The sequence below is a fragment of the Pseudophryne corroboree genome, chromosome 9 (assembly GCF_028390025.1).
Source record: "Pseudophryne corroboree isolate aPseCor3 chromosome 9, aPseCor3.hap2, whole genome shotgun sequence".
NCBI classification, from domain to species: Eukaryota; Metazoa; Chordata; class Amphibia; order Anura; family Myobatrachidae; genus Pseudophryne; species Pseudophryne corroboree.
The window spans coordinates 46,497,853-46,786,210 of NC_086452.1; the positions used below are offsets into that span (position 1 = coordinate 46,497,853).

Consider the following 288,358-nt stretch of genomic DNA (forward strand, 5'->3'; position numbering starts at 1 on the left):
AAGTATTGAAGGGGGGGGATGTCACAATGCAAATCTGTTTGGGGTGCAGGGAGGGTTGCACAAAGCAACCATTGACCCATGAGCCCGCATGCACCCACGATAGATATGCCACTGACGATACTCGTTACTATCTCAGCCAAGCAGGAATTCATCCAAAAGAGGGCACAGGAGGACAGACTAGGCCACCACCAAAAACATTGGCCCAGCAATGTGGTGTTCCGCACCTGTTATAAACAATTTGCTCTCCAAGTTTCCAGTTAGTGTTGGGAGTCTCAGAAATTATCCTGGCGGTTTTAGTGTAGGTCAGGACTTAATTAACACTTGTCTTGTATGGTTGGAGTCGGACAGTGAGCTGCTGTGGGTCACACATCCTCTCATATATCTCTGCGTACCTCCACCCCAAGGATACTGTAGATGAGGAATTAAAACTGTTTTAGTAAAGATCTGGGATTTTTTTTTAAACAATGTCACCTGTTTTGTTTTTTTCCAAGCAAGATTATTTGGAGACATAACCCAATTAATGATACACGTAACATATTTCATTTAGTGTTTTTGAAAAGTTTTACCTAATTAACATAAAAAAAACTTCCAAGACATCTGAGCAAAGGCCCTGGGACCTTCTCCGCTTGTTCTCTTCAGAAAGTTTGATACATCTCCCTCTTTTATCACTAATACCGCTGATAGGAATAACTGGTGCATACTAAGTGGAGTAGTGCCCAGCCACTGTACTTCCTGATGAAGCCCCGCCAACCTCTTCTACAAATCCATGTCATCAGTGTATAAACTTTGTAAAACACGTGTTACTGTCATCATTATTTTATGCAGCAATGGGGTAGAACCTGCAAACGTCATTGTCTTGGAGCAAATAAAAGTAGCATTTTTATACTGTAAAGTTTGCTATCCCTCAAAATGTCTGTCTCATGCTAGAGACACCCCATGATGTCGGCATAGGTCGGCAGATAAAAATAATAGCAGTGGTTTACAATACATGTTTTTATTCCCTGGAGAAGATAAAATAATTGTTCGCATACAGTAAATGGTCTGATGCAGCCATCTAGTGTAGGCTATGCTGGACATGACAACAGTAAGGGATCCGGTCTCTAGGTCGACAATGTCTAGGTCGACCACTATTGGTCGACAGAAAGTAGGTTGACATGGTTTCTAGGCCGACAGGGACTCTAGGCCGACATGATCTAGGCCGACATGACAAAAGGTCTACATGGGTTTTTCACATTTTTTTAAATCTTTTTAACTTTTTCATACTTTATGATCCATGTGGACTACAATTGGGAACGGTAACCTGTGCCGAGCGCTGCGGTAGCAGATCAAGGCACCTTGTCTGAAGTATGGCGAGCCATGCGAAGGGACACGATGCACTAATTGGGGTTCCCCATCACTCTACAAAGAAAACTACACCAATTTTTTCCCCAAAACTCATGTCGACCTAGAACCCATGTCGACCTACCTACTGTCGACCAATAGTGGTCGACCTAGACACTGTTGACCTAAGTCTAGTCTATCTAACATACCACACCCCAACAGTAACCGTGCTGGTAAGACTTGTTGTTGGGGAACTTTGGAAATCACCAGAACAGGTGCGTAGATTGCAATAACAGACGTCTGAGTCTTTCTCAGAAATTGTGGTGCCCGGGACTGCCAGAGTAGGCAGGGCTCATCCCTCTCCTTCTGCTCCCCCTACAGCCGGAACAACTTACCGTTCTGGGTGCTGGTTGCCAGTCCCAGAACAAGGCCACAGGGCATCAGGTGGCACCCCAAAGCATGGCTTTGGCGTACCGGGACCACAGCAGCAGCAGCACAGGGAAGGAGTCTAAGGCAGGCAGCCATAGAGGAACAGGGCCAGCGATATTTCATATTTGGAGCTGGCCGTTGGTGCGGGTGCTCCTGATTGGCTGCCGATCTGCGACATCCAATTGGCCCGCGGCTGGCTCCACATTAAAAATGCCACTGGCACTGTTCCTCTGTGGCAGTCTGAGTTGTGCTCCAATCCACATGCTGTCATGAGGACCTTCTTGAGGTCTGGACCCGGCACTGGAGTCCCTGCAGTTCCCCCCTAATGGCGGCCCTGACTTCTTAAATGAGGTTGTTAATCATTCACTTATCATCCTGCTGGCAAATGTATACAATCTCTATTATTTACCTTATCATTTCAATAAAGACTTCTTTATGCCAACAAATACCCACAAGCAAAACAGGTATAACCTATATTCTGGTTTTCTTATTTCTATTTATTTTTCAACATTGTATCATAGTTATGAGAGTGCAGCTAAGAACCAATGAGAAGACTTGGTGTCTCATTCCTCAGTGAGGTCTCTGGCTTCTAGTGAACTGATTGGTTGAATTCTACTGTGAGCGGTGACATCATAAACTGTTTTACGGGGGGTTGTGAAATGGTACGGTGGTTGTAAGGGAGACCTTCATACTTAGGGCCCCATGGTTTCTTAATCTGGCTCTGAGTGACAGGTACACTTGGGTGCCACAAAAAAAGGTAAATATATAATTGCTACTGTATGAATCTGCTGTAAGTTTTGATGACACAATGTATTACTCAACATTTATTTCAATGATCATACAGTCATTTGTGCATGACATGACTTTTTGTATACATTGGTTGTGAATTGTTAGTGCAATTTCACTGAACACACTGGGAGGATTCCGACCTTTTATTTCAAAATAAAATATTTGTGTTTTATACATGGACTGCAAATACGAGAAAGGTACTGTACCAATAATGATCATTATACATGCATACTGCCCTGGAAGGGGCACCAATCACACTGATGAGCAATAATACAGGATTCAGTTACCAGATTTTGGGCCTTTTCCAATTTTTTTTTATATTTTTCAGCTATTTGTGATAATTCTGTATCCTTCTATTTCTTCATACAAATTAATATTACTCATAACTAGAGATGAGCGGCTTTGGTTTTACTCGGATTTACCCGAATCTCGTTATTGGCTCACGGACGTCACGTGTTTTGGTTAGCCAATAAGAAAAATCCAGAAAAAAAGAACTTCCGATAATTCTGGCGTCAAGAACCAAGTAAATCCAAACTCGCTCATCTCTACTCATAACGGGTAAGTTTAATGGGGGTAATTCCAAGTTGATTGCAGCAGGAATTCTGTTAGCAACTGGGCAAAACCATGGGGGTCATTCCGAGTTGTTCGCTCGTTATTTTTTTGTCGGAACGGAGCGAATAGTCGCTAATGCGCATGCGCAATGTCGGCAGTGCGACTGCGCCAAGTAAATTTGCTATGCAGTTAGGAATTTTACTCACGGCATTACGAGGTTTTTTCTTCGTTCTGGTGATCGTAATGTGATTGACAGGAAGTGGGTGTTTCTGGGCGGAAACTGGCCGTTTTATGGGTGTGTGTGAAAAAACGCTACCGTTTCTGGGAAAAACGCGGGAGTGGCTGGAGAAATGGAGGAGTGTCTGGGCGAACGCTGGGTGTGTTTGTGACGTCAAACCAGGAACGACAAGCACTGAACTGATCGCAGATGCCGAGTAAGTGTGGAGCTACTCAGAAACTGCTAAGAAGTGTCTATTCGCAATTCTGCTAATCTTTCGTTCGCAATTTTGATAAGCTAAGATTCACTCCCAGTAGGCGGCGGCTTAGCGTGTGCAAAGCTACTAAAAGCAGCTTGCGAGCGAACAACTCGGAATGACCACCCATGTGCACTGCAGGGGAGGCAGATATAACATGTGCAGAGTGAGTTAGATTTGGGTGGGGTGTGTTCAATCTGCAATCTAATTTGCAGTGTAAAAATAAAGCAGCCAGTATTTACCCTGCACAGAAATAAAATAACCCACCCAAATCTAACTCTCTCTGCAAATGTTATATCTGCCCCACCTGCAGTGCACATGGTTTTGCCCAACTGCTAAAAAATTTCCTGCTGCGATCAACTTGGAATTACCCCCAATATGTAGCTCAGCCTCTTCGAAAGCACTGACAGTACAGCACAGGGGTCTAATACCCAAATACTGTACTGCCGCCTCCTCTTCTTGTGCCCCAAAGTGGATTATCCTCCATGAAAACTTAGAATTTCAGTTCTGATGCTGCCTCGATAGATCACTGGACCCTGGCATTCATACTGATTTTGAATTAAGTCACCCTTATATAATAATTGCGTTGTTATTCATGATATGCAAACGGTTTAACCAAAGGGAATCAATACTGTTAATTAAAGTAATGATTTTGATGTTTTCTCCGTTCTGTGATCAAATTTTTTGAGATTTAAAAATTAAATACACAAAAATTATGTATAAAAATAATTATAGGATCTTATTCAGAGATGGACAAAGATCTCTGCATATGCAGCCAGATCTGCGTCCATCTCCTTACCTGCTGGGGGTCGCCCAGCGCAGGGCAAGGCTGCACAGCATGTGTGATTACATTGCGGGTGCATCGAATTAAGGTTGACCCCTGGCGTGCTGTCAGGCGGTCCGCCGCCATCAGAGCGGCTGTGGGTGACATCACGCAGCTGACAAGAAAACATTGCCGGCCCGCCCCTGTTCAAACCGCCCCTCCCCCCCCTCGCCGCCACAGTAATGCCAGCCGCTGTGAATCACACTGCAGCCACATCCTTCCTGGATGTGGCCACAATGTGTAAGAACACGCACTGCGGCCAGTGTGCATGCGCAGACCAGAGGTTAAAGTGAGCCGGAACGGGGGGCGGAACTGTGTCCCGTCAGTTCCATTTGGAGCCGGAACGCAGTTCCGCCTCCTCCGGCTCACCTAACAAAATCTCAGCAGGCGCCAGCTTCTTCCCCTCAGTGGCCGCTGGAGGCCGGAACTCACTCCTGAGCTCCGGCTCAGGCAGTGTGTGGCGCTATGGGAGAGACGTGTTGATGTCTCTCACATAGATCTGAGGAGCGGGCTGCCAGGCGGAGGGCAGCGGCCTGGAAGCAGGAGTGGTGCTGGTATGTATTGTGGGGTTGTTGTTTTTTTTTCCGTGTGTATGTGTGTAAGCGGCGCTACTAGGGGGCACATCTACTGGGGGAACATCTCATGGGGGCACAACTACTGGGGCATAACTTCTGACTGGGGGCATATCTACTGGGGGCATAACTACAGGGGCAATAACTACTAGGGGCAATAACTACTAGGGGCATATCTACTGGGGGCATAACTTCTGACTGGGGGCATAACTACTGACAAGGGGCATAACTACGGATCATTACTACTGGGGGCAACACTACATGGGGCATTACCACTGGGGGCATTACTACTGGGGGCACTACAAATGAGGGCACTGCATAGGGGGCACTTAATGAGGGGCATCACTCCTGGGGACATAAGGGGCACTACTACTGGGGGCATTGTATAAGGGGCACCAATACTATGGGCTCTACATAAGGGACACTACAGCTGTGGGCACTGCAGAAGGGGCACTACTACTGTGGGCTTTGTGTATAAGGGGCACTAATGTGTGTCATAACATGAATAAGGGACACTACTATGTGGTGTAATGTGAATAAGATTGTGCTACTGTGTGGCGTAATGTGAATTGGGGATACTATTGGGTGAGCACGCCCCTATCTTTGTGAGACCACGGCCCTTTATTAAATGGGCGTGTGTGTGTGGGGGGGGGGGATGAGTTCCACTATTCTCTAGGTCCACTTTAAACACTGGCGCAGACCACCCGAAAGCAGCCGCTGCGTACAGACACGTGGCTGCGTTTGGGTCTGAATGACCCCCAATGTTCATTATGCAAAATTAGCCACTTCCCTGCTTCCAAGTCAGTGCGATATCTTATATTGAAACAAAAAATTACTTAAATACTGGATCCTAATTCTCCTCAAGTCCCTACGTGTGTATCATATAATATATATGTCACTTGGGCTTCTACGTGGAGTTTCCGCTACTTTAACATATCAAAATTTAGTTAGAATCTATGTGATGCTTTTATTGTCTGTAGAGAACTGATCCCTAATTGGTCTTTCCATTTTTAAGATTAAAAAATTGGGACAGTCCTGTCATATGCGCCACATTTTGTTCTGTCTCGGCCTTTTTTTCCAATTGTTTCCCTCCGGGTGGATAATCCCAAAGGTTGGGACTGAGAAGGTGGAAATTCCGTTAAATAAACATTGACATTGGGGGTCATTCCGAGTTGTTCGCTCGCAAGCTGCTTTTAGCAGCTTTGCACACGCTAAGCCACCGCCTACTGGGAGTGAATCTTAGCTTATTAAAATTGCGAACGAAAGATTAGCAGAATTGCGAATAGACACTTCTTAGCAGTTTCTGAGTAGCTCCAGACTTACTCGGCATCTGCGATCAGTTCAGTGCTTGTCGTTCCTGGTTTGACGTCACAAACACACCCAGCGTTCGCCCAGACACTCCTCCGTTTCTCCAGCCACTCCCGCGTTTTTCCCAGAAACGGTAGCGTTTTTTCACACACTCCCATAAAACGGCCTGTTTCCGCCCAGAAACACCCACTTCCTGTCAATCACATTACGATCACCAGAACGAAGAAAAAACCTCGTAATGCCGTGAGTAAAATTCCTAACTGCATAGCAAATTTACTTGGCGCAGTCGCACTGCGGACATTGCGCATGCGCATTAGCGACTATTCGCTCCGTTGCGACAAAAAAATAACGAGCGAACAACTCGGAATGACCCCCATTATCAATAAACATCTCTGTCTCTTTTACGTGATGGCTTATGGGAAACTGCTCTTTCTCCTTATTTACATGACATTAACATAAGAGGGGCCTCTAAGTAGATTACACGGCTCTCGTTACTTGTCCCCCAAATCGTTTTACAGCGACATTGTTCACTTCCAGCGAATTGCTTTGCTAAATGTCTGCTCCTCTCCCCTTTGTCTTTGCTCTGAGATGGTTCCTATCAATCAAACGGAGATTACCTGCAATTTTTACTGACATCCACTGGCCATCAAATAGAATTATTGCTCAATTTGGGAGTACAGAGGGTAGACAGATGTAGGATGCCGCTGATCCTCTGCAGAGGACAAAATTCTGCAGGAATCATGTAAAACCACAAACTTTTTTTGGGATGCAATTAGGACAATCGAAGCATTTAAAACATATGTTGCTACAGATGGGCCAAAGGAATATGAACACTGCAGGCCCTTAGAATAGATCACACATCAATTAGAGCCCCACACACACCTAAAACACCTTTGTACACCCCACTGAATAGCATGTACACCAAGAAAGGCTATCAGACCCCCACTTTCCCTGCCGTCGCCACAGTCACTTACTGAATAAGAATTAAGTGGGTGTGATACAGGATTCTGGTGTTTGGGGTGCCGGCGGTCACACGACCGACACACGCATTCCGACAATTAGAATGCCAAAAGGGGATGGGGGAGGGGGTATTGCAGTAGCTGAGCCCCCCCCCCTGAGTCTTAGCCCTAGCCGCCACTCCCACTATCTTAGCCCTAGCCACCAACCCACTATCTAGCCGCCACCCCAGGCGGGTTGGGGTAAGGGACAGGGTAGGGGTAAAAATAGGATTTTGGTTACCTACCGGTAAATCTTTTTCTCGTAGTCCGTAGAGGATGCTGGGGTCCATATTAGTACCATGGGGTATAGATGGGTCCACCAGGAGCCATTGGCACTTTAAGAGTTTAATAGTGTGGGCTGGCTCCTCCCTCTATGCCCCTCCTACCAGACTCAGTTTAGAAAATGTGCCCGGAGGAGCCGGTCACAGCTAGGGGAACTCTACACAGTTCTCTTAGGAATAAAGTTTTTTTTCTTTCTTTTCAGAGTTTGTTGTTTTACAGGGAGGCTGCTGGTGACAGCTCCCTGCAGCGAGGGACTGATGGGGGGGAGCAGTGTCCACCCTGCGGGGTCTTGAGCCACTGCTCCCGCTGGACTGGATGTTAAGCTCCAGAGGGGTCTGATCGCGCCCCGCCGCAGGGGAATGCTCGCCCCCGGCAGCCGGCCACCACCCCCTCAGGGAGCTGAAGATGTGGCAAGTGAGTCACTGTCCCCCCTTGCAAGCGGGGGGACAGTGTGAAGAGGGCGGCTAGAGGGTAGGAGCGCGGTCTTAACCGCGCTCCTGAAAGGCTCAGCGGTACTGCGGTGCGGCGCTGGGAGGGGCGCCCTGGGATAGCTCCGGACCCTACACTGTCCACTACAAGCCTGTCGGGGTCTGCGGATCCAGGCCAGCACAACCAGTATAATCTTTCAGAGAGCGGGAACACAGCGCCATTGAGGGGGCGGAGCTTCTCCTCAGAGCGGACCCAGCAGCGTTCAGCACCATTTTTCCTGCCTGCACTCACTACCAAGTGGATCCAGGTCCCTCCAGAGCAATCTCTAGATATCTGTATGGTACCAAGGGGGTTGTAGAAGGGGGGAGGCTGTATACAGGCTGTGTCACCTATTAGGGGACACAGTCAGCGCTGGTTAGGGTCTCCCTATACTCTAATAGCGCTGTGTGGGGGTTGGCTCCAATCTCTGTGTCTCTCTGCCATTCTTGGGGGGGAAACTCTGTCGGCATAATACCCAGTGTGTTTGTGGTGTGTTTGGTGGGTGTGTGACAACATGTCTAGGGACACTGTTTCATATGCTGCAGAGGATTTGTCTTCCCAGGAAGACTCCATTCCATGTAATTAGGTTTGCACTGTTTTAGCACAGATCCCAGCTAGAGAGCTGGTTAGTCTCTCTGAGGGGGACTATTTCTCAGATTTCTGAAAGAGTCGCTAGGACTGAGCATGCCACTCAGCTCCTCCAGTCCTCTATGGTTGTATGGTCTGATACTGCCTCCTCGGGGTCCCCTGCGGTGCATTCTCACAAACGTGCACTTGCAATTATGCAGGATGACACGGACACCGACTGACGCTGCAGACGGTGACGGGGATGTGTTGAGGGGGACAGCATCACTTGCCAAGGGGGTGCAGTTGATGATTGAGGCTGTTAGGGATGTTTTACACATTTCGGACACAGCTCCGGAACAGGTAGAGGAGGCCTTCTTTACAGATAATAAGAAGCCCCCCCTCACCTTCCCGGCATCCAAAGAATGAAATGCTATCTTTGAAAAGGCATGGGAAACTCCGGGAAAGAAATTCCAGATTCCCAAGAGGGTATTGGTGGATTTTCCCTTCCCAGAGGATGATAGGAAGAGATGGGAGTCCCCGCCGATAATCGACGCCTCTGTCTCCAGGCTGTCTAAACAGGTGGTATTACCGGTCCCGGGGTCTACCGCGTTAAAGGACCCGGCAGATCGCAAGGTGGATGCTACGCTGAAATCCATTTACACGGCTTCAGGGGCCATATTGCGGCCTACTATAGCCTGTGCTTGGATTGCTAAAGCTATTGCCAGGTGGTCAATCACTCTACAGGAGGAATCGACTACGCTGGACAAAGGTGACGATATATTTTTACGCAATATTCAGGATTCTGCAGGGTTCCTGGTGGATTCCATGAAGGACCTGGGTTCCATGGCTGCGTTGATCTCCTCCATGTCTGTCTCGGCTCGCAGGGGTCTCTGGCTGCGCAACTGGTCTGCGGACGCGGAATCCAGGAAGTGTGTGGAGGGCCTACCATACAAAGGTCAGGCTCTCTTTGGGGAGGCGCTGGATGCGTGGATTGCCACGGCTACTGCGGGTAAGTCTCCTTTTCTCCCCTCAGCTGCACCGGCTACGAAGAAGCCTTTTTCATCTGCCACGTCACAGTCCTTTCGGCCCGCGAGGCCTAGAAAGAATAAGCCTTCGAACACCTTCTTCAGAGGTGGTCGTGCCAAAGGAAAGAAACCTGCTCCCGCAGGTTCCCAGACCCAGAAGCCCGCTTCTGATACCCCTAAGTCCTCCGCATGGTGGTGGACAGCCCGGCCTGGAGGAAGGGCAGGTGGGGGCAAGACTCCGGCAGTTCAGCCACGTCTGGGTGTCGTCGGGTCTGGACCCCTGGGTCCTGGATATAGTGTCCAGAGGGTACAGACTGGAGTTCCAAGATCCGCCGCCTCACCGTTTCTTCAAGTCAGGCTTGCCAGCCCTGATGGCAGACAGGACAATTCTTCTGGAGGCCATCAAGAAATTGGTGGTGTCAGAGGTCATTGTTCCGTTCCCACCTCAGCAGTGGAACAAGGGTTATTATTCGAACCTTTTTGTGATACCAAAACCGGATGGTTCGGTACGGCCCATTCTAAACTTAAAGTCGTTGAACCCTTATCTCAGGGAGTTCAAATTCAAGATGGAATCTCTGAGAGCTGTCATCTCAGGACTGACGGAGGGGGAGTTCCTGGTGTCTCTGGACATCAAGGATGCTTACCTGCACATTCCCATTTGGGCGCCGCATCAAGCATATCTCAGGTTTGCACTGATGGACGATCACTATCAGTTCCAGGAGCTGCCGTTTGGCCTCTCTAAAGCACCGAGGATCTTCACCAAGGTGATGGCGGAGATGATGGTTCTCCTCCGCAAACAGGGGATGAACATAATTCCATATCTGGACGATCTCCTGATCAAGGCGTCGTCCAGGGAGAGGTTGTTGCGGTCCATCGCACTCACGACACAGCTGCTCAGGAAGCACGGTTGGATCCTGAACCTTCCGAAGTCTCATCTGGAGCCAACAAGGCGGCTATCTTTCCTGGGAATGATCCTCGACACGGAAGTGCAGAGGGTATTTCTCCCGGTGGAGAAAGCGTTGGTGATTCAAACGATGGTCCGGGATGTCCTAAGGCCTACCCGGGTATCGGTTCATCAATGCATATGCCTTCTGGGGAAGATGGATGCCGCCTACGAGGCTCTGCAGTACGGCAGGTTTCATGCTCGACCTTTTCAGCTGGACCTCTTGGACCAGTGGTCAGGCTCTCACGTACACATGCACAAGAGGATACGCCTGTCTCCGAAAGCCAGGATTTCACTCCTCTGGTGGCTGCAACTTCCACACCTTCTGGAAGGGCGAAGGTTCGGAATTCAAGACTGGATCCTTTTAACCACAGATGCAAGTCTATGAGGTTGGGGAGCAGTCGCTCTGGGGGAAACCTTTCAGGGACGATGGTCGGATCAAGGGTCACTTCTCCCAATAAACATCCTGGAACTCAGGGCCGTGTACAACGCCCTTCTGCAAGCAGCACACCTTCTACAGCATCGGGCTGTTCAGGTGCAGTTGGACAATGTGACCACAGTGGCCTACATAAACCGACAAAGCGGAACGAAGAGCAGGGCTGCCATGGCAGAGGTGTCAAAAATACTCATCTGGGCAGAAAGACACGCGGTGGCGATGTCGGCAGTCTTCATTCTGGGCGTAGACAACTGGGAAGCAGACTTCCTCTGCAGACACGATCTCCATGCAGGGGAGTGGGGCCTCCATCCGGAGGTGTTCGAGGAGGTGACCGGTTGGTGGGGGGTTCCCCACATAGACATGATGGCCTCTCACCTCAACAAGAAGCTACGGAGGTACTGTTCCAGGTCAAGAGACCCACAGGCAGTGGCGATGGACGCACTGGTAACACCGTGGGTGTTCAAGTCAGTGTATGTGTTCCCTCCACTTCCTCTGATACCAAAGGTTCTTCAGCTCGTGAGAAGAACAAAGGGCCTGGCGATCCTCATTGCTCTGGACTGGCCGAGGAGGGCTTGGTAAGCGGATCTGCTGGATCTTCTGCTGGAAGATCCACGGCCTTTACCTCTTCGGGAGGATCTGCTTCTGCAGGGGCCGTTCGCTTATCAAGACTTACCGCGGCTACGTTTGACGGCATGGCGGTTGAACGCCAGATCTTAGCTCGGAAAGGTATCCCGAGTGAGGTCATTCCTACCCTGATACAGGCCCGGAAGGGGGTAACGTCTAAGCATTACCATCGCATTTGGAAGAGATATGTTTCTTGGTGTGAGGCCAAGAATTTTCCGGCGGTGGAGTTTCAACTTGGACATTTTCTCCTTTTCCTGCAAGCAGGGGTGGATATGGGACTGAGACTGGGCTCCATCAAGGTCCAGATCTCTGCGTTGTCCATCTTCTTCCAAAAACAATTGGCTGCTCTTCCTGAGGTTCAGACCTTTTTGAAAGGGGTTCTGCACATCCAACCTCCCTTTGTAACGCCTACGACTCCATGGGATCTTGATGTGGTGTTGCAGTTCCTGCAATCTGCTTGGTTTGAGCCTCTATATATATGCTATTTAATACTTGTTTTAACCTATTTTGCTGATTTATGCAGCGATGTTTTTTCTCATATGTCTAATTAATTTTTTCCTTATATTATTATAGTATTTTTTCGTCTGTAGAACATATTAAAAGTTAAGTTTTAATGCTTCATATACATTTCACGGTTTCATAACTTCATTTTTCATTTAATTTAAATAAAGTGTGCCCCAGAGAGACATATCAAACAGCCTTTCGTTTGCTTCTTTGCAAAACAATCCTTAATTGGTTTGAGCCTCTACAGGAGGCTGATCTCAAGTTTTTCACGTGGAAGGCGGTCAGCTTGTTGGCCTTGGCTTCTGCACGACGCGTGTCGGAATTGGGGGCTTTATCCTGTAAAAGTCCTTATCTCATCTTCCATGAAGATAGGGCGGAACTTAGGACTCGTCCACAGTTCCTACCTAAAGTTGTGTCCACACATCAACCAACCTATTGTGGTGCCATTGGCTGCTGACTCCTCAATTACTTCAAAGGCCTTGGATGTAGTGAGGACTTTGAAGATTTACGTGAAGAGGACGGCTCGTCATAGGAAAAGTGACTCTCTGTATGTCCTCTATGATCCAAAGAAAATTGGGTGTCCTGCTTCTAAGCAGTCGATTTCGCGCTGGATTAGGTTCACTATCCAGCATGCATATTCCACGGCAGGATTGCCGTGTCCGAAATCTGTAAAGGCCCACTCTACTCGTAAAGTGGGCTCTTCCTGGGCGGCTGCCCGGGGTGTCTAGGCGGTACAACTCTGCCGAGCAGCTACTTGGTCTGGGTCGAACACGTTTGCCAAGTTTTACAAGTTCGATACTTTGGCCTCTGATGACCTCAGGTTTGGTCAAGCAGTGTTGCAGGAGCCTCCGCGCTCTCCCTCCCGTACTGGTAGCTTTGTTACATCCCCATGGTACTAATATGGACCCCAGCATCCTCTAGGACGTAAGAGAAAATAGGATTTTGGTTACCTACCGGAAAATTCTTTTCTCGTAGTCCGTAGAGGATGCTGGGCACCCGCCCAGCGCTTCGTTTTGCTGCATTGGTTTTATGGTTCAGCGTTACCTGGTTCCTAGGTAAGTTCTGCGTTATTTACTATTTCAGCTGTAGCTGAGTTGTTCCGGCATGTTGGCCGGATTCTCATGTTTGTGTGAGCTGGTATGAATCTCGCCACTATCTGTGTAATTCCTTCTCTCGAAGTATGTCGTCTCCTCGGGCACAGTTTCTAGACTCAGTCTGGTAGGAGGGGCATAGAGGGAGGAGCCAGCCCACACTATTAAACTCTTAAAGTGCCAATGGCTCCTGGTGGACCCGTCTGTACCCCATGGTTCTAATATGGACCCCAGCATCCTCTACGGACTACGAGTAAAGGATTTACCGGTAGGTAACCAAAATCCTATTTTTACCGATACCCTGTCCCCTACCCTAACCCGCCTGGGGTGGCGGCAAGGGCTAAGATAGTGGGTTGGTGGCTAGGGCTAAGATAGTGGGCGTGGCGGCTAGGGCTAAGACTCAGGAAGGGGGGCTCAGCTACTGCAACACCCCATCCCCCCTTCTAGTGCCTAACACTACCCGCCCCAGGGTCCTAACTCTAACAGTGGACCCGATACTTACCTTCGGGATGTCAGCGTTCTGTGTTCCAGTGCTAACCGCATCCCGTATTAATGGTTCCTTGGGAATCAAAAAGAAGAAAATGAGAGCAAGGGCTGAGGAGTTGGGAACAGGACACAGCTGGGCGGGAGTGATTCAAGACAGGTGGGGGCCTGTGCGTAGTCTCTGCGCACCCTGCGCCAGCTTGTGAACTCTCGCTGGCGCATGTCCGGGGTAGACTATGGCACAATGAATGAGTCTGCATGTACAAATCTCCAGGAAAATGGCAGCTACAGCACCCTCACCCCCCTCAAAAACAACCAAAAAATAAGACAACACACCATACAGTAGGTCCCGGCCATACCATTTCCCAGCAGCGCCATCTTTCCAGTGACATATTCTGAAAGGCAGCAAATAGTGCCAGAGTGTTTGCTGCTCCTGTGTGAAGCCATCATTCCAAATATGTCACCAGAAAGATGGGGTCACTGGATGAGTATAGTGACAGGGTCGCCTCACGGGCACTCCATACAGTAGATGCACCACTGGCTAGTACTGAAAGTCTGAACCATCAAAGCCACGCGGCCACCAGTCCTCCTGTGCCCTTGTGGCTGGTCCCACTGTTTAAATTACTTTACACACAGCGGTTTTGATGAATAATTCGGCAGATTTGCCAGCTGTGAGGTAAAGGAGAAAGTGTAATGTCAGAGTTCCATACTAAAACAGCAGGTGGCATCATAGCATTAGAATTCCCTTTACAATAAGAACGGGATCCGGTCTGAAGATTGACAGTATCTAGGTCGACAATGTTTAGGTCGACCACTATAGGTCGACATGGATGGAAGGTTGACAGGGTTTCTAGGTCGACATGTGCTAGGTCGACAGGTCTAAAGGTCAACATGAGTTTTTCACATTTTTTTTATTTTTTTATTTTTTCATACTTAACGATCCACGTGGATTACGATTGGAACGGTAATCTGTGCCGAGCGAAGCGGTAGCGGAGCGAAGGCACCATGCCCGAAGCATGGCGAGCGAAGCGAGCCATGCGAGGGGACGCGGTGCACTAATTTGGGATCCCGGTCACTCTACGAAGAAAACGACACCAAAAAAAAACTGTCGACCTATAGTGGTCGACCTAAACATTGTCGACCTAGATACTGTCGATTTGATGAACCACACCCAATAAGAACGATACTTGCAGAATGGGTGCTTTCACTAACAATGCTTCATCTATACAACAACAACAACATGGGGAGATGTACTAAGCAGTGATAAAAGTGGAGAAGTGAGCCAGTGGAGAAGTTGCTCATGGTAACCAATCAGCTGCTCTGTATACTTTTATACTATGCAAATTATAAACGTTACGTCAATGCTGATTGGTTACCATGGGCTGTTACAGGCTGTGTTTGAACAATTACAGGAGCTGATTGGTTTGTACTTTATCTCTGTCCACTTTATCTCTCGCCAAGGTTTAGTACATAGGGGCAGATGTGTTAACCTGGAGAAGGCATAAGGAAGTGATAAACCGGTGATATGTGCAAGGTGATAAAGGCACCAGCCAATCAGCTTCAATATGTAGATTAACAGTTGGGAGCTGATTGGCTGGTGCCTTTATCACCTTGCACATATCACTGGTTTATCACTTCCTTATGCCTTCTCCAGGTTAATACATCTGCCCCAGTGATCCCTATATCTTTTTTCTTTTTTTGTGTACCGTCATGTCACTATTTATCTTACTGCTTTACTGCCCGTACTACTGTTACTCTATTCCTTCTCTATTAAATTTACTCCCTTTAATGTATTTATCCCCTTCCTCTTCTCTTATCTCTACTTTCTGTTGTCCTATCTTTCTTTCCTCCGTCAGATATGAACCTAGTGGGCCTGGTTCAGTCAGGAGGAAGCTCCTGTATAGTGGAAGGTGCAGGGTCTCCCGGCAGCACAGAGTAGGTATGTGAGGGTCCTGTCACGCACACAAGGTCATGCCACCGGCTGGATATTAGAACTCAGTAACAGGACACACGATGCAGCAAATGTTGATTGCAGTTAAGTGAAAAATTTACATTTGTTCCAAGTTAAAAAAAAAATCATGTGAACAATTCCATGGAACCAAACGAGATTCAAAACAAGATCTAGTTTTACTGAGCTCATCCCTGGGTAATCGCTGGGGTACTCACTTTCTATATATTTTACATTAATAATACCCCTTTCACACCTAAAAATGCAGGGTCTTACCCGGGAGTACGGTCCAGGGATCATGCACTGCAGGGACATTCCCGGGTAAGACCCCTTGACGCAGCAGGGGCGGCGCTAGAGATCACGTGATCTCCAAGCGCCTCCTGTACATAGAGAGTGAACGGGAGCCGGGGCGCATTGATCCGGCTCCCGTTCACACCGCACAGTGAGTCGGGCTGTTCCCGGGTTCAACCCTGGTCAAGAGCAGGGTTGAAATGCCGGGGCGTGGTTCCCGGGATTTTGTCCCGGGACCCTTTCACACCAGCGCTACACCTGGGTTGTTGCCGGGATCATCCCGGGAAAATAGGCTGGTGTGAAAGGGGTATAATTGTCCCTTGTGTCTACTTATATATGTAAACTATTATTTCCATAGAGACATATAGGATAGGAGGCGGTCTGAGACTCAGAGGAAGGTTCAGCTTATATCATACTTGCCTACCCTCCCGGAATGGCCGGGAGGCTCCCGAAAATCGGGTGACCCTCCCGGCCCCCCGGAAAGGTGGGCAAGCCTCCCGCTTTCCCCCTCGGCCGCCCGCAGCAGAGAACAAGCGGGCGGCTCGAGGGGGTCCGATGACGCGATTCGCGCTGAATCGTGTCATCGTAGCTCCGCCCCCCGCTATGCAGCGGCTCATTTCTCGGCACAGCACAGCGGGGGGCGGAGTCACGATGACGCGACCCTGATGTTACGCCCCCGGACCGCCCATCCTGCTGCTGGCCATGCCCCCGGACCGCCTATCCTGTGCCGGCCACGCCCCCCATACACCTACAACGCTGCCTCCTCCCGGAGGAGGAGGCAGCAAAGTAGGTAACTATGGCTTATATACCTCATTAAACGCTATATAATACAGTCTGGCCTGAGGCTGCAAAGCTTCTGATGATATTATATAAGTTGTCCAGCTGATAATACCCCAATACCCCTCACTCCGGATATTAAATAATGCAATGTACACTTTGCAATAAAGACCTAGGGTTCTATGTACTAAGCCGTGGACGGAAATAAAGTGCCAGCCAACCAGCTCCTATCTGTCATTTTTCAAACACAGCCGGTGACATGACAGTTGGAAGCTGATTGGCTGGTACTTTATCTCCGTCCACTTTATCTCTCCCCAATGCTTAGTACATAGGCCTCACTCGGCACTTTCCTGACCTAGAACATGAACCCCATGCGTTTCAGCCACGTGTGTCAGTATTTGGGTTCCATTGAAAGTATAGTTTGGGACGCGATTTCCACTTCATTTTCTTATTCTCATTCCACAAAATGAAATCTCATGGATAGACTTTCCCATAAAACAAAGTGCACTGAAACTCATACCTCCCAATGGTACCGATTTCAGTGGGACAGTCCCGCTTTTTGGACACTCTCCTACTGTCCCACCTGCGGGCCGCAGTGTCCCGTGGACCGGGGGTGCATGTGATCACCGCTGCTGTATGCATGGTATCTAAACAGTGCAGGGAAGAGAGACTTAGCATCTGCGGGGGGAAAGGGGGGTTCTGTGAGACCACGCCCTCTACTCCAGAGGCCATGCCCCTAATTATGGGCTCCAAGCATTGGGAGGTTTGGTACTATTGTATAGTGGATATGAGTGAGGAGGTTACTTCACACTATGATTCCAAACCAGAGTAGGTTTTATTGAATATAACTCTCTTCACGAGCCATTGTGCTGCAATGTAAACGTAGGTGCACTTTAACAAATCTAGTTGCTGCGAGTGATGAACCAATGACATTTACTGCATATATAAATTACTTCCAAGTGTTCTAGAACCCATTTTACTGTATAGAAAGTCTAAAAGAATGCTGTTACATTTTACAGCTTTATTTTGTCATTTAAAAGCTAAATCACCATTTGTTAGTTTAGGGGGCACTGCTTTAGCATCCCAGTCCCCACTTTGCCCCCCAAAAAAGGATCTTTGGGTGTTTTTCAGGATGCCTCGACAGGAGAGCCCCCCAAAAATAACAGGCCGAAGCACATAGAGAGGCATGGGCACCCTGACGTCAATATGTAGGTCAGCTGGAGGGTGCGTGACGGGGTGAGTCCATCTTGGGGCGGTGGCTGCGCCACCTTGGCAGGCCATACTTTCTACACTTCGAAGGAAGGAGACTTTATTGAATCCTTAATTTGATCTACGCTGGACAATTACTAAACCTCTGTCCCTGAGTTGAGTAATATTTGTTCTTCTCTAAATTTTAACATACTACAAACATAGGTGATAGGAACACAAAGTCTTCCCATCGCCTGTCAATAATTAACATTGTTGTCAAAGGTCAGTGTAGGGCCACACTAATAAGGAGCAGAAATGAAAATTTTAATAGTGTGGGTTGTGTGTCGGCAGAATGGTAGGGATTAATAAGCAAGCTGCGTACTTAGTCTCAGTACATATATTCAAGTCTTCCATTATAGCATCGGTCCTTGAATTGAATATCTGGTCTTTAGGTCGACACTCATTAGGTCGACATGGTCTATAGGTCAACATGGTCACTATGTCAACATGGACAAGGCCGACATAGAAAAGGTCGACATGAGCTTCTCACATTTTTCTTTTTCTTTTTTTAAACTTTTTCATACTTTACGATCCACGTGGACTGCGACTGGGAATAGTAACCTGTGCTGAGCGCAGCGGTAGCGGAGCGAGGCACCTTGCCTTCGCTCGCCATGCGAGGGGACACGGTGCAGTAATTGGGGTTCCCCGTCACTTTTACAAAGAAAACAACACCCAAAAATTTAAAAAAAACTCATGTTGTCCTTTTCCCCATGTCGATATAAGGACCATGTCGACCTATTTCAGGTGTCGACCTAGTCACTGTCGACCAATAGTGGTTGACCTAATGACTATCGACCTAGTTACTGTTGATCCAATGATCCACACCCCTTGAATAGTTATTCCTCAAAAAAAGATCTTTGCAATATCATATAAGAGCATAGTAACTACCACAAAGGGGCTCCCTCGCTCATGTTATAATCATATCTATCTATCTATCTAATATCTATCTATCTATCTATCTATCTATCTATCTATCTATCTATCTAATCAAATAAGGATACCTTACACTGTGAGATTTCATATCAGCAGATACAGCTTTCTATACCAAGCAGTGAATTTTATACCAGGTGAATGATAACAATGCACAGTTCGAGAGGCCCCCACTCTAGAATACTTTAAAAACAGACTCGGGACTCTCATGTTTACTGAAGCATTTCCTTAATATCCCTTTAGTTTCTCCATGCTCTCTGTATTATATGAAAAGCTTTTCTGTATTTCATTGTTTCTGTGCTGTATTAAGTACATTGAGTCCTATTAGAAAAATAGTGCTATATAAATATAATGTAATATATAAACATAAAAATATACATATAAAAGTAATGTAATCAGCCTACTGAGGTGTTAAAAAAACAATATGCTTGTCCGTCCGTCCGTCCGTCCGCCCGCCCGCACTATTATGAGGGTTCCCAATCTTTTTTCTGCTTGTTACCCATATTGTCGGAGAGTCAGTTCATGTGGTTCATTTTTGAATTCATGGTGTATTCAATTTTAAAACTTTGCTGCTGGCTACAGGTTAACCCTGTAAGTCTGGCACATCCCATAACGTATATAACAAATATAATACAGTTTGCTTTATAGGGTTAAATATATACTGTACTGTATTACTTTCTTCTTTTTGTATGTCATAGATCACATCATACATCAACTGGCAGGTGTTTAAAATAAATTAATAATTATTGTATTACAGTAGTTCAAAGGATGCAACAGTTCTACAGGAAAGGGTCAGAGGCGGCAGCTGTGCTTGGTACTTTGACCAATGTCTTATTGTATGGAATAATATTGTATGGAATAATAATGTTTATCCACTGCAGTACACTTTGAGACTCACCAGGGGGCGCACTTGCTTATTTAGACAACTTGGCCAGGTAACTTCATGTGGTCACTTTTATTTCATGTTTGAAACTATTACAAACCCGCACAGTCCCCTCAGAGAAAGCGCCTGGCACTGAGGAGAGGGTAACCGGGGATTATATCATGTTATTATACACCATCCTGCTGAATTTGGGCCTGTATTTCACCAGGTAAGTGCATACATTGACTATACATACTGTATATAGGATCTAGTGTTCATTTATTATAAGAAGGGTGAAATAATGAGAAGCGGATAATAACTTGGTACTTATTTTCCAGGTTCTCTATGAATTTCGGACTTGGGTTGTATAGATAACATAATGGTTCAGTTTTATCTTTAGTCTCTGTCAGTGTGAGAGGTTCTGTGAAATTTAGGAAAATAAATATTTTCTGCACATCCGTAGCGGTTGGTAAACTGATATTGACATTTTAATAACATGTATTTAAATAGCGGCAGCATATTCCATCCTGCTATTTTGGTACGCCTAGTAAAGGGGAACGCTGGCGGGAAGAGATTCTGGATGGTGTAAATATAAAAGCTTCAGCTTTTAGCTACTGTAAGAAATTGTATTCAGCAGAACCTCTGATAAAATGGACTTAAAAAATACAGTGCATCGCTTGGTTTCCTGGCATCCAAGGGGTTAATAAAACTGTAAGAACGCGGTGTGATTCACTCTTAGCCTACGCGCACTGGGGATAGTGTAATGTGCATTGTTTGTCATCTCTATTATACATTTTGTTTGTTTTTAAAAAAAATAACATTTATGTTATTTTTCTGCCTGTTATTATTTTTTTGGTATACTTTTTTGTGCTATTTTATGTTACATAATTTGTAACAAGTTGAACGTTGATATACTTCATAGATCGGCCCCCATAGACTCGAATAGTTTTTTAAAAACCAGGCAAAATCTGGAAGAAAAGACAGATGCGAGAAAACGGCCCATTTTATATTGTTTCCATTATCTGATAATATGTAACCTGTTTTCTTGATTATTTCTATTTATTTTTTTAATCAGAAAAGATGCAGAAAATAAGACTTTGTTGGCTTGTGTGAGATATTACTTGTACAGGTCTGAGCGTGTAACACAATCGTATATTTGTATTAAACGGAACACCAGAGATAAACTACTCTTGGCTGCCTGTTCTGCTATTGTAGTACTACATATCCCAGCCAGCCTAAGGCTGGTCCTGTTGTAAATCTACAGCTGGGTAAGGTTTTGTGTGACTCCTTCCCCTGTTATAATCTTCTTATATTTTAATTTATAAATAGTTACTTATCCCTCCCACTATACAATAGAATAATTATCCTGGCATTGCTACCCACTGTGCCTGTGTCAGTGGGTGGGACCTTTTGCTGTGCGTAGCTGCTAGGGCTATGTCTGGAAATGAAGAGCATTTTGACAACAGAGCCAGAGGGGCAGTTTAGCGCTTAGTAGAGGCTAGCCACGCCCCTATGGATAAGACCACACCCTCATCACAATGTGTGAGCACACCGCCAGTCCCCAATTATGGGTTTCAATTTGAGGTGAATCATGTGATAGATGGGAATATATCACAGGTTCTGAAACTCGGCCCTCAGGACCCCACACGGCTCATGTTTTACAGGTCAAGTGAAATAATTAGCTCCACCTGTGCATCTTTTAAATTGTGTCGGTAAGTAATGAACACACCTGTGCACCTGCTGGGTGACCTTGGAAATGTGAGCTATGTGGGGTCCTTAGGACCGAGTTTGAGAACCATTGGAATATATGCACAATGTCAGTGGTTCCCAAATGTGGTTCTCAAGGCCAGTGCCGTAACTAGGCATTTTAGCGCTGTGTGCAAGAAACGACAGTGGCGCCCCCCCATGTAAGACAGGGGCAGTGCGCGCCGTAGGCGCGCTAAAAATTTAGAGGGGCGTGGCTTCATGGGGAAGGGGCGTGGCCAAAAAATAATAGCAATTCATACTACGGTGCACAGTAGTCTACATTATTCAAATTACGCTGCACAGTAGCGCCACTACACCAGGTAGAGCCCCTTTTATACATTACAGCAGACAGCGTCCCCCTTTTGACACATTACAGCAGACAGTCCCCCTTTTTACACATTACAGCAGACAGCGTCCCCGTTTATACACATTACGGCAGACGGTGTCCCCCTTTATACACATTGCGGCAGCCAGGCCCCCTTTTTACACATTACGGGAGCCAGTCCCCCTTTTTACACATTGCGGCAGCCAGGCCCCCTTTTTACACATTACGGCAGACAGTCCCCCTTTTTACACATTGCGGCAGCCAGTCCCCCTTTTTACACATTGCAGCAGCCAGTCCCCCTTTTTACACATTGCGGCAGCCAGTCCCCCTTTTTACACAATGCGGCAGCCAGGACCCCTTTTTACACAATGCGGCAGCCAGGACCCCTTTTTACACATTATGGCAGACGGTGTCCCCCTAAAAGAGAGAGAGAGAGAGAGAGATACTTACCTGACAGGCTCCTCGTGCTGGCAGCTCCCTCGGTGCAGGCAGTGAGATGAGAAGGAAGAGGAGGGAGGGGGAGCAGGGAGCCGCAGCAGCGCTATTTGATTGGTAGTAAGCGCCGCTGCAGCATCCCCCTCTTCTTCTGTATTGGCTGCCTGGCGCTGCTGTGGATGCTGGGATGAAGGAACCGCATCCCAGCATCCATAGCAGCGCCGGGCAGCCAATACAGAAGGAGAGGGGGATGCTGCAGCGGCGCTTACTACCAATCAAATAGCACTGCTGCGGCTCCCTGCTCCCCCTCCCTCCTCCTCCTTCTCTCCGCTGCTCGGCGATTCTGTCTTCCCCTCCACAGCGCGGCGGCGGCGCACTCAGCAGAGGCGGCATGTAATGAGTCAATTTGACTCATTACATGCCGCTGGCCGTTGCGCCCTCAGGGCAACTGCGCTGTGTGCCAAGCCCTCTTGGCACACACGTAGTTACGGCCCTGCCCAAGGCACTCCAACAGTCCAGGTTTTAGTGCTATCCATGTTTGTGCACAGATGTTCGAATAAAACTGACAGAGGTTCTAATTAAGTCACCTGTGCCTAAGCATGGATATGTAAAACTTGGACTGTTGGGGTGCCTTGAGGACCAGGTTTGGGAACTATTGCACTATACAGTACTGTGAATTCTAAGGATATTCAAAGTCAGGGGTGTATCTTTCTATTGGCCAGGATGGCACTCGCCAGGGGCGCCAGCCAAGGAGGGGCACCGTCCAGAGGTGCCATCTGCGGGCAGTAGGTAGATTCACTTTTAGAGGCAGCAGCTATCCCCCTAACCCCGTGTAGTTCCTCACCAGCAGGGATGCCCAGTAATGATCACAGTATGCAGCAGCGGCTGCTGGGAGGTGTGGTTTATGTAGAGTTTCTTGTCTGTATTGTGGTGCGGTGCTGGACCCCGGCGCCAATTACAGTGGCTGCTGCGGCATTCTTTGATCATTAATGGGCATCCCTGCTGTTGAGGAACTACACGGGGTTGGGGGGATAGCTGTTGCCTCTAAATGTGAATCTACCTAAAAGTGCTGCCTTTAATAGTAAAATCAAAATGGGGCATATGTGTGTATGGCACTGTTGGGGCATACGTGTTTCTGGCACTGTGGGGGCATATGTGTATCTGGCACTGTGGGGGCATTTGAGTGTCCGGCACTGTGGGGGCGTACGAGTGTCTTGCACTGTAGGGGCATACGAGTGTCTGGCTCGGTGGGGGCATGTGTATCTGGCAATGTGGGGGCATATTTGTATCTGGCACTGTGGGGGTATATGTGTATTTGGCACTATACTCTGAGGCATTATGTGTATCTGGCACTGCACTACTGGGGTCATTATGTGTAACTGACACTACACTGGGGGACATTATGTGCATCTGACACTATACTGGGGACATTATGTGTAATGAGAACTACTGTGGGTATTGTGTGTAAGGCTGCTAATTGTGTGTGTGCGCATGTGTAGGGGGTGTGATTATATATTTATAGTTTGATATCATAATATAAAATTGTGAAGCCATGCCCACTTTCCCAGGAGCGTGCACGCCTTCTCATATATATACAGCATATATATATATATATATATATATGGGCACTACTGTGTGGCATAATGTGTATAAGGGGTACTACTGTGTAGCATAACGTGAATAATGTACATTACTGTGCTGTGTAATGTGAGTAAGGCACACTACTGTGGTGTAATTTGAATTGGGGTACTATTGAGTGGCCACGCCCCTTTTTTGGCACACGTGCCTACCCTATTACAAATATGGGGGGGGGGGGGGTTACCAGTCCTTTACTTTGCCAGGGGTGCTCGGACACCTAAATACACCCCTGTTCAAAGTCACTGGAGAGTTTGAGACAATATACTGTAAAGGTAAGTTACTGAAGGCCAAGCTAAAGGCGGCAGAACTTGAGGTCACTTATAACATCCATATAAATATACGGAGTGCATTATCCCGTGTACCACCACTATATGGTATGAGATCACTGGCAGCAAGTACATCAGATATCCCTGTGTATACAAATACAGTACTACAGTATTTACAGGCGCTATGTATTAAATTCACTGGTAATGATATTACTGTGTATATCACGCGATAATTAGAACTAGCAGTTTCCCTGATTTACTGTAATCCTGGGATTGGTTTGGTAATATATATATATATATAATGCATATATCATTTTATTCATCTCCTCACCCAGCGCCCGTGGGGTCTCAACCCTCTTGTGGTGCGGGCAGGCGGGGAATCGTTTCAGTACAGGGTTTTTATTAAACCGTTACTTATTGAATAATAGTAGTAGCCTATTAGATTTTTGGAGTAGTCCCCAGCACCCCCGGAAGAGTGGGCAGAATGGGGAGAACAGTAACAGGGATCCGATATCTGTGAGGATGGGGCGGGGCCTAGTGACGCGATTCTATGGTAATCGCGTCATTTAGGCCTAATGAGCGAACACTCAGGCCCCGCCCACATCACAGCCCACCTGACTGTCCGCCCCGGGCTTCTCCCGGAGAGGACAAGTTAAAAGTCGGTAAGTATGCATCGTAGCGCTCTTTCCACCTCTGTTCATGCGTCAACTGCAGTCCTTCAGCAATATATTGTACAGATTTTACCCTCATACCTGCTCTTGTTAACTGCTTCCTAACTGTCATTTTTGGAACACAGCCTGTAAGCTGACAGCTAGGAGCTGATTGGCTGGTACTTTGGGGGTCTATGTGCTATGGGCCAGATGTACTAAGCTTTGAAAAGTTATACAGTGGAGAGACATACAATACTAGCCAATCAGCTTCTAACTACCATGTTACAGCCTGTGTTTGTAAAATGACAGATATGAGCTGATTGGTTGGTACTTTATCTCTCTCCACTTTATCTCTCTCCAAGTTTTGATAAGTCATCCCCTTCTGTGAGATCCAATGTGCTCTCTGATGTCACTCTCAAGACGGCAGGCCTAGGTCACACATTTTGCACCCATAGATTATACTTACCTGTCCGCTGAGCTCCGCAGAAATTACTTTGAAAAGGCGACACAGTGAATGTGGCTGTGAGGGGGGGGGCATACAGAGATTGCAAAGAGCCCCCTCTCTAGAACCACCTCTGAGTACTAGGCTGCCCAGAGGGTGATTTTGTACAGATGTGTCCACATACTTTTACCCTCGGACGTTTGGTGCACCGTGAAAAATACGACTAAGCCGTGCCATGCTTCTTTTTACCTCAATAATTGCCTTAAGTTTTGCCTTTTTTGCACTGTGAATGCAATAAAAGCACAAAGGCCCCTGTACACCACCAGTGGATTTGCGTGCTATAACGGTGCAAAAAAGACTCTATTCTGAGACCAGAGGCCGTTATGACGGACCCGCACCGTGCATCCTGTCATGCATCATCATACGCATTTATTACACTGCCATGACTGCAAGAAAAGTGCAAATCCCAATCAGTCCCCTGTACAGTACAAGTCTGTGCTATAGAAGATCTGCAGTAAAAAGATATATGGTCGAGGTGCATTAAGTCGACAGGGTCAAAAGCTTGACAGTATCAACAGGTCGACATGGAAAAGGTAGAGAGTTTAAACGGCAGGCAGGTACAAACGGTCCACATAGAAATGGTTGACATAAAAATGGTTGACACAAGTTGGTTGTTTTTTTTTCGAGATGTCAATTTCTGTTACATCATATGTGACCACAATTATTGCAAATGTATACCCTTCAGGCTGACTTCGCTCTCCACGCTTCGCCAAAGTGCCTCACTCCGCTGCCACGGCGCCCGGCACAGGTTATTATTCCCAATTGTAGCCCATGTGGATGGTACGTCAAGCAACAGTTGAAAAAAAAAAAAATTGTGTCGACCATATGTGTTGATCATTGTCATGTTGACCTTTTGAACCTGTTGACGTGAAGCACTGTCTTCCTTTTACTGTACCTGTCAAGCTTTTTACCCTGTCGGCCTTTTGACCAGGTCAACCTAATGCATATCGACCGTATCATGAGGTTTCTAGTAGAACATTCCGGGGTGACATCTTGTAGGTAGAGTTGTGAAGCCGTCAGGTAACATTATTGAGGTACATTTCATACTTTGAGTCTCCATCTTTGTCCAGCTGCCAATCACAAGACAATGGGGCGAAGAGCAGATGGGTTAGATCGGTGCAGAGTACTCCGGAACCCATAGATTGTGTGATGTCCTCCTGGTCTGCCTGGAGTACGTGTGACCCGTGTCAGAAAAAGAGAGTAAGTACAGAACATGCACAAATACTGTACACTTTATTTCTATGTTATAGGGGAGAGTTATCACACCTTCTAGAGAGGATCGGGGGAGTTGTTGCCCACAGCAACCAATTCAATACTAGCTATCATTTCTCTAGTACATGTATAAAATGGTAGCTAAAATCTCATTGGTTGCCATATGCAATACCTTCACTGGTCCTCTTTAGAATGTTTGTTAAATTTGCCCCTACTGAGTGTTCTACACTAAGTTATTTCCATTATCAGTATGAGTGTGTTTACTGTAGGAGAAGAAGAAAGATGGAGCACTCAGCGAGGAAAGCAATAGCTATGGCACAGTGCCCAGGTCTTTGCTATCTCCTGTGCCAACGCCATCTTTCCAAAGGCGCTGCCATAAAGATGGTGCCCCTGGAAATAAGAATATGGGGCAGCTGCAGCACGGGCACAGTGGCGAATCTGTTCTTGGTGCAGGGTGTTACAGTTACCCCCATGACCCTTGGGCGCATGAGCACTGCACATGCTCAACCATCATAGCTAAACCCATCCTCACACATCATAGATAAGCCCATCCTCACCCATCATAGATAAGCCCATCCTCACCCATCATAGATAAGCCCATCCTCACCCATCATAGATAAGCCCATCCTCACCCATCATAGATAAGCCCATCCTCACCCATCATAGATAAGCCCATCCTCACCCATCATAGATAAGCCCATCCTCACCCATCATAGATAAGCCCATCCTCACCCATCATAGATAAGCCCATCCTTACCCATCATAGATAAGCCCATCCTCACCCATCATAGATAAGCCCATCCTCACCCATCATAGATAAGCCCATCCTCACCCATCATAGATAAGCCCATCCTCACCCATCATAGATAAGCCCATCCTCACCCATCATAGATAAGCCCATCCTCACCCATCATAGATAAGCCCATCCTTACCCATCATAGATAAGCCCATCCTCACCCATCATAGATAAGCCCATCCTCACCCATCATAGATAAGCCCATCCTCACCCATCATAGATAAGCCCATCCTTACCCATCATAGATAAGCCCATCCTCACCCATCATAGATAAGCCCATCCTCACCCATCATAGATAAGCCCATCCTCACCCATCATAGATAAGCCCATCCTCGCCCATTATAGATAAATCCATCATCACCCATTATAGATAAGCCCATCCTCACCCATTATAGATAAGCCCATCCTCACCCATCATAGATAAGCCCATCCTCACCCATTATAGATAAATCCATCATCACCCATTATAGATAAGCCCATCCTCACCCATTATAGATAAGCCCATCCTCACACATTATACATAAGCCCATCCTCACCCATCATAGATAAGATCATCCTCACCCATTATTGATAAGCCCATCCTTACCCATCATAGATAAGACCATCCTCACCCATTATAGATAAGCACATCCTCACCCATTATAGATAAGCCCATCCTCACACATTATACATAAGCCCATCCTCACCCATCATAGATAAGATCATCCTCACCCATTATTGATAAGCCCATCCTTACCCATCATAGATAAGACCATCCTCACCCATTATAGATAAGCACATCCTCACCCATCATAGATAATTCCATCCTCACCCATTATAGATAAGCCCATCCTTACCCATCATAGATAAGACCATCCTCACCCATTATAGATAAGCACATCCTCACCCATCATAGATAATTCCATCCTCACCCATTATAGATAATTCCATCCTCACCCATTAGAAAAATAAATGTGTGGACTTTCCGTTAAGCGTTACTGATCCACAGTTTTTTTCATTTTGCGCAGTTCAGATACAACCAAATAACACAAGTGCCCCAGTTCCGTGGTGAGCCCTGTTTTACGTTAGACAGACAGGAGGAGGCCTGCACCACCAGCAGTGTCTGCAGGAACATAAAGCATTGCGAAGGCTTCCAGTGCGTGGAATCTGGTAAGTGTGTGGAGAACCAGAATTCTAAGATGCGTCTGGAGAAGTCACTATGTAGACAGATTATATACATCACCATATTGAGCTTAGAACGTGGTCATATTGAACTGGTTGATATATATTCCAAACTACACTTACCTGCACATACATGCCAAGACTGTACAATAAGAACTGCAGTACACCCAGATAAGGCCAATAAGATAAATCTGGATAAAACCGAACTTGCGCTAGTTTTGGTAAAAAGAACCGAGTAAAACCAAACCCGCACATCTCTAATTAAAATATTACTAAAAGTTGTTAGTGGTATGAGATAATATGGTCAGTTCTGTGATACCCTGACATTTCTCCTCTGTGACCCCAAGGAAAGTGCATCATACGCCGGCTAATGTGTAACGGGGATGATGACTGCGGAGATTCATCGGATGAACAGAACTGTAAGACGGTCCGGAGCACATGCACGGATAAGATGGAGCAGTTTTGGGGGATTGAGAACCTTGCGGCCGGGTAGGTGTACATTCCCCCACTTGTGCACCACCCAAGTCTTCTCCCCTTTTTGTGTATGTAAACGCTCAGGCTCAGTGCGTAAGTAACAGGTATTCTGCCCTCCTGTGCTTGCTATCTGTATTTTGGGGGTCATTCCAAGTTGATCACTCGTTAGCTACTTTTAGCAGCCGTGCAAACGAATAGTCCCCGCCACAGGGGAGTGTATTTTTGCTTTGCAAGTGTGCGAACGCTTGTGCAGCTGAGTGGGATGACATTTTTTTTTTGCAGTTTCTGAGTAGCTCTGGACTTACTCAGCCCTTGCGATCACTTCAGTCTTTTTGGTCCTGGAATTGACGTCAGACACCCGCCCTGCAAATGCTTGAACACGCCTGCGTTTCTACAAACACTCCCTGAAATCGGTTAGTTGCCACCCACAAACGCCCTCTTCCTGTCAATCTCCTTGCTATCGGCTGTGCAAATGGATTCTTCGTTAAATCCATCACCCAGCAACGATCCCCTTTAACTCGTACGATGCGCCTGCACATTGCGGTGCATAAGCATGCGCAGTAGTAATCTGTTTGCAGCGCTGCGAAAAACGTCAGCGAGCGATTAACTCGGAATGTCCCCCATTGTCTGCCCATCACTGACCTGACCTACAGAAGTTGCCTCATACAGTGTGGAGTCAGTCGCTCCAAACATCCACTCCCGGTGCAATGGGTTCTGGGTGACTTGGCCACGCTGAGCGTCTTTTTCATTCAAAGGCGGAATTCAATTGTTTATCCGCCACTAGATGGCGCCCAAACAGAGCTATTCAATTGTAGCACCATTATATCTGCCGGCGTTTGCATTTTAGCTTGCACCCCTCAGGGGTGGTGAGCTGAAATGCGTGAAAAGTGACCCAGTTGGGCACCCAAATGGCATTTATTGTGATCGCGCCCAGCACTTTGGTTGGGTTTAGATTCTTTAGCCAGCTAAACCGGAACCCCCAACAATTGAATTGCGTCCCACAATTTCCCGTCACTTTAGACGGTAGATCGAGGGCGCAAAACAATTGAATACCACCCAAAATGTCTTATTCGCATTAATAAAGCAACTACAGTATGCCAGCTGTCTGTCCTATTCTATGATTTTTGGAGGACCTTTCCACACAGATACAACATTTTAACAATGCTACACACAGTGCCGTTTTTTGCGGCGGGCGAAGTCTACCGTCGCACGGACACCCACTGCGGCACTTTAGCTTGATCCTGAGGCTCCCCATCATTAGTATTCCACTCGGGGGTGGAATTTCGCGTAATTATGCCTTTACATTGTGATGTCACGATGCAAAGCATAATTTCGTGAAACTCTGCCCCCGAGCGGAGTATTAATAACGGGGAGGAGGGGGAGCACCAGGAGAAACTGGTGGGCGGGCGAGTGGAGGAGGGAGATTCGGGATGGTGGGCGCTGTACACACCCCTGACAACAAGCACTACACAGCCCTGACAACTAGCACTACACAGCGCTGGCAACCGGAATGGATCCCAGAGCATGAAACCCCTGGCAACCAGCATGGATCCCAAAGCATGAAACCCCTGGCAAGCAGCATGACACCCAGCGCATGAAACCCTTGGCAACGAGCAGGTAATTTAAAAGTAATTAGAAGCTTTACTGTAGGGCATAATGTATCAAGGGCATTGCGGTGTGTGGCATAATATGGTGCAGGGGGCATTACTGTGTGGGGCTTAACATGGAGGAATTTTATTTTTTTCCCTGTGGTGGCCATGATCTGTTGGTGCAGGGTCAAATACTGGGGCGTAAGGTAGTCTTTTCAGATGAGACCACGCCCATTTTAGCTAGCCACGCCCATTTTAGTGAGGCCACACACCCTGCGACTCGCACAAATTTGTGGTTTTTATATCTATGGGGGGTGCATTTTTTAATGTCAATGAGGGGGGGGGGGATTTTTAAATCTCGCACTGGGAGCCATATTGGCTAGAAACAGCCCTGTGTCTACACATATCCCTTACCATGAAGCGGGATCCGGTCTGTAGGTCGACAGTAACTAGGTCGACACTATCTAGGTCAACCACTATTGGTCGACAGTAACTATGTCAACAGGGTCTCTAGGTCGGCATGTTCAAGGTCGGCAGGTCAAAAGGTCGACATGCGTTTTTCACGATTTTTTTCATTTTTTTTAACTTTTTCATACTTAACGATCCACGTGGACTACAATTGGGAACGGTAACCTGTGCCGAGGGCAGCGGTAGCAGAGTGAGGCACCTTGCCCGAAGCATGCGAGCGAAGTGAGCCATGCGAGGGGACACGTTGTGCACTAATTGGGGTTTCCGGTCACTCTACGAAGAAAACAACACCAAAAAAACATAGAAAACCCATGTCGACCTTTTGACCTGTTGACCTAGACCATGTCGACGTAATAACTCTGTCGACTTAGACACCCTGTCGACCTAGTTACTGTCGACCAATAGTGGTCGACCTAGACCAGTGGTGGCTAACCTTGACACTCCAGCTGTTGTTGAACTACAAACCCCAGCAGGCCATGCATCAGTTTTTGCATGGGTGCGTTATCACCCTGCACTTATCACTGCTGTATCACTTCTTTATCCCTTCTCCAGGTTAATACATCTGCCCCAGTGTGTAAAAAATGACAGTTAGGAGCTGGTTGATTGGTGCTTTATCTCCGCCCACTTCAACTCTCCAAGGCTTAGTATATAGGGGGTCATTCCGAGTTGATCGCTAGCTGAAAATGTTTGCTGTGCAGCGATGATGCAAAAAAACAGCACTTCTGCGCATGCGTATGCAGCACCTTGTGCATGCGCGACGTACTTTCACAACGGCCGATGTAGTTTTACACAAGGTCTAGCGAAGCTTTTCAGTCGCACTGCTGGCCACAGAGTGTTTGACATGAAGTGGGCGTTTCTGGGTGTCAACTGACCGTTTTCAGGGAGTGATCGAAAAAACGCAGGCGTGCCTGGAAAAATGCAGACGTGGCTGGCCGAACGCAGGGCGTGTTCGTCACGTCAAAACAGGAACTGAACAGTCTGAAGTGATCGCAAGCGCTGAGTAGGTCTGGAGCTACTCTGAAACTACACAAAATTTTTCGGAGTCGCTCTGCGATCCTTTCGTTCGCACTTCTGCTAAGCTAAAATACACTCCCAGAGGGCGGCGGCTTAGCGTTTGCACGGCTGCTAAAAACAGCTAGCGAGCGATCAACTCGGAATGACCCCCATAGACCCCTAAATATTCTATGCCAGAGTTCTAGTGACTGCAACTTACTTGTCATTGCGTAACAGGGTCTATCTTGTTCTCACAATGCTAAGTGAACCCTGTGGCTTCCCTGTTCTAGGTCACTGTTGGCTGTAAGATTTGTTCCCATTTCTGGAACATAAATCATGTCTACGTGACGGCAATGCAGTTTAATGCACTCTTTCCAGACAGTCATTATAAGTGTATATTCTAGAATCACCATACACCATTTATTTACTTTGTAAAAACATTATTTCATGTTAAATAGAAGCAAACTATGAAATATTTGTACCTGTATCAGTATTACCAATTAAGGCTGGGTACAGAATATGCCTCCAGTGGTCGGTGTGTTCCCCACCCAGGCACTCAGCTGTAATATCAATCCCTGCAGCCAGTGCATGGCTTATCACCAGTTCACCTGTACGCATAGCCAGACATGCGGATATATCTGTGTACACCTGATATGTCATTCACAGGCATATCTGGTGTCCGGTATCCGGACTCCAGGTCGACAGCAAAAAGGTCGACACACATTAGGTCGCCGCCAATTGGTCGACACACCTTAGGTCGACATGGACAAAAGGTCGACAGGAACAAGGTCGACATGGAGAAAGGTCGACATGACTTTTTCATGATTTTTTTCTTTTTTTGGAACCTTTTCATACTTAACGATCCACGGGACTACGATTGGAACGGTAAAGTGTGCCGAGCGAAGCGGTAGCGGAGCGAAGGCACCATGCCCGAAGCATGGCGAGCGAAGCGAGCCATGCGAGGGGCCGCGGTGCACTAATTGGGGTTCCCGGTCACTCTACGAAGAAAACGACACAAAAACCCCCCATAAACTCATGTCGACCTTTTCCATGTCGACCTTGTTCATGTCGACCTTTTGTCCATGTCGACCTTTTGTCCATGTCGACCTAAGGTGTGTCGACCAATTGGCGTTGACCTAAGGTGTGTCGACCTTTTTGCTGTCGACCCTCAGTCCCAGACCCCTGGTGTCCACAGCTGCCGATGCACTACAGATATATAGCCTGTTCAGTGGGGTTCAGTATGATTTACCGACGGACACAATACCCACGGTCATAATCCCGACACAGATTGACCTACAGTCAAAATACAGACACGGTCAAAATACTGACATTCGTTAGGCCGACATGTTCAAAATGCCGACATAGTCAGAGTTCCGACATTCAAAATGCTGACATGTCAAAATACCGACATGAGTTTTCCTGGTTTTTTGTTTCAATGTCGGCATAAGTCGACATGGACACCGTCTAAGTGTACCGCGTCCCCTCACATGACTCGCTGTGCTCGCCATGCTTCGGGCACGGTGCCTCGATTATATTCCCCCTCCAGGTCCACTGGGATGGTAAAGTATGAACAAGTCTGTTTTGGGGCAAAAATTCCTTAAAAACGCATGTCATCATTTTTACTTGTCGACATTTTTAACATGTCGGTGTAATGAATGTCGGTATTTTGACTGTTGGTCAATGGCTGTCGGGATTACGACCATCGGTGTCCGTCGGTAAATCAACTGCTACCCGTTCAATGGAATGGGCAAAATATCTATTAGTGTGTACAGTAAATACAGTATTTGCATTCCTGGCAATATATATAATACGCATTTCTTATTTTCTTTTACGGAACAATTCACCAACTTTTTGGTTTCCCTCAGACTGAATTTATTTACAAATAACCGTGAAGGTATTGCACTGGACCACCGATACTACGCCGGCGGGTGCTCTCCAAATTACATTCTGGGGACGCGATTTAGAAAGCCGTATAATGTGGAAACTTACATTCCTGAGGTAAGTCAGCGTAAAGACACAGATCATATTGCAAAAGTTTTGTGCAGGTGTGGTAAAAATGCTGCAAAGTAAGAATGATTTTAAAAATAGAAGTGTTAATAATTTATTTTTATCAATTAACAAAATTCAAAGTGAATGAACAGATGAGAAATCTAAATCAAATCAATATTTGGTGTGACCACCCTTTGTCTTCAAAACAGCATCAGTTCTTCTAGGTACACTCGCACACAGTTTTTGAAGGAACTCGACAGGGAGGTTGTTCCAAACATCTTGGAGAACTAACAACATATCTTTTGTGGATGTAGGCTTTCTCAAATCCTTTTGTTTCATCATGTAATCCCAGACAGACTCTATGATGTTGAGATCAGGGCTCTGTGGGGCCCATTTCACCACTGCCAGGACACTTTGTTCTTCTTTACACTGAAGATAATGACATTGGCTGTATGTTTGGGGTTGTTGTCCTGTTGCAAAATAGATTTGGAACCAATCAGACGTCTCCCTGATGGTATTGCATGATGGATAAGTACCTGCCTGTATTTCCCAGGGGCCAATTTATGAAGAATGGGAATGTTTGGATTTGGAGTTCTTTAAAAAAGATTTCTTTAAAACTGACTCCCATTCTCTCATTCACCTAACATCGCTGCTCCATATGGTGCAAGATGCGTGACGCGACGTAGACATCTAATTTCATATTTTTGCACTTTGGCAGCCATATAGCACCACAGTGTCTTTTGCGTACCGCAACCGCTCACCAATAGACATGTAGTGTACTGGGGACTTTTCTCGAAAGTGTGGTAGTGTAAATTTTCACAATTCTGCGTGGCAGGATAGGTGGAGCAGCTCAATCACACCAGTCCCCCTTTTTTTTGCAGATTAGCATATTTTTCGCAATGCTAAAGCATGAAAATCCTCTAGTGATGTCCAGGACACATGAACCCGTTGCTTTTAACATATTAGCAATTCGAAAAGATGCAAATTGAGTAAAATATTGTGTGGAAAAGATACATGGTGCAGCAGCATGGGATCCGGTCTCAAGATCGACAGTGTCTAGGTCGACAATGTTTAGGTCGACCACTATAGGTCGACAGTCACTAGGTCGACATGGATGGAAGGTCGACAGGGTTTCTAGGTCGACATGTGCTAGGGTCGACAGGTCTAAAGGTCGACATGAGTTTTTCACATTTTTTTTTCTTTTTTTTGAATATTTTCATACTTAACGATCCACGTGGACTACGATTGGAACGGTAAAGTGTGCCGAGCGAAGCGGTAGCGGAGCGAAGGCACCATGCCCGAAGCATGGCGAGCGAAGCGAGCCATGCGAGGGGACGCGGTGCACTAATTTGGGATCCCGGTCACTCTACGAAGAAAACGACACCCCAAAAAATAATAATCCTCATGTCGACCTTTAGACCTGTCGACCTAGCACATGTCGACCTAGAAACCCTGTCGACCTTCCATCCATGTCGACCTAGTGACTGTCGACCTATAGTGGTCGACCTAAACATTGTCGACCTAGACACTGTCGATTTGATGAACCACACCCCAGCTGCATAGCTCTAATTTAAGGATGGGTGTATTATGTGGACAGCAAAATGCTGCTTTTTTTTTTTAATGCAATATTTTTATTGAAGAGATGTTGAATAAATGTAAATGTCGACAACAAATTTTCCGTAGTTTTACGAAAGTCAGCAAAATGCTGCTTTTAAAAAGAATGATAGTACTTTCCCCATGGAACAACATGGTTCAATTGATTCCAGCCACGGCAGTGTTCCTATATATATATATATATATATATATATATATATATTTAAAGTTTAGCTTACTTTCTCCAAAGAAAATAATGGTTCCATTGATTCAATGATAGTACTTTTTCCAAAGAAAATAATGGTTCCATTGATTCAATGATAGTACTTTCACCAAAGAAAAGAATGATTCCACTGAATTCATTGATAGTACTTTCCCTAAAGAAAAGAATGGTTCCACTGAATTCACTGATAGTACTTTCCCCAAAGAAAGTAATGGTTCCACTGACTTCAATCATGGAAAATCATGGTTCTTTTAACTTCAGTAATAGTACTTTTTCCAAAAATGAATATGTCAGCTTATTTCAATGCTAGTATAGTATTTTGCTTATATTAAGTACTTGGCTGAGTTGGTTTTAGTAATAGCAGATTCCCCATGGAACTCTGCACTGAGACAATACAGCATAATATTGGCGATCACCATTATTATCATCATCATCATCAACATCACCATCTAGGACTGTAGACATCTCAATTTTTATATTGTCAAGTTACTTTGTAACAGCAGCGACATCAATATATGATCTCATAATCCATTTTTATATTTTCTTCCATTTTTAGTCTAAAGGCGAATATGAGTTTAAACTGTCTGAGCATGAATCATATTCGGATTTTGAAAGAGATTTTCTTAGCGTACATGAAAAGCAAACCAGCTTCAGCCTCAACTTTAAAATACCGTCCGTTATTGAGATTGGATTCAGCTACAGTGATAAGAGCTTTAAAAAGTTTGTGGAAAGAACAAGGAGATTCTCACATACGGTAAGTACTCACGCAGGGGTGTCCTATGAGGGGAGGGGGCCGGTGACATCTCTATTGCGCATTCGCATATCTCAGGAAAAATGCCACTGACACCATTTACCTGGAGGGTTTTTGTGAGGCGACCACACAGGGTCAGAGGCGTAGCTAGGGTTTTTGGAGCCCAGGGCAAGATGTAAAATGGCGCCCCCCCCCCCCCAAAAAAAGAAGAAGCATGTGCGCGCGTCGGGAAAATGGGCGTGGCCACACACCAGAAGGGGTGTGGCCACGCTCCAGAAGGGGTGTGGCCACTGAAAATGGCCCACAGTGCCAGTTACATTGCCCAACAGTGCCAGTTACATTGCCCCACAGTGCCAGATACAATGCCCCACAGTGCCGGATACATGCCCCACAGTGCCAGTTACATTGCCCCACTGTGCCAGATACATGCCCCACAGTGCCAGTTACATTGCCCCACTGTGCCAGATACATGCCCCACAGTGCCAGTTACATTGCCCCACTGTGCCAGATACATGCCCCACAGTGCCAGTTACATTGCCCCACTGTGCCAGATACATTGCCCCACTGTGCCAGATACATGCCCCACAGTGCCAGTTACATTGCCCCACAGTGCCAGATACATTGCCCCACAGTGCCAGTTACATGCCCCACAGTGCCAGATACATGCCCCACAGTGCCAGATACATTGCCCCACAGTGCCAGATACATTGCCCCACAGTGCCAGTTACATGCCCCACAGTGCCAGATACATTGCCCCACAGTGCCAGATACATTGCCCCACAGTGCCAGTTACATTGCCCCACAGTGCCAGATACAATGCCCCACAGTGCCAGTTACATTGCCCCACAGTGCCAGATACATGCCCCACAGTGCCAGTTACATTGCCCCACAGTGCCAGATACATTGCCCCACAGTGCCAGTTACATGCCCCACAGTGCCAGATACATGCCCCACAGTGCCAGATACATGCCCCACAGTGCCAGTTACATGCCCCACAGTGCCAGTTACATTGCCCCACTGTGCCAGATACATGCCCCACAGTGCCAGTTACATTGCCCCACAGTGCCAGATACATGCCCCACAGTGCCAGATACATGCCCCACAGTGCCAGGCCCCACTCAGTGCCAGTTACATGCCCCATTTGGTGCCAGATACATGCCCCACTGTGCCCGTGCCCCCCCCCGTTCACTCACCGGCCGCTTATGTGAGGGGAGGAGAGCGCAGCGCAGCACCTCTCCTTCCCCTCACCGCTCCGTCCAGGTCTCCCGTCCCGTCTCCGGCGGCTGTGTCTGGCGCCGGTTCGCTAGCCAATCAGAGCTCGCGGACCGGCAGGCAATCAGGAGCCGGTCCGCAAGCTCTGATTGGCTAACGCCGGAGATCGGACACAGCAGCGCTGCTAGTGCTGGCAGCGGCGCTGAGGGGAGGGAGAGACGCTGCGCTCTCCTCCCCTCACATTTAGGGTTGACAGGGGCGAGTGGGGCATGATGCCCTGGCCGCCGGCGGCGCCCCCCCTCTCCTGGGCCTGCCAAGGCGCCCAGGGCACGTGCCCCACTCGCCCTACCCTAGATACGCCTCTGCACAGGGTAATAACTGTATATTGAATGGGTGCTGGTACGGGCAGGGAAGTAGAGAGCCTGGCTAGGCCCAGCTACTTTTCAGTGGGCGTGGCCTAATAACAGGAGGCGTGGCCATGCACCCGTAGAATAAAATACAGAAAAAATTGTATTTTAAACAGGATGACCTTGCATTCCATTGCTTGTCTTCAGATATCAAGTATATTGTAAATGTTGGGCAGGGTAATTAAATGGCTCTCCAAAGTGCACAGGGGGGCAGCCATATTGCCAGCTACACCCATGACATTGTAGCCTGTCAATTCACTAGCAGATGGTGCCAGGACTAGACTTTCCCTTTGCCAGTATGGGAATTTACTATATATTTTCTCCTGGAAGTTTCTGTAGAACAAAAATAAGGGACGGTACAGCTGAGGCATCATAGATTGCGCAGTGGTGAGCATCACTGCCTCCCAGCACTGTGGCAATGGTTTATATACCGTTACATGGCTGATATGTGTGGAGTTTATATGTTCTCCAGTTGCTTGCAGGGGTTCTCTATCAGGTGTCCTGGTTGACTACCACACCAAAAAAAGTCACTGGCAGATTAATTGGCTGTTGGCAAAAAAAAAATAATAATAATAACCTTAGCGTGTATATATGTCTAGGGAATATAGATTGTAAACTCAACTGGTGCATGGAATAAACAATTGAAATATTCTCTGTAGATTTGTGTGCACTTTATAAATGATTGTTAATAAATACTGTAAAGTTTTATGACTGTATGCAAGCTAGTATGGGGCCTGTGTTTTTTTAGGAGGACCACTTTTTGGATTACAGTCTATTATGAGATCGATTTAAGGATAGCTAGTCCCATGTCCACTTATAGCAATGAACTGCTATATCTCCTTTGGAAAAGTAAGAGGAGGTAGACCTACCTAAGGTTGGCCATGGCATTATGTGTACTTACAGCACCACTGGACAGATTGCACCTACAACACTTAGGGGTACGTTTAGTAAACCTTCTAAAGTGGACAAGTACAGCTAGCATGCCAAAAAGACACCCACATAATGGGGGTCATTCCGAGTTGTTCGCTCGCTAGCAGTTTTTAGCAGCCGTGCAAACGTATTGCCGCCGCCCACTGGGGAGTGTATTTTCGCTTTGCAGAAGTGCGAACGCTTGTGCAGCAGAGCGCCTGCAAAAACATTTTGTGCAAAACAAGACCAGCCCTGAACTTTCTCTTTGTGTGTGTTGATTCTAACGGAGGGACGGCTTTTGACATCACACAACCGCCCAGCGTTCGCCCAGCCACGCCTGCGTTTTCCCTGGCACGCCTGCGTTTTTCCATACACTCCCTGAAAACGATCAGTTGACACCCAGAAATGCCCTTTCCTGTCAATCTTCTTGCGGCCGCCAGTGCGACTGAAAACGTTGCTAGAACCTGTGCAAAATCACAAAGGACTTTGTACCCGTACGTCGCGTGTGTGCATTGCAGTGCATACGCATGCGCAGATTAGCCATTTTTTACACTGATCGCTACGCAGCGAACAACAGCAGCTAGCAATCAATTGGGAATGACCCCCAATGATCTAATACAAATGACTTTGATGCCAGTGCATGCAGTAGGTGTCCAGCACTGGGATTCTCTGTTGGTTCAGAGGCAGTTTGCAATGCGTGTAGAGATAGGGCCTTGTTTTACCGGTATTAATGCTTCCATGACAAGCTGGTATTGACCTTAGAATGAAAGTCCGGAGAGGTGTAGTAAGCAATAATATAATATAATATAATATAATATAATAATAAATGGAATTAACAGCCTAGCGCTTCTAAACAGCGGCTGGTTTTTAACACAAGGAATTCACCCCAAAGAATCCAAATACAATGATACTAAAAAATAAAAGTTTAAAAACTAGCGCTTCCAGAGGTATTGAAAACCAAAGGTTCTATGCTTGATCCAGAGAGGAGCCAGGTGTTTCCATGCGCTAAGAGAGACACATTCATATTCTTACTCGCTTTCACATAAAGGTGTCCTCAAATGGTTAAAACAGCTACCCGCTTTTCTGGAAACAACTCTTGAAATGACACTTACAGTACATTCAATTTCTATCTCGAGTTCACAGAAAGGTATCTTTGTGTCCAGCACCTACATCAATTAAAATGAATTTAAAAATAGACAGACCAAAACCCGCTGATGGACGAAAAGTGGAGGAGGCTGACGTGACCTTGCTGTGTGCTTGACTGGTCCAGGTGATGCCGCCACGAAATTCCCCCATTAGTCGGTAAGGTCTGTCTGTGTATACAAAGCTTCAACGTGTTTCAAGGACTACTTTCCCCTTTATCAAAAAGTCCTTCTTGAAAAAGGGGAACGTAATCCTCGAAACGCGTCATGTCAGCCTCCTCCACTTTTTGTCCATCAGCAGGTTTTGGTCTGTCTATTTTTAAATTAATTTTAATTGAGCTTTTTTCCAGACTGTTATATTGTGTTTGGAATATTAAAAACTTTTTTGTGGAGCTCATCGTCCTGTTTGGTCCTTGGCCATACTGAAGGATTTTGCTGGACACAAAGATACCTTTCTGTGAACTCGAGATAGAAATTTAATGTAAGTGTCATTTCAAGGGTTGGTTTCCAGAAAAGCGGGTAACTGTTTTAACCATTTAAAGACACCTTTATGTGAAAGCGAGTAAGAATATTAATGTGAGTGTCTCTCTTAGCGCATGGAAACACCTGACTCCTCTCTGAATCAAGCACAGAACCTTTGGTTTTCAATACCTCTGGAAGCGCTAGGTGCAGTAAGCAGGTAAAAGTTACAGTGATAGTGAACTGCGTTGTTCGGCGTTCGGAAACAGTGCTGAAACTCACACTGTGCTGATGTGAGGAAGAACCCTCTGATGGTTCTTAATGGTATAAGTCAAAATGAGCATGGAGTGATGGCCTTCTAGATAAAGAGCTACATTTGAACACAATGCGAAAAAAGATATTACCAACGCGTTTCACCCAGCAGATCGTCCTTCTTCAGGGATAGTATAAGCCTTTGCACACAGTTATACACATCATTACCAAACAAATGGCTGTGGTGTTTGTAGCCTATTTACTCATTTTGAGTCCACATTGTATAATCCAGTGGAACATCTCTTGAAGACAGCTAGGACAACATTGAAGAAGACAGTACTTGCAGTCATGTGTATACCGTATACGTTTGTTTTGTCTCACGTTTCTTGTAGTGTTTCTACAGTGTAATATGTCCCATTTGGATATTTCAGAGCAGTACGTTTATCCACGCACGGTCTGAAGTAGAAGTGGTTCAATACAAACTGAAATCTCGGAGCCTGATGCTTCATTCTGAGTTCTTCATGAGGGTAAAGCAATTGCCGATGGAATATGTTTATGGTGAATATCGAGACCTCTACCGGGACTATGGAACACATTTCATAACTGAAGCGACTCTAGGCGGCCTCTATGAATACACTTTGATTCTTAATTCAAACAAAATTAAAAAGGAAGGTAAAGTTTTCTTTTAATTTACTACAGCCATTAATTGTGTATCATTTCAGAATTCCTACTAAAGAGCAGTGACGGCAAATTTGGAAATATTGTTCTTTTACTGTGGAATTTGCATATACTGTAGCTTTATTGGGCTTGTACATACAGGCTTTGGAATGATAAATACCGGCGGTCGGGATCCCAGCAGTCAAAATACCAATGCCGGAATCCCGGCAATGCTTGGAATGCCGGCACCAGCATGCCGACTAGGATCACAATCCGGACACCGGAATCTCGACCACCGGAATCCCGTACCACTGGAGAAGTAAACCGTGGCTGGGGAGGATGTTAGGTTTAGGCTGCGGGGGGAAGGCTAGGCTATGGGTAGGGGGAGTTAGGTTTAGGCTGTGGGGTGGGAGGGTTAGGTTTAGGCTGCGGGAAGGGGAGGGGGGTTAGGTTTAAGCACCCCAGGGAAGGGCTAGGCTGCATGGGGGCAGTGCTGCAAGAATGGTGGTATGGGGCGGTACTGCGTACCGGTAAGAAATTCCCAGCTGCTACGCAGTACAGCCGCAACCTTGCAGGTACAGTGTCAGGGAGAGGAGAGCGCAGCATGCGCCTCTCCTAAACTGTCCAGTCAGTCCGGTGATCGGTCTGTCCTCCTCCGAGTTCGACGGCGTGTATTACAATCAAACGCCAGTCCGTGAGCCAATCAGAACTCGCAGACCGGAAGCCAATCAGGAGCCACTGCTGTCGGACCGCAAGCTCTGATTTGCTCACGGACCGACGCCTGACTTGAAATACAGGACACTGCCGACGCCGCGGGAGGAGACCAGACTGAGGGCAGGAGAGGCACGTGGTGCACTCTCCTCTGCCCGACAGTGACACTGCACAGCTGGCCCCAGGCAGCAGCAGCAATGGTGAGTTGAAGTGCTGGGGTCATATCTGGCACTGTGCAGGCATATCTGGCACTGTGGGCGCATATGTGTAGCTGGCACTGTGGGGGCATATCTGGTACTGTGAGGGCATATCTGGCACTGTGGGGGCATATCTGGCACCCTGGGGGCATATGTGTATCTGGCACCGTGGGGACATATGTGTATCTGGCACTGTGGGGGCATATCTGGCATATGTGTATCTGGCACCGTGGGGGCATATGTGTATCTGGCACTGTGGGGGCATAGCTGGCATATGTGTATCTAGCACTGTGGGGGCATATCTGGCATATGTGTATCTGCACTGTGTGGGCATATTTGGCACAGTGGGGAGATATGTGTATCTGGCAGTGTAAGGGCATATGTGTATCTGGCACTGTGGGGGCATATGTGTATCTGGAACTGTGCAGGCATATCTGGCACCATGGGGGCATATGTGTATCTGGCACTGGGAGGGCATATTTGTATCTGGCACTATTGGGGGCATATGTGTATCTGGCACTGTGGGGCATATGTGTATCTGGCACTATTGAGGGCATATGTGTATCTGGCACTATTGGGGGCATATGTGTATCATGCCCCCATTTCCATTGGCCACGCCCCATGAAGCATGTGGCCACGTCCATTTTTTGTTCCACTAAGACATTTTTTCTGCTTACACCACTGCATGGGAGTGAGGGTTAGGTTCCGGCTGTGGGAAGGGAGGGTTAGAGGAGCATTGGGGAAAGGTAAGTATACTAACATTGCCCCTGTCGGGATTCTCACCAATGGGATGCCGCAGTCTGTATTTTGACTTGATTTGATGGGCTTTATTCTCTATTTTTATCGGAAGTATTTTACTGCAACTTTTGAATCCATTTTCGGGAATTTACTAAGCTGCTGAGTTTCTTGTTTTGTATTTTCCGATGTCGAAGTGATTTGTATTGTCGGGTAGTGTTTTACGGGAGTGATGTGTAAAACACAGCCGGACATAACACAATGAAGACCAGGCGGATCATTGAGATCCGTGCAGGGCTTCATTGTGTACATTATGAGTAGTGTTTAAAGAGTTAAAAGAAAAAAATTGCGTGGGGTCTCCCCTCCTATGTATAGCCAGCCTCGGGCTCTTTGAGCCGGCCCTGGTTGTAAAAATACAGGGGGGAAAATGCGTAGGGTCCCCCCATATTTATACAACCAGCACCGAGCTCTGCGTCCGGTCCTGGTTAAAAAAATACAGTGGACAAAAGATGTAGGGGTCCCCCGTATCTTTTAAACCAGCACCGGGCTCCACTAGCCAGAGAGATAATGCCACAGCCGGGGGACACTTTTATATATGTCCCTGCGGCCGTGGCATTACCCCCCCCCCCCCCCCCCCCAACTAGTCACCCCTCCAGGCACCCAAGGACCAGGGATGAAGCCTGAGGCTGTCCCCCCAATCCCTGGGCGGTGGATAGGGGGCTGATAGCCTTTGTGTAAAATTAAGAATATTGTGTTTTTGTTGTAGAACTACAAGTCCCAGCAAGCCTCCCCGCAAGCTGGTACTTGGAGAACCACAAGTACCAGCATGCGGGGAAATAACGGGCCCGCTGGTACCTGTAATCGGGATCATTGGTGACAGGCCATCAATGATGAAGTCACTTTCCATTAGCATCAGACCATCGATGGTTGCTAAACCATTAATGGTCAATGGCTAACTCTACACTCTTATTACATCCACTAACGAGTGTTACAAATAATAATAATAGTAATAATAATAATAATTAACAAGCAATTGTTAACAACTGTAAAGTTATCCTTAGAAATTTCTGCGCATGTCACTTCCTGTTCCTGTTTCCTCCCCTTGCTCTGATTGGTTCTTGTTATATGGTGGTGTTGTTGTATAATATATATGTTAGAGTTTGGTATATTTGTTCATCCTTTACATTGTCGGCATTCATTATGAACATGTCAACATATTTGCTTGTTCAGCATTTACTACGTCAGCATTCAGTAGAGCGACACTGATGTTATATCAACCTTGTTCAAATGTTGACACACTGTTTTTTTCCTGTAATTCTGTCTCTAATTTCAACCCTAACACTAACCCTAAAGGATATGTTATCATCATGAGTGGCTACATTCTCATTGCATACCATGTTACATTTTGTGAGATCCTACTTCCTTTGAGGTAATGGGGGTCATTCCGAGTTGATCGGTAGCTAAAAATGTTGGCTGCGCAGCTAAGATGCAAAAATACGGCACTTCTGCGCATGTGTATGCGGCGCAGTGCGCACACGCGACGTACTTTCACAACGGGCGAAGTATTTTTAGACAAGGTCTAGCGAAGCTTTTCAGTCGCAATGCCAGCCGCAGAGTGATTGACAGGAAAGGGGCGTTTCTGGGTGTCAACTGACTGTTTTCAGGGAGTGCTCGAAAAACGCAGGCGTGCCAGGAAAAATGCAGGCGCGGCTGGGCGAACGCAGGGCGTGTTTGTGACGTCAAATCCGGAACTGAATAGTCTGAAGTGATCGCAAGCGCTGAGTAGGTCTGGAGCTACTCTGAAACTGCACAATTTTTTTTTGTAGCCGTTCTGCGATCCTTTCGTTCGCACTTCTGCTAAGTTAAAATACACTCCCAGTGGGAGGCGGCATAGCGTTTGCACGGCTGCTAAAAACAGCTAGCGAGCGATCAACTCGGAATGACCCCCAATGTGCAGAAACTTGTTGTAACCCGTAGCAATCATCTAAATGTTTTTTGTTTTTTTTTATTTCTACATATTGCTAGCATGGTTTACCATACATTACTGCATGTAGAAATCATTGTATTTAAATATTCTGCTTAACGTGTGAAATTAGCCTTCAAATGGAGTTTTAGGGGTTTTCTCTAAACACTGAGGGGGTCATTCCGAGTTGATCGCTCGCTGACGTTTTTCGCAACGCAGCGATCAGGTCTTTACTGCGCATGCATATGCACCGCAATGCGCAGGCGCGTTGTACGGGTACAAAGCGGATCGTTGCTGGGCGATGGATTTAACAAAGAATCCATTCGCACAGCCCATCGCAAGGAGATTGACAGGAAGAGGGCGTTTGTGGGTGTCAACTGACTGTTTTCTGGGGGTGTTTGGAAAAACACAGGCGTGTCCAAGCGTTTGCAGGGCGGGTGTCTGACGTCAACTCCGGCACCAAAAAGACAGAATTGATCACAAGGGCTAGTAAGTCCACAGCTACTTAGAAACTGCACAAAATGTTTTTATAGAGCTCTGCTGCAAAGCCGTTCGCACGCTAGCGAAGCGGAAATACACTCCCCTGTGGGCGGCGACTATGCGTTTGCACGGCTGCTAAAAGCAGCTAGCGAGCGATCAACTCGGAATGACCCCCTGGAGTCTGGCAAACTCCCCAGTGTCTGACCAGAATGAGGCATGTTGTTTATAAAATAGCATGACAATGCTCTATAAATTGATATACTGCTTCCACTATGGTGCGATGTGTTTCACATCATCACTCTGCAGTGGGTGGAGGATGATGAGGCCAATGATGTCATTGCAGAGCAGTGGGCGGAGCCTGATAATGCAGTGGGTGGAGCCTGGCAACATGAAGTGTGTTGTTAGGTGCCCCTTGACCTGACGTTTGACTTCCTCATCTCTCGGAGAGGAGCTTAGTAAAGTAGATAAGGGTGGTCATAACTGGTATTACATAAAATGATTTATCCCTTTTCCATTTTGTTTTAATCCCATAGATTATAACTTAAAAGATATAAAGTCCTGCGTGTCGGCGGGCTTTACACTTGGAGGTAATATTTGTGGAGTATGGGTGAGTGGCACTGTGTCCGCGGATGCGTGCGATGGGCTCCTGAAGGAAATTGGAGGTGAGTAATTATTTCATTGCCACATGTGCGGAGTTGGTGGGGGGAACCTGGTGCGGTATCCCCCTGATATTATCGGATTGTGCATACTCACATATGCTGGCTCAGCACACACACTGCTGCCTCCACTATTATTTGATGACTGTTAACATTTTTGGTACCTAGCCTGCTGTATTTACCTGAATTTATGTTACAGCATACATCTGTAATGTAAATACCTCCAACGGGGAGCTGCGCCAATGCGTAATACACTCCTTAGGTTCGGGGTTGCTGAGTGATATCATCTTGTACAAGAAAAAGATCAAAGAGCTTTAATTGTGTAATATTTGTAGTAATATGTTACAGGCAAAACTTCAAAGAATGAACTTGTTCAAGACTTTGTAGCGCTTGTGCGCGGAGGAGCTAGCGAGCAAATCACAACGCTTGCGTACAAGAGCCTTCCCACTCCGGACCTCATGCAAGAGTGGGGTGATGCTGTGCAGTACAACCCGGAAATCATAAAGTATAAGGTATTAGGCATTTTATTCTTCCTATAACGTTATTTTTTGATAGGAAAAAAATGAGATTTATGGTAAGAACTTACCGTTATTAAATCTCTTTCTGCGAGGTACACTGGGCTCCACAGGTAATGACATTGGGGTGTAGAGTAGGATCTTGATCCGAGGCACCAACAGGCTCAAAGCTTTGACCTTCTTCCCAGAATGCATAGCGCCGCCTCCTCTATAACCCCGCCTCCGTTCACAGGAGCTCAGTTTTCGTTAACCAATGCAGTAACAGGCAAAAGAGACGACAACGGTTAGTAGCCACATACACCACATTCTCACGACAGGAGAAAGTGTCAGCGGCTAATGCCATACCAACCCAAAGAAGCTAAGTGCGTCAGGGTGGGTGCCCTGTGGAGCCCAATGTACCTCGCAGAAAGAGATTTAACAAAGGTAAGTTCTTACCATAAAACTCGTTTTCTGCTGCGGGGTACACTGGGCTCCACAGGGAATAGCACTGGGGATGTCCTAAAGCAGTTCCTTATGGGAGGGGACACACTGTAGCGGGCACAAGAACCCAGCATCCAAAGGAAGCATCCTGGGAAGCGGAAGTATCGAAGGCATAGAACCTTATGAACGTGTTCACTGAGGACCACGTAGCCGCCTTGCACAACTGTTCATGGGTCGTACCACGGCGGGCCGCCCAAGAAGGTCCAACCGACCGAGTAGAATAGGCCTTTATGGTAGCAGGAGCTGGAAGGCCAGCCTGTACATAAACATGTTCAATCGCCATTCTAATCCATCTGGCTAGGGTCTGCTTGTGAGCAGGCCAGCCACGTTTTTGAAAACCAAACAGAACAAAGAGAGAATCCGACTTCCTAATGGAGGCAGTTCTCTTCACGTAGATACGGAGAGCCCGTACCACATCCAAAGACCACTCTTTGGAAGACAATTCAGGAGAGGCAAAGGCCGGAACCAAAATCTCCTGATTAAGGTGGAAAGAAGACAGCACCTTAGGTAAATACCTGGGACATGTTCTAAGAACCGCCCGATAACGGTGAAAAATCAGATATGGTGACCTACAAGATAAGGCACCCAAATCCAACACTCGTCTAGCAGAGGCAATAGCCAGCAGAAAAAAAAACCTTAAGAGAAAGCCACTTAAGGTCTGCAGATTCAAGGGACTCAAACGGAGACTCTTGCAATGCCTCTAGAACCACCGACAAGTCCCAAGGAGCCACAGGCGGGACATAAGGAGGTTGAATCCGCAACACACCCTGAGTGAACGTATGAACATCAGGTAAAGTCGCAATTTTTCTCTGGAACCAAACCGACAAGGCAGAAATATGAACCTTGATGGAGGCTAGACGAAGACCCAAGTCCAGGCCCCATTGTAGAAAGGCCAAAAGTTTGGCCGTACTAAACTTGTAAGCATCATGATTGTTAGATGCGCACCAAGCAAAGCAAAGGAAGAATTCCAGGCCCGGTTTCCGGGTTTTCAACATAGTTTGAATGACCGCCTCAGAAAAACCTATGGCCCTCAAGGCAGAAGCTTCAAGAGCCACGCCATCAAAGCCAACCAGGCTAAATCCTGATATACACAGGGGCCCTGAACAAGGAGATCTGGGCGCAGTGGAAGTAGAAGGGGACGCTCTATCGAGAGACCCTGAAGGTCTGAGAACCAATGCCGCCTGGGCCACGCGGTAGCGATCAGAAGTAGGATTCCTCCTTCTTGCTTTAACTTCCTTATTACTCTGGGCAGGAGTGACACTGGAGGGAACACGTATGGCAGCTGAAAGTTCCATGGAATTGCCAGTGCATCCACGTACGCTGCTTGAGGATCCCTTTTCCTTGCTCCGAAGACTGGAACCTTGTGATTGTGTCGAGACGCCATCAGGCCCACATCTGGAAGGCCCCACCCGTCCACGAGGAGTTGAAACACTTCTGGATGGAGGGTCCACTCTCCGGTGTGTACGTCCTGACGACTGAGAAAGTCCGCTTCCCAGTTTAGGACCCCCAGAATGAATACTGCCGATATGGCTGGCAGATGGCGTTCTTGAATCCTTGATACTTCCCTCATTGCCATGCGGCTTCGAGTGCCACCTTGATGATTAATGTACACCACCATGGTGGCGTTGTCCGACTGTACTTGAACAAGTCTGTTCTGTATTAAATGCTGGGCCAAGTTCAGATATTGAACATGGCCCGCAGTTCCAGAATGTTTATCGGGAGGAGAGACTCCTCCTTGGTCCACCGACCATGAAGGGAGTGTTGCTCCAACACTGCGCCCAAACCTCTCAGACTGGCATCCGTCATCAGAAGGACCCAGTTGGAGATCCAGAAGGGATGACCCCTGCTCAATCGTTGGTCCTGAAGCCACCAGCTCAGTAACAGACGGACCTCCGGAGACAAGGAGATCATTTGAGACCTGATCCGGTGAGGCAGGCCATCCCACTCGGCAAGAATCAACTTCTGCAGAGGACGGGAATGGAATTGAGCGTACTCCACCATGTCGAAGGCCGACACCATGAGACCTTTGCATTGCCGAATGTATCGACACTTGCGGACGAGATAGGAAGCATCAAATCCTGTCCTGAAGCTTCAGGACTTTCTCCTGAGAGAAGAACAACCGCTGGTTGTGAGTGTCCAACAACGCCCCCAGGTGCACCATGCTCTGAGCAGGGACCAGGGGAGATTTCTTCCAGTTGATGAGCCACCCATGGGCTTGCAGAAACTGGATAGTCAGATCCAGATGCCGTAGGAGAATTTCTGGGGAATTTGCCAGGATCAACAAGTCATTCAGATACGGTAGGATCCCGACCCCTTGACGGCGGAGTACAGCCGTCATTACCGCCATGACCTTGGTGAAGACTCGCAGAGCCATGGTCAAACCAAAAGGTAATGCCCGAAATTGGTAATGGAGGTTGCCAACCGCAAACCTCAGGTACTGCTGATGCGACACTGCAATGGGAATATGCAGGTAAGCATCCTGTATGTCCAGGGAGACCATATAATCCCCAGGTTCCAAGGCCAGAACAATAGAGTGAAGAGTTTCCATACAAAACTTGGAGACCCTCACAAATTTGTTCAAGGACTTGAGGTTTCGGGACTAGGAACAGCGGTGAATAGTACCCCTTACCTCTCTGAGCCAGAGGCACCTGTACTATCACTCCTGTGTCCAGGAGGGACTGTACCACCGAATGAAGAGTTTTTACCTTCACCTGATCCGAAGGTACGTCTGTCAGGAAAAATCAATGAGGGGGATGATTCTTTAAGGATATGGCGTAACCTCGAGTGACGACTTCCCGTACCCAGGCATCGGAAGTGGTCCTCAACCATTCCTGGGTATACCCTAGAAGTCTGCCCCCCACCCTGGGATCCCCCAGAGGGAGGCCCGACCAGTCATGTGGCAGGCTTGTCAGTTTTGGAAGCAGGCTGACTGGCAGCCCAGGCCCTTTTGGGTTTGGGCTTATTGGGTTTGAAAGTGCGAACCTATTTCGGGTACGCCTGACCTTTTGCTTTCCCTGAAGGATGAAAGGAGCGAAATGGAGTACTTTTAGCCTTCGGCACCGAAGGGGCAGTACTAGGTAGACATGCTGTTTTAGCAGAGGCTAAGTCAGCCACTATCTTGTTGAGATCTTCTCCGGAAAGAATGTCTCCCTTAAAAGGGAGTACCTCCAGGGTTTTCTTAGAGTCCAGATCCACAGACCAGAGAATCCAGCGAGACAAAATGGACATAGTAGAAGCCTTGGCCGCCAGAATACCGGCATCAGAAGCCACCTCCTTAATGTAATGAGACGCTGTGACAATATAAGGTAGACATTGTCTAGCATGATCAGACGCGTTGGAAGGCAACTCCGCCTCCAGCTCCTGAGCCCACACTTCAACAGCCTCTGCAGCCCATGTCGCTGCAATGGTGCAATGGTGGGCTTATGCGCAGCACCAGTTAGGGCGTAAATTGCCTTTAAACAACCTTCCACATGCTTATCCATCGGTTCTTTCAGAGACGTGACGGTAGTTACCGACACAGCTGAGGATACCACCAGCCGCGCCACCTGCGAATCCATATGCTGGGGAGGTTTACTTAGCTGCGCAGCGAGGGGGTAGCGTGCCAGCATCTTCTTGTGAGGCGTGAATTTTTTCCCTGGATTTTCCCAGGACTCCTGATGTATGTCAACTAATTGGTCAGAATGAGGTAAAACTTGTTTAACCACTTTCTGGCGTTTAAACCTGTTCGGTTTCTTAGGGGCAGCATCAGGCTCCGGGTCATCAGTAATTTGAAGAATGGTCCTGATAGCCTCCAACAAGTCAGGAACATCCACCTGTGAAACAGATTCCCATCAGAAGCATCGGGATCAGAATCTGTGTCGTTGGTGGATTGTGAGGAAGTAATGGCCCGCTTAGAGGACCCCTTGGTCTTAAGGGGGGTACTCACGGAGCGATCGCTGCTTAAAATCTAAGCAATCTGACTAGATTGCTTAGATTTTAAGCCTGATCGCTCCTTGTGTACCCCCTACAGAGATAGCGATGCGCAGCCCCGCGCATCGCTATCGCTGGAGCTAGATTGGCCTGCCGTGCAGGCCAGGGGCGGATCCAGAAAAGAATGACAGGGGGGGCACCATAAGTGGTTGTGCTATCAAGGAGGGGTGGAGTTAGAAGTGGAGTGGGCGTGGCGAAGTTTCAGTGCGTGTGACCAATTGTGTGAGGGGGTGTGGTCAAGTGCTCAATGTGAGTATCGAGTGTGTCTATGATCGAAATGCACTGCTGGAGGGGGTACAGGTCCACAGTTAGTTCTTATACCTTATGGGGATCATTCCGAAACGTTCGCACGCTGCTGGTTTTCGCAGCCGTGCGAACGGGTCGGAACTGCACATACGTAGCGGACGCAATGCGCAGGCGCATTATTGCTCAGCGACGGCCGTTGCTGGGCAACGACAAGAACACAGAAGAAAGCGATCGCAGGGGCGATCGCATGAAGATTGACAGCAGGAAGGTCACCCCCACTCCCCCCCCCCAGCAAAAGACCGCTCACAGCAGCACCATTCTCTCTCCCCAGGTCACCCCCACTCCCCCGCCCCCCCCCCCCCCCCCCCCCCCCCGAGGGGGAGATACAGGGAGAGGGAGGGTGCTTAGTGATAGTCACAGGAAGAGTGAGGGTAAGGGTACTGAGGGTGAGATACAAGGAGGGTGAGGGTGCTGAGGGAGAGTTACAAGGAGGGTGAGGGTAAGGGCATTGAGGGGGAAATATGGGGAGGGTAAGGGCGCTGAGGATAGTTACAGAGAGGGGGAGTGCTCTGAGGGGGAGTTACAGGGAGGGTGAGGATAAAGTCGCTGAGGGGGAGATACAGGGAGGGTGAGGGGGAGAGTAAGGGCGCTGAGGGGGAGTTACAGGATGAGGACAGGGACACTGAGGGTGAGCTACAGGGAGGGTGAGGGGGCTGAGGGGGAGATACAGGGAGGGTGAGGGGGCTGAGGTAGAGATACAGGGACAAAACATTTGTTTCAGGAAAGAAAAATATATTATATAAACATGATGTGACTGTACATACTATTCTCAAAAAACCATACTTTCCTATTCAAAATAATCTAAATAATGAAGCATTCCCTGACAATATCGCACGCCCATGCCTCCCTCCCGGCATCACATTTACTATAATACTACAAGTGCATGGACTGTAATATAATGCTACTAGTGCCTGTAATATAATGCTACAATGCATGGGATATAATATAATTCTACAAGTGCATTGTAGCATTATATTACAGGCACTTGTAGCATTATATTACAGTCCACGCACTTGTAGTATTATATTATAGTCAAGGCAGTGGGCATTGGCCCTCATTCCGAGTCGTTCGCTCGTTCTTTTTCATCGCATCGCAGTGAATTTCCGCTTAGTGCGCATGCGCAATATTCGCACTGCGACTGCGCCAAGTAATTTAACAATGAAGATAGTATTTTTACTCACGGCTTTTTCTTCGCTCCGGCGATCGTAGTGTGATTGACAGGAAATGGGTGTTACTGGGCGGAAACAGGCCGTTTTATGGGCGTGTGGGAAAAAACGCTACCGTTTCCGGAAAAAACGCAGGAGTGGCTGGAGAAACTGGGGAGTGTCTGGGCGAACGCTGGGTGTGTTTGTGACGTCAAACCAGGATCGACAAGCACTGAACTGATCGCACAGGCAGAGTAAGTGTGGAGCTACTCTAAAACTGCTAAGTAGTTTGTGATCGCAATATTGCGAATACTTCGGTCGCAATTTTAAGATGCTAAGATACACTCCCAGTAGGCGGCGGCTTAGCGTGAGTAACTCTGCTAAAATCGCCTTGCGACCGATCAACTCGGAATGAGGGCCATTGTTTTGGAGCAAATACCTTACAGCAGGTTTGCCCCACTGGCTGGTACCTGAGGACTGGAAGGAGCCGACAGCGCATGGTGGGTACAGGTCCTAAGGGTACAGGAGAAGACAGCTGCTGCGGATGGCGTGATGTCTTCACATTACGTTGCGGGCACCAGGTTCCCTTTGGTTATTAGGCAGGGGAGGATCAGCGCCGGCGGCTAAGAGTGAGAGTGTGAGTAGTACACTTTCACTGCACAGCGTACACGGCGTGGTGTCAGTGGGGAGCACAGCACCACGCCGGAGATCGGTAGCAGAGATCCCCAGCGGCGGCGGGCTGCATCTGTAAAGTTCCTCCTCCTGCTCGGCTCCTCCGTGTGAGCAGAACAGCAGCAGCAGGTGACAGGAGAGCAGGGGCAGGGGCAAACGCAGGATTTAGTGAGGGGGGTTTCCATGTGTGGGTGTGTGTATGTGTGTATGTATGTATGTATGTATGTGTGCACGTACATGTGTGTGTGTGTGTGTGTGTGTGTGTGTGTATGTATATATATATATATATATATATATATATATATCTAATGACAAAAAATAGGCACTCACTGAAGATGTTGCTTAATACCAAGGTGTCCTCCATATATGTAATAGGTGGCATGCCCCCCCCCATGCAGTAGAACCAGGCGGTACTCAGCGGTCTCTGTGAGTAAATCAATGTATTACAGTACAAAAGGCATAGTGTACCGATGTTTCAACGCCACATAAAGCGTTTTTTTTTCCTTCAAGCCTACAGTAAAGCACCTTGAAAAAAACGCCCATTGAAACATCGGTACACTATGCCTTTTGTAATACATTGATTTACTCACAAAGGCTACTAAGTGCCACCTGGTTTCCACTGCATGGAGAGGTGCATGCCAGTCTCCACCCAGGGAATTACTGCACCAGGGACATGCAGTATTGCACCATATAATACACACAGAGTAACACACAAACACATATACACAAACACACACCCAAACATACATACACAATCACATACATACACACATACATAAATTACTACAAATACAAACATACATACAGTTACAGTATGTAATTACCCTTCCACCAGGCGCTAGCAGCACTGTAAGGACGGAGGGAACTTGAGCAGCCAGCAGCTCCCCCTTCACCCCTCCGGACTGTTTATAGTAGAGAGCTATGGTAGCTCTCTGCTGCCGCTGCAGTGCAGCGGCTCCGCGGTCGCGATCGCGAACGCGATCGCGGCTTTTACCTGAGATGGAGACAGCTGTGTCTCCATCTCAAGAACAGGAGATTCAACTCATCAGGGGGGCGTGCGCCACTGAGGGGGACATGTCGGGTGCCGGAGGCGGATGCGCACAGCGGCGGGGGACATGTCGGGGGCGGGTGCGCACAGCAGCATGGACAATACAAAACATCTATTAAAAATGACAGGGGGGGCACGTGCCTTGGTGCCCCCCCCCCCCTAAATCCGCCACTGGTGCAGGCCAATCTAGCGGGTCACTCATTTCACCCGCTGGGTGAAATGAGCGGCCCCCCGTCTCCCCCCGCACGCTCAGCACACATCGCGCTGTGCTGAGCGGCGGGAGAGATGTGTGCTGAGCGGTTCGCTCAGCACATATCTCTCCCGCATTGGCCAGTGAGTACTGTCCTTTATGCAGACGAGGGTTAGACTTCTGAGTAGTCAGTGATTGGTTCAATTGCTGTAACTGAGCGGACAGTTGATCTGCCCATGGTGAGTTAACAGCAGGGACCATCAGCGGTTGTATCGGTAAAGGAGGTCCCATAGGGGGCGTTAGTGTAGTTACCAGAGTATTCAATAGCGTGGAGAAGGTAGCCCAAGGTAGGTCATTTTGAACCCCCGTTGCGACAGTCCCACTTGGGGGTAAGGATCCCCCAGAACCTGAACCCTCAGCTGCTATGCTTTCCTCAAATGTGTCTGCTGCGTCACCACCATGCAATGTGGGATCAGCTCCAGCACCATTGCCCTTTGTAGCTGACATATCCGAAAGCTCAATACAAGGCAACACAGTACAATGGGGGTAATTCCAAGTTGATCGCAGCAGGATATTTTTTAGCAGTTGGGCAAAACCATGTGCACTGCAGGGGGGGGGGGAGGGGGGGCAGATATAACATCTGCAGAGAGAGTTAGATTTGGGTGGGTTATTTTGTTTCTGTGCAGGGTAAATACTGGCTGCTTTATTTTTACACTGCTATTTAGATTGCAGATTGAACACACCCCACCCAAATCTATCTCTCTCTGCACATGTTATATCTGCCTCCCTGCAGTGCACATGGTTTTGACCAACTGCTAAAAAATTTCCTGCTGCGATCAACTTGGAATTACCCTCAATATCAGCAGCACAATACCTGACAAGAACCCCCTGTGTAGTATATTAGCACAAACAGAGAGTTCCAGAGGTATATGAGGGGTAATTCTGAGTTGATCGCAGCAGGAATTTTTTTAGCAGTTGGGTAAAACCATGTGCACTGCAGGGGGGGGGGGGGGGGGGGCAGATATAACATTTGCAGAGAGAGTTAGATTTGGGTGGGTTATTTTGTTTCTGTGCAGGGTAAATACTGGCTGCTTTATTTTTACACTGCAAATTAGATTGCAGATTGAACACACCACACCCAAATCTAACTCTCTCTGCACATGTTATATCTGCCTCCCCTGCAGTGCACATGGTTTTGCCCAATTGCTAACAGAATTCCTGCTGCGATCAACTTGGAATTACCCCCATGGTGACTAAAAATCACAGAGAAAAATACACACTGAGTAAATCCTGTGTGTGGTGTATATAGTTCCCATATGCTATATATGTGTTCTGGTGGAAGGTTACAACGGATCTTATTTTGTATTTGTATTAGTTGGCGTATGAATCTCTTTCTGTGTTCTTTGGTTTCCTGTACTTCTCCAGTAAAGAAGCATGCAACACTCACTGTGTCCTGGTTACATAAAAAAAACTCTTATTTAAATATAAGTAACAGATTTAACACTGTGAACTACCTATATTAAATGACGCACTTAGCCCCCTCAGGTTATAGAATATAGGGATAGCAATCTAATACCCCTTTTCCACTAGTAGCACGGATCGCAGCTGCGACCCGTGCTACAGCCCCCTTTCAGACAGCGCTCCCCAACCCGGCATATTGCCGGGTTGGTGACACTGCTAGTGACGCGGTAGGGGCGACGCTGGGAGATCACATGATCTCCCTGCGCCGCCCTCCCATACACTGTGAACGGGAGCGGCTCCCGTTCACACTACACAGCTTACCGGGTTGAACACGTGTTCAACCCAGCTAGCTACCCGGGTAGGATTCCCAGATCACTTGATCCGGGAATTTGCAGGGGGACCCTTTTCCACTAGGGAAAAACACAGGTAAATCTGAAACATTTACCAGTGTTCTAAGGAGCTAGTGGAAAAGCGGTACGAGTGAGATACACGAAATGGAGGTCGCACAGCAGCTATATGCACACACACATAGTCACATTGGGGGTGATTCCGAGTTGTTCGCTCGCTAGCTGCTTTTAGCAGCATTGCACACGCTAAGGCGCCGCCCTCTGGGAGTGTTTCTTAGCTTAGCAGAAGTGCGAACGAAAGATTAGCAGAATTGCGAATAGAAATTTCTTAGCAGTTTCTGAGTAGCTCCAGACTTACTCAGCCATTGCGACCAGCTCAGTCCTTTTCGTTCCTGGTTTGACGTCACAAACACACCCATCGTTTGCCCAACCACTCCCCCGTTTCTCCAGCCACTCCTGCGTTTTGCAACTCGAACGCCTGCGTTTTTCCGCACACTCCCATAAAACGTCCAGTTTCCGCCCAGAAACACCCACTTCCTGTCAATCACACTACGATCAGCACAGCGATGAAAAAGCTTCGTTATGCCGTGAGTAAAATACCTAACTTTTGTGTAAAATAACTAAGCGCATGCGCTCTGCGAACCTTGCGCCATACTTACCGACTATTTGGCTGCTCTCTCCGGGAGAGAGCAGCCAGGTCGGCTCGGCAGGGGGGCAGGCTGCGATGTGAGTGAAGAGGGGGGCGGGCCGGAGGCGTGGCGCAGGTGGGCCGGGGGCGTGGCACAGGCGGGCCGGGGGCGTGACTACGGGATTGTCCCGTGTAAGCCCCGCCCCCCGCTGTGTAATGCCGCTATTACCGGCATTATACAGCAGGGGGCGGGGCTATGATGACGCGATTCAACAAGAATCGCGTCATCGCCTGCCCGGACCGCCCACTTTACTCGCTAAGTGGGCGGCCGGGCAGGGGGTCGGGAGACTTGCCTGCTCTTCCGGGGGGCCGGGAGGGTCACCCGATTTTCGGGAGCCTCCCGGCCATTCCGGGAGAGTAGGCAAGTCTGCCTTGCGCATGCGCCGTAAGCGACTAATCGCAGTATAGCGAAAATCGGCAACGAGCGAACAACTCGGAATGACCTCCATTGTACAATGCAGAAATTATGACATGCACTAAAACTGCACAGGACTAGCAATACAGAGTAATACTAAGTACAGCTATACACTCAATAGATATATCAATGCACAGTAAAGACTGGATGTATATCACAGGGTACTTGTACTACATAACCCTGAAATAATGCACTATTTCTTAACTAACACTGTCAGCAGACAAGGAGAATACTTAAGTGTCCTGTAAAATGCACAGCGCTGACAGGCAGGCGGCTTTACAGAGGAGGATTTGCCCAAACAGTCCCAGGATCAGCTCAGATTGTCCTAATGGCGCCCAAACGCTGACAGGGAGTGAGGGAGAGAGAGAGATGCAGCTCCAGGGCGGGAACATTTACTCTAAATGGCGCCGTGGGGCTGGGGGAGGGGATACAGGTCAAAGCCTTATCCCCCTGCTGGACTTCACCACCGGGTACTGTGGGCTTATATAAACGGTTTATGAGAGAAAACCGACCTGTGCCCTTGCCCTGGTGGTCTAGTGGGGTCCCTGTACTACCACAGTGTCCACGCCAGCGTGCACGGCCCACCTCCCATCGGCCCCGCGGGATCGCGATTTACAGCGGGTCCCGCCGGGGGGACCCACTTACCTCCTTCTCAGGGCTGCTGGAGCCTGCTTACTGCATGGCACCAACTACAAAACTGAGCTCCTTTGCACGAAGGCGGGGTTATAGAGGAGGCGGCGCTATGCATTCTGGGAAGATGGTCAAAGCTTTGAGCCTGTTGGTGCCTCGGATCAAGATCCTACTCTACACCCCAATGTCATTCCCTGTGGAGCCCAGTGTACCCCGCATCAGAAAAAATTGTTCTCTTTTGTTCATATTCCACTTAATGGGCCTGGCTCAGAGTTGCACGCAATGCTACTGGGCCTGGCTCAGAGTCGCAGGCAATGCCAATGGGCCTGGCTCAGAGTTGCATGCAATGCCAGGGGTCTGGCTCAAAGTCGTACGCAATGCCAATGGGCCTGGCTCAGATTCGCACACAATGCCAGTGGGCCTGGCTCAGAGTCGCACACAATGCCAATGGGCCAGGCTCAGAGTCGCACACAATGCCAATGGGCCAGGCTCAGAGTTGTACGCAATGCCAGTGGGCCTGGCTCAGAGTCGTACGTAGTGCCAATGGGCCTGGCTCAGAGTCGTACGCAATGCCAGTGGGCCTGGCTCAGAGTTCCATGCAATGCGAAAGGGCCTGGCTCAGAGTCGCATGCAATGCCAATGGGTCTGGTGAAAAGTCTTACACAATGCCAATGGGCCTGGTTCAGAGTTGCACGCAATGCCAATGGGCCTGGTCCGGAGTTGCACACAATGCCAATGGGCCTGGTTCAGAGTCGCACGCAATGCCAGTGAGCCTGTTTCAGAGTTGTATGCAATGCCAATGGTCCTGGTTCAGAGTTGCACACAATTGCAATGTTTCTGGTTCAGAGTTGCACGCAATGCCGATAGGCCTGGTTTGGAGTCGCATGCAAGGCCAATGTTCATGGAGTTGAGTGATTTGCTCTGCTACTGCGTGTTCTCTAAATGCCCTAAAAACTCCAGCGGCGCATGCGTTACACACAGTGTACACACAGAGGGCGTTGTTGCAGCGGAGACACACGGATGCAGTGATGTCTTGGAAAAGTGCTGGGAGTTCCTGGGCGGTGACTGGGAGGTGAGTAAACAGACGCACGGAGATTGCCTGTCTTATGGGGCACGTCGCTGAAGTGTTTGCGCACTTTGGCGAACTCAGATGGTAAATCTGCCCTTACCAAAGGGCTGGTGCAAGTGTTAATGTTGCGACTGATGGCAGGGCCGGATCTAGGGGGGGGGGGCGACCGCCCCCCCCTAACACAGTCATAGCCACGCCCACTTTTGAGCAGAAGAGAGCTCTCCTGGGAGAGCCTTAGGCAGAACGATGTGCTGCAGCTTATACCACAGCAGCACAGGGGAGCCAGGAGAGCAAGGGTTACAGAGCATTTGCCCTTCACTTGCTGGTGTGTGGCTACTAGGGCTAATAAATACAATTACCCCATAGCACAGTCACATGTAGATAGAACAATCACAAAGCTCTATCTCAGTCTCACTCAAAAAGTTCAGTCAGAATTGAGAGAGGAGGAGTTAGGACTGCAGATGGGAGGAGTTGGGACTGTAGAGGGAGGAGTCAAGATTAAACAGTAAACCGCCCCCCCCTAAAGAAAAGTCTAGATCCGTCCCTGACTGATGGTGGGGTCTGAAGAATCACCAGGCTGTATTACAGCATGTACGGACGCTGACAGGGGACATCTTTCACCTTGCACATGGATACGCATGGCTGTATACCAGGACACGCTGGAGAAGGGGGCAATGTTCCCTTGGGATATAAAAGGTCAGGTGGAACTGGGGTCAGAATGAAAAAAGAAAAGTAGATAAAACATTTGCAAAGAGATCTGTGCACAGTGGTGGGTAATGTGATTGTACAGCGGAAGTGTAACTCCTGGTATCGGTGTATACTGCATAGTACCACTTCTATAGTTCTTTTACACAGTTTATAGTGATAATAGTTGTCCTAGCCTAGGGTGGCAAAGGATGGGGAAAGGAGGCATAGCATTGTGAAAGGGGCGTTGTAATTACACAATTACATCCAGGGCGCCCAAATTCCTAATTACACTTCTGTAATACGGTTATAAATAATGAATAATGCTGCTATGGTTAACATGTTTGATACTATGGGGTTTAACCTCACAATTTAAAGCGGCACTAATATTAAGTGCATTGTTTTGCTCTTAATATGATCACCGCTTTAAATTTGAAAGCCACACCCGCATTTGCTCCCTCCCACTTTCCTGGGTTCCGCTCTGGCCACAGTCCCTTCAGAATAAAACAGACGTGGAAGGGAACATTTTATGTAAATCAGTCAGGCCAGATATATTGTCAGTCTCATTCTAAGTTTTACGCAAAACTGGCACAAGTGCGGATGTCCGTAGTAGGCAGGTGTACTGCCTACCGGCAATGCCAGTATCCATACAGCTTCATGCGTAAAGTCGCACAACCCAGTATTTCCTATCTGCAGCAGCATCTAGCATTATTAGTAAAGGGCCTGGTACCTAAACTCACTCGACGCTGGCACAAAATATCCATCGGAAAATGTATTTATTTTTCCCTTTTATTGAGGACGGGGGGAACCAAAGCATATTTTTTGCACCTGGGCCCAACACTTGCTAGTTTCACCATTCCTTACCCAGGAATATATTCATGGTCTGCTGCTGCACGGGGAGGAGGGATAATATTTATTTATTACCAGTTATTTATATAGCGCACACATATACCGCAGCGCTTTACAGAGAATATTTGGCCATTCACATCAGTCCCTGCCGCAGTGGAGCTTACAATCTACTGTATATTCCCTATCACATGTACTGTACACACATATACACACTAGGATGATAAAACATTCAGAAGCCAATTAACCTACCAGTATATTTTTGGATTGTGGGAGGACATCGGAGTACCCAGAGGAAACCCACGCAAGTACGAGGAGAATATACAAACTCCACACAGTTAGGGCCATGGTGGGAATTGGACCTAAGGCCTCAGTGCTGTGAGGCAGTAATACTAACCATTACACCAACCATGCACATTAGTTTTATTTCACATGCTGAGGGGAGGGAGCAATAACCACTAGGATTTTCTGAAATGAAACTACTGGTTAGGGCGTGTCGCTTTAAATACAGATTCTCCGACCAGTATGAGACGGTGATTAATAGATGTTCTTGTTGTCCCCTGACCCTTGTTTTCTTGTAGGCCAGCCCCTTGTTCGAGCTGGTGACAGCAACAGATTTCATTGGTGCAAACATCCTGCAGCAGAACATGAAACGCGCTCTTGAGGAGTTCCAGGCGGAGACCAGCTCCTGCCGATGCGCTCCGTGTCAGAACAACGGGAAGGCCGTCTTCATGGGTACGAAGTTACTGATATTAGTCAAAAATAAATCAGCTCCTGTCATGTTATAGGCTGGGGTGGGAAAATGACAGTTAGGAGCTGATTGGCTGGAGCGTTATCTCCATTCAAGGCTTAGTAAATAGCCTTGTTTCTTTTTGTCAGGTACGCGGCTTGTCTAGAGCTGTTTAGAGACTATCTGAGGTTATTGCACTTTGAAAACATCAGCACTAATCCCCTCTTTCCCAACCACGCTCCCCCCTCCCTTTGCTATTTCACTATTTGTACAAACTGTATTCCCTCAAATTTTGGTACGTTACCACCCACTTAGCTGCATGGGAAAAAAAGTTCAGTTGAATCACATAGCGAAAGCAAATAAGGTGCAATGTTTTGTGTGTGTGTGTGTGTGTGTGTGTGGGGGGGGTGGAGGGGGGCAGGGTTGGACTGGCCCACAGGGGTAACAGGGGAAACCACCGGTGGGCCCCACTGCCTGTGGGCTCACCTCCTCCTCTAGGAATCAGGTTCCAGACCGTGCACTTGAATTATACATTGTACATATGCTATTTTATACTGGACTATGGTGTATTATCTATAGTGCATTGCTGTTATTAATCTGGTATATTATCATGTATGCACTATCAGTATGTACTATATATATTTATCAAGGGGCCTCTGTGACAGCTGGCCACACCCCCTCTGGAGATTGGCCACACCTCTAAATACGGGTCCCTACCACTGCATTCCCCGGTGGGCCCTTCATGCCGCAGTCCGGCACTGTGGGGGGAGGGCTAAAAAATGTCTGTGCACAAATCGATGTGGCTTAGCGCATACAATATTTTTAATTCAAGTGCACTCATAAAAATGCAGTTGAAAAAATCATCAGCAGCAATAACTATATAGCAGCATAGGCGTGCGCAGCACATTTTATTAGAGGGTGCACCGTCGGAGGGGTGTGTCTAGCACCATCTATTGAGGTCAACGCAATATAAAATATCCACCCTTGTACCAATCCTAATAAAGCAGATACATTGTCAGATGTTGTGGTGTGCACCAAACAAACACCCCTGATGGCACTCACTGCAATTACACTGCTCCTCCTCAGCCTGGTCTGGCTCCCCCTCTCTTTCCCCTGCACGCTGCAGCAGCTTACTTACAAGTCAGCCACTCACTGACACTGACAGTCGTAGACTAGTACTGCCGCTGCTGGAAAAACGAGTGACGTGTCAATGTCAATTCTGCTGCTGACCGCCTGCCAGTATTGAACTTGTCTTCCTAAGAGGAACGCTGGCTGCATGCTGCTCATCATCAGTGGCTGGCGTTGGCATAGCATAGAAGGAGAGAGGTGGGCGTGTGGCGAGTGTGACGGGTGGTCATGCGAGCAGCATGACATCATCACATCATGCTGTTTTTGTACATGGAGGTGGAGCCGGGAGTTTGAAAGCCGGTGGCAGTGGCACCCTTGATTAACCCAGGCGTCTGGTCAGTAATGCAGTCCTGACAGGGTGCAGCGCAGAGGGGTCAGTAATCAGCCTGCTCAGTTATCGCTGCATCAGGCATGTGACATTGGTATGCCGGACATTAGGGGGTGCCAGTGCGCACCAGGCACCCCCCCTGCGCACACCTATGTATAGCAGTCGTCAGTCGACACAAACAGGGCTGCTGGATGCAATCTTAGGTGTTAGCTGCTGGGTTAATATGTTCGCCTTTAGTAAATCACCCGTAAAATATGATCCATATTTGAAATTTGTTTTCGTGCAATTTAACATACCGAGCGATTAAGGTCTAAATGTAAAAATATATATTTTTTTAGAATATCACCTAAATATAGCACATATTATTATTTAAACACTATCCCAAAAATGCAGCTTTGGACGCTTCCGACAAAATCACTTTTTTTTTTTTATTATCCTTGATATTTACAGAAAATCGCTGCGAATGCATCTGCCCGCTAGGGTTTAAAGGGCCAGCTTGTGAAATCACCAAGAGACCAGGTAAATACTGCGGGCTCCTTTGCTTCCTGTTTGTTCTGGTTTAGTATGTGTGTTTGCCTTATTTACAGATAATTAACTGTGTTAGACTTAATTCAGGGACGTAAGCAAGTGGAAATGTGAATGGATCCTGCAGACATCTGTTTGCTGCACGTGCGCCAAAGAAAGAAACCGCAGGCCTGCGCATGTGTCGGCTCAGGCACACGCGGATGGCGTTCACTAGTGCGTACAGAGTGATCCCTTCTGTCGACAAAGCACATTATCCATAAAATGGGCGTTTCTGGGCGGTAACTGCGCAGCGACCGTGTGAACGCGTTCCATCTCGTAAGAGCGTAGGAGCAGAATCATGAAACTGTCCTAGGCGTATATACCGGCTTCCTTGTTCATCGTAGAATGCAGACGGTGACTGGACAAAACAGTGGGCACCCAGAATAGATGCATTGAGATAACCAGTTGGGCAGCGGCGTATCTATAATGGCTGCAGGGTGTGTAGTGCACACCAGCCCCTGGGTCAAGGGGGACCCACACCGCACACCATGCACCCATGTTCCTTAAAACTCACCTCTGTGGAGTCCTACATCAGCAGCATTGCGCAAATCACAGGAAAAATGGCTGCCGCCGCATTTTCCTGGAGACATGTGCATGTGCAGTAGAAAAATCACTGGGAAAATGGCTGCCACCCAAGTTTCCTGGAGACCTGTGCATGTGTAGCTACTGGGAAAATGGCTGCCGCCCCATTTTACTGGAGCCCTGTGCATGTGTAGTTACTGGGAAAATGGCTGCAGTGCCGCCCCATTTTCCTGGAGACCCGTGCATGTGTAGTTACTGGGAAAATGGCTGTCACCCCATTTTCCTGGAGACCTGTGCATTTGCAGTAGACTTTGACACAGCGCCATTGTCTACTCCGTGCACCGCCCACTGTTTTTCATTCCGCAGCAGCCATCATTAATATCGGCCCATGCTGGGTGCAAACGATCCATCTCAAACATGACACTCCCAGGAGAAGAATCGGTGCGATATCCGTCCAGTGGCCATCCTGAAACGCCTAGTTTGCGGACGGACAGTAACAAGCACGTACAGAGTGAAACATCAACTCTTGTCTCCTCCATCAAGATGCGTATACATATTGCGTACGCATGCTGCGTACAAGACGAGGGAGGATGCATCTGTATACAGTATGTTCAACTTAAAATCAGGCCCTATATGTCTAGTATGAGTTCCAAAGGATTATTGGGTCATTAGCAGCAGACATACAACTCCCACACTGCAGCTAGTCGGAACATATAATTACTGCTGACACAGGGTACTCAGTACTGACATCGGAGGACCTCACTCCATTCCCTGGAGCGCACGATTACCCAATGACACATGCATTGGCTGTCCGGATTCAGAGGTGGATGCAGTGTATTCAGCAGTTGTGTCTTTGGACACAGCTGCTGTATGAATATTTGCTAATCCCGCAGGTGGTGTCCTGTACAAATGACGCCTCCTACCGGCTTCTCTGATTCGCTGCTGCGCCTCAAAGATGCAGTATCGGATCATCTGCAGGAACATCGTTTGCAGTTGTGTCCATCATCTTCATAATAGTGTATTTGCAACAGCTAGCTATTACGTGAACCCGTCCTTGCTGTACTTGGTTCAGTGAGTGTCAGATTCCCTCAAAACTGCGTGCGCCATTCTACAATGCACAAACTGGCATAATACTAGCCCCATTCTGTTTGGTGAAGATCAAAAATGTAGCTACTGGGTTTAAATGGTAAAGGTCCCATTAATGCACTGGGGTGCACCACTGCCCCTATTATTACACAGAAAGAATCAGGCCCCTTTTTACTAAACCTTCACCTTTTCCCATCCAGCCACTATGTCTTGGACCATGGTGGCCACATGAGAAAGGTTGCAGGTGCTGCACCTACTCCACCAGTAGTGAAGAGGAGGCAACAAATACATTCCACATATGTGGACAATGTTCTTCCCACACGTTCCCAGCCTCACAAGGGGTTTCTTATTTTATGTTTCAGTCCCTCCCATAGATGGAAACTGGAACTGCTGGTCAAGCTGGACCCCATGCTCAGGCGGGAATCAATCCAGACAACGGCAGTGCAATAACCCGTCCCCACAGAACGGAGGCAGAGCGTGTGACGGAGCCCCCAGTGACTCAAGAAAGTGCTAACTGTGTGTGACAGAGTATGGGATGAACTACGTATTGTCTACATCGCGGTGCCTCAGAATTATGTCAGATTATTCTGTGAAATTACATATTAATAAAACTTTGATGACAGTTAATTATTTATTTCTACTATAGTGAAGCACCCTTAACCAATTAATGGATTTCCCTCTCGTAAGCACAGTGTGGGTAGTATAGGTGGGAGTAGGGTAGATGTAAGGGTGTTTCAGTGTGGGTCGTATAGGTTGGAGTAGGGTAGGTGTGAGAGTATATTAATGTGGGTAGGGTCTGGGACTCAGGGTCGACAACAAAACGGTCGACACACCTTAGGTTGTTTTCTTCGTAGAGTGACCGAAAACCCCAATTAGTGCACCGCGTCCCCTCGCATGGCTCGCTTCGCTCGCCATGCTTCGGGCATGGTGCCTTCGCTCGGCACACTTTACCGTTCCAATCGTAGTCCACATGGATCGTTAAGTATGGAAAGGCTCAAAAAAAGAAAAAAAAAAACATAAAAAAACTCATGTCGACCTTTTTCCATGTCGACCTTGTCCCTGTCGACCTTTTGTCCATGTCGACCTAAGGTGTGTCGACCAATTGACGTCGACCTAAGGTGTGTCGACCTTTTTGTTGTCGACCTGGAGTCCGGATACCATGTGGGTAGAATAAGTGTAAGTAGTATTGGTGTGAGTAAGGTAGGTGGGAGTGTATGTTAGTTAGAGTAGTATAGGATGAAGTAGGGTAGGTGTGAGGGTGTATTAGTGTGGGTAGTATAGGTGGGAGTAGGGTAGGTGTGAGGGTGTAGGTAGTGTATGTGGGAGTAGGGTAGGAGTGAGGGTGTATTAGTGTGGGTAGTATGGTTGGGAGTAGGGTAGGTGTGAGTTTATATTAGTGTGGGTAGTATAGGTGGGAGTAGGGTAGGTGTGAGGGTGTATTAGTGTGGGTAGTATGGTTGGGAGTAGAGTAGGTGTGAGTGTGTATTAGTGTGGGTAGTATAAGTGGGAGTAGGGTAGGTGTGAGGGTGTATTAGTGTGAGTAGTATAGGTGGGAGTAAGGTAGGTGTGAGGGTGTATTAGTGTGGGTAGTATAGATGGGAGTATGGTAGGTGTGAGGGTGTATTAGTGTGGTTAGTATAGGTGGGAGTAGGGTAGGTGTGAGTATGTATTAGTGTGGGTAGTATAAGTGGGAGTAGGGTAGGTGTGAGGGTGTATTAGTGTGAGTAGTATAGGTGGGAGTAAGGTAGGTGTGAGGGTGTATTAGTGTGGGTAGTATAAGTGGGAGTAGGGTAGGTGTAAGGGTGTATTAGTGTGAGTAGTATAGGTGTGAGAAGGGAAGATGTTAGGGTGTATTAATGGGAGTAGTATGGGTGGGAGTAGGATAGGTGTGAGTGTGTATGGGTGTGGGTAGTATAGGTAGGAGTAAGGTAGGTGTGAGTGTATATTAGTGTGGGTAGTATAGGTGGGAGTAAAGTAGGTGTGAGGGTGTATTCGTGTGGGTAGTATAGGTGGGAGTAGAGTAGGTGTGAGGGTGTATTAGTGTGGGTAGTATAGGTGTGAGTAGGGTAGATGTGTGGGTGTATTAGTGTGGGTAGTATAGGTGGGAGTAAGGTAGGTATGAGGGTGTATTAGTGTGGCTAGTATAGGATGGAGTATGGTAGGTGTGAGGGTGAATTAGTGTGAGTAGTATACTGTAGGTGGGAGTAGAATAGGTGTAAAGGTGTATTAGTGTGGATAGTATAGGATGGGGTATGGTAGGTGTGAGGGTGTATTATTGTGGGTAGTATAGGATGGAGTATGTTAGGTGTGAGGGTGAATTATTGTGAGTAGTATACAGCAGGTGGGAGTAGGGTAGGTGTAAAGGTGTATTAGTGTAGGTAGTATAGGTGGGAGTAGGGTAGGTGTGAGGGTGTATTAGTGTAGGTAGTATAGGTGGGAGTAGGGTAGGTGTGAGGGTGTATTAGTGTGGGTAGTATAGGTGGGAGTAGGGTAGGTGTGAGGGTGTATTAGTGTTGGTAGTATAGGGCGGAGTAGGGTAGGTGTGAGGGTGTATTAGTGTGGTTAGTATAGGTGGGAGTAGGGTAGGTGTGAGGGTGTATTAGTGTAGGTAGTATAGGTGGGAGTAGGGTAGGTGTGAGGGTGTATTAGTGTGGGTAGTATAGGTGTGAATAGGGTAGGTGTGAGGGTGTATTAGTGTGGGTAGTATAGGTGTGAGTAGGGTAGGTGTGAGGGTGTATTAGTGTAGGTAGTATAGGTGGGAGTAGGGTAGGTGTGAGGGTGTATTAGTGTGGGTAGTATAGGTGGGAGTAGGGTAGGTGTGAGGGTGTATTAGTGTTGGTAGTATAGGTGGGAGTAGGGTAGGTGTGAGGGCGTATTAGTGTGGTTAGTATAGGTGGGAGTAGGGTAGGTGTGAGGGTGTATTAGTGTGGGTAGTATAGGTGTGAATAGGGTAGGTGTGAGGGTGTATTAGTGTGGGTAGTATAGGTGTGAGTAGGGTAGGTGTGAGGGTGTATTAGTGTGGGTAGTATAGGTGGGAGTAGGGTAGGTGTGAGGGTGTATTAGTGTAGGTAGTATAGGTGGGAGTATGGTAGGTGTGAGGGTGTATTAGTGTGAGTAGTATAGGGGGAGTAGGGTAGGTGTGAGGGTGTATTAGTGTTGGTAGTATAGGTGGGAGTAGGGTAGGTGTGAGGGTGTATTAGTGTGGGTAGTATAGGTGGGAGAAGGGTAGGTGTGAGGGTGTATTAGTGTGGGTAGTATAGGTGGGAGTAAAGTAGGTGTGAGGGTGTATTAGTGTGGGTAGTATAGGTGGGAGTAGGGTAGGTGTGAGGGTGTATTAGTGTGGGTAGTATAGGTGGGAGTAGGGTAGGTGTGAGGGTGTATTAGTGTGGGTAGCATAGGTGGGAGTAGGGTAGGTGTGAGGGTGTATTAGTGTGGGTAGTATAGGTGGGAGTAGGGTAGGTGTGAGGGTGTATTAGTGTGGGTAGTATAGGTGGGAGTAGGGTAGGTGTGAGGGTGTATTAGTGTAGGTAGTATAGGTGGGAGTAGGGTAGGTGTGAGGGTGTATTAGTGTGGGTAGTATAGGTGGGAGTAGGGTAGGTGTGAGGGTGTATTAGTGTGGGTAATATAGGATGGAGTAGGGTAGGTGTGAGGGTGTATTAGTGTGGGTTGTATAGGTGGGAGTACGGTAGGTGTGAGGGTGTATTAGTGTGAGTAGTATAGGGGGAGTAGGGTAGGTGTGAGGGTGTATTAGTGTTGGTAGTATAGGTGGGAGTAGGGTAGGTGTGAGGGTGTATTAGTGTGGGTAGTATAGGTGGGAGTAGGGTAGGTGTGAGGGTGTATTAGTGTGGGTAGTATAGGTGGGAGTAAAGTAGGTGTGAGGGTGTATTAGTGTGGGTAGTATAGGTGGGAGTAGGGTAGGTGTGAAGGTGTATTAGTGTGGGTAGTATAGGTGGGAGTAGGGTAGGTGTGAGGGTGTATTAGTGTGGGTAGTATAGGTGGGAGTAGGGTAGGTGTGAGGGTGTATTAGTGTGGGTAGTATAGGTGGGAGTAGGGTAGGTGTGAGGGTGTATTAGTGTGGGTAGTATAGGTGGGAGTAGGGTAGGTGTGAGGGTGTATTAGTGTTGGTAGTATAGGTGGGAGTAGGGTAGGTGTGAGGGCGTATTAGTGTGGTTAGTATAGGTGGGAGTAGGGTAGGTGTGAGGGTGTATTAGTGTGGGTAATATAGGATGGAGTAGGGTAGGTGTGAGGGTGTATTAGTGTGGGTTGTGTAGGTGGGAGTACGGTAGGTGTGAGGGTGTATTAGTGTTAGTAGTATAGGTGGGAGTACGGTAGGTGTGAGGGTGTATTAGTGTAGGTAGTATAGGTGGGAGTATGGTAGGTGTGAGGGTGTATTAGTGTGAGTAGTATAGGGGGAGTAGGGTAGGTGTGAGGGTGTATTAGTGTTGGTAGTATAGGTGGGAGTAGGGTAGGTGTGAGGGTGTATTAGTGTGGGTAGTATAGGTGGGAGTAGGGTAGGTGTGAGGGTGTATTAGTGTGGGTAGTATAGGTGGGAGTAAAGTAGGTGTGAGGGTGTATTAGTGTGGGTAGTATAGGTGGGAGTAGGGTAGGTGTGAGGGTGTATTAGTGTGGGTAGTATAGGTGGGAGTAGGGTAGGTGTGAGGGTGTATTAGTGTGGGTAGTATAGGTGGGAGTAGGGTAGGTGTGAGGGTAGTATAGGTGGGAGTAGGGTAGGTGTGAGGGTGTATTAGTGTGGGTAGTATAGGTGGGAGTAGGGTAGGTGTGAGGGTGTATTAGTGTGGGTAGTATAGGTGGGAGTAGGGTAGGTGTGAGGGTGTATTAGTGTAGGTAGTATAGGTGGGAGTAGGGTAGGTGTGAGGGTGTATTAGTGTGGGTAGTATAGGTGGGAGTAGGGTAGGTGTGAGGGTGTATTAGTGTGGGTAATATAGGATGGAGTAGGGTAGGTGTGAGGGTGTATTAGTGTGGGTAGTATAGGTGGGAGTAGGGTAGGTGTGAGGGTGTATTAGTGTGGGTAATATAGGATGGAGTAGGGTAGGTGTGAGGGTGTATTAGTGTGGGTAGTATAGGTGGGAGTAGGGTAGGTGTGAGGGTATATCAGTATGAGTAGTATAGGTAGGAGTAGGGTAGGTGTGAGGGTGTATTAGTGTGGGTAGTATAGGTGGGAGTAGGGTAGGTGTGAGGGTGTATTAGTGTGGGTAGTATAGGTGGGAGTAGGGTAGGTGTGAGGGTGTATTAGTGTGGGTAATATAGGATGGAGTAGGGTAGGTGTGAGGGTGTATTAGTGTGGGTAGTATAGGTGGGAGTAGGGTAGGTGTGAGGGTATATCAGTATGAGTAGTATAGGTAGGAGTAGGGTAGGTGTGAGGGTGTATTAGTGTGGGTAGTATAGGTGGGAGTAGGGTAGGTGTGAGGGTGTATTAGTGTGGGTAGTATAGGTGGGAGTAGGGTAGGTGTGAGGGTGTATTAGTATGAGTAATATAGGTGGGAGTAGGAGAGGTGTGAGGGTGTATTAGTGTGGGTAGTATAGGTGGGAGTAGGAGAGGTGTGAGATTGTATTAGTGTGGGTAGTATAGGTGGGAGTAGGGTAGGTGTGAGGGTGTATTAGTGTAGGTAGTATAGGTGGGAGTAGGGTAGGTGTGAGGGTGTATTAGTGTGGGTAGTATAGGTGGGAGTACGGTAGGTGTGAGGGTGTATTAGTGTAGGTAGTATAGGTGGGAGTAGGGTAGGTGTGAGGGTGTATTAGTATGAGTAATATAGGTGGGAGTAGGGTAGGTGTGAGGGTGTATTAGTGTAGGTAGTATAGGTGGGAGTAGGAGAGGTGTGAGGGTGTATTAGTGTGGGTAGTATAGGTGGGAGTAGGGTAGGTGTGAGGGTGTATTAGTGTGGGTAGTATAGGTGGGAGTAGGGTAGGTGTGAGGGTGTATTAGTGTAGGTAGTATAGGTGGGAGTAGGGTAGGTGTGAGGGTGTATTAGTGTGAGTAGTATAGGTGGGAGTAGGGTAGGTGTGAGGGTGTATTAGTGTGGGTAGTATAGGTGGGAGTAGGGTAGGTGTGAGGGTGTATTAGTGTAGGTAGTATAGGTGGGAGTAGGGTAGGTGTGAGGGTGTATTAGTGTGGGTAGTATAGGTGGGAGTAGGGTAGGTGTGAGGGTGTATTAGTGTGGGTAGTATAGGTGGGAGTAGGGTAGGTGTGAGGGTGTATTAGTGTGGGTAGTATAGGTGGGAGTAGGGGAGGTGTGAGGGTGTATTAGTGTGGGTAGTATAGGTGGGAGTAGGGTAGGTGTGAGGGTGTATTAGTGTGGGTAGTATAGGTGGGAGTACGGTAGGTGTGAGGGTGTATTAGTGTTAGTAGTATAGGTGGGAGTAGTGGGTATGGTTCATTCGGTCGACCCATATTAGGGCGACAGTTACTAGGTTGACCCCATATGGTTGACATGGTCAAAAGGTCGACATGTGAAAGGTAGACAGTAGTATAGGGGGGGGGGGGGGCACAGGTTACTATTTCCAATCGTAGTCCACGTGGATGGTAAAGTATGAAAAAGTTGAAACAAAACTTGTGTTGACCATGTGTGTCGACCAGTGCCATGTCGACCTTTTGACCCTATCTTTTGAACCATCTACCTTTTACATGTTGACCTTTTGACCCTGCCGATCTAATGCATGTCTGCCATTAGTGGTAGACCTATTGACTGCTGACTTTTTTAGTGTAGATCTATAGTCCGGATACCAATTTAAATTGTATTCTTGAAGCAGAGCAGATTTGCAGAGCCGTGCAGCAGATGAGGAGTGGTGAAAGAGGAATATTAGGCTTTCTGCAGCGTTTAAAATGCATTAAGTAGGATAAATGAGTGAGGAGTATACCAGATAGCAAGAGGTTGCAGTAGTCCAGTACCAAATGGGAGAGATCAAGGGCGTAGAGGTAGAACTGGGGTCATCAGCATAGTACTCTAGGCCTGATAAGCAAATTATTGCCTAGGAGAACATGGGAATCCAACAGATGGTGGTAGAGGAGAATGTGCCAGAGGGAAAGACGTCAGAAAGAGTGGTTCTATAGACAGGAAGTGATCCAGGAAATAACTGTGTCATGAAGGCCAATGGATCGAAGAGCAGGACAGGAGAAGAGGATGATAATGTGTCAAAAGCAGCAGATCTATCCCCGGGATGGAGAAACAATCTTTAGACTTTGCTGTCAGTAGATCATTGATGACCTTTGCGAGTGCAATCTCCATGGAATGTTGGGAATGGGATAGCACTATTCCTAAGAACTGGATATCGATGACATCATCGAGGTACTCAGTGGAAGCAGCCATTTAGTGGGAGGAGCTTTATGGAGAAATATGGTTGCAAGTGTTAGAATATTACTTTTTTGCAGAAACACCTAGATTTTACCAGGATGAAATGCAAAGTCTACTTTACGTATCAATCTGCACATATACCATATAAAAAAATTGGATATTTTGGGGAACATTTGCAGAAAGAAGCACAGGTGTGGAAAATATCATTAGGCACAATCATGCCAATAATCATGTCACGCTACCATTTCCCTATTTAATTGCACAATGTTTTGTGAGTTTGCAGTCCATAAGAGAAGTGTACGTTGGCCATGATGAGTCCCTTCTGAGTACTGGATACCAACTCATTTAGGCATAGCCCATATTTTCAGAAAAACATTCCGATCTGCCCAAATTAGGCAGGTTCCTCCTATCTGACAATCAATGTCATCTTTCAGCTCTGACCGCTGCGCGTTTCGTCCTGTGCTGTTCTTACTGCCTGGACACTGTGGGCATGTAGAGTTGGCTGCACTGCCAACAGGGAATTGCAAAATATATTATTTTGTACTGAACATGCGCAGGGAATGGTATGCGTCTGTAGCTGCGTAGCAATGTCCACTTTATTATGGGTGGCCGATAACACGTCTGCCTAACAATAGTCCCTCACTCTTTCTCCGTCAGCAGCTGCAGTTGTCTATCTACCATTCTATACATCAAGTGTTTCCCACACCTTTAGACGGGTTCACTATTGATTGCCGGCGGTCAGGCTCCCGGCGACCAGCATACCGGCGCCGAGAGCCCGACCGCCGGCTTACCGACAGTGTGGCGAGCGCAAATGAGCCCCTTGCGGGCTCACTGCGCTCGCCACACTACGGGCACGGTGGCGCGCTACACTATTTTACTCTCCCTCCAGGGGGGTCGTGGACCCCCACGAGGGAGAATAAGTGTCGGTATGCTGGCTGTCGGGATCCCGGCACCGGTATACTGTGCGCCGGGATCCTGACAGCCGGCATACTGAAGACCACCCCTTTAGACTGTAAGCGAGACTTGGGCAGCATGTCACTGCATGTCAATTATTTGCATCATGTCCTTCTCAACGTGTGGCCTGTCTACTTACTAAGAGGTCTATTCATAAAGCAGTGAAAAGAGTGGCGATTTGAGCCTGTGGAGAAGTTGCCAATGGCAACCAATCAGAATTGAAGTAACATTTTTAATTTGCATACTATACAATTGTACGAAGCAGCTGATTGGTTGCCATAGGCAACATTCTCCACAGGCTCACATCTCCACTCTTTTCACTGCTTCATGAATAGACCCCTGAGATACGCTAATAAGACTATCCACCCGCCTATGCGACTATGCCTGAGTCTGCATTCGTTCAAGTTGCGCCACTCACTGTTTTTCGGTATCAGGACGTGCTGAGTGAAAACAAGCGTACACGTTGGGCTACATGCCCACAACGCTTCCATGAGAAGCTGCTGTTATATGTGTCCGAATAGTCGCCACACAGCAATGCCTGTTCCTGTTATGCTTCGTCCGCTGGAGATGCGACACGGGTGGAGCGGCGGACACATCTTGTGACGCATGCACAGACCCCATTTTCAGATGCTTGGAATCAGGATTCAGATATTAATACTGATATTACGGATTATGGCGCCCATTTATTAAAGCGTTTTTGCTATTTAAAATGTGTTGTGTATGACAAATGGTGCTCCGGCCAATCAGCTCCCAACTGTCACATGACAGTTAGTTGATTGGCTGGAGCACCATTTTTCATACGCAACAAGTTTTAAATAGCTAAAACTTGTTAATAAATGGGCCCCTATATGTTGGTTGCAGTAAAACTTACACCATTTTGTATAACTGATTTTCCTAAATACAGTTGTGCTACACCACAAATCAGTAGGAAACTGTTTATCTTTGACATCAGTGTCGGACTGGCCCACAGGGGTATAGGGGGAAACCCTGGTGGGCCCCACTGCCTAAGGGCCCACCCTATCCTCCATGGATCAGGTTCCAGACTGTGTACATGATGCTGCTCAGGACTATGGTGCATTTTGTGCAGTGCATTAAGGAAATTGCCCCATCAACCAATCAGCAGTTCTGTATCATTTTATAGTATGCAAATTATAGATGTTACTCAGTGCTGATTGGTTGCCATGGACACTTCTCCACTGGCTCACTTCTCCGCTCTTATCACTGCTTAGTAAATGTCCCTCTTAATGAAAAAAAATATTCATCAGTAATAACACACTCATGATTCTATGTCAGGCAGTGGCAGACTGGTGCATGAAGGGTCCACTTGGGGGAATGCAATGGCATGGGCCCATACTTAGGGGTGTGGCCAGCCTCCAGAAGGGGTGTGGCCAGCCAACACAGAGGCAAGTAACACAGAACCATTAGAGAGTATATGGTCTGGGCCCCTTTATGGATATAGTATATACTCTGGGCCTAATTTATATTTATATGCAATACCACTGTTTTCGCAATGGAGCTATTATCAGCAAACTGCGCATGTGCGGCGATCACATTGCGCATGCCTTTGTGCTGGCGCTCACGGCGAAAATTAAATCGCAGAGTGATTGACAGGAAGGGGCGATTTGGGGGAGTTAACATGGGAGTGACTGCAAAAACACAGAAGTGCTATGGCCGGGTTTTGGGGGCATGTATCTGCCTTCAGCTGCGATCATGTATGTAGAGAATCAGGGGCGAGTGACGCTACTGCGGTGGCCAGTCTATGTAGCCATAGGTTTACCCTTACAGTCAATGTTCTTCATTATTGCGTATAGGCTGTGAATATCTACGCAGTTATGAATGAGTTTGCAATCACACACACACACACACACACACACATACAGTATACATATACACACACACACACACACACACACATACAGTATACATATACACACAGATATATATTTATATATATATATATATATATATATATATATATACTGTACATACACACAAACACACGTAATACAGGCAGGTACTACTTATCCACCATTCAGTACCATCAGAGAGGCATCTGATTGGCTCCAAATTTATTCTGCAGCAGGACAACGACCCCAAACATACAGCCAATGTCATTAAGCACTATCTTCAGCGTAAAGAAGAACAAGGAGACCTGTAAATGATGATATAGCCCCAAGGAGCCCTAATCTTTGTCTGTCTGGGATTACATGAAGCGACAGAAGGATTTGAGAAAGCCTGCATCCACAGAAGATCTGTGGTTAATTCTCCAAGATGTTTGGGACAACCTCCTTGCCGAGTTCCTTCAAAAACTGCGTGCAAGTGTACCTAGGAGAACTGATGTTCTTTTGAAGGCAAAGGCTGGTCACACCAAATATTGATTTGATTTAGATTTCTCTTCTGCTCATTCACTTTGCATTTTGTTAATTGCTAAAAAGATTGCTATTTTTGAAAGCATTCTTACTTTGCGGCATTTTTTCCACACATGCCTAAAACTTTTGCACAGTACTGTACATATTAATATGATATATACGCACACACATGTATATACACAGTACATACGTACAGTATAAATATATGCACACACATAAAGCATGATTTTAGGATGTATGGTTTAAGCATCTTTATTAATGTATTTTCTGCAAACTCAACTTAAAACCGCAAATGATATCAAGTCACAAACAGACAGACATCCTGGATAAGTGAATGACACATACTGTATATAGAAAGCTAAACATGTGAGTGTGAGATCACTAGACGTGTTAGCACAATTCCTGCTGGATGCTTTTCCCAAGGCAGCTGTCGCCGCCATTTTTAGGAGGTGGGTTATTGCAAGTTCTCGTCCTTTGACGCTTTCCCGATTGGCAGTTGGACCATGGTGACCAACAGCTCCACATTCCATTTGCTCTTGCAGCTGTAATAAACAGACAGAATATGATTGGAACGTCTATACGGAGATAGTATCAGTGACGCTACAAAGCCACGCCGACAAGTACAAGGAGATGATGAAATGGTCCATCAAGGTTTATTAAAAAATAATAATGATCAAATTATATAAGCGTGGTGGTAGCATATGGGACCTTCGTAAATGGGTCGTTCAACCTGCGTGATCCAATGTGGTTACAGGTAATACCGTCATGATGGGGAAAATTGTGTGTCATCGGGGGACACCTCCCGCCATTGCAGAACCACACAAGTGGTGGAACCACACTGCAGGGAGCGGGGAATCCGTAGGGAGAGATGCAGGAGGAAATAATAAAAAAGTTGTATTTTATTGGAGCAACATTACTGCTCAACAAGTACAAATTACGGCGTTTTTGCCACTTGGGGGGTAATTCAGACCTGATCGCTAGGCTGCGTTTTCGCACAGCGGGCGATCAGGTCCAAACTGCGCATGCATATGCACCGTGATGCGCAGGTGCGTCGCATGGATACAAAGCGAATCGCCGCTCAGCGATGGGTTTGTGCGACGGATCCGTTCGCATGGGTGATCGCAAGGAGATTGACAGGAAGAAGGCGTTTGTGGGTGTCAATTTACTGTTTTCTGGAAGTGTCCGCAGGCGTATCCAGGTGTTTGCAGGGAGGGTTACTGACGTCAATTCCGGTCCCGGACAGGCTGAAGTGATCGCAGCGGCCGAGTAAGTCCTGGGCTACTCAGATACTGCACAAAATCTGTTTGTACAGCTCTGCTACACATGCAATCACACACTACAGCTAAAATACACTCCCTACGGGCGGCGACTATCTTATTGCAGCAGTGCAAAAATCGCCTGCTAGCAATCAGGTCTGAATTAGGCCCTAGGGTGGCTGAGACTTTTAGTTCCACAACAGCTGACGAGCGAAAGAAAACCTAAACCTGCCTATGGGCCTAAAATGTGGCGTCACTCTGTGAGCATCAGCATATGTTTCTAGGATTAGACAGTGATTTATACTGTACCTCGACGTTCAAACTTCTCACAGGCGACACCTTCATATCCGGCAGGGCACAGGCAGGTGCATGCATTGTTATCCAGAATGGGCGTCCCGTTATTCTCACACGGGCCACAGCGACAGGAGTTAAACTCGCTGAGGAACTCGTAATAGGCCTTCTTCAGATTCTGCCTCTTTGCTTCAATGCCAGAAATACCCGTCAGCTGCAGTCCTTCATGTATAGGCAGTAACTAGAATAGAAATACCCGTCAGCTGTAGTCCTTCATGTATAGGCAGTAACTAGAATAGAAATACCCGTCAGCTGCAGTCCTTCCTGTATAGGCAGTAACTAGAATAGAAATACCCGTCAGCTGCAATCCTTCATGTATAGGCAGTAACTAGAATAGAAATACCCGTCAGCTGCAATCCTTCATGTATAGGCAGTAACTAGAATAGAAATACCCGTCAGCTGCAATCTTTCATGTATAGGCAGTAACTAGAATAGAAATACCCGTCAGCTGCAATCCTTCATGTATAGGCAGTAACTAGAATAGAGTCAGCTGTAGTCCTTCATGTATAGGCAGTAACTAGAATAGAAATACCCGTCAGCTGCAATCCTTCATGTATAGGCAGTAACTAGAATAGAAATACCCGTCAGCTGCAATCCTTCATGTATAGGCAGTAACTAGAATAGAAATACCCGTCAGCTGTAGTCCTTCATGTATAGGCAGTAACTAGAATAGAAATACCCGTCAGCTGCAATCCTTCATGTATAGGCAGTAACTAGAATAGAAATACCCGTCAGCTGCAGTCCTTCATGTATAGGCAGTAACTAGAATAGAAATACCCGTCAGCTGCAATCCTTCATGTATAGGCAGTAACTAGAATAGAAATACCCGTCAGCTGCAGTCCTTCATGTATAGGCAGTAACTAGAATAGAAATACCCGTCAGCTGCAGTCCTTCATGTATAGGCAGTAACTAGAATAGAAATACTCGTCAGCTGCAGTCCTTCATGTATAGGCAGTAACTAGAATAGAAATACCCGTCAGCTGCAGTCCTTCATGTATAGGCAGTAACTAGAATAGAAATACCCGTCAGCTGCAATCCTTCATGTATAGGCAGTAACTAGAATAGAAATAACCGTCAGCTGCAATCCTTCATGTATAGGCAGTAACTAGAATAGAAATACCCGTCAGCTGCAATCTTTCATGTATAGGCAGTAACTAGAATAGAAATACCCGTCAGCTGCAATCCTTCATGTATAGGCAGTAACTAGAATAGAGTCAGCTGTAGTCCTTCATGTATAGGCAGTAACTAGAATAGAAATACCCGTCAGCTGCAATCCTTCATGTATAGGCAGTAACTAGAATAGAAATACCCGTCAGCTGCAATCCTTCATGTATAGGCAGTAACTAGAATAGAAATACCCGTCAGCTGTAGTCCTTCATGTATAGGCAGTAACTAGAATAGAAATACCCGTCAGCTGCAATCCTTCATGTATAGGCAGTAACTAGAATAGAAATACTTGTCAGCTGCAGTCCTTCATGTATAGGCAGTAACTAGAATAGAAATACCCGTCAGCTGCAATCCTTCATGTATAGGCAGTAACTAGAATAGAAATACCCGTCAGCTGCAATCCTTCATGTATAGGCAGTAACTAGAATAGAAATACCCGTCAGCTGCAGTCCTTCATGTATAGGCAGTAACTAGAATAGAAATACCCGTCAGCTGCAGTCCTTCATGTATAGGCAGTAACTAGAATAGAAATACCCGTCAGCTGCAGTCCTTCATGTATAGGCAGTAACTAGAATAGAAATACCCGTCAGCTGCAGTCCTTCATGTATAGGCAGTAACTAGAATAGAAATACCCGTCAGCTGCAGTCCTTCATGTATAGGCAGTAACTAGAATACATTGCACCACATCAGTGATACCGCGACAATACAAAGATCCCCAACAACGTGTAACAGTGTTCTCCTAATGTTACCTCATAATCAATGACAGCTGGGTTGAATTTCAGAGATCGCCCCCAGAAACGATAGGTGACCGCATTAAAAACATTGACTATGACCCCCGCTGATCCGGTGTCTCCTCCTTCTATGTGGGTGATTACATCCTTGATTACACCGTCACTCGATTTCCCAACTAAAATGGAGAAAAACGTTACTTTCTATTTTAATACTGGAAATTATAATATTGCACCTCTTTAATGCTTACAGGATAATATATTCTGCTCTGGTCAAACAGCAGTTACCAACCATCGCTAATTTCCTGGGAATGTCCATGTGTTCTGATATTGATAAGATGCAAATTATGATTTCAAATAATAAGATATGAGATGGAAGAGTGACTGTCTTCAGATGGCGGTAGCTGTGGGGACCAATATGGGGATGCATTGCATTCTGGGTATTGGTAAATCTGGCATCATCTATCCCCTATAGAAACATATGGGGGATGTGGCTGCGGGTGGCAGCAGGTATCAGAGAGGAGACCGGTCAGAATCCCAGCAGTCTGGGAGGTTAGGTTTAGGCTGCGGAGGGAGGATTAGGGTTAGGCTGCGGAGGGAGGATTAGGGTTAGGCTGCGGAGGGAGGATTAGGGTTAGGCTGCAGGGGTGAAGGATTAGGGTTAGGTTTACGCACCACCGAGGAAGGATAGGCTGAAGGGAGGGGGGTGGGGGGGGGGGAGAAGTTAGGTTAAGGCTGCGGGGTGGGAGGGTTAGGGGGTCATTGGGGTAAGGTAAATATGCTTACCTTGCCCCTGTCGGGATTCTAGCCATTGGGAGGCCGCAGTCGGTATTCTGATTTATCAATCCCAACCCATCAGAGATACCTGCTGCGGTCCCTCATTCTTACATTCGGCTGTTACTTAATATTTGCGACTAACCCCCGAAAACGGGTGTTTTGGGTGTATAGCTGCAAATATACTATGATAAATTGGCCCCTATATGTCTATACAGTAAACAAGTTTTTTTTTTTAAAAGTGAAAAAGGAAAGACTGCCATAACACATGATGCTGTTAGTGTAGCATCTCAATCTAGATTTATGGATGATAAGGCTTTTTCCAAAGACATATGGCATCGTTCAGCAAGCAACTTCTGAATGCTTTGGTGATATCATACGACTGTTTATAGCTTTTCCCATTTATATAACATGGGTTTGTACGGCAAAGTGGTGGCATCTGCCGGAGAGTCCGCTGAAACCCGTCAGATCTGAGAAAATATGCGCTACGCAAAAATAACAAAATGTTCTTGTTGCTAGGTGAGATATACAAAGGAGGTTCTTGGGTGTTGAGATGGTATACATTAAGAAGACTCCACAAAAGCACCTAAATATAAAGTGTGTATGGAGGGGGTAAATTAAAAGCCTTTTGCTGAACTATGGAAAAACACCTTTTATGTGCACAAATCTTTCAATAAAAACATTTGACTGTGTCATAAAAATGGTAAATGCAATAGCTCACTTTCATCAATGAAGATAAACTGGGCAGTATATTAGAAAAAAAATAAACTGAATAACAGGATTGGTTCTTATGTAACAGCTGATGAAACTTTGGAGAAACTGTTTTCTAATTTACGCGTTTCACAATTCCAGAACGGATACATAATTTACATGGATCCTTTTATTCCAAATGTAATGTGGGCATGTAATCTTGTGTACAGTAGTCAGACTGGCGCATTTGTGTGTTATGATTTTCTCCCTGTTTATCGGTTTGTATACAAGTACAAATTGAGTGTATCACGCCTTCAGTGTATCTTTGTTACCATATTGTACTGACGCGTAACGTTCACCGTTTACAATGACACCTTAAGGGAACGTTTTACCTTCAAGATCTTTTCCAAACGTGCCACAATATTTTCCTTTTACAGAGAGTTCTCCTTCGAGTTGCTTATCGTCAGTTGCAAAGCTTAGTCCTATGTGGCCACCCAAGCAGTTGGATACAAACTCTTCAGTGATTTCTTGGGGGAAGACATACAAGAGATTTGGTTATTACACTCATAGTAGATACAGTCAACAAAATGCATTTATTAGGTGGTCATACAGCCCACCCCACAAGGTGCAGAAGGGTCACACGCATTTGCCCACTGCGCATTCACTGAGCACGCTTCAATGGCGGTTGCAGTTCCATATGGTCATCAGAGGCAAGGCCACGACTCCAGGATTTCATCATGCCTCTCCATCACCTCGGCCCATCATTGCTTTCTATGGCTCAGTTGCCTCCCTAAACCTTCTTATTGCTTTATTAGCGCCCAAAATGAATGTGGACCTGACGTTAAGACTGCGCGCCAGGCCTGCTATTGTTATACACTAGCACAGGAACTGGGCATATCCTGGGTCACCTCAGTCTATCTCTGCCCCCCTACTCAGTCTAACCCTGTCCTATCTCTATCCACTGCTCTACCCCCTAGCTACTGATCTGTCCAGACCCCGCACTATGCTCCTCCCACTCCGTCCTGCTTCCATATTTACCCCATTCCCAGTGGCTCGTTCCTTCTCCTTGGCTAGGTCTGCCCTGTCTCCCTAGCAGTGGGGGGCCACTGACTCTGAGCAGATGCATTTTGGAGATGGAACAGACCTTACAGAATTATTGTATAGACTAGTTTTTTGGACCTGCTATAACCTGAGTCACTTCAGTCTCGGCCCCCCTGATTGCCCTATCCCTCCGAATGAACCAACTACCTCTCTGCTGTTCCTCAAACCCTCCCAAAACGCACTATCATCGCGCCCCTCCCAGCCCCCATACTTACTCCTGCGGCTCACCTAAGTCTCTCCCACCTCCCGTCTGGCATGGGGTATCCGGACTATAGATCTACATTAAAAAGGTCTACAGTCAATAGGTCTACACTAATGGTAGACATGCATTAGGTCAACAGGGTCAAAAGGTCAATGCATGCACCTTCGTAGCCGACATTCACCTCTCACATCAATGGCACGTGGTGCTCTTCAGATTCCACGTCAGTTATTCGCATATGCAAACTAGGCAAATGCCTAGGGTAATTGGTATGCTTAGGGGCACCAGCAGCTTCTGCTGATTAAAATGATATGCGGCATGCCTATATTCTGTGTGTCACTGCAGCTGTATCTGCATACGAAATTGTACGTCGCAGTGTATTCCTGGAAATCACTGTCATGTAGTATTTCGTATGCAGATACAGCCGCGGTCGCACACAGAATATAGGCATGCTGCATATCATTTTTATCAGAGGAAGCTGCTTGTGCATCCTAGCCACATAGTACTGCAAATAAGATGCATTTTCATAAACAAAAAGCGCCCAACCTTAACAGACCTGCCAGCTGACTCATGCCAGGCATCTCCTGCAGAACTAGCGGCGGTGCTAGGGGGCACCAGCCAAAATATTGCCTAGGGTATCATATTGGTTAGGGCCGGTTCTGGACATACTTCATGGGCTACGCGCTGCTGACGTGATTTGCTTATGGTTTCTTACTGCATTTTCATTGTTGGATCCTTTTTGTTATTGTCTTATGTTTATTGAATCTCCCATATGTACCTGACCATCCCCCTGTTTTTCCTTTCTGTACCCCCCAAAAATATTCTTGTTACTTGCTAATAAAAACGATTGATGATAATAAAGGAAAAGCCATAATTGTTGCATTACATATTAACCTTTTCGTTGCATTATCTCTTTGTCCAAAACAACGACGCTGTCCAAGGTGCCGCCCATAGTGCCGGAGGTGATGAAGTGGGTACCGTAGTCGTTAATGAATTTGACATACAGACCATAATTGTATGTGTCAGGAAGTTCCATCAGTGACTGAAACATCTCCTCATCCAACATCAGGGAATTAGTCCTCATCCGAAAACGAGCAGTCTGGATTTTTGTCGCTACGCGGACAAACTGCAAATTCTGTGGTAGGGGTATAAAATAAAGTGTTATCTTCACAGTCAGCACAAAGATAAAGAGCTGTGTAGCATAAACAAATGGCAACTGACTCCGATTAAAGGGGTCTATTTATTTACCCACAAATTACAAAAACTGCCTATTCAATTGTCCGTGAAAACGGATTCTGGGTAATTTTTCCGCAAGTTTCAATTCACCACCTCTGAGCAGATGTAAAGTTGGGAAAAATCCCTATTTTAAGTTAAAATTTTCGGGATTTGATTCGAAACCCGTGGGACACCCCCCTGAATGACTAATTAAGCACTTAGAAGTTTTTAATTATTTTTACTTGCCCAATAATTGTGTCATTTTTAGGGTGAAAAAATGCAAAATAATGGAAATCGGGGTATAAGGTATGGGACAGGCATATTGGGGTGCTTTATGAGTGGTTCAAGTTTTTGTTGGACTTGCAGGTGGGAGTAATCGGTCTGTTTCCACTTTTTTTTTAAACTCCCCCAAAATGACCCAACTATGGGCCTAATTCAGCCCTGATCACTAGTGAATTTGCAGAGGTTTGCGATCTAATAGTCGCCACCCAGACAGAGTGAAAATCTGCCTCGTGCAAGTCTGTGTATGCCGTGCGAAAAGTTTTGCAAACGTCGGTCAGCTGCAAATCCGTTCGTAAATCACTCACCATCGAATGGTTTTTCCAGTTTGTGTAGTCTGTGCGTAGCCCAGGACCTACTCCTACAGTGCGACACAAACAGGCTGATCGGGTCGGATCATTTTCAGGGCGGGTGTGTGACGTCAGCTCCGGACCTGATCAGCCTGTTTGGATCGCATTGAGTAAGTCCTGGGTTGCGCACACACTGCACAGTATGGAAAAAACATTCGATGGTGAGTGTGATGCGAATGGTTTTGCAGCTGTCCTCTGACTGAGGCGAATTTTCGCACGACGTACACATGCAATCGCACACTTGCATGAGGTAAATTTTCCCTCCCCCTGGGCGGCGACTATCTGATTGCAGGACAATGTAATTTGCAGCACAGGGATCAGGTCTGAATTATGCCCTGACTTCGTCCCAGAGCCTGAAGGTAATTTATACAATATTTTTTTAAATAATATTGGGCATGTAACGAAGGGACCGATTCAGACCTGGACGCTGCTGCGCAGCGGTCGCAAGCTGAAGCCCGAGTGAATGTGCGCACGCACAGCAGCCGCATCGCGTGTGCGCCAACAGTGAGATGTGACTGTATCTCCCTTGTGTGAACGCCTCTGCCTGGTTGACAGGCAGAGACGGTTGCGGGGTGTGAGGGGGTGTAGCAGCGGCGTTGAGGCCCCCCCTCAACGCCGCTGCTACACCCCCTCACACCCCGCAACCGGACAACACAGGCATATCCGACCGTTGCTGGGGAGGGCCACAGTAGCTGCGTGATGTCACACGCAGCCGCTGCGACCCAAAACATGGCGGGTAGCCCTCTGCCTTCGCAGCTAGGCCGTGTAGGCAGAGGGCAACTCGAAACATGCAAAAGCATTGCTGCTGTGCGATGCTTTCGCATGTCTGCGGGGGGACGGGCAGGATCCGGCAAGCGGGGTGGACTTGCCCTGTGCTGGACATCCCCCCGCATGTCCAAGAATTTCATTGTAGATGTGCGTTTTTTCGCACATCTACGAGCAGGTCTGAATCACCCCCAAAGTTTGGACGCAGATATATGATCACACTACGCACCTCAATGTTTGACCAAGTTCCCACCAGACCCGCCATCTTACACCTGATGCCGGGACAGTGTGACTGATATGAGGCGCAGGCTAATGGCCGTGAGGGGAAGCAGTGACCTACCTGCTCTGGCCTGACAGGAAATTAGAATGAAATAGAGGACATTATATACATGAATGGCCTTGTTACCTTATCTATCTATCTATCTATCTATCTATCTATCTATCGATCTCTATCTATATTGGGGGAGGGGGCCTGGACTGCACACTCTAGCTACTTATAATGAGATGTGCTACCTAGCTGAGACAGGATATAGTTAATATACTGGCTGTCTGGATCCCGACATTCAGGATCCCGATGCCATAATCCCAACAGCCGGTAAAATGAATACCGACCGCTTTCTGGTATTCCCACTCGGGTTGTCGGCCACACTACCACAAAAGGGAGAATAGAAACTGTGGCGAGCGGAGCTCGGCACCGGCCCCGAAGTGTGACGAGAGTAGCGAGCCTGTGAGGGGAATCGCTGTGATCGCTGCCGGTATTGCAGCTGGCAGGATGCCGCTGCCGGGATATCATACCGAACCTACTAAGACTTAGTACTACAATATAGAAACAAGACAGCAGGCACACCATACAACCATTACAATTATAATACATTTCATCTCCTATATATTAGCCCAGATCTGTGACTTTGTGCCTCATTTGCTAACTCTGGGCGGAGTCACAACGCTGGGCGGAGTCACAACACTGGGCGGAGTTAGTCAAATAAGTCACAGTTCTGGGCAAATCAATAGGAGACTAGGAGCAGAAGCAGATGGTATGGGCATGGCACAGGCAGGGGTGCATACCTCCCAGCTTTCTTCAGGCAGAAGGAGGGAGACACGTGCGATGAAACGGGGGAGTGGCCAACAAAAAGGGGCGTGGCTTCACTGGAGGACCTGCACTCGCGAGCCACGCCCCCGTTTTCATCAGTGAGGGGGCATGCCCAGCACTCTGTGAGCTGCTGGCATGCCCCCTCTCCTACTGTCTCCACTAAAAAGACGCTGTGCGCATGCGCACAGCGTCTATTCACCGCTGCTCTGCTAAGCAGAACAGAGAGTACAGGAGCCTCCCAACTGCCCCCCCCCCCCCCCACCGCGGGACACTGCGGCCTGCGGGTGGGACAGCGGGACAGATTTAAAAAAAAACGGGACTGTCCCGTGAAAATCGGGACAGTGGGGAGGTACGGGTGTGTGTGAGGGGGTATGCTGTACAGACAGATGGACACCGGCTCACTGTGTGCCTGACCCCCACATCAGCATACTCAGCAGGGGCTCTCTGGCGCGGAGGGGCGTCACTTTCTGGCACACTCCACGCTTCTTAGCTGCAGTTTTGTGGGGCACCTGCCGATGTGCAGGTTCCGTACTGCCTCTGTTATCTCCAGCTCCGGTAACCCCACCGCTAGCTGCAGCGCTGCCGCCCGCAGTGAGGTGCATCCAGCTCCTCACACTTTTTATATATATATATATATATAACCCAAAGTCCAACAATATGGAGGTGCACTCATCAGGTTCAAATAGTCAACGGTTCTGGTTTGTTCATAACAGCTTTATTGCAGTGTATATTCGGCTCAATTAGTCTAATTGAGCCGAATATACACTGCAATAAAGCTGTTATGAACAAACCAGAACCGTTGACTATTTGAACCTGATGAGTGCACCTCCATATTGTTGGACTTTGGGTTAAATATTGTGGATCCACCCTGCTTGGGGAGATTTCCACTAGGGAGCACCCTACTGTTGTCTATAGTACCGATGTGAGTGCAGGAACATACATGGTATATATATATATATATATATATATATATATATATGTGTGTCAGTGAAGCGCTGTGGGGTACAGCACTGCTGTGACTGTGAGACTGTCAGTAAAGAGTTGTGAAATGCATGACTGCTGTGACTATGTCAGTGACGGGCTGTGTGGTGCAACACTGCTGTGACTGTCATACTGTCAGTAAAGGGCTGTGGGGTGTATCGCTATTGTGACTGTAAGACTGTCAGTGACGGGCTGTGTGGTGCAACACTGCTGTGACTGTCATACTGTCAGTAAAGGGCTGTGGGGTGTATCGCTATTGTGACTGTAAGACTGTCAGTGAAGGGCTGTGGGCTGCAGCACTACTATGTCAGAATGTGAAGGCCTGTTGTGTACATCACTGCTGTGACTGTCAGACTGTCAATAAAGGGCTGTGGGTTACAGCACTACTGTGTCTGTGTCAGTGAAGGGTTGTGGGCTGCAGCACTGTGAGACACTGTGTCGTGTGTTCATTGCAGGCACCGTGTTTAAAAAATTAAAATAAAACTGTCAAAAAAGAAGGTTCATTAGGTGCTAGTGTGCCACCATTACTAGAAGCGCAGTGAGTGTGTAAAACAATAAAACGTGTTATTCAGGTTCAGGCATTGTGTTGTAAAATAATAACATTCATTAGGTGCCAGTGTGCCACCATTACTAGAAGCGATGTGAGTCGAGCTGGATCAGTCAAAAGAAGAGCAGAAGCTGCAACCCAGTACTAGTGCTGCGGCTGCTGCCAGTCATGATAGCACTTCAACATGTACTAAAGGTGGTCCAGGGGACACAAAGCTTAAGAAAGGGCATCTGAAATCAAAGCAATATTTCACAATGCTAAGGAAAGCATCATCTCTAATAATCAAAGGAAAGTTTACTGACGAAAATTGTAAATCTGGCAATATGCCATACACCACACCTGGTAGTAAGAGGAAAGGTTTAGGTAATTGCCTTTGTTTACGAGTGGTGGCCCTGCTAGTGCTACTGATGACACATGTGAGCGTAGTTTTGCCAAAACCGGAACCCCCCCACAGAGGGCAGTTTTGGCAGAATCAAAACCAAAACACGGGTGTTCGCACACATCTCTAATGTATATATGTGCCAGAAAGGGGGCCTGGTTGTCAGCAGTGTGGTACTGTATATGTAGTGCCGGATCCACCAGTGTTCCAGCCAGGTAGCGTGGCAGCGGCAGGCAGTAGCCGGTGTGTAGAGAGAGACAGGAACAGCTGCATTGTATGGCATGGGCTGCGAGCCAATCGGAGCTCGAGGACCGGCAACCAATCAGGAGCCGCTGGCTCCTGATTGGCTGCCGGTCCGAGAGCTCCGATTGGCTCGCGGGCCGCGCTGATTCCACATTTAAAATGCAGCTTTCCCTGTCTCACTACATGCCGGCTACTGCCTGCCGCCGCGCTAGCTGGAACCAGAGCCGGATTAAGACCATGGGGGGCCTGGGGTACTTTAGACAGTGGGGCCCCTATTGAAGAGAGGGGTGGAGGGGTGGGAGGCACACCTATTAACGGGGCTTAATGCCCACCATGCGCCCTTGGTCCGGGAGGGCCCGACTATAAATGGCCACGGGCCGAGAGGGCCCGACTACATACCCGCAGGCCGGGAGGGCTTGACTGTACCTACGGGCCTAGTGCCCGATCCCTGAAGGTCTAGGGAGGAAAGGATGGGGGGGGGGGGGTGAGATCATCCTCACCTGGTCCGGGTCATCTTCCATCAGGAGCACGGCATCTTCTGGCCTCTTCAGCGGCAACCGGAGCTCTTCTCCCTCCGTCCGGCTCTTCACTGCTCTTCAGCGCGGCCTCCCTCTTCGGCTCCCGCACGGTGTCTTCTGCGCTCTTCCGCGCGGTCATCTTATTCGGCTCCCGCCAGGCGTCTGACTTCAGATGCTGGGGTCGGGGCCTATGACGCTGCGAGCACCAATTGGCGCGCCGCACCATCTTCTGATTGGCCGGCGCCCCGCGAGCCGTGATTGGCTCGCGGATGGTGCCGGGTTTGAACTCCCGCCGCCAGTGCTTCCGATTGGCTGCCAAAATGGCGCCAAGTTTGAAGCGCCGCTGCCCGTCGCCACTTCCAGTCTGGTGCAGGGAAACACCTGGTCCCTGCACCGAACACCCGCCGCTTACTGACAGGTCACCGCTGTATTCTGCAGGGGACGCAGATCCCCTGCACCCTGCCGCTCTGATGTGCCCTGGAACACAGGGCACATCTCTACAGCACCACAGATTGGATCGGAAGAGAGATCCAATCTGTGGTGTGGCAGGGGGGCCTTTTGGAAAGGGGGGCCCGGGGGTACGTATCCCCGGGACCCCCCCACCTTAATCCGGCTCTGGCTGGAACACTGGTAGGTCCAACGCTACATACACCACACTGGTCCTGAAGCAGCTGCTGTAGTGAACGGAGGCAGGAGGGGGAGGAGGAGCCGCTGAGCTGCATCTCTCCTCTCTGGTGCTTCGCTTTCCCTTTATGTGTTACTGCTGAGCTTGGGTGCTGGGTATCTGAGGTCATGTTCTAGTGACCATCCCCAGCGCCAAATGTCTATAAGAAAGCTGGTATCCAGGCCAAGGAGGAGAGGAGGAAGGCCACCCCCACATCCTTCAAATCCTACCCCACCCGCCCACCACATTTCCTCCCTCCTGTCATCTCTCCCCGAGTCCCCTGCGCTTCTTACCTCTGCCAGTCACTGCCTGCTCTTTGAGGAAGCTCTCCACCCGCCCTTGCGACCATTGATATGGATCGGAGGTGATGTTGCAGCTCTGCCATGCGCCCAGGTAAGTAAGTTGTAATTATCACTGTATTTATCACCCCTTTCCTGTAGCGTTTAGCCTTTCCCTCTCTATTTATTCCAGTCACCCACTACCTCTCTCCATCACCCTCTGCCATTCCCCATCACTATCACCCCATCATCCTCTCCTCACCGTCATCCTCTCCACGTCATCCTCTTCCTGTCACCATCTTCCTTTTCCTGTGACCCTCTTCCTCTCCCCGTCATTCTCTCCCTGTCACTATCTTCCTCTCTCTTTTTAAACTGGTGTACGACTATGCACCAATTGATGTCCCACTCTCGCTGTAGCTCCACCCACATTCACAGCTCCGCCCACCCCTGCGGCCCGCCTATACACACACAAAGACAGTGTTTACGAAGAAAGAATAATTAACAGCATTAACTGCAATGTTTTGGGAAGTATAAATCGAGCATGGATCTCTAGATTACTTTTTCTGGAACCCAACCTGTAACGATTGCACTGTAGGGTGCCCAACCTTCTACAATCTACATATGAAGATCACTAATGACCAAACTCTGCTCATTTCAAATGATGGAATATGCAGGGAAATTGTAATAGCCTATGAGATGCAGACCAGATTGCCGTTCCGGTGAGTCTACAGATGGAGCCGCCCTCATTCCGAGTCGATCGCTAGCTGCCGTTGTTCACAGCGCAGCGATCAGGCAAAAAAATCGGCACTTCTGTGCATGCGTATGGTGCGTATTGTGCACGGCACGCGCGACGTACTTTCGCAAAAGCCGATGTAGTTTCACACAAGGTCTAGCGACGCTTTTCAGTCGCACTGCTGATCGCTGAGTGATTGACAGGAATGGGGCGTTTCTGGGAGGTAACTGACCGTTTTCAGGGAGTGTGCTGAAAAACGCAGGCGTGTCAGATACACACGCAGGCGTGCCTGAGGAAATGGGGGAGTGGCTGGCCGAACGCAGGGCATGTTCATGACGTCAAACCAGGAACTAAATAGTCTGAAGTGTTCGCAAGCTAGGAGTAGGTCTGCAGCTACTCAGAACCTGCTCGAAATTTTTTTTTGTAGCAGCACTGCGATCCTTTCGTTCGCACTTCTGCTAAGCTAAGATACACTCCCAGAGGGCGGCGGCTTAGCGTTTGCACTGCTGCTAAAAGCAGCTAGCGAGCGATCAACTTGGAATGAGGGCCTTAGTGTGGCTCCATCGCAAACGTGCACTCCCGGCGGTACTATGCAATCCGGCGCCTAGCCCCGCTACGGGAGTGCACAGAGATGCTCCCATTGCAGAGACGCGCCCAGGCACAGACAGAGCCACGATTAGCACGGCTCCATCTGTATTTGCATTTTTAAAAAGGCAAAACCAACCAGTTTTGCCTTTGAATTATTGCTGCTTTAAAAATACAGGCAGACCAACTGGAATCTCGCACATAGGCCCAGATTTATCAAACCTTGGAGAGTGATAAATTGCACGGTGATAAAGTACCAACTAATTAGCTCCTGTCATTTTTCAAACACAGCCTGTGACGTGGCAGTTAGGAGCTGATTGGCTGGTACTTTACCACCGTGCAATTTAGCACTCTCCAAAGCTTGATAAATCTGGGCCATTTATCATTCTATTATATGAGGTCCACAATGTAGCGCTTAATAAAAGTATTAAATACACAAACAGTAAAACACACAAGTAGGAGCTTGTTAGAAGAATTTTACCTTTTCTGTATGAGACGTGATATTTTTAAGGTAATTTGTTTTCCTATCAAAAGATCCACCAAATTTCACCCCGACGGGAGATTCTGCCGGGCGCACTTCAAAGCTCAAACCAAAGCCAAAGGAATTTTCTCTTTGGATGGCATCGACGACAGATTTGGAATCCTCATATGTCTCATAGGACATCCCTGTGTCTGCGCGAGCCTGAGGGGAAGATTGGATAGTGATTTAGTTGTGAGGAGAGCGGACACTCAGCACCACGACTCACACCGGCTTTATCACACTCACTTATTGCATATCCTCACCAGAGCCAGTGGTGCGAAACATTGGGGGAACCGAAAACTGTGCGAGGCCAGGTATCCAACAGCAACTTTCTAGTCCTCAATCAATAAAACCAGTATGTACTGTACCTTGTAGTGCTGTTCTTTCTTAAAAATTAAATGTGGGTACTCCCATGTTTCGGAGTATCTGGACCTCTTTTATGAGGTGCTAAATGGACGATGCGCTGCTCTAAATACATTTGAGAGGCGCAATGCACCTTAATTTCTGCAAGTGCAATTAGATTGCCACCAAAATGCGCAAGTCCTGAATATGGACATTCCCATAGGAAGCAGTTTGCGTAGGGTATGATAACTTTGCATCACCACAAATGTACCATCTATGCAGTTTACTTTTGGAGTAATGATATGCTCCAATTAAGATAAATTAAAGCCCATCACAAGCTACTTAGACACATGGTAAAATCTTCATTAGACCAAATGACGTAGATCTGTCCTGACACTTCAATAATAACAGTAAGTTGTACGCGTTTCACTTAAAAGATTTTCACTTCATCAGGAAAAAATACTGTAGTTATTTAACTACAGTATGTGTAAAAGAACCATGTGAAGGACTTTAATTTATCCTAATGGGAGTATATCATTACTGCCCCCCCCCAAAAAAAATAAAAAAAAATAACACCTCTGTATAGATGGCACTTTTGCACCAAAGAGAGACAATTCTTTGCATTACAGTCCTGCAATGAGAGTTTTCTGGACTCCTCTGTCAAAGGACGGACTCATACAATTCTGCTATTGGGCAAATACGTTATTTCTGCACAAGCAAAGCGGGAGCAACATGCTACAATTTCCCCTGCTGTGCCTTACCTCTGAAACTCTGACCCTCTTTCATCATATCCACATCATCCCTATCTGATGTCATGTCCCCACCTAAACCAGTAGCATTGCCACACTCTCTGCCTAGAACTGTGTCAACATGTGTGTATGACTTAAACACGACAAGCTATTCCTTCAGATTGTAAGCTCTTTGGGTCAGTGACTTCAATTCCATTATCATTTTTTGCTTTTTTTTTTTCCATTTGTTTGTACAGCGAGTCTCCGAGTCTGTGAGAACACTGTCGTGTTCATATAAACACCAACATACAACACAGCCAAGAGTTTTAAAAAATCTAGTATAAACTCCAATTTATAATAAATATTGACCTATAATCTCCCATTATAATTTTTATCTCGTATTATGATGTCATCTGTAGGGTCTGAACCTGTCATACCACACTTCAGATGACCCCACACCACACACACGGGAACACACACTGCATCGTTACTTACCAGGAATTGATACACATGGAAATTGAAGGGTTTTCTAAAGAACTTTTCATCATCAGCATAATACATCTGTTCACACGTTGGGTCATATCTCAAATCTCTCCATTCTCCATTATAGATATATTCACATTGGCCTCCAAAATATTTGTGATCCAAAACATTTTGCGTTTCAGACTGAGTGAGGATATTGAACCTAAATTCAAATCGTTTTAATGTCTTACTGAATAAGCTTCAATTGGACATGAATACAACAGTAAACACCTATGTTGGGACAGCACGGTACGCATAGTGGTAAGCATTGGTGCCTCACTGCCCTGGTACTTTATCTCTATCCACATTATCTCTCTCCAAGGCTTAATACACAGACCCCCTAAATTAGTATCTCAGTCAATTTAATTGAATTATCTGGACTCAAACATGGATATCCTTAAAACATGGACTGTAATGGTGTTTGAGAAACTAACCTACAGGATCTGGTTATACATTCTGGAAAGCTTGGTAAAACACTAGTTCCCACTAAGATTCTTTGGGCGGGATGTATTAAGATACATCGCCACCCCTCGCCGCTTACCGCAGCGATGTTGATCGCATATGTACTAACATATGCGATCAATATCGCGATGCGGTGACGGAGGCTCCCCGCGGTACCTGTTAGGTGGTCTGTGGGGGGTCTCCGTCATCTCCCCGGGATCTTTACACTGGCTAGACACTGGGAAGCAGCAGCAGGCTGTCCCCGGCGCCTCCTCCTCCCCCCCTGCAGCCGGAAGGACCTGCGGCTGCGTTGCTAGGGGGAGGAGGAGATTATCTTCCGGGTCCAGGGCAGCCTGGAGGAAGGTATGCTGGGGGGGAGGCATCTGCGGCGGGGCCGGCGGAGGCGGCGGTCGGCAATAAGAAGCCCATAGGCTTCTATAGGGTATCGCCATCCAAAGATGGCGATACCCTGGACGGCGAAAACGCGGCGGTAGGGTCTTAGTAAATTTGAAAATGCGGTAAAACCCCCCGTTTTCGGGGGTTTTACTGCATTTTTGCTATAGTACATCCCGCCGTCTGCCTGAAGTCTTATGATTTTCCTACATACATTACCACTTATTTCCTGCTCTTCAGTTTATCATCCACTTGGGATAAATCTCGTAAAGCTAATTCTGATTACCTCCAAGACGACCTTACCCTCTCACAGCCCTTTCCGCCCCAGGGATCTCAAACAGTTCTCTGCAGAACGACCTCTCCTGATCCAAATCATCACAGTCCTGTTCATCTGACCCATCCTGGCAGTCTTGTTCACCATTACAGACCATCTGTTTCCTTATACAGCGACCTAAATGAGAAATCTGTTACTACCTCCATGGTCCAGTTCCTGAGATTGTCCCCCCTTACCCTCCTTCCTGCCTCTGATTATTTATATATCCCATTGAGAAGTTGCCAGGGCTGACAAAATAGACAGGGCCCCACCCCTATGTGATGTCACACATCATGACGTTACATATAGGTGGAGCATTGCGGATCTGCAGGAACGATTCACAGAGTCGAAGGCTTGTTTTAAGTCCTCCCTGCCCATCAGCTCTCTGTTGTTGCGCTGCCTGTGCGGCTCTCCAGGTATTGGTTGTAGGAGCCAGGGGTGGTCCCTCCTCTCTATAAGGGCCCGGGACCTCCAGTCCTTGCAGTCCCCCCTGGTGGCTGCCCTGGAAGTTGTCAGGGTCAGTGGCGCACACAGGGGGGGTTTCCGAGCACCCAGAAAGCCCCCCTCCACCCAAAAAAAAAATTTTTTTTTTTTTTTTTTGCTGCATGAGTATTATTAATGGCTGTCTAGCGTCCTCTGCAGCCTGCTGTCTTCCTGGTGGCACTTGTAAGTGCTTAATAAAAGTTTACTATATTTTAATTATAGTACATATATATCCATGTGCATACATTATTATTATTATTATTATTATCCTTTATTATTTATATGGCGCCACAAGGGTTCCGCATCGCCCAATTACAGAGTACATATGCACATAATCAAAACAGGAAAACAGTGACTTACAGTTGAAGACAATATAGGACAAGTACAGGGCAACTAAGCATAACTACACCAGTAAACATAGAGAAAGTTCCAGGTGGCCAAAAAACTGCGGGATCTGGGCAGTTGAGGATTATTAAAGTAAGAAAAGTATAGGCACATGAGGGAAGAGGGCCCTACTCGTGAGAGCTTACATTCTAAGGGGAGGGGTAGACAGACAGGGGTGACACAGATGGGGAATATAGAGAGCATGGAACAGAGGGTTAGGTTGAGATTTGGCTAGGTAGGGTCTTAAGAGCCCGTTTGAAGTTTTGTAGAGAGGTGGAGAGTCTGAGGGGGAGAGGTAAAGAATTCCAGAGAAAGGGAGCAGCACGTGAAAAATCTTGGAGATAGGAGTGGGAGGAAGTAATCAGAAGACAGGAGAGTCGGCGTGCATTAGCAGAGCGAAGAGGACGGGTGGGAGAGTAAAGGGAGATAAGGTCAGAGATGTAGATGGGAGAGGAGTGGGTGAGAGCTTTGTAAGTGAGTGTGAGAAGTTTGAATTGGATTCTGAAAGGGAAGGGAAGCCAGTGGAGGGCCTGTAGGAGAGGGGAGGTAGACGTAGTGCGTTTGGTGAGGAAGATGAGCCGGGCAGCAGCATTGAGGATAGATTGGAGTGGAGAGAGGTAATTGTCAGGGAGGCCAGTTAGGAGGTGATTACAGTAGTCCAGTCTGGAAATAATCAGTGAGTGAATAATGATCTTAGTGGCATCCTGGGTGAGAAAAGGTCTGATTCTAGAAATGTTTTTGAGATGAAAATGACAGGTTTGTGAGAGGTGCTGAATGTGTGGTTTGAAGAAGAGGGACGAGTCAAGGATTACGCCAAGACAGCGTACTTGGGGGCTAGGGGAGATAGTCGTGCCATCAATGAATAATGAGATTGTGGGAGGTGAGGCTGTGCGGGAGGGTGGGAAGATGATCAGCTCAGTCTTAGACATGTTGAGTTTAAGAAAGCGCTGAGACATCCAGGAAGAGATAGCAGAAAGACAGTTTGAGGTACGAGTGAGGAGAGCCGTGGAGAGATCAGGGGAGGAGAGGTAGATTTGAGTGTCATAAGCATAGAGGTGGTATTGGAAGTTAAAAGAACTAATGAGTTCACCTAAAGAGGACGTATAGAGAGAAAAGGAGAGGACCAAGAACAGAGCCTTGGGGGCACCAACAGTTAGTGGAAGTGGGGGGGAGGTAGCATCATGAGAGGAGATCGTTCCGATCAGAGAGGTAGGAGGACAGCCAGGAGAGGGCAGTATCACGCAGACCAAGAGAGTGAAGGATTTGCAGAAGGAGAGTGTGGTCCACAGTGTAAAAAGCAGCAGAGAGGTCAATAAGAATAAGCAGAGAGTAGTGGCCCTTAGATTTGGCTGCATGGATGTCATTGCAGACTTTTGTAAGGGCAGTTTCAGTGGAGTGGAGAGAACGGAAACCAGACTGGAATGGGTCAAGCAGTGAGTGAGAGGAAAGAAAGGCAGTGAGGCGATTATAGACAATACGCTCAAGAAGTAAGTTTGGAGGCTTACATACATATACACACACACACACACACACACACACACACACACACACACACACACACACATGATATATATACATGTGTATATACGTGTAGTGTATGTATATATGTATGTATATATATATATGTATGCATGTTTAATATGCTATGTATATATGTATGTATATATATATATATATATATATAGGTGTATATATGATATATCTATGTGTAGATAGATAGATAGATAGATAGATAGATAGATAGATACACACACTGCTCAAAAAAATAAGATTTTAAACCTACCGGTAAATCTATTTCTCCTAGTCCGTAGAGGATGCTGGGGACTCCGTAAGGACCATGGGGGTATAGATGGGCTCCGCAGGAGATAGGGCACCTAAAAAGAACTTTGATTATGGGTGTGCACTGGCTCCTCCCTCTATGCCCCTCCTCCAGACCTCAGTTAGAGAACTGTGCCCAGAGGAGATGGACAATACAAGGCAGGATTTAGAAATCCAAGGGCAAGATTCCTACCAGCCCACACCAATCATACCATGTAACCTGGATCATACATAACTAGTTAACCGTATGAACAACAACAGTGATGGTCCAAGACCGATTTCAACTGTAACATAACCCTTATGTAAGCAACAACTATATACAAGTCTTGCAGAGTTTCCGCACTGGGACGGGCGCCCAGCATCCTCTACGGACTAGGAGAAATAGATTTACCGGTAGGTTTAAAATCTTATTTTCTCTTACGTCCTAGAGGATGCTGGGGACTCCGTAAGGACCATGGGGTTTATACCAAAGCATCCAATCGGGCGGGAGAGTGCGTATGACTCTGCAGCACCGACTGAGCAAACTCTAGGTCCTCATCAGCCAGGGTATCAAACTTGTAGAATTTAGCAAAAGTGTTTGACCTCGACCAAGTCGCCGCTCCGCAAAGTTGTAATGCCGAAACGCCTCGGGCAGCCGCCCAAGAAGAGCCCACCTTCCTAGTGGAATGGGCCTTAACCAAATTTGGTACCGGCAATCCAGCCGTAGAGTGAGCCTGCTGAATCGTATTACAGATCCAGCGAGCAATAGTCTGCTTCGAAGCAGGTGCGCCAATCTTATTAGCAGCATACAGGACAAACAGAGCCTCTGTTTTCCTAATTCTAGCCGTCCTGGCTACATAAATCTTTAAGGCCCTGACTACGTCCAGGGATCTGGAATCCTCCAGGTCACTTGTAGCCACAGGCACCACAATAGGTTGATTCACATGGAATGAAGAAACCACCTTAGGCAAAAATTGCGGACGTGTCCTCAATTCAGCTCGATCCACATGAAAAATCAAGTAAGGGCTTTTGTGTGACAAAGCCGCCAATTCTGATACTCGCCTTGCCGATGCCAAAGCCAACAACATGACCACCTTCCAAGTAAGAAATTTCAATTCAACCTTGTTAAGCGGTTCAAACCAGTGTGATTTTAGAAACTGCAACACCACGTTGAGGTACCACGGTGCCACTGGAGGCACAAAAGGAGGCTGGATGTGTAGCACTCCCTTTACAAACATCTGGACTTCTGGAAGAGAAGCCAATTCCTTCTGAAAGAAAATCGAGAGGGCCGAAATCTGAACCTTAACAGAGCCTAATTTCAGGCCCATATCCACTCCTGTCTGTAGGAAGTGGAGAAAACGACCCAGATGAAAATCTTCCGTAGGTGCATTCTTGGTCTCACACCAAGACACATACTTTCGCCAGATACGGTGATAATGTTTAACCGTCACCTCCTTCCTAGCCTTTATTAAAGTAAGGATGACCTCTTCCGGAATCCCCTTTTTCGCTAGGATTCGGCGTTCAACCGCCATGCCGTCAAACGTAACCGCGGTAAGTCCTGAAATACACAGGGCCCCTGTTGCAACAGGTCTTCCCTCAGAGGAAGAGGCCAGGGATCTCCTGTGAGCATCTCTTGTAGATCTGAGTACCAGGCCTTTCGAGGCCAGTCTGGGACAACGAGCATCGTCTGTACTCTTCTTTGCCTTATGATCCTCAACACCTTTGTGATGAGAGGAAGAGGAGGAAACACGTAGACCGATTTGAACACCCACGGTGTTATCAGAGCGTCTACTGCCACTGCCTGAGGGTCCCGAGACCTGGCACAATACCTCCAAAGCTTTTTGTTGAGGCGTGACGCCATCATGTCTATTTGAGGAGTTCCCCAAAGACGTGTTATGTCTGCAAAGACTTCTTGATGAAGTCCCCACTCTCCTGGATGGAGATCGTGTCTGCTGAGGAAGTCTGCTTCCCAGTTGTCCACTCCCGGAATGAAGACAGCCGTCAGAGCGCTTACATGATTTTCCGCCCAGCGAAGAATCCTGGTGGTTTCGCGACTCTGCTTCTTGTCCCGCCTTGGCGGTTCACATGAGGCACTGCTGTGACATTGTCTGATTGAATCAGAACCGGTAGGTTTCGAAGAAGACTCTCCGCTTGTCGAAGGCCGTTGTAAATGGCCCTGAGTTCTAACACATTGATGTGTAAACAGGACTCCTGGTCTGACCAAAGTCCCTGAAAGTTTTTTTCCTGTGTGACCACTCCCCATCCTCGGAGGCTCGCGTCCGTGGTAACCAGGATTCAGTCCTGAATCCCGAACCGGCGACCCTCCAGCAGGTGAGCACTTTGCAACCACCACAGGAGAGACACTCTGGCCCCTGGGGACAGAGTTATTTTCCGATGTAAGTGCAGATGGGACCCGGACCACTTGTCCGGAAGGTCCCATTGAAAAGTCCTTGCATGGAACCTTCCGAAGGGAATGGCCTCGTAGGCCGCCACCATTTTTCCCAGAACTCGAGTGCATTGGTGAACTGACACCCTTTTCGGTTTTAGCAGGTCTCTGACCATGTTCTGGATGTCCTGGGCTTTCTCTATTGGGAGGAAGACCTTCATTTGTTCCGTATCCAGTATCATACCTAGGAACGGTAGTCGAGTTGTCGGAATCAACTGTGACTTCGGTAGATTTAGAATCCGTGATGCTGGAGCACTCTCAGAGAGAGTGCCACACTGCTCAGCAATTTCTCCCTTGATCTCGCTTTTATCAGGAGATCGTCCAAGTATGGGATAATTGTGACTCCATGCTTGCGCAGGACCACCATCATTTCCGCCATTATCTTGGTGAAAATCCTCGGGGCCATGGAAAGTCCAAACGGCAACGTCTGAAATTGGTAATGACAATCCTGTACAGCGAATCTCGGGTATTCCTGATGGGGGGCATATATGGGGACATGAAGGTACGCATCCTTTATGTCCAGAGACACCATAAACTCCCCCTCCTCCATGTTGGCTATTATCGCTCTGAGTGATTCCATTTTGAATTTGAATCTTTTTAAAGTACAGGTTTAGGGATTTCAGATTCAAAATAGGTCTGTCCGGTTTCGGGACCACAAATAGGGTTGAATAGTAACCTCTTCCCTGCTGGTGCAGGGGAACCTTGATTATCACTTGCTGTATACACAGCGTTTGAATTGCAGCTAACACTACATCCCTTTCCGATGTGGAAGCTGGTAGGGCCGATTTGAAAAAACGGCGCGGGGGCACCTCCTCGAATTCCAGTTTGTACCCCTGGGAAACAATTTCCAACACCCAGGGATTCAGGTCTGATCTGACCCAGGCCTGACTGAAAAGTCAAAGACGTGCCCCCACCGGTGCGGACTCCCTCAGGGGAGCCCCAGCGTCATGCTGTGGGTTTTGGAGCAGCCGGGGAGGACTTTTGTTCCTGGGCACCTGCCGAAGCAGGTGCTCTTTTGCCTCTGCCCTTACCTCTGACGAGGAAAGAGGATCCCCGACCTCTTTTGGACTTGTGCGACCGAAAGGACTGCATCTGATAGGGTGTTACTTTCTTTTGCTGTTGGGGAATATATGGTAAAAAATGTGATTTACCTGCTGTAGCTGTGGAAACCAGGTCCGTCAGCCCATCCCCAAACAATACATCACCCTTATAGGGTAGTACTTCCATATGTTTTTTGGAATCCGCATCACCCGTCCATTGGCGAGTCCATAAGGATCTTCTCGCTGAGATAGACATGGCATTGACCCTAGAAGTTAGCAATCCAATGTCCCTTTGAGCATCCCTCATAAATAAGACTGCGTCTTTTATATGGGCTAGAGTTAAGAATATAGTATCCTTATCCATATTATCAAATTGATCTGTCAGCTCATCTGTCCAAGCTGCAATTGCGCTACACACCCATGCCGACGCAATTGTCGGTCTTAGCACAGCCCCCGTATGAGAATAAATACACTTTAAGGTAGTTTCTTGCCTGCGATCTGCAGGGTCCTTAAGGGCCGCTGTGTCAGGAGACGGTAGCGCCACTTTCTTGGACAAGCGCGTCAGGGCCTTGTCCACAGTGGGGGATGATTCCCAAATCTCCCTGTCCTGCTTAGGGAAGGGGTATGCCATATAAATTATTTTGGGGATCTGCGGTCTCTTTTCCGGAGTCTCCCAAGCTTTTCCAAAGAAATCATTTAATTCATGAGATGTGGGAAAATTAATAATCTGTTTCTTTTCCTTAAACATGTGTACCCTTGTGTCGGGGACCGAGGGTTCATCCACAATATGTAACACATCCCTTATTGCCACAATCATACACTGAATGATTTTAGTCACCCTAAGGTGGAATTTTACTTAGTCGTAGTCGACACTGGAGTCAGAATCCGTGTCGGTAGTAGTGTCTTGTGTTAAGGGACACTTTTGAGACCCCGACGGGCCCTATGAGTCGGTCCAATCCGAGGATTGATCCCCTGATGTCCCCCCTAATTCAGCCTTATCAAGCCTTTTATGTAGAGATGCCACACTTGCATTCAACATATGCCACATGTCCATCCAATCCGGAGTCGGCACAACCGACGGGGACACACCACTCATTTGCTCCACCGCCTCCTTGGAGAAGCCTTCCGCCTCAGACATGTCGACACACACGTACCGACACCCCACACACACAGGGATTAACCTATAAGGGGACAAAACCCCAACCAGGCCCTTAGGAGAGACAGAGAGAGAGTATGCCAGCACACACCAGCGCTTAAAAACTCTGGAATATATGACCAGATAGCGCTTTTTATATATATATAGCCTTAAATTCCCACTCACTGCGTCTCCAAAGTGCCCCCCTCCTCTTTTTTCCAGCCTGTGAAGTTCAGCAGGGGAGAGATCAGGGAGCCAGCTTTTCCTCATGCAGTTTCTGTGGAGAAAATGGCGCTGGTTAGTGCTGAGGATCAAGCCCCGCCCACCCGACGGCGGGCTTCGGTCCCAGTAAACTTATATAAAAAATGGCGGGGGATTTGTGGATTTACTGTGCCATAGCCTAATCCTGCTTATATTGCCACAAAATGAGGAATATTGCTGCCCAGGCCCCCCCCCCCCCCCCCCCCTGCGCCCTGCACCCTTCAGTGCCTGCTTGTGTGTGTGTACTGGGAGCAATGGCGCGCAGCTTACCGCTGCGCGCTTACCTCATGAAGATCTGATGTCTTCTGCCGCCTGATGTCTTCTTGCCTTCTCATACTCACCTGGCTTCTATCTTCGGCATCTGTGAGGAGGACGGCGGCGTGGTTCCGGAACGAACCCCAGGTGAGACCTGTGTTCCGACTCCCTCTGAAGCTAATGGTGTCCAGTAGCCTTAGAAGCAGTGCCCAACTTGACAAGCCAGCTCTGTTTCTCTCTCCTCAGTCCCACGATGCAGGGAGCCTGTTGCCAACAGGACTCCCTGAAAATTAAAAACCTAACAAAATTCTTTAAAACAGAAAACTCTGGAGAGCTCTCTGCATTGTTCCCTTTCTCCTCTGGGCACAAGATCTAACTGAGGTCTGGAGGAGGGGCATAGAGGGAGGAGCCAGTGCACACCCAAAGTCAAAGTTCTTTTTAGGTGCTCTATCTCCTGCGGAGCCCGTCTATACCCCCATGGTCCTTACGGAGTCCCCAGCATCCTCTAGGACGTAAGAGAAATAAAGGGAACACTTAAACAACACAAAGTCAATCACACTTCTGTGAAATGAAACTGACCACATAGGAAGCAACACTGATTGACAATCAATTTCACATGCTGTTGTGCAAATGGAATAGAGATCAGGTGGAAATTATAGGCAATTAGCAAGACACCCCCAATAAAGGAGTTGTTCTGCAGGTGGTGACCACAGACCACTTCTCAGCTCCTATGCTTTCTGGCTGATGTTTTGGTCACTTTTGAAAGCTGGCGGTGCTTTCACTCTAGTGGTAGCATGAGACGGAGTCTACAACCCACACAAGTGGCTCAGGTAGTGCAGCTCATCCAGGATGGCACATCAATGCGAGCTGTGGCAAGAAGGTTTGCTGTGTCTGTCAGTGTAGTGTCCAGAGCATGGAGGCGCTACCAGGAGACAGGCCAGTACATCAGGAGACGTGGAGGAGACCGTAGGAGGGCAACAACCCAGCAGCAGGACCGCTACCTCCGCCTTTGTGCAAGGAGGAACAGGAGGAGCACTGCCAGAGCCCTGCAAAATGACCTCCATCAAGCCACAAATGTGCATGTGTCTACTCAAATGATCAGAAACAGACTCCATGAGGGTGGTATGAGGGCCCGACGTCCACAGGTGGGGGTTGTGCTTACAGCCCAACACCGTGCAGGACGTTTGGCATTTGCCAGAGAACACCAAGATTGGCAAATTCGCCACTGGCGCCCTGTGCTCTTCACAGATGAAAGCAGGTTCTCACTGAGCACATGTGAATGTGACAGACGTGACAGAGTCTGGAGACGCCAAGGAGAACGTTCTGCTGCCTGCAACATCCTCCAGCATGACCGGTTTGGCAGTGGGTCAGTAATGGTGTGGGGTGGCATTTCTTTGGGGGGCCGCACAGCCCTCCATGTGCTCGCCAGAGGTAGCCTGACTGCCATGAGGTATCGAGATGAGATCCTCAGACCCCTTGTGAGACCACATGCTGGTGCGGTTGGCCCTGGGTTCCTCCTAATGCAAGACAATGCTAGACCTCATGTGGCTGGAGTGTGTCAGCAGTTCCTGCAAGACGAAGGCATTGATGCTATGGACTGGCTAGCCCGTTCCCCAGACTGAATCCAATTGAGCACGTCTGGGACATCATGTCTCGCTCCATCCACCAATGCCACGTTGCACCACAGACTGTCCAGGAGTTGGCGGATGCTTTAGTCCAGGTCTGGGAGGAGATCCCTCAGGAGACCATCCGCCACCTCATCAGGAGCATGCCCAGGCGTTGTAGGGAGGTCATACAGGCACGTGGAGGCCACACACACTACTGAGCCTCATTTTGACTTGTTTTAAGGACATTACATCAAAGTTGGATCAGCCTGTAGTGTGTTTTTCCACTTTAATTTTGAGTGTGACTCCAAATCCAGACCTCCATGGGTTAATAAATTTGATTTCCATTGATAATTTTTGTGTGATTTTGTTGTCAGCACATTCAACTATGTAAAGAACAAAGTACTTAATAAGAATATTTAATTCATTCAGATCTAGGATGTGTTGTTTAAGTGTTCCCTTTATTTTTTTGAGCAGTGTATATATATATATATATATATATATAGGGTGAATCCTGATACTACTATTGAATCCTCAGTTAAGCTACTTTTATCCATCTCCATTAATTTTTACTTTATTCTATTTTTTATGTATCCCTCATCAATTTCATATGTATTTATATTTTTTAACGTATGAATTGTATTTTTTAACAACCCCATGCTTTCCAATTTTTTCTTAAACTTTTTATGTGCTCTGTACGTGTTTTAAATTGTGTTCTGGCTAGAACACTTTTATTTTCATGTATATAGGCCTAGGGTTCCATCGTGCTAATATATAGCCCCTGTGGATGCTGTAACCCCGACTGGCTAGTTGTATGTTTTTAAGTTTTATGTTTTTAAGTTTTTGTTCTATAATAAACCCCCTTTTTTGAAGAAAATAAGCAGTCCATAGAATTTGCTGCCACCATTGGTCGCTCAGATCTTATTCATTCTATTCAACTTGTAATCTCCACCCTGCACTCATACTAGTGCAGGACCTATTTAAGAGGTAGCGGACGCCCTTTGGCCCTCATTCCAAGTTGTTCGCTCGTTATTTTTCTTCGCATCGGAGCGATTAGTCGCAAACTGCGCATGCGCAATGTTCGCAGTGCGCCTGCACCAAGTAAATTCGCACAAAGGTTTGGTACTTTACTCACGGCCTAACAAAGTTTTTTCATCGTTCTGCTGATCGTAGTACTGTATGATTGACAGGAAGTGGGTGTTTCTGGGCGGAAACTGGACGTTTTATGGGAGTGTGCGAAAAAACGCAGGCGTTTCGGGAAAAAACGCGGGAGTGGCTGGAGAAACGGGGGAGTGTCTGGACGAACGCTGGGTGTGTTTGTGACGTCATTCCAGGAACGAAAAGGACTGAACTGATCGCAGTGGCAGAGTAAGTCTCGAGCTACTCAGAAACTGCAAAGAAATTTCTATTCGCAATTCTGCTAATCTTTCGTTCGCAATTCTGCAAAGCTAAGATTCACTCCCAGTAGGCGGCGGCTTAGCGTGTGCATTTCTGCAAAAAGTATCTAGCGAGCGAACAACTCGGAATGAGGGCCTTTATGTATTAGGGAGTGTCATATAGTGACTGTACACTTGGGGGTCCTTTAAGCTGACATACTGTGAATTTTTTTTGCCTACTGCATATTTTTGGCGCTGTTTGCTCACCCCATATATACACACATATATATATATATATATATATATATATATACACACACACACACAGACACACTAGTTTTACGGACCCAGCATATACTGGGTCACCTCAGTCCCCACCCCCGTGCTTGGCCACACCCAGTTCTGGAAACCCCCCCATGCAAATCCTGCGTTTGCCAATGAGGGTTAAGCACTTGCCTCTCAAGATTATAAGGTAGCAGGATTGTACATACAGTATATTTATTGTTTGGAAAAGTTACCATGAAAGCAGAAGTTATTAATAAGAATGAATCCCTTTTTCAGTTTTTATTTGCATGATACATTAGTAAATATTGTGGCAAGATCTTACCAGACTCTTTACACTGAAAATCAGACCCACAATCATTCGTGGGGGCACATGTATCTGGCGATTTGCAAATTATGGATTCCCATAGATTGCCAACACAGATCATTCCTCCATACTTGGCGGGCTGAGACAGGCCACGATACCTTTGCTGTACAACAAAGAAACAGTGACAATTAGGGTAACACACACCCACGCATTTTTTTCAATGTGGACATTTTGCAGATACCAACATTCTGAAGGTCGAAATTTTAAACAGAAACATTTTTGAGGATGAAATATGGAAATGATAGGTAGACTCTAAGTGGTAGCTATGGGCAACACCAACACTTTTTCATTTTAAGAAGCTTTAGTAAAGCTAGCATATACCACAAAAAAAAACACAAACATACACACAAAAAAAGTAAAATGACATTCAAAAATGCTTTACACGCTCACTTCATTCTTCTCTTTATCTTTTTTGACTGTTGTTATACTCAAAATGGTATCCGGTCTCTAAGTCGACCACACTTAGGTCAACAGTCACTATTGGCCGTCATGCATTAGGTCGACAGGGTTTCTAGGTCGACATGGTCACTAGGTCGACGTGTTCTAGGTCGACGTGAATTTTTCACTTTTTTTTCTTTTTTTTAACCTTTTCATACTTTACGATCCAGGTGGACTACAACTGGGAACGGTAACCAGTGCCGAGCACATCGGTAGCTGATCGAGGCACCGTGCCCGAAGTTCGCTCGCCATGCGAGGCAACACGTGCACTAATTGGGCTTCCCCGTCACTCTACGAAGGAAACAACACAATTTTTTTTTTAACTCATGTCAACGTTTTGTCATATCGACCTTGCTCATGTCGACCTAATGCTTGTGTTGACCTATTTTGTGTGTCGACTTACTGTCAACCAATAATGGTCGACCTAGACACTGTCGCCCTAAGTGTGGTCGACCCTATGAACCTCACCCTTTAAAATATGGTCTGTAGTGGGCATACATCCTTTGTGTTTCTTTATCTGTGCTTACTCTGACCATATTAAATAAAGAATTATGAAAAAAAAAAATGCTTTGCACAGCCCTGGTCGCAAGGTACGGCACAGTGGAAATATTTAGTAGAAATGGATAGACCAATCAGAATGCACCTGGGACTGGAGGCTGGCCAATCAGCAAGGTGGCCTGGCAGGTGCCTAGCCAGTTATCAGAGACATCTCTCTGACAGAGCTGCAGATGCCCACTCCCTGTCCACACCTGTCCACTCCCCACACTCAAGATGGCGCACGGGGGCTGAATGGCAGGTCCCCATTATATTATATTATACTAGCCATTACCAAGCTGACAATGAATATAATAATACTGATGGGCAGACGTTAATGTTGTGCCTAAGGGTGACCTGACCCCTAAATGTACCCTTAGCGAGAGCAATTGTGGGTGATTGTACTCCTCTATACAAGGCCTGATTCGGGGACCCACGCAATCTGCGTCCAACGCAGAATCGGGCCATCTGTAATTTATTTTCTGCCATATCTTTACCAGGAATTCATTCTTTCTCAACTTTTGAAGCAACTTTTGTTTTTATAAGGCACCTTCAATGTTTATAGTTTATGCCTCAATTTTCCAACTCAGTTGTTCTATTAAGTGATATGAAAATAAATCAGTGTGACTGTACGGGGCCGTCTTCAATCACAATTATTTCCATCTGACGTTAATTGAATCTGTAACAGGTTATGAAAACAATGATAATTACAATAACAGATTACACGATGTACTGGATTTACTATGCGAAGCAATAAGCTAATAGTTACTTAATCATCCGTCCCCCGAGTAAATGTTTTCTTTAGAAAATTAATATGTTTATTTAGCCCAAGTTTGCGAGGCAGTAACTAATTGTTAATTAGCAACATGAGAAGAGAAAAGTAGAATATTTAAACTAAAATTGATGTAAAAATAAAATTGTTTTTGTCTTTTCTACACTTCCCAATTATATCTCTGCCCTCCTCCTACACCTCCCCCCAGCACCTCCCCCCCTACACCTCCCCCCATGCACCTCTCCCCTACACCTCCCCTACTACACCTCGGTGGTTTAAGAGCCAGGATACAGAATATGTACAGACTGTCAGCCGGCAACTTGGAACCTACTTACTGTAAGCCAATCTTGTAAAAAAAAAAAAACTAGATGGTTTTTAACGATCGGGAGATGACAAGGTCTCCAATCCTCCCTGCATTGATAAGGGATTATGGGCCTAATTCAAGGTTAATTGCAAAATAACATTTCCCCCTAATGGGCAAAACCATGTGCCCTGCAGGTGGGGCAGATGTAACATGTGCAGAGAGAGTTAGATTTGGGTGGGTTATTTTGTTTCTGTGCAGGGTATAATACTGGCTGCTTATTTTTACACTGCAATTTAGCTTTCAGTTTAAACTCACCCCACCCAAATCTAACTCTCTCTGCACATGTTATATCTGCCTCCTCTGCAGGGGCGGATCCAGAAGAAAATGATAGGGGGGGCACCATGGAAGGGGCAAGTACATTTGCGTGCGGCTTCGGTGCATGTGAGGTGGCGCTTCTTATACAATGCCCACAGTTGTAGCGCTCATTATGCAATGTCCACTGTACTGGTAGTGCCCCTTATATAGACCCCATAGTAGTGGTGCCCCTTTTGTAATGTCCGTATTGCCCCCAGTAGTAATGTTGCCTGTAGTAATGCCCCCAGTGGTAATGCCCCTGCAGTTATGACCCCAGTAGTTTACCCCCCCCCCCCTTTAGTTTAGCCTCCCAGTGGTAATGCCCCCAGTAGTTCAGCCACCAGTAGTAATGCCCCCCTGTAGTTTGCCCCATTGTAGTTTAGCCCCTGTAGTTATGCCCCCTTGTAGCTTAGCCTTCAGTAGTAATGCCCCCAGTAGTTTGGCCCCTGTAGTTAAGCCCCCAGTACTTTGGCCCCCCTGTAGTTTAGCCCCCAAGTAGTAATGCCCCTGTAGTTAAGCCGCCAGTAGTAATGCCCCTGTAGTTACGCCGCCAGTAGTAATGCCCCTGTAGTTACGCCGCCAGTAGTTAGCACCTTTGTAGTTGGCCCCCAGTAATAGTCCCTCAGTAGTTTGCCCCCAGTAGATGCCACCCAGTAATAATGTCCCCCAGCAGTTTGCCCCCAGTAGATGCCCCCCAGTAATAATGTCCCCCAGCAGTTTGCCCCCAGTAGATGCATGCCCCCCAGTAATAATGTCCCCCAGCAGTTTGCCCCTGTAGATGCCCCCCAGTAATAATGTCCTCCAGTAGTTTGCCCCCAGTAGTAATGCCCCCTAGGAGTTTTCCCCCAATAGATGACCCCCCAGTAGTAATGCCACCAGTAGATGCCCCCCAGTAATAATGCCCCCAATAGATGGCCCCCAGTAAAAATGTCCCCCAGTAGCTGCCCCCAATAGATGACCCCCCAGTAGTAATGCCTCCAGTAGATTCCCCCCAGTAATAATGCCCCCAGTAGCTGCCCCCAATGGATGACCCCCAGTAATAATGACCCCTACGAGTTTGCCCCAATAGATGACCCCCCTGTAGTAATGCCCCCAGTAGATGGCCCCCAGTAAAAATGTCCCCCAGTAGCTGCCCCCAATAGATGACCCCTCAGTAGTGATGCCTCCCAGTTATAATGCCCCTTGTTGATGCCCCCCCAGTAGTAATGTCAGGGGCAAACGCAGGATTTATTTAGGGGGGTTTCCGTGGGTGTGTATCTGTGAATGTGTGTGTGCGTGTGTGTGTGTGTGTGTGTGTGTGTATATATATATATATATACACACACACACACAGACACACACACACATATATATATATATATATATACACGGTATATGTATCTATATATACCGTATATATAGACACACATCTATATATATATATATATATATATATAGATATATATACCCACACACATTCATACATACACAAATACACATACAGAACACATACAGTAAATACATACATATGTAGGGATCATATTATACACACATTTCATATACAGTATTGGTGGTATACTTTACATACCACCAGCGGCTGGGAGCAGTGGGAGGCGGGAGAAGACTGGCGGCCAGTGGCGGGTCAGTGAGGTGGGAGAGAGCTGCTGCAGCTGAGCATGCGCAGCCAGCAGCTCTCCCCGGACTTTGTCTATACAGAGAGCTACTATACGTAGCTCTCTGCTGCAGTAGCTCCATGGTAGCGGTCGCGACCGCGGCTTTTGCTGAGACGGAGACACTGCTGTCTCCGTCTTACAAATAAGGCCACAAATGACAGGGGGGGCACGGGCCCGAGTGCCCCCCCCCCCTGGATCCGCCACTGCTCCTCTGCAGTTCACATGGTTTTGGCCATTAGGGGAAATGTAATTTTTGCAGTCAACCTTGAATTAGGCCCCATGATCAGACCTTAGCAGGATAATGCTTTGCAGGATTTCCAGCCAGTATATTCTCTCTTGTCTCACTTTGCACCCAATCAAAAACAAGCTACATTTCCGTACTGACCATAAAATTGCCCAGCTGCAGATTGCGCAAGATTCTGATAGAACTTTGTACTTAATTAGATCTGCCCCTATATTTCGCTAGAAGATGCTCATGCGGTCAGGGCTGCCAAGAGAAATCCTGGGCCCCGGTACAACAACTTCCTGGGCCCCCCTGCCCCCACTGGAGGGGGTGTGATCACAGCATGATAAGGGGATGGCCCTCTTTGTTGGGGGCGTGTCTAGCACATGGGAAGCACCCACTCACGGGAGCATGGCATGCCTCCCAGCCAGGGTAGTAGAGAGCCTGGCTGGGCCCACGTACTTTTCAGGGGGCATGGCCTAATCACAGGAGGCGTGGTCCTTGGTCTCCACTGGGCCCCTCTATCAGACCTGGGCCCAGGTCATTTGTACCCTATCCCCTTCCCTCTCTCGGCGCCACTGCATGCGGTCTAATTGGACACCCAGCCTTGTGGTCCCGTCTGCGGTAATGTTGGCATACTATGTTCAGGCATGGCAGCAGAATCTGCATATGTGTGTGGCCTGATTCAGTGTATGTGACTATGGGCAGAACAGCTTCCTCTGTTACATCTTCATCTCCTACTTGTCAGGGATGTGCAACTGCATACTTGGAATGTAATCAGCGGCACAAAGTATTAGACTGGGTAGCTGATCTTTGGAAAGGCAACGGTCCATCCATTCGTGTCTTTGTGTGAATAGAGGGCTGCATGTGATGGGGGCATAGACTGACAGTTACAGTGTATAGTAGAAGGAGCAACGTCCCCAGCAGCACAGAGTATATCAGGAGATGAGTGATGTGTCAGTGAGGACAGGGCTGCATGTGACAGGGGCAGTGACATGATGTGAGGAGAGGAATGGAGGCAGCAGGAAGCCACAGACTGAGGGTTCTATAGTGGGAGGAGCAGGGTCCCCCAGCAGCACAGAGTATATCAGGAGATGAGTGATGTGTCAGTGAGGACAGGGCTGCATCTGACAGGGGCAGTGACATGATGTGAGGAGGGGAATGGAGGCAGCAGGAAGCCACAGACTGAGAGTTATGTAGTGAGAGGAGCAGGGTCCCCCAGCAGCACAGAGTATATCAGGAGATGAGTGGTTTGTCAGTGAGGACAGGGCTGCATGTGACAGGGGCAGTGACATGATGTGAGGAGGGGAATGGAGGCAGCAGGAAGCCACAGACTGAGAGTTATATAGTGGGAGGAGCAGGGGTCCCCAGCAGCACAGAGTATATCAGGAGAGGAGTGATGTGTCAGTGAGGACAGGGCTGCATGTGGCAGGGGCAGTGACATGATGTGAGGAGGGGAATGGAGGCAGCAGGAAGCCACAGACTGAGAGTTATATAGTGGGAGGAGCAGGGTCACCAGCAGCACAGAGTATATCAGGAGATGAGTGATGTGTCAGTGAGGACAGGGCTGCATGTGACAGGGGCAGTGACATGATGTGAGGAGGGGAATGGAGGCAGCAGGAAACCACAGACTGAGAGTTATATAGTGGGAGGAGCAGGGTCCCCAGCAGCACAGAGTGTATCAGGAGATGAGTGATGTGACAGTGAGCACAGGGCTGCATGTGACAGGGGCAGTGACATGATGTGAGGAGAGGAATGGAGGCAGCAGGAAGCCACAGACTGAGAGTTATATAGTGGAAGAAGCAGGGTCCCCCAGCAGCACAGAGTATATCAGGAGATGAGTGATGTGTTAGTGAGGACAGGGCTGCATGTGACAGGATGTGAGGAGGGTAAAAAAGGAGGCAGCAGGAAGCCACAGAGTTAGGGGCCGATGGGCCTAATTTAGCATGTATCGCTATTCTGAGAAATTGTAGTTGTCTGTGAGTAGAAAGGCATCGCCCTGTCAGGAAGAAAAAACGCCTGTGAAAGTTTGCGAATGCATCACAGATCGCTATCCATTCATTGAAGATTTTTGGCCATCTGAGCAAGTGTGAGTAGGTCTGAGGCTGCCAATAATCTGCGACTGAGACAGCCTGGAAGTGGTCTGCGCTGTCGTCAGAAACCCTCCACACAAAAAAAAAAATTCTGACACACCCAGAAAACGGCAGGTTTCCACCCAGAAACGCTGGCTTCCTGTCAAACAGCGGCTACATTGCGATTACGATCTGTACACATTTTCTGTCGCCATTACCCCTCGTGCATGCGCAATGTGAGCGCTACGCATGTGCAGTCGTTCGATAATCGCTCTATTTGCGATTTCTCAGACTACAGATCCATGCTGAATTAGGCCCTATATATAAAAAAATATTTGCAGCATACTGTATACTCCTAAAATAATTTCTCTTACGTCCTAGAGGATGCTGGGGACTCCGTAAGGACCATGGGGTATAGACGGGCTCCGCAGGAGATAGGGCACCTAAAAAGAACTTGGACTATGGGTGTGCACTGGCTCCTCCCTCTATGCCCCTCCTCCAGACCTCAGTTAGATTCTGTGCCCAGAGGAGAAAGGGTACACTGCAGAGAGCTCTCCAGAGTTTTCCGTTTTAAAAGAATTTTGTTAGGTTTTTTATTTTCAGGGAGTCCTGTTGGCAACAGGTTCCCTGCATCGTGGGACTGAGGAGAGAGAAGCAAGGCTGGCTTTACGGTTGGGCTCTGTTTCTAGGCTACTGGACACCATTAGCTCCAGAGGGTGTCGGAACACAGATCTCACCTGGGGTTCGTCCCGGAGCCGCGCCGCCGTCCTCCTCACAGATGCCGAAGATAGAAGCCAGGTGAGTATGAGAAGGCAGAAGACATCAGGCGGCAGAAGACATCAGATCTTCATGAGGTAAGGCACGCAGCTCCCACTATACACACACAGAGCAGCACTGAAGGGTGCAGGGCGCTGCGGGGGGCGCCCTGGGCAGCAATATTCCTCACTTCTGGGCATGTTAAGATGGATTAGGCTGCGGAGGCAGTAAATCCAAGAATCCCCCGCCATTTTAATAAAATAAGCACTGGGACCGAAGCCCGCCGTCGGGTGGGCGGGGCTTGATCCTCAGCACTAACCAGCGCCATTTTCTCCACAGAGGCTGCATGCTGAACGCTGGCTCCCTGGTCTCTCCCCTGCTGAACTTCACAGGCTGGAAAAAAGAGGAGGGGGGCACATTGGCGACGCAGTGAGTGGGAATTGGAATATTATTATATAAAAAAGCGCTATCTGGTCATATTTTTCCACAGTATTATTAAGCACTGGGTATGTGCTGGCATACTCTCTCTCTGTCTCTCCTAAGGGCCTGGTTGGGGTTTTGTCCCCTTGTAGGTTAATCCCTGTGTGTGTGGGGTGTCGGTACGTGGTGTCGACATGTCTGAAGCGGAAGGCTTCTCCAAGGAGGAGGTGGAGCAAATGAGTGGTGTGTCCCCGTCGGTTGTGCCGACTCCGGAATGGATGGACATGTGGCATATGTTGAATGCAAGTGTGGCATCTTTACATAAAAGGCTTGATAAGGCTGAATTAAGGGGGACATCAGGGGGTCAATCCTCGGATTGGACCGACTCACAGGGCCCGTCGGGGTCTCAAAAGCGTCCCTTAACACAAGACACTACTACCGACACGGATTCTGATTCCAGTGTCGACTATGACGAAGTAAAATTGCACCCTAGGGTGACTAAAACCATTCAGTGTATGATTGTGGCAATAAGGGATGGGTTGCATATTGAGGATGAACCCTCGGTCCCCGACACAAGGGTACACATGTTTAAGGAAAAGAAACAGATTATTAATTTTCCCACATCTCATGAATTAAATGATTTCTTTGGAAAAGCTTGGGAGACTCCGGAAAAGAGACAGCAGATCCCCAAAAGAATTTATATGGCATACCCCTTCTTTAAGCAGGACAGGGAGATTTGGGAATCGCCCCCCACTGTGGACAAGGCCCTGACGCGCTTGTCCAAGAAAGTGGCGCTACCGTCTCCTGACACAGCGGCCCTTAAGGACCCTGCAGATCGCAGGCAAGAAACTACCTTAAAGTGTATTTATTCTCATACGAGTGCTGTGCTAAGACCGACAATTGCGTCGGCATGGGTGTGTAGCGCAATTGCAGCTTGGACAGATGTGCTGACAGATCAATTTGATAATATGGATAAGGATACTATATTTTTAATTCTAGCCCATATTAAAGACGCAGTCTTATTTATGAGGGATGCTCAAAGGGACATTGGACTGCTAGCTTCTAGGGCTAATGCCATGGACGGGTGATGCGGATTCCAAAAAACATTTGGAAGTACTACCCTATAAGGGTGAGGTATTGTTTGGGGATGGGCTGACGGACCTGGTTTCCACAGCTTCAGCAGGTAAATCAAATTTTTTACCATATATTCCCCAACAGCAAAAGAAAGTAACACCCTATCAGATGCAGTCCTTTCGGTCGCACAAGTCCAGAAGAGGTCAGGGATCCTCTTTCCTCGCCAGAGGTAAGGGCAGTGGCAAAAGAGCACCTGCTTCGGCAGGTGCCCAGGACCAGAAGTCCTCCCCGGCTGCTCCAAAACCCACAGCATGACGCTGGGGCTCCCCTGAGGGAGTCCGCACCGGTGGGGGCACGTCTTCGACTTTTCAGTCAGACCTGGGTCAGATCAGACCTGAATCCCTGGATGTTGGAAATAGTTTCCCTGGGGTACAAACTGGAATTTGAGGAGGTGCCCCCGCGCCGATTTTTCAGATCGGCCCTACCAGCTTCCACATCGGAAAGGGATGTAGTGTTAGCTGCAATTCAAACGCTGTGTATACAGCAAGTGATAATCAAGGTTCCCCTGCACCAGCAGGGAAGAGGTTACTACTCAACCCTATTGTTGGAAGGGGTAGGCCATATAAATTCTTTTGGGGATCTGCGGTCTCTTTTCCGGAGTCTCCCAAGCTTTTCCAAAGAAATCATTTAATTCATGAGATGTGGGAAAATTAATAATCTGTTTCTTTTCCTTAAACATGTGTACCCTTGTGTCGGGGACCGAGGGTTCATCCACAATATGCAACACATCCCTTATTGCCACAATCATACACTGAATGGTTTTAGTCACCCTAGGGTGCAATTTTACTTCGTCATAGTCGACACTGGAATCAGAAAGGGATGTAGTGTTAGCTGCAATTCAAACGCTGTGTATACAGCAAGTGATAATCAAGGTTCCCCTGCACCAGCAGGGAAGAGGTTACTACTCAACCCTATTTGTGGTCCGAAACCGGACGGTTCGGTCAGACCTATTTTGAATCTGAAATCCCTAAACCTGTACATAAAAAGATTCAAATTCAAAATGGAATCACTCAGAGCGATAATAGCCAACATGGAGGAGGGGGAGTTTATGGTGTCTCTGGACATAAAGGATGCGTACCTTCATGTCCCCATATATGCCCCCCATCAGGAATACCTGAGATTCGCTGTACAGGATTGTCATTACCAATTTCAGACGTTGCCGTTTGGACTTTCCACGGCCCCGAGGATTTTCACCAAGATAATGGCGGAAATGATGGTGGTCCTGCGCAAGCATGGAGTCACAATTATCCCATACTTGGACGATCTCCTGATAAAAGTGAGATCAAGGGAGAAATTGCTGAGCAGTGTGGCGCTCTCTCTGAGAGTGCTCCAGGAACACGGTTGGATTTTAAATCTACCGAAGTCACAGTTGATTCCGACAACTCGACTGCCGTTCCTAGGTATGATACTGGATACGTGTCACGATCCGGGTATCTGGACGCCATTTCTTACCCATCAGATGCCTCCTAAGGCTGGCTCAGCGCTCCAGGACCGGATCCCATCTGTTATCCTAATGTTCACATTCCTGCATCCTCTCCTGTCTCTCTGAGACGCTGTCACAGTAACGCCTTATTACATCTGGCATGGCGTCTCCCGCGGCCTCCGCCGCCGTCCCTGAGCTTCTGCATGCAGAGTGTCAGAGTGGCGATTACGTCAGCCGCGGCCTCCGCTGTGTCCGCGTGGTTGGATGTGCACTTGTCAGCCTGGCGTCTCCTGTCTCCAGTGGCCGGCGCCGCCATTACTGTTTTCATTACCACATGGATTACAAACCAAACTTCCCTCCAAGTGTCTGCATGGGCGCAGCCATCTTGGATTCTGTCAGCTGATCATTTCCTCCAATCTGTTGTCAGTATTTTAATCTGCATAATTGCCAAGCCAATCCCTTCCTTGCTGCAGGTATAAATACACTGTGCCTGAGCAAGGAAGGCGTCAGTGCTTTGGTTGTCAAACCTAGTTCCTGTTTGTCTCTCTCCTGTGATTGTCTTCCAGGTTCCAGCTCCTGTCTCAAGACTTCCACCATAGAGACCCGCACCAGCATTCCACCTGCGGTGTAGCCTGACTCTCCAATCCATTGTGGATTCATCTGTTTCCAGCTACAACATTACCTGCTTCCAGCTCAGCTTCCAGCAGAGTACAGCTTCCCTTAAAGGGCCGGTGTCCTTTCTACACTTTACCACTCTCCACCGGTATTATTATTTCTCCGCTCTCAAGTTCTACATTTCAGTTCATATTTCATCGCTCCCAAGTTCATTTATTATTTGACTGGTTCCAGCCAGTATCCACTCCGTGCTAACAACAGTCTGGTTCCAGCCAATATCCACAGCAGCTGTTTTATCTTCAGCAACCCAGCTTTTCCTGGAACACCAGCTGGCACAATCCTGGGTTATCTCCATTGCTACAGTCGGGCCTGGTAAGGACTTTCCATCTAGAAGATCATAAGAACTATCTCACACTACCAGTGCCCTGTGGCTCCTGCCATCCTGTAGTACCCAGGAACTGTATTTATTCTTTGCTGACTTTTACGTTTTCTTTTACTGCTGCTGTGTTGCGGAGTTGTCATAATAAACATCATTGACTTTTATCCAAGTTGTCGTGGTCACGCCTTCGGGCAGTTATTATTCATGTTACTTACATGTCCAGGGGTCTGATACAACCTCCCAGGTTCCGGTACATCTCAGCTCCTACAACTGAGGCTGCCTCCCGTCAGCTCAGGCCCTCAGTTGTGACAGTAAGCACTGACCTAATGAATCCAGCCGGAGACCAGGATCAAGCGGCCAGGCCGATGCAAGAACTGGCAGCCCGACTAGAACATCAGGAGGCTGCACAGGGCCACATCATCCGCTGTCTCCAGGATCTCTCTACTCGGCTGGATGGGATTCAGACAACTCTCCGTGGATCAGGCGCGTCTGGTGCGTCAACCACAGTGACTCCAGCTATAACCCCATCCACCTTACCCATTTCTGCTCCACGTCTTCATCTTCCAACGCCAGCAAAATTTGACGGATCTCCAAGATTTTGCAGGGGATTTCTCAACCAGTGTGAGATTCAGTTTGAGCTACAACCTGGCAATTTTCCCAGTGACCGTACAAAAATTGCCTACATTATTTCTCTTCTCAGTGGCTCAGCCCTTGATTGGGCATCACCGTTATGGGAGAGGTCCGACACCCTGCTATCTTCCTACACTGCCTTCGTGTCAACATTCAGGCGCATCTTCGACGAGCCAGGCCGGGTAACCTCAGCTTCATCCGAGATTCTCCGTTTACGCCAGGGGTCACGTACTGTAGGACAATATCTGATACAGTTCCAGATCCTGGCATCCGAACTGGCATGGAACGACGAGGCCCTGTATGCTGCATTCTGGCATGGCTTATCTGAGCGTATTAAAGATGAGTTAGCTACCAGAGACTTACCTTCTAAGTTAGATGAGCTAATCTCACTCTGCACGAAAGTTGATTTACGTTTCAGAGAGAGAGCAACTGAGCGTGGAAGATCATCTGCTCCAAAATCTTCTGCTCCTCCTCCTCGTCAACTGTCACCATCTAAAGATGAGCCCATGCAACTTGGCCGTTCCCGTTTAACTCCTGCTGAGCGCCGAAGACGCCTCTCCGAGTTTCTCTGTCTCTATTGTGCAGCTCCGTCTCACACCATTAATGCCTGTCCCAAACGTCCGGGAAACTCCAAATCCTAGCTCGCCAAGGAGAGGGCCGGCTAGGAGTAATGATCTCCTCTCCATCTCCTCAAGATTGTAATCTCCCAGTCTCGCTTCAAGTTGCTCAACGTTATCGGAACGTCATTGCCCTCCTTGATTCCGGAGCAGCTGGGAACTTTATTACCGAAGCCTATGTTAAACGGTGGTCCCTACCCACCGAGAGACTTCCTTCGTCCATTTCTTTAACTGCCGTGGATGGCAGCAAAATTTTTGATGCAGTTATTTCTTTAAGGACTCTACCAGTTCGTCTGAGAGTGGGAGTTCTTCATTCCGAACTTATTTCTTTTTTAGTGATTCCAAGAGCCACACATCCTGTGGTCCTGGGCCTTCCATGGCTCCGTCTTCACAATCCTACAATTGATTGGACGACTACGCAAATCCTGGCATGAGGTTCCTCCTGTGCTGAGACATGTTTGTTTAAAGTATTGCCTGTCTGTTCTTCCTCCCCCAGGTCGTCTGATGTTCCACCTCCTCCATATCAAGATTTCACGGATGTGTTCAGTAAAGCTTCTGCTGATATCCTTCCTCCTCATAGAGAATGGGACTGTCCGATTGATCTCGTTCCAGGGAAGGTTCCACCTCGAGGCCGAACTTATCCGTTGTCTCTGCCTGAGACGCATTCTATGGAGGAATATATTAAAGAGAACCTAGCAAAGGGGTTCATTCGACCTTCTTCTTCTCCAGCCGGCGCAGGCTTCTTTTTTGTAAAAAAGAAAGATGGTGGTCTGCGGCCGTGCATCGACTACAGAGGTTTGAACGACATTACCATCAAGAACCGTTATCCTTTACCCCTGATTACTGAGCTCTTTGACAGAGTTAGCGGAGCTACCATCTTTACAAAGCTGGACTTGCGAGGTGCATACAATCTCATCCGGATCCGTGAGGGTGACGAGTGGAAGACCGCCTTTAACACCCGTGACGGACATTATGAGTACCTCATCATGCCCTTCGGATTGAGCAATGCTCCAGCTGTCTTCCAGCATTTTGTCAATGAGATCTTCAGAGACATTCTATACCGTCATGTCGTGGTCTATCTAGACGATATCCTCATTTTTGCCAACGATTTAGAGGAACATCGTTTTTGGGTTAAAGAGGTTCTGTCCCGTCTCCGTGTCAATCATCTCTATTGCAAATTAGAAAAATGCGTCTTTGAAGTCAAGTCCATTCCGTTTCTAGGGTACATTGTGTCCGGTTCCGGACTAGAGATGGATCCTGAGAAACTACAAGCAATCCAAAATTGCCCGGTACCCTTAACCCTCAAAGGGGTCCAGAGGTTCTTAGGGTTCGCCAACTATTACCGAAAGTTTATACGAGACTTTTCCACCATTGTGGCGCCTATTACTGCTTTCACTAAGAAGGGTGCTAACCCGTCCAAGTGGTCTGAAGAAGCCATGCAAGCATTTCATCTTTTAAAACAAAGGTTCATCTCTGCGCCTGTTCTGAAACAGCCTGACATCGACTCTCCTTTCATCTTAGAGGTGGATGCCTCCTCCGTTGGAGTAGGAGCGGTGTTATCTCAGAGGGCTAAAGATGGCCATTTACACCCTTGCAGTTTCTTCTCCCGGAAGTTCTCCCCAGCTGAGCGCAACTATGCCATTGGCGACCAGGAGTTGCTAGCCATCAAGCTCGCTCTAGAAGAGTGGAGGTATCTGTTGGAGGGAGCTTCTCATTCAATCACCATACTTACAGACCACAAGAACCTTTTATACCTGAAGGGCGCACAATGTCTCAACCCTCGTCAGGCCAGATGGGCACTTTTCTTTTCCAGGTTCGACTTTAAACTCCAGTTCTGTCCGGGCTCTTAGAATCGCAATGCCGATGCCCTTTCCCGCTCATGGGAGCAAGAAAATGAGTCAGAGTCTTCAGACAAGCATCCTATTATAAATCCGTTGGCATTCTCCACGGTAGGGATGGACTCTACGCCCCCATCAGGGAAAAGTTTTGTGAAGCCGATGCTAAGGAAGAAGCTCATGCATTGGGCCCATGCTTCCCATTTTGCCGGACATACAGGTATCCAAAAAACCCTGGAGTTTATCTCTAGGTCCTATTGGTGGCCAACTCTGAAAAAGGACGTCTTGGAGTTTATTGCATCTTGCCCAAAGTGTGCCCAACATAAAGTATCCCGCCAGTCGCCTGCGGGGCAACTGGTTCCACTATCCGTTCCCCGTCGACCATGGACCCACTTGTCGATGGATTTCATTACAGACTTACCCATGTGCAACAAGGTCAATACCATCTGGGTGGTAGTTGACCGGTTCACCAAGATGGCACACTTCATTCCTCTCACCGGTCTTCCGTCAGCTTCCAAGTTGGCTCAAGTATTCATACAAGAGATCTTCCGACTCCACGGTCTTCCTGAAGAAATTATCTCAGATCGAGGAGTTCAATTCACAGCCAAATTCTGGCGAAGTTTATGTCAAGTCCTTCAAGTCAAGCTAAAGTTTTCCACGGCTTACCATCCTCAGACCAATGGTCAAACCGAGAGGGTGAATCAGGACTTGGAGGCCTTCCTCCGCATCTATGTGTCCTCCTCTCAAGATGACTGGGTTCAATTACTTCCCTGGGCCGAGTTCTGTCATAACAACCAGTATCATTCTTCATCTGCTTCAACACCATTCTTCACTAACTTTGGATTCCACCCTAAAGTCCCTGAGTTCCAACCGCTTCCAGCAACTTCTGTTCCCGCAGTGGATATCACCTTGCATCAGTTTGCCAATATCTGGAAGAGCGTACGATCAGGTCTGCTCAAGGCATCGTTCAGGTACAAGAAGTTTGCGGATAAGAAGCGTCGAGCAGTTCCTGCTCTCAAGGTGGGTGATCGGGTATGGTTATCCACGAAGAATTTGAGGTTAAGAGTTCCCAGTATGAAGTTTGCACCTCGCTATATCGGTCCTTTCAAGATTGAACAAGTCATCAATCCTGTTGCTTACAGACTTCAGTTGCCTCCCTTCTTAAAAATACCCAGGACATTCCATGTTTCCCTGTTGAAACCGCTGATCTTGAATCGGTTTCATTCCTCACTTCCTCCAACTCCGAAAGTCCAAACTCAACGAGGCGTTGAGTATGAAGTGGCCAAGATCCTGGACTCACGTCACCGTTACGGTCAACTACAGTATCTTATTGACTGGAAGGGTTACGGCCCTGAGGAACGTTCATGGACCAATGCTTCTGATGTCCATGCTCCTGCCTTGGTCCGGAGATTCCATTCCAAGTTTCCTCAAAAGCCAAAGAAGTGTCCTGGGGCCACTCCTAAAGGGGGGGGTGCTGTCACGATCCGGGTATCTGGACGCCATTTCTTACCCATCAGATGCCTCCTAAGGCTGGCTCAGCGCTCCAGGACCGGATCCCATCTGTTATCCTAATGTTCACATTCCTGCATCCTCTCCTGTCTCTCTGAGACGCTGTCACAGTAACGCCTTATTACATCTGGCATGGCGTCTCCCGCGGCCTCCGCCGCCGTCCCTGAGCTTCTGCATGCAGAGTGTCAGAGTGGCGATTACGTCAGCCGCGGCCTCCGCTGTGTCCGCGTGGTTGGATGTGCACTTGTCAGCCTGGCGTCTCCTGTCTCCAGTGGCCGGCGCCGCCATTACTGTTTTCATTACCACATGGATTACAAACCAAACTTCCCTCCAAGTGTCTGCATGGGCGCAGCCATCTTGGATTCTGTCAGCTGATCATTTCCTCCAATCTGTTGTCAGTATTTTAATCTGCATAATTGCCAAGCCAATCCCTTCCTTGCTGCAGGTATAAATACACTGTGCCTGAGCAAGGAAGGCGTCAGTGCTTTGGTTGTCAAACCTAGTTCCTGTTTGTCTCTCTCCTGTGATTGTCTTCCAGGTTCCAGCTCCTGTCTCAAGACTTCCACCATAGAGACCCGCACCAGCATTCCACCTGCGGTGTAGCCTGACTCTCCAATCCATTGTGGATTCATCTGTTTCCAGCTACAACATTACCTGCTTCCAGCTCAGCTTCCAGCAGAGTACAGCTTCCCTTAAAGGGCCGGTGTCCTTTCTACACTTTACCACTCTCCACCGGTATTATTATTTCTCCGCTCTCAAGTTCTACATTTCAGTTCATATTTCATCGCTCCCAAGTTCATTTATTATTTGACTGGTTCCAGCCAGTATCCACTCCGTGCTAACAACAGTCTGGTTCCAGCCAATATCCACAGCAGCTGTTTTATCTTCAGCAACCCAGCTTTTCCTGGAACACCAGCTGGCACAATCCTGGGTTATCTCCATTGCTACAGTCGGGCCTGGTAAGGACTTTCCATCTAGAAGATCATAAGAACTATCTCACACTACCAGTGCCCTGTGGCTCCTGCCATCCTGTAGTACCCAGGAACTGTATTTATTCTTTGCTGACTTTTACGTTTTCTTTTACTGCTGCTGTGTTGCGGAGTTGTCATAATAAACATCATTGACTTTTATCCAAGTTGTCGTGGTCACGCCTTCGGGCAGTTATTATTCATGTTACTTACATGTCCAGGGGTCTGATACAACCTCCCAGGTTCCGGTACATCTCAGCTCCTACAACTGAGGCTGCCTCCCGTCAGCTCAGGCCCTCAGTTGTGACAGTAAGCACTGACCTAATGAATCCAGCCGGAGACCAGGATCAAGCGGCCAGGCCGATGCAAGAACTGGCAGCCCGACTAGAACATCAGGAGGCTGCACAGGGCCACATCATCCGCTGTCTCCAGGATCTCTCTACTCGGCTGGATGGGATTCAGACAACTCTCCGTGGATCAGGCGCGTCTGGTGCGTCAACCACAGTGACTCCAGCTATAACCCCATCCACCTTACCCATTTCTGCTCCACGTCTTCATCTTCCAACGCCAGCAAAATTTGACGGATCTCCAAGATTTTGCAGGGGATTTCTCAACCAGTGTGAGATTCAGTTTGAGCTACAACCTGGCAATTTTCCCAGTGACCGTACAAAAATTGCCTACATTATTTCTCTTCTCAGTGGCTCAGCCCTTGATTGGGCATCACCGTTATGGGAGAGGTCCGACACCCTGCTATCTTCCTACACTGCCTTCGTGTCAACATTCAGGCGCATCTTCGACGAGCCAGGCCGGGTAACCTCAGCTTCATCCGAGATTCTCCGTTTACGCCAGGGGTCACGTACTGTAGGACAATATCTGATACAGTTCCAGATCCTGGCATCCGAACTGGCATGGAACGACGAGGCCCTGTATGCTGCATTCTGGCATGGCTTATCTGAGCGTATTAAAGATGAGTTAGCTACCAGAGACTTACCTTCTAAGTTAGATGAGCTAATCTCACTCTGCACGAAAGTTGATTTACGTTTCAGAGAGAGAGCAACTGAGCGTGGAAGATCATCTGCTCCAAAATCTTCTGCTCCTCCTCCTCGTCAACTGTCACCATCTAAAGATGAGCCCATGCAACTTGGCCGTTCCCGTTTAACTCCTGCTGAGCGCCGAAGACGCCTCTCCGAGTTTCTCTGTCTCTATTGTGCAGCTCCGTCTCACACCATTAATGCCTGTCCCAAACGTCCGGGAAACTCCAAATCCTAGCTCGCCAAGGAGAGGGCCGGCTAGGAGTAATGATCTCCTCTCCATCTCCTCAAGATTGTAATCTCCCAGTCTCGCTTCAAGTTGCTCAACGTTATCGGAACGTCATTGCCCTCCTTGATTCCGGAGCAGCTGGGAACTTTATTACCGAAGCCTATGTTAAACGGTGGTCCCTACCCACCGAGAGACTTCCTTCGTCCATTTCTTTAACTGCCGTGGATGGCAGCAAAATTTTTGATGCAGTTATTTCTTTAAGGACTCTACCAGTTCGTCTGAGAGTGGGAGTTCTTCATTCCGAACTTATTTCTTTTTTAGTGATTCCAAGAGCCACACATCCTGTGGTCCTGGGCCTTCCATGGCTCCGTCTTCACAATCCTACAATTGATTGGACGACTACGCAAATCCTGGCATGAGGTTCCTCCTGTGCTGAGACATGTTTGTTTAAAGTATTGCCTGTCTGTTCTTCCTCCCCCAGGTCGTCTGATGTTCCACCTCCTCCATATCAAGATTTCACGGATGTGTTCAGTAAAGCTTCTGCTGATATCCTTCCTCCTCATAGAGAATGGGACTGTCCGATTGATCTCGTTCCAGGGAAGGTTCCACCTCGAGGCCGAACTTATCCGTTGTCTCTGCCTGAGACGCATTCTATGGAGGAATATATTAAAGAGAACCTAGCAAAGGGGTTCATTCGACCTTCTTCTTCTCCAGCCGGCGCAGGCTTCTTTTTTGTAAAAAAGAAAGATGGTGGTCTGCGGCCGTGCATCGACTACAGAGGTTTGAACGACATTACCATCAAGAACCGTTATCCTTTACCCCTGATTACTGAGCTCTTTGACAGAGTTAGCGGAGCTACCATCTTTACAAAGCTGGACTTGCGAGGTGCATACAATCTCATCCGGATCCGTGAGGGTGACGAGTGGAAGACCGCCTTTAACACCCGTGACGGACATTATGAGTACCTCATCATGCCCTTCGGATTGAGCAATGCTCCAGCTGTCTTCCAGCATTTTGTCAATGAGATCTTCAGAGACATTCTATACCGTCATGTCGTGGTCTATCTAGACGATATCCTCATTTTTGCCAACGATTTAGAGGAACATCGTTTTTGGGTTAAAGAGGTTCTGTCCCGTCTCCGTGTCAATCATCTCTATTGCAAATTAGAAAAATGCGTCTTTGAAGTCAAGTCCATTCCGTTTCTAGGGTACATTGTGTCCGGTTCCGGACTAGAGATGGATCCTGAGAAACTACAAGCAATCCAAAATTGCCCGGTACCCTTAACCCTCAAAGGGGTCCAGAGGTTCTTAGGGTTCGCCAACTATTACCGAAAGTTTATACGAGACTTTTCCACCATTGTGGCGCCTATTACTGCTTTCACTAAGAAGGGTGCTAACCCGTCCAAGTGGTCTGAAGAAGCCATGCAAGCATTTCATCTTTTAAAACAAAGGTTCATCTCTGCGCCTGTTCTGAAACAGCCTGACATCGACTCTCCTTTCATCTTAGAGGTGGATGCCTCCTCCGTTGGAGTAGGAGCGGTGTTATCTCAGAGGGCTAAAGATGGCCATTTATACCCTTGCAGTTTCTTCTCCCGGAAGTTCTCCCCAGCTGAGCGCAACTATGCCATTGGCGACCAGGAGTTGCTAGCCATCAAGCTCGCTCTAGAAGAGTGGAGGTATCTGTTGGAGGGAGCTTCTCATTCAATCACCATACTTACAGACCACAAGAACCTTTTATACCTGAAGGGCGCACAATGTCTCAACCCTCGTCAGGCCAGATGGGCACTTTTCTTTTCCAGGTTCGACTTTAAACTCCAGTTCTGTCCGGGCTCTTAGAATCGCAATGCCGATGCCCTTTCCCGCTCATGGGAGCAAGAAAATGAGTCAGAGTCTTCAGACAAGCATCCTATTATAAATCCGTTGGCATTCTCCACGGTAGGGATGGACTCTACGCCCCCATCAGGGAAAAGTTTTGTGAAGCCGATGCTAAGGAAGAAGCTCATGCATTGGGCCCATGCTTCCCATTTTGCCGGACATACAGGTATCCAAAAAACCCTGGAGTTTATCTCTAGGTCCTATTGGTGGCCAACTCTGAAAAAGGACGTCTTGGAGTTTATTGCATCTTGCCCAAAGTGTGCCCAACATAAAGTATCCCGCCAGTCGCCTGCGGGGCAACTGGTTCCACTATCCGTTCCCCGTCGACCATGGACCCACTTGTCGATGGATTTCATTACAGACTTACCCATGTGCAACAAGGTCAATACCATCTGGGTGGTAGTTGACCGGTTCACCAAGATGGCACACTTCATTCCTCTCACCGGTCTTCCGTCAGCTTCCAAGTTGGCTCAAGTATTCATACAAGAGATCTTCCGACTCCACGGTCTTCCTGAAGAAATTATCTCAGATCGAGGAGTTCAATTCACAGCCAAATTCTGGCGAAGTTTATGTCAAGTCCTTCAAGTCAAGCTAAAGTTTTCCACGGCTTACCATCCTCAGACCAATGGTCAAACCGAGAGGGTGAATCAGGACTTGGAGGCCTTCCTCCGCATCTATGTGTCCTCCTCTCAAGATGACTGGGTTCAATTACTTCCCTGGGCCGAGTTCTGTCATAACAACCAGTATCATTCTTCATCTGCTTCAACACCATTCTTCACTAACTTTGGATTCCACCCTAAAGTCCCTGAGTTCCAACCGCTTCCAGCAACTTCTGTTCCCGCAGTGGATATCACCTTGCATCAGTTTGCCAATATCTGGAAGAGCGTACGATCAGGTCTGCTCAAGGCATCGTTCAGGTACAAGAAGTTTGCGGATAAGAAGCGTCGAGCAGTTCCTGCTCTCAAGGTGGGTGATCGGGTATGGTTATCCACGAAGAATTTGAGGTTAAGAGTTCCCAGTATGAAGTTTGCACCTCGCTATATCGGTCCTTTCAAGATTGAACAAGTCATCAATCCTGTTGCTTACAGACTTCAGTTGCCTCCCTTCTTAAAAATACCCAGGACATTCCATGTTTCCCTGTTGAAACCGCTGATCTTGAATCGGTTTCATTCCTCACTTCCTCCAACTCCGAAAGTCCAAACTCAACGAGGCGTTGAGTATGAAGTGGCCAAGATCCTGGACTCACGTCACCGTTACGGTCAACTACAGTATCTTATTGACTGGAAGGGTTACGGCCCTGAGGAACGTTCATGGACCAATGCTTCTGATGTCCATGCTCCTGCCTTGGTCCGGAGATTCCATTCCAAGTTTCCTCAAAAGCCAAAGAAGTGTCCTGGGGCCACTCCTAAAGGGGGGGGTGCTGTCACGATCCGGGTATCTGGACGCCATTTCTTACCCATCAGATGCCTCCTAAGGCTGGCTCAGCGCTCCAGGACCGGATCCCATCTGTTATCCTAATGTTCACATTCCTGCATCCTCTCCTGTCTCTCTGAGACGCTGTCACAGTAACGCCTTATTACATCTGGCATGGCGTCTCCCGCGGCCTCCGCCGCCGTCCCTGAGCTTCTGCATGCAGAGTGTCAGAGTGGCGATTACGTCAGCCGCGGCCTCCGCTGTGTCCGCGTGGTTGGATGTGCACTTGTCAGCCTGGCGTCTCCTGTCTCCAGTGGCCGGCGCCGCCATTACTGTTTTCATTACCACATGGATTACAAACCAAACTTCCCTCCAAGTGTCTGCATGGGCGCAGCCATCTTGGATTCTGTCAGCTGATCATTTCCTCCAATCTGTTGTCAGTATTTTAATCTGCATAATTGCCAAGCCAATCCCTTCCTTGCTGCAGGTATAAATACACTGTGCCTGAGCAAGGAAGGCGTCAGTGCTTTGGTTGTCAAACCTAGTTCCTGTTTGTCTCTCTCCTGTGATTGTCTTCCAGGTTCCAGCTCCTGTCTCAAGACTTCCACCATAGAGACCCGCACCAGCATTCCACCTGCGGTGTAGCCTGACTCTCCAATCCATTGTGGATTCATCTGTTTCCAGCTACAACATTACCTGCTTCCAGCTCAGCTTCCAGCAGAGTACAGCTTCCCTTAAAGGGCCGGTGTCCTTTCTACACTTTACCACTCTCCACCGGTATTATTATTTCTCCGCTCTCAAGTTCTACATTTCAGTTCATATTTCATCGCTCCCAAGTTCATTTATTATTTGACTGGTTCCAGCCAGTATCCACTCCGTGCTAACAACAGTCTGGTTCCAGCCAATATCCACAGCAGCTGTTTTATCTTCAGCAACCCAGCTTTTCCTGGAACACCAGCTGGCACAATCCTGGGTTATCTCCATTGCTACAGTCGGGCCTGGTAAGGACTTTCCATCTAGAAGATCATAAGAACTATCTCACACTACCAGTGCCCTGTGGCTCCTGCCATCCTGTAGTACCCAGGAACTGTATTTATTCTTTGCTGACTTTTACGTTTTCTTTTACTGCTGCTGTGTTGCGGAGTTGTCATAATAAACATCATTGACTTTTATCCAAGTTGTCGTGGTCACGCCTTCGGGCAGTTATTATTCATGTTACTTACATGTCCAGGGGTCTGATACAACCTCCCAGGTTCCGGTACATCTCAGCTCCTACAACTGAGGCTGCCTCCCGTCAGCTCAGGCCCTCAGTTGTGACAGTAAGCACTGACCTAATGAATCCAGCCGGAGACCAGGATCAAGCGGCCAGGCCGATGCAAGAACTGGCAGCCCGACTAGAACATCAGGAGGCTGCACAGGGCCACATCATCCGCTGTCTCCAGGATCTCTCTACTCGGCTGGATGGGATTCAGACAACTCTCCGTGGATCAGGCGCGTCTGGTGCGTCAACCACAGTGACTCCAGCTATAACCCCATCCACCTTACCCATTTCTGCTCCACGTCTTCATCTTCCAACGCCAGCAAAATTTGACGGATCTCCAAGATTTTGCAGGGGATTTCTCAACCAGTGTGAGATTCAGTTTGAGCTACAACCTGGCAATTTTCCCAGTGACCGTACAAAAATTGCCTACATTATTTCTCTTCTCAGTGGCTCAGCCCTTGATTGGGCATCACCGTTATGGGAGAGGTCCGACACCCTGCTATCTTCCTACACTGCCTTCGTGTCAACATTCAGGCGCATCTTCGACGAGCCAGGCCGGGTAACCTCAGCTTCATCCGAGATTCTCCGTTTACGCCAGGGGTCACGTACTGTAGGACAATATCTGATACAGTTCCAGATCCTGGCATCCGAACTGGCATGGAACGACGAGGCCCTGTATGCTGCATTCTGGCATGGCTTATCTGAGCGTATTAAAGATGAGTTAGCTACCAGAGACTTACCTTCTAAGTTAGATGAGCTAATCTCACTCTGCACGAAAGTTGATTTACGTTTCAGAGAGAGAGCAACTGAGCGTGGAAGATCATCTGCTCCAAAATCTTCTGCTCCTCCTCCTCGTCAACTGTCACCATCTAAAGATGAGCCCATGCAACTTGGCCGTTCCCGTTTAACTCCTGCTGAGCGCCGAAGACGCCTCTCCGAGTTTCTCTGTCTCTATTGTGCAGCTCCGTCTCACACCATTAATGCCTGTCCCAAACGTCCGGGAAACTCCAAATCCTAGCTCGCCAAGGAGAGGGCCGGCTAGGAGTAATGATCTCCTCTCCATCTCCTCAAGATTGTAATCTCCCAGTCTCGCTTCAAGTTGCTCAACGTTATCGGAACGTCATTGCCCTCCTTGATTCCGGAGCAGCTGGGAACTTTATTACCGAAGCCTATGTTAAACGGTGGTCCCTACCCACCGAGAGACTTCCTTCGTCCATTTCTTTAACTGCCGTGGATGGCAGCAAAATTTTTGATGCAGTTATTTCTTTAAGGACTCTACCAGTTCGTCTGAGAGTGGGAGTTCTTCATTCCGAACTTATTTCTTTTTTAGTGATTCCAAGAGCCACACATCCTGTGGTCCTGGGCCTTCCATGGCTCCGTCTTCACAATCCTACAATTGATTGGACGACTACGCAAATCCTGGCATGAGGTTCCTCCTGTGCTGAGACATGTTTGTTTAAAGTATTGCCTGTCTGTTCTTCCTCCCCCAGGTCGTCTGATGTTCCACCTCCTCCATATCAAGATTTCACGGATGTGTTCAGTAAAGCTTCTGCTGATATCCTTCCTCCTCATAGAGAATGGGACTGTCCGATTGATCTCGTTCCAGGGAAGGTTCCACCTCGAGGCCGAACTTATCCGTTGTCTCTGCCTGAGACGCATTCTATGGAGGAATATATTAAAGAGAACCTAGCAAAGGGGTTCATTCGACCTTCTTCTTCTCCAGCCGGCGCAGGCTTCTTTTTTGTAAAAAAGAAAGATGGTGGTCTGCGGCCGTGCATCGACTACAGAGGTTTGAACGACATTACCATCAAGAACCGTTATCCTTTACCCCTGATTACTGAGCTCTTTGACAGAGTTAGCGGAGCTACCATCTTTACAAAGCTGGACTTGCGAGGTGCATACAATCTCATCCGGATCCGTGAGGGTGACGAGTGGAAGACCGCCTTTAACACCCGTGACGGACATTATGAGTACCTCATCATGCCCTTCGGATTGAGCAATGCTCCAGCTGTCTTCCAGCATTTTGTCAATGAGATCTTCAGAGACATTCTATACCGTCATGTCGTGGTCTATCTAGACGATATCCTCATTTTTGCCAACGATTTAGAGGAACATCGTTTTTGGGTTAAAGAGGTTCTGTCCCGTCTCCGTGTCAATCATCTCTATTGCAAATTAGAAAAATGCGTCTTTGAAGTCAAGTCCATTCCGTTTCTAGGGTACATTGTGTCCGGTTCCGGACTAGAGATGGATCCTGAGAAACTACAAGCAATCCAAAATTGCCCGGTACCCTTAACCCTCAAAGGGGTCCAGAGGTTCTTAGGGTTCGCCAACTATTACCGAAAGTTTATACGAGACTTTTCCACCATTGTGGCGCCTATTACTGCTTTCACTAAGAAGGGTGCTAACCCGTCCAAGTGGTCTGAAGAAGCCATGCAAGCATTTCATCTTTTAAAACAAAGGTTCATCTCTGCGCCTGTTCTGAAACAGCCTGACATCGACTCTCCTTTCATCTTAGAGGTGGATGCCTCCTCCATTGGAGTAGGAGCGGTGTTATCTCAGAGGGCTAAAGATGGCCATTTACACCCTTGCAGTTTCTTCTCCCGGAAGTTCTCCCCAGCTGAGCGCAACTATGCCATTGGCGACCAGGAGTTGCTAGCCATCAAGCTCGCTCTAGAAGAGTGGAGGTATCTGTTGGAGGGAGCTTCTCATTCAATCACCATACTTACAGACCACAAGAACCTTTTATACCTGAAGGGCGCACAATGTCTCAACCCTCGTCAGGCCAGATGGGCACTTTTCTTTTCCAGGTTCGACTTTAAACTCCAGTTCTGTCCGGGCTCTTAGAATCGCAATGCCGATGCCCTTTCCCGCTCATGGGAGCAAGAAAATGAGTCAGAGTCTTCAGACAAGCATCCTATTATAAATCCGTTGGCATTCTCCACGGTAGGGATGGACTCTACGCCCCCATCAGGGAAAAGTTTTGTGAAGCCGATGCTAAGGAAGAAGCTCATGCATTGGGCCCATGCTTCCCATTTTGCCGGACATACAGGTATCCAAAAAACCCTGGAGTTTATCTCTAGGTCCTATTGGTGGCCAACTCTGAAAAAGGACGTCTTGGAGTTTATTGCATCTTGCCCAAAGTGTGCCCAACATAAAGTATCCCGCCAGTCGCCTGCGGGGCAACTGGTTCCACTATCCGTTCCCCGTCGACCATGGACCCACTTGTCGATGGATTTCATTACAGACTTACCCATGTGCAACAAGGTCAATACCATCTGGGTGGTAGTTGACCGGTTCACCAAGATGGCACACTTCATTCCTCTCACCGGTCTTCCGTCAGCTTCCAAGTTGGCTCAAGTATTCATACAAGAGATCTTCCGACTCCACGGTCTTCCTGAAGAAATTATCTCAGATCGAGGAGTTCAATTCACAGCCAAATTCTGGCGAAGTTTATGTCAAGTCCTTCAAGTCAAGCTAAAGTTTTCCACGGCTTACCATCCTCAGACCAATGGTCAAACCGAGAGGGTGAATCAGGACTTGGAGGCCTTCCTCCGCATCTATGTGTCCTCCTCTCAAGATGACTGGGTTCAATTACTTCCCTGGGCCGAGTTCTGTCATAACAACCAGTATCATTCTTCATCTGCTTCAACACCATTCTTCACTAACTTTGGATTCCACCCTAAAGTCCCTGAGTTCCAACCGCTTCCAGCAACTTCTGTTCCCGCAGTGGATATCACCTTGCATCAGTTTGCCAATATCTGGAAGAGCATACGATCAGGTCTGCTCAAGGCATCGTTCAGGTACAAGAAGTTTGCGGATAAGAAGCGTCGAGCAGTTCCTGCTCTCAAGGTGGGTGATCGGGTATGGTTATCCACGAAGAATTTGAGGTTAAGAGTTCCCAGTATGAAGTTTGCACCTCGCTATATCGGTCCTTTCAAGATTGAACAAGTCATCAATCCTGTTGCTTACAGACTTCAGTTGCCTCCCTTCTTAAAAATACCCAGGACATTCCATGTTTCCCTGTTGAAACCGCTGATCTTGAATCGGTTTCATTCCTCACTTCCTCCAACTCCGAAAGTCCAAACTCAACGAGGCGTTGAGTATGAAGTGGCCAAGATCCTGGACTCACGTCACCGTTACGGTCAACTACAGTATCTTATTGACTGGAAGGGTTACGGCCCTGAGGAACGTTCATGGACCAATGCTTCTGATGTCCATGCTCCTGCCTTGGTCCGGAGATTCCATTCCAAGTTTCCTCAAAAGCCAAAGAAGTGTCCTGGGGCCACTCCTAAAGGGGGGGGTGCTGTCACGATCCGGGTATCTGGACGCCATTTCTTACCCATCAGATGCCTCCTAAGGCTGGCTCAGCGCTCCAGGACCGGATCCCATCTGTTATCCTAATGTTCACATTCCTGCATCCTCTCCTGTCTCTCTGAGACGCTGTCACAGTAACGCCTTATTACATCTGGCATGGCGTCTCCCGCGGCCTCCGCCGCCGTCCCTGAGCTTCTGCATGCAGAGTGTCAGAGTGGCGATTACGTCAGCCGCGGCCTCCGCTGTGTCCGCGTGGTTGGATGTGCACTTGTCAGCCTGGCGTCTCCTGTCTCCAGTGGCCGGCGCCGCCATTACTGTTTTCATTACCACATGGATTACAAACCAAACTTCCCTCCAAGTGTCTGCATGGGCGCAGCCATCTTGGATTCTGTCAGCTGATCATTTCCTCCAATCTGTTGTCAGTATTTTAATCTGCATAATTGCCAAGCCAATCCCTTCCTTGCTGCAGGTATAAATACACTGTGCCTGAGCAAGGAAGGCGTCAGTGCTTTGGTTGTCAAACCTAGTTCCTGTTTGTCTCTCTCCTGTGATTGTCTTCCAGGTTCCAGCTCCTGTCTCAAGACTTCCACCATAGAGACCCGCACCAGCATTCCACCTGCGGTGTAGCCTGACTCTCCAATCCATTGTGGATTCATCTGTTTCCAGCTACAACATTACCTGCTTCCAGCTCAGCTTCCAGCAGAGTACAGCTTCCCTTAAAGGGCCGGTGTCCTTTCTACACTTTACCACTCTCCACCGGTATTATTATTTCTCCGCTCTCAAGTTCTACATTTCAGTTCATATTTCATCGCTCCCAAGTTCATTTATTATTTGACTGGTTCCAGCCAGTATCCACTCCGTGCTAACAACAGTCTGGTTCCAGCCAGTATCCACAGCAGCTGTTTTATCTTCAGCAACCCAGCTTTTCCTGGAACACCAGCTGGCACAATCCTGGGTTATCTCCATTGCTACAGTCGGGCCTGGTAAGGACTTTCCATCTAGAAGATCATAAGAACTATCTCACACTACCAGTGCCCTGTGGCTCCTGCCATCCTGTAGTACCCAGGAACTGTATTTATTCTTTGCTGACTTTTACGTTTTCTTTTACTGCTGCTGTGTTGCGGAGTTGTCATAATAAACATCATTGACTTTTATCCAAGTTGTCGTGGTCACGCCTTCGGGCAGTTATTATTCATGTTACTTACATGTCCAGGGGTCTGATACAACCTCCCAGGTTCCGGTACATCTCAGCCCCTACAACTGAGGCTGCCTCCCGTCAGCTCAGGCCCTCAGTTGTGACAATACGGAACAAATGAAGGTCTTCCTCCCAATAGAGAAAGCCCAGGACATCCAGAACATGGTCAGAGACCTGCTAAAACCGAAAAGGGTGTCAGTTCACCAATGCACTCGAGTTCTGGGAAAAATGGTGGCGGCCTACGAGGCCATTCCCTTCGGAAGGTTCCATGCAAGGACTTTTCAATGGGACCTTCTGGACAAGTGGTCCGGGTCCCATCTGCACTTACATCGGAAAATAACTCTGTCCCCAGGGGCCAGAGTGTCTCTCCTTGAGTGGTTGCAAAGTGCTCACCTGCTGGAGGGTCGCCGGTTCGGAATTCAGGACTGGATCCTGGTTACCACGGACGCGAGCCTCCGAGGATGGGGAGCGGTCACACAGGGAAAAAAATTTCAGGGACTTTGGTCAGACCAGGAGTCCTGTCTACACATCAATGTGTTGGAACTCAGGGCCATTTACAACGGCCTTCGACAAGCGGAGAGTCTTCTTCGAAACCTACCGGTGCTGATTCAATCAGACAATGTCACAGCAGTGGCTCATGTGAACCGCCAAGGCGGGACGCAGACTTCCTCAGCAGACACGATCTCCATCCAGGAGAGTGGGGACTTCATCAAGAAGTCTTTACAGACATAACACGTCTTTGGGGAACTCCTCAAATAGACATGATGGCGTCACGCCTCAACAAAAAGCTTCGGAGGTATTGTGCCAGGTCTCGGGACCTTCAGGCAGTGGCAGTAGACGCTCTGATAACACCGTGGGTGTTCAAATCGGTCTACGTGTTTCCTCCTCTTCCTCTCATCACAAAAGTGTTGAGGATCATAAGGCAAAGAAGAGTACAGACGATACTCGTTGTCCCAGACTGGCCTCTAAGGCCCTGGTACTCAGATCTACAAGAGATGCTCACAGGAGATCCCTGGCCTCTTCCTCTGAGGGAAGACCTGTTGCAACAGGGGCCCTGTGTATTTCAGGACTTACCGCGGTTACGTTTGATGGCATGGCGGTTGAACGCCGAATCCTAGCGAAAAAGGGGATTCCGGAAGAGGTCATCCCTACTTTAATAAAGGCTAGGAAGGAGGTGACGTTAAGCATTATCACCGTATCTGGCGAAATTATGTGTCTTGGTGTGAGACCAAGAATGCACCTACGGAAGATTTTCATCTGGGTCGTTTTCTCCACTTCCTACAGACAGGAGTGGATATGGGCCTGAAATTAGGCTCTGTTAAGGTTTAGATTTCGGCCCTCTCGATTTTCTTTCAGAAGGAATTGGCTTCTCTTCCAGAAGTCCAGACGTTTGTAAAGGGAGTGCTACACATCCAGCCTCCTTTTGTGCCTCCAGTGGCACCATGGGACCTCAACGTGGTGTTGCAGTTCCTAAAATCACACTGGTTTGAACCGCTTAACAAGGTTGAGTTGAAATTTCTTACTTGGAAGGTGGTCATGTGGTTGGCCTTAGCATCAGCAAGGCGAGTATCAGAATTGGCGGCTTTGTCACACAAAAGCCCCTACTTGATTTTTCATGTGGATCGAGCTGAATTGAGGACACATCCGCAATTTTTGCCTAAGGTGGTTTCTTCATTCCATGTGAATCAACCTATTGTGGTGCCTGTGGCTACAAGTGACCTGGAGGATTCCAGATCCCTGGACGTAGTCAGGGCCTTAAAGATTTATGTAGCCAGGACGGCTAGAATTAGGAAAACAGAGGCTCTGTTTGTCCTGTATGCGGACTATTGCTCGCTGGATCTGTAATACGATTCAGCAGGCTCACTCTACGGCTGGATTGCCGGTACCAAATTCGGTTAAGGCCCATTCCACTAGGAAGGTGGGATCTTCTTGGGCGGCTGCCCGAGGCGTCTCGGCATTACAACTTTGCCGAGCGGCGACTTGGTCGGGGTCAAACACTTTTGCTAAATTCTACAAGTTTGATACCCTGGCTGATGACCTAGCGTTTGCTCAGTCGGTGCTGCAGAGTCATACGCACTCTCCCGCCCGATTGGATGCTTTGGTATAAACCCCATGGTCCTTACGGAGTTCCCAGCATCCTCTAGGACGTAAGAGAAAATAAGATTTTAAGCCTACCGGTAAATCTATTTCTCCTAGTCCGTAGAGGATGCTGGGCGCCCGTCCCAGTGCGGAAACTCTGCAAGACTTGTATATAGTTGTTGCTTACATAAGGGTTATGTTACAGTTGAAATCGGTCTTGGACCGTTACTGTTGTTTGTTCATACGGTTAACTGGTTATGTATGATCCAGGTTACATGGTATGATTGGTGTGGGCTGGTAGGAATCTTGCCCTTGGATTTCTAAATCCTGCCTTGTATTGTCCATCTCCTCTGGGCACAGTTCTCTAACTGAGGTCTGGAGGAGGGGCATAGAGGGAGGAGCCAGTGCACACCCATAGTCAAAGTTCTTTTTAGGTGCCCTATCTCCTGCGGAGCCCGTCTATATCCCATGGTCCTTACGGAGTCTCCAACATCCTCTACGGACTAGGAGAAATAGATTTACCGGTAGGTTTAAAATCTTATTATTTGCAGGAATCCCCCAATAATGGTCAAGTATCACCTGATAGGTTTTTATGGGCACTGTGAAGCCTTACAGAGTTTAGCCCAGACAGCCAACGCTATCTGAAGATGGTATTAGTTGCTTTAGCCTATGAGCTACGCTACACAAAACTTGTTGGTAGAGGAACTCTCCCCAGCAATGGGTGCAGTAGCACTGCGGTGATCCCAAAATTAGATGACCACTAATGCGATCACTTCACTGCTAACCCAGCGCAGGCGCCTTATGGACAATTATCGGGTCTAAGGGGGTCAGAAGTTGTCCGGCGACAGGGATCGCCGGGTTACGTCGCGTCCTGCGAAGAAAGCAGTCGCAGAGCCGACAGCAAGAAGATTGACAAGAAGAAGGCGTTCCTGGGCGGATCCGGACCGTTGGCTGCCGTTTTTGGGGAGTGGTAAGGAAAACACAGGCATGTCCAGGAGAACGGAGGGTGGATGTCTGATGTCAAAGCCGGTCCCAGCATCGCAGAGATCGACGCACAGGGTAAGTATGTCCAGGGCTGGTCTTGTTCTGCTTGAACATTGTTTAGCTTAGCAGGACTGCACAAGCGATCGCAGCCCTGCTAAGCTAAAATACACTCCCCCATAGGCGTGGGCTAGTTGATCGCAGCAGCAGCAAAAAGTTGCTGGCTGCGATCAACTCGGAATGACCACTTAAGTGCCTGATTCAGGGCCTAACTCAGACCTGATCGCTGTTCTGCAAATTTGCAGAGGGCTGCGCTCAGATAGAGTGAAAACCCGCCCCGTGCAAGTGTGGGAATGCATGTGTACGCCGTGCGAAAACTTTGCCAGCCAGCGGACATCTGCAAATTAGTTCGCAACTCACTCACCATCAAATGATTTTTTTCAGTCTGTGGAATCTGTGCCTAGCCCAGGACTTACTTCTACAGTGCGATACAAACAGGATGATCGGGCCGGAGCTGACGTCACACACCCTCCCAGAAAACGCTTGGGAACGCCTGCATATTTCCTGACACTCCCTGAAAACGGCCAATTACCACCCACAAACGTCCTCTTCCTGTCAATCACCTTGCATACGCCGTGCGATTGAAATTTGCGCACCATGCTGTCGCTGTTTGGGTTTGCGCCTGCGCATTGCGTTGCATACGCATGCGCAGTCATTTGATAATCAGCCGCTGTGCAAATTCGCACAGCAGTGGTCAGGTCTGAATCGGGCCCTCAGTTTGGACGCAATGACCTGAAGTAAGGCCTCTATTAATCAAGATTTTTTTTTCCATAAAATTATGTAGAAACCGGTTTATGCATAAGTTTATGATTTCTTGCTAATATGTACTAACAGCCTAATACAGGAGATTTAAAAAAAATCTGCAAAAGGCTCATTATTTAAAATAAAAATATCCATCACGATACAGATTGTTAATGATCCGATTATTAATTCATAGGCCCCCAAATCTCTATATCAGGGGTGGGGAACCTTTTTTCTACCAAGGGCCATTTGGATATTTATAAAAATCCTTCGGGGGCCATACAAAAATTATCAACTTAAAAATGAGCCTGCCCCCAGTAGATATGCCCCCAGTCAGTAGTTATGCCCCAGTAGATAGATATGCCCTCAGTAAGTTTGCCCCCCGTCACTTGTTATGCCCCATTAGATATGCAACCAGTCACTTGTTATGCCCCATTAGATATGCCCCATCACTTGTTGTGCCCCATTAGATATGCCACCAGTCAGTTGTTATGTCCCATTAGATATGCCCCCTAGTAGCGCCGCTTACACACACACACATTAAAAGAAAAAAAAAACACAATACTCACCAGCCCCGCTCCTGCTTCCGGACCGTTGCCCTCTGCCTGGCCGCTCGCTCCTCAGAACTATGGGAGAGAAGTCATGACATCTCTCCCATAACACCGCACAGAAGCACACGCACACTGCCAGAGCCGGAAGCCGAAGCTCAGGAGTGAGCTCCTGTCTCCAGCTGCTACTGAGGGTAAGAAGCCAGGCGCACACTAGTAACAAATTCTCAGCAGGCGCCCGGCTAGGTGAGCCTGGCCGGGCCGAATCAAGTGGCTCTGCGGGCCTTATACGGCACTCGGGCCTGAGGTTCCCCACCCCTGCTCTATATGATACACAATAATAAAATAATGCACATTAGCACAGAATATCAAGTGACCACTAGACAAGGCAAATCTTACTTTGCTATTGGTGCAAGGCAAGCAGTGAGACCAATCAGACCACTGACCTAAGCGGCAGCTCAGCGGGCTCGGGGTAACATCTGAATTTCTGGCAAACCTGAGAAATTAAAGACAAACAGAACCATTCAGTCACTTCTCTGAGTCTGACATTTAAATATAAAATAAAAATACAACATCCAAAATAGCATTTAGTTGATTTTTTAAAAAAACCAAACACTGCAGGTGTATTGATTATATAGTCTACTACAGAGTCAGTCTAGCACAGGCTCAGTATAGAGCAGCAGGAAGGTCCCGCCCCCTCCCTTCCCTCACAGCTCTCACTGGCTGCCTGACAGACATAAGCCTGATTCGGATGCAGTGGAGCCATTTTGTTATCTCCTGCGCATGTGTCTGTCGCCCTATGCATGCATCCAGATAGCGTGCTCACAGAGTTAGAGTTGCAGTTGAGGTGCACGGCCTCAGAAATATATTGAAAATGTAGTGGGCGTTCCTGGGCAGTGACAGAGAGGTGGATTAGCGCACGGACAGAAATGGTCCGCTGTATGGGCATGTTGTGGGAGTGTCATAGGCGTGTCACTGAAAGCAGCTGCATACAGAGACACTCAGCCGCTCACGAAGGAGGCCTTATACGGAAGGAGAAATAGCAACTGCCATAGGTCTGTTGCACGTTTTGATGGTGCGACCGACAGCGGTGCAAGTATGCGAGTACGCTCGGGTACGCTAGGGTACGGAGTACCCATAAGAATTTGGCAGCGGGTACTCAGTACCACCTGCCACACACTTTGCCATTACCACAATTATAAGTGCCACAAAGCAACAAGACCATGGTGCTCGGCAGCATGACGGCTCCTCCCACTTTGTCAGGGTTACTGGGAGTGCAACAGTGGCTGTATTTTCCTGTTATAATAATGGAGGCATTACTATATATTGTTATTAAATTGGGGGCATTAATATATATTTCTATTATACTGGGGGTATCACTAGATATTTCTATAATACTGGAGGCATTACTATATATGTTTAGCCTTGCCTCCAGATTAAAAAAAAAAGAGGCTGTCGTGTGGCCACGCCGCTAGTGTCATGTAGCCACTCCCACTAGCAGCATGTGGCCACGCCCCCTCACAACACATGATCACGCCCATTTTTCGGCACTCAGTACTAGAGATGAGCGGGTTCGGTTCCTCGAGATCCGAACTTCCCCGAACTTCACCCATTTCACACGGGTCCGAGGCAGCCTCGGATCTTCCCGCCTTGCTCGGTTAACCCGAACGCGCCCGAACGTCATCATCCCGCTGTCGGATTCTCGCGAGATTCGTATTCTATATAAGGAGCCACGCGTCGCCGCCATTTTTCACTCGTGCATTGGAGATGATAGTGAGAGGACGTGGCTGGCGTTCTCTCAGTGTCTGTGTTCAGTGTGCTGCAAATATCTGTGTTCAGTGTGCTGCAAATATCTGCTCAGTGTGCTGCAAATATCTGTGCTCAGTGTGCTGAAAATATCTACGTTCTCTGCCTGAAAAAAAACGCTCCATGTCTGTGCTGCATTGTAGTTGTGCACAGTATATAGTAGGAGGACAGTGCAGAATTTTGCTGACCACCAGTATATATATAGCAGTATGGTACAGTAGTCCACTGCTCTACCTCTGTGTCGTCAAGTATACTATCCATATCTGTGCTGCATCATAGTTGTGCGCAGTATATAGTAGGAGGACAGTGCAGAATTTTGCTGACCACCAGTATATATATAGCAGTACGGTACAGTAGTCCATTGCTCTACCTCTGTGTCGTCAAGTATACTATCCATATCTGTGCTGCATTGTAGCTGTGCGCAGTATATATAGTAGGAGGACAGTGCAGAATTTTGCTGACCACCAGTATATATATAGCAGTACGGTACAGTAGTCCAGTGCTCTACCTCTGTGTCATCAAGTATACTATCTATATCTGTGCTGCATTGTAGCTGTGCGCAGTATATATAGTAGGAGGACAGTGCAGAATTTTGCTGACCACCAGTATATATATAGCAGTTCGGTACAGTAGTCCATTGCTCTACCTCTGTGTTGTCAAGTATACTATCCATATCTGTGCTGCATTGTAGTTGTGCGCAGTATATAGTAGGAGAACAGTGCAGAATTTTGCTGACCACCAGTATATATATAGCAGTACGGTACAGTAGTCCATTGCTCTACCTCTGTGTCGTCAAGTATACTATCCATATCTGTGCAGCATTGTAGTTGTGCGCAGTATATAGTAGGAGGACAGTGCAGAATTTTGCTGACCACCAGTATATATATAGCAGTACGGTACAGTAGTCCATTGCTCTACCTCTGTGTTGTCAAGTATACTATCCATATCTGTGCTGCATTGTAGTTGTGCGCAGTATATAGTAGGAGGACAGTGCATAATTTTGCTGACCACCAGTATATATAATATATATATAGCAGTACGGTACAGTAGTCCATTGCTCTACCTCTGTGTCGTCAAGTATACTATCCATATCTGTGCTGCATTGTAGTTTTGCGCAGTATATATAGTAGGAGGACAGTGCAGAATTTTGCTGACCACCAGTATATATATATATATATATAGCAGTATGGTACAGTAGGCCATTGCTATTGATATATTACTGGCATATAATTCCACACATTAAAAGATGGAGAACAAAAATGTGGAGGGTAAAATAGGGAAAGATCAAGATCCACTTCCAACTAGTACTGAAGCTGCTGCCACTAGTCATGGCCGAGACGATGAAATGCCATTAACGTCGTCTGCCAAGGCTGATGCCCAATGTCATAGTAGAGAGCATGTAAAAGCCAAAAAACAAAAGTTCAGTAAAATGACCCAAAAATCAATATTAAAAGTGTCTGATGAGAAGCGTAAACTTGCCAATATGCCATTTACGACACGGAGTGGCAAGGAACGGCTGAGGCCCTGGCCTATGTTCATGGCTAGTGGTTCAGCTTCACATGAGGATGGAAGCACTCATCCTCCCACTAGAAAAATGAAAAGACTTAAGCTGGCAAAAGCACAGCAAAGAACTGTGCGTTCTTCTAAATCACAAATCCCCAAGGAGAGTCCAATTGTGTCGGTTGCGATGCCTGACCTTCCCAACACTGGACGGGAAGAGGTGGCGCCTTCCACCATTTGCATGCCCCCTGCAAGTGCTGGAAGGAGCACCCGCAGTCCAGTTCCTGATAGTCAAGTTGAAGATATCACTGTTGAAGTACACCAGGATGAGGATATGGGTGTTGCTGGCGCTGAGGAGGAAATTGACAAGGAGGATTCTGATGGTGAGGTGGTTTGTTTAAGTCAGGCACTCGGGGAGACACCTGTTGTCCGTGGGACGAATATGGCCATTGACATGCCTGGTCAAATTACAAAAAAAAATCACCTCTTCGGTGTGGAATTATTTTAACAGAAATGCGGACAACAGGTGTCAAGCCGTGTGTTGCCTTTGTCAAGCTGTAATAAGTAGGGGTAAGGACGTTAACCACCTAGGAACATCCTCCCTTATACGTCACCTGGAGCGCATTCTTCAGAAGTCATTGACAAGTTCAAAAACTTTGGGTGACAGCGGAAGCAGTCCACTGACCACTAAATCCCTTCCTCTTGTAACCAAGCTCACACAAACCACACCACCAACTCCCTCAGTGTCAATTTCCTCCTTCCCCAGGAATGCCAATAGTCCTGCAGGCCATGTCACTGGCAAGTCTGACGAGTGCTCTCCTGCCTGGGATTCCTCCGATGCATCCTTGAGTGTAACGCCTACTGCTGCTGGCACTGCTGTTGTTGCTGCTGGGAGTCGATCGTCATCCCAGAGGGGAAGTCGGAAGACCACTTGTACTACTTCCAGTAAGCAATTGACTGTCCAACAGTCCTTTGCGAGGAAGATGAAATAACACAGCAGTCATCTTGCTGCAAAGCAGATAACTCAGGTCTTGGCAGCTGCGGTGGTGTTAAACGTGTGGCCGGTATCCACCATTAATTCACAGGGAATTAGAGAATTGCTTGAGGTACTGTGTCCCCGGTACCAAATACCATCTAGGTTCCATTTCTCTAGGTAGGCGATACCGAGAATGTACACAGACGTCAGAAAAAGAGTCACCAGTGTCCTAAAAAATGCAGTTGTACCCAATGTCCACTTAACCACGGACATGTGGACAAGTGGAGCAGGGCAGACTCAGGACTATATGACTGTGACAGCCCACTGGGTAGATGTATTGCCTCCCGCAGCAAGAACAGCAGCGGCAGCACCAGTAGCAGCATCTCGCAAACGCCAACTCGTTCCTAGGCAGGCTACGCTTTGTATCACCGCTTTTCATAAGAGGCACACAGCTGATAACCTCTTACGGAAACTGAGGAACATCATCGCAGAATGGCTTACCCCAATTGGACTCTCCTGGGGATTTGTGACATCGGACAACGCCACCAATATTGTGCGTGCATTACATGTGGGCAAATTCCAGCACGTCCCATGTTTTGCACATACATTGAATTTGGTGGTGCAGAATTTTTTTAAAAACGACAGGGGCGTGCAAGAGATGCTGTCGGTGGCCCAAAGAATTGCGGGCCACTTTCGGCATTCAGCCACCGCGTGCCGAAGACTGGAGCACCAGCAAACACTCCTGAACCTGCCTCGCCATCATCTGAAGCAAGAGGTGGTAACGAGGTGGAATTCAACCCTCTATATGCTTCAGTGGATGGAGGAGCAGCAAAAGGCCATTCAAGCCTATACAGCTACCTACGATATAGGAAAAGGAGGGGGAATGCACCTGACTCAAGCGCAGTGGAGAATGATTTCAACGTTGTGCAAGGTTCTGCAACCCTTTGAACTTGCCACACGTGAAGTCAGTTCAGACACTGCCAGCCTGAGTCAGGTCATTCCCCTCATCAGGCTTTTGCAGAAGAAGCTGGAGAGATTGAAGGATGAGCTAAAATGGAGCGATTCCGCTAGGCATGTGAGACTTGTGGATGGAGCCCTTAATTCGCTTAACCAGGATTCACAGGTGGTCAATCTGTTGAAATCAGAGCACTACATTTTGGCCACCGTGCTCGATCCTAGGTTTAAAACCTACGTTGTATCTCTCTTTCCGGCAGACACAAGTCTGCAGAGGTTCAAAGACCTGCTGGTGAGACACTTGTCAACTCAAGCGGAACGTGACCCGTCAACAGCTCCTCCTTCACATTCTCCCGCGACTGGGGCTGCGAGGAAAATGCTAAGAATTCCGAGCCCACCCGCTGGCGGTGATGCAGGGCAGTCTGGAACGAGTGCTGACATCTGGTCCGGACTGAAGGACCTGCCAACGATTACTGACATGTCGTCTACTGTCACTGCATATGATTCTGTCACCATTGAAAGAATGGTGGAGGATTATATAAGTGGCCGCATCCAAGTAGGCACGTCAGACAGTCTGTAGTTATACTGGCAGGAAAAAGAGGCAATTTGGAGGCCCTTAAAATAAAGCCAACAAACTGGCTTTATTTTACCTAAGTTGCCCCCCTTCCAGTGTGTACTCCGAAAGAGTGTTTAGTGCAGCCGGTCACCTTGTCAGCAATCGGCGTACGAGGTTACTTCCAGAAAATGTGGAGAAGATGATGTTCATCAAAATGAATTATAATCAATTCCTCCGTAGAGACATTCACCAGCAATTGCCTCCAGAAAGTACACAGGGACCTGAGATAGTGGATTCCAGTGGGGACGAATTAATAATCTGTGAGGAGGGGGATGTACACAGTGAAAGGGGTGAGGAATCGGACGATGAGGAGGAGGTGGACATCTTGCCTCTGTAGAGCCAGTTTGTGCAAGGAGAGATTGATTGCTTCTTTTTTGGTGGGGGCCCAAACCAACCAGTCATTTCAGTCACAGTCGTGTGGCAGACCCTGTGGCTGAAATGATGGGTTTGTTAACGTGTGCATGTCCTGTTTATACAACATAAGGGTGGGTGGGAGGGCCCAAGGACAATTCCATCTTGCACCTCTTTTTTTCTTTGCATCATGTGCTGTTTGGGGCCTATTTTTTAAATATGCCATCCTGTCTGACACTGCAGTGCCACTCCTAGATGGGCCAGGTGTTTGTGCCGGCCACTTGGGTCACTTAGCTTAGCCATCCAGCGACCTTGGTGCACCTCTTTTTTTTTCTTTGCATCATGTGCTGTTTGGGGACAATTTTTTTAAGTGCCATCCTGTCTGACACTGCAGTGCCACTCCTAGATGGGCCAGGTGTTTGTGTCGGCCACTTGGGTCGCTTAGCTTAGTCACACAGCTACCTCATTGCGCCTCTTTTTTTCTTTGCATCATGTGCTGTTTGGGGACTATTTTTTGAAGTGCCATCCTGTCTGACACTGCAGTGCCACTCCTAGATGGGCCAGGTGTTTGTGCCGGCCACTTGGGTCGCTTAGCTTAGCCATCCAGCGACCTTGGTGCACCTCTTTTTTTCTTTGCATCATGTGCTGTTTGGGGGCTATTTTTTTAAGTGCCATCCTGTCTGACACTGCAGTGCCACTCCTAGATGGGCCAGGTGTTTGTGCCGGCCACTTGGGTCGCTTAGCTTAGCCATCCAGCGACCTTGGTGCACCTCTTTTTTTCTTTGCATCATGTGCTGTTTGGGGGCTATTTTTTTAAGTGCCATCCTGTCTGACACTGCAGTGCCACTCCTAGATGGGCCAGGTGTTTGTGCCGCCCTCTTGGGTCGCTTAGCTTAGCCATCCAGCGACCTCGGTGCACCTCTTTTTCTCTTTTCTTTGCACCATGTGCTGTTTGGGGACTATTTTTTTATGTGCCATCCTGCAAGACACTGCAGTGCCACTCCTAGATGGGCCAGGTGTTTGTGTCGGCCACTTGGGTCGCTTAGCTTAGCCATCCAGCGACCTCGGTACAAATTTTAGGACTAAAAATAATATTGTGAGGTGTGAGGTGTTCAGAATAGACTGGAAATGAGTGGAAATTATGGTTATTGAGGTTAATAATACTATGGGATCAAAATGACCCCCAAATTCTATGATTTAAGATGTTTTTGAGGGTTTTTAAAAAAAAAAAACACCCGAATCCGACAAAAAATGTTAAGGGAGGTTTTGCCAAAACGCGTCCGGATCCAAAACACGGCCGCGGAACCGAATCCAAAACCAAAACACAAAACCCGAAAAATTTCCTGTGCACATCTCTACTCAGTACCACTAAGAAAATATTTCTACTTGCACCACTGAGACCGATGTTGCGTCTAAATACACACCAATCGGCATGTCAGCATCTACGGAAGCTGGCAGGGCAGTAGAGAGCCTGGCTGGGCCCAGGTACTTTTCAGGGGCGTGGCCTAATCACAAAAGGTGTGGCCACACTCTTAGTGCTAAGAGTGTGCATCTGCATCTCTCTTCCTCCACACTGAATGCCAGCAAACAGCAGCGTGTGCTGGGCTGAGGAAAAAAGCTGCAGCAGCTGCTGCTAGGCAAGGAGGGGGGGGACTTGGACCCCTCCATCAGACCTGGGCCTGCACATTCGGCCGAACGGATGTACCCTAGGAAAGGGCTTTCACAAAGTCGCAGATGGGGGAACGCCAAAAGACGCAGACATGGATGTGACTGCGTCCGACTAAGAATAAGCCCCATAGTCTTTCTTTTCCCCCAGCACTGTACAGATATAAGGAGGATGGTCCCATCCTGTCAGTTCCCACAGCTAAAAAAACAAGTAACTGTGCACCTGAACAAACCATTTTACACTGCAAGGGGATTTATTACATTTATTATTTTTGCATGCAGGGGAAATACTGGCTGCTTTTGCATGTAGCCCACAAATGCCAGACAGCTTTATTTTTACCCTGAAATTTAGATGTGAGCAAGTACACGCCCCACCCAAATGTAAGTCTCTCTGCACATGTTACATCTGCCCCCTCCCCCTGCAGTGCAACATGGTTTTGCCCGGGTTCCCTTTTTGTTTTATTCACTTTCAAATCAGAATCAGGCCCTATGCAGTGTATAGGTGCCCCTGTGTTCATATAGGGGTATTTAGCATAACCTTAGGTGTCTCTACTCCATTTACAGAACAAAATACAGCAATGACAGACGGACAACACGGCACATTTACTTGTGTACTTGTACTTGCTATCTCCTGCAATGCTGCAGTCAGTGCATTTACAGCAAAACCGCTGCACTTCATAATATGGAACATATACAGTATATATATATATATATATATATATAAAACTAATGATAGCATGCATCCTATTTAGTCAAAGGTAGGAAATTAATCGGCGACATTGACACGATGCGCTGTTCCGGAACGGTACATCGCCCTCTGCAGGCATCGCCGGATTTCTCCCGCTCCCCCCATAGAGACAGGACACCCCCATCAGCCTCCATGCTCTTACCCTCCCGCCCATTTGCAAAGTGATACTGCGCTGCGTGGCCATATCCGCCACAACATGCGATGATAGGAAATGATAATTTACGCGGTCCCACTGCCACGCCAATAATAAATAGGCCCCTAAATGTGATATAAATGTGAATAATCAGGTAAGATTTTACAGCTTACCTGCGCAGCGGCCCAGAGTTCTTGTCTCGCCCCGCGACCCCAGCACATATCGATATCAAGCAGAGGAGACCTACATAGATATATGGTCTCATTTTCCCTAACCTAATGGACATTGTGCTGGCTGGGAAATGGCTGTAGCTGTGCTGTATAAGGTGGAGAATTTCCCAGAAGCGTTGCCGGGGTGAATCATTGACAAGATTTTAAATATTGCCCCATATAATCCAAGAACAGAATTGCTAAATCCCAGACAGAATGTTAGTGTGAGACTTCTTTGGAAACCCCATTGTACTGTACAATGACCTTCGCCCTTAGACCTTAGCCCTGTCCACTCAGATCAGATAGCGACGGTCACTCACCATGTCAGTAACCCGGGGAGCAGTAGAGCCACAGACAATGGCTGGGCAGGATAATGGCTGCCATTCTCAGACTCTCCATGTTTGTTTTACAGAAAACGGACCCAGTCGGTGTAATGTGGAATTACGCAGAAACGCATATGTCTATGTATTAGTGCAAAACTGAGGTGCACTGTGTAACAGTCACAGAGCACAGGTGTCTAGTGTCAGGGGCTTATTACCTTCACATAACTTATCAGCTTGTACAAGCCTTCCAGGGAAACGTTACTAATTACTTTATCCTTTCTCTCCATGGTGCACTGCTAAACATTATTTGTGCGTTTACTGCCCTCCCCAACTACCCCATGTATTACCCCTGACAGGGTAACTGCCCTCCCCCAACTACCCCATATATTACCCCAGACAGGGTCAATGCCCTCCCCCAACTACCCCATATATTACCCCAGACAGGGTAACTGTCTTCTCCAACTACCTGATGTATTACCCCAGACAGGGTAACTGCCCTCCCCCTACTACCCAATGTATTATCCAAGACAGGGTAACTGCCCTCCCCTAACTACCTGATGTATTACCCCAGAAATGGTAACTAGCCTCTCCCTACTACCCGATTTATTTTATCCCAGACAGAGTAATAGCCTTCCCTCAACTACCTGATGTATTACCCCAGACAGGGTAACTGCCCTCCCCTAACTACCTGATGTGTATTACCCCAGAAATGGTAACTAGCCTCTCCCTACTACCCGATTTATTTTACCCCAGACAGAGTAATAGCCTTCCCCCAACTACCAGATGTATTACCCCAGACAGGGTAACTTCCTTCCCCTAACTACCTGATGTATTACCCCAGACAGGGTAATCGACCTCCCTTAACTACCTGATGTATTACCCCAGCCAGGGTAACTGTCCTCCCCCTACTACCCAATGTATTACCCAAGACAGGGTAACTGCCCTCCCCCTACTACCTGATGTATTGCCCCAGACATGGTAACTAGCCTCTCCCTACTACCCGACGTATTTTACCCAAGACAGACTAATAACTACCTGATGTATTACCCCAGACAGGGTAACTTCCCTCCCCTAACTACCTGATGTATTACCCCAGACAGGGTAACTGCCTTTCCCCAACTACCCAATGTATTGCTGCTGACAGGGTAACCGTCCTCCCTCTGCTACCTAATGTATTACCCTAGAATGGTAACTAGCCTCTCCCTACTACCCGATTTATTACCCCAGACAGAGTAACAGCTTTCCCCCAACTGCCAGATGTATTACCCCAGACAGGGTAACTGTCCTCCCCTTACTACCTGATGTATTACCCCAGACAGGGTAATCACCCTCCCCTAACTACCCGATGTATTACCACAGAGAGGGTAACCAATGCAGCTGCAATGATAGATGCTGGTCGTTCTCTGGAACAATTACTTATAATGCCTGATTTTATGATTTTAGAACATTGTGTTCTGCAACTTTATAAAAGCCAAAGTTTTCTGCAAGGACAGAGCCATAAACTGTAGCTGTCACCCAGTACAAGTAACACAGTACTACCGTTCAAATAATGGTCCACTATTCATTAATTATCAAATAGCGCCACCATGGGGTGTTTGAGGGATGCTTTCCAGAAGGCATGAGATGAAGATGTGGGCATAACATGATGTCACCATTTACATCATCAAGTGGGAGGAGCAAGGAATATGACACACTTAAGGCCCCCATTCAATACTCAGACCAGTCTGAACTGCAGATCGCATCAGATTTCTCTTGAACTGTCCCGGGAGCGTCCTGGGAATCAGATCGGACCCTGGCTTTAATTTTCACTACATTCACTTCTGATGTGATCTATCATGTGCCCGATCGCATCAGAAATATCTGATGCACACATGCTACATGCGATTGACCTGATGCTGCTGCTGCTGCCGCCACGTCCTGTGGCGGGTGGGAGTGGCCAGGGAGATGCCAGTCAAGTGACGCTTCAGATGAATCTGATCAGATACATCTGAAGTAAAAAAAACACTCCGATGTGCACCTGATTTCTTCAGATTCAGATAAATGGTTGGGGCAGCCTCAGAGATCTGTAGTTCAGACATATCTGACACGGGAGTGAGCCATAGTCGCCTACCCTCCCTCATTCTGCAGGAGACTCCCTGAAATAGCAGCAATCTCCCTCTCTCCCTGAAAAGTCCAGCAATCTCCCACATTGCACCTTATCCCCATTATGCAGCTATTACATTCTTGGGGGGGAAATAAATCAGAGATACATACATTCAAATGGGATCATTAATGCCATTTCCCTGCATTGGTTATGAAGCACAATGATCCCTATGGCCACTTACAGTATATGGAACCTCTTGTAAAACACAATACACGAACAAATCCAGCAAAATATCAGTGTCTTTTCTTCAACAAATAGATCTTACTAACTTTTGGGCTCATTTACATGTGGATGCAAGTAATTTTTATGACACGCCTCCCCGATGTAGCAGTACACGCCCTCGCTGATAGCTGTTACTTTCACAATCTCCCTGAAATTATTTTTCAAAAGTAGGCAAGTATGGAGTGAGCATCGGATCAGAAGAGCCATCCGATGTGACACTTTTCTTCAGATATGACGGTCAGATGCATCGAAGTCTGAAGAAAACTGCCCAAATCGGACTAGTGGATGGGGGCTTTAGCGTTTTCAATGCTAGTCTCCACCCACATTACAAGCACCTAAACCCCCCTCCCGGGAGCAAGTTCCGGGACTCTGGAGAGCGGGGGTGGGGGCGGTGGTGGAGGCATCTTAGGTTTAGGGTGCAGGTGGAGTGTTAGGCTAAGGTGGTTAGGTTTAGGCTATGGGGAGGGGGGGTTAGGGTTAGGCACCTCCAGGGAGTGTTAGGCTGTAGGAAGGGGGAATTAGGTTCAGGCGCCACCAGGGAGGGTTAGGCTGTGGGGCGGAGGTTAGGTTTAGGCTGTGGTAAGGGAGGGTCAGGGGGCCATGTGGGGAAGAAAAGTATTACTTATCTTCCCCTGTCGGGATTCTGATAGTCAAGATGCCACTGCCTGTATTCTGACTGCTGGTATTCTCTACCCAACCCACCTGGAATACCTGCAATAATCCAAGTGTGTTTGTTGAGCAAACTAGCAATGTGTGGGTTCACTAGGATCCTTTATCAAACTACAGCAAGACATGGTTCAAACAGATTCCTTTTCAGCTTAAGTTTTTGTGCCAAAACCACTTTTCTCTATCGTCCTAGTGGATGCTGGGGTTCCTGAAAGGACCATGGGGAATAGCGGCTCCGCAGGAGACAGGGCACAAAAAGTAAAGCTTTTCCGATCAGGTGGTGTGCACTGGCTCCTCCCCCTATGACCCTCCTCCAGACTCCAGTTAGATTTTTGTGCCCGGCCGAGAAGGGTGCAATCTAGGTGGCTCTCCTAAAGAGCTGCTTAGAGAAAGTTTAGCTAGGTTTTTTATTTTACAGTGATTCCTGCTGGCAACAGGATCACTGCAGCGAGGGACTGAGGGGAGAAGGAGTCAACTCACCTGCGTGCAGGATGGATTGGCTTCTTGGCTACTGGACATCAAGCTCCAGAGGGACGATCACAGGTACAGCCTGGATGGTCACCGGAGCCGCGCCGCCGGCCCCCTTGCAGATGCTGAAGGCAGAAGAGGTCCAGAATCGGCGGCTGAAGACTCCTGCAGTCTTCTAAAGGTAGCGCACAGCACTGCAGCTGTGCGCCATTTTCCTCTCAGCACACTTCACACGGCAGTCACTGAGGGTGCAGGGCGCTGGGAGGGGGGCGCCCTGGGAGGCAAATGAGTACCTATAAAGGCTAAAAATACCTCACATATAGCCCTAGAGGCTATATGGAGATATTTAACCCCTGCCTGATTTCTCTAAATAGCGGGAGACGAGCCCGCCGGAAAAGGGGCGGGGCCTATCTCCTCAGCACACGGCGCCATTTCCTCTCACAGCTCCGCTGGTCAGGACGGCTCCCAGGTCTCTCCCCTGCACTGCACTACAGAAACAGGGTAAAACAGAGAGGGGGGGCAAATTTATGGCGATATTTTTATATAACAAAGCAGCTATAGGGGAGCACTTATTATAAGGCTATCCCTGATATATATATAGCGCTTTTGGTGTGTGCTGGCAAACTCTCCCTCTGTCTCCCCAAAGGGCTAGTGGGTCCTGTCTTCATTAGGAGCATTCCCTGTGTGTCTGCTGTGTGTCGGTACGTGTGTGTCGACATGTATGAGGACGATATTGGTGTGGAGGCGGAGCAATTGCCAAATATGGGGATGTCACCTCCTAGGGGGTCGACACCAGAATGGATGCCTTTATTTATGGAACTACGGGATAGTGTCAACACGCTAAAGCAGTCGTTTGACGACATGAGACGGCCGGACAATCAATTAGTGCCTGTCCAGGCGACTCAAACACCGTCAGGGGCTGTGAAACGCCCTTTGCCTCAGTCGGTCGACACAGACCCAGACACAGGCGATGACTCCAGTGGTGACGGTGACGAATCAACCGTATTTTCCAGTAGGGCCACACGTTATATGATTTTGGCAATGAAGGAGGCGTTACATTTAGCTGATACTACAGGTACCACTAAACAGGGTATTATGTGGGGTATGAAAAAACTACCTATAGTTTTTCCTGAATCAGAAGAACTAAATGACGTGTGTAATGAAGCGTGGGTTGCCCCTGATAAAAAGCTGATAATTTCAAAGAAATTATTGGCATTATACCCTTTCCCGCCAGAGGTTAGGGAGCGCTGGGAAACACCTCCTAGGGTGGACAAGGCGCTAACACGCTTATCTAAACAAGTGGCGTTACCCTCTCCTGAGACGGCCACACTTAAAGATCCATCAGATAGGAGGATGGAAAATATCCAAGAAAGTATATACACACATGCAGGTGTTATACTACGACCAGCTGTAGCAACTGCCTGGATGGGCAGTGCGGGGGTAGTTTGGTCAGAGTCCCTGATTGAAAATATTGATACCCTGGACAGGGACAATATTTTACTGTCGTTAGAACAAATAAAGGATGCATTTCTTTATATGCGTGATGCACAGAGGGATATATGCACACTGGCATCACGGGTAAGTGCTATGTCCATTTCGGCCAGAAGAGCTTTATGGACGCGACAGTGGACAGGCGATGCGGATTCAAAACGGCATATGGAAGTTTTGCCGTATAAGGGGGAGGAGTTATTTGGAGTCGGTCTATCAGATTTGGTGGCCACGGCTACAGCCGGGAAATCCACCTTTCTACCTCAAGTCACTCCCCAACAGAAAAAGGCACCGACTTTTCAACCGCAGCCCTTTCGTTCCTTTAAAAATAAGAGAGCAAAGGGCTATTCATATCTGCCACGAGGCAAAGGTCGAGGGAAGAGACAGCAACACGCAGCTCCTTCCCAGGATCAGAAGCCCTCCCCGGCTTCTACAAAAGCCTCAGCATGACGCTGGGGCTTCTCAAGCGGACTCGGGGACGGTGGGGGGTCGTCTCAAAAATTACAGCGCGCAGTGGGCTCACTCGCAAGTAGATCCCTGGATCCTGCAGATAATATCTCAGGGATACAGGTTGGAATTAGAGACAGATCCACCTCGCCGTTTCCTGAAGTCTGCTTTACCAACGTCCCCCTCCGAAAGGGAGACGGTGTTGGAAGCCATTCACAAGCTGTACTCTCAGCAGGTGATAGTCAAGGTACCTCTTCTGCAACAAGGGAAGGGGTATTATTCCACTCTTTTTGTGGTACCGAAGCCGGATGGCTCGGTAAGGCCTATTCTAAATCTGAAGTCCTTGAACCTGTACATAAAGAAGTTCAAGTTCAAAATGGAGTCACTCAGAGCAGTGATAGCGAACCTGGAAGAGGGGGACTTTATGGTATCCTTGGACATCAAGGATGCGTATCTCCACGTTCCAATTTACCCCTCACACCAGGGGTACCTCAGGTTCGTTGTACAAAACTGTCACTATCAGTTTCAGACGCTGCCGTTCGGATTGTCCACGGCACCTCGGATCTTTACAAAGGTAATGGCCGAGATGATGATTCTTCTTCGAAGAAAAGGCGTATTAATTATCCCATACTTGGACGATCTCCTAATAAGGGCGAGGTCCAGAGAACAGCTAGAGATGGGATTAGCACTGTCTCAAGAAGTGCTAAAACAGCACGGGTGGATTCTGAATATTCCAAAATCCCAGTTAATGCCGACAACTCGTCTGCTGTTCCTAGGGATGATTCTGGACACGGTTCAGAAAAAGGTTTTTCTCCCGGAGGAAAAAGCCAAGGAGTTATCCGAGCTTGTCAGGAACCTCCTAAAACCAGGAAAGGTGTCTGTACATCAATGCACAAGAGTCCTGGGAAAAATGGTGGCTTCTTACGAAGCGATTCCATTCGGCAGATTCCACGCAAGAATTTTCCAAAGGGATCTGTTGGACAAATGGTCAGGGTCGCATCTTCAGATGCACCTACGGATAACCCTGTCTCCAAGGACAAGGGTGTCTCTTCTGTGGTGGTTGCAGAGTGCTCATCTATTGGAGGGCCGCAGATTCGGCATACAGGATTGGATCCTGGTGACCACGGACGCCAGCCTGAGAGGCTGGGGAGCAGTCACACAAGGAAGAAACTTCCAGGGAGTATGGACGAGCCTGGAAACGTCTCTTCACATAAACATTCTGGAACTAAGAGCAATATACAATGCTCTAAACCAGGCAGAACCTCTGCTTCAGGGAAAACCGGTGTTGATCCAGTCGGACAACATCACGGCAGTCGCCCATGTGAACAGACAGGGCGGCACAAGAAGCAGGAGTGCAATGGCAGAAGCTGCAAGGATTCTTCGCTGGGCAGAGAATCATGTGATAGCACTGTCAGCAGTGTTCATCCCGGGAGTGGACAACTGGGAAGCAGACTTCCTCAGCAGACACGATCTTCACCCGGGAGAGTGGGGACTTCATCCAGAAGTCTTCCACATGCTGGTAACCCGTTGGGAAAGACCAATGGTGGACATGATGGCGTCTCGCCTCAACAAAAAACTGGACAGGTATTGCGCCAGGTCAAGAGATCCGCAGGCAATAGCTGTGGACGCGCTGGTAACGCCTTGGGTGTACCAGTCGGTGTATGTGTTTCCTCCTCTGCCTCTCATACCAAAAGTATTGAGAATTATACGGCAAAGAGGCGTAAGAACGATACTAGTGGTTCCGGATTGGCCAAGGAGGACTTGGTACCCGGAACTTCAAGAGATGATCACGGAAGATCCGTGGCCTCTACCTCTAAGGAGGGACTTGCTTCAGCAGGGTCCCTGTCTGTTTCAAGACTTACCGCGGCTGCGTTTGACGGCATGGCGGTTGAACGCCGGATCCTAAAGGAAAAAGGCATGCCGGAAGAAGTCATTCCTACTTTGATTAAAGCAAGGAAGGAAGTAACCGTGCAACATTATCACCGAATTTGGCGAAAATATGTTGCGTGGTGCGAAGATCGGAGTGCTCCGACGGAGGAATTTCAACTGGGTCGATTCCTACATTTCCTGCAATCAGGATTGTCAATGGGTCTCAAATTGGGATCTATTAAGGTTCTAATTTCGGCCCTGTCGATTTTCTTTCAAAAAGAATTGGCTTCAGTCCCTGAAGTTCAGACCTTTGTTAAGGGAGTGCTGCATATACAGCCTCCTGTGGTGCCTCCAGTGGCACCGTGGGATCTCAATGTGGTTTTGGACTTCCTAAAATCTCATTGGTTTGAACCACTAAAAAAGGTGGATTTGAAATATCTCACATGGAAAGTGACCATGCTTCTAGCCCTGGCTTCTGCCAGGAGAGTGTCAGAATTGGCAGCTTTATCTTACAAAAGCCCATATCTGATTTTCCATTCGGACAGGGCAGAACTGCGGACTCGTCCGCATTTTCTCCCTAAGGTGGTGTCAGCATTTCATCTGAACCAGCCTATTGTAGTGCCTGCGGCTACAAGTGACTTGGAGGACTCCAAGTTACTGGACGTTGTCAGAGCATTAAAAATATATATTGCAAGGACAGCTGGAGTCAGAAAATCTGACTCGTTGTTTATATTGTATGCACCCAACAAGATGGGTGCTCCTGCGTCTAAGCAGACGATTGCTCGTTGGATCTGTAGCACAATCCAACTTGCACATTCTGTGGCAGGCCTGCCACAGCCTAAATCTGTAAAGGCCCACTCCACAAGGAAGGTGGGCTCATCTTGGGCGGCTGCCCGAGGGGTCTCGGCATTACAACTTTGCCGAGCAGCTACGTGGTCAGGGGAGAACACGTTTGTAAAATTTTACAAATTTGATACTCTGGCTAAGGAGGACCTGGAGTTCTCTCATTCGGTGCTGCAGAGTCATCCGCACTCTCCCGCCCGTTTGGGAGCTTTGGTATAATCCCCATGGTCCTTTCAGGAACCCCAGCATCCACTAGGACGATAGAGAAAATAAGATTTTACTTACCGATAAATCTATTTCTCGGAGTCCGTAGTGGATGCTGGGCGCCCATCCCAAGTGCGGATTATCTGCATAAATTGTACATAGTTATTGTTAACTAATTCGGGTTATTGTTGAAGGAAGCCATCTTTCAGAGGCTCCGCTGTTATCATACTGTTAACTGGGTTTAGATCACAAGTTGTACGGTGTGATTGGTGTGGCTGGTATGAGTCTTACCCGGGATTCAAAATCCTCCCTTATTGTGTACGCTCGTCCGGGCACAGTACCTAACTGGAGTCTGGAGGAGGGTCATAGGGGGAGGAGCCAGTGCACACCACCTGATCGGAAAAGCTTTACTTTTTGTGCCCTGTCTCCTGCGGAGCCGCTATTCCCCATGGTCCTTTCAGGAACCCCAGCATCCACTACGGACTCCGAGAAATAGATTTATCGGTAAGTAAAATCTTATTATTGATAATTCATACATTATAAATATATATATATATATATATATATATATATATATATATATGAACAATAAGAGGCGGCACTCAGCAGACTTGTGAAAAAACTTCAGACCAATATATTCAGTGCAGTCAACGTTTCGGGGAACACCTCCCCGTCTTCAGGTCCCCGAAACGTTGACTGCACTGAATATATTGGTCTGAAGTTTTTTCACAAGTCTGCTGAGTGCCGCCTCTAATTGTTCATCTGTGTGTATACAAAGGGTTTGACCCTGAGGAGGGCACCGGAGCAAGTTACACCCACTGCTTGGGGAGGCCATGAGTGCCGGAGTACTTTCTGCTTATATATATATATATATATATATATATATATATATATAAAAGTGTTCAGCAATACTACAGCAAGACATGGTATATATATATATAAGTGTTGTATATATATATATATATATATATACAATACTCCCCTTTTGCGCTATTTTAGTAGAATAATGATATAATAGGCAGCCACTTTGACTAAGTCCCCTGATAGAGAGGACTGAACAAACAATATATACAACAATAATGAATCGGCGCCCCTGTATTGTGGTATCCGGATGATAGACAGACAGTGTCTAGTTAGACAGTCAATAGATAGACACCACATGTTAGACAGACATTAGTTCGACAGGGTCAAACAGTCGACATGTAAAAGGTAGACAGTACAAAAGGTCGATAGGGTTAAAAGCTCGACATGAAAATGGTCAACATAAAAAAGATAGACAAATGTTTTTTTTTTTTTTTATATGTTTTTGTACTATTTCATACCTTCTCTATCCATGTCGGCATAGAGTTGGTTATAAACCTTGTGGCAAGCGAAGTGAGCCACCGTGCCCGAAGCGTGGCGAGCGAAGCCTTTCTACAATTGGGCGTCCCAGATGACAAAACTATCCACACAAACCACAAAAATGCAAAAACCATGGTGTCTACCTTTTTTATGTCGACCATTTGACCCTGACGACCTTTTGTACTGGCTACCTTTTTTCATGTTGATCTTTTGACCCTGTCTACCTAATGTCTGTCTAACATATGGTGTCTATCTATTGACTGTCTAACTAGACACTATCTATCTATTATACCACACCCTGACTGTCTAACTAGACACTATCTATTATACCACACCCTGACTGACTGTCTAACTAGACACTATCTATTATACCGCACCCTGACTGTCTAACTAGACACTATCTATTATACCACACCCTGACTGACTGTCTAACTAGACACTATCTATTATACCACACCCTGACTGTCTAACTAGACACTATCTATTATACCACACCCTGACTGTCTAACTAGACACTATCTATTATACCACAGCCTGACTGTCTAACTAGACACTATCTATTATACCACACCCTGACTGACTGTCTAACTAGACACTATCTATTATACCACACCCTGACTGTCTAACTAGACACTATCTATTATACCACACCCTGACTGTCTAACTAGACACTATCTATTATACCACACCCTGACTGACTGTCTAACTAGACACTATCTATTATACCACAGCCTGCAGTGGCGCACCCAGGGGGGGGGGGGGGGGGGGTTCCGAGCACCTAGAAACCCCCCTCCACTAAAAAAATAATAATATTTTTTTTGTTTGTTTTTTGTTTTTTTAGCTGCATGAGTATTATTAATGGCTGTCTAGCGTCCTCTGCAGCCTGCTGTCTTCCTGGTGGCACTTGTAAGAGCAATAAAAGTTTATTTTAATTATAGTACATATATATATTTCCCTCATGTGCTTATCCATTCTTACTTTAATAATCTTCAACTGCATCAACTCCAGCAGTCTTCTGCCACCTGATACTTATTCCAGTGTTATCTGCTGATGTAACTATGTTTATTTACCCTGTACTTGTCCTATACTGTCATCAACTGTAAGTTTCTGTTTTCCTGTTTGATTATTCATGTACTCTGTAACTGGGCGCTGCGGAACCCTTGTGGCGCCATATAAATAAAGGATAATAATAATAATAATATATCCATGTGCATACATATATACACATGTATATACATACATACATATAAACACACACACACACACACACACACACACACATGATAGATATATATACACGTGTGTGTGTGTGTGTGTGTGTGTGTGTATATATATATATATATATATATATATATACTAGGTGCTTCATCGCACCCTACGGGCGCTCTTCACACCGTCGCAAGGGGCTACGCCCCCTTAACCCTTGCATGCCTTTCTGGGGTTCAATATTTGTATTATATAGGCCCTCATTCCGAGTTGTTCGCTCGGTAAAAATCTTCGCATCGCAGCGATTTTCCGCTTAATGCGCATGCGCAATGTCCGCACTGCGACTGCGCCAAGTAAATTTGCTATGCACATTGTAATTTTACTCACGGCTTTTTCATCGTTCTGGCGATCGTAATGTGATTGACAGGAAATGGGTGTTACTGGGCGGAAACAGGCCGTTTTATGGGCGTGTGGGAAAAAACGCTACCGTTTCCGGAAAAAACGCAGGAGTGGCCGGAGAAACGGAGGAGTGTCTGGGCGAACGCTGGGAGTGTTTGTGACGTCAAACCAGGAACGACAAGCACTGAACTGATCGCAGATGCCGAGTAAGTCTGAAGCTACTCAGAAACTGCTACGAGGTGTGTAATCGCAATATTGCGAATACTTCGATCGCAATTTTAAGATGCTAAGATTCACTCCCAGTAGGCGGCGGCTTAGCGTGAGCAACTCTGCTAAAATCGCCTTGCGAGCGAACAACTCGGAATGACCTCCATAGAGTATTACCTGCATTCCTATGTTAGTGGTTAAATATTGCACAATGAAAGGGCGTGCGATGGTGAAGCAGGCGCAGCCCCTTGCGACGGCGTGAACAGCACCTGCAGGGCACAATGTACAGAATGTAGCAGGTGCGGGGGGGGGGGGGCTGTGGATGGGGGAGGGTGTCGGTAGATGCTGCGGGTAGAGGGGGGGTGGAAGCGGGGGGGCCCGGATGGGGAAGGGTCGGGAGATGCTGCGGGTGGGGGAGGGGCAGAGGAGTGGGGGCTGCAGATGGGGGATGGGGTCCGGAGGCACTGCCGGTGGGGGAAGGGCTGGGGTGCCAAGGGTGGGAGAGGGGCAGGTGCGGGGATGTTGCGGATGGGTGAAGGGTTCCGGAGGTGCTGTGGGATGGGAAGGGGCGGGGGTGGGGTAGGGGGCCCGGAGGTGCCGTGAGTAGGGGAGGGGCAGGTACAGGTGGTGCAGCGGATGGGGAAGGGGGTCCGGAGGTGCTGCAGGTGGTGGAGGGTCAGGTGGGGGAGGGGTGGATGAGGGGGGCACCGCGGATGGAGGAGGGTGTCTGCAGATGCTGCGGGTGGAGGGGGGGCAGGTGTGGGGGGAGACATATATGGGGGGTGGATGGTGGAGGGGGTCTGGAGGTGCTGTGGGTGGTGGAGGGGCAGAGGAGTGGAAGCCGCGGGTGGTGTAGGGGGTCTTGAGGCACAGCGTGTGGGGGAGGGGTGGGGTGCCGCATGTGGTAGAGGGGAAGGTGCGGAGGTGTGGTGCATTGGGGAGGGGTCTGGAGGCGCTACGGGTACTGTACCTGCCAAAAAGGTAGTTGGAGGGTATGCAGTAACAGGGCCAGGACAGGGGTGACAGGGTCAGGACAGGGGTGACGGGGCTAGGACAGGGGTGACAGGGTCAGAATATGGGTGACAGGGGTGACAGGGCCAGAACAGGGGCGACGGGGCCAGAACAGAAATTACAGGGACAGGATAGGGGTGACATGGCCATGGTAGGGGCGGCAGGACCAGGACAGGGGTGACACGGCCAGTATAGGGTTGACAGGGCAAGCACAGGGGTGACAGGGCCAGGATAAGGGTGACAGGGCCAGGATAAGGGTGACAGGGCCAGGATAACGGTGACAGGGACATGACAGAACACAGGGCACGGGAGAGATTGGTATTAGGGACAGAACAGTGGTGACAGACAGATGTGTCTTACCGGAGTCACTTCTGCTGGCTGCTGCTGTTCCACTCCAACCTGTTGGGATCTGCTGCTGGTGGAGACTTGGCATGGCTGACTCTCTCAGGCTGGAGTCCTGCTTCCTCTGCCTGTCCGCATCCCTCCCCCCCTCCTCAGTCACACACCGCAGACCTTGAGCAGCTGCCGGGCACTGTGGTAAGGGGAGACTGGGAGTGACTGGTTAGCCCCCCAGGAGATGCTGCGGCTGGAGGGAGGAGGGGGTCATAGCATGCACGTGGCGCGGACCTCGCGGCTGCCGGGCACTGCGGTAAGGGGAGACTGGGAGTGACTGGTTAGCCCCCAGGAGACGCTGTGGCTGGAGGGAGGAGGGGGTCGGAGCCTGCAAGCAGCGCGGACTTCTGCAGCGCTGCCCGCCAGCTAAAGTGTGTGAAGGAGCTGGGCGCACCTCACTGCGGGCGGCAGCACTGCAGCTAGCGGTGGGGTTGCCGGGGCTGGAGATAACAGAGGCAGTACGGAACCTGCACAGCGGCAGGTGCCCCACAAAACTGCAGCTAAGAAGTGTGGAGTGTGCTAGAAAGTGACGCTCCTCCGCGCCAGAGAGACCCGGCTGAGTGTCCTGATGTGGGGGGTCAAGTACACAGTGAGCCGGTGCCCGTCTGTCTGTACGGCATACACCCTCACACACCCCCACACCGTCCCGATTTTCGCGGGACAGTCCCATTTTTTAGGGTCTGTCCCGCTGTCCCACCCGTGGGCCACAGTGTCCCGCGGTGGTGGTGGTGTTGGGGGGGGGCAGTTGGGAAGCTCCTGTACTCTCTGTTTTGCTTAGAGCAGCGGTGAATTTAGTGGAGACAGAGGGAGAGGGGGCATCAGGGGGTACGGATTAAGGGGGGGTTCCAGCAGCAGAGCCGGATTAAGGGGGGCAGGGGGTACGTACCATGGGCCCCACAGTTTTATGGGGCCCCTTGGCTGAAGTAGCTCTGTCCCAGCTCAGAAGCTCCCCCGTCCTGCCAGCAACAGCGGCAGCATTGTGTTACAGTCAGCACACGCTGCTGCGTGTTGGCAGGTCTGTGGTGTTGCAGGGAGGCAGCAGTCTCCCTGCTTTCTTCTGCCTGTGCGGGTGTGTAGGGAGGGAGCGACCACCTCCTCTGGATTTACCTCTAGCTGAGGGGCCAAAATTCCATTAAAGAAAAAAATGCCTGGAATTTGCATGAGGGGGCGTGGCTTCGCGTGCGCGATTAGGCCACGCCCCCAATCCCACAGCAGGCACAGCAATGAGATAGGGCCCCTTGTCTTAAGTGCCCTGGGACCCCAGACTCATAATCTGCCCCTGGGGGCATGCCAGCAGCTCGCAGAGCGCTGGGCATGCCCCCTCACTGACGAAAACGGGTGCCCTCCCGTGAAGCCACGCCCCTTTCGTTGACCACGCCTCCTTTTCGCCGTGTGGTGTTTTGTGTGTGTGTGTGTCCCTCCTTCTGTCTGAAGAAAGCTGGGAGGTATGCATCCCTGCCTGTGCCATGCCCATACCATCTGCTTCTGCTGCTGGTCTCCTATAGATTTGCCCAGTTCTGTGACTTATTTGAATAACTCCACCCACCACTGTAACTCCGCCCAGCGTTACAGCACAGAGTCACAGATTAAGGCAAATATACAGGAGATATATATACTGTATGTGTGTACACACACACATATATATATATATATATATGCATGTTTAATATGCTGTGTATATGTATGTGTCTGTATGTATGTATATATATATATACTGTATATATATATATCCTGTATATTTGCCTTAATCTGTGACTCTGTGCTGTAACGCTGGGCGGAGTTACAGTGGTGGGTGGAGTTATTCAAATGAGTCACAGAACTGGGCAAATCTATAGGAGACCAGCAGCAGAAGCAGATGGTATGGGCATGGCACAGGCAGGGATGCATACCTCCCAGCTTTCTTCAGACAGAAGGAGGGACACACACACACACACACACACACACACACAAAACACCACACGGCGAAAAGGGGGCGTGGTCAACGAAAGGGGCGAGGCTCTACGGGAGGGCACCCGTTTTCGTCAGTGAGGGGGCATGCCCAGCGCTCTGCGAGCTGCTGGCATGCCCCCAGGGGCAGATTATGAGTCTGGGGTCCCAGGGCACTTAAGACAAGGGGCCCTATCTCATTGCTGTGCCTGCTGTGGGATTGGGGGCGTGGCCTAATCGCGCCCGCGAAGCCACGCCCCCTTATGCAAATTCCAGGCATTTTTTTTTTTATGGAATTTTGGCCCCTCAGCTAGAGGTAAATCCAGAGGAGGTGGTCGCTCCCCCCTACACACCCACACAGGCAGAAGAAAGCAGGGAGACTGCTGCCTCCCTGCAACACCACAGACCTGCCAACACGCAGCAGCGTGTGCTGACTGTAGGACAATGCTGCCGCTGTTGCTGGCAGGACGGGGGAGCTTCTGAGCTGGGACAGAGCTACTTCAGCCAGGGGGCCCCATAAAACTGTGGGGCCCATGGTACGTACCCCCTGCCCCCCTTAATCCGGCTCTGCTGCTGGAACCCCCCCTTAATCCGTACCCCCTGATGCCCCCTCTCCCTCTGTCTCCACTAAATTCACCGCTGCTCTAAGCAAAACAGAGAGTACAGGAGCTTCCCAACTGCCCCCCCCCCCCCAACACCACCACCACCGCGGGACACTGTGGCCCACGGGTGGGACAGCGGGACAGACCCTAAAAAATGGGACTGTCCCGCGAAAATCGGGACGGTGTGGGGGTGTGTGAGGGGGTATGCCGTACAGACAGACGGGCACCGGCTCACTGTGTACTTGACCCCCCACATCAGGACACTCAGCAGGGTCTCTCTGGCGCGGAGGAGCGTCACTTTCTAGCACACTCCACACTTCTTAGCTGCAGTTTTGTGGGGCACCTGCCGCTGTGCAGGTTCCGTACTGCCTCTGTTATCTCCAGCCCCGGCAACCCCACCGCTAGCTGCAGTGCTGCCGCCCGCAGTGAGGTGCGCCCAGCTCCTTCACACACTTTAGCTGGCGGGCAGCGCTGCAGAAGTCCGCGCTGCTTGCAGGCTCCGACCCCCTCCTCCCTCCAGCCACAGCGTCTCCTGGGGGCTAACCAGTCACTCCCAGTCTCCCCTTACCACAGTGCCCGGCAGCTGCTCAAGGTCTGCGGTGTGTGACTGAGGAGGGGGGAGGGATGCGGACGGGCAGAGGAAGCAGGACTCCAGCCTGAGAGAGTCAGCCATGCCAAGTCTCCACCAGCAGCAGATCCCAACAGGTTGGAGTGGAACAGCAGCAGCCAGCAGAAGTGACTCCGGTAAGACACATCTGTCTGTCACCACTGTTCTGTCCCTAATACCAATCTCTCCCGTGCCCTGTGTTCTGTCATGTCCCTGTCACCGTTATCCTGGCCCTGTCACCCTTATCCTGGCCCTGTCAACCTTATCCTGGCCCTGTCACCCCTGTGCTTGCCCTGTCAACCCTATACTGGCCGTGTCACCCCTGTCCTGGTCCTGCCGCCCCTACCATGGCCATGTCACCCCTATCCTGTCCCTGTAATTTCTGTTCTGGCCCCGTCGCCCCTGTTCTGGCCCTGTCACCCCTGTTCTGACCCTGTCACCCATATTCTGACCCTGTCACCCCTGTCCTGGCCCCGTCACCCCTGTCCTGACCCTGTCACCCCTGTCCTGGCCCTGTTACTGCATACCCTCCAACTACCTTTTTGGCAGGTACAGCGCCTCCAGACCCCTCCCCAATGCACCACACCTCCGCACCTTCCCCTCTACCACATGCGGCACCCCACCCCTCCCCCACACGCTGTGCCTCAAGACCCCCTACACCACCCGCGGCTTCCACTCCTCTGCCCCTCCACCACCCACAGCACCTCCAGACCCCCTCCACCATCCACCCCCCATATATGTCTCCCCCCACACCTGCCCCCCCTCCACCCGCAGCATCTGCAGACACCCTCCTCCATCCGCGGTGTCCCCCTCATCCACTCCTCCCCCACCTGACCCTCCACTACCTGCAGCACCTCCGGACCCCCTTCCCCATCCGCTGCACCACCTGTACCTGCCCCTCCCCTACTCACGGCACCTCCGGACCCCCTACCCCACCCCCGCCCCTTCCCATCCCACAGCACCTCCGGAACCCTTCACCCATCCGCAACATCCCCGCACCTGCCCCTCTCCCACCCTTGGCACCCCAGCCCTTCCCCCACCGGCAGTGCCTCCGGACCCCATCCCCCATCTGCAGCCCCCACTCCTCTGCCCCTCCCCCACCCACAGCATCTCCCGACCCTTCCCCATCCGGGACCCCCCGCTTCCACCCCCTCTACCCGCAGCATCTACCGACACCCTCCCCCATCCACAGCCCCCCCCCCCCCCCCCCCGCACCTGCTACATTCTGTACATTGTGCCCTGCAGGTGCTGTTCACGCCGTCGCAAGGGGCTGCGCCTCCTTCACCATCGCACGCCCTTTCATTGTGCAATATTTAACCACTAACATAGGAATGCAGGTAATACTCTATATAATACAAATATTGAACCCCAGAAAGGCATGCAAGGGTTAAGGGGGCGTAGCCCCTTGCGACGGTGTGAAGAGCGCCCGTAGGGCGCGATGAAGCACCTAGTATATATATATATATATATATACTAGAAACAAATCAGGAGAGCGCACTGGTAAATGTAAAATCATTCACTTTATATAGAAAAAAGCAATATCCACATACATTGCAGTTAAAACTTCCAAGCTCCGTGAAGTTCACACGACCAACAGGATTGTGCTCAATCGAGCTGGAACTGTCTTGTCGGCTCTGGATCCGGCGGGTGACGTCACAACGTCCTCAGCAGATAGCCACGCCCAACGCGTTTCGACCAATCACTTCTGTGCATGCGTATGCGGTGCAATGCGCACGCACGTCATACTATTACAACGAATGATGTCGTTTCACACAAGGTCTAGCGAAGCTTTTCAGTCACACTGCTGGCCGCAGAGTGATTGACAGGAAGAGGGCGTTTCTGGGTGTCAACTGACCGTTTTCAGGGAGTGTTCGGAAAAACGCAGGCGTGCCAGGAAAAACACAGACGTGGCTGGGCGAACGCAGGGCGTGTTTGTGACATCAAAACAGGAACTGAACAGCATGAAGTGATAGCAAGTGCTGAGTAGGTTTTGAGCTACTCTAAAACTGCACAAAAAAATGTTGCCGCCGCTCTGCGATCCTTTCGTTCGCACTTCTGCTAAGCTAAAATATGCTCCCAGTGGGAGGCGGCATAGCGTTTACACGGCTGCTAAAAACTGCTAGCGATCGAGCAACTCGGAATGACCCCCATTGTAACATATCACCACTCCCCCATCAATGCTAAATATAAGGGTCATAGGGGGTCATTCCGACCCGTTCGCACGCAGCGGCTCTTCACTGCAGTGCGAATGGGTCGGGACTGCGGCTCCACGGCACTCTTCGTCGGGCAGCGACGACGCCAGCGCTGAAAGTGATCGCTGCGGCGATCGCAAGAAGATTGACGGCGGGGAGGCGTCCGGGGCATCTACTCACCGTTTTCTGGGCATGGAGATCCGAATGCAGGCGTTTGGAGGGCGGATGTCTGACGTCAATTCCGGGACCTTCGTCACTGGATCCGTCGCACAGGGTAAGTAAGTCTGACCCTGGTCTTGTTTTGCAGAAAACTTTTTTAGCATAGCAGGGCTGCACAAGCGTTCTCAGCCCTGCTATGCAGAAATACACTCCCCCATAGGCGGCGTCTAGTTGATCGCACAAGCGGCAAAAAGTTGCTACGTGCGATCAACTCGGAACGACCCCCATAGAGACAGTGTTATACCATGTTATGTCAGAGGGTATATTCTTTTCAAGCAAGAAGTTGTAATAATCATCAGGAATTTTCAGCCAATCGGCTCTGGATACATGTGATATAAATTAACAAATACATTATGAAACCTGCATACTGGAATGGGTGGAGTGGCCCTTCAGACAGGGGCCCCATAAAGACAGGATGTGTACGAGAATGAATCCTATAATCCATATCTCCCAGCATGTACTTTACTAGAAGTGGGACTGTCGCGCCCAATTTTTAAAAGGGGTGTGGTCTACTGAAATGGGGGTGGCTTTGCTGGAGTGCCGCGATGCCCCCTCTCCCACAGTCTTCAGTGAATAGACGCTGTGCAGCAGTAACAGGACCCTCCCAACTGCTCCCTCCACCCCTATTGCGAGACACTGCGGACTGCGGGTAGGACAGCGGGACAGTCCCAAAAAAATGGGACTGTCCAGCGAAAATCGGGACAGTTGGGAGGGATGTATAATTGATGTCCTGTTGATGCATAAAACCCACACAAGTTAATGTAAAATTAGTAATTTAGTTTTTATTCTGATATTTGTATTCTAAGTAATCATCTTATTTATAATAATAGCCGTGGCAATCACTATAATCTACATACAGTAGTGAGACACGTATATTAATCTTTATGGTGAGGGTATGTGTATTACACGTGGCACTGTATATGTAAGGCAAAGCTGGATTCTCACTGCTCGCTTCATCAATGTCTCATGTGATCGGCCTGTGTCCGGGCAGCGTAACCTGGCACACAAGCCATTCTCTTCCCAAAGGAGACGATAATCTAATGACCTGTTCTGCCATACATGGAACGTGCAGCGATAGGTCCATCACCCCTGATACTCGCACATTACTATCCGCAGCGCAGGCCAGAATAAGCAGCAGGAATTGAAGACTCTTGTGGAGATAAACAGTTCATGCCCATTACACAGCGCAGAACATCCCAACATGCTTCATTCATCTGATCCACGCTGTACGTTATAGGGCCGCAGATTATCTTGTCTGATCTGTAGTTGTGATCGTGTGCGGAATCTTGGTGTTGTCCTGGATGGTAGCTTGACACTTAAACATCAGATATCAGCCACAATCAAATCCTCATTCTTTCCCCTGAGGAACATAGCCAGAATCAAGCACTTAATTCCCTCAGATGATCTGCCAAAAGTCATCCATGCATTTGTATCATCTCGATTAGACTACTGTAATGCCCTCTACCTTGGTCTCCCAGCAAAAGAATTCACCGCTGGTGCAAAACACAGCTGCCAGGCCATTAACCAACCAGCCCCGTTCTAGCCACATAACACCCATTCTCTACTCCCTTCACTGGCTGCCTGTAAGATGGCGAATCATCTTCAAGATTGGTTTACTGACTTTCAAAGCATTACATGACCAAGGCCCAAGGTACCTGAAGCAGCTTCTGACCCCATACTGCCCCACTCGATTACTGCGATCTGTAGATGAAGGACTTTTAGCAGTACCTAGAATCTACCGTAATTCATCTGGGGGTCGAGCTTTTAGTCATGCGGCTCCGACTCTATGGAACTCACTTCCCCGCACAGTGCGAGAGGCCCCAACTATAGAATCCTTCAAAAGTAGACTCAAGACTTTCCTCTTTACTCAGCATTTCCATAATGTGTCTTTTAGTATCTTCATGTTTCTGTATTTTATGAAAATGTACTTCATTATTTTCTGTACTATATTATGCTATGTATCTGTTAAGCACCTTGAGTCCTATTTGGAGAAATATATATAAATAAAATTATTATTATTATTTTTATTATTACATCGCCCAATGTGTATGGGCCTTTACAGTACCAAGTTGTAATCCTTCTGCAGTGCTTTCTGTTAGCCAGCAGATGGCAATATCTGCGTTATAATCTGTGAAATGCAATCGGCCTGTTGATGTAAATGGTGAGTTTGACGACTATATTTAATGTATCATTTCGCATTATCATTCGTCTATGTTTCTATAGAATAAAAAATAAAATACACTTTGTATCAGCAAACAATAATTGAATCTTTGGTAAACTTCTGTATTAGCCTAGGGTGCCTGGAAGTTGGAACCCTTAGTCAGGCCCTGGGCAGGTGGCTAGTCTTCTATAGGCTTATGAATAGCACCAGGCCATTGAATCATAGAACACTTTGTCCAGAGGCAATTAATACATCCATTGCTTTAGTTCCAGAACAGAACTTTCATCTGTATTTAGTTGTAGGGATAGTATAGCGGCACACAATTCTGGTGTGGTTTATGAAATCATTGTGTTGTGCACTGTCCACAATAAAGTCACACTTGCCTACTGTCCTACAAGTTGCAGGAGACTACGATATTTTAGGCAGTCCTCTGCACCCACAGAAGAGTGGCTATATCTTCCGCATCCCACCTGCTTTCTAGTGAAGCTGGCAGGATGAGGAGATTATACATTAACGGTGCCGTATGGACAGGGCCGGTTCAAGGGCGCATAGCGCCCCGGGCAGGAAAGGGGGCGTGGTCTAATACAGGGGGCGTGGTCAGTTACGCCCCCTGTACATTCTAGCACCGCTTGAATGCTGAGCGATGCGCGATGACGTCATCGCGCACCGCACAGCAAAAGGTCCTCTCCACGAAGGGAAACTAGACGCTATGCGTCTAGTTCCCTTCGTGGAGAGGACCTTTGCTGTGCGGTGCGCGATGACGTCATCGCGCACCGCTCAGCAAAGTTACTCTCCACGAAGGGAAACTAGACGCATAGCGTCTAGTTCCCTTCACAGGGGACGGCAGCGGGCAGCGGGGAGCGGGCATTTGAGGCGGACGGGAGACACAGCGGGCAGCAGTGGCGGATCTTGCCACGGTGCGGCACCCTCCGGATGGCGCCAGCGCCCTCCGGAAGGCGGCGCCCCGGGCAAAAGTCCTGCTTGCCCGTGGCAAGATCCGCTACTGCGTATGGAAGAGGTGGGGCTAAACAGTGCATATTTGCAACATTTAGCCCCGACGCCTCCCCGCGGACCCACAGATCATGGCAATTTGGGGGTGGAGCCTAGTGACTGACAGCCTGGGCCCATCCCCCCAAAGTAGCATGCAGCAGTTCCTCTCTGGGGTTCTCCCTAAGATCTATCTCCCAACTTTTTATTTCTATAAAGAGGGACCCACTTTGCTGCGCGCTTCCCGAAAAAGGGGCGTGACCTAGGGAAAGGGGGCGTGGCTTCATGTAGGACCCGCGATCACGAACCATGCCCCCTTTTTCGCCACTGAGGGGGCATGCCCAGCGCTCTGTGAGCCGCTGGCATGCCCCCTCTCCCTCTGACTCCAGTGAATAGACGCTGTGCGCATGCGCACAACGTCTATTCACCGCTGCTCTGCTAAGCAGGGCAGCGAGTGCAGGAGCCTCCCAACTGACGCCCCCACCGCGGGACACTGCGGCCCGCGGGTGGGACAGCAGGACAGTTCGCAAAAAATGGGACTGTCCTGCGAAAATCGGGACAGTTGGGAGGTATGCCTAAGAAGAGACCTCCTATTTCACATGCACGGCCGAAGGCCTATGCAAGCCGCCGGAAGGGGGGATCCCTCCCTGGGGATTTGTGCAGAAAGGAGCCCAAAAGCTTCTATAGGTAGCGGCCATCAGGTACAAGATCTGGAAAGTGTTTATTTCGATATGGTTGATACATATCATGTGACAAACCTCCGAAAATGGTAGTTTTACTGTGAGCACATCAATGCTTCACTGATAGGAGGCGACACACAAACTACTGCGGTACAAGTGTGTAATATGGTATACATTACAGCACACACCGCTGTCCTGTGTATAGTGTAACTTCTACCACATTAAATCAATCTGTCTGTCTGTCTATCTAGCTAACATAGGTGGTCATTCCGAGTTGTTCGCTCGGTAAATTTCATCGCATCGCAGCGATTTTCCGCTTAGTGCGCATGCGCAATGTCCGCACTGCGACTGCGCCAAATAAATTTGCTAAGAAGTTAGGATTTTTACTCACGGCTTTTTCTTCGCTCAGGCGACCGTAGTGTGATTGACAGGAAGTGGGTGTTTCTGGGCGGAAACAGGCCGTTTTATGGGCGTGTGGGAAAAAACGCTACCGTTTCTGGGAAAAACGCGGGAGTGGCTGGAGAAACGGAGGAGTGTCTGGGCGAACGCTGGGTGTGTTTGTGACGTCAAACCAGGAACGACAAGCACTGAACTGATCGCAGATGCCGAGTAAGTGTGGAGCTACTCAGAAACTGCACAGAGAAGTCTTATCGCAATATTGCGAATCTTTCGTTCGCAATTTTAAGAAGCTAAGATTCACTCCCAGTAGGCGGCGGCTTAGCGTGTGCAATGCTGCTAAAATCGGCTTGCGAGCGAGCAACTCGGAATGACCACCATAGCACAGTGCCACTTTTACTGTACTACCCATTTTATATCGTACCATACTCATCATCGCAGCTTTGGGGGACAAAGGGGGTCATTCCGAGTTGATCGTAGCTGTGCTAAATACAATCAGGAACACAGACATGCGGGGGGACGCCCAGCACAGGGTTAGTCCGCCCCACATGTCAGTCCCTGCCCCGTCGCTGAAGTATAAAAGCATCATACAGCTGCGATGCTTTTGCATTTCAGTAGAAGCTCCCGGCCAGCGCAGCTTTTGCGAGCTGGCCAGGAGCTACTCGTCGCTACCCGACTCGCAGCAGCTGCGTGTGACGTCACGCAGCCGCTGCGGCCCGTCCCCCACACGGTCCGGCCACGCCTGCATTGGCCGGACCATGCCCATAAAATGGCGGCCGAACATCGCCGTGCCACCCCCTTCCGCCCAGCGACCGCCTCTGCCTGTCAATCAGGCAGAGGCGATCGCTAGGCAACGACAGCCGTCGGCTGTCAGCCATGCGCCGGCGCATACACAGTTCTGACCTGATCATTGCGCTGCGATAAACTGCAGCGAGCAATCAGGTCAGAATGACACCCATAGAAAGGTGGAAGAGAGGAATAGAATTGTACAGTATGTGTGCACCTAGCATTTTGGATGGAGGTGTAATTATAAACCCCAGGCTGCATAAACTCCAAGTGACTTCTCTGTAACTGGGAATGAGTAATGAATATGGGTGGTCATTCCGAGTTGATCGTTAGCTGCATTCGTTCGCTGTTCAGCGATGAGGCAAAAAAACGGCACTTCTGCGCATGCGTATGCAGCGCAATGCGCACACGTGACGTACAAGTACAACGAACGATGTAGTTTCACACAGGGTCTAGCGATGCATTTCAGTCGCACTGCTGGCCGCAGAGTGATTGACATGAAGTGGGCGTTTCTGGGTGGTAAATGACCATTTTCAGGGAGTGTTTGAAAAAACGCAGACGTGCCAGGAAAAACGCAGGCGTGGCTGGGCAAACGCACGGCGTGTTTGTGACGTCAAAACAGGAACTGAACAGTCTGATGTCATCGTAAGCGCTGAGTAGGTCTGGAGCTACTCTGAGACTGCACAAAAAAACTTTGTAGCCGCTCTGCGATCCTTTCGTTCGCACTTCTGCTAAGCTAAAATACACTCCCAGTGGGAGGCGGCATAGCGTTTACACGGCTGCTAAAAACTGCTTGCGAGCGATCAACTCGGAATGACCACAATGGTCACACATCGGAGCGTCTCCTGCTTTACTGTGGGCTTTGATATAAAGCATCTGCTATACGGCTGAAGCACCATCCGACCAAAAAAAACCCGTACACTGCGGGGCTGACTCAGGTTGGATTGCAATAAGCGATCCAACCACAAAAATTACAGAAAGGATGCGGGAGCATGCACAGGGCACGTCCTGCACATGTGCACACATTTTCTGCGGGTGCCCGCAGAAAATACGAACGCCTCTGCCAGTCAATCAGGCAGAGGCATTCCCGGGGCGGGGGATGGGGTCAACGCTCCGTTTCCTAGGCGGAGACAGAGCGTTGCGGGGAAAACGAGGGTGGCGTCATTAAAATGGGGGGTGCGGCATGGGCGTGATCCCCGCGTTACGTCAAACAAAGCTGTCGTGATCAAAAACTATATCGCCCTGCAACATCGCCCAGTGTGTAGGGCACTTCAGTGATTGATGTCATGTAATTATCCAGCTGGGAATAAATGGGAGCTGCCGTCTCAGGTGCTTTGTTTTATCCCATAGTCTTATCTGAAGCCAGCCCAGCTTTTGGATGCATGGAAAGTTATTTGTCAGTAATATATATCCTATTGGAAAGCCTTACTCTTGTTTCCCTGTTTGACAACCCTGGAAAAGATGTCCGTCCTCGGTGCACTCGGTGTACTCTCCGCCTAATCTGTCAGTAGTAGGTATTTACTTTGCACATTATGGTCCGATTCTGGGAGCAAAGCAAATAAGAGCCAGTAACTGTGCATCAGGGTAACACCATGCTGCGCTGCAGGTGCAGGGCCGGCTCAGGGTCTTTTTGCGCCCCGGCGGCCATAGGGGGCGTGGCTTCGTACAGGGGGCGTGGTCAGTTCTGCCCCCTGTACAGTAGTAGCGCCGCTGAGCTCATGTGCGGTGCGCGATAACGTCATCGCGCACTGCACCGCAAAGATCCTCTCCACGAAGGAAAACTAGACCCTACGCGTCTAGTTCCCTTCGTGGAGAGGACCTTTGCTGTGCGGTGCGCGATGACGTCAATGCGTACCGCACATCATTACAGAAAAGGTCCTTTCCACGAAGGGAAACTAGACGCGTAGCGTCTAGTTTCCCTTCACAGCGGGCAGTCCATGAAGGGAAACTAGAGGGGGCGTGGCTTCATACAGGGGGCGTGGTCAGTTACGCCCCCTGTACAGTAGTAGCTCTGATGTGCGGTGCGCGATGACGTCATCGCGCACCGCACAGCAAAGGTCCTCTCCACGAAGGAAAACTAGATGCTACGCGTCTAGTTCCCTTCGTGGAGAGGACCTTTGCTGTGCGGTGCGCGATGACGTCAACGCGTACCGCACATCATTACAGAAAAGGGTCCTCTCCACGAAGGGAAACTAGATGCGTAGCGTCTAGTTTCCCTTCACAGCGGGACAGCGACCAGCGGCAGCGGGGGGCACAGAGCAGCAGCGGATCTTGCCGTGGTGCGGCGCACTCCGTATGGCGCCGGCGCCCTCCGGAAGGCGGCGCCCCGGGCAAAAGTCCTGCTTGCCCGTGGCAAGATCCGCTACTGTGCAGGTGGGGCAGATGTAACATGTGCGGAGACATTTGAATGTGAGAGGGGTGCAGGGACGTGCAGTCAGGGGAGGCAGGGGAGGCAGTGCCTCCCCTGTCATTAATGAGTAAAATAATACAAAGAAGATACTTATGACACATAAGTATCTTCTTTATTATTTTACCTATCATTAATGTGTGTTTAAAATCACTTTGGGAGGCACCGATCGTGGTGCCTCCGTAGTGATTAGGAAAAGTATGGGGAGCGGGGGGCGGGCGCAGGCGGGGGCCCCTAGCAATGGGCTGGAAAAGCCCATTGAAATAACATGGGAAAGCGGCACCATTAGTGGTGCCGCTTTCCTACAGGGACGTGCTTTCAACCTATGAAAGCACGTCCCTGTGAGTGAGGCCACAGTGATTGGCCAGCGGATCCGTCACTGGATCCGCTGTCAATCACTGTATGGGGCGGCATCGGTACCTGCGGAGGTGCGGGCGGCGGAGGTGCGGGATGCGGCGGGCCGGGCGGCGGAGAGGCGGGCGGCGAGACGCGCTTTCAGGCTCCATGTGCAGAGTTTGGCAGCGGAAGCGGTACCCATTTCAAAAATGGCGCCTACAGCGTCATTTTTGAAATTCAAGATGGCTGCCGCGAGCCAATCATGGCTCGCCGCGTCATCGCCCCGCCCCCTCCCGCTGACTTATATAAGTCAGCGCGAGGCAGCGGCTGTCAGTCCGACGGCGGGAGGAGGAGCGGAGAAGAGCTCCTGAAGACGCCGTGGAAGTCCTGGATGGGCGGCGCTATGCAAAAGAGCTTAGCAGCCGCCGCCCCACAGGTGAAGATGCTGGAAGTCCTGGGAAGGCGGCGGCCATGCAAAAGAGCTTAAAGGCCGCCGCCTCCCAGGTGAAGACGTCGTGGAAGTCCTGGATGGGCGGCGGCTATGCAAAAGAGCTTAGCCGCCGCCGCCCACCAGGTGAAGACGCCGGAGGAAAACCCCAGAAGCCCTGGGGAGGTGGCGCCCTCCCAGGTGAAGACGCCGGAAGCCCTGGGAAGGCGGCGGCCATGCAAAAGAGCTTAAAGGCCGCCGCCCCCAGGTGAAGACCCAGTTTAATAAAGGATTTTTTAAAGAATGTGTTGTGTTTTTTTTTTTATATTTTCTTTACAGGTGGACTACAGGTGCCAGCGGGCCCTTTATGTCCGGGCATGCTGGCACTTGTGGTTCTCCAAGTGCCAGCATGCTGGGGCAGGCTTGCTGGGACCTGTAGGCCACCTGTAAAGAACAATATTACTATTCTTTGCAGGTGGACTACAGGTGCCAGTGGCCCTTTATGTCCGGGCATGCTGGCACTTGTGGTTCTCCAAGTGCCAGCATGCTGGGGCAGGCTTGCTGGGATCTGTAGGCCACCTGTAAAGAACAGAACATACAATGAACCCCGCACCCACCGCCACCAGGGGTGCGGGGCATAGCACTGGGCTATCAGCCCAGTGCTGGTTGTTGCTCGGGAAGGGGGACCTCATTTTGATTTTTTGGGGGCCCCACTTTCCGAGGAATTCCAGCCCTGGGCTGACTGGTTTGGGGGGTGTTTAATGGCATGGCAGGGGGACCCCACACTGAGTGTCTCCCCTGCTATGGCATTATCCCCCCTGGCTGGTTCTGCCTGGTGCTGGTTTTAGTGGTGTGGGGGGATTGCACTTTTTTTTTTTTTCGGGGGGGGGGGGGGGGGGGGGGGGTGTTTTAGCTGCAGTGCCTCCCCAGGCCCTGACCTCACCGCACGTCACTGGAGGGGTGTGTCCTAGCTGAAATCTAAACTGCAGTGTAATGAAGCTGCCAGCATTTGTGGTAGGGATGGTCATTGTCAAGTTAAGCATCGTTGGTCATACTTGCCCGAGAGGAGACTCTGCAGGAGACTTCAGGGGGCGGGGCCATGCTGTGGCATGATTCGCGTCATTTTAACCCCTTCCCCACCCCACAGACTCGCGAATATGGGAGATTATCTCTCCATCCTGCCCGCATCACTAGGGTGCGGCAGGATGCGGGAGACCTGCTACTCTTTCCGGGGGTTGCAGGGGGCTAACACAAAAAAAACAGGGCCTCCTGCAGCTCCCGGGAGAGTAGGCAAGTATGTCGTTGGTACCATTGATGGAAAACTTAAATGGTGTAAACCAGTCTTACCATAGTAGCCCTTTAATCCGGAACACTCATGCATTTCTTAGGTTCTGTGGCCGATTAAACCAGGTGAAATGCAGACTTGAATTAAGCCAGCCACAGAACCTGTGTAAGGCTCCGTTCACACATAGGCGGCCAAGCGGGTCGCGTTTAGGCCCCGCAGAACACGATCAGTGTGAACACAGAAACCCCCTCCCGACCAAGCATTACCCGCGTGGCCGCTACGTGTGGCCTTGGTCTAATTCATGAGTGTCCCACTCCCAGATTAAAGAGATAGTAAGGTAAGCCTATGTAAAACTATCTGAAAGGGAACCGTCAATAGTTTCGCCCACCGATGGTTATCCCTGCTTTTCTATTTACTGAGCTGCAAGTCAATCATTGCCTGGGGGCGGGGCCTTGTGGATGTTAAGGGGCGGAACTATTGCCGACACTTAATCGAAAAATAAAAATAAAAATAGGGTGGTTTTTATACCATCGATGGTGGTAAACCAACTCTCCCTCCCCCATACACGGTTAAAGTATTCACCCATTGAGTATATACCATTGATGTTTTTGAGACATCGATGGTCATCCAAATGTGGGTTTCATACAAAAGCAGCCAGTATTTACCCTGAGTGCAAAAAATAAAGCACACGTATGTGCACCCCTGGCAGTGCAGCAGGGTCGGTTCCAGATACAATTGTTACTTGCTCTTTTCATTTGCCCCCAATTCAGAATCAGCCTCTATGTTATTAGTCCAGTGTCTACAAAAGTGTAACCTGACTTCCCAGGTGTAGAATGGGTTTGCTTCCTGCACAGGAGAGAGGGCTGCCTCGTTAAAAAACCAAATAGCCCAGGTGTGGGAGGGACTGAACAGGACCTCAGGGGAAAACAATAAGGCTTGACAGCAACATAAGAGATGTTCCTGTTACAAGGAAGTAATGACATATGAAATGAGAGAATCCTGAGGTGCGACACTAGACACTGCTTTACCAAGACAGCTGAGGCTGGAGTACGGAGGAGGCATCATGGATATGGTAAGAAGGCTGATTATAGTAACTCAATGCTGCTTGTATTCAGTAACGGTGTCGTACTCTGCCAAACAGTGATTGAGACCTGGAAACGCACTATTACAGGGGCTTCTTCTGGCTGGTCCTCTGTAACCCAGTGCTCAGCAAGGATTTATACGCAAAGACTGCATATAGGTTATAAATAGAAATAAATCTGTTTTTCTATGTTCAGTTACTGTGGGGCTACTACTAGTTTAACCTGATTTACAACCAAAGTTATAATGATATTTGTGTCTAGAAATGAAGTGTAGAGCGGATGGAAGTTCATGTAATCTGGTTGTGCATATCTGACCGATGTGATTGTTTTCCACCTCAGGAGTACAGGTGTGTTAATTAGGGTATCCGTTCAGATGCTCGACCATGTTATGGTCGACAGTCATTAGGTCGACCACTATTGGTCGACATGGACACATGACATGTCGACATGCGTTTTTTAACTTTTTTTCTTTTGGGGAACTTTTCCATACTTAACGATCCACGTGAACTACGATTGGAACGGTAATCTGTGCCGAGCGAAACGGTAGCGGAGCGAAGGCACCATGCCCGAAGCATGGCGAGCGAAGCGGTGCACTAATTGGGGTTCCTGGTCACTTTACGCAAAAAACGACACCCAAAAAAGTTAAACTCATGTTGACCTTTTCATGTGTCGACCATGTGTCCATGTCGACCAATAGTGGTCGACCTAATGACTGTTGACCATTCATACCCGAACCGTTAATTAGTGACTGGCTGATTCTATTACAGTAACACCTGTGTTCCTGATAGATTGTAAAGGTGCACTGTTTGGGGAAGGGGGGATCTGTAACCGGATCCATTGCACTAAGGGCACGTTTACCAATGGCTGATAATATTGATCACTTTCTGCTTTTCACAGTTTATTCGCAAGTTTAATAGTTGCCCAAGTAATTAAGGTGTTAATTCAGACCTGTTCGCTCGCTAGGGTTTTTTTGCAGTCCTGCGTTCGCATAGTCACCGCCTATGGGGGGAGTGTATTTTAGCTGTGCAAGTGTGCGATCGTATGTGTAGCAGAGCTGTACAAACAGATCTTGTGTAGTCTCTGCTCAGCCCAGGACTTACTCAGCCGCTACGATCACTTCAGCCTGTCCGGGACCGGAATTGACGTCAGACACCCGCCCTGCAAACCGCTTGGACACGCCTGCGTTTTTCCATCCACTCCCAGAAAACGAACAGTTGCCACCCACACACGCCCTCTTCCTGTCAATCTCCTTGCGATCGCCCGTGCGAATGGATCCTTGGCGCAAACCCATCGCTGACTGCTTTGTACCTGTGCGACGCGCCTGCGCATTGCAGTTTGCGAAAACGCACAGCAGAGATCGGGTCTGAATCGGCCGCTAAGGCAGTGATGGGGAACCTTTGGCACTCCAGCTGTTGCTGAACTACACCTCCCAGCATGCCCTGCTACAGTATTGCTATTTTGGCATGCTGGCACTGAATTAAGGGGTCACCTCACCCCCAGCAGTCACAGCTTTTGGCTGTTGTGTGGAACCAGGGATTAGCACACAAATCATCTTTCTAATATTAATAATACAAGTATCCAACACCTGTCCTGATCACGTGTAATAATCAGGTTTGCAGCTTGCTGCTAGTCCATAGAGCATGCGGACAAACAACCTGCAGCCAATCGGATCCTCAGAATGATCGTAACAGTGGGAGATGGGTGCAGTGTGATTTTGTGGGAGGCAGTAATCGCTATTCTCCAAGAATGTCTGGGAGATGTCTGGCTTAGGGGGAGACCTGTCACCGTGCCGAATGATCAGGATATTTGTTTGCATGCTGGGACGGCAAAGATCATGTCGGCACCCTCCGTCTGAGTGATCACTGAGACATCCGTGGCAGGAGTACGCAATTGGCAGCAGCATCATTCATACTCTTATCGCCACTTCTGTGAATGATGGGGGTCATTCCGAGTTGTTCGCTCGCAAGCGGATTTTAGCAGATTTGCTCATGCTAAGCCGCCACCTACTGGGAGTGAATCTTAGCATCTTAAAATTGCGAACGATGTATTCGCAATATTGCGATTACACACCTCGTAGCAGTTTCTGAGTAGCTCCAGGCTTACTCGGCATCTGCGATCAGTTCAGTGCTTGTCGTTCCTGGTTTGACGTCACATACACACCCAGCGTTCGCCCAGACACTCCCCCGTTTCTCCGGCCACTCCTGCGTTTTTTCCGGAAACGGTAGCGTTTTTTCCCACACGCCCATAAAACGGCCTGTTTTCGCCCAGTAACACCCATTTCCTGTCAATCACATTACGATCGCCAGAACGAAGAAAAAGCCGTGAGTAAAATTCCTAACTGCATAGCAAATTTACTTGGCGCAGTTGCAGTGCGGACATTGCGCATGCGCATTAAGCGTAAAATCGCTGCGATGCGAAGATTTTTACCGAGCGAACAACTCGGAATGACCCCCGATGTTATCAAGTCTCACACAGAGAAATGGGGCATAGTTACCAACAGTGACATAACTAGAAATTTTTCTCCGCCAAGCCAAAACATTCTCTGGAGCTCCCCTCCCCCCCCATATTTGGCACTATAAAAGTGATGAATAAGCGCGTGCATGCAACATAAAAGGGGTGTGGCCTTGTTGAAAGGGGTGTGGCCTTGCAAGAGCAGACTACCTTATACCCCAGTTTTGTAACCTGCATGCCCAGACGTTAGCCACCACAGGAAAAACAATAATCCTGATTCATGCTCCTTACATTATTTGTCATTTTCCTCCTTATAGTAATGCCCAGTATACATTATGCCACACACTGCAATGGCCCTTAGACATTATGCCACACACAATAATGCCCATTACACATTATGCCGCACACCGTAATGCCCCTGACACATTATGCCGCACACCGTAATGCCTGTGACACATTATGACACACATCGCAATGCCCGTTATACAGTATGCCACACACTGCCATGCCCCTCAGACATTATACCACACACCGCAATGCCCGTGATATAGTATACCACACACCGTAATGCCTGTGACACATTATGCCACACACCGCAATGCCCGTGATACATTATGCCACACACTGTAATGCCCCTCAGACATTATACCACACACCGCAATGCCCATTACACATTAAGCCCTACAGTAAGGCTTCTAATTACTTTTAAATTACCTGCTTGTTGCCAGGGGTTTCATGCTCTTGGTTCCATGCACGGTGCCAGGGGTTTTCATGCTCAGGGTGTCATGCTCGTTGCCAGGGGTTTCATGCTCAGGGTGTCATGCTCGGTGTTATGCTTGTTGCCAGGGGTTTCATGTGCTGGGTGTCCAGCTCGTTGCCAGGTGGTAATGCTTGTGGTGTGATGTTTGTTACCAGGGGCTAATGCTTGTTGCTGGGGGGTGTGCCCCCAGTGCCAGATATTCCCCCCCCCACAGTGACAGATAAAAATATGCCCCCATAGTGCCAGTGTCACATATGCCCCCAGTGCCACATATTCCCACCACAGTGCTAGATACACATATGCCACATATGCCCTCCCAGTGTCAGCCACACATATGCCCCCAGTGCCAGATACACATATGCCTCGATTGCCACATATGCCCCCCAGTACAAGCTACACATATGCCCCCAGTGCCAAATATGCCCCCCGTGCCAGATACACATATGCCCCCAGTGCCACATATGCCCCCCTGTGCCAGATACACATATGCGCTGCTGTGCTGTGTGTGAGTCCAGGAAGGAGGGCATAGTGCGCACCTCTTCTGTCTGTGTCCGTCCTGTGTCTCTGGCAGCGGAGTTGCTGTCAAATGAAGCGCCGGTTCGTGAACCAATCCGAGCTCGTGGACCGGCAGCTGTGGCTCCTGACTGGCTGCCGGTCCGCGAGCGCTGATTGGCTCATGCCGCCGGAGACACAGGACGGACACAGGAGAGGGGCGAGCTGCGTCCTCCTTCCCGGACTCGCACACAGTGACAGCACTATTCTACACTAAATCCGTGGCGGCTCCCCTGCAGCCCTGCGCCTCCAAGCCTCTGCGGTGGCTGCGTGGGTGGTAGTTATGCCACTGGTTGCCAATTTTCGCTCTGCAGGGCCGGCTGTACCATAGACAGCTGCCTAGGGTGCTGGGATCTATGGGACACCACTGGGTCTACAGATCACAAAATTAAGTATGTCTCTAAAAGAATCATCCATGTTGTACTTAATGCAAGTGGTGGCTGTGGAACTTATATGTCACGCTTTCATCTGAAGTTCTTGGAAGTGGTGGTTGGGGGCAGTACGCTTAAGTTTTGCCTAGTATACCGAGAAACTGCACAGACCCTGCCCCTCTGGGAGGGAGAAGCTAGGTTGGCACAGCAGACGTTTTTTGCTGAGGGGGAGCATGGCTTAATATAGGGGCAGTGTGGGGGGTGATACGGCACGTGACACGTCCATTGAGGCTGTGCAGGAGGCGTGGCTGCACAATTAGAAACATCATGGAATGTTGAGATTATCAGCATTGTACAGCAGGGGGCGTGGCTACCATGGCGATATTCAGCACAAATTGCACCCCCAGGTTTCCAGTCTGATCACTTCAGGAGTGGCAGGTAGGATGGGCTCCAGGAGACTTGCCCACTCTTCCGGAGGGCTGGGATCACCACCCAATTTTCCGTAGCTTCCCATTTGTCCCAGTACAGTAGGCAAGTGTGGAATGGGGGGATCAGGAAGCCACAGACTGATAGTTATATAGTGGAAGGAGCAGGGTCTCCAGCAGCACAGAGTATATCAGGAGATGAGTGATGCATCAGTAAGGACAGGGCTGCATGTGACAGGGGCAGTGACATGATGTGAGGAGGGGAATGGCGGCAGCAGGAACCCACAGACTGAGAGTTATATAGTGAGAGGAGCAGGGTCCCCAGCAGCACAGAGTATATCAGGAGATGAGTGATGTGTCAGTGAGGACAGGGCTGCATGTGACAGGGGCAGTGACATGATGTGAGGAGGGGAATGGAGGCACAGGAAGCCACAGGCTGAGAGTTATATAGTGGGAGGAGCAAGGTCCCCAGCAGCACAGAGTATATCAGGAGATGAGTGATGTGTCAGTGAGGACAGGGCTGCATGTGACAGGGGCAGTGACATGATGTGTGGAGGGGAATGGAGGCACAGGAAGCCACAGGCTGAGAGTTATATAGTGGGAGGAGCAGGGTCCCCAGCAGCACAGAGTATATCAGGAGATGAGTGATGTGTCAGTGAGGACAGGGCTGCATGTGACAGTGACATGATGTGAGGAGGAGAATGGAAATAGATAGTACCTTGCATATGACTGATGAGAATAACGTTGCTGGTATGTCTGCAAGGCGTTTCTGTAACAAGAAAGAGATGACGCCTGATGAGGAACTGTGCTTCTAAAAATCAAAGATATGCAATACAGAAAAAATATGCGTGAGGAGGTGGAACCGGTATGAGACGCTATTTGGGCACTTTTCTCCAGATCATTTACTGCTGCAGATATTGGGAGCGTGCGCCCAAAAGGGTTTGTGGCTTCCTAGGACTTTCCATTTACATCACTGTGGGGGGGCGTGCTCCGCAGTCCAGGTCATGTTGGGCTGCCCCAGAGACTCTGCCTGAACTGTCGGCTCCTACACTGTGACAAGGCTGGGGGCACTATGTGATAATGTCCGAGATCAGCACCCGATTCCTCTTCACTGAGGAGCCGGCCTCTTAGTGTAACCCCCTGGAAAGGTGACACCCAGGTGCGGCCTGCACCTTCCGCACTCCTCTAGTATACCAGGTGTATTGACAGGTGAAGTTGGGGTCAGTTAGTCTATTTCAATGTGACAGGAGGCTCTTATGAGTTTCTATAAGGCCGAGTCAGGTTTCGGGGCCTAATTCAGCATGGATTGCAATTGCATAGCAATGCAAAGGCAGTAGGATGACCTCCTTGCTGCATATGCAATCCCAGCGCAGCAACTGCGTCCCTTACTCAGGCTGGCCGTCGCAGTAAACTGCATCTTGCCACACAGTCCTTGGCTTCACCACTCCCAGAAAATGGGGGCGACGCAACTCCGATCACACCGCCCCTCCCCCCGAATTCCTGCCTGTCTACCAGGCAGAGGCGTTTGCAATCCTGGGATGCGATGACATGACTCACACATGCGCAGAATGGGTCCTGCATCTGCGCAGTTTCCCGATAATCAAGAAGCTCGATATGCGTGAAATTTCACCACAACATTGCTCGGCTAAAGCGGTGTACACACTATACAATACTGAACTATTAATTGGGTGCTCGACCTGCTTTATTGTGTAGTGTGTGTATGAAAAATTGTTTCGCTGATAACCCAGAAAAATCATGGTCACAAATACGCTCTTGAGATGATCGCATCGATAGACCAAGACAGAAAATCTCGGCCTCAGTCTCCACTGTTGGGTGGGCGTTCTCAATCTGACCATATTTCCTCCCTTTTTCAGTGATTACATCGTCATCGCCCATGTAGGCAGAAAACAGGTTGCACTTTTTTTTTTTTTTGTTTTTTTTTATTAAATAGAGTATAGCTCAGATATTGGGGAATTTAATTTGCTGAAAAATCATTTGTCAGGACACGTTGGGTATGGATCCCCGCCGGCAGTGGGGCGAGCGGGATTCCGGGTGTCGCCATTGTTAACGGTCGGAATTCCGGCGTCTGCATCCTGAATGCCGGGATCCCGACAGCTCTAGAGAGGGGTGTTTCTCCGTTTCTAACGTAAAGCTAACTTTTTTTCTTTTAAATATCAGCATGGCTCAATTGTTTTATATCCATCAAAGCTACAGATTAAAATGTCATGGCACCTCTGGGACCGCCACTGCTAGGGACCCATACAAGGGGCATATCATGACCGGCCTAAATTGCTTGTTGCTCATTGTCACAGACATCCGCGTGAATGGGTCACACAACCAGACCCCGACCGCTGTGCTAGCTTCACCCAACACTGTTTAGGCTCCGTGTAAGAATGCAGAGAAGGAATGCGGCTCACAAGCTGCAAATATGCTTTAAAAATGCCGTCAGATCTTATCGGGGAGATTGGTGACAAATGTCAAACTGTAAAATAAGATCCCGCAGAAGAGTCGCATGGTGTAGCACAGGTGGGGTTCTCTTGTAGACATTAGATTTATTGCATTGTTTAATTGTGCCCCATAAAAATGACGGCGAAAAACCTAGGGGCAAAACAATTACTGACATCTTTGTTTTTCTTAAAAACTGTCCTCGCACTGTCACCTAGACCAGGCAGCCGGATCTTACCAGGTGTCAGCATAGAGACCTTTGTATAGAATCCTATTCATGACGTATGTACGAACATTGTACACAAAAGGCAAAATAAAAAAACGTATCACAATGTTTGCTCCAGTTCTCCAGAAGAATACACCGGGTACCCGTGATCTAAAAAGTCTGAGGTTAATGAATCCGTTCCCCTCTGAAAACTCAAAGCTTCTGAACAATTCCATTTTACGGACAAGTGATGTGCGTGCGAGCGCGGCCAGGTCTAAGCAGGACTAAAGGTATATCCCTGGCCCCAGGTTCTGTAAAAGATGCAAGAATCTCATTATGGGGTCAATGCAATTACATGCAGTCTTACAGTGCATCCGGAAAGTATTCACAGCACTTCACTTTTTCCACATTTTGTTATGTTACAGCCTTATTCCAAAATAGAATAAATACATTTTTTATTCCTCCAAATTCTACACACAATACCCCATAATGACAATGGGGGCCATTCCGAGTTAATCGCACGCTGCAACTTTTTGAAGCCCATGCGATCAACTAGACGCCGCCTAGGGGGGAGTGTATATTGCATAGCAAGGCTGCGATCGCTTGCGCAGCCGAGCTATACAAAAACATTTTGTGCAGTTTCTAAGTAGGTCTGGCCTTACTTACCCACTGCGATGACTTCAGCGTCTCAGGTCCCGGAATTGACGTCAGACATCTGCCCACCAAACGCCTCGACACGCCTGCGTTGGGATCTCCACTCCCCGTAAACGGTCAGTTGACGCCCCCGGAACGCCTTCCTCCTGTCAATCACGGTATGATTGTGGCAGCGATCATTTTCTTCTTTAATTCAGTTGCTGCCCGGCGTTCCCTGTCGCCGGGCAGCGACGTGCCTGCACTTTGCGCCCGCTGTGCATGCGCATTCAGGACCCGTTCGCATGGCTGCGAAAAAAAGCAGCGTGCGATTGGGTCGGAATGACCCACGATGTTTAAAAAAATTTTTTGCAAATTTATTAAAAATAAAAAAAACGAAGAAATCACATGTACTTAAATATGCACAGCCTTTGTTCAATACTTTGTTGATTCACCTTTGGCAGCAATTACAGCCTCAAGTCTTTTTGAATATGATGCCACAAGCTTGGCACACCTATCTTTGGGCAGTTTCGCCCATTCCTCTTTGCAGCACCTCTCAAGCTCCATCAGGTTGGATGGGAAGCGTCGGTGCACAGCAATGGTGCAAATAGAAAAAATGTCTTATATGTGTGTGTGCGCGCGCCGAAAAAATGGGTGTGGCCAAATGCCACATGGGGCATGGCCAATTAAAATGGGGGCGTGATGCACATATGGGGTGGGGGCAGATACACATATGACCCCAATAGTGCCAGATACACGTTGCCCCACATTGCCAGATACACGTTGCCCCACAGTGCCAGATATGCCCTCAGTGCCAGATACCGAAATGCCCCCCCAGTGCCAGATATGCCCCTAGTGCCAGATACACATGTCCCCGCAGTGCCAGATATGCCCTCAGTGCGAGGTACATATGTTCTCACAGTGCTCCCCATTCCCCTGCTGGTTACCGCGCTGCTGCTGTCCTGTGTGTTAGAGGAGGAGAGCGCAGCGTGCGCCTCTCCTGCCACTCAGTCTCCGGCGGCGGTGCGGGTGTCTACCTACAATTAGGTGCCGATCCGTGAGCCAATCGGGAGCCTTGGCTGCTGGTCCGCGAGCTGTGATTGGCTCTCAGGCCGGTGCCGAATTGAAGGTAGACACTGAGGGGCAAGAGAGGCGCATGCTGCGCTCTCCTTCCCTCAAGCAGCAGCGGCACGGTGAGCAGCGGAGGGAGCGGCGGCCCGGCGGCGGTGGATACAGTGTACCACTGGCTAAATTCTTGAGGGTACGCCATACTCGCCCGTACCTGCCCACTTGCACTGCTGGTGCACAGCCATCTTCAGATCTCTCCAGAGATGTTCAATCGGATTCAAGTCTGGGCTCTGGCTGGGCCACTCAAGGACATTCACAGAGTTGTCCTGAAGCCACTCCTTTCATATCTTGGCTGTGTGCTTAGGGTCGTTGTCCTGCTGAAAGATGAACCGTCGCCCCAGTCTGAGGTAAAGGGCGTTCTGGTGCAGGTTTTCATCCAGGATGTCTCTGTACATTGCTGCATTCATCTTTTCCTCTATCCTGACTAGTCTCCCAGTCCCTGCTGCTGAAAAATATCCCCACAGCATGATGCTGCCACCACCATGCTTCACTGTAGGGATGGTATTGGCCTGGTGATGAGCGGTGCCTGGTTTCCTCCAAACATGACGCCTGGCATTCACGCCAAAGAATTTAATCTTTGGCCCTCATTCCGAGTTGTTCGCTCGCTAGCTGCTTTTAGCAGCATTGCAAACGCTAGGCCGCCGCCCTCTGGGAGTGTATCTTAGCTTAGCAGAATAGCGAACGAAAGATTAGCAGAACTGCTACTAAATAATTCCCTGTAGTTTCTGAGTAGCTCCAGACCTACTCCTAGACTGCGATCACTTCAGTCCGTTTAGTTCCTGGTTTGACGTCACAAACACGCCCTGCGTTCGGCCAGCCGCTCCCCCATTTCTCCAGCCACTCCTGCATTTTTACCTGGCATACCTGCATCTTTTAGCACACTCCCGGGAAAACTCTCAGTTACCTCCCAGAAACGCCCATTTCCTGTCGATCACTCACCGATCAGCAGTGCGACTGTAAAGCGCCGCACGAAAACCAGCAAATCTACTAAGTTTTGTGTTAAATAACTTAGCGCATGCGCATGGTACGCAGCGCGCATGCGTATTTCTCTGACGTCCTAGTGGATGCAGGGACTTCCGTAAGGACCATGGGGGATAGCGGCTCCGCAGGAGACTGGGCACAAAAGTAAAAGCTTTGAGACTACCTGGTGTGCACTGGCTCCTCCCCCTATGACCCTCCTCCAAGCCTCAGTTAGATTTTTGTGCCCGGCCGAGAAGGGTGCAATCTAGGTGGCTCTCCTGAGCTGCTTAGAGTAAAAGTTTAGACTTAGGTTTTTTTATTTTCAGTGAGTCCTGCTGGCAACAGGCTCACTGCAGCGAGGGACTAAGGGGAGAAGAAGCGAACTCACCTGCGTGCAGAGTGGATTGGGCTTCTTAGGCTACTGGACATTAGCTCCAGAGGGACGATCAAAGGTTCAGCCTGGATGGGTCCCGGAGCCGCGCCGCCGGCCCCCTTACAGAGCCAGAAGAGCGAAGAGGTCCGGTGAAATCGGCGGCAGAAGACGTTCCTGTCTTCAACTAAGGTAGCGCACAGCACTGCAGCTGTGCGCCATTGCTCTCAGCACACTTCACACTCCGGTCACTGAGGGTGCAGGGCGCTGGGGGGGGAGCGCCCTGAGACGCAATAAAACACATACCTTAGGATGGCAAAAGAAATACATCACATATAGCTCCTGGGCTATATGGATGTATTTAACCCCTGCCAGTTTTCCAGAAAAAAGCGGGAGAAAAGGCAGCCGAAAAGGGGGCGGAGCCTATCTCCTCAGCACACAAGCGCCATTTTCCCTCACAGCTCCGCTGGAAGGACGGCTCCCTGACTCTCCCCTGCAGTCCTGCACTACAGAAACAGGGTAAAACAGAGAGGGGGGGCACTATTGGCAGCTAATATATATATATATATATATATATATATATATATATATATATATATATATATATATATATATATAGAAACAGGATTCAATTCCTGCGCTGCATGTCCATGTTTTCCAGAGTCTCTATTGAAAGTTATTTCAGTGCTGCTCGATCCCACTCCCAGCCAGGGAGTAATTGGTATTGGTGCTAGAGACAAATAAGGAGAGCGCACCGGTAAACGTAAAATCATTCACTTTATATAGAAAAAGTAATATCCACATACATTGCAGTAAAAGTATCCAAACTCAGCGAGGTCCACACGACCATCAAGAATTGTACTCCACCGAGCTGGAAGTGACTCGTCGGCTCCGGACCCGGCGGGTGACGTCACAACGTCCTCAGCAGATAGCCACGCCAACGCGTTTCGACCTATCACAGTCTTCGTCAGGGGATGTGGTTAGTGTGTGTAGGTACGATCTTATATACCCATTTCAACTGATAACAGCTGCTCACAATTAATTGTATTCCATAACAGTGCAATTATATTTAACAATTAATTCAAAACGGCAGATTATTCATACAAGTCTTTCAGCAAGAGTTGTCCATCCCATTTATCGCATATCCTTTGACCCAGAATTTTAATTAAATTATAAATATCCAGAATAGTTCTAATTAGAAATAGTTATTTCATGGTCTAGCTGTCTGCTACCAGACACAGTTGGTCCCAGCTGTTCATTATAAGGCAGAAAATGGAATTGACAGCTCTCACTTCGCAAAGTCCAGAATAGTCCCTACCAATAACAATTCATTTTAATACTACATAAATTTAAAAACAACAATGTTATTCAATACACATGTATCATAATTTAAAATGTATTACCAGATATATCATAATGGTTATAGAGGCTTATAGATCTATTGTGAACATAAACATTATTTTAGTAGAACACGCTGCTATTGTTTATTTGCCTATTTCCTAAACACCCTATTGGCATAAAAAATTTTTATTTTTATTTTTTTAAAGAGAGATTTTTATATCTAGAAATAGATTAATTCTCAAATCATATCTTGAATAGCTAGCTGAAAGGAAAGCATTATTTCTTTTTAGTAGGCTGTAACGGAAGAGAGAGTAAAAATACAGATAAAGATAAAGAGTGTGTGTCAGCCATAAACCCCCCCCATAGATCCACTCGCCGGGATTTAGCCACTGCCGCGTCTGGATCATCAGAAGGGACCTGACTTTCACATTTAGCAGTGTAAAAAGGGTACTATATCACATCCCTCATTAAGACCAAATGGTACGAACGTATTTAATGTATAAATCCAGTAAGTTTCTCTCTGGCTTAATTTTTTCAACAAGTCTCCACCTCTCTCATCCAGGCAGATCCTCTCTATTGCCTTGAAGGAGAAACCATTTAAACTAGAATTAGTATACTCTAAGAAGTGTCGTGGAACACTGTGATTATCTACTTTATGTAGTATATTGCGAGTGTGTTCAAGTATACGTAGTTTTAACATACGCTTGGTCTTTCCAATATAGCGTTTCCCACATTTGCACTCCAGCATATAGATTACATGGGTGCTTACACAACTTAGTTTACCTTTAATTTTCCATGATTTATCATTACAAGAATTCGAGAATTGTTTATTGTCTCTATTTACAAACTGACACATTTTACATTTATTGCAAGGGAAAAACCCTTCTAATCTGTTACATTCCTCATATTTGTCAACTTTTTTGATATTACTAGGGGCTAGACAATCCTTCAGGGAACGTGATTTTTTATATATAATTCTAGGATGTTGTGTAATCACATCTTTAAGCAACGGGTCAAGGCTTAGTATGCCCCAATGTTTATTTAGGATTTTCTTAATTTCCCCTCCGCCCTTATTAAAGCGGGTTACAAAGGGTACTCCTAGTTTATCCATATGGTCCTTTCCTTTTCTTTTGTCCTTATATACTAAAAGATCTTGTCTGTCCCTATTTAACGCTTTCTCATAGCACTCCTGTATTAGAGTATCTGGGTACTTTTTCTCCTTAAATCTCTCGCTGTAGATCTGGACCTGTTCATTAAATTTAGTTTGTTCAGAACAATTCCGTTTGAGACGGATGAACTGAGAATAAGGAATGTTCTCAATCCATTTTTTGTAATGACAGCTTTGGAAGTGTATATAGCTGTTACGATCTATGCTTTTAATATATGTATAAGTATCGATCTTTGCTCCTTCACAGGATTTACTACTATCTAATACAAGATCTAGAAACTCTATGGTATCATTATTGTACTTATAGGTAAAGTGTAAATTAAATTCATTATTATTCAATTCAATCATAAATTCATCCAGCATGTCTATACCTCCAGACCATACGACAATAATATCGTCTATGAACCGCTTATATTTATGTATATATTTCAAAAATCGATTATTGTTAAATATAACTTCCCTTTCCCATTTACCCATATACAAGTTTGCTAGACTCGGGGCATAAGGCGTTCCCATAGCTACGCCGCACTCTTGATTAAAGAAGGTTCCCTGAAAGTTAAAGTAATTATTTTTAAGTATATATTCAATACACTCCAATCTAGTTTAAATGGTTTCTCCTTCAAGGCAATAGAGAGGATCTGCCTGGATAAGAGAGGGGGAGACTTGTTGAAAAAATTAAGCCAGAGAGAAACTTACTGGATTTATACATTAAATACGTTCGTACCATTTGGTCTTAATGAGGGATGTGATATAGTACCCTTTTTACACTGCTAAATGTGAAAGTCAGGTCCCTTCTGATGATCCAGACGCGGCAGTGGCTAAATCCCGGCGAGTGGATCTATGGGGGGGGGGTTTATGGCTGACACACACTCTTTATCTTTATCTGTATTTTTACTCTCTCTTCCGTTACAGCCTACTAAAAAGAAATAATGCTTTCCTTTCAGCTAGCTATTCAAGATATGATTTGAGAATTAATCTATTTCTAGATATAAAAATCTCTCTTTAAAAAAAAAAAAAAAAAAATTTTTATGCCAATAGGGTGTTTAGGAAATAGGCAAATAAACAATAGCAGCGTGTTCTACTAAAATAATGTTTATGTTCACAATAGATCTATAAGCCTCTATAACCATTATGATATATCTGGTAATACATTTTAAATTATGATACATGTGTATTGAATAACATTGTTGTTTTTAAATTTATGTAGTATTAAAATGAATTGTTATTGGTAGGGACTATTCTGGACTTTGCGAAGTGAGAGCTGTCAATTCCATTTTCTGCCTTATAATGAACAGCTGGGACCAACTGTGTCTGGTAGCAGACAGCTAGACCATGAAATAACTATTTCTAATTAGAACTATTCTGGATATTTATAATTTAATTAAAATTCTGGGTCAAAGGATATGCGATAAATGGGATGGACAACTCTTGCTGAAAGACTTGTATGAATAATCTTCCGTTTTTGAATTAATTGTTAAATATAATTGCACTGTTATGGAATACAATTAATTGTGAGCAGCTGTTATCAGTTGAAATGGGTATATAAGATCGTACCTACACACACTAACCACATCCCCTGACGAAGACTGTGATAGCCACGCCCAACGCGTTTCGACCTATCTGCTGAGGACGTTGTGACGTCACCCGCCGGGTCCGGAGCCGACGAGTCACTTCCAGCTCGGTGGAGTACAATTCTTGATGGTCGTGTGGACCTCGCTGAGTTTGGATACTTTTACTGCAATGTATGTGGATATTACTTTTTCTATATAAAGTGAATGATTTTACGTTTACCGGTGCGCTCTCCTTATTTGTCTCTAGCACCAATACCAATTACTCCCTGGCTGGGAGTGGGATCGAGCAGCACTGAAATAACTTTCAATAGAGACTCTGGAAAACATGGACATGCAGCGCAGGAATTGAATCCTGTTTCTATAGAATCAATTGCCATTTGTTCAACTGCAGCAGCATTCCGTGTGTTATATTGTATAAATTGATATATCATATACTGTTTCTTACGATCTCAGCAACAGTCTATAGTGGTTGTGTGGAGTTAATTTATTCTTGATGGCTTTTTTAAGAAGTGATAGAAGAAACTTGAGAAGTGAAGAATGCCATAAGATGTTTGATGAGCACTTAGATGTTGGTTTTAAAAAAACTTTTAAAGATAAAGATATTGGTTTAGACTTAGACTCCCTTTGGAACAAGTTAGAAAGAGTGTATATAAGAGATATGAAATTAAATTGGGAAATTACGACACTAGAAAAATATGTTGAACATAAAATGGTACCAAGGGGGCTGAGGCTTTTTAAAAAACCTACTTTCGGTAATGAGAGGCAGACTTTCATGCAGGAATGGAACCAGATATTAGAGAATAGTTCTATGGATTTAATGAGGCTTATTATTTTAGAAAGAAAAAAGGAATTGGTTGAGATAGATAAAGAAATTTGTGAACTTGAAAAACAACTAGATCCCGTTAAAGATCTAAAAGAGTTAAATGATCTCAAAAGTGAGGGGGATATACGTATCAAAAAATTAGAAAGTGAGATTTTAGAAACGAAGGTCAGCAAGTTTAAACGTGATACGATTAATTATAGAGAGGGTACAATTAGAAACTGGCCCAAACAAAGAAGGGATTGGAACACAAATGTAAAAACAAATTATCAGCACAAAACCCAATATACAAATAAGAGGTTTTCGAGAGGGAATGAGAGAGAAGGTGATAGGATTCCATTGACAAATAGATTTGAAACATTGCAAACACCTGATCATAGAGAACAGAGGACACATTCTAGTTTAAATGGTTTCTCCTTCAAGGCAATAGAGAGGATCTGCCTGGATGAGAGAGGTGGAGACTTGTTGAAAAAATTAAGCCAGAGAGAAACTTACTGGATTTATACATTAAATACGTTCGTACCATTTGGTCTTAATGAGGGATGTGATATAGTACCCTTTTTACACTGCTAAATGTGAAAGTCAGGTCCCTTCTGATGATCCAGACGCGGCAGTGGCTAAATCCCGGCGAGTGGATCTATGGGGGGGGTTTATGGCTGACACACACTCTTTATCTTTATCTGTATTTTTACTCTCTCTTCCGTTACAGCCTACTAAAAAGAAATAATGCTTTCCTTTCAGCTAGCTATTCAAGATATGATTTGAGAATTAATCTATTTCTAGATATAAAAATCTCTCTTTAAAAAAAAAAAAAAAAAAAAAATTTTTTATGCCAATAGGGTGTTTAGGAAATAGGCAAATAAACAATAGCAGCGTGTTCTACTAAAATAATGTTTATGTTCACAATAGATCTATAAGCCTCTATAACCATTATGATATATCTGGTAATACATTTTAAATTATGATACATGTGTATTGAATAACATTGTTGTTTTTAAATTTATGTAGTATTAAAATGAATTGTTATTGGTAGGGACTATTCTGGACTTTGCGAAGTGAGAGCTGTCAATTCCATTTTCTGCCTTATAATGAACAGCTGGGACCAACTGTGTCTGGTAGCAGACAGCTAGACCATGAAATAACTATTTCTAATTAGAACTATTCTGGATATTTATAATTTAATTAAAATTCTGGGTCAAAGGATATGCGATAAATGGGATGGACAACTCTTGCTGAAAGACTTGTATGAATAATCTGCCGTTTTGAATTAATTGTTAAATATAATTGCACTGTTATGGAATACAATTAATTGTGAGCAGCTGTTATCAGTTGAAATGGGTATATAAGATCGTACCTACACACACTAACCACATCCCCTGACGAAGACTGTGATAGGTCGAAACGCGTTGGGCGTGGCTATCTGCTGAGGACGTTGTGACGTCACCCGCCGGGTCCGGATCCGACGAGTCACTTCCAGCTCGGTGGAGTACAATTCTTGATGGTCGTGTGGACCTCGCTGAGTTTGGATACTTTTACTGCAATGTATGTGGATATTACTTTTTCTATATAAAGTGAATGATTTTACGTTTACCGGTGCGCTCTCCTTATTTGTCTCTAGCATATATATATATATATATATATATATATATATATATATATATATATATATATATACAGCAGCTATAAAGGGAGTAACACTTATATAAGGTTATCCCTATATATATATATATATATATATATATATATATAGTGCTCTGGTGTGTGCTGGCAAACTCTCCCTCTGTCTCCCCAAAGGGCTAGGGGGGTCCTGTCCTCTATCAGAGCATTCCCTGTGTGTGCTGGGTGTCGGTACGATTGTGTCGACATGTATGAGGAGGAAAATGATGTGGAAGCAGAGCAATTGCCTGTGTTAGTGATGTCACCCCCTAGGGAGTCGACACCTGACTGGATGGTTGTATTTAAAGAATTACGTGACAATGTCAGCACTTTGCAAAAAACTGTTAACGACATGAGACAGCCGGCAAATCAATTAGTGCCTGTCCAGGCGTCTCAGACACCGTCAGGGGCGCTAAAACGCCCGTTACCTCAGTTGGTCGACACAGACCCAGACACGGATACTGAATCCAGTGTCGACGGTGAGGAGACAAACGTAATGTCCAGTAGGGCCACACGTTACATGATCACAGCAATGAAGGAGGCATTGAACATTTCTGACACTACAAGTACCACAAAAAAGGGTATTATGTGGGGTGTGAAAAAACTACCAGTAGTTTTTCCTGAGTCGGATGAATTAAATGAGGTGTGTGATAAAGCGTGGGTTTCCCCCGATAAAAAACTGCTAATTTCTAATAAATTATTGGCACTATATCCTTTCCCGCCAGAGGTTAGGGCGAGTTGGGAAACACCCCCTAGGGTAGATAAGGCGCTCACACGCATATCAAAACAAGTGGCGTTACCGTCTCCTGATACGGCCGCCCTCAAAGAACCAGCTGATAGAAGGCTGGAAAATATCCTAAAAGGTATATACACACATACTGGTGTTATACTGCGACCAGCAATCGCCTCAGCCTGGATGTGCAGCGCTGGAGTGGCGTGGTCGGATTCCCTGACTGAAAATAAAGGATGCATTACTATATATGCGAGATGCACAGAGGGATATTTGCACCCTGGCATCAAGAGTAAGTGCTATGTCCATTTCTGCCAGAAGAGCGTTATGGACGCGACAGTGGTCAGGTGATGCGGATTCCAAACGACATATGGAAGTATTGCCGTATAAAGGGGAGGAGTTATTTGGGGTCGGTCTATCGGACCTGGTGGCCACGGCAACTGCTGGAAAGTCCACCTTTTTACCCCAGGTCACTTCTCAGCAGAAAAAGACACCGTCTTTTCAAACTCAGTCCTTTCGTTCCCATAAGAACAAGCGAGCAAAAGGCCACTCATTTCTGCCCCGGGGCAGAGGAAGAGGGAAAAGACTGCACCAGGCAGCCTCTTCCCAGGAGCAGAAGCCCTTCCCTGCTTCTGACAAGTCTTCAGCATGACGCTGGGGCTTTACAAGCGGACTTAGGCACGGTGGGGGCCTGTCTCAAAAATTTCAACGCGCAGTGGGCTCACTCGCAAGTGGACCCCTGGATTCTGCAGGTAGTATCACAGGGGTACAAATTGGAATTCGAGACGTCTCCCCCTCGCCGGTTCCTGAAGTCTGCTCTACCAACGTCTCCCTCCGACAGGGAGGCAGTATTGGAGGCTATTCACAAACTGTATTCCCAGCAGGTGATAATCAAGGTACCCCTCCTACAACAGGGAAAGGGGTATTATTCCACGCTGTTTGTGGTACCGAAGCCGGACGGCTCGGTGAGACCAATTTTAAATCTAAAATCCTTGAACACTTACATAAAAAGGTTCAAATTCAAGATGGAGTCACTCAGAGCAGTGATAGCGAACCTGGAAGAAGGGGACTATATGGTATCTCTAGACATCAAAGATGCTTATCTCCATGTCCCAATCTACCCTTCTCACCAAGGGTACCTCAGGTTTGTGGTACAAAACTGTCATTATCAGTTTCAGACGCTGCCGTTTGGATTGTCCACGGCACCCCGGGTCTTTACCAAGGTAATGGCCGAAATGATGATTCTTCTTCGAAGAAAAGGCGTCTTAATTATCCCTTACTTGGACGAACTCCTGATAAGGGCAAGGTCCAGGGAACAGTTAGAGGTCGGAGTAGCACTATCTCAGGTAGTGCTACGTCAGCACGGGTGGATTCTAAATATCCCAAAATCACAGCTGATTCCAACGACACGTCTACTGTTCCTAGGGATGATTCTGGACACAGTCCAGAAAAAGGTGTTTCTCCCGGAGGAGAAGGCCAGGGAGTTATCCGAGCTAGTCAGGAACCTCCTAAAACCAGGACAAGTGTCGGTGCATCAATGCACGAGAGTCCTGGGAAAAATGGTGGCTTCTTACGAAGCGATTCCATTCGGGAGATTCCATGCAAGAACTTTTCAGTGGGATCTGCTGGACAAATGGTCCGGATCGCATCTTCAGATGCATCAGCGGATAACCCTATCTCCAAGGACAAGGGTGTCTCTCCTGTGGTGGTTACAGAGTGCTCATCTTCTAGAGGGCCGCAGATTCGGCATTCAGGATTGGATGCTGGTGACCACGGATGCCAGCCTGAGAGGCTGGGGAGCAGTCACACAGGGAAGAAATTTCCAGGGCTTGTGGTCAAGCATGGAAACGTCTCTTCACATAAATATCCTGGAACTAAGGGCCATTTACAATGCCCTAAGTCCAGCAAGGCCTCTGCTTCAGGGTCAACCGGTATTGATCCAGTCGGACAACATCACGGCTGTCGCCCACGTAAACAGACAGGGCGGCACAAGAAGCAGGAGGGCAATGGCAGAAGCTGCAAGGATTGTCCGTTGGGCGGAAAATCATGTGATGGCACTGTCAGCAGTGTTAATTCTGGGAGTGGACAACTGGGAAGCAGACTTCCTCAGCAGACACGACCTCCACCCGGGGGAGTGGGGACTTCATCCAGAAGTCTTCCAAGTGATTGTAAACCGTTGGGAAAAACCAAAGGTGGACATGATGGCGTCCCGTCTCAACAAAAAATTGGACAGATATTGCGCCAGGTCAAAGGACCCTCAGGCAATAGCGGTGGACGCTCTGCTAACACCGTGGGTGTACCAGTCGGTGTATGTGTTCCCTCCTCTGCCTCTCATACCAAAAGTACTGAGAATCATAAGAAGGAGAGGAGTAAGAACTATACTCGTGGCTCCGGATTGGCCAAGAAGAACTTGGTACCCGGAACTGCAAGAGATGCTCACGGAGGACCCGTGGCCTCTACCTCTAAGAAAGGACCTGCTCCAGCAGGGACCTTGTCTGTTCCAAGACTTACCGCGGCTGCGTTTGACGGCATGGCGGTTGAACGCCGGATCCTGATGGAAAAAGGCATTCCAGATGAAGTCATCCCTACCCTGATCAAAGCCAAGAAGGATGTAACCGCGAAACATTATCACCGCATTTGGCGAAAATATGTTGCGTGGTGTGAGGCCAAGAAGGCCCCCACAGAGGAATTTCAACTGGGTCGTTTCTTACATTTCCTGCAAGCAGGACTGTCTATGGGCCTAAAATTAGGATCCATTAAGGTTCAAATTTCGGCCCTGTCGATCTTCTTCCAGAAAGAACTGGCTTCAGTGCCTGAAGTTCAGACGTTTGTCAAGGGGGTACTGCATATACAGCCTCCTTTTGTGCCACCAGTGGCACCTTGGGATCTCAATGTAGTTTTAGGGTTCCTAAAATCACATTGGTTTGAACCACTCACCACTGTGGACTTGAAATATCTCACATGGAAAGTGGTAATGCTGTTAGCCCTGGCTTCAGCCAGGCGTGTCTCAGAATTGGCGGCTTTATCATATAAAAGCCCTTACCTAATTTTTCATTCAGACAGGGCAGAATTGAGGACTCGTCCTCAATTTCTCCCTAAGGTGGTTTCAGGTTTTCACATGAACCAACCTATTGTGGTACCTGCGGCTACTAGGGACTTGGAGGACTCCAATTTACTGGACGTAGTCAGGGCCCTGAAAATATATGTTTCCAGGACGGCTGGAGTCAGAAAATCTGACTCGCTGTTTATCCTGTATGCACCCAACAAGCTGGGTGCTCCTGCTTCTAAGCAGACGATTGCTCGTTGGATTTGTAGTACAATTCAGCTTGCACATTCTGTGGCAGGACTGCCACAGCCAAAATCTGTTAAAGCCCATTCCACAAGGAAAGTGGGCTCATCTTGGGCGGCTGCCCGAGGGGGCTCGGCTTTACAACTTTGCCGAGCAGCTACTTGGTCAGGGGCAAACACGTTTGCAAAATTTACAAATTCGATACCCTGGCTGAGGAGGACCGGGAGTTCTCTCATTCGGTGCTGCAGAGTCATCCGCACTCTCCCGCCCGTTTGGGAGCTTTGGTATAATCCCCATGGTCCTTACGGAAGTCCCAGCATCCACTAGGACGTCAGAGAAAATAAGAATTTACTTACCGATAATTCTATTTCTCGTAGTCCGTAGTGGATGCTGGGCGCCCATCCCAAGTGCGGATTGTCTGCAATACTTGTATATAGTTATTGTTGCAAAAATCGGGTTATTTTTGTTGTGAGCCATCTTTTCAGAGGCTCCTTCGTTATCATACTGTTAACTGGGTTCAAATCACAAGTTGTACGGTGTGGCTGGTATGAGTCTTACCCGGGATTCAAAATCCTTCCTTATTGTGTACGCTCGTCCGGGCACAGTATCCTAACTGAGGCTTGGAGGAGGGTCATAGGGGGAGGAGCCAGTGCACACCAGGTAGTCTCAAAGCTTTTACTTTTGTGCCCAGTCTCCTGCGGAGCCGCTATCCCCCATGGTCCTTACGGAAGTCCCAGCATCCACTACGGACTACGAGAAATAGAATTATCGGTAAGTAAATTCTTATTTTTCCACCTAATCACTGCGTTGCGAAAAACGGCAAAAAGTGAACAACTCTGAATGACCACCTTTGTCTCATCAGACCAGAGAATTTTGTTTCTCATGGTCTGAGAGTCCTTCAGGTGCATTTTGTCAAACTCCAGGCAGGCTGCCATGTGCTTTTTACTAAGGAGTGGCTTCCGTCTGGCCACTCTACCATACAGGCCTGATTGGTGGATTGCTGCAGAGATGGTTGTCCTTCTGGAAGGTTCTCCTCTCTCCACAGAGAAATGCTGTAGCTCTAACAGAGGGGCTATCGAGTTCTTGGTCACCTCCCTGACTAGGGCCCTTCTACCCTGATCGCTCAGTTTAGACGGCCAGCCAGCCCTAGAAAGAGTCCTGGTGGTTCCGAACTTCTTCCATTTATGGACTATGAAGGCCACTGTGCTCATTGGGACCTTCAAAGCTGCAGATATTTTTCTGTACCCTTCTCCAGATTTGTGCCTTGAGACAATCCTGTCTCTGAGGTCTACAGACAATTCCTTTGATTTCATGCTTGGTTTGTGCTCAGACATGCACTGTTTAGTGTGGGACTTTATATAGACAGGTGTGTGCCTTTCCAAATCATGTCCAATCAACTGTATTTACCACAGGTGGATTCCAATTAAGCTGTAGGAACATCTCAAGGATGATCAGTGGAAACGGGATGCATCTGAGCTAAATTTTGAGCTTCATGTCAAAGGCTGTGAATACTTACGTGATGTCATAGTTTATTTTCTTTTCTTTTATAATCTCACAAACCCTATTTTCACGTTGTCATTATGGGATATTGGGGGTCATTTTGACCTGATTGTACGCTGGCGTTCATCGTAGTGATCAGGTCAGATGTGCGCATGCACCGGCCCCATAGTGCGCCGGCGCATGGCTGACAGCTGACTGCTGTCGTTGCCTAGCGATCGCCTCTGCCTGATTGACAGGCAGAGGTGGTCACTGGGCGGAAGGGGGTGGCACGGCGGCATTTGGCTGTTGTTTTGTGGGTGCGGTCCGGCCAACACAGGTGTGGCCAGACCGTGTGGGGGGCAGGCCGCAGCGGCTGCGTGACGTCCCACACAGCCACTGCGACCCGGAGAGCGATGAGTAGCCCCCGGTTAGTACACAAAAGCTGCGCTGACCGGAAGGTACTTCTGCGGGGGGGGAGGGGCGGACTACCCCTGTGCTGGTCATCTCCCCCCCCCCCCCCCCATTGCAGGGTTCCTGATCGTAGCCCTGCTAAATTTTGCAGGGCTTTGATCAGGTCTGAATTAAGCCCATTGTGTATAGAATTTTGATTACGTTTTTTTATTTTATTCCATATTGGAATTCCTACATTTCTTTTCTCCTCTCCAGGAGATACCTGGAGAGCAGAAGCAGGTGGGCGGCGACGGAGGCGGGGCTGAGCCAATGACATTATTAGGTCCCACCCACTACAAAAGCAAATACCGCGATTGGATGGTATTTGCATATGGGCGGAGCTTTGGCGCAATTAGCATATAACCACATCGTTAAGCTCCGCCCCCTCTGCTGGTCCGCAATTTATCACTATTTTTAGCTCTTCATTCGGCCCACTTACCTAGGATGCGCGCATAATGCGCAATTGGTGCCCACTCTTCCAGGGCTGCGGGGGTCTACCCGAGAATTCGGGAGAGTAGGCAAGTACGGAATAAGGCTGTAACATAACAAAATGTGGAGAAAGTGAAGCGCTGTGAATACTTTCCAGATGCACTGTACATGGCATGTTCCCAAGCACATCTCCCGTATATATGATATATACTGTACCCCGGCCCCCCTCTCTCAGGGGGCCCCCCAGCACGAGCACAGTGACTAGCTCTCCCTCTTGTGCAGCAGCATAATCAGGCACACAGAATTCAAGAGGGACAGTATGTATGCATAATACACCCCCCCCCCCTCTCCTTTCCCATGGTCCTCCAAGTCTTAATCTTGTCCTGACTTTGAGTCCTATTGGGAGAACACTACTAAATTACATTCTTATTACTGGTCCATAAAATTTCCACAAAAAGACTGCTGGGACGCTGTAAAGAAGAATGACCTTCACAGAATGGCCTGACAATTGCATAATTCATGCAGATGGCATGACTCTCTTCCCCATATATACACACCACCACCATCACACACACACACTCCGCAAACATGTGCAATAATAGCCCATAATAACTGTGAACAATAATCCATTCTGTTCTACAAGCCTCAAGTATGTTTCTAATAACAGTAAAAGCAAAACCAATGTTTAGTCAACAGCAACGAGGGCACGCAGGTGCCAATTTATAAATCGGTGGTGCCAGGGCTTGTGAGCAGAATTAGGAGGGTGCTGTGCAGTTGCAGCAGAACCTATCTATGGCACGGACGGCCTGACACGACACTGCAGTGAATCCTGCGGGTCCTAATTCATTATTATTCCCTTGTTTTGCACTTTTGTGGCATGCAGTCATCTAGCTGAAACAATATTGTTTCATTTATTGTCTATTCTCTGCTGTAGTATTATCACAGTGTTTTTGCACCCTGTGATTTCTCCAGCCTTGGCACTGGCTAGGCGTGCTGGTAGTTACAGTCCCACAACTGCTGGAGAGTCAGCCGTTACCTATCTCTGCAGAAGCAGGTAAGTACAATAGGACCTGTTATGTGTTTTTTTTATTTAATTAGTCCCTGAATTAGATTGCTTTTGTGTGCCTGTTGTAAGTAAATTAGATTGCCAGCTCTGTTGGGACGGGGATGTGCCTGGCCTCTATGATTGTACAGCTGCATGTAAAGGCTTTATATAAATCATGATGGTAATTGTGATGGGGAAGGGGGGGGGGGGGGGGGGGGGGGGTTGTAAGGAATTCTGCAGATATCACAGTTCTGTTTGTTTTCTATTGCACCTTAGGAAGAACCACTAGACTTTAAATCGCTTTGTGAAAAGTATACACATGCCAGCCGCTCTAGCACCCTGCCGGCAAACTATTCCAGACCCCAGCATGATCAGATCTCTGCAGCCAACATTTCCCATGTACGTTCCAATCCAGCGTTGCAGGGTGTCATCTCCGTTCTAGAGGGCCAAGTCAAGCCACCCATTGCAAAGAAGCCTGCTCTGCCAGTTGGTATTTCGGGTATTGCAAAGCCGTCGCTTGCACCGGCAAATAGGAGGCCTACAGACTTTCTCAGAGCCAAGTTATCAACAGAAAAGGAGTCCATGAAGTTAAATAAAATGTTCCGACAGACTTTGCATATTATGGACCACTCCAGGATGGAAGGGGATGGAAAGAGTGACAGTCGCCCACAAGTCTACAGACTGTCCTGTCCGAACATCCCTGAACCAAGGGCCCCCCAGCCTGCGGCTCCAGACTGCTATGAAGATGTGGACTCTGATTTTCTGACCAAGGCAGATCCTTCATTGGTTACTAATGACCTGATCAAATCTGCTAATAGCTCCCCATCAATGAGCAGTAAAACATGGAGGCCTGTGGAACACAATTATTCATTTCCGTCCCATAGCCTTTCTCCAACGAAAGCGAATGTCTCTCACAGTCACAAGCTGGATGGTAAGTGTTCTTTAACCTTTTAACTGATTATCTGTTTCATTAGATTTAAACAAAATGGGCCTGATGCGGTGTTGAAAGTAAATTAGGAAAAAATTGTGTCTATTTGCCGAAATGCAAAAGTATATGTACCTCCAGAATTTGTCCACCTCTCTTTGGGCACCTGGTTTGTTGCTTGTCTTCATTATCTGTGGCCACTTGCACCTGTTCTATACCAGGAGCAAATGAGCATTAAGATATCATTACGATACAGTACATTGCTTGAAACCGTCTTGGTTACTATCATTAAGACTTTGTTATCATACGTCTTACTACTGATCGATTTCCCCTGATGAAGTCTTTTCTAAGACGATACGTGAAGGAAGACACACTTCATCACTGCTGGGGACACCGCTGTCATTGAACTCGCACCCTGAATGGTGGGACTGAACCCCAATCTGAATCTGAACCCCAAGTTTTGATCTGGGTTGACACCTTGGAGAGAGTGCTAATGGTAGAACTTCAGAATTTATAAGAAATTGATCCCTATAATGAGAATTTACAACATTTTAATTTCTCTAACGTCCTAGTGGATGCTGGGACTCCGTCAGGACCATGGGGAATAGCGGGCTCCGCAGGAGACAGGGCACATCTAAATAAAGCTTTTAGGATCACATGGTGCGTACTGGCTCCTCCCCCTATGACCCTCCTCCAAGCCTCAGTTAGGTTTTTGTGCCCGTCCGAGAAGGGTGCAATCTAGGTGGCTCTCCTAAAGAGCTGCTTAGAAAAAGTTTTTTTAGGTTTAAATCTCAGTGAATCCTGCTGGCAACAGGATCACTGCATCGAGGGACTTAGGGGAGAGATTTCCAACTCACCTGCGTGCAGGATGGATTGGAGTCTTAGGCTACTGGACACTTAGCTCCAGAGGGAGTCGGAACACAGGTCCTCCTGGGGTTCGTCCCGGAGCCGCGCCGCCGATCCCCCTTACAGACGCTGAAGACGGAGGTCCGGAAAGCAGGCGGCAGAAGACTCCTCAGTCTTCATGAAGGTAGCGCACAGCACTGCAGCTGTGCGCCATTGTTGCTACACGTCTCACTGATTCAGTCACGGAGGGTGCAGGGAGCGCTGCTGGGGGCGCCCTGGGCAGCAATATTAAATACCTTTAGTGGCAAAATAAATACATCACATATAGCCATTAAGGCTATATGTATGTATTTAACCCAGGCCAGTTTTCTTAAAACCCGAGAGAAAAGCCAGCCGAAAAAGGGGCGGAGCTTATTCTCCTCAGCACTCAGCGCCATTTTCCTGCTCAACTCCGCTGGTGAGGAAGGCTCCCAGGACTCTCCCCTGCACTGCACTACAGAAACAGGGTAACAAAGAGAAGGGGGGCATAATTTGGCGATATTGATATATTAAAAGCGCTTATATCAAAAACAACACCTTCTAGGGTTGTTTATATACATTTATAGCGCTTTTGGTGTGTGCTGGCAAACTCTCCCTCTGTCTTCCCAAAGGGCTAAGAGGGTCCTGTCTTCGATTAGAGCATTCCCTGTGTGGCTGCTGTGTGTCGGTACGTGTGTGTCGACATGTATGAGGACGATGTTGGTGTGGAGGCAGAGCAATTGCCGGTAATGGTGATGTCACCCCCTAGGGAGTCGACACCGGAATGGATGGCTTTAGTTATGGAATTACGTGATAATGTTAGCACATTACAAAAGTCAGTTGACGAAATGAGACGGCCGGAAAACCAGTTAGTACCGGCTCAGGCGTCTCAGACACCGTCAGGGGCTGTAAAACGTCCCTTACCTCAGTCAGTCGACACGGGTACCGACACAGATGAATCTAGTGTCGACGGTGAAGAAACAAACGTATTTTCCAATAGGGCCACACGTTATATGATCACGGCAATGAAGGAGGCTTTGCAGATCTCTGATACTGCTGGTACCTCAAAAAGGGGTATTATGTGGGGGGTGAAAAAACTACCTGTAGCTTTTCCAGAATCAGAGGAATTGAATGACGTGTGTGACGAAGCGTGGGTTAACCCAGATAGAAAACTGCTAATTTCCAAGAAGTTATTGGCATTATACCCTTTCCCACCAGAGGTTAGGGCGCGCTGGGAAACACCCCCTAGGGTGGATAAGGCGCTCACACGTTTATCAAAGCAAGTGGCGTTGCCGTCTCCTGATACGGCCGCCCTCAAGGATCCAGCAGATAGGAGGCTGGAAACTACACTGAAGAGTATATACACACATACTGGTGTTATACTGCGACCGGCAGTAGCCTCAGCCTGGATGTGCAGTGCTGGGGTAGTGTGGTTGGATTCTCTGACTGAAAATATTGATACCCTGGATAGGGACAGTATTTTATTGACTCTAGAGCAATTAAAGGATGCTTTTCTTTATATGCGAGATGCTCAGAGGGATATTTGTACTCTAGCATCAAGAGTAAGCGCGATGTCCATATCTGCCAGAAGAAGTTTATGGACGCGACAGTGGTCAGGTGATGCGGATTCCAAAAGGCATATGGAAGTATTGCCATATAAAGGAGAGGAATTATTTGGGGTCGGTCTTTCGGACCTGGTGGCCACGGCAACTGCCGGCAAATCCACTTTTTTACCTCAGACCCCCTCCCAACAGAAAAAGACACCGTCTTTTCAGCCGCAGTCCTTTCGCTCCTATAAAAACAAGCGACCAAAAGGACAGTCTTATCTGCCGCGAGGCAGAGGAAAGGGTAAGAGAGGGCAGCAAGCAGCCCCTGCCCAGGACCAGAAGCCCGCCCCGGGTTCTACAAAGCCATCAGCATGACGCTGGGGCTTTACAAGCGGACTCAGGAGCGGTGGGGGGTCGACTCAAGATTTTCAGCAATCAGTGGGCTCGCTCACAAGTGGACCCGTGGATCCTGCAGATAATATCTCAGGGTTACATGTTGGAGTTCGAAAGGTCTCCCCCTCGCCGGTTCCTAAAGTCTGCTTTACCAACGTCTCCCTCAGAAAGGACGTCGGTTTTGGAAGCCATTCACAAGCTGTATTCTCAGCAGGTGATAGTCAAGGTACCCCTCCTACAACAGGGAAAGGGGTATTATTCCACACTATTTGTGGTACCGAAGCCGGACGGTTCGGTAAGACCTATTCTAAACCTGAAATCCTTGAACCTGTACATACAGAAATTCAAGTTCAAGATGGAGTCACTCAGAGCAGTGATAGCGAATCTGGAAGAAGGGGACTTCATGGTGTCCCTGGACATAAAAGATGCTTATCTGCATGTCCCAATTTACCCCTCACACCAAGGGTATCTCAGGTTCGTGATACAAGACTGTCATTATCAGTTTCAAACGCTGCCGTTTGGTTTGTCCACGGCCCCTCGGGTCTTTACCAAGGTAATGACCGAAATGATGGTTCTTCTACGAAGAAAAGGCGTATTAATTATCCCTTACTTGGACGATCTCCTGATAAGGGCAAAGTCCAGAGAACAGCTGGAAGTCGGTGTAGCACTAACCCAGGTAGTGCTTCAGCAACACGGGTGGATTCTGAATCTTCCAAAATCTCAATTGACCCCGACAACTCGTCTGCTGTTCCTGGGAATGATTCTGGACACGGTTCAGAAAAAGGTGTTTCTCCCGGAGGAGAAAGCAAGGGAGTTATCCGAACTTGTCAGGAACCTCCTAAAACCAGGAACTGTGTCAGTACATCAATGCACAAGAGTCCTGGGAAAGATGGTGGCTTCTTACGAAGCGATTCCATTCGGCAGATTCCATGCACGGACATTTCAGTGGGATCTGCTGGACAAATGGTCCGGATCGCATCTGCACATGCATCAGCGGATAACACTGTCACCAAGAACAAGGTTGTCTCTCCTGTGGTGGTTGCAGAGTGCCCATCTGTTAGAGGGCCGCAGATTCGGCATACAGGACTGGGTCCTGGTGACTACGGATGCCAGCCTACGAGGCTGGGGAGCAGTCACACAGGGAAGAAACTTCCAGGGCGTGTGGTCAAACCTGGAGACGTCCCTTCACATAAATATACTGGAGCTAAGAGCGATCTACAATGCTCTAAGCCTGGCAAAATCGCTGCTTCAGGGTCAGCCGGTGTTGATCCAGTCGGACAACATCACGGCAGTCGCCCACGTAAACCGACAAGGCGGCACGAGAAGCAGAAGAGCAATGACAGAAGCTGCAAGGATTCTGCGCTGGGCGGAGAATCATGTCATAGCACTGTCAGCAGTGTTCATCCCGGGAGTGGACAACTGGGAAGCAGACTTCCTCAGCAGACACGACCTTCACCCGGGAGAGTGGGGACTTCATCCAGAAGTCTTCCACATGATTGTGAACCGTTGGGAAAAACCAAAGGTGGACATGATGGCGTCTCGCCTCAACAAAAAATTGGACAGATATTGCGCCAGGTCAAGAGACCCTCAGGCAATAGCTGTGGACGCTCTGGTAACACCGTGGGTGTACCAGTCAGTGTATGTGTTCCCTCCTCTGCCTCTCATACCAAAGGTACTGAGAATTATACGGAAAAGAGGAGTAAGAACAATACTGGTGGCTCCGGACTGGCCAAGAAGAACTTGGTATCCGTAACTTCAAGAGATGCTCACGGAGGATCCGTGGCCTCTACCTCTAAGAAGGGATCTGCTTCAGCAGGGACCTTGTATGTTCCAAGACTTACCGCGTCTGCGTTTGACGGCATGGCGGTTGAACGCCGGATTCTAAAAGAAAAGGGCATTCCAGAGGAAGTTATTCCTACCTTGATTAAGGCTAGAAAGGAAGTGACTGTACAACATTATCACCGCATTTGGCGGAAATATGTTGCGTGGTGTGAGGCCAAGAAGGCTCCAACGGAAGAATTTCAATTGGGTCGATTCTTACATTTCCTGCAAGCAGGATTGTCTATGGGCCTAAAATTGGGGTCCATTAAAGTTCAAATTTCGGCCTTATCAATCTTCTTCCAGAAGGAATTGGCATCAGTGCCTGAAGTACAAACTTTTGTCAAAGGTGTACTACATATACAACCCCCAATAGTGCCTCCAGTGGCACCGTGGGATTTGAACGTAGTTTTGAATTTTCTCAAATCTCATTGGTTTGAGCCTCTAAAATCGGTAGATTTAAAATACCTTACATGGAAGGTAACCATGCTATTGGCCCTGGCTTCAGCCAGGAGAGTTTCAGAGTTGGCGGCTTTATCATACAAAAGCCCATATCTGATTTTCCATTCGGACAGGGCAGAACTGCGGACACGTCCTCATTTTCTCCCTAAGGTGGTTTCGGCTTTTCACTTGAACCAGCCTATTGTGGTGCCTGCGGCTACTAGCGACTTGGAGGACTCCAAGTTACTGGACGTTGTCAGAGCATTAAAAATATATATTTCAAGGACAGCTGGAGTCAGAAAATCTGACTCGTTGTTTATATTGTATGCACCCAACAAGATGGGTGCTCCTGCGTCTAAACAGACGATTGCACGTTGGATCTGTAGCACAATCCAACTTGCACATTCTGTGGCAGGCCTGCCACAGCCTAAATCTGTAAAGGCCCACTCCACAAGGAAAGTGGGCTCATCTTGGGCGGCTGCCCGAGGGGTCTCGGCATTACAACTTTGCCGAGCAGCTACGTGGTCAGGGGAGAACACGTTTGTAAAATTTTACAAATTTGATACTCTAGCTAAGGAGGACCTGGAGTTCTCTCATTCGGTGCTGCAGAGTCATCCGCACTCTCCCGCCCGTTTGGGAGCTTTGGTATAATCCCCATGGTCCTGACGGAGTCCCAGCATCCACTAGGACGTTAGAGAAAATAAGAATTTACTTACCGATAATTCTATTTCTCATAGTCCGTAGTGGATGCTGGGCGCCCATCCCAAGTGCGGATTGTCTGCAATACTTGTACATAGTTATTGTTACAAAGATCGGGTTATTACTATTGTTGTGAGCCATCTTTTCAGAGGCTACTTCGTTTTTTGTTATCATACTGTTAACTGGGTTCAGATCACAAGTTGTACGGTGTGATTGGTGTGGCTGGTATGAGTCTTACCCGGGATTCAAGATCCTTCCTTATTGTGTACGCTCGTCCGGGCACAGTACCTAACTGAGGCTTGGAGGAGGGTCATAGGGGGAGGAGCCAGTACGCACCATGTGATCCTAAAAGCTTTATTTAGATGTGCCCTGTCTCCTGCGGAGCCCGCTATTCCCCATGGTCCTGACGGAGTCCCAGCATCCACTACGGACTATGAGAAATAGAATTATCGGTAAGTAAATTCTTATTATCCTTACAAAGAACATTTTGTAGAAAGGAGAAGATCTCAGACTTTTTTGGGCGATATCCAATCAGCCACGGTAATTTACAGCAGTTAATGAATTTGCCAGGGGGCTATCCTATTAGCCTAGATGCTGGCGCTTCTCCCCGATGCCATCGCTTATCAGGGATTTTGTTTCGCCCGCATAAGATAGGTGAAACAAAATCTCCAAATAACTAAGCGTTTTCTCTGCAATAAAAACAGGTAATTTTTCTCCGGAAAAAGGGCTACAATTGGGTAGCCAGATAACGACCATCGGGCAAAAATCGGGAAAATAATAATAAAAAAAAAAATCCCCCCCTCCCCCCGACCTTTTGACATGTCGACCTTGATCATGTCCACCTAGAGACCCTGTCGACCTAGAGATCGGATCCCGAGGATCCACCTTTAATTCCATCATTGTAGAACACCACTTACGAGTAAGTGACGTGATTGCACTTTATTATAGTTTGATACTTGTGCGTCTATTTTTTTCCCCCATGTGCTAGTATTAGAATGTATATTGAGGTCATTGTGATTGGAGTACGTGTGAGGATTTCTTATTGACGTGAAGATGCAAAATGGTGATAAGTATGATGGTTATAACAGGTACAGAGGAAATGCCTGGAGGCTGATTCTGAGTTGGGGAAAAAAGCATTAAACATTATACCTGGTACCAACCATGTTACACAGCAAGGGAGACAAATACTTTTGTTATTCCTAGGTGCAGGGTAAATAATGGCTGCTTTTGCATGTAGCCGAAAATGCTTTGTTTACACTGCAATTCAGATTTGAGTTTGGACATGTTTCTCCTAATTGTAAGTCCTCTGACCTCACCCCGACCCCCAACTTTTTTTTTTTTTTTCTCTCTCCGGTACCTGTGAGGCCCAGTATTATAACATTACATTTCTGTCACTTAATCAGGGCAGGTTTGTCAAAGCTTTATTCCATCCAGTATGTTACTGCTGAGTAAGTAATATCATTGTTGTTTAGCCAAGGGGCCTACACCAATCTCCACTCCTCTGCTGGTGGTCCTATTTTGCAGTTATCAGGAGCAATAAGCAACTCAAGTGGGTGAAACTCCCAGCAGCTCCTGGAAGAGGATCCTTCTGTTATGACACTCGGATACACACAGGGATAAAAGCAAGTCTTTATGCATTTCTCAGGCTAATAGAGACTCTGTGGCTTATGCAGAAACCAGTCTGGAATGAAGCTTTGCTGTACCTGGCCAGTTTAATTGAAAGAAATGTATTATTCCAATATTGCTTCTTCATGTGAATTTCCTCTGCACTTGTTCTAACCATCCTATTTATCACAATTTTTACATTTTTGGAACTGCAGGGTCCCACAAGGGTCTATTCTCTACCCTCTGCTATTCTTGCCGTCCTTCTCTTCTATTGTGAGCGAATTTGCTTATTTGGTCTCAGGTTCTAGCACTGCATGGAAAAAAAGCCAGCTCTGCTTCTCCTCCACTAACCAACTGCCTCTCTGCTGTAGCACACTTGCTGCTTTGGTGTCATCCAATACTCTTCACGTCCAGTCTGCCTCCCAGTCCTGTTGCCCACCTTTAAAATATAGAATACACCCTTTCTCACCCAAAATGCTGACCAAAGCATTATTACCCCCCCCCCCCCCATATCCATCTCTCCCCATTTCAGAATATCCTAAAAAAGCATCCTCTCTTGAAACACCACATGCCCTGCCAATTCCCGCAATGCCCCCTATGGTCCTCCATACCCTATTATCCTTACTCATTCTTGCCTACACAGCCCTCAACAATATCCCCCCCCCCCCCCCTTCTACATCGTATATCTCATCCTGAAAATGTTTCCTCATAAACGTCAGAACCTGAACTTTTCTCTGACTCCCTCCCACCTACGGGACTTTTCCCGTTATGTTGCCCATGTATGGGATTTCCTATCACTCTTGCCTACAGTGGCGTAACTACCACCCCCGCAGCCACTGCGGAGGCGTAGGGCTGCGAGGGCAGCGCCAATGATTGCTGTTGTATGTGAGACTGTGAGTTCAGGAAGGAGCCGGAGAGCACAGTGCGCGCCTCTCCTGTGTCCCTCCTGGATCTCCGACGGCGGCGGGTCTGTGAAGTGCGGTTCGTGAGCCAATCAGGAGGCGCAGCTGCCGGTGCGCGAGCTCTTGATTGGCTCACGAACCGGCACTTAATTTAACAGACATGCCGCCGGAGACACAGGAAGGACACAGGAGAGGAGCGCAGTGTGCCCTCCGGCTCCTTCTCGGACCCACTGACTGTACCCTCCTTCCTGGATGGCACAGCAGCTGGGGGAGGGTGTGTACCTGGCACTGGGGGACATATTTGGCACTGGAGATATGTGTAGCTAGCACTGGGAGAGGAATATGGGGCACTGAGGGCATATGTGAATCTGGTACTATGGGGGCATATGGGTCACTGTGGGCATATGTGTTTCTGGCACTAGAGGGGGATATTATTATCTGGCACTGTGGGGGAATATCTGGCACTGGGAGCACAGCCCTAGCAACAAGCATTACCCCTGGTAACGAGCACAACACCCAGCTCATGAAATCCCTGACACCAATCATTACCTCCTAGCAACGAGCATGACACCCAGTGCATGAAACCCCTGGCAAGGAGCTTGACACCCAGCACTGGGAGCACAGCCCTAGCAACAAGCATTACCCCTGGTAACAAGCATAATAACACCTAGCGCATGAAACCCCTGGCAGCGAGCATGACGGCCTGAGCATGAAAACCCCTGGCACCATGCATGGAACCAAGGCATTAGTGTGTGGTATACTTTATCACAGGCATTGTGGTGTGTGCTATAATGTCTCAGGGGCATTGCAGTTTGTGGCATAATGTATAACGGGCATTGTGATGAATGGCATAATGTGTCACAGGCGTTATGGTGTGTGGCATAATGTGTTGGGCATTACGGTGTGTGGCATATGTGTAATGGGCATTATTGTGTGTGGCATAATGTCTAAGGGCCATTGAAGTATGTGGCATAATATATACTGGGCATTACTATAAGGAGGGAAAATGACAAATAATGTAAGGGGCATGAATCGGGATTATTTTTCTTTTCCTGTGGTGGCCAACGTCTGTACGTGCAGGTTGCAAAACTGGGGTATAAGGTGGTCTTCTCCTGCAATGCCATGCCCCTTAATGCAAAGGCACACCCATTTCAGAAAGGCCACACCCCCTTTTTGCGGCATGCAGATTCATCACATTACTAGTGGCAATTATGGGAAAGGGGCACCAGAGAATGTTTTGGCTTGGGGAGAAAAATGTCAAGCCACTGCTTGACTAGACTCAACCTTCAGACCTTTCAACATCTCTGAAAGCCCCATTTTCACCAGAGGTTCTCCTCCTCCTGTACCTACATCACACTGGTAAACGCTTGCTTGTCATGATCACCACCCCGAGTTCCATTCACACCCATTGTCTGATATGAGCCCATTTCCTACTAAATTGTATTACTCTTATGACCCTCCTTACCATTTTATGTATTGCAGCTATATTTACCGTGGTTCACTTGTATGCTCCCCTTTGTGTCACTGTACAAACCAACCATCTCCGCCCTCCACTCTGTCCTGCCCCACCCCCCTCTCTGCAGTACTGAAACTTGTTTCTCCGTCCAGAACTCTCCCCACTGCACTGTCCACCTCACCTCGGCCCCCTGCACACATATATTGCAATAGAAAAATAAGGCAGTTTGTATCTCCTAGAAACCCTGTAGACCACTTCAAATGCATTGCTTACATGTCTCATGTAGTGACTGACCTGTGTATTGGATGAACAATCTACGCATGGTTGATGGACAATTGTATTGTAGGTGGAGATGACAAACAGAAACCATATTGTGTGAGTAAGACACCTAAGTTGAAATCTCTTCCATCAATCGAATCTCTGGGACCACCACCACCCAAAGACCCCAGACCCCCAAATGTGGATCTTAGTGCATTTCTGACTGGGTCACAGCAGGATAGGACAGAGAACGTCCGTGAAGGTAAGTGCAGACCTGGAATAGTACACAAGTCCATTGGACAACTAAATTTCCGTCTTTGGAAAACCCTCCGGGGGAAAAAGAATTCAGGATACTTCTACCATTGAGGGTGTGCAAGATGAAAATGGGGTACATGTCATTATAAAGTATAGTATATAGTATACAGTATTTACACTTTGCAAACACACTTCCTGTATTTTAGCCTTTCTGTTCTCCTAAAGTCCTGCTCAGTTAATGCAGAATGCAGGGGGTCAACAAATGAATGAGATGAGAAATAATCGGTTATACAGAAGCTGGTCAGTTGAGAGGAATAGGATGGAGAGAGGTCAAGAGGTGGTTTGTTTAGGAAAGGAGATTGGGAAGATGCTGGTGGAAGGAGATTGGATGACTGGTGATCTTAGAGGCAGGGTAGGTGCACGGTTCCTAGGCAAAGCTCTCAGGTCTACTATTCCTCCTCCCACCGGTACTCCCATCCTAGCTCTACAAGTTTATGCCATACGGCACAAGATGCTTGGTACAAATGAGACGCTCCGTCACAATAGCACTAAATATTGTGTTTTGGTCACCTCATAGATCCAAAACCTTACATCACTGCATTGTATTCTGCTCCATACTACTTTTACTGTTTTAGAATCTTGGATGGCTGATACATTTGCCGAGCCCTCACCACATCATACTGGGCTACACCTAAATACTGGGATCTACTAACATTGCGTTTAAGTGCAAATTTTAGATTGGACCACAGCAGCCAAGAGCCAACACATCCCCAGCTACCCGTGTCTCTTGAACTGGACAAGTAAAAGGCCATTTCTTATGGTGCAGATAATCTATGATCTATCTTGCTCACTGGACCCCCCCCCCCCCCCTGACATATCAGACTCATTGCATTAAGTATTTGTCCATAGACCGAAGCACGTTCAGAGTTTATCATACACTAGGTGCTTCATCGCGCCCTACGGGCGCTCTTCACACCGTCGCTAGGGGCTACGCCCCCTTTAGCCTTGCATGCCTTTCTGGGGTTCAATATTTGTATTATATGGAGTATTACCTGATCCTTTGTTAGTGGTTAAATATTGCACAATGAAAGGGCGTGCGATGGTGAAGGAGGCGCAGCCCCTTCGATGGTGTGAACGGCACCTGCAGGGCACGATGTACAGAATGTAGCGGGTGCGGGGGGGACTGCGGATGGGGGAGGGTGTCTGTAAATGCTGCGGGTGGAGGGGGGGCGGAAGCGGGGCGGCCCGGATGGGGAAGGGTCGGGAGGTGCTGTGGGTGGGGGAGGGGCAGAGGAGTGGGGGCCGCAGATGGGGGAGGGGTCCGGAGGCACTGCAGGTGGGAGAGGGGCAGGAGTGCCACGGGTGGGAGAGGGGCAGGTGTGGGGATGTTGCGGATGGGTGAAGGGTTCCGCAGGTGCTGTGGGATGGGAAGGGGCGGGGGTGCCTGGGGGTGGGGTAGGGGTCCGCAGGTGCCGTGTGTAGGGGAGAATTAGGTACGGGTGGTGCAGATGATGGGGAAGGAGGTCCGGAGGTGCTGCAGGTGGTGGTGGAGGGGTGGGTGAGGGGGGGACCGCGGATGGAGGAGGGTGTCTGCAGATGCTGCGGGTGGAGGGGGGGCAGGTGTGGGGGGAGACATATATGGGGGGTGGATGGTGGAGGGGGTCTGGAGGTGCTGTGGGTGGTGAAGGGGCGGAGGAAAGTGAGCCACGGGTGGTGTAGGGGGTCTGGAGGCTCAGCGTGTGGGGGAGGGGTAGGTGCGGAGGTGTGGTGCATTGGGGACGGGTCTGGAAGTGCTGCAGGTGCTGTACCTGCCAAAAAGGTAGTTGGAGGGTATGCAGTAACAGGGCCAGGACAGGGGTGACAGAGTCAGAACAGGGGTGACGAGGCCAGGACAGGGGTGATAGGGCCAGGACTGAAATGACAGGGACAGGATAGGGGTGACAGGGCCAGGGTAGGGGCGGCAGGACCAGGACAGGGTTGACAGGGCCAGTATAGGGTTGACAGGGCAAGCACCGGGATGACAGGGCCAGAATAGGGGTAACAGGGCCAGCATAAGGGTGACAGGGCCAGGATAACGGTGACAGGGCAAGGTAAGGGGTGACAGGGCCAGTATAGGGTTGACAGGGCAAGCACAGGGATGACAGGGCCAGGATAAGGGTGACAGAGCCAGGATAAGGGTGACAGGGCCAGGATAAGAGTGACAGGGCAAGGCCAGGGGTGACGGGTACATGACAGAACACAGGGCACGGGAGAGATTGGTATTAGGGACAGAACAGTGGTGACAGAAAGATGTGTCTTACCGAAATCACTGCTGCTGACTGCTGCTGTTCCACTCCAACCTGTTTGGATCTGCTGCTGGTGGAGACTTGGCATGGCTGACTCTCTCAGGCTAGAGTCCTGCTTCCTCTGCCCGTCTGCATCCCTCCCCCCCTCCTCAGTCACACACCGCAGACCTCGCGCAGCTGCCGGGCACTGTGGTAAGGGGAGACTGGGAGTGACTGGTTAGCTCCCAGGAGACGCTGCGGCTGGAGGGAGGAGGGGGTCGGAGCCTGCAAGCAGCTGGGACTTCTGCAGCGCTGCCCGCCGGCTAAATTGTGTGAAAGAGCTGGGTGCACCTCATTGCGGGCAGAAGCGCTGCAGCTAGCGGTGGGGTTGCCGGGGCTGGAGATAACATAGGCGGTACGGAACCTGCACAGCGGCAGGTGCCCCACAAAACTGCAGCTAAGAAACGTGGAGTGTGCCAGAAAGTGCCGCTCCTCAGCGCCAGAGAGACCCTGCTGAGTGTCCTGATGTGGGGGGCTCAAGCACACAGTGAGCCGGTGCCCGTCTGTCTGTACGGCATACCCCCTCACACCCCCCCATACCTCCCAACTGTCCTGATTTTCGCGGGACAGTCCCATTTTTTTTGTGGTCTGTCCCGCTGTCCCACCCGCGGGTCGCAGTGTCCCGTGGTGGAGGGTGGGGGGGGGGGGGCAGTTGTAAAGCTCCTGTACCCGCTGTTCTGCTTAGCAGAGCAGCGGTGAATAGTGGAGACAGAGGGAGAGGGGGCATCAGGGGGTACGGATTAAAGGGGGGTTCCAGCAGCAGAGCTGAATTAAGGGGGGGGGGGCAGGGGGTACGTACTGTTGGACCCACAGTTTTAGGTGGCCCCCCGGCTGGAGTAGCTCTGTCCCAGCTCAGAAGCTCCCCCGTCCTGCCAGCAACAGCGGCAGCATTGTGCTACAGTCAGCACACGCTGCTACATGTTAGCAGGTCTGTGGTGTTGCAGGGAGGCAGCAGTCTCCCTGCTTCTGCCTGTGCGGGTGTGTAGGGGGGAGCGACCACCTCCTCTGTATTTAGCCCTAGCTGAGGGGCCAAAATTCCATTTAAAAAACAACAACATGAATTTGCATAAGGGGGTGTGGCCTCGTGGGCCGCAAATAGGCCACGCCTCCAACCCACAGCAGGCTCAGCAATGAGATAGGGCTCCCCTGTCTCAAGTGCCCTGGGCCCCCTGGACTCATAATCAGCCCCTGGGGGCATGCCAGCAGCTCACAGAGTGCTGGGCATGCCCCCTCACTGATGAAAATGGGGACCCTCCCGTTAAGCCACGCCCCTTTTCGCCGAGTGTGTGTCCCTCCTTCTGCCTGAAGAAAGCTCCTGCAGAAAGCTGGGAGGTATGCACCCCTGCCTGTGCCATGCTCATACCATCTGCTTCTGCTCCTAGTCTCCTGTAGATTTGGCCAGATCTGTGACTCATTTGACTAACTCCGCCCAGTGTTGTGACTCCGCCCAGCGTTAGCCCAGATCTGTGACTTTGTGATTCATTTGCTATTATATAGGAGATATCCTATCACATCTATAGTATTTAGCATCTTTGCATCATATGTGGGTGGAATGCAATATATATTTGTATATGTTCTGCAGTTGACAGCTTTGAGGCTGGTAGTCCATTTGCCACTAAGGGCCCAGCTGCCTCTGACGCACTGGTTCTGCTGTTTTTGCTAGTTTTGCTTCGGTTTTTGAGAGATGTCCTGCCATTGGTTACATATGGGCATTATGGATCCTTCGCCATGGAAACCACCCCTCCCCATTTATCCAGGGACTGGTAACGAGATTCACATTGAAACAAACCCTTATCAAAAAGGCAAACGTTCAAAATGGACTTTCATGTCTAGTATTCACTTTTGTTAATTTGTGAATTTAAACTTATAAAGAAATAATGAAAATGTACGTACAAGTGCAGATACTGTTGCAAATTCCCCTTCATGCATTGGTGGAACACAACAATGATCAAAAACCATCCCTAACAGTTGTCCAGTGAACTCTGTAGCGCCATGAGATAGGGAGTGGGAGTATAGAGAGATGGTGGCACCATACTGTACATGTCTGGCAGGTATAATGTTACACATTTTATAAATACTATACTGTTATGTAAACAGAAAATAAACAAAATAAGAAATGTCATTTTGGTCTTTTGGCCATTTCGACTTGCATACGATTTTATGAATAAGAGCCATCATCCTGAAGTGCTTCTGCCTGACTCTGCATAGCCAAATAGTGACTAACGACTTTACCGTTCCTATTGCAGACCTGCCGCAGTGCCGTACACTTGTGAAATCTGTGATCTCAAACAGCTCTGTTCTTTGAAATAATTTTTGGTCTGATCCCTACTGTTCCCTGCTGCTGTCCCTGACTTGCAGCGCTAATGCCAGATCTTTAAGTTTTTACCCTTAACTAGCCACCTGAAATATTCACCCATACGCTCCATCTAAAGTTGCAAACTCACATGAACGTAGAACGTATTTTAATGCTTTCAGTAAATTCCTGCAAATTTATCTCCTATATAATAGCCCAGATCTGTGACTTTGTGATTCATTTGCTAACGCTGGGCGGAGTCACAACACTGGGCGGAGTTAGTCAAATGAGTCACAGATCTGGCCAAATCTACAGGAGACTAGGAGCAGAAGCAGATGGTATGAGCATGGCACAGGCAGGGGTGCATACCTCCCAGCTTTCTGCAGGAGCTTTCTTCAGGCAGAAGGAGGGACACACACTCGGCGAAAAGGGGCGTGGCTTAACGGGAGGGTCCCCATTTTCATCAGTGAGGGGGCATGCCCAGCACTCTGTGAGCTGCTGGCATGCCCCCAGGGGCTGATTATGAGTCCAGGGGGCCCAGGGCACTTGAGACAGGGGAGCCCTATCTCATTGCTGAGCCTGCTGTGGGTTGGAGGCGTGGCCTATTTACGGCCCGCGAGGCCACACCCCCTTATGCAAATTCATGTTGTTGTTTTTTAAATGGAATTTTGGCCCCTCAGCTAGGGCTAAATACAGAGGAGGTGGTCGCTCCCCCCTACACACCCGCACAGGCAGAAGCAGGGAGACTGCTGCCTCCCTGCAACACCACAGACCTGCTAACATGTAGCAGCGTGTGCTGACTGTAGCACAATGCTGCCGCTGTTGCTGGCAGGACGGGGGAGCTTCTGAGCTGGGACAGAGCTACTCCAGCCGGGGGGCCACCTAAAACTGTGGGTCCAACAGTACGTACCCCCTGCCCTCCCCCCCCTTAATTCAGCTCTGCTGCTGGAACCCCCCTTTAATCCGTACCCCCTGATGCCCCCTCTCCCTCTGTCTCCACTATTCTCCGCTGCTCTGCTAAGCAGAACAGCGGGTACAGGAGTTTTACAACTGCCCCCCCCCCCCCACCCTCCACCACGGGACACTGCGACCAGCAGGTGGGACAGCGGGACAGACCACAAAAAAATGGGACTGTCCCGCGAAAATCAGGACAGTTGGGAGGTATGGGGGGGTGTGAGGGGGTATGCCGTACAGACAGACGGGCACCGGCTCACTGTGTGCTTGAGCCCCCCACATCAGGACACTCAGCAGGGTCTCTCTGGCGCTGAGGAGCGGCACTTTCTGGCACACTCCACGTTTCTTAGCTGCAGTTTTGTGGGGCACCTGCCGCTGTGCAGGTTCCGTACCGCCTATGTTATCTCCAGCCCCGGCAACCCCACCGCTAGCTGCAGCGCTGCTGCCCGCAATGAGGTGCACCCAGCTCTTTCACACAATTTAGCCGGCGGGCAGCGCTGCAGAAGTCCCAGCTGCTTGCAGGCTCCGACCCCCTCCTCCCTCCAGCCGCAGCGTCTCCTGGGAGCTAACCAGTCACTCCCAGTTTCCCCTTACCACAGTGCCCAGCTGCCGCGAGGTCCGCGCCGCGTGCATGCTATGACCCCCTCCTCCCTCCAGCCGCAGCATCTCCTGGGGGCTAACCAGTCACTCCCAGTCTCCCCTTACCACAGTGCCCGGCAGCTGCGCGAGGTCTGCGGTGTGTGACTGAGGAGGGGGGGAGGGATGCAGACGGGCAGAGGAAGCAGGACTCTAGCCTGAGAGAGTCAGCCATGCCAAGTCTCCACCAGCAGCAGATCCAAACAGGTTGGAGTGGAACAGCAGCAGTCAGCAGCAGTGATTTCGGTAAGACACATCTTTCTGTCACCACTGTTCTGTCCCTAATACCAATTTCTCCCGTGCCCTGTGTTCTGTCATGTACCCGTCACCCCTGGCCTTGCCCTGTCACTCTTATCCTGGCTCTGTCACCCTTATCCTGGCTCTGTCACCCTTATCCTGGCCCTGTCATCCCTGTGCTTGCCCTGTCAACCCTATACTGGCCCTGTCACCCCTTGCCTTGCCCTGTCACCGTTATCCTGGCCCTGTCACCCTTATGCTGGCCCTGTTACCCCTATTCTGGCCCTGTCACCCCTGTGCTTGCCCTGTCAACCCTATACTGGCCCTGTCACCCCTGTCCTGGTCCTGCCGCCCCTACCCTGGCCCTGTCACCCCTATCCTGTCCCTGTCATTTCAGTCCTGGCCCCGTCGCCCCTGTCCTGGCCCCATCACCCCTGTCCTGGCCCCGTCACCCCTGTTCTGACTCTGTCACCCCTGTCCTGGCCCTGTTACTGCATACCCTCCAACTACCTTTTTGGCAGGTACAGCACCCGCAGCGCTTCCAGACCCGTCCCCAATGCACCACACCTCCGCACCTACCCCTCCCCCACACGCTGAGCCTCCAGACCCCCTACACCACCCGTGGCTCACTTTCCTCCACCCCTTCACCACCCACAGCACCTCCAGACCCCCTCCACCATCCACCCCCCATATATGTCTCCCCCCACACCTGCCCCCCTCCACCCGCAGCATCTGCAGACACCCTCCTCCATCCGCGGTCCCCCCCTCACCCACCCCTCCTCCATCCGCGGTCCCCCCCTCACCCACCCCTCCACCACCACCTGCAGCACCTCCGGACCTCCTTCCCCATCATCTGCACCACCCGTACCTAATTCTCCCCTACACACGGCACCTGCGGACCCCTACCCCACCCCCAGGCACCCCCGCCCCTTCCCATCCCACAGCACCTGCGGAACCCTTCACCCATCCGCAACATCCCCACACCTGCCCCTCTCCCACCCGTGGCACTCCTGCCCCTCTCCCACCTGCAGTGCCTCCGGACCCCTCCCCCATCTGCGGCCCCCACTCCTCTGCCCCTCCCCCACCCACAGCACCTCCCGACCCTTCCCCATCCGGGCCGCCCCGCTTCCGCCCCCCCTCCACCCGCAGCATTTACAGACACCCTCCCCCATCCGCAGTCCCCCCCGCACCTGCTACATTCTGTACATCGTGCCCTGCAGGTGCTGTTCACACCATCGAAGGGGCTGCGCCTCCTTCACCATCGCACACCCTTTCATTGTGCAATATTTAACCACTAACAAAGGAATGCAGGTAATACTCCATATAATACAAATATTGAACCCCAGAAAGGCATGCAAGGCTAAAGGGGGCGTAGCCCCTAGCGACGGTGTGAAGAGCGCCCGTAGGGCGCGATGAAGCACCTAGTAATTAAATATGTGCAATAGGGAAGAGCGTCATCATTTTGATGCAGAATGTTCCTAATTTCAAGCTGACCACGGACAAGGGGCTGTATACAGTTTCTTTATAGCTTAGTGTTCAGACTTTTTTGTGTGTATAAATTAATTATGGGAGCAGGAAATGTGCGGATGAGCTAAACACAGCTTTGTGTGTCCTTTTGTATAGATCACCATTACTACTGTTGTGTATATAAATGTTAGATATGCAGCTGTATTTATATATTCAGAAGGCAAGAGGTGATGCATGAGAAACTGTCAGTAATAATGTTACTTTATTTTATCTTGAGCCGCCATTCTCCCAATACAGGGTAAGTCTCCCAAATCCGAAATACAGAATATTGTAATACAATTTTTTTCTTTTTTTTTAGTGCAACCAAGATATTGACACCTTTGCTTTCTGTTGGTTCAGTGTACACACACTTTGTTTCTTGCACAAAATTATTAATAATATATTGTAGAAAATTTACCTTCTAGCTGTGTGTATAAGGTGTACATGAAACATAAATAAATTCTGTGTTTAGACTTGGTCCCACCCCCAAAGTATCTCATTAAGGTATGCAAATATTCCAAAATTGTTTCCCTAATCTTAGCCTTGTCCTAACTAACACATCACTCGTCTCCTGATATACTCTGTGCTACTGTGGGGAGGGGGCTGCTCCTTCCACTATATAACTCTGTCTGTGGCTTCCTGCTGCCTCAATTCCCCTCCTTACATTGTGACACTGCCCCGTCACATGCAGCCCTGTCCTCACTGACACATCACTCATCTCCTGATATACTCTGTGCTGCTGGGGGGAGGGGGCTGCTCCTTCCACTATATAACTCTCAGTCTGTGGCTTCCTGCTGCCTCCATTCCCCTCCTCACATCATGTCACTGCCCCTGTCACATGCAGCCCTGTCCTCACTGACACATCACGCATCTCCTGATATACTCTGTGCTGCTGGGGGACACTGCTCCTCCCACTATATAACTCTCAGTCTGTGGCTTCCTGCTGCCTCCATTCCCCTCCTTACATTGTGAGTGCCCCTGTCACATGCAGCCCTGTCCTCACTGACACACCACTCATCTCCTGATATACTCTGTGCTGCTGGGGGCTCCTTCCACTATATAACTCTCAGTCTGTGGCATTATGCTTATACAACCTTCAGCTATCTTATTCCATGGCTCCCTGCTGCCTCCATTCCCCTCCTCCCATCGTCACTGCCCCTATTACATGCAGCACTGTCCTTGCTAGTATCCGATTGATAGATAGACAGTGTCTAGTTAGACAGTCAGGGTGTGGTATAATAGATAGACAGTGTCTAGTTAGACAGTCACTAGGTCGACACCATATGTTAGACAGACATTAGATCGACAGGGTCAATAGGTCGACATGAAAATGGCAGACATAAAAAAGAGGATTTTTTTTTTTACATGGTTTTTGTACTATTTCATACCTTCTCTATCCATGTCGGCATAGAGTCGGTTATAAACCTTGTGGTGAGGGTATGCCTTTCTACAAATGAGGGTCCCAGATGACAAAACTATCCACACAAACCACAATAATGCAAAAACCCCTGTGTCTCCTTTTTTATGTCGACCTTTTGACCATGTCGACCTAATGTCTGTCTAACATATGGTGTCTATCTATTGACTGTCTAACTAGACACTGTCTATCTTTTATACCGCAACCGTCCTCAAGGACACATCACTCATCTCCTGATATACTCTGTGCTGCTAGAGGACCCTGCTCCTTCCAGGATCTAACTCTTTCGGGTCTATTTACTAAGACTTGGACGGAGATAAAGTACCAGCCAATCAGCCTAACTGACATTTTTCAAACTCTGCCTGTGATTGTCTGGGACAGGGGTACATTTACTAAGCAGTGATAAGAGCAGAGAAGTGAGCCAGTGGAGAAGTTGCCCATGGCAACCAATCGCCACTGAAGTAACATCTATAATTTGCATACTATAAAATGATACAGAGCTGCTGATTGGTTGATGGGGAAATATCTCCACTGGCTCACTTCTCTGCTCTTATCACTGTTTAGTAAATGTACCCCTTTATCTCCATCAACTTTATCTCCATCCAAGGCTTAGTAAATAGACCCCTAAGTCTGTAGCTTCCTGCTGCCTCCATTCTGCTCCTTACATTGTGACACTGCCCCTATCACAGTGGCTCTTAGGGGGATATTCAATTGTTTGAAAAGTCACTTGGGTGTCTGTTTTTTCCTATCTAATAGACAGGGGGGAAAAACTGCACCCAACCGACTTTTCAAACATTTGAATTCCCCCCTTAGAGTCTTGCTAGTTTGCCAGTCAATCACTGAAAGATGACAAGCGAGGCTAGATATACTATATGGCAGCGTTTCTAATCCGCCGCTTTCCGGTAGGTTTTAATTTGAAATTTAAAGCGCCACCAATATTAAAGTGCAAAAACGTTGGACTGTGCACTTCTTAGTGGCGCTTTAAATATCAAGATCAATCCCGCCACCGCTAAGGAAATCCCGGCAGTAGTCTTCTCTCCAGGGAGCAGATCCTGAGGGTCTCCAAGTAAGGTCTGGATAGTCCTTTTCCGGGGCCCCTGATTTTCAAATATGCAGTTCGTTGTTGTGGGGACTGCATCTTATGGGGGTTCTATAAAAGTCACCACTGACACTTGTACCCAGGAAGAAGAAAGAGCAGTGCAGATGTACTCTTTGCCTGGGCTTGTTGGATGGGCTTCCAACCCCCCCTCCCCCCCCCCCCCCACACACACACACACACAGAAGCTGTCAGCGGGTGGAGGGGGAGGGAGGTGGGGGCGTAGCAGCCTGTCTTTACCACACCCTGGTTATGGAGCCACAGAACAGAATGGGTTTTATTTTCATTTGTGGTTGTGTTAAAAATGGCGGCTGAGTAGAACAGGAAGTGTAACACCTGATAAGGGAACCTAGAGTAGTTCCATAATGATTACACCGAATGCCAGAGGGACCTCTCCCACACACATGCTGGGCGTACGTAAAAGATAAATATTCTCTTTAAAAAGTATAAACCATCATCTTGCTGTAAATAGCGTCACATACGTGTGTATCACCTGCATTGTATTCTATGCTGAGTTTATCACTGTTTTGTTCTCTGCAGAAACCCCTGGCGCTGAATACGAGCTCTCCTCTCCAAGGTACGGTCCATGTGTGCTTGCTGTGTGTTATTAGAGACGGTAACAGCGGTTACTGATGGTAAAAGGGTATTCCCGGTACCATAAGAGTAACGAAATAAGGGCCTTATTCAGACCAGGGCGCAGCCGCATCCAGGTGATCTGCACGCGCTCACCGGCCACTGTGCGCATGTGCGACCTTACAAATTGCGGCTGCATCTAGAAGGATGCGGCCACAGTGCGAGTGACCGCGGCTGCCATCAGGGGGCGTCGTCGTGGTGTGGCACCCCGAACAGGAGCAGTCCGGGACCATTTTTGGGGCGGCTGTGTGACCTCACACGCATCTGCTCTGAAAAATAAAATGACCGCCAGACAGCGCTGTCAGGGGTCAACGTTAGTTCCGATGGGTCCGCAATCTAATTCCGCCCGCATTGGGCGGCCTCGCACATTAGAAGAAAAAAAAAGTGTGTAGCACAGATATTGGGACCTTCCTCTAGGCAAATAATTGTCCCGATCAACAACAAAAAATCGGGCAGTGTGTACCTAGCTTAAAAGGTAATGAGGTATGACTCAATTGGAAGAGTGCCCAGACATTTTTACATGCCACATGCCGCATTTTAACCTGTTGCATACAGCAAATAATACGTGTGGTTTGTACCACGCAGAAGCTTTGTGTGTGTACGTGTGATTTGGGACTATATATGTATTGGTTCTATTGGGATTATTTATATATGTATGTGTCTAACTGGGATAATGTGCAGAGTTGTAATCTCCGGTTATGGCTTTTATTTGATGATTGATGATTGTCCTTTTAATCAGTGATTTTGTATTTTGCTCCAGCTCGGCTCTTAGTGAGGGTGAATATTACGAAGATACTTTTCATTTCGATGAATCGGCAGAAAGCGGTTCCAATATGTATGAAGTAGAGGCATTGGATCATGGTATGTTCTATCACAACCGGTTTAACTGCTCAGCTGGCTCTTCTTCCTCCCTTTTTTTTTTCCCCCCCTCAAAAACTACTTGGTGGCTTTTTTTTTTTTTTTTTAAATGTATTTATTATTATTATTTTTAAATTAAGTTTAGAACATATTTAAAAAAATGTGCTTCAATACTTTATTAAAAAACAAAATTGCCTAGGCTGGTGATATCGCTTCCCGCCCCCCCCCCAGTTTGATATTAGTTATTGATCAGCATTGATCTCCAGTTTGGTATTAGTTATTGATCAGCATTCCCATGTTGTCGCACCTATATATTCTTATCTATGGTGCTTTTTTTGGAATGGGGTCTATTTATTAAGCCTTTGATGGAGAGAAAGTACCAGCCAATCAGCTCCTAACTGTCATTTTTCAAACCCAGTTTGTGACATGGCAGTTAGGAGCGGATTGGCTGGTACTTTATCTCCGTCCACTTTATCTCCATCTAAGGCTTTAGTAAATAGACCCCTTGATCTTTGAAATATATATAGCACACAGTGAGGCCCGTTGGCCAACAAATTCCAGTGTTTAAGCTGTAAGTCTCTCTTTCTGCAGAGACCTCAGAAGTGGAGAAGAATGAACCATTTGCCACAAGGTACAGTGAGTATAGTAATAGAACTGTTCTAAAGCTTTGCAGTGTCTATGCGGTACATATGTTCTCATACGCTGTTACTGAAGTCACGGCACACATCCCCTCCCCCTGCGCCTGGTCATGGGGGATTTAGCCACATAGAGTGTCTTTCTCGCTGAAAATTTGCATCTTCTTCGTGCAAAGAAAAAAACATGGAGACAAAACTACTCCTACTAAATCGTGCTAGATCCATTTGACGTGCGACCTCTGTGTGTGATTTCGGATGAGTCTGCGTAAGGTGTGCTGTGATGCCGCAGCTTTTTCTCACGGCAAGATCCGTTCTGCTTCATCCGTGACTTTGTACGTGTTTAAATCGCATTCATGTGCAGTCCAGCGTCTCTGGTACACTGTGAGTGTTGGTTCTCGCACTGTATGGCGTATAGAATCTAGAGGTATGAATAAGGGTTTTTTTTATTGCTCCATTTATAGTTTGTTTTTTCCCCCTACAAGAACAAAAATATATTCCAGTCTAGTTTCAGGATTTGTTAAGATGATTTGCTATGTGAGTCCACCTCGCTCTTATAGTAAGACAGTTAGAGAGGGCATGTTTGTATGGGATGTGGTTAGCATCCCGGCAGTTGGGATGCCGGGGGTCATGTGACTGACGCCAGAATCCCGACACCACTCGGAATCCCAACGCTGGAACAGCAAGTGCCAACATCCTGAAGGCAAGTATTGGAGCCACTCTTGGGGTTAGGAGGGGGGGTTAGGGTTAGGCACTAGATGGGGAGGGGGCTTAGCCCTAGCCGCAATCACCCCCCGTGTCTTAAGGGCCCTATACACCTATCCGACCGCATGTCGGAAGCTATCGCAGGCGATCACCCCGGCAGCCTCCCCGGGGGCAGGATCGGCCAAGATAGATTGTATGCTGCCCTTTTGCATACGATGTATCTTGGCCGATCCCAGCCATGCCCCCAGGTTGGACGTGATTGAATGTGCGGCACGTTCAATCTGGAGGATCCGATCCGATGATCATGGGAACGTGCATCAGATCGGATCAGAAACACCTAAAAAATGCCCGATTTCATCCGATATATCGTGCCGAATGCCCGAAATCGGGCATTATCGCTCTAGTGTATGGGGCCCTTTAGCCCTAGCCGCCAACCCCAGTGTCTTAACCGTAGCCACCACCCACACTATCTTAGCCCTAGCTGCCACCCCAAGCGGGTTAGGATAGGGAATTACCCCGTTGCCTGTCAGGATGCCGGTGTCTGTCATGTGATCGCTAGCATCTTGACCATTGGGATCCTGTATCAACCCATTTTTATATAAAGGGGGAGATTTACTAAGCATTAAAGAGTGATAAAACGGAGAGAGTACAAGCCGATCAGCTCCTAACTGCCATGTTACAGGCTGTGTTTGAAAAATGCCAGTTAAGAGCTTATTGCTTGGTACTTTCTCTCTCCAAGAGTGAAGTCTCCCACCTCCACCAATGCTATTGGATATAATAATTCAGTCCATCTCTCTTCTGGACTCTTGGAATGGCATGTCATAATCTTATTTTTATCGCATACCCTTTCAGCACTTTGAGCGACAGTGTAGTAGTGCCACTGGCAGGAGATTCGATTCTTCTTTGTAAAGGCCATAGGAGGCAATATATCAATCCTTGGGGAGAGATAAAGTGGGGAGAGATAAAGTACCAACCAATCATCTTCTGTCATTTTTAAACACATCCTGTAACACTGCAATTATGAGCTAATTGGTTGTTACTTTCTCTCCGCAGTTTGATACATCTCCCCTATTAAATATAAAATAATTTTACTCACATACAAGGCTATTAACCAAACAACATACATCTCTTCACTCATCTCAAAATATCTCCCTACCCGACCTCTCCGCTCTGCACAAGATCTGCGTCTCTCATCCACACACATTACTTGTTCACACTCAAAATTACAGGACTTTATCCGGGCTTCACCCACTCTGTGGAATGCCCTCCCGCGCACAGTAAGACTCGCCTCTAGTCTCCAAAACCTTTAAATGTTCCCTGAAAACTCACCTCTTCAAACAAGCCTATCAAATTCCAGACCCACCCACATAACCTTCAGTGCCTCCCTATCTAATTACATCCTCTGTAGAGTATTCATAACATCACATATCTTGTCTTTCTTTAGTCTCACACCCTCCGGACACTTGGCCAACTTTGTGGGGTATCATTATACAACCCATTAAGAACCTAGCAATCTGGTGGACCATTATGCAATAGGTAGCATCTATCCTTGTGTATCTATGCCTATTTCCCTATAGATTGTAAGCTTGCGAGCAGGGCCTTCCTACCTCCTATGTCTGTCTGTTTTTACCCAGTTTTGTTCTATTACTGTTCTAATTGTAAAGCGCAACGGAATATTCTGCGCTAATTAAGAAACTGTTAATAAATAAATAATATAGTAAGTGAGTAGTTGGTGGTGGTCTTAAAACACTGATCTTTATTACAGTCACTGTGCACAGTACAATATTAACTGAACAAAACAAAAACAATCTGGCCCTCACTCTCTCTCAAATTACCGTCCCACCTTTCGGCTCCTATGCCTCTCCAAGCTACTTGAGAGACTTGCCTACGCTCTCCTCACACACTTTCTTAACTCGCACAACTTATTGGACCCACCTCAGTCAGGCTTTCGTTCCCAACACTCCAGAGACAGCACTGACTAGTGAATGATCTGGTCACTGCGAACTCTAAAGGCCATTACTCTCTACTTATTCTTCTAGATCTCTCTGCTGCATGTGACACTGTTGACCACGCTCTTCTCATTTAAACACTACAATCCTTAGGTCTCCAGAACACAGCCCTTTCTTGGTTCTAATCCTGGCTATCTAAGGCTGGGGCCACACTTAGCGTTTTAGCGGGACCCGCTTGGCCGGAAGAGGGTTTTGTGTTCACACGGATCCTGTTCTGCCGAATGCCGCAGAACAGGATCCGGTCAGTGCCACAACAGGATTTCAAGAGAACACAGTGCGGCACAGCCACACTGTGTAAACGCATACATTCATGTATCTGTTCAACTTGAAATCCTGTCATGGCATACGCAGCCAGATCTGCGTCCATCTCCTCACATGCTGGGGGCTGCCTCCCGATGCATCCACCATCAATTATGGCTGACCCCTGGCTGCGCTGTCGGGCAGTCTTCCGCCATTTTTTAAAATGGGTGTGGCTGCATGTGATGTCACACAGCCTCCTCAAACGGTCCTGGCTTGCCCCCGTTTGGCTGGTCACGCTCTGCAATGCCGCATCTCTGCCCTGCGAATTCCTGTTGCTGTCAATCATCTTGCGGCCGCATCCTTCCTGGATGCAGCCGCTAGGAGAAAGGTTATGCATGTGCACTGCGTGCGCAAATCTGATTGACGCGGCCGCATCCATCTCTGAATCAGCTCTTTCGGATTTCAGTACCATCTGTACACAGATAATACTGACATATACCTATCCTCACCAGATTTATCAGCGTCTGTGTTGGGCCGTGTCACTGAATGCCTTTCGGCCGTGTCATCTAAGATGACATCTCGCCACCTCAAACTCAACATTTTCAAAACAGAATTAATTATATTCCCGCCAGCCAATAGTAGTTACAAACCTGACATCTCTTTCACTGTTTATTACTCTACAACCACTCTTACCCCACAAATTCGCCACCTAGGTGGTGTCATCCTTGACCCTGAACTGTCCTTTGTTCCCCACATTCAATCTGTCTCAATATCATGTTACATACATCTAAGAAACATATCCAAATACGACCATACCTTACATAAGACACAGCAAAAACTCTAATCCATGCTCTCATTATCTCCCGCATTGATTATTGTAATAGTCTCCTGACCGGTCTTCCAAAACATAGACTCTCACCACTGCAATCCATTCTGAATGCAGCTGTGAGGCTAATCTTCCTCACTAGACGTTTATCATCTGCAGATCCGCTCTGTCAGTCCCTCCATTGGTTACCTGTATTCTACCGCATTCAATATAAAATACTTTTACTCGCACACAATCTATTAACCAAATTGCACCAACATACATCTCTTCACTCATCTCAAAATATCTCCCAACCAGACATCTCCGCTCTTCACAAGATCTACGTCTCTCATCCACACTCATTACTCTCTCCCATGCACGACTGCAGGACTCTCTTTGGGCAGCACCCACTCTGTAGAATGCCCTCCCACGCACAATAAGACTCTCCTCTAGTCTCCCAAACCTTTAAGCGTTCTCTGAAAACTCACCTCTTCAGACAGCTTATCAAATGCCAGAACCACTGACTCAGCCTTCATAAACTTTCCTATTAAATTACATCCCCACTGTACAGTCCACAAATATCATCCTTGCAGGGGCATAACTAGAATTTGTGCGCCCCATACAGTGCGACCAAGAGGGTGTCAGGGGGAGACGGGGAGAGAGGCAGTGCCAGGGAGAGGGAGAGAGACAGCGTCTAGGAGAGAGAGACAGTGACAGAGAAAGTGTGAGGGACAGAGAGACACTGTCAAAGAGAGAAAGTGTCAGGGAGAGAGAGAGGATGGTGAGACAGTATCAGAGATAAAGAGAGTGTCAAGGGTAGATGGAGAGACCATGTCAGGGTGTGTCAGAGGAATAGAGTGTGTCAGGGAGAGAGAGGGGGTACAGACAGGGAGGAGAAGCGAACAGGAGATACCTTTCCTGATTACAGCCGAGGTCTCTGATGGGGATGGGCATCTCACCGCATTAGGCCCTGCCCCCTAAGTACCCACGATCATGGCACTGTACTGCTCTGCTGCCGGAACTCAGAGCCAGCCAGGTAGCTCCCCCCCCCCCGTCTCCCCCACACACACTGCTGCAGCGCTTTGGGGGAGCTACCGACGGCAGCCATTCTTCTCCTGGGCAAGAGTGAAGGGAGGGAGTGGTATTGCTATAATGTCGAGGGCAGGAAGGTACATCACTGTTTCCACCTGTTACTCAGGAAGTGCCTCTGCGGCGAATATTCAGCATGATCCATTAAATAAAGACACACTTCTGCAGTTCTCCAGAGTAATGTTGTGATTGGCACACAGACTACTTTGCTATCAGAGTAATACATTGCAGAGGATAACTCCATGAAGTTATTCACAATATTATTACACATGGAAAACGCATTATTAAGTGAGTTGTGTTTAAATATTTAAGTCTAATCGAAAATATTTTTATTCCAGTCCGAGCTCGGAGGAATTGGACCAGGAATGCTATACGGACATTCTGAAATTAAGTGATTTAGAATCTGATTTAAATGTTTACGAAGAAGAGGAAACCTGTAAGTCACATTTTATTAATTTAACCGTGCTGGAATGTCATTGCTAATGTTGAGTTTAGAGACTCATTGAGTGGTTGATCCAATGCCAGGTATTGGGTGCAAGATTTGCAGCTCAGATATATCATTGGGGGTAATTCTGAGTTGATCGCAGCAGGATTTTTGTTAGCAGTTGGGCAAAACCATGTGCACTGCAGGGGAGGCAGATATAACATGTCAGACTAAAACAAACAAAAACTGCTGAAAGCTCCTCATAATAAATTGTTCTAAATAAAAAAAATCCCCAATTTCAATGCACTGCTGTGTAGGCACTGTGTATTTGCCTAATTGAAGGAAACTAGATTGAAAAAAGAACTCGGCTGCGCAATGAAATTGGAAACATGAACAAAAACTGACGTATGCTGAGAAATTATAAAGAAAATTTAATATGACAATAAAATAAATTTCATACAATAAAACATATAGTCTGGACTTAAACCTTATAAGGAAAATAGTAAAATACCCTGTACTGGATATCAGATAAAGCAAGCACTTGTGGTGTGAGCAGTAACAATATGTAACATTTGTATCCAACAAGTAGAAACAGTATCGTATCCTGGATATGAATGAATTGTTAGAATGTTTTAAACTGGTAACTGCAGTCCCATGAATCTATTAATGGAGCTCCTTTATGTAGAAATGCTCCGATGTCCGATAAAGCCAAAATGACCTCTCCCGTGGGCTGGTTACTAACCGAGCGTCCTCGGTTAGATTATCCTGCGTTGCCCACCACGTAGCGGTCACTGGTGGGCAACGCAGGATAATCTAACCGAGGACGCTCGGTTAGAAACCAGCCCACGGGAGAGGTAATTTTGACTTTATCTGACATCGGAGTATTTCTACATAAAGGAGCTCCATTAATAGGTTCATGGGACTGCAGTTACCAGTTTAAAACTTATGAATTACTCCACATTCTAACAATTCATTCATATCCAGGATACGATACTGTTTCTACTTGTTGGATACAAATGTTACATATTGTTACTGCTCACACCTCAAGGGCTTGCTTTATCTGATATCCAGTACAGGGTATTTTACTATTTTCCTTATAAGGTTTAAGTCCAGACTATATGTTTTATTGTATGAAATTTATTTTATTGTCATATTAAATTTTCTTTATAATTTATCTCAGCATACGTCTGTTTTTGTTCATGTTTCCAATTTCATTGCGCAGCTGAGTTCTTTTTTCAATCTAGATATAACATGTGCAGAGAGAGTTAGATTTGGATGGGTTTTTATTTCTGTGCAGGGTAAATACTGGCTGCTTTATTTTACACTGCAATTTAGATTGCTGATTGAACACACCACACCCAAATCTAACTCTCTCTGCACATGTTATATCTGCCCCCCCTGCAGTGCACATGGTTTTGCCCAACTGCTAACAAAGATCCTGCTGCGATCAACTCAGAATTACCCCCATTGTCTCTGTTTACTGCAGATTCCAGTGCTAGCATATAGGCCAGATTCATGTTGTATTGCTCAGTGGGCTGTGCACAAATGTGATGCGGTGGGTTCAAGCTCAGATTCTGGGTAGAGAGATAAAGTACCAACCAATCAGCTCCTAACTGCCATGTTACAGTCTGTGTTTGAAAAAGGACAGAAGCTGATTTGGTACTTTTTGCTCTCACCACTTTATCTCTCTCCAAAGTTTGAAACCTCTTCCCCCTTGGAGCAATAGCCACAAGAAACCCCCTAAGTTCCATAACACAGAGGTCTACATAAAGGATCTGCGTGTGTACCCATTTGCCATAATTATGGTTATTCTGTAACAGTGGTTCCCAAAATATATAGTATATCCATGCTTGGCCACAGGTGACCTAATTAGTACCTTAGTCAATATGACGTAACTATCTGTGCTAAGCCATAGATATCCTTAAAACCTGCACTGTTAGTGCTCCTTGAGGACTGATGGGAACCACTGTTCTATAAGAATTACATCATCATAAAGACCTCCGCAAATTTCTAAGCAAGACATTAATTTTCTGAGTGGTGCGTGCGGGGAAGGGAAGCCTGGGTCTGTTGGTACTTATGGTGACGCTATCAGCGACTGGCGTGACATCAATGAGCAGCACTGCCTTCAGCTTGCGCACACACAGACCTCCGCATTAGTTTAAGGTGTACTGGCATTAACATTTGGTATTATATACGGCGCCCACAGCTGCCCACAACCACAGCCACTTGAACCAGACTCAGCCCCATAATCCCATAATGTTATTCCAGGTCCTCCGATACTCAGCCACAGATGCAGCACTGGAAGAACCCCATTGTTATTGCACCTGGAAGGCTGCACATCTTTTTCCTCAGCAGCTCTCCAATGCTGCTAAAGTCCAAAGTACAAGGCAATGTTGTAGCGCAGATTACATCTGACTTACTGTATACTCTGCGCTGTTTTCATCCGTGACCTGTCTTCCTAGTCCTCCTGAGACAATAATTAATTATTATATGATTTGTTGTAGATACTTTGTCTGACCCAGATCTTACAGAGGACAGTTACTATGAGGTACGTCTGACCTTGTGCCTCAGCTAAGATGAAGGCAACACAGGATCTGCGTCCAGTTCAGCTATTATTTATTTATTTATTTTATTTATTAATAAATAATTGTATATATTATATGTGTGTGTGTGTGTTTTTGTTGTTTAACCACTTTACTGGCATGGTCAGATTTCATGCAACTGCGCCGTCCACCCCCCCCCCCCCCCCCCCCCCGTTTTTGACGAGGAGATCCATTCCGCAGATGTGCATAATATAATGTTTAAATATTTAAAAAAATACTTAAATAAAATAAATTTAAAAAACACAATGTTAACGTTTTTGAAGGGAAAAATCGCCAGTTAAGTGGTTAAAAAACAAAATACAACATTTCATTAGTTTTTTTTAAGTGAATTCCTACATCCAACTTGTGTATACCTATTTAAAAAAAAAAAAAAAAAAAAAATATATATATATATATATATATATATAGATGTGTGTGTATATATGTGTGTGTGTGTATATATATATATATATATATATATATATATATATATATATATATATATATATATATGTGTGTGTGTGTGTGTGTGTGTGTATATATATATATATATATATATATATATATATATATATATATTTATATTTAAAAAATAGAGATAAGGGCGCCTTCTAGTGTCTAGATAAATAAATATAGTGTATACCCAGTGTGAAAGGAAAATTGGACACTACTTATCTGGGGCATGTATTTCTCTTCGGTCACGAGACCAATATTGGTACATAAAAGAGATAAAGGAAATATATCATAGCGCGTACCGTTTTTATACCATTGATCAGCAAAGATATGGTTGTATATAAAAAACCTTATAGGGATGAACAAATCCCATAATTTAAAATCCACAGTCAATATACAGACTTCATCATGACGAAACGCGTTGGGACTGCTGTACCTGAACCTCCTATAAGGACAGATAAGCCTAATATATATTTATTTCTTGTACATTTGCATTGTTACTATTTGTATGGTCTATATGAAAAATATTTGACGTACCAGCTTTCAATGTGGACAGATAAGCCTGATTGAATTTTATATATTGTACGCTCACACTTCTACCATTTGTTTTTATGTGTTGTATTAAAATTTGTAAAAACCTTTTTATCCCTGGCTGTGGATTTTAAATTATGGGATTTGTTCATCCCTATAAGGTTTTTTATATACAACCATATCTTTGCTGATCAATGGTATAAAAACGGTACGCGCTATGATATATTTCCTTTATCTCTTTTATGTACCAATATTGGTCTCGTGACCGAAGAGAAATACATGCCCCAGATAAGTAGTGTCCAATTTTCCTTTCACACTGGGTATACACTATATTTATTTATCTAGACACTAGAAGGCGCCCTTATCTCTATTTTTTAAATTTCACTATATGTGTGTGTTCCAAGCACATGTTCTTCTGTTTAAGGTTGCTGCCACTCGTTTTTAAGAGGAGTGTCAATTCAGTGAATTAATTTTATATTAATTGTGTATTATAGTTCTCTACCACGTGCTTTAGTAGTGCAATTCCAAGTGTCACCTGGGCGCCTCCGCATCTATTTTGGTTTTGATATATATATATATAACAACATGCAGGTCCGGCTCTCCCATTATCCAGTCCAATAGCGCTGGGTGCCTCCACAAATATTAGAATAAACACAGCTGAAGGTGCGGCACTCCAAGCGACATAATAAAAAGACTTACATCTGTGTTGAGGACAACGTTTCAATGCTTTTACTTGTGCATTTTCATCAGGTCAAGTGAACAACAATCAAAGTGCTTACCTAAATAGTGTGTGCAGACGCCATCACCACGCTTCCGGAGCACAGGCACACGCCCGGTCCGTCGGCGCTCCCACATGACATCATTACTCACAGCCGGTTACTATAGCAACAATAATACACAATGCAACATGAACATCATTAAAGTGCGTAATAGACAGAGCAACCATATCAGTCAACATGAATATAAATAGATCTACAGCAAGACCAGCACTAGGGGCTAGTTATAAATATAACATTAGATCCATATATAACAGCATACAATAACCATATGTGGCAGATGCTATTTACATGTACCATATGTCTTGCAGCCGCAACACACTAATAATGACAGTCGAACTATGTGGCTATATTGGGTCATATTGTATAGAGACCCTGTATGTGTAAGCACAACGGTCAATATGGCACAAATACTGCAGGTAAAAGATATTGGTAAATCACTACGGCTATATAGTATCCTCTAGACCTAGAGCTTATAAAAATACATTTAGACCTAAATGTTCATTAAGGCCTCTAGGGTGCAGGGTCCCCAGGCGGTGAATCCACCTGGTTTCGCATTGGAGCAATTTAAGGCATCTATCACCACCCCGGATCAGGGGGGGAACGTGATCGATCATCCGATACCGCAACGACACCAACGGGTGTCGTGCCACCGCAAAGTGTCGTGCGACCGGCTGGTCACTCGAACCTTTAACAATAGCCGCCTTAATAGCCGACCGGTGGGCTGCCATACGCTCTTTAAACATTCTTTCTGTTTTGCCTATGTATGACAACCCACATGGGCACAATATCTGGTACACTACAAATTTCGAAGAACAAGTTAATGTGTAATTAATAAACATAGCTCTACCCGTGAGTGGATGAGGGAAGCTTTTTCCACTAACCATGAATTGACATGTGGTGCATGTACATCTAATGCACCCTCTGGAATTAGCCTGCAGTAATCTCTGTGGGTTTGGGGAGATATCTGCTTTAACAAGCATGTCCCTAATGTTGCGCCGTCTGGTATAACATGACATAAGTTTCGTATGTCCCAAATTAAGTTCCTGGTCGGATTGTACTATATGCCACATTTTCTTAGAAATTTGGTTAATGCCACTACTCGCTTGGCTAAATTGGCCCACCCATGGGAGGATTGCATTGGGCTCATTAGTTATAGGTTTAGCTTGTAATAATGTAGACCGATCTGTGGCCAGGGCCTTCAATTTGGCTTGCTCAAGGAGTGTAGATGGGTAGCCTCTAGCCAGAAATTTGCTGATCATACTGTTCATTTGGGTTTCCGCTAGTACAGGATCTGAAGTGATCCGGCGGACCCTAAGTAGCTGGGAATAGGGTAAACCCCGCTTCAGCGGTGTGGGGTGAAAGCTAGAGAAATGCAGCAGGTTGTTCCTATCCGTGGGTTTACTGAAAATGGATGTATTAATAAATCCATCCTTGATAGAGATATCAACATCCAAATAGCTTACAGAGTGTGTACTCATGTTATATGTAAATTTAACTGGATGGTTACACTGATTATGTGTCTCTAGAAGGTGGACTAACCTTTCCTGGCTGCCCTTCCATATAATGAGCAGGTCATCAATGTAGCGGCAGTACATGATGATATTGGCCGCTACTTCAGGGTCTGAAAAGAATATCTCCTGTTCGACCTTGAACATGTAAATGTTAGAGTACGATGGGGCCACCGGGGACCCCATCGCACAGCCTGTCTGTTGCAAATATATTTTCCCATCAAACATGAAGAAATTTTTTGTTAGCGTCATGTATAGCAGGTCCAAGCAAAATTTTAAATCTGGCCCTTTAAATTCAGGGTGCTCATACAAGAACTCTTGGGCTGCCTGTATACCTGCATCGTGAGGGATTATAGTATACAGACTCTGTACATCAATACTGCAAAGAATAACATCACTATCAAATTTACTCAACATCTGTAGCTTACGTAACAGAGTACTTGTATCCAGGAGATATCGAGGATGTGACTGGATGCATGGCTGAAAGAGCATCAAGGAAGAGGGCTACCGGTTGAAAAAGGGATTTATTGGCCGATATAATGGGCCTCCCAGGGGGTTTAATAAGACTCTTGTGAATCTTGGGAGTGGTGTACAGTAATGGTATCACTGGAAATTTTGTCTGTAACGCCTTACAAAGTTCACTTGAAATAATCCCTGTTTCAACCGCCGTCTGCAGTGCAGTAGATAACTCAGACAAAAATACAGAAGTTGGATCCCCAAGTAGGGGCCTGTAAACAGAAGCATCATTAAGTTGAGATATAATTTCAGATCTATAATCCGTTATATCCTGCAGTACCAGGGCACCGCCCTTATCGTCAGGCCTAAACACTATATTGGAGCAGTTAGACAAACGATCAAGCGCCAGTCTCTCTATTTTAGATAGATTACTTCTCTGATGTGGTAGAGAAGCAATGTGTTGGTCAGTCTCAAGTTCAAACAGACGCATAAAAGTTCGAATTGATGCGTTATGTGACTGCGGTTCAAAAGATGACCTCGGCAAGATTTTCCTTACTTTAGCCGGTATTTCCATATTCTCAGCTGCCACCACCGTGTTCTTAGCAAAATTTTCTTTTAGCTTTAGTTGGCGGTGTAAACGGTACTTGTCGACTTTCCACTGTAGTGGGTTTATAGGGCAAGAAGGTATATATGACAAGCCTTTAGATAGTACTGACTTCTCCACTTCGCTGAGCTCATAGCTGGAAAGATTGATGACTAAATTTTCTGGTATCGCGGATTCTTGGGAGGGCGCCCCACTCTTCCCCTTCCTCTGCCATTGGTGCCCCCGTCTGGTATATCGGCGGTGCCTCTTACACCAGGGATCTTGGCCCTGGTTGCTACCCCTAAAGGGTGGCCACTGCGGGTTGCTTGAGAGGTAGGTTCAGAGTCGCTGGTGGTAGAAGTATGTTCATTGGAAGACTCAAGGTCACGAGTGCGGTGTGTTCTGCGGCGAAAAAAAGGTCGCTTAAAGTCTCGTTTAGTGGCCCCATCAACCCACCTGTACACATTGTGCTGTTCGTAATCAGTGTCGACTTTTTGTCGTTTGGATGCCTTGAATTTAATAAGCTCCCGTTTATGGAGCTGTAGTTGGTCATTAAGTTTAGACAGCCAATCAGCTGTGGTGTCAGCTTGCAAGTTGGCCTTGTGTTTAGACTCAAATTCAGCTGCTTTAGTTTTATATGAATTCATCTCTTTTGTAGACTGCTCAATTATGAGCAACATTAAGTCCATAGAGCACCGGTTTAGGATCCCGACCCATTTACGGCAGAAATTAGGGTCATTACGTCCAATTGTAGGCGAATTTCGCACTCGCAATCCGCGAGGTATTTTTTTAGATCTATAATAGTCCGATAAGGACAGGCAATGGTACAGATAGTCTATTTCTTTGCGCTTAATTTTTAAAAGTTCATGGTAAATATCCTCAGATGAAAGTGCTTCTTGTTGGTCACTGAGTAATGCTGAGTGTAGAATGGCATCAGCCTCAGCTTCAGTGTAGCCATGTAACTCACCAATCGGGTATTGGGTCATGGACTTGCCTGAAATAAATGTGTCTGCGTTCTCATCAGCCATATTACACACCAAGAAGCCAGCTCAATAGTGTACAGACTGTTATGGCGACTAGAGTGACCTTACAAGTCCACTCAAATAATGCTAATATCGCCACAGGTTCCAGCGGTAGGTGCAAAATGCAGGTGGAAGTCCAACCATTAGTGCAAATGAGATAAATATATAAAGTGCAAGCCAAAAAATGCTTGTGCAGTAACCAGTCTGGTTAAGCCAAATAGTACAATAAAGTGCAGTAGTGCGTAGAGCAGACACTGAGAGGAATTTAAAACAGCAGTAACAGATGGGGAGCCCTGACAAATGGTAACCACTCCAACGTTGTGGGCACCACTATCTAAACAACATGCAGGTCCGGCTCTCCCATTATCCAGTCCAATAGCGCTGGGTGCCTCCACAAATATTAGAATAAACACAGCTGAAGGTGCGGCACTCCAAGCGACATAATAAAAAGACTTAAATCTGTGTTGAGGACAACGTTTCAATGCTTTTACTTGTGCATTTTCATCAGGTCAAGTGAACAACAATCAAAGTGCTTACCTAAATAGTGTGTGCAGACGCCATCACCACGCTTCCGGAGCACAGGCACACGCCCGGTCCGTCGGCGCTCCCACATGACATCATTACCCACAGCCGGTTACTATAGCAACAATAATACACAATGCAACATGAACATCATTAAAGTGCGTAATAGACAGAGCAACCATATCAGTCAACATGAATATAAATAGATCTACAGCAAGACCAGCACTAGGGGCTAGTTATAAATATAACATTAGATCCATATATAACAGCATACAATAACCATATGTGGCAGATGTTATCTCCTGCAGTATTTGTGCCATATTGACCGTTGTGCTTACACATACAGGGTCTCTATACAATATGACCCAATATAGCCACATAGTTCGACTGTCATTATTAGTGTGTTGCGGCTGCAAGACATATGGTACATGTAGATAACATCTGCCACATATGGTTATTGTATGCTGTTATATATGGATCTAATGTTATATTTATAACTAGCCCCTAGTGCTGGTCTTGCTGTAGATCTATTTATATTCATGTTGACTGATATGGTTGCTCTGTCTATTACGCACTTTAATGATGTTCATGTTGCATTGTGTATTATTGTTGCTATAGTAACCGGCTGTGGGTAATGATGTCATGTGGGAGCGCCGACGGACCGGGCGTGTGCCTGTGCTCCGGAAGCGTGGTGATGGCGTCTGCACACACTATTTAGGTAAGCACTTTGATTGTTGTTCACTTGACCTGATGAAAATGCACAAGTAAAAGCATTGAAACGTTGTCCTCAACACAGATGTAAGTCTTTTTATTATGTCGCTTGGAGTGCCGCACCTTCAGCTGTATATATGTATGTATATATATATGTATGTATATATATATATATATATGTATGTGTATATATATATATATATATATATATATATATATATATATATATATATATATATATATATATATATATATATATATAAAACAAGTATGAAGTAGGCGGCACTCACGGCTCCAGTGAAAGAAAGACAGGACACTGTCTAATTCATATCGACGTTTCAATGTTTCCAATAAAACATTTTCATCAGGATAACCAAATAACAGTGAACGACTTACCTAAATACCCCTCTGCCGTCCCGCGGGGGTAACAGGGGGTTACTTTTAGTTAAAGCTGAAGCCAAGTGGATTTTCCTACTTGACACCTTGTCCCCAAAGGGGTTAAATGAACAATCCGGTTTATCTTGCTTCCTATAGTTGCCTTTTTTATTACTCTAATATTTCAATAATTTATATTGCTGTTATCTCCTGCATTCTCTTTTCATAAGTTGTTACATGCCTACTTGCCTACTTCATACTTGTTATATACAGGTGATTGCATGGTCACCATTGGAGGGCACCGGCATTATACCATTTCATATATTTTGCAAGGAGGAGTGCCGCAAACAGACTTTATATATATATATATATATATATATATATATATATATATATATATATATATATATATATATATATATATATACACATACACACATACACACACACACACACACACACACAAATAGTTTTATATGAGGAGCACTATAATTAATTAGAAATGTCTCAACTGGTTAAAAATCACTTGGAATAGTAGAGAATATGAACTGAGGAATGACTGTTATTACCTTAATGCACACACCCAATGTATTCATGTATAAAGATTCATTTATTAAAATACAGTAAAAACAATTGTTAAAATATTAGAGATTTCATTTTTGCAAAACAGTTTTTCACCAAAAACAGCAATGACAACTTTCAGGCTTTTAATAGCCCATTAACTTTTACAGATATGACATATAGTTGTTTTGTTTTTATTTTATATATATATATATATATATATATATATATATATATATATATATATATATATATATATATATATTTAAAATTTACTGTATGTATATATAGTGTGTATGTGTGTATATGTATGTGTATGTGTATGTATGTATGTATATATATATATATATATATATATATATATATATAGTGTGTGTGTGTGTAATATATATCTATATATCTATATCTATAATATATATACTTACTGTGTGATTTACTGGCAGTCGGGTTCCCGGCAGTCAGGACACTGAGTCCCATCGCGGCCTCGCTGCGCTCACCATGCATCAGGCCCAGTGGCTAGGACCACCACCAGAGTGGGAATTCCGGGCTGCTGCCGAGATTCTGGTGTCAGTATCCTGAATGCCGGGATCTCAACAGCCGGTAAATGAACCGCATCCCTATATAAATCCCCATCGGATCCTAGTAAGTATTTAAAACCTACCCCCTAACCCTAACCATCCCTTCTCACAGCTTAACCCTCTCCCTAGTGCCAACTCCTAACCCTGATCCTCCACACTTACCGACGGGGACCGGTGGGATTCTATCTGCCAGGGAACCATCGATGGTTTCACCCACCGATGATTGCCCCTGCTTTAGTGTGCAATAAGCTGTGGGCTTTCCATGGCTGGTGGCTTCTGTAATTAATTAATTTATATATATAAAAATATATATCTATCAAGTAAAACCTTGCAAAAAAAAAACAACAAAAGTTTATATGTACAGTAAATGTTGGGGTAGATTTACTAAACCTTCTAAAAATGAAAAGTGGTGGTGTTACCCATAGCAACCAATCCATTTCTGGCTATCATTTCTCTAGAAAATGACAGAATACGATTGGTTGCTATGGGCACCATCACCACTGTGATTATGGGAAATCTCTCATATTTAGGCCAGTATTAATGAGCTTCTGTTTGTTTGGCTGCACAGGCAGAATAAATACTCTGTAAATATTCCTGAGCTAATCAAACTTTAGGGTAACTGTACAAATATGCTGCCAGTTACCTTGTCTGTAAATATTTCTCCTTCCTCGTGTACATAAATTCCCCTTAGGTTCCCGTCACGCAAGGCTTTCCCGTCTGTCCACATTCTGAGCTTCTGCGTGACTGCCTTCACCATGCCATATTTGCTGTACACTATTACTAGTAACCTCTCTCTCTTCCTCAGGTTTCTGAGGAGGCTCATAAAGAGCTCGGGTAAGGCTTTCGTGCCAACTTGGGCCAATTCCAGATACTTTGTTTTGTACTTTGTTTGCTTACAGGATTATTATTTTTTTTTGTTCTAAAACCTTAATTTAAATATATATTTCTAAGATTTTTTTTTTTTTTTAGAAAATGGATAATTGTTATTCAAGCTCTGCACTAGATTACTCATAAAGGGGCCTATTCAATTACACGCTTGACTTAACGCAGGAGGATAGCCTTGAGTTGTAACATTCAGAGCTAGTCACTTAAAACCCATTTCCTCCCGCAGTAAATCACGGCTAATGCTAATTAACACACAGATCCTGGGTAAAGTGCCCGTGGTCGCATGGCGGTAAGGTAAAAAAAAATCCTGACTTTCCGCAAATTTCTGTTAGCACCGAAACCCATGGTGAGTGTAGCCCGCAAGCTGTAATTGAATAGCTCCAGGGTAAGTCCGCGGCTAATTGAATATGCTCCAAAAAGTTGTCAGTGGGGGGCGTCATAACTCAGTGTTCTGCTGTGATTGGCTGGCCACTTTGGCAGCCTACACTATCTGCCAGTCGCAGTTACTCCTCAAATGTGCCATTAAACATATAATAAAAAAAATTAATGTACCCTTGCTTTATATTATTATTTTTATTATCTGATTTTCAGGCCACCCACCACAGTGATGGAAACTTACCCTAGCTTTGCCTCCTCTGAAGGCTATCACAGGTAAGTGTAGTTATAGATGTAGCCTGCACTCATAGGTTTGTTTACGACCTTCTGGATACATTGTGAAAAAGGAATCTTGTGTGTGCAGAATACAGTTAAGCGGAATTTTATATTCATTTTACTTTTTTTTTTTAACAGCCATATTTTATTCTTTTTCTTACACTTAAAATACATACTTAAAACATCTCATACAAACATTTCATTAAAACATAGAGCGATATATACTTGTACAAACATATTTATAACCACACACTTTTATCAATGTCTTCCCCTGTGCCGAGTCCCGCCACTCCCCCAATATCCTCACTTTCAATCATTTATTCTCTATTGTAAATATCACTTTAATTGTGTCACCTCATCTGGTCAACTATAATTCTATAAATTACCCATTTTCAAACTCTCTTTTTATTACTTTGTATTAATTTGTGTTACCGTTTAAATTTATTTAACAAAATATTATTTAATAAAATGACGTGTTTAGAATTTTTTGTGGTTTTTAGGATTTTTTTTTATCATGTCTAAATTATTTTAATTTATAACTAGTGTGGATTATTGTCAGGTGTCGCAGCCCTCAGCACAGGTGGTTCCACATACATACCCCTTCTTCCACCTCAGCGTGACGTACAACCCGATTTACCTCCTCCCTCTCCCCCCCCGTCCCTCGAACTTCTATTTATACCACTATCTAATACCTTGATTCTACTCTATCCCATCATTGTAATATCTTGACTGGAGCCATCTATTCCATATCCTTCTGTATTTTATTTCTGCGTTTCTATAATATATATATTTTTCATGAGCAGCTGTCGTATTTACCAGTATTTTCCATGGCCAAATATCTGGGCCCTCTTTAGCCATCCATGTCCTGGAAATAATTACTGTCGCTAAGGGACATAGATTAAACAGGTATTGTTTAGTGTATCTATCCAGATTATCCTCTTCACATATACCTAATAAGCATAGCATGTCATTGTTGTTATTTCTATGCCGGTTTTAGCTATACATTCTTTGACCTTATTCCAGAAGGCCCTAAAATCAGGACAGTCCCATAATAGGTACAGAAATGTACACTCTCCCTTTCTACATTTTGGACATTTGTCAGTTTTTGCCCCATATATTTTTTTCAATCTTACTGGGGTAAAATATGTCCTATGTAAGATAAACAAATTAATTTGCTGATATCTAACTAAGCTTGCCCCCCTTCCCCTGAAGGATGCCACAGCTGTCTTTCATAAGTTATCACTAATTGGACCTAAATCTGTTTCCCATTTGTTTTTAAGCCCTGGAAGATCTGCTTGGTGATGTCTATTTGATAAAAATGAATATATCTGCAAAATCACTTTCTTTGGCCCCAGAGTTTTTAAATATATTTTAATCGGGGAATCACCTACTCTTGGGCAAGGCTCAGAAAATTGTATATTCAATGCATGTCTCAGGGGGATATCCAATTATCCCTGTTAAAACATCGGTTCCTATGCTTCACCGATTTTTTATTTTTTATTATTTTTTTAATTTCTTTACAGGCTATCCAGATGGATCGCCTGTAAAAAAAAAAAAAAAAATACCCCTTTCTCCCGAAAACACACAGGTCAAGTGAAACCTGTGTGTTTTTCGTGTGAAACATCTAAGTTTTCTCTGACGTCCTAGTGGATGCTGGGAACTCCGAAAGGACCATGGGGAATAGCGGCTCTGCAGGAGACGGGGCACAATTAAAGAAAGCTTTTAGGTCACCTGGTGTGCACTGGCTCCTCCCACTATGACCCTCCTCCAAGCCTCAGTTAGATTTTGTGCCCGGCCGAGGTTGGATGCACACTAGGGGCTCTCCTGAGCTTCTAAAAGAAAGTATAGAATTAGGTTTTTTATTTTACAGTGAGACCTGCTGGCAACAGGCTCACTGCAGCGAGGGACTAAGGGGAGAAGAAGCGAACCTACCTGCTTGCAGCTAGCTTGGGCTTCTTAGGCTACTGGACACCATTAGCTCCAGAGGGATCGACTGCATGGAACTGGCCTTGGTGTTCGGTCCCGGAGCCGCGCCGCCGTCCCCCTTACAGAGCCAGAAGCAAGAAGAGGTCCGGAAAATCGGCGGCAGAAGACATCAGTCTTCACCAAGGTAGCGCACAGCACTGCAGCTGTGCGCCATTGCTCCTCATACACACTTCACACTCCGGTTACTGAGGGTGCAGGGCGCTAGGCGGGGGGCGCCCTGAGCAGCAATAAAAACACCTTGGCTGGCAAAAATATCACAATATATAGCCCCAGAGGCTATATATGTGATAATTACCCCTGCCAGAATCCATAAAATAGCGGGAGAAAAGTCAGCGAAAAAGGGGCGGAGCTATCTCCCTCAGCACACTGGCGCCATTTCTCCCTCACAGCTCCGCTGGAAGGAAGCTCCCTGGCTCTCCCCTGCAGTCTACACTACAGAAAAAGGGTAAAAAGGAGAGGGGGGGAGCACTAAATTTAGGCGCAGTATATATAACAGCAGCTATAGGGGACATAATTCAGTTAGTCCCTGCATTATATAGCGCTCTGGTGTGTGCTGGCATACTCTCACTCTGTCTCCCCAAAGGGCTTTTGTGGGTCCTGTCCTCTGTTAGAGCATTCCCTGTGTGTGTGCGGTGTGTCGGTACGGCTGTGTCGACATGTTTGATGAGGATAATGCTGTGGAGGTGGAGCAGATGCCTATAGAAGGGATGTCACCCCCTGCGGGGCAGACACCTGAGTGGATGGACTTATGGAAGGAATTGCGTGCACGTGTCGACTCCTTACACAAAAAAATTTGACGACATGCCAAATGCGGGACAGCCGGCTTCTCAGCTCGTGCCTGTCCAGGCGTCTCAAAGGCCATCGGGGGCTCTAAAACGCCCGCTACCTCAGATGGCAGATGCGAATGTAGACACGGATACTGACACCAGTGTCGACGACGATGAGTCTAGTCTAATGTCCACTAAGGCCATTCGTTGCATGATTGAAGCAATGAAAGAGGTGTTACAAATTTCTGATATAAACCCAGGTACCACTAAAAAGGGTATTATGTTTGGGGAGAAAAAACTACCCGTAGTTTTTCCCCCATCAGAATAATTAAATGAAGTGTGTGAAGAAGCGTGGGCTTTCCCTGATAAAAGATTGGTAATCTCTAAGAAGTTACTAATGGCGTTCCCTTTCCCGCCAGAGGATAGGTCACGTTGGGAGACACCCCCTAGGGTGGATAAAGCGCTCACACGTTTGTCTAAAAAGGTGGCACTACCGTCTCCGGATACGGCCGCCCTCAAGGAACCTGCTGATAGATAGCAGGAGGCGATCCTGAAGTCTGTATATACACACTCAGGCATTATACTTAGACCAGCTATTGCGTCAGCATGGATGTGCAGTGCTGCCGCTGCGTGGTCAGATTCCCTGTCAGAGAATATTGACACCCTAGACAGGGACACTATTCTGCTAACCATAGATTATATAAAAGACTCTGTCAGGAATCGACTTACCAGACTGGCATCCGTCCGCCGCTGCGGACTCCGTCCTGGCTCCCTGCGGTCACCTGTCGCCTATGCCCCTGCCATGGGACATCATCAAGGTCCTGGGAACTCTCCTGAGCCAGCGGGCGTGTGCGCGCCGCGTCCCCGCTGGGCCGCGGCGTGGGCGCCGCCATGACAGTTTCCAAACAGCTAGTATGCTGCGGCCAATCCGGTGCGTGGCCGCACCCACTGTCCTTTCCTCCATCCAATCCCTGCACACCATGGGGTATATAGGAGGCTACAGTTTCACCTCACAGGCATCCTGGACTTTGTGTCATTCTGACAACCTGCATGAAAGGATCGGCTCCTGTTTCTCCTGAGTTCCTGGTTCTCTGCTAAGAACTTATACTCCTGGTGATTCTGCTTTGCTCCCGTGGAACTTCAAGGCTCAGCAATACCAGCAACCTGCATTGGGCTTCACACTCATCACCACCTTGTGTGCTTCAGCCTGCAGTTGAAGACTAAACTCCAGGTGTGTTCATTCCTCCACCTGTGACACAGCTTGCTGCTGCCAGTGCCTCATCACCTGCACTGTGAGTTGGTCTCCTGCTTATGCTCAGGTTTGCAATATCCATCTACTGCCTTAGTTCTCTGTTTTAAAACCCTGCTCTGGTTTCCAAACCAGTATCATTTCATTAACATTCTTTCTGTTGTTTTACATTACCGGATATGATTTCTCAAGTCATCTATCATCCATTGCCATAGACTATTTGTTATCATTCCAAGTATTTGACTTTCTCATCTGATATTATTATTTCTGCTGCATTTCTGTTTAAAACTTATCTGCTAATAAAATACCATTGCGCTCATGCGCAAGAACGTGATACAACCTCCTCGTCTCTTTCCTCCTACCTCCACTGACCCACTAGCGCCCCCTCCGGGGACACAGACCAAACACAATCTGACAGTAAGTCCAGGATCGATGGACTCGGATGGTGGACGGAGTGTGGGGTCAGAGGCCTTGCAAAATCTGGTCTCCCGTCTGGATGGTCAAGAGGTTGCGCAGCAGCAGATGCTTCACTTTCTACAAGGGATGTCCTCCCGATTGGATACACTGCAGCAATCCCTGCCAAGTGTACTCTCACCTACTGTTACCCCAGCACCTGCCAGTGCTGTAAGTTCTTCTATGTCGGCTGCATCAGCTCCAGTGTCTCGTCTGCACCTGCCCGTGCCGAGCAAATATGATGGCAGTCCTAAATTATGTCGCGGGTTTCTTAATCAGTGCGAAATACAGTTTGAGTTATTGCCACATAACTTTCCTACACCAAGGTCCAAGGTTGCCTACATCATTTCCTTACTCTCTGGATCTGCTCTGAATTGGGTGTCTCCTCTGTGGGAACGTGCTGACCCTCTGATCAATAACTACTCAGACTTCGTGTCAACCTTTAGACGGATCTTTGACGAGCCTGGTCGTGCAACATCAGCTTCGGCAGACCTGATCCAACTTCGTCAAGGTAACCGAAGCATGGGACAATATGTCATCCAGTTCCAGACGTTGGCTGCAGAAGTCCAATGGAACAACCAAGCTCTGGTAGCAACCTTCTGGCACGGACTTTCGGATCGGATCAAGGACGAACTGGCAACCCGTGACATCCCTGTTCAACTGTCTGACTTGATCTCCCTGTGTATAAAGCTGGACTCTCGCATCCGCGAACGCAATAATGAACGCGCTCGGAGTGAACCTCGCAGAGTAAGGTTCATACCTTCTGTACAGTTTCAGCCTCCTTCTTCTGACGAGCCTATGCAGGTAAATAGGTCCCGCCTAACCCCTGAGGAGCGGGCAAGAAGATTACGAGAGAGGCTTTGCCTATACTGTGCTGCTGCGGGTCATCAAATTAACTCCTGCACGATGCGTTCGGGAAACGCCAGATCCTGACTTGTAAGGGAGGAGTCAAGTTAGGATCATTCAGTCAAGCTCCTTCTCAACAAGATCTCATTCTTCCAGTGACGCTAGAAACTTCCGTTGGGCTCCAGTCTGCGTCAGCATTAGTGGACTGCGGTGCTGCAGGAAATTTTATCACCCAAGCTGCGGTAAACAAATTTTGCTTGTCTACCTGTGAACTCTCTTATCCTGTATACATTACTGCTGTGGATGGTAGTAGAATCTCTAAAGGGAACATTTCACATCAAACTACCCCAGTGGTTCTGGGAGTTGGATTTCTCCATTCAGAAGTGATCAAGTTCCTGGTCATCCCTCAAGCCACCCAGGAGATTGTCTTGGGCATGCCTTGGCTTCAACTACATAACCCACAGTTCGACTGGACAACGTTGCAGCTTACCTCATGGAGTTCACACTGTCATCATTCCTGCTTAGCCCAAGTGTGTCCCATCAAGTCTACCGAAGTAAAGTCACAGCTAACACTCCCAGCAGCTTATCAAGACTTCGCAGACGTCTTCTGTGAAAAGGCTGCTGATATCCTGCCGCCCCATAGGGAATGGGATTGTCCCATCGATCTCCTTCCTGGCAAGAAGCCACCCAGGGGGCGCACCTACCCTTTGTCTGTTCCTGAAACAGAGGCGATGAGTAATTACATCAGAGAGAATCTTCAGAAAGGATTCATCCGTCCGTCATCATCACCCGCTGGTGCAGGTTTCTTCTTCGTCAAAAAGAAGGATGGTGGACTACGTCCATGCATTGACTATCGGGGTCTCAATGACATTACCATCAAGAATAGTTATCCTCTACCACTTATTACCGAACTTTTTGATAGAGTTAAGGGGGCTCGCATCTTTACCAAGTTAGATCTCCGCGGTGCCTATAATCTCATCAGAATCCGGAGTGGTGACGAGTGGAAGACAGCCTTCAACACTCGAGATGGCCATTATGAATACCTGGTAATGCCATTTGGGTTAAGTAATGCTCCAGCGGTATTCCAACACTTCGTGAACGAGATCTTTCGTGATGTCCTGTATAAGTACCTTGTTGTTTACTTAGATGATATTCTTATCTTTTCTCAAGACCTTCCATCTCATCGCCTACAAGTCTGTGAAGTTCTCCGACGTCTTCGTGAGAACCGTCTCTACGGGAAATTATCTAAATGTACCTTCGAAGTTCCCTCTATACCCTTCCTGGGGTATATAATTTCCGGATCGGATCTTCAGATGGACCCGGCAAAATTGGAAGCCATTGCCAATTGGTCCATTCCAAACTCCCTCAAATCTATCCAGCGGTTCCTGGGTTTTGCCAACTATTATAGAAAATTTATTCGAGGATTCTCCACTCTCATCGCTCCTATTACCAACCTGACTCGGAAAGGGGCAGATCATTCCAACTGGTCAGAAGAAGCCTTGGCAGCCTTCCGGAAGATCAAGCTAGCCTTTATATCTGCTCCAGTGCTGTCACAGCCAGATGTCAACAGGCCGTTCGAGTTGGAGGTAGATGCCTCTACAGTTGGGGTTGGAGCTGTTCTCTCCCAGAAGGGATCTGATGGGAAAGTTCACCCTTGTGGATTCTTTTCTCGCAAGTTTCTTCCCGCAGAAGCTAACTACTCCGTGGGAGATCAAGAGTTACTGGCAATCAAACTGGCTCTCGAGGAATGGAGATATCTCCTAGAAGGGGCTAAACATCCGTTTAACATCTTCACGGATCATAAAAACCTGCTATACCTAAAAGCAGCTCAGTGCCTTAACCCTCGCCAGTCCAGGTGGGCTATGTTTTTCTCACGTTTTAATTTTAGGCTTCATTTCCGCCCAGGTTCACAGAATGTGAAAGCCGACGCATTATCCCGGTCCATGGAATCAGAAGAGGGAACATCTGACTCTGTGCCACATTCCATCCTGAGTCCCGTGGTTTTCGCTGCCTCTCAAGTCTCTCCAGCTCCACCTCCGGGTAAGACTTTTGTTTCCCCAGAACTCCGTCCCAAGTTGCTAGCTTGGGCCCACCAATCCAAGTTCACTGGTCATCCTGGTGTCCTGAAGACATTCAAGTTCCTTTCTGCGTCATATTGGTGGCCGAAGATGAAAGTGGACATCCAGGATTTCGTGGCATCCTGTCCTAAATGTGTGCAGCACAAGACTCCTCGTCAGTCTCCAGCAGGTCAGTTACAACCCTTATCTGTCCCTAAACGTCCTTGGTCTCACCTATCAATGGATTTTATCACTGATCTTCCACCTTCTCAGGGACATAACACTATTTGGGTTGTAGTGGACAGATTTTCCAAGATGGCTCATTTCGTTCCTCTCCAGGGTCTCCCTTCAGCCCCGAAACTTGCCCAGATCTTCCTACAGGAGATCTTCCGTTTACACGGTTTACCCTCCGAAATAATATCTGATCGGGGGGTACAGTTTGTAGCAAGGTTTTGGAGGGCCCTCTGTTCTGCCATGCAGATAAAATTGAAATTCTCGTCATCATACCATCCTCAGACGAACGGGCAGACAGAGAGAGTCAATCAAGAACTTGAGACTTTCCTAAGGCTATATGTAACATCCTCCCAGGATGATTGGTTCAATCTGCTCCCATGGGCCGAGTTTGCCCATAACTTTCGTTACCACACTGCTACAGACACGACACCTTTCTTTGCAGTCTATGGGCAACATCCCCGGGTACCTGAATTCCAAGAACTCCCTCACATGGATGTTCCTGCTGCCACTACTGCTCTGACTCAGTTTTCCTCCATTTGGAAAAGAATTCATGTTTCCCTCAAAAAAGCCTCCAGTCGATACAAGATCTACGCCGACCGCAAGAGACGTGCGGTTCCCCATTTGAAACCGGGGGACAGGGTTTGGTTATCAACCCGCAACCTTCGTCTCAGGGTCCCATCCATGAAGTTTGCACCACGCTTCATTGGTCCATACCCTATTGAGAGTGTCATCAACCCAGTGGCTTACAAGTTGAAATTACCACCTTCACTTCGTATTCCTAATGCCTTTCACATTTCTCTCCTCAGACCTCTAGTCCTAAACCGCTTTCAGAATACTCTTCCAGCAGGTCCCAAGGTTCGAACTCAGCGGGGCGTGGAATTTGAGATCAACAAGATTCTGGACTCTCGTTGCCGGTATGGACGTCTCCAGTACCTGGTCGATTGGTTCGGTTATGGCCCAGAGGAGAGAAGCTGGGTGAATTCATCTGATGTCCATGCTCCTAGGTTGGTCCGTGTCTTCCACAGCACTCATCCCTCCAAACCACGTGGGTGTTCGGTGTCCACCCCTAAAGGAGGGGGTACTGTCAGGAATCGACTTACCAGACTGGCATCCGTCCGCCGCTGCGGACTCCGTCCTGGCTCCCTGCGGTCACCTGTCGCCTATGCCCCTGCCATGGGACATCATCAAGGTCCTGGGAACACTCCTGAGCCAGCGGGCGTGTGCGCGCCGCGTCCCCGCTGGGCCGCGGCGTGGGCGCCGCCATGACAGTTTCCAAACAGCTAGTATGCTGCGGCCAATCCGGTGCGTGGCCGCACCCACTGTCCTTTCCTCCATCCAATCCCTGCACACCATGGGGTATATAGGAGGCTACAGTTTCACCTCACAGGCATCCTGGACTTTGTGTCATTCTGACAACCTGCATGAAAGGATCGGCTCCTGTTTCTCCTGAGTTCCTGGTTCTCTGCTAAGAACTTATACTCCTGGTGATTCTGCTTTGCTCCCGTGGAACTTCAAGGCTCAGCAATACCAGCAACCTGCATTGGGCTTCACACTCATCACCACCTTGTGTGCTTCAGCCTGCAGTTGAAGACTAAACTCCAGGTGTGTTCATTCCTCCACCTGTGACACAGCTTGCTGCTGCCAGTGCCTCATCACCTGCACTGTGAGTTGGTCTCCTGCTTATGCTCAGGTTTGCAATATCCATCTACTGCCTTAGTTCTCTGTTTTAAAACCCTGCTCTGGTTTCCAAACCAGTATCATTTCATTAACATTCTTTCTGTTGTTTTACATTACCGGATATGATTTCTCAAGTCATCTATCATCCATTGCCATAGACTATTTGTTATCATTCCAAGTATTTGACTTTCTCATCTGATATTATTATTTCTGCTGCATTTCTGTTTAAAACTTATCTGCTAATAAAATACCATTGCGCTCATGCGCAAGAACGTGATACAACCTCCTCGTCTCTTTCCTCCTACCTCCACTGACCCACTAGCGCCCCCTCCGGGGACACAGACCAAACACAATCTGACAGACTCAGTCTTATACATGAGAGATGCACAGAGGGAGATCTGCCGGCTGGCATCTAAAATAAGTGCATTATCCATTTCTGCTAGGAGAGGCTTATGGACTCGCCAGTGGACAGGGGATGCAGATTCAAAAAGGCACATGGAAGTTTTGCCTTATAAGGGTGAGGAGTTATTTGGGGATGGTCTCTCGGACCTAGTTTCCACAGCAACTGCTGGAAAGTCAGCATTTTTACCCCATGTTCCCTCACAGCCTAAAAAGGCGCCGTTTTATCAGGTACAGTCCTTTCGGACTCAGAAAAACAGGCGTGGAAAAGGCGGGTCCTTTCTGTCCAGAGGCAGAGGTAGGGGGAAAAGGCTGCAGCAAACAGCAGGTCCCCAGGAGCAAAAGTCCTCCCCCGCTTTTCCAAGTCCGCCGCAGGACGGTGGGGCTACACAGGCGGAGCCAGGTACGGTGGGGGGCCGCCTCAAAAATTTCAGCGATCAGTGGGCTCGCTCACAGGTGGATCCTGCAAATAGTATCTCAAGGGTACAAACTGGAATTCGAGGCGTCTCCACCCCACCGGTTCCTAAAATCTGCCTTGCCGATTACTCCTTCAGACAGGGAGGCTGTGCTAGCGGCAATTCACAAGCTGTATTCCCAGCAGGTGATAATCAAGGTGCCCCTACTTCAACAAGGACGGGGTTACTATTCCACACTGTTTGTGGTCCGAAACCGGACGGTTCGGTGAGACCCATTTTAAATTTGAAATCCTTGAACACATACATAAAAAAATTCAAGTTCAAGATGGAATCGCTCAGGGCGGTTATTGCAAGCCTGGACGAGGGGGATTACATGGTATCCCTGGACATCAAGGATGCTTACCTGCATGTCCCCATTTACTATCCTCACCAGGAGTACCTCAGATTTGTGGTACAGGATTGCCATTACCAATTCCAGACGCTGCCGTTTGGACTGTCCACGGCACCGAGGGTGTTTACCAAGGTAATGGCGGAAATGATGATACTCCTTCGAAAAAAGGGAGTTTTAATTATCCCGTACTTGGACGATCTCCTAATAAAGGCGAGGTCCAAGGAGCAGCTGTTGGTGGGAGTAGCACTATCTCAGGAGGTGCTACACCAGCACGGTTGGATTCTGAATATTCCAAAATCACAGCTGGTTCCGACGACACGTCTACTGTTCCTGGGTAGGATTCTGGATACAGTCCAGAAAAAAGTGTTTCTCCCGGAGGAGAAAGCCAAGGAGCTGTCACCTCTAGTCGGAGACCTCCTGAAACCAAAACAGGTATCGGTGCACCACTGCACGCGGGTCCTGGGAAAGATGGTGGCTTCTTACGAAGCAATTCCTTTCGGCAGGTTCCATGCCAGAATCTTTCAGTGGGACCTGTTGGACAAATGGTCCGGATCGCATCTTCAGATGCATCGCCTAATAACCCTGTCTCCAAGAACCAGGGTGTCTCTGCTGTGGTGGCTGCAGAGTGCTCATCTTCTAGAGGGCCGCAGATTCGGCATACAGGACTGGGTCCTGGTGACCACGGATGCCAGCCTTCGAGGCTGGGGGGCAGTCACACAGGGAAGAAACTTCCAAGGACTATGGTCGAGTCAGGAGACTTCCCTACACATAAATATTCTGGAACTAAGGGCCATTTACAATGCCCTAAGTCAGGCAAAATCCCTGCTTCTACACCAGCCGGTACTGATCCAGTCAGAAAACGTCACGGCAGTCGCCCATGTAAATCGACAGGGCGGCACAAGAAGCAGGATGGCAATGGCAGAAGCCACAAGGATTCTCCGATGGGCGGAAAATCACGTACTAGCACTGTCAGCAGTGTTCATTCCGGGAGTGGACAACTGGGAAGCAGACTTTCTCAGCAGGCACGACCTCCACCCGGGAGAGTGGGGAATTCATCCAGAAGTCTTCACACTGATTGTAAATCGATGGGAACGGCCACAGGTGGACATGATGGCGTCCCGCCTAAACAAAAAACTAGAGAGATATTGCGCCAGGTCAAGGGACCCTCAGGCGATAGCTGTGGACGCTCTAGTGACACCGTGGGTGTACCAGTCAGTTTATGTGTTCCCTCCTCTGCCTCTCATACCAAGGGTACTGAGAATAATAAGAAAACGAGGAGTAAGAACAATACTCGTGGTTCCGGATTGGCCAAGACGAGCGTGGTACCCGGAACTTCAAGAGATGATCTCAGAAGACCCATGGCCTCTGCCGCTCAGACAGGACCTGCTACAGCAGGGGCCCTGTCTGTTCCAAGACTTACCGCGGCTGCGTTTGACGGCATGGCGGTTGAACGCCGGATCCTGAAGGAAAAGGGCATTCCGGAGGAAGTCATTCCTACGCTGATTAAAGCCAGGAAAGATGTAACTGCAAAGCATTATCACCGCATATGGCGGAAATATGTTGCTTGGTGTGAGGCCAAAAAGCCCCCAACAGAGGAATTTCAACTAGGTCGATTTCTGCACTTCCTACAAGCAGGAGTGACTATGGGCCTGAAATTAGGCTCCATTAAGGTACAGATCTCGGCTCTGTCGATTTTCTTCCAGAAAGAACTAGCTTCACTACCTGAAGTTCAGACGTTTGTGAAAGGAGTGCTGCATATTCAGCCCCCGTTTGTGCCTCCAGTGGCACCTTGGGATCTCAACGTGGTGTTGAGTTTCTTAAAATCACATTGGTTTGAGCCGCTTAAAACCGTGGATCTAAAATATCTCACGTGGAAAGTGGTCATGTTATTGGCCTTGGCTTCAGCCAGGCGTGTGTCAGAATTGCCAGCTTTGTCATGTAAAAGCCCTTATCTGATTTTCCATATGGATAGGGCGGAATTGAGGACTCGTCCCCAGTTTCTCCCTAAGGTGGTATCAGCTTTTCACTTGAACCAACCTATTGTGGTGCCTGCGGCTACTAGGGACTTGGAGGATTCCAAGTTACTGGACGTAGTCAGGGCCTTGAAAATGTATGTTTCCAGGACGGCTGGAGTCAGGAAAACCGACTCGCTATTTATCCTGTATGCACCCAACAAACTGGGTGCTCCTGTTTCTAAGCAGACTATTGCTCGCTGGATTTGTAGCACAATTCAGCTGGCGCATTCTGTGGCTGGACTGCCGCATCCTAAATCAGTAAAAGCCCATTCCACAAGGAAGGTGGGCTCATCTTGGGCGGCTGCCCGAGGGGTCTCGGCTTTACAACTTTGCCGAGCTGCTACTTGGTCAGGGGCAAACACGTTTGCAAAATTCTACAAATTTGATACCCTGGCTGAGGAGGACCTTGAGTTCTCTCATTCGGTGCTGCAGAGTCATCCGCACTCTCCCGCCCGTTTGGGAGCTTTGGTATAATCCCCATGGTCCTTTCGGAGTTCCCAGCATCCACTAGGACGTCAGAGAAAATAAGATTTTACTCACCGGTAATTCTATTTCTCGTAGTCTGTAGTGGATGCTGGGCGCCCATCCCAAGTGCGGATTGTCTGCAATACTTGTACATAGTTATTGTTAACTAAAGGGTTATTGTTGAGCCATCTGTTGAGAGGCTCAGTGTTTTCATACTGTTAACTGGGTATAGTATCACGAGTTGTACGGTGTGATTGGTGTGGCTGGTATGAGTCTTACCCGGGATTCAAAATCCTTCCTTATTATGTCAGCTCGTCCGGGCACAGTGTCCTAACTGAGGCTTGGAGGAGGGTCATAGTGGGACTTGGGAGGAGCCAGTGCACACCAGGTGACCTAAAAGCTTTCTTTAGTTGTGCCCAGTCTCCTGCGGAGCCGCTATTCCCCATGGTCCTTTCGGAGTTCCCAGCATCCACTACGGACTACGAGAAATAGATTTACCGGTGAGTAAAATCTTATTTTCGGACGAAAACGGGGATGTTTCGGGGGATTCTGCTTCGCCTTCCGGAGGCAGGTGAAACAAAATCACAGATAAGCCGCGGCACACGCCAGCTTATCGGGGCTAATTAGAAAGCCCCTGGCGGGACAATTAGCCCCGGTAAATTACCAGGGGCTAATTGGATATCCCCCTCAATTGCAAATACCTATAAAAATAGGTCAACGGCAGATGGAACTCCTCTTGCAATTGGGAAAACGACTTTAACCCTGTTGCCGTAATACATTTCCCAGACATACTATTCCTATTGGGCCCCGTACTTGATCTGCTTGTATATGTTTCAATTCAGCAAGACCTTTAGAGAATAGTGGAATATCCGCATCTATTCCTTCAGGTTTCAACATCCTTAATACATGACCCCAAATCTTAATTGCCTGGTTCACCAACACATATTTTTTCTAGAAAATAATTCAGAATGGCAGAATCTGGTGGCAACATCACTACTACTCATTTTTTTAGAAACAAAGGGGTCTATTTACTAAGCCTTGGATGGAGATAAAGTCGCTGGAGGTAAACTACCAGCCAACCAGCTCCTAACTGTCATGCCACAGGCTGCGTTTTAAAAATGACAGGAGCTGATTGGGTGGTACTTTATCTCCCGTCCACTTTATCTCCACTTAGTAAATAGTCCCTTAAATCCAGTCTACCCCTTAGGGCAGTATCCAATTAGCGGCAATCCGTTTTTGGCGGATCAAAACGGACAGATATCGCAATTGTTGACCGATGGTCATTGTCGCGGTAGCCAGTTAGAGGTCATTTTGATAGTCTAAAAATGTACCCGGCATTGTGCGATAACACATGGGATCCGGGATAAGCTCCCGATCCCACGTGTTATCGCGGCTCCGGCAGCAAAAATAGGTCTTTAATTACCTACCGGTAAATCCTTTTCTCGTAGGGGTATAGACGGGTCCACTAGGAGCCATTGGCACTTTAAGAGTTTGAAAGTGTGGGCTGGCTCCTCCCTCTATGCCCCTCCTACCAGACTCAGTCTAGAAACTGTGCCCGAGGAGACGGACAGCTTCGAGAGAAGGATTATACATAGATAGTGGCGAGATTCACACCAGCTCACACACAAGGCAAACCAAACTAACCAGCAACAGCTGGACAATATTACTTACCAAGTAACAAAACAGTACTTACCCAAGAACGAAGCAGTAATGAACTAAGTAACTACTGCAGGATCATGAAGCACTGGGCGGGCACACAGATTAGGCCTGACTGAACCATCCTGTTTCGGTACCACGAAAAGGTTCGAATAGTAACCCTTGTTTTGCATCTGGCGAGGAACTGGTACAATAACCTGTGCCTCCACCAACTTCTGGATGGCTCCCTGTAGGATAGCCCTGTCTGCCGGCAAAGCTGGCAAGCCTGATTTGAAGAACCGGTGAGGCGGGAGATCTTGAAATTCCATCCGGTACCCCTGGGACACAATATCTTGTACCCACGGATCCAGGCCAGACAACACCCAGACGTGACTGAAATGTCTGAGTCTCGCCCCCACCGGCCCTGCCTCCAGGCCGTGTGGTCCACCGTTATGCTGATGACTTTGGCGTACCTGAAGCAGGCTTCTGTTCCTGGGAACCTGAAGCAGCAGGTTTCTTGGATTTTGGTCAACCTCCTCTAAAGAAGGTGTTGGACGGCTTGGCCTTTCTTGTTTTAGCAACCCGAAAGGACTGTGAGGCAGCTGAAGAAAAAGGTTTCTTCGTAGCAGGTGCAGCTGAGGGAAGCTGTGTAGGGTAGCGTCTCCACACCTCTCCTGGATTCCGTGTTGGCAGACCACTGGCGCAGCCAAAGTCCCCTACGAGCTGAGAAAGACATGGAAGATATCCCTGCTGCCATGGAACCCAGGTCTTTCATGGATTCCACCATAAATCCTGCAGAATCCTGAATGTTGCGTAAAAACAATTCAACATCACTTTTATCCATAGTATCCTAATCCTCAAGTAAGGGGGTGGCGGCATGCTACCAGGGTGAGCGAGTTCCTGTGGCGGGGAACGTTCAATCCCCTCAGGAGCTCAGTGTCCTGTCAGCGGAAATAGTGGCTCAGACCCCGCAGTGCGGACACTACTCACCCCCCCCCCCCCCCTTAGTACCTCAAAGCCAGCAGCCTCCCTGTAAAATGGTAAACTCTAAAAATAAACTTTTTCTAAAGAAGCTCTGTAGAGCTCCCCTAGCTGTGTCCGGCTCCTCCGGGCACATTTTCTAAACTGAGTCTGGTAAGAGGGGCATAGAGGGAGGAGCCAGCCCACACTATCAAACTCTTAAAGTGCAAATGGCTCCTAGTGGACCCATCTATGCCCCATGGTACTAATGTGGACCCCAGCATCCTCTAGGACGTAAGAGAAAGTGTAATCCATGATAATTGCTGCCATCTGGGCTAGTTGGATAGCCCCCAGTGATACAATTACCCGCAGTCATTGAACGCAGGTAATTGTATTCCCCCCTTAGAGAGCTGTCCCATTGTACATCATTGTGATAAATGCCCTGTTAGGTCCTGTCAGAGGCAATATACTATTTCATGTTGTACTTCTCAGCGCTGGTGAGATGGAGATGGAGAAGGGCTCGCCTGCAGGGAGCGAAACCTACACTATGGAGACAAAGACTGGAAAAAGTGAAAATGGGGTCAGTACAGAATTCCAGGTATTTGTTCATTTGTCTGAATAATTGTTACTTTTGCATTTACGAAATAGTCTCCAGTATTGGTGTAGAACCTATTAGGTGTGAGTCAGTGGCGTGCGGTGAGGTCAGTGGCTGGTGAGGCACTACAGCCATAATGTCCGCCACATCCTGCCGATGACCCCTACCGCCGTCGAGCCAATGCCTGCTACTGCCTCTGAGCCGATGCCCGCTGCCACCGCCAATGGCTTACAAACTCTCCCACCATCAACTGACCCAGGCCTCCTCCACTAATTTGCATCTCAGTCCGATGTCGCCAATGCCTTCTGCCTGCCTGCTCATCATACTTGTTGTATATTGTACATTTTTATAGAAAAAAAAAAAAAATTAGTGTTTGGGACTGGGAAGGGAGTGGGGGGAGGACATGAATGCAATTTTGTTGTCCAGGGCTTCCATTAACTTAATGGAGAAGGGTCTGAATGGGTTAAAAAAAAAATGCGTGAGGTCTCCCCTACTAAGTATAACCAGCCTCGGGCTCTTTGAGCCGGTCCTGGTTGTTTAAATACTGGGAAAAAATTTGGACAGGGGTTCCCCGTATTTTGACAACCAGCACCGGGCTCTTAGTCCGGTCCTGGTTTCAAAAATACGGGGGACAAAAGATGTAGGGGTCCCCCGTATTTTTGAAACCAGCACCGGGCTCCACTTGCCAGGGACATAATGCCACAGCCATGGGACACATTTATGTAGGTACCTGCGGCCGTGACATTACCCCCCCAACTAGTCACCCCTGGCCGGGGTTCCTTGGAGGAGTGGGGACCCCTTAAATCAAGGGGTCACCCCCCCTCCAGGCACCCAAGGGCCAGGGGTGAAGCCCGAGGCTGTCCCCAGCACCCCTGGGTGGTGGGTGCCGGGCTGATAGCCATGTGTGTAAAAAAAAAAAAAAAAGAATATTGTTTTTTGTTGTGGAACTACAAGGCCCAGCAAGCCTCCCCTGCTTGCTGGTACTTGGAGAACCTCAAGTACCAGCATGTGGGGAAATACCGGGCCCGCAGGTACCTGTAGTTCTACAACAACAAAAAATACCCAAATAAAAACACAACTCACACACCGTGAAAGTAAAAACTTATTAAAACACACTTACACACTCACACATACTTACCTACATCCCACGCCGGTCACATCCACTTGTCCATGCAGAATCCAATAGGGGTACCTGTAAAAATGAGAGACAGATTACTTGCCTACATCCCACGCCGATCACGTCCACTTGTCCAGTAGAATCCAATAGGGTAGGGGTACCTGTCAAAATGAACATTGGCCCTCATTCCGAGTTGATCGGTCGCAAGGCGATTTTAGCAGAGTTACACACGCTAAGCCGCCGCCTACTGGGAGTGAATCTTAGCTTCTTAAAATTGCGACCGATGTATTCGCAATATTGCGATTACTAACTACTTAGCAGTTTCAGAGTAGCTTCAGACTTACTCTGCCTGTGCGATCAGTTCAGTGCTTGTCGTTCCTGTTTGACGTCACAAACACACCCAGCGTTCGCCCAGGCACTCCCACCGTTTCTCCGGCCACTCCTGCGTTTTTTCCGGAAACGGTAGCGTTTTCAGCCACACGCCCCTGAAACGCCGTGTTTCCGCCCAGTAACACCCATTTCCTGTCAATCACATTACGTTCGCCGGAGCGAAGAAAAAGCCGTGAGTAAAAATACTTTCTTCATAGTAAAGTTACTTGGCGCAGTCGCAGTGCGAACTTTGCGCATGCGTACTAAGCGGATTTTCACTGCGATGCGATGAAAAATACCGAGCGAACAACTCGGAATGAGGGCCATTATACTTACAAACTGAGAGCGAGAGAGAGTGTGAGGGCGGGATGTACTAAGCAGTAATATAGCGGTAAAACGTTACCGGCCCGATGCCTTTTCCCCGTATGTTCTATTAATCCTCAGCCTACTGCGCTGTCAGTTGCTTCCGCATGTCCTGTTACACGTGACTTCTTCGTCACTGTACCTGCTGTCATAGGTAGCCTATTATTCCATCACGGGCACCGTATGTACGAACGTACAGGACCCGTCACCTCCAGGCATATGTGCCATTGTTTAATGATCGGAGGTGATGGGTCCTGTACATTGGTACATACGGTGCCCGCGGTGGACCAATAGGCTACCTATGAGAGCAGGTGTCGTGCAGAAGTCACGTGTAACAGGTGCACGTGATAGCGTGGCAGGCTGGGGGTTAACTAAACACGGGGAAAAGGGGTGTGTGTGGGGGGGGTGCAGCTTGATTAAAATCAAATAAAAATGAGTATCAGGCAACGCATGTAGGGGTGTACACACACACACACACACACACACACACACACACACACACACACACACACACACACACACACACACACACACACACACACACACACCCCCCCCCCCCCCCCCCCCCCTCTCTACACCTACCTGCTGAGAGCTGCTGCCAGGGGACAGGGAGAGAGAGTAGCTCCGGTCAGCGGGAGGGGCAGGATGGGGAGAGCCGCACAGTAGCTCCGGTCAGCGGGAGGGGCAGGATGGGGAGAGCCGCACAGTAGCTCCGGTCAGCGGGAGGGCGCAGGATGGGGAGAGCCGCACAGTAGCTCCGGTCAGCGGGAGGGAGCAGGATGGGGAGAGCCGCACAGCACACACCTCCGTTCAGGTCAGCGGGAGGACGGAGGAGAGCCGCACACACTCCAGCGGCACTGCTCCCTCCCGGCTACCACCAGTTCACTCACCGCCTGGCCCCGCCGCCTCCAGCGCCGCATGTGTGTGATTGGACGGCGGCTCCAGCACTGGATCCGCTGTCCAATCACAGGTGCCTCGCTGACATGGGGGTGGTGTCCCTGTCAGCGAGGCACTTGTTTAAGTGCCGCTTTCCATATATTTTGTAATGGGGTTTTACAGCCCCGTGCTTGGCCCAGCCCCCCCGCTCCCATTATCCACGGGAGGCACTGCTATCAGTGCCTCCAAATGTACTTGAAGGACCTACAATTATTAGAATAAAATAAAGAAGATACTTATGACACAGAATATGTGTCATAAGTATCTTCTTTATATTCTTTTAATACTGAATCACATTGGAGGCACTGCCTCCCCTGCCTCCCCTGACTGCACGTCCCTGGTGTGAGTTGCAGAATGTGAGTTGCTGTTTTCTCTGCAAATTCATATTTTGCAATCCAGTTATAAACTCTCACATTGAACCACTCAAAGTAAACTCATGTTTTTCTGGTCGCACCTCACTGAGGGTGAGAGATGGAGGGGAAAATCCTTATTTTAAGGGTAAAATGGTGGGACACAGTGCAGACCCCATTGGACACCCCTGTAGAAAATAATGATCACAATTCATGCGCCAATACAGCAGCCCGAATAAAAAGTGGTATTAAGTGTCACCAACACTTACAAATGGAACAAGGAATGAAAGTAATTACCACACAAAATCACAGGCGCTTCTCAATGAAATTTCAAGGGATACCCAACATCATTATTGTGATGTAAATAGACCCTTAAAAACAACATAAAACACAAGCATAGTGTAATACTGTTTAGAACATAAGACAATCGGAAGGAATGGTTTTTAGATCAGACTCGCACCCAGACAAATGGTCTACTCAAGGTAGACCAATATCGCCTTGTGGGGGTGCGGGCCACCAGCTTAGTTTGTCCCAATCCTTCTCTACTCTGGTGCAGACTCTTCTCCGAACAGCCCATTCAAAATATTCATGCGGATGCAGAAGAGCTGAAAATAGTGTAATAATGTTTTTTTTATTTTCCAAACATGTATAAAAACATTTTATGACAAGTGGACTCTCACTGAGCTCTATGGTCCACAGATGGAAGTAGACAACAGCATGTTAATTATTTACAACCAGGCGTCCCCAGGAGTGTTCATTAACAGCCAGGCGAATCCTCCACATGTCCTCTTGCTACCTTCACCAACGCGTTTCGTTAACTAGATGTTCTCTTTTTCAAGGTATTGGACACCCCCCTAATGACTAATTAGGCAATTGGAAGTTTCCAATTAGCTTAATTAGTCCAATAATGACATGTCATTTTTGGGGGGAGTTAAAAAAAAAATGCAGCCTCAGATTACCCCATATCAACTTTTTCATTACTTTATGTACCCCAATTTTTTTTTTTTAAACTGTTTTTATTGAAGCAATATAAGTAGTACATACATATATATCCACAGTAGATCAGACTAATGCCAGAAAGGTAAATATAATAGGGTAGTGTACAGGAATATATTGTAATGAAACACCTGTAATCAAACACCATATCTATTACAGATGGAAAATAATACCAAACATTCATGAAGTGTGTATGGAGACTTCATGTCCCACCGGTCTAAAATCCATCACACGGTAGACCCAAACATACAGAGTTCAGACTGACAAGTGAAATTTTTTTTTTATGTACCCCAAATTTAATCAGGGTATTTTTTTTAAATAATTGCTTTTTTGAATTCTCAGGCGCGTGGATTCGTAGGAATGTCTGCGCGTTTCATGATACCACTCGCACCTAATTGATTTAACCCCATTGTATGAATGAACAACTTACTAACTACAAATCATAAAGATGGGCGTGTCTGTGGCATGGAGTGGGTGTGGTTAGCACTGATTATCTTCCAATCACCCATGCTATGCACACAGCAGTCAATGAGAGGCGTCAATGTAATTGCAGAATAGGACAATGCAGTCTGGCCATGAAGGCGGGACACTGCCCTCAAATCGGGACTGTCTCCCTGACATTGTTGGACATTGAAAGGTTTTTAAAGTTTCTCCATTGTATACTGTGTAATACAGGGGGAAAATCTCTCACCATCGGCCTCTGACCATCGATGGTTGCTGATCTATCGATGGACGGTGACCAATTCTATATGGAACGTTGCTGAATCGCTGCCTCACATCTCTTACAATAAATGCCTGTTGGTACAGATGTGTAAGGGGGTGCTGGTACCACCCATGAACCACAGATCCTGTGCTTCGGAGTCTCTGATGGGGAGGGGGGGGGGTGAGGGGCATCCTGTATGACCAGATCCCTATGTCTGTAACCCCAAAGTACACTCCCATGCGGTAAAGTATAACCCTAAGCATTCCATTACCCAATACTCTCTGCCTCTGCTGATGATTGAATGTTTTCACATCTCTGGACAGGTAAATACAGTCTATACAGCAACGATTATGGAGGGCTTTAAGCCTGAAAAGCACACACTTACTGTGATGAAAGGGGATAAGGTCAAGATCATTCGCATTACAGACTGTCCCATAGGAAAATGGTTGGCACAGGATGAGAACGGAAGCTGTAAGTCTTAGTAAATAGTGATGTTCAGACAGCCAGGGAGATAAGGTGACCTCACAAAGCCCCACAATAACATTTCGAGGGGTTGGGGCATTTCATCCATTCCCCTGTGGCCCCTTAGCTGTTTCGGGTCAGCACATGCACAATAAACATCGCAGTAGGTGCTGCCAGTAGCGGAACTACCATCGTTGTATAAAGTGCAGTGACACTGGGCCCCTGTAATCTCTGCACCCTGCCACCGGGCACATGAGGTGGCATTGCTAGACTCTGATGAGCTGATTGGTAGCTTAGTATTGTGGCCACTATATTTCAAGACCACCATAATTCTTTCCTATTGGAAATAACGTAGAATTAGCTGTAATGTGTGGCATATCCCCAGTTCTGCCATTCCCCCATTCCATGGTTCCTGTTTACTTTCATAGATGGATTTGTTCCCGTGTCGTGCGTGAACATCAACAAAGATATCTTAAACTATCACAACGCACCTTCGTCACTGATTCCAATCACCCCTGAGGACAAAACCAGGACACCCAACGGGTAACTAAATGGCACTACTACAATCGTCCTGAATCATAGTAAAGAGACTCTGTCCAAATTCCAGCTAGAAATATGCAAATATTCCATTGGCTTTCATGCTAATTTGCTGATAGGGGGCACTGTTCCTTTGTAATAAAGCCTGGAGAATATAGGCTTATTTATTCCCACATGTTGCACCGAATATTTATATAAAAATGTGTTTTATGTTTGTATATACTACACGCAGTAATATAGACATTGAGATGGTCAATGTTTCTCTCCCGTAGCGGAGCTGGAGCGGACTTATCCATGGGATCTGACAGCTGTAAGTATAATGATTCCATGGAAACCTTTATTTTGCTCTTAAAGATTATTTTCCACCTCTTTTTATCCCCTTTCGGAAAGTAGGGATGGCCATTTTTGGGGTTATCCATTGATGGTGACCATCGATGGTACCATGCAGGGAAAACCTTGATGGTGTGAAACAATCTGCAAGGTAATGATCGATGGTTTCACCCACCGTTTTCCCTGCTTTAGTGTGCAATGAGCTGTGGGGCTTCATGGTTGTTGGGGGCAGAGCTAGGCTCTTTGTCCCGCACCTTGGAGGAAGAAATTTTGTACTAAAAATTTGGTAGCTCCGTATAATAGATGGCTGGAAACCATCTGGTTCTCCCCCATCATTTGGTAAAAGTAGTAACCATTGGTCAAAAACCATTGATTTCAAATCATCGATGGTCAATGGCCAACCCTATCACCAAGCCTGTAGCTAGAACCTTTTCTCTCCCTCCCCTCCGTCTGACAATGGAAGCACAGATTAACCACCTACCCTTTCGTCCGTGCCAATAACTGGTATACAGCTCTAACCTGGAGCAATGTCTGCGATTTGCATGCTGGTCAGGCTAATTGGCATACTAACCAGGTCTATTATTTTGTTAACCAGCCTCTTTAGTTTCCTCATAAACCTGAGACCAAGAATTGTTACCCAGCGGTCGTATTTAGGGTGATATACCTTCTATTTTTTTTACAAAGACCATTCAAAGCCAGTACTTACCACATAGCACCTGCCATAAAGGTAACGAGGGTTGCATATAGATGTGTTGCATAATTACTAGTATTTTTCTGTCAGCCACTAGGGGACACTAGCACAACTTCAAGACTGTGGGGTGATGATGGTGGCTTACAGGGAGCTGGCACTTTAAATAATCTAAGAAATGAAACAGGCTCCTCCCCCTCAATCCCCCATAATCCCCCAGTTTTGAATTTGTGCTGGGTTCAGTATGATTTACAGACGGACACAATACAGTCGGCCATAATCCCGACAGCCAATGACCTACAGTCAAAATACCGACATGGTCAAAATACCGACATGGTCAAAATATTGACATTCATTATGCTGACATGTTCAAAATGCCGACATAGGGGTATATGCAATTAGCGGCGAATTCCCGAAATTGTCGAAAAACTGCACTTTTTCGCCAAAAAAAAATATTCGACAATGCAATTCAGTACTTTCCGACAAAAAATGGACTTTCAAAATTCGACTTTTTGAAATTCGACTTTTTGCAAATTCGACTTTTCTGCAATGATACAAGTGCTGCAATTCGACAAAAGCATATTCAATTCAAGTTTGGAAATTCGACAGCAGTGCTTTTAGACAGTAAATTCGTCATTTTCAATCCGCCACACTTTGGAGGGTGAAACCAATAAAAAAAATTTAAAACATGTTTTTTTTGTGGTTTTTTTTTTCTTGGTAATATCAGATCTATTTATATTAGAAGGGATTAGGTACTTGGTTTGTCTTTTTTGGAGGCACAAGTATTATTTATATATTTTTAAAAATAATATTATTTTTTTATAGATGGAATGGTAAAATCCCGGAAAAAAATGGCGTGGGGTCCCCCCTCCAAAGCATAACCAGCCTCGGGCTCTTCGAGCTGGTCCTGGTTCTAAAACTGCGGGGAAAAATTTGACGGGGGATCCCCCGTATTTTTAAAACCAGCACCGGGCTCTGCGCCTGGTGCTGGTGCAAAAAATACGGGGGACAAAACGAGCAGGGGTCCCCCGTATCTTTCACACCAGCATCGGGCTCCACTAGCTGGACAGATAATGCCACAGCCGGGGGTCACTTTTATACAGTGCCCTGCGGCCGTGGCATTAAATATCCAACTAGTCACCCCTGGCTGGGGTACCCTGGGGGAGTGGGGACCCCTTCAATCAAGGGGTCCCCCCCCAGCCACCCAAGGGCCAGGGGTGAAGCCCGAGGCTGCCCCCCCCCCCCCCCCATCCAAGGGCTGCGGATGGGAGGCTGATAGCCTTGAGTAAAATGTCCGAATATTGTTTTTTCCAGTAGTACTACAAGTCCCAGCAAGCCTCCCCCGCAAGCTGGTACTTGGAGAACCACAAGTACCAGCATGCGGGAGAAAAACGGGCCCGCTGGTACCTGTAGTTCTACTGGAAAAAAAATACCCAAATAAAAACAGGAGACACACACCTTGATAGTAAAACTTTATTACATACTGCCGACACACACATACTTACCTATGTTGACACGCCGACTGCCATGGTCTCCGACGATCCGAGGGTACCTGTGAAAAAATTATACTCACCTTCCAGCGTCCAGAGGTACATCCACGTCCAGAAAATAATCCACGTACTTGGCAAAATAACAAAACGCAAAGACCCGACCAGCGAACTGAAAGGGGTCCCATGTTGACACATGGGACCCCTTTCCCCGAATGCAGAGAGACCTCTCAGAGTGACAGCTGTCACAGAAAGGTCTCTAAAGCCAATCAGGAAGCGCAACTTCGTTGTGCTCACCTGATTGGCTGTGCGCTGTCTGAACTCAGACAGCGCATCGCACAGCTCCGTCCATTACTTTCAATGGTGGGAACTTTGCGGCTAGCGGTGAGGTCACCCGCCGGTCAGCGGCTGACCGCGGGTAACCCCACCGCTGACGGCAAAGTTCCCACCATTGAAAGTAATGGAGAGGCTTTGCGATGCGCTGTCTGACAGCTCAGACAGCGCACAGCCAATCAGGTGAGCGCCACGGAAGTAGCGCTTCCTGATTGGCTGAAGGGACTTCAGTGACAGGAGTCACGTGGTGTCCCGGCATTCGGGGAAAGGGGTCTGATGTGAAAGCATGGGACCCCTTTCAGTCCGGTGGTTCGGGTGTTCGTTTTTTTTTTTTTTTTAACAAGTACGTGGATTATCTCCCGGACACTGGATTGAGGTGAGTATAATTTTTTTCACAGGTACCCTCGGATCGTCTGAGACCGTGGCAGTCGGCGTGTCAACATAGGTAAGTATGTGTGTGTCGGCAGTGTGTAATAAAGTTTTACTTGTCACGGTGTCTGTGTACTGTTTTTATTTGGGTATTTTTTTTCCAGTAGAACTACAGGTACCAGCGGGCCCGGTTTTCTCCCACATGCTGGTACTTGTGGTTCTCCAAGTACCAGCTTGCGGGGGAGGCTTGCTGGGACTTGTAGTACTACTGGAAAAAACAATATTCTTGTCATTTTTCTCAAGGCTATCAGCCTCCCATCCGCAGCCATTGGATGGGGGGGACAGCCTCGGGCTTCACCCCCGGCCAGGGGTGACTAGTTGGATATTTAATGCCACGGCCGCAGGGCACTGTATAAAAGTGAACCCCGGCTGTGGCATTATCTGTCCAGCTAGTGGAGCCCGATGCTGGTGTGAAAAATACGGGGGACCCCTACTCTTTTTGTCCCCCGTATTTTTTGCACCAGCACCAGGCGCAGAGCCCGGTGCTGGTTTTAAAAATACGGGGGATCCTCTGTCAAATTTTCCCCCGCATTTTTAGAACCAGGACCAGCTCGAAGAGCCCGAGGCTGGTTATGCTTTGGAGGGGGGACCCCACGCCATTTTTTTTCCGGGTTTTTCCCGTTTTTTTAAATCGCCGCAAAATCCGGCAAATCGGCCGTTTTTCGCCCGCGGGACTGTCGAATCCGTTTTTTATTGAATATGGTGAATTCCGGCAGCCACCTGCCGGAATTCACCTGTCGAATTGTGTCGAATTAAAAAACAGCGAAAATTTGCCGCGATTCGCCGTGAATTGCATATACCCCATAGTCAGAATACCGACATTTTGAAATGTCAAAATACCATCATGAGTTTTACTGTTTTGTTTTTTGTGTGTCAATTGTCGACACAGTTCGACATGGGCACCGTCTAAGTGTAGCGCTGCATTCGCCATGCTTCAGGCACGGTGCCTCGCTGCTCTCGGCACACTATTATATTCCCCCTCCATGTCCACTGGGATGATAAAGTATGAACAAGTCTGTTTTGGGGGGAAAATTGCTTAAAAACGCATGTCTGCATTTTGACATGTCTGCATTTCAAATGTCGGTATTCTGACTATGTCGGCATTTTGAACATGTCTGCATAATGAATGTCGGTATATTTTACTGTGTCTGTATTTTGACTGTCAATGGCTGTCGTGACCGTCGGTATTGTGTCCGTCGGCAAATCAACTGCCACCCTATTATTCTATTCAGTTTCTGTATACAGCTGTGTATCTTGTATTGAAAGTTAAAAACCAGTACCTCCATAATTCACATATCTCCACTTTGATAATCCACCCAATCATCACCAAATAGACTACATCCCCTATTAGCTGATTATGGGGGTCATTCCGAGTTGATCGCCCGTTAGCTACTTTTTGCAGCGCCGCGATCAGATAGTCGCCGCCTATGGGGGAGTGTATTTTCACTTTGCAAGTGTGTGATCGCATGTGCAGCCGAGCGGTACAAAAAGATCTTGTGCAGTCTCTGAGTAGCCCAGAACTTACTCAGCCGCTGCAATCACTTCAGCCTGTCCGGGACCAGAATTAATGTCAGTCACCCGCCCTGCAAACGCTTGGACACGCCTGCGTTTCTCCAAACACTCCCAGAAAACGGTCAGTTGACACCCACAAACGCCTTTTTCCTGTCAATCTCCTTGCGATCGGCCATGCGAATGGATTCTTCCTTAAATCCATTGCACAGCAATGATCCGCTTTGTACCCGTACAACACGCCTGCGCTTTGCAGTGTATGCGCATTTTTGACCTGATCGCACTGCGGCGAAAAAAAATAGCGTGCGGTCAGGTCGGAATGACCCCCTAAAAACTTCATTTTACCGCAGGAAATATAATGTTGGGAACCTGATTTGACTGGATAGTTGGGGGGCAGGATTACTAAACCCCAGCTCCAGACATTGTCCAGCTTTATATCCGGTTCTACGATCCATTAACAATTGCATGTTTTCCTGAAAAAGACGTGAGACTATGGACCGGATGTAACGGCTTGAGAGATGGCCGGAGCTCCGAGACTCCGGCCGAACTCGTATGTTATTTTATATCCTTAGGGTTGTAATGTTTCCGCTCCTGTACGGCGACATTGCAGAACCCCTTTAGAAAGTGTTTTGTAACACTAGGTAAAACTAGAAGGTGCGAGATTTTCCTCGTCTATGGCAATTTGATTTCTTTCAATTTACAGCTTGTATATTCTAAGGAATAAAGTAAAATGAAACAGAATATTGTCTGTCGCATAAAGATGTATTTAAGCACTGCGCACTATGGGGTCTATTCATGTAGCAGTGAAAAGTGTGGAGAAGTGAGCCAGTGGAGAAGTGGCCCATCACAACCAATCAGCATTGAATTAACATTTATAATTTGCATACTATAAAATTGTACAGAGCAGCTGATTGGTTGCCATGGGCAACTTCTCCACTGGCTCACTTCTGCTCACTTTTCACTGCTTCATGAATAGACCCCTATATAACAATGCCTGCGTCCTTTGTTTAGGAGCACATAGGACTACTGAGCAACTGCTAAGAAGCTTCATATGCAATGTATGTGTGTAATAGAATTTGTTACATTTGATGGCGGAAGAGCGGAATGACGCAGAGAAACTGTAGGTATTGTATAAACGCTAGCGCCGGGATGTAATGAAGTCCCGAATCCAGCGGCCGTGCAGGATAACGGCCGAACTTGGACTTTTTTTTTTAATGTGGCAATCATTTACGAGCCTAAACCATGCCGTGTAAAGAATTGTCCTTTTAAAAAACGTCCAAGTTCCAGCACGGGCGCTGAACCGGGAGTTCATTACATTCCGCCCCGTGTGTGAGCTGAGAAGCCTCTTTTGCATGGGTGAGAATTATATCTACTAACTACTAGTGATGTCAGAGAGGGATGCATTGGTAGGATGGCCATATATGTGTTCACACCACTATTGCTATATTTAAAATAAAAATAAAACTTCTTCACTTTTTTTTTTTAGATTCCATAAAATCCAATGATGTATATGACGACATTGGGATCAATCCTGTAGCACCAAACAAGTCAGTAGCTTCCATTTATCATAATCTAATGTTTACAAACACATTTTCCTATTTTATCTTTCTGTGGCCCAATAGTTGTTGTTGTTGTTGTTGTTGTTGTTGTTGGTTGTTTTTCCATTATTTCTTTTCTTGCTCTTTTATGCACTTTTTAGGATGTTTTTCTGCAATCTGCTTTTCAGATACAATCTTTGCTAATCCGATTCTGCTTTCTACATACTTTTGGGCCTTTGCTTCCGCTTCCATGGATTTTGAATCCCTTGTATGTTCAACTATTTAAATCTCGCTCCCCCCACGCTCCCCCATTACTTCCAAAGGGATCCGGTCTCTAGGTCGAACACTATAGGTCGGCAGTAACTAGGTCGACAGGGTTTCTAGGTGGATAGGGTCTCTAGATTGACATGTTCTAGGTCGACAGGTCAAAAATTCGACCCGAGTTTTTCACATTTCTTTCTTTTTTTTTTTTTACTTTTTAATGCTTAACGATCCACACGGACTACAATTCGGAATCGTAACCTGTGCTGAGCGAAGCGAGGGGACGCGGTGCACGAATTGGGGTTCCCAGTCACAGTACAGAGAAAACGACACCAGAAAAACATAAACTCATGTCGACCTTTTGACCTGTCGACCTAGAGACCCTATCGACCTAGCTACTGTCGACCTTGCATACCACACCCACTTCCAGTACTTTATTTTTTTACCAACATTGGTTTCTTTTTCTTCCTAGACATTGTCTTTCCATATAGCACATACAGTGCGTGTAGGGGCGGATTGGGATGGAAAACTAGCCCGGGAAAATTTATGGAAGCGGCCGTCATAGGGGTGCAGTCTGATGAGGTGGTGGGGTCTGTTCAGATGGGCGGGACCCCTTCTCATAGGGCCTGATTGGACGCAGTTGCACCTTCCTTACGTCTGTTACTGCAGGCCAGGGGTGGATTGGGAAATAAATATGTCCCTGTAGAAGTGACCCGACATGGGAAGCACAAGAGGTATAACACAGCGTGTAACCATGGTGGCATCACTGGATGGCAGAGTTTCTGTACTGCAGAGGTGGAATAACAGGGATGAAAGGGGACATTGCAGTACACTGAGTGGGGTGGGCTGCCTGTAAGTGCCCCCTCACCTGTACATTAGAAATGCCTTTTCACTACGTATTAATTGAATTTTAGTACAATGGTTTATGCTAGGTGAATTATAGCGATCGCCAGCGAGTGTTTTTCTGATGCCTTTATCTTCTGATTTATCTACCCATGAGGACAAAGTCATAAGGGCCCCATGTACCACCCACTGACAAGAAAACACTCGTAGAAAGTAGTTAAGACCAGGGTCACTGAGAGGGGGAGGGGTGGCGGGTACTAACTATCCGGGCCCTGGTTCCATTACCCCTCCCCCACTTACCTGTCTGCAGTAGCAGCCGCAGCCTCTCTCCAGCCCAGCACAGGTGTATGCTGGGCAGCAATGGGACTGGGGGAACTGCCGCTGCTGCACAAAATACTTTTTCCCTTTTTTCTTTTCTTTTTTGAAGGGGGAGTGAACACACCTCCTGTGATAATGCCACCCCCCAAAAAAGTTCCCAGGTCCTGCAGAGCGCTCTACAGCCCTGACTAAGATCAGAAAGACTGCCCCCGCGGCTGTGGGTCCCGTAGCATCTGCTTCTATGGTAGTTACCCCCTGGTCCTAAGTGTCCTCTCACTGGGCATGTCTTTGTTACACCCACTATATACCCACTCATTCTGGTTGGATGTTACCATGCATTTGTTCATTTGTTACTGTCATTTTTAATAATATTTACCTCCCAAATACTTCCCCTTTTCCTTAAGGTGGGTACACACTGGCCGATATATTGGCCGTTCTCTTGAACGGACGATATATCGCGGGTCCGTCGCCCAGTGTTTACGGACGATATATCTGTGAACTCCGTCGTTCACAGACACATCGCGTCGGCCCTGCAGCACAGCAGACGGCCAATATATCTACCGATATATTGGTGGGTCGCTGTGTGTGTACAGGCGGTCGGCCGACCGCCCGTACACATGCTGCGGCAGCCGGCGGTGATTGACAGCTGAACTGTACACGCCCGCCCAGTTCATGACGTCCGTCCCAAACGGATCGGGCAGTGTGTATGCTCTACACACTGCCCGATCCATCCATAGATATATCGGCAGATATATCTATCAGTGTGTACCCACATTTAGACTAACCCCTGTTACTGGTCTGCACTTGTCTATTACTTGTCACCCTCCAGTTCGAAATTTAAACTTTCCTGTGTACCCCATTATATAGGCCATGTTGGGAATACCGGGGCCCAATGTACATGCGGCACCATCCACTGAAGGGGGCTGTGGCCGTGCGCATTCCTAGTTAATAGCCTTTTTTCTTGTGATACTGGATTAGCCCACAGAACTAGCACTTCAACTGTGGGTGATGGGTGTTTTAAACTGCCATTTTTCTCTTACAAAACTTTATGCACTTATTTTTCTAATTTGTAGTCCTGTTGGAAAAAGCAAAGGATTTGTGCACTTATTCCGTAGGGACAAAGGCAAAAAAGAAGATTTAGGGTGAGTGTTGCATTAAGTCGATTTAGTGAATAGTTGATTCTATAGATGGTCTAAAAATCCAAGTTAAACTATTTTTGTTTGTACTCTGCAACCTGTCAGATGTACTGTTCATTTGGTGTATGACTATGTAGGTGCCATTGGCAATCCTGGATTATGGGAAAACCTTCAGATTTTATGACTTTCCCAACCCCCTCCCCCCCCACAACTTTTTACTAGAATAAATGTACTGTATTGGTTGTACATGTCCACCTGCATGTTCTACCAAATAAATGATATCCTCTTTCTGGCTACCATCTTGGTTTTCTACTAAGGCCCCTGTATCCTCCAAACAGAGCTGATTATTTTTATTGCCCTTGGATATGACACATTTGAGCTCTGTTTAGAACTGTATATTACCAGATCTGTTTTGCACTCTATATAAAGGCGATGAATGAAACCAGATACAGTAGAGTATTGTGTAATAGAGGTTTGGAGATGGCATCAAGGAGGTAAATGCCCTTATTTAAATAATTCCATGGTCCGTTTCCATATAGCAACACAGGGCACATGGTTACACTAGGGCTGCCCACACATTCAGGCAATGGGCTCTTGTGTATAGGGAACTAATAAATAATGACTTCTCTTATTCATGTTATGTTGTTGTTGTTTTATGACTGTTTTTCTATTCCTGCAGATCCGGATACGCAACACCTCATTTAAGTAAGTATTTTATAATATATTACATAAAACTTGTCGGCAAGATTGAGCGAAAAAGGAAATGGTGCTTGTAAACACTGGTATTTCTTATGTTACCTCCGTCTCATAGTCATTCTGTTGAAAAGTGGATATTGGTTTATTCCTGAAAACTGAAACATTCATAACTGCAACCAATCGGATGGTTTTATTCCACAAACTTCACTACCAAAAAAAAGAAAAAAAAGCCTAACTCGGGTTAGGCCCCATTGGTTCCTTGCAACTTTTTGACCATCCTTCTGGTCACTATGCACCTGCAGTCAGCTCACTGGCTTCAATTATTTGACATCACCTTGACAAATACAGTATTTTTGGCCTCATCAAGTGCACTTCTTGCTGCTTTCAACTTCCTGAAGGCCACCAGGTATAGTTCATTAGGTCTACACGGAAAAGGTCTATAGTTAATAGGTCGCCCCCAAATAGTTGACAGGGTTATTGCCTACTATCATACCACACTGTTAGATGCCCAATACCATCCGATATTGGAAGCTAAGCAGTGTTGGACTTGGTTAGTACTTGGATGGGAGACCACCTGGGAATACCAAGTGTAGTACAAACCTGACGAAACAAAATACTCTGTGCCTAACACTGATAGCAGAATCCACACTCATCTTTCTTCAAACTAAAATCGTAAACATATCTGTATCTGTCGAATATCCCCATGTAGCCCAGATAGCGCTTCTCAATCACCACTGATATAAGGGTACCCAACTGGCACTCCATAGGATCAAATTCTGAAAGAAGAAGGCCATTTGATAGCCATTATCTACCGGGTTCACTACGGCTGGCCGGCGGTCGTGCTCCCGGCGACCAGCATACCAGCGCCGGGAGCCCGACCGCCGGCTTACCGACAGTGTGGCGAGCGCAAATGAGCCCCTTGCAGGCTCGCTGCGCTCGCCACGCTACGGGCACGGTGGCGCGCGTATTTTATTCTCCCTCTATGGGGGTCGTGGACCCCCACGAGGGAAAATAAGTGTCGGTATGCCGGCGGTCGGGCTCCCAGCGCCGGTATACTGAGCGCCGGGAGCCCGACCGCCGGCATACAGAAGATCACCCTATCTACCCACATGAGTTCCATATGCAATGACCAATTCCCAATGTACTAAAGAAATCTTTCTGTTGGTTTAAGTCAGGCTTTTTCAACCAGTGTTTCGTGGCACACTAGTGTGCCGCGACCAGTTGCAAGGTGTACCGCGGAGCCAGAGCAGCTTCCTGCACCTTCAGAGCGAACTGTTGGCCCAGGCTCTTCTTAGAGGATCAGTCGTGCTCTGGCCATGACCTATGCCTTGAAGACGCGGCGGTGTGATATCATAGGTCACGGCCACCACATATCACCACCCAGCCAGCCCACCCGCCTGCATACACAGCTTTCTTTGCCCACCCACATCCACACCTGCCCGCTGCTCCATATTCACAGCACTCCACTATGAACAACCCCCGCCACTGAGGAACAGGGAGGAGGTCAGCTGACCGGTAGTAGCTAATATTTGTTATGTTATTTTTCCTGTGGGGAACAATAGGATTTCAATAGGATTTATGGGGGGAACAATGTGAATAATTCATGTGGTGAGCAATAGGATTTATGTAGGGAGCAACATGATTTATGTGGGGAGCAACGTGATTGTTTTTTCTGTGTAGGCCAATGTATGTGTGGAATTTTTTTTTTTTTACTGTGAGGGCCAGTGTGTGTGTGTGTGTGTGTGTGTGTGTGTGTGTGTGTGTGTGTGTGTGTGTGTGTAATTTTTTTTTTTTTTTTTAACTGTGAGGGCCAATGTGTGTGTGTGTGTGTGTGTGGAATTTTTTTTTCTGTGGGAAACTGATGGTCTGCGTTGGGAATTTTAAAATATTGTGTGCCGCGAGTAAAAAAAAGGTTGAAAATCACTGGTCTAAGTGATCACGACAAGTACTCCCTGTTACGTGATCTTAAATGTATACGATGACCACAGAATATTTGTTTTTATTATTTTTTATTATCTGTATTGTTTGTTATTTTGGATACACTGGTATTTAAAAAAAATGATTATGAATTTAAAGCTATGTTCTAATTTTCGTCAGTTAACCTATTTGTTCCTTTCCAAGAGTGCACCCAAAAAAGAGTAGTCTTCTTCTCTTCCCTCTGTAGCCCAGCTGTATTTACTGACTCTGGGTGCACCGCCAACATGACCGCATCAGCGGGGCACCCCGTGCATTGTCAATTTTGGTTCTCTTATGATTATCTAATTTACTGGTGCGGAATCGCACACCTTCAAAAGGTCGACAGCAAAAAGGTAGACAACAGAACAGGTTGACGGAGTCAAAAGGTTGACATGGAAATGATCAACACACAAAAAGTGGATTTTTTTTTGTTGTTGCCATTTTTGGTTGTCCTGTTTTATTTTTAACCACTTATGACCCAAATTAGTATATTGCATACCCTCGCATGGCTCACTTCTCTTACCATGCTTCGGGCAAGGTTACTTTTCCCAATTGTAGTCCACGTGGATGGTAAAGTATGAAAAAGTTGGGGGAAAAAGTTGTCGACCTTTTGTACTTGTTGACCATTTGGGGACAACCTATTGTCTATAGACCATGGGTCTTCAACCTGTGGCCCTCCATCTGCTGTGGAACTACACACCCCAGCATGCCCTGTCACAGTTTTGCTATTAAGGTTTGCTACAACTGAGGCAGGGCATGCTGGGATGGGTAGTTCCACAGCAGCTGGAGGGCAGCAGGTTGAAGACCCATGCTATAGACCTTCTCTAATATAGATCTATAAGCCGGATACCACCCCATCTAGGGATCATCCAATAAAACCGCCACCCGTCAGTATGAAACGGTGTGCGCTGGCAGGAATCCAGTTGCCGGGGTGATCATGTCATGTGATATTTATTTACTTATTTACACATTTAGAAACTGGTATCTCCCTAGTCAATATTACTGGACCTCAAGGCACTTTTATCGTATACTCTAGGTCTATCATAAAGGCCCATTTACCTAGAATTACTCTCTATGGGCGGGATTTACTATAAGCCATCGCTGCCTACCGCAGCGATACTAATCGCATATGTACTAACATATGCGATTACTATCGCAATGCGGTATAGGAGCCCCCCCGCGATGGGGTCTCGGGGGTCAGCGGGGGGTCTCCGTCACCTCTCAGACTCGGGAGGTGACCTGTGCAGGGAGTCCCCGGGCTCCTCCTCCTCCCCCCTGCAGCCGGAAGGAGACAAGGCTGTGATGCGGGGGAGAAGGAGGAGTGGGGCTGCACCAGCAGCAGCTCAGGTATGCCGGGGGGAAGGGGAGGTTGTCGTGAGCGGCGTGGAGCGGCGGCGTGGGGCAGCGGCGGCGGTAAGAATCCCATAGGCTTCTATAGGGTATCGCCATAAAAAGATGGCGATACCGTATGAGGCGAAAACGCGGCGGTCGGGAGTTAGTACGTATGAAAATGCAGTAAAACGGGGGTTTTACCGCATTTTCCCTTTAGTAAATCCCGCCCAATATGTCTATACAACGTCTATCAGGTTCATCTATACAGTGCCCTCTAGAGGTGAACACAGAACACTACGAGATAGAATGTACTTTGGCCCTCATTCCGAGTTGCTTTTAGCAGCATTCCACACGCTAAGCCGCCGCCCTCTGGGAGTGTATCTTCGCTTAGCAGAATTGCGAACGAAAGATTAGCAGAATTGCGGATAAATTATTCTTAGCAGTTTCTGAGTAGCTCCAGACCTACTCTTACATTGCGATCAGCTCAGCCCGTTTCGTTCCTGGTTTGACGTCCCAAACACGCCCTGCGTCTGGCCAGCCACTCCCCCGTTTCTCCAACACTCTTGCGTTTTATCCTGGCACGCCTGCGTTTTTTCCGCACACTCCCAGAAAACGGTCAGTGTCCGCCCAGAAACACCCACTTCCTGTCAATCACACTCCGATCACTTCAACGATGAAAATTCTTTGTTTGGACGTGAGTAAATCTACTAAGTTTTGTGCTAAATTACTTAGTGCATGCGCACTGCGTACCATGCGCATGCGCATTTTTGCCTTAATCGCTCCGTTGCGAAAATCAGCAACGAGCGAACAACTCGGAATGACCCCCCTTTATCATTATAAAGTACTCCAGTAATTAAAGTATGAGTACTTCTGTAATTAAAGTATGATCGTTCAACACGGCGCTATTAACATAACAATGAATGAAACTGTTCTCTTTGAAACCCAGTTGTCTCTGAATGTCGGGAACTGTTTATAAATAATATAAATCCTTGATGTATATTCAACAATTTTAATACACGGTAGGGTTATAGACTGTATAATATACTATGGAAAATGTTCCACCCATGGGATTTAACTAGATCCTGTTTACAATTGCTCTGAGCTGAGAGTTTAGGAAACTCTAGGAGAATATATTGTATCACATTACTATAATAACACTGCATTCAAAATAATTCTTTTATTATAATAATAATAATAATAATAATAATAATAATAATACAGCAATATTGCCATAAAATAGGGAGAACAGAGCACAACATTTGGAATATATACGTAGCCAGTGCGAAATAAAGAACTGTCGCTGGTAATAGGTAGCACGGTTGCTGTAGTGGTCAGCACTACCATCCCATACAGATGTATGTAGTTTGTATGTTCTCCCCTTGTTTCTGTTGGTTACCTCCTGGAGCTTTGGTTTCCTCCCACAATCCAAATATATACAGGTAGGTTACTTGAATTCTGACAAAAATATGTTAATTCATATTTTACATATGTTGAGAATTTTTGCCAGTTAATTTTGTGCTGAACTGTTTTTACACTGTATATACAGGATGTGTTTCCCCATTTAATACAAATCTCCAAGTGCCTGGAACCTGAGTATTTGCTGCCACCTGCTGGTGTGGTTTTAGAATTGTCACCTGTTATTGAAGTAGTTTGCCACTAATATTTTCCTTTCATTGAAACATAAGCTCTGCGCCCAAATCATTCCTTTACGACACAACGTATAAAGTGATTCTACCATGTTCCAATCCATCTTTTATTTTCTATTTCAACAGACACAATGTCCCAAGAGGGCTCTGAATATTCCACCCAGGGTATAAGCAGACCGCATGAAAAGTGAGTTCGTTTCTTTGATTCCCAGCCAGAGATCGCTGCAAAATAGGGGGAAATATACACGAAAGTTTAATTCCGGTCATTTCTATTTAAGAGAGAAGGAAGAGAAGTCGGCAGGTTGGCGGACAATATTCCACTCAAACAAGGAGCAGAGAGGGAGGTCCGAGACCCTAGGGGCGGAAGGGTCTGTATTCGCTCATTATTTGGAAGGGTCTGTATTTAATCATCTTAGACGACCACTAAACCACATTGATTTGGTTCCTTTGGCAGTGTTTGCTGTATGATTTGGAATATTCCCCAAAGTTTTAGGTGGTCAAGTTTGTTCTGTCGACATTCGGTAACTAGAAATCACATTGTCTATAGTTACAAAATGTAGACCTGTTCAGAATGTCAAAAACGACACTGTCGACATGAAAAATTTCTAGATGAACAAAATGTCCACAGGTACTTTTAATATTGACACTCGAGTTTTAGCCTAACCCTAAAATTTCTATTTGACCGGCATAACATTTTGCTGGTGTCAGCATTGACAATTGACATGTGATGTCGACATAATGACTACTTACCCTCTTGCAGACTGCAGCAGGTTTGCCACCAGGGTATGTCTGTATTTTTATGCTATATCCATTTTTCCTCTGATTAATAAGTGTTGCAGTCCATGGAGCACCGAAACGTGTCCACTGTCTGATAGTGACGTATCTTGGAGTACCTGCCGCATCAGGCCTGTTCCAAATATATTGCCCTTATTTATCAATAAGTGATCAATTGCACTGAGAGTGATAAATTGCATCAGCCAATCAGCTCCTTACTACCATGTTACAGACTGTGTTTGGAAAATGACAGTTAGGAGCGGATTGTCTGGTGCAATTTATAACGCACGGTGAAATGTATCACTTATTGATAAATAAGGGCACTAATGTGTAGAATACGTTTGCTCTCATTATGTAACAGAATCACCCTCTGCTCGGTCTCGCATGTTAGTATGGTCTTCTGTGAGATTTCAGTGTACCCTCATAAAACACAGATTTGTGAAGTGCTTTTTTTATCCTAAGTTTTCCATAGCAGAATGTAACTTTCTCATTCTTGCCATAAGCCTAACGAGCACTTTAATGCTCCGTTTTTAAGGATAGGCTTTCCTGGACACATTTACATGTGTGCTATATTCTCTCTACGTATTTATGTTGGACACTGCCGCTCTCTGGGAGTTATTACAGTCTTTCAAATGTTCTCGTTTCCTTGCCTTGATTGGTGCTTTTCAATTAACATTTTGCTTTGAATGTTCTTTGATCTTCATGATGAAGCTAATGTTTGGAAATGCACTAAAAAACTGTGGGACCTCTCGCAGACAGGTGTCCTTATTTTAAAACAAATGTAAACATTTTAACTGTACCCAGCTCTGTTACTTTCACCATTCAGCTGTAGCCACCCCTTCTACCAGCTTATGATGAGGGTGCTAAGTTGCTAACCATATATTTGTTTTTAGATATGACTGCACCAGGTGGAGCTAATATATTACGTAAAGCCTATATTACAGTACAGTGTGCTCGGTTCTCATTATTCTATCGATGTTCCCTTGCAGAAAACTTAACACACCAGGAGTGCTGAAAAAGTACGCCAAAGAGGAGAAGATTTTCCGAGAGAAGTTCAAGGTATGGATACACCGCCAAGAGCACATGGTAGGGTGTGTGTGTATGTATGTATGTATGTATGTATGTATGTATGTATATATATATATTAGAGTATAGGGCTATATATAAGAGCACATGGTAGGGTGTGTGTGTGTGTATGTATGTGTATATATATATATATATATGTATTGGAGTATAGGGCTATATATAAGAGCACATGGTAGGGTGTGTATGTGTGTGTGTATATGTATATGTATATATATATATAATATGTATTGGAGTATAGGGCTATATATATGAGCACATGGTAGGGTGTGTGTATTGTGTATATGTGTGTGTGTGTGTGTATGTATGTATGTGTATGTGTGTATATATACATACACATGATGGGGTGTATATATTTATCTTTTGGTCATAAAATGTGATATAGTCATTAGGTCGAAGGTAACAATATCAACATTCATGATGTCACCACTACAATGCTGACATTCCGGGAATGCTGACATGCCAAATGCCAACTTAGTCAGAATGTTGACATTAGAATCAGACTGCGGGACGTTGGGGTGGCCCACTTGGGGGATGCTGTGGGGAATGGGGGGAGAGGTTAGGGATAGAGCAGGTATACTCCCTGAAACACTGCTTCATCCGCAGACTCTGTTGGAAGTCACATGACCACTAAGACCCAGAAGTCTCCGCTCGAACTTCTGCAGCCGTCCGTCACCGCTGGGCCAGCAGAGACGATCTGTTGGCATTCTATCATGTCAACATTTCATCAGTGTCTACATGATTTCATCAGTGTCTACATCAGGCTTTTTCAACCAGTGTGCCGTGGCCAGTTGCAAGGTGTGCCGCGGAGCCAGAGCAGCTTCCTGCACCTTCAGAGTGAACTGTTGGCCTGGGCTCTTCTTAGAGGATCATTTATGCTCCGGCTGTGACCTATGCCTTGATGATGCGGCGGTGTGATATTATAGGTCACGGCCGCCGCGTCTACCACCCAGCCAGCTCACCCACCTGCACACACATCTTCCAGTTCTCGCCCGCATCCACCGCTTTCCTTGCCCACCCACAACCACACCTGCCCAACCGCCCGCTGCTCAGTATTCGCAGCACTCCACTATGAACAACACCCGCTACTGAGGGACAGGGAGGAGGACAGCTGACCGGTAGGGGCTAATGTTTGTTATGTTATTTCCCCTGTGGGCAACAATAGGATTTATGTGGGGAGAATAAGGATTTATGGGAGGAAAAATGTGATTGTTTTTTCTGTGTAGGCCAATGTATGTGTGGATTTTTTATTACTGTGAGGGCCAATGTGTGTGTGGTTTTTTTTTTTCTGTGGGGAACTGATGGTGTGCCATTTTAAAATATTGTTTGGTGTGCCGCGAGTAAAAATAGGTTGACAATCACTGGTCTACATGATGACTGTTGACATGGTTAAAGTCGACACAGTATCCCTAACACCATAATCGGTGCTGAAAGTAGGGTGGTACAGAGTACCATTAATAAATATGGTGGTGGTACACAGTACCACCAGCCCACCGCTGAGGCATAATTTCTAAGGGACATTTTTGTAAAATGGTGTCAGTGGCATAACTTGGCATTACAGTGTGTGCCATAATGTGTAATAAGCATTACGGTGTCTGAAATAATGTGTCAGCTGCATTACGGTGTGTGCCATAATGTGTAATGGGCATTACGGTGTGTGCCATAATGTGTAATGGGCATTACGGTGTGTGCCATAATGTGCAATGGGCATTACGGTGTGTGCCATAATGTGTAATGGGCATTACGGTGTGTGCCATAATGTGTAATGGGCATTACGGTGTGTGCCATAATGTGTAATGGGCATTACGGTGTGTGCCATAATGTGTAATGGGCATTACGGTGTGTGCCATAATGTGTAATGGGCATTACGGTGTGTGCCATAATGTGTAATGGGCATTACGGTGCGTGCCATAGTGTGTAACGGGTGTTACAGTGTGTGCCATAATGTGTAATAGGCATTACAGTGTGTGGCATAATGTGTAATGGTGTGTGGCACAATGTGTAATAGGCGTTATGGTGAGTGGCATAATGTGGCCATGCCCCTATTGTCATGTAGCCCATCCCCTAGTTTTGTGTGACCATGCCCCCCCATGACACGTGACCACGCCCATTTTTACTATCCGTACCACTAAGAAAAAAATTCTACTTGCACCACTGACCATAATATATACTGTATGCCATGGTGCCCTCGACCAGACCATTCCTGGAGTCCACACTTGTCACACTGAATCGATGTGTGTTATTTGTTAGTGCATCTCCCTCAGAGTGTTTATTATGCTTTATTTAGTATACCGGAGATATTAATGCTATAAATATTGCGACTATCAATGACCTGGCTCCACTATCGGCAAAAGAGAAGCTGGAACTTGCAGTCACGGCGGGAGAAACCGTTGAGGTCATAGACGTCGTCAATGAGGAAAAGATCATCTGCCGAAATATTGCCGGGAAATGTGAGTCTTGCTTTTCTGCCCCGTCTTCTTATATGGGAAATGGAAACACTGTTCAAGCATTTTGGTGCATCTAAAAAAAATGTAAACAATAAAATAATTTGTAATTTATGGTCTTTACTCCCTACTGTTCTCTAAATCCCCATCTGGCGGTTCCGTAACAACTCTCTGATTCAAATGTTTCCAACTCCTGAGATTGTCTCCTGATATTCATATTAGTACAGTATGTTTGGCTTGTCCATAATTTTACCTGTAATTACCCAAGCAGCCAAAGCCTAACATAGAGTACCTGGAACCTAACCCCCTAACATAGAGTACCTGGAACCTAACCCCCTAACATAGAGTACCTGGAACCTAACCCTAAAGTCGTGTCTCCAGTAATAACTGTCCTGGTCTCTGATAGGCTGGGTTTGGTTTTGCAGGCATTTGTCTTGTCTAAGCTAATTGGTACATACCAACGACTATGCTTCTCTTTTTCAGATGGATATGTCCGGATTGAGTATTTAAACTTTCAGTAAGTTGATCACTGATACAGGTGTCTGTACATTTATTGATAATGCAACAAATGGGAAGTCAGTGGGTCCTGTTTGTATTTATTTCTAACATGTCCCTGGAAAGTATCGTTTCTTATCGGCACATAAAAGCAGTGATTTTTATTGGCTAATCATCATCATTCCCATGCTAGGATAGTGGCCTATGGAAAGAGCACCTTCCCGGCGAAGAATACATAATAGATGGCCTTCAGGATGCGCCAATGTGGAGAAATCTAGAGGTCTCTCTCCATCAAAAATAAAATGTAAACTATAGGCTGCAAAGGCATTTGTTATCGCATGTTATACATTGACCATATTCTCAGTCACCACAGAAACTTATGGGGGGGCTGTTTATTTGACCGAAAACATGGGATAAACTTCATAAGCAGATTAATGTAGGGGTGCAGAGGATACTGTACCCTGGACCCTCTCTTTCAGGGGGCCCCCAGCCAGAGCACACTGACATCACTAGATCTCCCTCTTGGGCAGCAGCATGCAGCAGGACAGTATGCAGTGCAGGTAGAGACACAGGAGTATCAGGTTTCATGAGCTACCAATGTAGCTTCCCAACCTGAGGATAGATAGGAAGGGGTTGAGAGCTGTAAGTGACCCAAGGATCCCGGGTTCTCCTCCTCCTCCCTGCCTAGATGTCTGGTTTCTGTGTAACCTGTTATCTAATGAGAGCATATGGGTCTAGAGAGAGACACACAGAGAGTCCTGTCCCAGTGTGTAAGTAGTACAGAGGCTGCTGCTATTTTTGCATGTGACAAGATAAATTATAGGTTTTATTTTTCTATGTGCATTTAAGGTTGTTTAAGTTGTCTTTGTTCCACTACAGGAAAAATTAATAAAATAGTTGTGTCTCAATTAGGTGAAGCTATAAACAGTACCCGGGCATTATTAAACTATTAGTTTAATATACACAATCCATACATCCCAATATGACCCATTCCAGCAGGGACAAAATGCTCTCTACCTGGACTTCACCTCTATTAAAACACCTTCCTTATCAATTAAATAGTTCAACACAGTTGACGGCAAATATACATTAAAAGGGAAGTCCAGGTACAGAGCCTTTTGCTCATGGAATGGGTCATGTTGGGAGGTATGCACAATCTAATATACCCCCCCCCCCCCTTCCTTCCTCTAAGGACCCCCTGACTTAAGTGCCATGGACCCCACCAATGGTGTTTGATTACTGGTTGTCGGTAGCAGTTATTTGAAACATAAGGAGGAGGAAAGGTCATGCATTATAAAAATATTGAAAACGCAATCTGCTGGAAGCTATTCTCATTTTCTTATGTGTGTGTCTGTGACCATCATCAACTTACATCCAGTTCTTGGTGGCCGGTTATCTTACCTTTGCGCAGAGTAGAGGGCAGTCATACGGCACCAGGAATTACCAGTATCCCATAACTGTACATACAGTACTACAATAACTAGGATTCAAAAGAACACGTAATTGCCTCTCTCTTTATTTTTTCTTGTTTATTTTCTTTTTCTTTTTGTCTTATTACAGACCGGAACATTTCTCATAAAACAGAAAATAACTGGAGTAAAAAAAAAAAAGTGTTGGAATAAATGGACCCAATCTGTAAGAAGATACTCGGTGCGGAATATTAGAGTGTAAAGGCTGGGACGTGTAATAACTGCACAGGTCCTAAATGGCTGGATATTTAACTCTTAAGTTCTGATAATAGGACAGATGTATTAAGCCTGGAGAAGTGATAATTGGAAGGTGATAACGCATATGTCAATTTACATATTGGAGCTGATTGGCTGGTGCGTTATCACCTTGCACTTATCACTTCTTTATCACTTCTCCAGGCTTAATACATCTGCCCCATTATCTTTATTACACAACAATGAAATGTTATACACTTGGCCTAATTTTTGGAAATGTTTTTGAAACCTTCTATTGTTCCATCGGTGACGCTTGGAAGTCTGTAGTAGTCCAGGTACCCGGACAAGTTGATCCAAAGAATTGGATCCACTCACTTTTTGTGAGGTATAGAGACTGCGACGCCTTTATTACAGATCTCTGTATTGGCTAGAATCTTTTTAGAAGATGTTCACTTTACTTATCTGTGTTTCATATTGTATAAGTCTGCGTAAAGGTGAAGAACACTTAAGTATTTAATAAAATATATGTGGTGAGACGGCGTTTAATTTATGATCGATGTTATGGTTGTAGGGTTTCCTGCTGTATATCTGGATACAGAGATATATAAAGATACAGCATCATTTTTACATACAGCCAGAGAGTTTTAATGGAAATTAAAAGTGAACCTATATGATGTGTGTGGCTAATTGGTAAGTTACAGTGTTCGAGCATTTTAATTAGAATGATCTGAATCTTTCCATTCAGGCATGTATTACGTCTGTTCTAGGTCCCAAGTTGCAGTGGTAGGGGGAATATGGCACTGTACAGTATGAAAATAGAAAGACCAATGAATAACAGGACTATAATGAACCATTCTCTTATGTTATACTAATGATAGCATGGCAATAGAACATTTCCTATCAATTTTGTTTTTTCTGAACACGAGATCCATGAAGTGAGTTGGGTACGAATTCCCGGCGGAACCCCAACGCTGAGAATACAGACTGCTTCTGGGTATTTAACCTTACTCCTAATCCTAACTCACCCCTACCGCAGCCGAACCCTAACCCTCCCCTAGTGCCTAACCCCCAAATTGTCCTATTCACCTCTGGGATCTGTCGTCATTCTCAGCAGCAGGATTTTGACCGTCTGGATCCTGACCTCATCCCTATCAAATAACCTAGCGTTTCAATCAATACAAGAGATAGTCATTAGGTAGACGTTCATATAAACCGACACCTCAATTTCTGAAGTTATGACGTCAACACTGTCAGAATGTTGACACTAGGGTTAGGCTTTGAGAGAGTAGGGTTAGGTTTAAGGCGTTTTCTCTGACGTCCTAAGTGGATGCTGGGGACTCCGTAAGGACCATGGGGAATAGCGGCTCCGCAGGAGACAGGGCACAAAAGTAAAAGCTTTAGGATCAGGTGGTGTGCACTGGCTCCTCCCCCTATGACCCTCCTCCAAGCCTCAGTTAGGTTTTTGTGCCCGGCCGAGAAGGGTGCAATCTAGGTGGCTCTCCTAAAGAGCTGCTTAGAGTAAAAGTTTTATTAGGTTTTTTATTTTCAGTGAGTCCTGCTGGCAACAGGCTCACTGCAACGAGGGACTTAGGGGAGAAGAAGTGAACTCACCTGCGTGCAGGATGGATTGGCTTCTTAGGCTACTGGACACTAGCTCCAGAGGGACGATCACAGGTACAGCCTGGATGGGTCACCGGAGCCGCGCCGCCGACCCCCTTGCAGATGCTGAAGAGAGAAGAGGTCCAGAAATCGGCGGCTGAAGACTTCCCAGTCTTCTTAAGGTAGCGCACAGCACGGCAGCTGTGCGCCATTGCTCTCAGCACACTTCACACCAACGGTCACTGAGGGTGCAGGGCGCTGGGGGGGGCGCCCTGGGCAGCAATGAAAGTACCTATGCTGGCTAAAAATACATCACATATAGCCTCTGGGGCTATATGGATGTATTTAACCCCTGCCAGGTTGTCAGAAAAACGGGAGAAGAAGCCCGCCGAAAAGGGGGCGGGGCCTATTCTCCTCAGCACACAGCGCCATTTTCCTACACAGCTCCGCTGCTAGGAAGGCTCCCAGGCTCTCCCCTGCACTGCACTACAGCAACAGGGTTAAAACAGAGAGGGGGGGCATTTTGTGTGGCGATATTATAATATATTAAGATGCTATAAGGGAAAACACTTATATAAGGTTGTCCCTGTATAATTATAGCGTTTTGGTGTGTGCTGGCAAACTCTCCCTCTGTCTCCCCAAAGGGCTAGTGGGGTCCTGTCCTCTATCAGAGCATTCCCTGTGTGTGTGCTGTGTGTCGGTACGTGTGTGTCGACATGTATGAGGACGATGTTGGTGAGGAGGCGGAGCAATTGCCTGTAATGGTGATGTCACTCTCTAGGGAGTCGACACCGGAATGGATGGCTTATTTAGGGAATTACGTGATAATGTCAACACGCTGCAAGGTCGGTTGACGACATGAGACGGCCGGCAAACCAATTAGTACCTGTCCAGGCGTCTCAAACACCGTCAGGGGCTTTAAAACGCCCATTACCTCAGTCGGTCGACACAGACACGGACACTGACTCCAGTGTCGACGGTGAAGAAACAAACGTATTTTCCATTAGGGCCACACGTTACATGTTAAGGGCAATGAAGGAGGTGTTACATATTTCTGATACTACAAGTACCACAAAAAAGGGTATTATGTGGGGTGTGAAAAAACTACCTGTAGTTTTTCCTGAATCAGATAAATTAAATGAAGTGTGTGATGATGCGTGGGTTTCCCCCGATAGAAAATTATTGGCGTTATACCCTTTCCCGCCAGAAGTTAGGGCGCGTTGGGAAACACCCCCTAGGGTGGATAAGGCGCTCACACGCTTATCAAAACAAGTGGCGTTACCGTCTCCAGATACGGCCGCCCTCAAGGAGCCAGCTGATAGGAGGCTGGAAAATATCCTAAAAAGTATATACACACATACTGGTGTTATACTGCGACCAGCGATCGCCTCAGCCTGGATGTGCAGCGCTGGGGTGGCTTGGTCGGATTCCCTGACTGAAAATATTGATACCCTTGACAGGGACAGTATTTTATTGACTATAGAGCATTTAAAAGATGCATTTCTATATATGCGAGATGCACAGAGGGATATTTGCACTCTGGCATCAAGAGTAAGTGCGATGTCCATGTCTGCCAGAAGATGTTTATGGACACGACAGTGGTCAGGTGATGCAGATTCCAAACGGCACATGGAAGTATTGCCGTATAAAGGGGAGGAGTTATTTGGGGTCGGTCCATCGGACCTGGTGGCCACGGCAACAGCTGGAAAATCCACCTTTTTTACCCCAAGTCACATCTCAGCAGAAAAAGACACCGTCTTTTCAGCCTCAGTCCTTTCGTCCCCATAAGGGCAAGCGGGCAAAAGGCCAGTCATATCTGCCCAGGGGTAGAGGAAAGGGAAGAAGACTGCAGCAGGCAGCTCCTTCCCAGGAACAGAAGCCCTCCACCGCTTCTGCCAAGTCCTCAGCATGACGCTGGGGCCGTACAAGCGGACTCAGGTGCGGTGGGGGGTCGTCTCAAGAGTTTCAGCGCGCAGTGGGCTCACTCGCAAGTGGACCCCAGGATCCTACAAGTAGTATCCCAGGGGTACAGATTGGAAGTTCGAGACGTCTCCCCCTCGCAGGTTCCTGAAGTCTGCTTTACCAACGTCTCCCTCCGACAGGGAGGCAGTATTGGAAACAATTCACAAGCTGTATTCCCAGCAGGTGATAATCAAAGTACCCCTCCTACAACAAGGAAAGGGGTATTATTCCACACTATTTGTGGTACTGAAGCCAGACGGCTCGGTGAGACCTATTCTAAATCTGAAATCTTTGAACACTTACATACAAAGGTTCAAATCAAGACGGAGTCACTCAGAGCAGTGATAGCG

The 288,358-nt window shown here is 47.5% G+C and overlaps 3 protein-coding genes and 1 pseudogene across 6 annotated transcripts; 3 read left to right on the forward strand and 1 right to left on the reverse strand.

Moving 5' to 3' along the window:
- The first annotated feature begins 19,834 nt into the window (after positions 1 to 19,834).
- C8B (complement C8 beta chain) lies at positions 19,835 to 65,784 on the forward strand. The gene is made up of 12 exons (XM_063939292.1): positions 19,835 to 19,972; positions 26,376 to 26,505; positions 28,321 to 28,462; positions 28,822 to 28,963; positions 33,864 to 33,996; positions 36,360 to 36,557; positions 41,367 to 41,607; positions 46,212 to 46,340; positions 46,683 to 46,846; positions 61,381 to 61,534; positions 63,436 to 63,504; positions 65,520 to 65,784. The coding sequence occupies exons 1-12, from the start codon at positions 19,926 to 19,928 to the stop codon at positions 65,669 to 65,671; spliced, it is 1,701 nt and encodes a 566-aa protein (XP_063795362.1). The 5' UTR covers positions 19,835 to 19,925; the 3' UTR covers positions 65,672 to 65,784.
- Positions 65,785 to 76,026: 10,242 nt separating this feature from the next.
- Positions 76,027 to 146,908, reverse strand: C8A (complement C8 alpha chain). Of its 2 annotated transcripts, XM_063939286.1 has the most exons (11): positions 146,656 to 146,902; positions 138,133 to 138,229; positions 105,331 to 105,475; positions 93,933 to 94,080; positions 92,769 to 92,958; positions 91,165 to 91,365; positions 82,951 to 83,191; positions 81,149 to 81,283; positions 79,314 to 79,471; positions 77,356 to 77,578; positions 76,027 to 76,332 (listed from the first exon to the last, which is right to left on the reverse strand). In XM_063939286.1, exons 1-11 carry the CDS (start codon positions 146,766 to 146,768, stop codon positions 76,181 to 76,183), a joined length of 1,803 nt encoding a protein of 600 aa, XP_063795356.1. In that variant the 5' UTR covers positions 146,769 to 146,902; the 3' UTR covers positions 76,027 to 76,180. The 2 variants fall into 2 exon arrangements, with proteins under 2 accessions (XP_063795356.1, XP_063795357.1); XM_063939287.1 differs by lacking the exons at positions 76,027 to 76,332; positions 77,356 to 77,578 and adding an exon at positions 79,150 to 79,230 and having other exon boundaries at positions 146,656 to 146,908.
- Positions 146,909 to 175,756: 28,848 nt separating this feature from the next.
- FYB2 (FYN binding protein 2) lies at positions 175,757 to 284,981 on the forward strand. 3 transcript variants are annotated; one of them, XM_063939288.1, is made up of 23 exons: positions 175,757 to 176,004; positions 200,566 to 201,220; positions 211,286 to 211,459; positions 222,456 to 222,492; positions 223,309 to 223,409; positions 223,998 to 224,037; positions 229,225 to 229,322; positions 231,815 to 231,858; positions 240,777 to 240,805; positions 241,448 to 241,507; positions 257,550 to 257,655; positions 262,810 to 262,957; positions 263,377 to 263,491; positions 263,758 to 263,795; positions 269,748 to 269,808; positions 272,295 to 272,363; positions 273,037 to 273,062; positions 278,114 to 278,174; positions 278,266 to 278,382; positions 279,751 to 279,820; positions 282,132 to 282,294; positions 282,772 to 282,805; positions 284,344 to 284,981. In XM_063939288.1, the coding sequence occupies exons 1-23, from the start codon at positions 175,996 to 175,998 to the stop codon at positions 284,360 to 284,362; spliced, it is 2,274 nt and encodes a 757-aa protein (XP_063795358.1). In that variant the 5' UTR covers positions 175,757 to 175,995; the 3' UTR covers positions 284,363 to 284,981. The 3 variants fall into 3 exon arrangements, with proteins under 3 accessions (XP_063795358.1, XP_063795359.1, XP_063795360.1); XM_063939289.1 differs by having other exon boundaries at positions 175,759 to 176,004; positions 257,550 to 257,637; XM_063939290.1 differs by having other exon boundaries at positions 175,760 to 176,004; positions 278,266 to 278,355.
- Positions 273,533 to 273,652, forward strand: LOC134964007 (5S ribosomal RNA; annotated as a pseudogene).
- Positions 284,982 to 288,358: the final 3,377 nt, after the last annotated feature.

Bases quoted from the DNA above. Each gene is read 5' to 3' on its own strand.
- C8B (XM_063939292.1), top strand. From the start codon at position 19,926: ATGTTATTATACACCATCCTGCTGAATTTGGGCCTGTATTTCACCAG. The intron at 46,847-61,380 runs GTATTAGGCATT...GTTTTCTTGTAG, and splicing joins CGGAAATCATAAAGTATAAG to GCCAGCCCCTTGTTCGAGCT. The intron at 63,505-65,519 runs GTAAATACTGCG...TTTATGTTTCAG, and splicing joins TGAAATCACCAAGAGACCAG to TCCCTCCCATAGATGGAAAC.
- FYB2 (XM_063939288.1), top strand. The intron at 229,323-231,814 runs GTAAGTCACATT...GATTTGTTGTAG, and splicing joins TTACGAAGAAGAGGAAACCT to ATACTTTGTCTGACCCAGAT. The intron at 273,063-278,113 runs GTAAGTATTTTA...CTATTTCAACAG, and splicing joins ATACGCAACACCTCATTTAA to ACACAATGTCCCAAGAGGGC.
- C8A (XM_063939286.1), bottom strand. From the start codon at position 146,768: ATGTCCATTAGGTTAGGGAAAATGAGACCATATATCTATGTAGGTCTC. The intron at 91,366-92,768 runs GTAAGTAACGAT...TCTTCCCCTCAG, and splicing joins TCCATGTGTATCAATTCCTG to GCTCGCGCAGACACAGGGAT. The intron at 79,472-81,148 runs GTAAAACGTTCC...TCTCCATTTTAG, and splicing joins GTTTGGAAAAGATCTTGAAG to TTGGGAAATCGAGTGACGGT.